Raw genomic sequence first — 288,358 nt, 5'->3', positions numbered from 1 at the left:
ATGTCAACCAGACCTCCGCCACCTCTCAGGGTGCCCTGGTGAGGGAATCTGGAGACAAGGGTTTAATTCCTGGCTTGACCAACCAAGTAATTTAGGCCAATTTATCCTTTTAAGCGTTTTTCTGACTCCACTCAAAATATAATTGTACTCTGCATAGCATCATAAGAACTCAGAAAGAATGAATTCATGTTTATAAAGTACTATATAAAGCCTAAATATACTCTTATTTTTAAAATATTCTTATATACAGATAAAAATTATACTCTCAAAAAGACATTCTAGCACCCCAAACTAAGATTAGATTTCAGTGTCTCCATTTCTTGACTAACCAGACACCAAATAATGTCATTCCAAACAGCATAGATAATGGTTTCTTGGAGCCTAGAAAATAAATGTCAATACTTGTGGTAGTTTCTGAGAATTTAAAAGTGCTAACCCCAAAATAAATATATATGAGGGGGAGAGGTAATACAACCCAGGCCAATAAATATTCATCAAAAATGCTCACATAGAAAACATGTAGGAATCTAAGTGTGTTGATTCAAAAGAAAGAAAATAACTCGATGCTAAGATTGAGCTGTGATAGGACTTTAACTTAGGGCCGTCCTGACTGCCTGTGATGACACTGCTCATCTTTGCTCAAAAAGTCAGGGCCAGGCAGGAAACTCACACGTTCGTAGGGAGATGGAAATGCACTCCCCATGTCTGACTGAAACAGCCTTCTTTTTACGATCGTGATAAATTGGAGGTGGGTGGCACTAATATAGGTGCGACAACCACAGTCATGTCATTCTATATTTCCAGAAATATTAAATATACCTGGAAACTATAGCTAATCCATAATCTTCCTTATCAAAATGAGGCAGAGTCAAACCGCCACTAGAGGTCTGGTTCTAAAGGTCCTAAGTGTTGGTAATCCAAGCCTAGAATGTTCCAAATTCACCAAGCGCTGAGTCACACTTCCTCCTGTGTCAGCAAGGCTACCTGCAGTGTATGCTAAGCATCTGCCACAGTCCTTATTTTCTGAGCCTTCGTGTGATGGTTAGTTTTGGGTGTCAACTTGGTGAGGTCATGGTAGCAAGATATTTGATCAAACAGCATGCTAGGGCTTCCCTGGTGGCGCAGTGGTTGAGAGTCCGTCTGCCGATGCAGGGGACACAGGTTCGTGCCCCGGTCTGGGAAGATCCCACATGCCACGGAGCGGCTGGGCCCGTGAGCCATGGCCACTGAGCCTGCGCGTCCGGAGGCTGTGCTCCGCAACGGGAGAGGCCACGGCAGTGAGAGGCCCACGTACCGCAAAAAAAAAAAAAAAAAAAAAAACAGCATGCTAGATGTCTCTGTGAAGACATTTTTAAAGCAGAGATTAACAGTTAAACCAGGAGACTTTGAGGAAAGCAGGCTGGCCTCCACAATGTGGGTGGGCCTCATCCAATCAGTTGAAGGCCTCAATAGAAAAAGGCTGCTCTCCCCAGAAGAACAGGGAATTTACCGGCAGACTCAAATATACCAGTCCCAGACTTGAGTTTGGACTCAAACTGCAACTCTTGCCTGAGTCTCCAGCCTGCCGGGCTACCATGCAGATTTTGGACTTGCCATACTCATGTGAGCCAATTCTTTAAAATGAATCTTGATAAGATGATAGACGGATGGATGGATGGATAGATAGATAGATAGATAGATAGATAGACAGACACACATCCTATTGGTTCTGTTTCTCTGAAGAGCCCTGACTAATACATTGGTTAGAATCACAGAACAGACAGTGACACTAAAAGGGCCTGAAAAGCATTTGCAGAGTGGCTTGTCTTCCAACACCTGCAAGATTTGGCCACACGTACCTGACAGATATCTCAAACGTAATAGGTCCCAAACCAAGAGGCAAGGTTCAAATTCTGGCTGTGCCATTTCTTAGCTGTGTTACTTGAGGAGATTACCTGACATTCCTGTTGTCTCAGTGTCTTCTTCTGCCAAAGAATAATAGTACTTACTGTGTAAGGCCATCATAGGGATAAAATAAGTTATACATGAAGCATTTAGAAGCACACCTGGCATAGTATGAGGACTCATTAGATGTTGTCACAATCCCCTTTCAAACACCACTGGGCAATGCTCACTATTGCCCAAAAAGTCAGGGCCAGGCAGAAAACTCACTTACTCCTAGTAGAATGGGAACGCACTCCGCAGATCTGAAAGAGCCTTCCTGTTACTTTCCCTTGTACTCCTGCCCTAGTAGGAGCACCCCAACCGTAGAAACACAACACCTAACTCATCTTATCTTCACCTTCTCCCTTTCTCTCACCAAAGTCTGCTCAGCCTCAGAACTTACTGAGTCTATGTCCCCAAGATCTTTTCTGTCTGGGCTGTATTTATTCATTCTACAATCATTTACCGACCACTATTTCTGAGCCTGACACTGGTTGTGAATACAAAGATAAGTAAACAAAGGCTGAGTACTGTACAGTGGAGGGGACTTTGCATCCCCATTGCCCCTGCCTTCGGTCATTCTCAACCCTCCTCTCCCTTGGATTATCAATAGAGCTTCTTCCTAAGCAGGTTTCCAGTCTCTCTCCCGACAAGCCATCCTTCACTGTGACACTTCCCCAAACTCAAGTCAGTTGCTTCTCTTGGCCTCGAGAATAAAGTCCATGACTGTCCCCAAACAATCTCTCTTTCATCATCTCCCAAGATTATTCTCCACAGTGGGCTCTGACCACTGCCCCAGAACACTGTGCTCCTAGGTGCCCTGTGACCTGCTCCTGCAGCTGGCCCCTCACTCTGATCACCTGCCCAATGCCTTCCTTGACTTTCCCAGTCAGAAGTCCCTGCCTTTAACATTCCAGCTGTCATTTATGTAGCTGAGGCCTGGCTTGAACCCAGGCCATCTTCACTCCAGGATAAAGACAGGGCCTGGGCAAGTCTGGAGGGCCCCTGGGATAGATCTGCCAAGGTTCTAGTACATGAGGGTCTGGGGAGCCTCCTGGGAAATGAACTCATCCTCATGGGAGAGAGGCCAAGTCACACAAATACGTTCCAAGGACAGTCAGCCAGTGTCCGAGGAGGGGCTCAATTTGAGTACAGCAGGGTGTCTGCCACTCAGCTTGCCCTTGGCCAAGATCACAGGGACACATGCCTGAGTCATGCAGTAATCCATTTGCACTTAACAAACATTTAGTGAGTTCCTACTCTGAGTCAGGCGCTGGACTGGGCACTGGGAATACACAAGTGAGCAAGACAGACCCATTCTCGACCTTAGAGAACTTAAAGCCTAGTGGGAGTTCTAAATAAAGGAGAGCTTCAATGTCAGAAGTGGGTGGTTTTGGTTTTTTGTTGTTTTTTTTTTTTTTACAGTTTTTTATCATTTTAATTTTTATTTGTAATTTGAATTCCTGTAGGACTGGGAGAATAGAAGGCACCTCTGATTTGTGGTCTATCCGTGAGAGTGTAACAGAATTAGGGATAAAGGATGATTTTCCCTCTTGATGTGAAAGTTGGGGAAGGCTGAGGCAAGAAATGACTCAATGGTGTGAGACTGGAGCTGGACCAGCCAGAGAAGAAACAGGAAATGGCATTATCGTCCACAGCATCCAAGCATCTGGGGTGACCGGCAGCCCACCTCCACAGCAGGAGCAGAGGAAGCAGCATTGGGAAGGGGTGTGTCTGGAAGCTCTGTGATTCTGTGCGGGTCAGGACCCTATTTCCCCCTCAAGAGCATGTCTTAGGGAAATCAGCATTTTTTTCACTTCTCATCCACCAATTTGTCATTTCTATAAGGGCAGGTACTGTATCTTATTGTTTGAAGAATCAAATCAGTAACTATCCAAAAGTAGGTATGGAACAAAGTTTTGTTGAATTAAAATGAATGTGAAGGATGTTCGTAGCAGCACAATTTACAGTAGCCAGATATGGAAGCAACCCAAGTGCCCATCAACAGATGATTAGATTAAGATGTATTGTATACAGAGAATGGAATATTACTCAGCCATGAAAAAGAATGAAATAATGCCATCTGCAGTAACATGAATGGACCTAGGGATCATTAGGCTTAGCAAAATAAGTCAGACAGAGAAAGACATATACTGCAAATACTCTACAATATCACTTATATGTAGAATCTAAAAAATAATACAAATGGATCTATATGCAAAATGGAAACGGACTCACAGATACAGAAAAAAAAACCTAGTGGTTACCAAAGGGGAGAGGGAAGCGGGGAGGGCCAAATTAGGGGTATGGGATTAACAGATACAAGCTACTATATATAAAATAGATAAGCAACAAGGATATACTGTATAGCACAGGGAACTATGCCCAGTATCTTAAAATAACCTATAATGGAATATAATCTGTAAAAACACTGAATCACTATGCTGTACACCTGCAACTAACACAATATTGTAAATCAACGGTACTTCAATTTTAAAAAAAGAAAATAAAATGAATACAAAGAACTTTCATTTAAATAAAATAGCCAAGACTATACAAACACGTAGAGGAAGAAATGTAGAGAATAATTAGAATTACGTGGGGTTTTCCACCCATTATATCATAAAGCAAATTTTGCACTCATTCTTCATTTCACTTTGGAGGCTCAAGTCAGAATTAAAATAGAGTCAATTTGTTGCTGGTCATTTTACATTAGCTCTTTGTTGTTACTATAAGAATAATACATTCTCATGAGGAAAAAATTAAAAGTCTGGTGAAGGATGGAGAGGGGACAGTAAAAGTGGATACCACACAAATCCAGGGTAGAATATTCAGTGGTGGGATTGAATAGAATTATATCCTTTGGAAACCCCAGAACATTTCTCCTCCTACTTTTCTATACTTCAGGTACAGTAATCCACCCCCATCACCTGGGACAGAGACGGAAATAGGAACAAAGTGATAAGGTGACTTTCTCACAGTCTCACACATCAGTTGGCTTCAAAAATCCAGACTAGTGTAAGAGTCAGCTTGATTTCCAGACAAAAGGATTTGAACATCCTCGGTTCAGCACCAAAAGCCTTGGCCCTTCTGAAGCCACTCATCACAAACTCCAGACATAACCTGCTGGAATTTGTCAGTGAGAATGAAGGTTGCAACAAGAGCTAAGCTAGTCAATGGGGATGCCAAGTTCATTTTTGTTCATTGTTTCCTGAGGAAGTAACAAAACAAAAACAAATTATTAAGATGGAACATGGTCATTTTTAATCATTCTCTGCTTATACAATGATAGAGAAAAAGGGTGCTATAGTGAAAATAGGATAAGGAGACAGAAATACTAGACCTGCTTCACTGCTTAGTAGCTGGGTGACCTACAGCAAATGGTTTAACTTTCTAAGCTGCTGTCTTCTCTTTGGCAAAAAAAGAAGCACTAAGTCCTACCCTGCCTAGCTCATGAAGCTGCTTATGTAAAGACAGATGACTTTCTGTTTTTGAAAACTCTAAAGAGTTGTGGAAATGGAAGGTATGAAGCCTACATCACTCTGCAATATTATACCAAAGGGTCTTAGACCTTTTTTCCCTGTATTTTCCCTTAGAGGCTCCCCAACATGCTCCACCCTCAACTTAACCCCCACTGCTTCCTACTATCACAGCATCCTCCCTCTGGCAGGATACTCTTATGCTGGAAAAAGTGCCCAATACCCAAGGATCACTCAACACAAGAGCTGACTATCAGCAAGAAAGAAAGGCAGACCAAAGAAACGAAGACCACATGAAAGGAAAACATTTTGCTTTCAAGACTCTGCCTATAAAGTCCACAGGAAGGTGAGTATAACATTAAAAACTCTGGCTGCTAGAGTTAGGATGGTGGAGGGTGCAGGATATTTGCTAGTGTGACACAGAGTCCAGAGGGGAAGTTGTCCCAAGAAAAATCCAGGCAGGTGTAATGCACTGGCCCTAGAGCCAGACTACAAGGGTCATTTAACACCATGTGACCTTTAGCAAATCTGTGTCCTTCCATGCCTTAAAAGGAAGATTATAATAAAGGCACCTACTCCTTACGGCTTCTGTGAGGATTCAGTGAATGAACATGGATGGGATACTTAGCACTGCAGCTGAGCAAGTTAAGTGACATGTGTTGATGGTGCTGATGGTGGTGGTGGTGGCAATGGCGTCGGTGGTGGTTTTTACCACACCGGCCCTGCTCCCATGTAAAGCTAAGAGACAGAGCGGAGCAGAGAAAGGAGTGCCCCAGGCAGAGGAAACCAGCTTCTGCTTTCTGCAGAGGGCACACTGAAGGAAACCAGATGTCTTAGTCCATTCAGGCTGCTATAATAAAGATACCATAAACTGGGTGCTTAAACAACAAATATTTGTTTCTCACAGTTCCAGAGGCTGAAAGTCCAAGATTAAGGTGCCATCAGATTCAGTGTCTGGTGAGAACTTGCTCCCTCGTTCATAGATGGCTATCTTCTCATGTGGTGCAAGGAGCCCGTATGTGTTCTCATACGGTACAAGGGTGAGAGAGCTCTCGAGTCTCTTTTATAGGGCACTGATCTCATTCATGAGGACTCTGCCCTCATCATCTAATCACCTACCAAAGGCCCCTCCTAACACCATCGCCTTAGGAGTTAGGGTTTCAGCATATGAATTGGGGGGAGGGGAGGACAGAAACATTGAGTATAGCACCAGGCTTCCTCAAGATTACGGCAGGCAGAGGTCTGTTTTTTTTTTTTTTTTTTTGGCTGCACTGGGTCTTCGTTGCTGCGTGCTGACTTTCTCTAGTTGCAGCGAGTGGGGGCTACTCTTCATTGTGGTGCGTGGGCTTCTCATTGCCGTGACTTCTCTTGTTGCGGAGCATGGGCTCTAGGCACACAGGCTTCAGTAGTTGCAGGACGCGGGCTCAGTAGTTGTGGCACACAGGCCCCAGAGCGTGCGGGCTTCAGTAGTTGTGGCACATGGGCTCAGTAGTTGCAGCACACGGGCTCTAGAGTGTGTGGGCTTCAGCAGTTGTGGCTCCTGGGCTCTACAGCACGGGCTCAGTAGCTGTGGCACACGGGCTTAGTTGCTCCGCGGCATGTGGGATCTTCCCGGACCAGGGATCAAACCCGTGTCCCCTGCATTGGCAGGCAGATTCTTAACCACTGCGCCACCAGGGAAGTCCCAGGCAGAGGTCTTACAATAACAAATTAGAAACAACAAGAAGCCAGGTTATAGAAATAGGGTCTTTTTAGACTGTGAACTTTGCACAACTTCATTCGGACAGACTGAGAAGTCCTGGTGATTTCCACTGAAACCCCTATAAAGGGAAGAGCCCATTCCGGTGCACACGAGCACAGGGTACAGAGGAGTCGGGCTCAGAGAAGAGCCTCTGGGACAAGGAAAAGCCAAAGCCAAGAAAGAAAATAAACCAAGGCACATGGGACCGGGGAGAATGATTAGCCTGACTTCTCTCCACTGAAGGGGTTCCTGCATTCACAGTGAGGAGAGACAAGTTAATACCAAGTTAATACTCTTCACATACTTAATATTGTTCTTTTGTTTTATTAGGACATTTGCTTAAGCTAACTGTTTAGTAAAGTGTTTAAAGCTTATCCCATAGTTTGGGTTCTTTCATGAATTGCTTTCATTCGTTCATTCAGCTGGTATTTATGGATTGCTACAAAATTCCATACCCTGTGCTCAGGAATGGGAGTACCGAGCCTGCAGCTTAGCAGGGGAGATAGAATGGTAAACAACATTTACAATGCAGACTCAAGTTCTACATGGGTACTAAGTACCCGGCTAGGGAAGCACTGGAATGCTTAGAAGGGTACATCATGAAGGGTCCTGAGTCTGATTAAGGAGCTTACACTTTGTTCTGGTTAAGGGAGCCACTGAAAGATATATTAATTAAATGTTCCACCAATGTAACATTCTCACATTGGGTGAACCCCAAATACCTCATCTAGATTCTGGCACTCAGAATGAACTAAATTAAAACCTCCCCCTTGAAAAATCACTACCACCCAAAGATTATGCCTTTTGGGGATAAGTTACATTATCCTCACCCAACAACAGCACAGAGCCAGGCAACGGCTACCTTGAGATCCCTGAAACAGGTAAAACTTCACTCAGGTAGACTGAAACCCAGAAAAATGATCTTTTTTAAAAAGACAAGAATCATATTCAGGCAAGCAAAGCCTTCATTTACTGTAAGATTCCCAAGATTATCCAAATCATAAGATCAGAGATGCCCAAGGCCAGGGCTTTGAATTTAAAAAAAAAAAAAAAAAAATTGACTACTAAAATTTTGAAGGCAAAAGGAAGGAATTTGAGTCATTTTAGTAGTAAAAATAGAGTATGCTGGATGGAGGCCAGCCACCCATTGTAACAATCAAGAAATTACTCTTTCAGTGTTTGAGGGATCATGTCAAAATTCATGCTAGAAATGTTTGTTTTATCTTCTAAAATCCTATGAAGGAGTCTTTCTCAACTACAGAGTTTCTACAAAGAAGGGGCTTAAGGCCAATAACCTGCTTGGAAGAGATTTGTCCTGAAGATACATCTGTGTAGCTAGGACACTGTTTTTATTCAGATTGTATGTTTATTTGTAATGGCTTGGAGATTAAATAAGGGCAGCTAGAATACTCCTAAACTACCCTCTTGTGATGTCACCACCCCTCAATAAATGTGGTATGTCCCACTGACGGTAATTAACCTGTAAGGCTAGTAAATATGACTGATGGGGAAATTAAGGCTGTTCCTCGAAGACCATGTGACCATACTGAAGTCATTTTGTCCATTGATACCTTCTTCCCATTCTATGGGGATAATCTCTGCATCTAGGAATGAAATGGAAGAACAAATGCCATTAGCTGTGGGTGAGACATTCAGTGTGAAGTAAATGTGGACAGCACTGGGAGAATTCACTTCATCTCATTCCACCCCCTAAGGTCTGTCTGGTGCTGAAAATTCCCACATTTTTTTAAACTTTTTTGAGTGAAGGTATTAAAAGCTACTATGAAAATGCACATTTTATCTGGGAGGGGTGGCACATTGAGTCATTAGTAATAACAATTACTCAAATGACTTCATCAAGTTAAACTCCCGTCCAATTACTGGGCAGTTTCCAGGGTAACAGTAAAGATGCCTTTTGATCCTGGGGAGAAGGCCAGAGGATGTCTGTCTGAAAGACAGACTCTGGGTGTGGGCCCAGCAAGACATGAAAAAGAACCTTACTGCTTCCCCATTTTGCTGGGACTGGCCCAGTCTCATTGTTTGAGTGGTTTGGGCTGAGATCATGAGAATAATTCTGGCTAGAGCTAATTGCTTTATTGTAAACTTCAGGCCGTGTGAAGAGACTGGATTAAGAAGTGCCTGGGTTACACATTCACCAACTATGAGAATTTATATGTTTTACTTAAAGTCTTAGAGCCTCAGTTTTGCATAAAAAGTGGGAATAATAATACAGGCCTCACAAGTTCAGAGAGCTCCTGTGAAAATCAAGTCAATTAATGAATGTGAGAGTACTGTGCAAATAAAAGAGGGTTAGTCAAAAGGCCATGTTTGATCCGGCAATCACTTTCCTTGGTATTTAACTCAAGTGAGTGGAAAACTTATGTCCACCCAAAAACCTGTGCACAAATTGGCAATCATGAAATTGCCAATATTTGGAAGCAACAAAGATGTCCTTCAATAGGTGAATGGATAAACAAAATTTGGTACATCCATACAGTAGGATATTGTTCAGCAATAAAAAGGAATGAGCTATCAAGCCATGTAAAGGCAGGGAGGAACCTTAAATGATATTGCTAAGTGCAAGAAGTCCATCTAAAAAGGGTACATACTATACGATTCCAACTATCGGACATTCTGGAAAAGGTAAAACTCGGGAGACAGTAAAAAGACCAGTGGTTGCCAGGGGTTTAGAGGGAGGAAAGGATGAATATGTGTAGCACAGAGGATTTTCAGGGCAGTGAAACTATTTTGTATGACACTGTAATGCTGGATACATGTCATTATGCATTTGTCAGAACCCACAGAATGTACAACACAAAGAATGAACCTTAATGTAAACTACGAACTTCAGTTACTAATAATGTATCAAAGGACCATGTTACTCCTGATGAAAACCCTTGAGTGGTACCCCACTGCCCACCTAAGAAATCCCATGCACAAGAGCAACCAAAGCCCTCCATCATCTGGTCCCTTGCTCTACCCATCCAGGATTACTAGTTCCCTAAATAAACTCTCATGTTCATCTGATGTTTTTGCCTGCCTGCCCAACATCCACTTTTTCTTCTTCTGCTAACATCATCCATTTTCCTTCAGGAAACAGCACTCAACCCATCCTCAGTTTATGTGGTTTGCTAGGAGCTGCTCCACCACACTCATATTCTGCGTTAGACATATGTCCAATCAGAGGTCATCTAGACATTTTAACTGGAGCCATTAGGGAACACAAGCTATCTTTTCATGGGGCATCTCAGAAACTAGATTGAAACCCGAATTTTTGTTGCCATCTCTGCCAGGATCTGGGAAGATCCTGCCTAAATGAAGCCAACAGAAAGAATGAATCCTGGAGAAAGCAAGAACCTCAGGCATAATGGCATCCAATGAGTGCCTGGATCCAGCTGCTTCTGAAGCCGGCCTTGCATTTCCCACCCCTTTAGACTTTTTCAATTGTGCAAGCCAACAAATACGCTCTTTATGTTTAAACCCATTTGAATTGGTCTTCTATTATCTTACAACCGTGAGTCACACAAGGAGGATGCTTTTCTGTGTTTCATTCTGTCTCTTCTCCTCATCACACCCTTGTGGTCCGATAAACACCTTTTCACTCTTCAAGGTTAAGTTCCAGGGAATTCCCTGGCAGTCCAGTGGTTAGGACTTGGTGCTTTCACAGCCGTGGCCCAGGTTCAATCCCTGGTCAGGGAACTTAGATCCCACAAGCCGCGTGGTGTGGCCAAAAAAAAAAAGAAAAAAAAAGATTCAGTTCCAGCACCACCTCTCTGTGAATCTTTCTAGACCAGTCCTGAGGTCCACTCTAGTTAGAAAAAGCTCCTCAATCCCTGGAGCTTCCACAGTACCCTGTGCTGACTTCCAGCAGAGTATGCTATCTCTTATTTACACTAATCACGCTTCATTGTCTATGTGACTGTAAGCCCCTCAGTCCTTCAAAGGGAGGTGTCATAGTTGGGCATCCCCAGCGCTTTCCGAATGCTTATTGAACGGAAAAGACATTATCAAAACAGGAGTTTGTGGGAAGAAGGGCAACAAAAAGGAGTGAAAAAGAACAAGCAGGAGAAATTGTGTCCAATCATCTAGTTTAGAAGAGAAACTGAATCTAAATAAGATGGAGGAGGGGTGACATACAGGCAAATGTGATTTACACCCCTAATACTTTCATTGCTCTAGTAGCAGTACTTACACTCTTTTTGCCCCATTATCACCCACACCTGGGATCTTTTCAAGTTTACTTTTTGTATTAAAAGGAGACAGCTTTTTAATGTGGCAGAGATAGCTAGTTCTCCTTCAATATCAGTTCTCCTCTTCTTCTATAGAAATAGAACCCCTGATATTTTGCTGGATACAAGGATGCCCAGAATTAGAACTACATACCCCAGACTCCCTAGCAGCTATGTGTGGCCCTATGATTATTTTCTGGCCAATGGAATATGAGCTGAAGTGGGGCATGCAACTTCCTAAAGAGTAAACAGTTGCTTTCTTCCCCATTTTTCCACTCCCACAAGCTGGATGCATGAGCCGTTCTGGACTCTGAGGATGAGAATAAGATGAAAAGAGGATGGGTCCCTAAAGCCACCATATCAGTCCTGGACCATGATACCAGATACCAGAACCATTATGTGAGAGAGAAAACAAACTTCTAACTTATTTAAGCCTATGATTAGAGGGTCTCTATTTCAACTGGCAAGCTCATATCGTTATACAACTTCTTGGTCTCTCCTGTGTTTTTTTTCCTTTTGCTTTGTTTGTTTTTTAATAAATTTATTTATATATTTATTTTTGGCCGCGTTGGGTCTTCATTGCTGCACGCAGGCTTTCTCTAGTTGTGGCGAGCGGGGGCTACTCTTCGTTGCCTTGTGCGGGCTTCTCATTTCTCATTGCGGTGGCTTCTCTTGTCGCGGATCACGGGTTCCAGGCGCGAGGGCTTCAGTAGTTGTGGCTCCTGGGCTCTAGAGAGCAGGCTCAGTAGTTGTGGCGCACAGGCTTAGTTGTTCCACGGCATGTGGGCCCTTCCCAGACCAGGGACCGAACCCATGTCCCCTACATTGTCAGGCGGATTATTAACCACTGTGCCACCAGAGAAGTCCCCCTCCTTTTGCTTTGAATTGAAACTATTAGAATTCAAAGTTCCCAGTGGCCAGAAGGAGCCGTCACAAGCGAAATCCATGATGGTTCTCCATCTCCCAGTCTTTCAACTGTCTTCCAGCAATCACATATATCCTCTGAAAAAAGCCCCAGTGCTCTGCATGATCAGACTGGTTTCAAAAGTGCATTTGCCTAAAATACACTGATAGGACCATCAGACTTGGATACGAGGAAACCTACAAATACCAACAAGTTGTTCATGACAATATACTTTTATAGTAGTTAAAAATCAAAAACACCCCCAATATCCAAGAACGGGGAAATTGTCAAGTAAATGTGAGTACACGCAGTTCCTGTCTTACGATGTTTCAACTTTACAACGGTGCAAAAATAGGCAGTCAGTAGAAACTGCTCTTCGAATTTTGATATTTTCCCAGGCAAGTGATTATGCTGTACCATCCTCTCTACAAATCACTATGCTGGGCAGGGCAGAGCTCCCATCAACACACGATCACGAGGGTGAACAACTGATTCACTTACAACCACTCTGTACCATTACGACCATTCTGTTTTTCACTTTCAGTACAGTATTCAGTAAATTACATGAGATATTCAACACTTTATTATAGAATAGGCTTTGTGTGAGATGATTTTGCCCAACTGTAGGCTAACGTTAAGTGACCTGAGCACATTTAAGGCAGACTAGGTTCAGTGATGATGTCTGGTCGGTTAGGCGTATTAAATGTGTTTTCAACTTACAATATTTTTAATTTAAGATGGGTTTATGGGGACATATCCCCATTGTAAGTCAAAGAATGTCTGTATATTTCCTGTGTTTAATACAATGTAGCCATTAAAACTAACATTAACAAAGAGTGTGTAATGGTACAATGAAAAGAGATAAAAGGCAGGATATGAAACTGTAAACACAGTATGATCTCAAATATGTAAAAAAGACTGAAAAGAAAATAATAGTCACAACAGAACACTATCATGTGTTAAGCACTTACTGCCTTCCAGGCACTCTGCTAAGCACTTTACATGCATTTTCTCATGTAATCCCCAAGGACCTATGAGGTAAGTACAATTATTATTTCAACTTTATTAATGAGAAGACAGACTTGATGAGATTAAGCAACTTTCCCCAAATTTCACAGAACACAAACTCCAGTGTATCTGACACCAAAGGCCATGCTCCTTATCTCTCTTGCCAGCAAACTTCTTCACGAGGTTTTAAAATAATTTTTAAAGCATCTTTCTGCTTTTCTTTCGTTTCTGAATTCTCTAAAAGTAGCATTATCTTTCTAACTGCAAACATACATACGAAATACTTAATTTTTTCAAAAAAGGAACAAGCACCCAAACACAAACAAAACGTTTTGCTTCTTCCTAAAATGCAGTGTTTGAGTGGCACTGCAGAGCCTCAGAGAAGAGCCAGGATAAGTGAGCTGAAAACTGAGTGGGGTCAGAATTCTCAAGTTTCTTCATTCACCTTTCACCAAAGTCCCATTACCATAAACAAGGAGAGTCAATAGTACACCACCTCTGAGGGGTCATGACTCCTCTGAGAATCTGCTGAAAGCTGTGGAGCCTCTTCCCAGGACAATGAGAGAAGCACGTGCATGCATCTGCACACACCAGGGCTTCCCTGGTGGTGCAGTGGTTAAGAATCTGCCTGTCAATGCAGGGGACATGGGTTCGAGCCCTGGTCCGGGAAGGTCCCACATGCCACGGAGCAACTAAGCCCGTGTGCCACAATTACTGAGCTTGCGCTCTAGAGCCCAGGAGCCACAACTACTGAGCCCACGTGCCACAACTACTGAAGCCCGTGCGCCTAGAGCCTGTGCTCCACAACAAAAGAAGCCACCGCAATGAGAAGTCCTCACACTGCAACGAAGAGTAGCCCCCGCTCGCCGCAGCTAGAGAAAGCCGTGTGCAGCAACAAAGACCCAATGGAGCCAAATAAATAAATAAAATATGGAAACATTGAAAAAAGTCCTAGCATTTCAAAACAGCCACTGGTTACATTTAAAAAAAAATTGTGTGCACACATTCTGCACACAATTTTAGAAGATCGACAGATGCAACATGCCTATGGGTGTGTCCCAGGTAAAGGGTCCCTGACGTAAGGTAACATAAGAAGTCCACTTTGTTGAAACTCTGCTCCAACCCTTGCATCGCTGTCCACACAATAAACTGTGGATGGCGATGTTGATTACCAAGATGCCTTACCATCAGCAGAGATGTGCTCTGAGGTCTTTTGTTGGTGGGAAGAGGAATTTCAGCAGATATATCTACATTCTTGACTGATTCCCTGATACGGCCTGGGTGTGATGCAGAGGAAAACTAACAGGCCTACACGGATATGAATTCATGAGGAAAGTCATGAGAACACCACAAGGGTACCTCCCAGGAGTATATCCCTTTACAGTTAGAAAGTCTTTTCATACCCTAGATCTCCACTGACGCCCAACAGTCCTATGAAGATAAGGTCATTAACCCTGTTTTATATAGAATGGTGGTCTCTACTCTCAACTTCATCTAGAAGAGCTGACTATACTTTGGCCAAACCCCAAGCTTGATACAAACACAATCTCTTCACCATTCCAAACAGAAATCCAGTTGATTTAACCAAACATATCATATTTCTAGAACTATCAGATTCATGAAGCCCCTCAAGGGTCATCTTACACAGTACACAGCTCTGCAAAATCTCAATTAGACCTCTCCTAAGTCTCACCTCGTGCTCCACTCACCAGATCTTCCCCCTGGAAACTTTCCTTTCCCTCCTGTATTACATAGAATAGCTTCCTTCTTCTACATGAATAACAGGCTTATTAAAGCAACTTATCAACAGAGCTAAAGTAGTAGATATTTGTGGAGTTTTAAAATTTGTGTTGTTTTGTTTCCTCATCTTGCCACCCAGCATCCACTTCCCTTTCTTGTGGGACTAGCCTTTATTTTAATTTGGGGAGCCATTTCTCCCCAATTCCCAGTGCCTGTGGTCCCAGAAGAGCTGACACCATAATCATATGACTCAGGCCAAACCAATTAGAGCCTCACATTCCCCTGGTCACAGTGACGGGTTTGGGAACAGATGAGTGACTCCTCAGATACAAGGATGCCTCATGAGACTTTCACCGACACTTCTGGGAGAAAGGATTTGATTTCAACAGATATGAAGCAGAGAGGATATAAAATCTAGAGCTGCTGCCATCATCTTGCAATAAATGGAGCCTGAGACTGAAGCCACACACCAAAGATAGCTGAACGATGGTACGAAACCAAGTCTTGATGACATAATTTGGGCCTGATGTCAGCAATGTCTGAAGCCAACTCCGATGGGCTGAATGGTGGCCACGAAGATATATCTACCTTCTATTCCCTGGAACCTGTAAATGATACCTTATATGGCAAAAAATTAATATTACTTTATAAGGCAAAAAAAAAACTGTCATTAAGAATCTTGCAAGGAGTTTATCCTGGATTATCCAGGCCCTAAATGTAAGCCCATGCATTCCTATAAGAGAGAGAGAGAGTAAATGCAGACAGAAGAAGAGAAAGCAGACACAAAGAGGCGAAGCTGGTATGAAGATGAAGGTAGAGATTGGAGTGACACAGCCATAATCACTCCAATTGTGGTTCTAGTTGTGGTTCCAAGGAACACCAAGGAATGCCAGGTAGCCATCAGAGGCTAGAAGAGGCAAGGTCTCCCAGTGTGTCTGGAAGGAGTGCAGCCCTGCCAACACCTTAATTTGGGCTTCTGCCCTCCAGAACTATGAGACAATAAACTTCTGTTATTTTAAACCATCAAGGTTGCAGCAATTAGGAAACTAATTCATGAGTCCTATCACTGGACTTTTCATTTACTGAATCAAAAAAACCCTCCCTTTTTTCCTTAGGCCATTTTACGTTGAGCTTTTTTTGTCACTTGCAGGAGAAAGACTTAAATGACACAGCTGGTCATTAAAATGAATTCCCATAAAAGCCATGAACATGATAATTTTTCTCTATCTCGTTACATACATACGAGGAAACTTTTCAAAGAGATGAAATATGACAAGCATCACAAGCACAAAATTTAAGATATCATAATGTGACTCAAACCTAGTTCTTCTGACTCCATAAGTCATGTTTTGTAAGATGTATTTAGCTCATACTTAGCAAGTATAGTAATGACTACACATATGGCTCCACCCTCAAACAATAAGGCAGACAACAGTATCATCACCAGTGTTATTCCCTTACACTCTTTGCTCCCCAACTCATATCGAAATAGCCAAAAATTGAAGTACAGGAGACCATTTGAAGAGCTCTAGTTCTTCCATTCTGTTAGAATCTCTAAGATTCTAGGCTTAAATAAAGCCAAATCCACAGAGCATTTCTTAGTTGGACCATATCACCTTAGGCCCTTTCACGATTTACCTTCACTGTATTGCGTTTTAAGGTCATGTCCTTAACTTTTTTTTTTTTTCACGTCCTTAACTTTTATGAAGAAATATCTATTACTGCTTTTACCACAAAAACATTGTTAGGATCATTATGTACTACCCATTTGAGTATTCCCTACATAAATCTCATTTGAAGAATTTATTATATAAGTACTAGAAAAACCTTTTTTATTTCCCCTTAAAGGACTGGTATGCTCCAGTCCATTATATTCTGATAATGAGGTTTATGTCACTGATGGTGTTTCCCTTTTTGCTTTGGCTGCCAGAAAGCTCACACAGCTCAAGTCCTATTCCAGCATCTATATTAATCCTTATAGTAAGTATGCATATTCACATGCTTTTTCCTGGATATGGTCTTTTCCCTACATTCCTTTCCCCATCTTCTACTTAGAGTGGAATCCTAAAGAGAGTATGTAATGGCTAATCTTTTGTGTCAACTTAATTGGGCCATGGGGTGCCCAGATATATGGTTAAACATTAAATTTGGGGGTATGTCTAGGAATGTGTTTCTGGATGAGATTAACATTTGAACTGGTAGACTGAATAAATATTGCCCTCTCCAATGTGACTGGGCCTCATCCAATTCATTCAAGGCCTGAATAGAATAAAAGGCTGAGTGAGAAAGAATTCTCTCTCTCTGCCTCACTGGCTTCAAGCTGGGATATCTGCTTGGATCTCCTGGGTCTAGACTGCCCAGCCTCCTTAATCACATACCTACTAAATGTGATTTGATACAATATATGAAATGATATATGTATACGAAATCAAGAGATTTCTTATAAGAAATTGGTATATATATATATCTCCTATTGGTTCTGCAGTGGAAGCGAGGAGTCTTAACCACTAGACCACCAGGAAAGTCCCCCAATTTCCTATTGGTTCTGCTTCTCTGGAGAATGCTGACTTATACAGGGTATAATGGATAAATCATATAGGGTAAAAGTGACCTGAAAAAATACCTTATATTGCCCTAACCTGCAGTATATAATAAAGTACATATGCAAAGTTTTACAATATGGTTACTATTTTATTCATATCCTTGAATTCGTGTGTGTGTGTATATATACTTTTATATGCCGTATATTTGTGTGTGTGTGTGCATGTATTACCACATAGTTTAGTGTTTTTTTTTAATTTTTGAATTTTATTGTATTTATTTATTTATTTATTTATATATTTTTGTGGTACGTGGGCCTCTCACTGTTGTGGCCTCTCCCGTTGCAGAGCACAGTCTCCGGACGTGCAGGCTCAGCGGCCATGGCTCACGGGCCTAGCCGCTCCGCGGCATGTGGGATCTTCCCGGACTGGGGCACGAACCCGTGTCCCCTGCATCGGCAGGCGGGCTCTCAACCACTGTGCCATCAGGGAAGCCCTATTGTATTTATTTTTTTATACAGCAGGTTCTTATTAGTCATCAATTTTATACACATCAGGGTATACATGTCAATCCCAATCTCCCAATTCATCCCACCACCCCACGGCTTTCCTCCTTTGGTGTCCATACATTTGTTTTCTACATCTGTGTCTCTATTTCTGCCCTGCAAACCAGTTCATCTGTACCATTTTTCTAGGTTCCACACATATGCGTTAATATACAATATTTGTTTTTCTCTTTCTGACTTACTTCACTCTGTATGACAGTCTCTAGATCCATCCACATCTCAACAAATGACCCAGTTTCGTTCCTTTTTATGGCTGAGTAATATTCCATTTTGTATATGTACCACCTCTTCTTTATCCATTCATCTGTTAATGGGCATTTAGGCTGCTTCCATGACCTGGCTATGGTAAATAGTGCTGCAGTGAACACTGGGGTGCATACCACATAGTTTTGATGTCTGCTGCTAGCCACATCTCTTTAAAGATGATTCCTTCCAGAAGATAAGAATTAATATTTACATAGCACTTTACATTTGACAAAGCTTCCATACCCTCAAACTTTATTTTAATCCTCACATTTTCCATTCTCAAGCAAGGAAAATGAGGCTCAGAAAGTTCAAGGAATTCTCCCAGCCCCCTCGACTAAAAAACATCAGCTCTGGAGTCTGACCCAAAATCTTCTGAAGCCAAAAGATCCTTGGACTGGTTGGAGGAAGTACTGATCCAAGAGAACAGGATGTGATCCTTACCTTTTAAGGGAGCCCCTTGATACCACCTCAAGTATAACAACCCTCAATTCGAGTGTTACGTGTACTTGCATAACTGCCCATAACAGAAAATAATAAGATCTTTGAACCTCTGGTCACCTTCTGGTTCCACAAAGGAGCTCAGCAATGAAGCCAAGGGGCCTTCATTGCTCATCCCTCCAGGGCCACACTAGCCTAAATGGAACTTTCCTGAGAATTAGGAAGGCTCTCAGGGAATTGAGGTGCCCTGTGTCCTGGTCTACTTAGCTGGTGAATAAAAGCAGGGTGACCTCAGGCCCCACGTGCCCCAGCCAGAAGTCTTTGCTAGTGCTAGGCAGCCTTGACATTGAACTTCACCACCCTGAGCCCCTTTCATGCTCTTCCTCCTTCCTTTCATATTCTTTCCCCTTTCTCCTCTCATTGTTTCCCTTCCTACTCCCCCATCTACTTTAGGGTGGCCCTTCCAAGGCCACAGCTAGGCGTGACCTCCAGTTGGCTCTCTGACCCTTATCCTACCATGCTCACCCTGGAATTCAGAGCTTTCTTCTGAGGGTGGTAATCCCAGCACAAGCATCTTAGTCTCAAACATTGAGTCCTCCCTTGAGAATGCTGCCAAAATTACAAGCAAAATAAGAATCTTCACCGGCACTCCTAGAAGCTAGCCCCTGGCCTGTACAACCCACCTCCATTCTTGATGCACTGACTGGGAACCACTGCTTTCAGCCAACTGGTCCAAAGATATAATGGCACTTTTAAGTGCCAACAAATATTGGGAAATAAGTCTTAATTGTTAAAATAATTGCTGCCAGGAATCACAGCGCCAGTTCATAAAGCTGGAGCTTTCAGAGCACTTTCTATATAATAGCATGAAACCATCTGTTCTGAAGCAAACCATTTCAATCATCGCTGTGTGTTCAGAGTCAATTAAATAAACCAAGGATCAAGGAGAGGAAATAAGTAGCAGCCAACAAATAATTTTCACAATAGAACTGAAATGAATCAGAGCATTTAATTCAACATTCCTCCTATCCAACTGTGAAAAATTATGCAGCCTCGTGCATTTACCTTAGCCATAATATGAAGAATAAGCTTCTGTGTTTATGGAAGAAGAACTCTCTCCAAGAATTCGGTGTGCATAATTAACAGCCAGTTGACTCTCCCTTTGGCTGCACTGGGGAGTTGGGGGGCAAGAAGGAGTCTTTGTCTCCCCAGCTGGCACAGTCTGGGAGCTCAGCAGAAGAGCTGGGACACTGGGCAGGCTCAGGCTCCTGTGAAACTTGGAGACACTGCTCTCCTACACCCCATCTGGCCACACGCTAGACTTCTTCCCAGGGCCTCCGGCTTCCGCTTAGGTCATGCTCTCCAACACCAGTTGTGGAAAGGGTTTGCGTTCTTGCCAGTTGGGGTTCTCGGCCCTTGTGCAAATTAGGTGTTGTCCCTGAGCAAACTGTGAGATAGTAATGAAGTTACCTTATCACTCAGGGTAGTTTAAGAGGCCTGTCTACCCTGAGGACACACACAGACCCTCAGGGTCTGAAGTCCCACTCAACCAAGAGCGCCTCATAGATTGATGAGCTTTCAGCAGACATGTGAGAGGAGTAATCACCTCATGCCAGCTTTAAACGGTAAGTATAAAGATATATTCCAGGGGGCTTCCCTGGTGGCGCAGTGGTTAAGAATCCGTCTGCCAATGCAGGGGACACGGGTTCAAGCCCTGGTCCAGGAAGATCCCACATGCCACGGAGCAACTAAGCCCGTGCACCACAACTATTGAGCCTGCACTCTAGGGTCTGCGAGCCACAACTACGGAGCCCACGTGCCACAACTACTGAAGCCCGTACACCCTAGAGCCCGTGCTCCACAGCAAAGGGAAGCCACCACTGTGCGAAGCCCGCGCACCACAACAAAGAGTAGCCCCCGCTCGCCGCAACTAGAGAGAGCCTGCATGGAGCAATGAAGACCCAACACAGCCAAAAATAAGTGAATAAAATAAATTTTTAAAAAAAGATATATTCCAAATGAGCGACACAGGAATACACTCATAAACAAAATAACAGAGGAAATAAAGAGAAAACGACCTCTCTGAGTGGTGAAAAAAATGAGTATAGGAGACACTTGTAAAATCTGGATAGAAGACTGATATGCTTCTATCTGAAAACTTATTTTCTTCAAAACATGTATTTTCACCTTAACCATCATTGTCTTTGAGTAAAAGATAGTTTTCTACTTCTTTATACTTCTTTAAAACTTTTTCAGGTGTTAAATAACGCACATGCAGTATTTTCATAATCAGAAAATATATGCGTACTGTTAAAATGCCACAGTGCAGGTCCCCATGTTTAAAAACAATTGACATATTAGGCATAAAATATAACACCTACAATAGGTAAACAAACAACACGGAGAAACTGAGCATGTGATCATCTTAAAGCATCTCTGAAGAACTTCTAAACACAGCCTAATAGTCCAGAGCTGGACTGGGATGCTATGAGAATTTCCAATATAGAATCCAGAGCCCTGGGGGAGAGGAGGTTGTGTGTGGAACTCTGGACCTCACCACTGCTCCAGGCACTTTCTCTAGCCCATACCTAGGGGTGCTGGGATGGAACAGATCTGGGGAAGGGACTCCCCACTGCTTAATGAGGATGTAAGAATTCCCTAGGGAGGACATTTCTGCCATACGAAGAAAATTAGGTCAAAAATGCAAATTAAAACAATAATAAAATGTCATTTTCACCCATCCCATTAGATTGGCAAAATGTTTAATGTTTGAAAATATCAGGTGTTGGTGAAGGTTTAGGAAATGGGTTTTCTTGGACAGTGCTAGCAGGAGCATAAGTTAATTATAGCCATTTCAGAGAGCAATTTGGATGACACTATTAATTCCTTAACTGCACACACATAAACACACACACAACTCAACCATGTCAAGTGCAGAGTTGATTATTGTAAGAATGATGCAAACAACAGTTTCCAGTCAGTCTGTTATATCACAAAAGCACAAAAATAAAGATCATGAAAATTGTATCATACGAAACTGACAATCTGCTGAAATGAGAGGATGCCAAGTGATCATCGTTAAGAGGTTTTTAGCTGACTGCCTTTTGAGAACAGGAGTTAGATGAAGGATGGAAGCCAATCAACCAATTTCATTATATTCAGATTCACAACATTATAGTATCTACCCTAGAGCAACACTCACATAGGAGTACAAGATTGCTCATTGGAACACTGTTTGCAATAGAATGGAAACCACCTAAAAGTCCATCAGTAGGGGATTATTTAAATTACCAAGGCTTCATACTATGAAGCAGTAAAGAAACAAGGCAATGCCTGAAACTAACACAATATTGAAGTATAAATTAATTATACTTCAATAAAAGAAAGAGGTAAATACATATGCCAGACATAGGTTATCTCCAAGATATGTTATTGAATAAAAAATTTTAAAACAAGCCACAAGATGATAAGTACAACTGATGCCACACATGTAAAAATAAAATACATAAATATTCATGGCTAAATATGCATAAGTTAATTTTTAATTTAATTTGAGAAAAATATAATTTAAAATTATATATATAAGATTTAAAATATAAAATTAATTTTTATAATTAAAAATTAAGAAAAATAACTCAATTTAAATATAATTTTTATATACAATTAATTTTTATCAGTTTTAGAAAAATATATATTAAAATGATAGTATTAGTTACATCTGGGATAGGAAATAGGACAAAAGGCATCAAAAGAGAGTTTAACTTGATCCGTAATGTTCAACTTTTTAAATTTACAATAAAAATGTATTCATGTATTTCTTGTGTAATTAATAGGAACAAATTTTAAAATGTGGTTATGTTTTATTTGGTCTGTATTTTTTTTATATCTTTATTGGAGTATAATTGCTTTACAATGTTGTGTTAGTTTCTGCTGTACAACAAAGTGAATCAGATATATATATATATATATATATATATATATATATATATATATATATCCCCATATCCCCTCCCTCTTGAGCCTCCCTATCCCACCCTCCCTATCCCACACCTCTAGGTCGTCACAAATCACCAAGCTGATCTCCCTGTGCTATGCAGCTGCTTCCCACTAGACATCCAGTTTACATTTGGTAGTGTATATATGTCAATGATACTCTCTCACTCCACCCAGCTTCCCCTCCCCACCCTGTGTTCTCAAGTCCATTCTCTACGTCTGCATCTTTATTCCTGCCCTGCCACTAGGTTCATCAGTACCGTTTTTTTAGATTCCATATATGTGCATTAGCATACAGTATTTGTTTTTCTCTTTCTGACTTACTTCACTCTGTATGACAGACTCTAGGTCCATCCACCTCATTACAAATAACTCAATTTCGTTCCTTTTAATGGCTGAGTAATATTCCATTGTATATATGTGCCACATCTTCTTTATCCATTCATCTATCAGTGGACACTTAGGTTGCTTACATGTCCTGGCTATTGTAAATAGAGCTGCAATGAACATTGTGGTACATGACTCTTTGAATTATGGTTTTCTCAGGGTATATGCCCCGTAGTGGGACTGCTGGGTCGTATGGTAGTTCTATTTTTAGTTTTTTAAGGAATCTCCATACTGTTCTCCATAGTGGCTGTATCAATTTACATTCCCACCAACAGTGCAGGAGGGATCCCTAGGAACAAAAAGCAAGAAGCTCTTACAGAGACAGGCATACACCCATGTACACACTGTACACACCACAGAAACTCCATGTATTCAAGAGTTTACTTCTTTGGCGCTTTCCCTGAAGACTCTGGAAAAAGCCACATTTAGCAGAGTTTCTACTCCTGCTCAGCTGTATTTTCATTCCTTTTTAAATTTCCTGTGTTTATTTAGTAAAGAAAGCTTCATACCTCAAGAAGGAGAAGACATGGGGAAGAGGAAGAGAGGGAGGAGAGAGGAAGATGATGAGGAGGAGAGGGAAGGTAAGATGGGAAAACTAGGGAAAACCACACTTGCCCCTGTGCCCTGTGGGGAGGAAAGAGCTCCTGCCTTAGAATCCTGGCCCTCCCACTTAACAGCTGTGTCAACTTGAGCAAGTGTCTTCTTTACTGGATCCTCCATTTTCTCTTCCGCAAAGCAGAGCGTTAGTAAGAAAGCCTAGGTAAGTTGTCTGGCTTGGGGTCTGGTACATAGTAGGCAATACAGAAACATGCTTCTGATCAGGGCTCTAGGGCAAGAGAGCCTGAGGGCAAGGTGTTGGCTGGTTCTTCCACGTTGGAATATGATTAATTCCATCTGATGGAGGCTGACCAAGTCCTCCCACCTGTTATCTGACAAAGATAAGGGAAGGAGATTTCATCAGTGAACCTGAACCTCAGATCTGCAGAAACCCACAGACATGAGATTCATCAGTTCTGTGTTTGTTGTTATCACTAGACTACATTTGCAGCACTTGATAATTTGCACAGCACTTTCCTCTCCATTACCTAATGTGATTCTCAAAACAACTTGGTTAGGTTATTGGGACAGATATTATTTGCATTTCCAGAGGAGGAAATTGAGGCTCCGAGACCTGAGGGACTTGCCAGACTCAGGAGTGGAGCTGGGATTCACCCTCACTTTCTTGTGCTTACAAAGCCTGTACTATTGATACTGCCGCTGCACCTCTGCACCTTACCCTCGGCCGTTCAATAATGCAAGGCTGGGGGGGGGGTAGAGGCTAAGGGAAACCTTTTCTGGATTGTCTCCCACCACCAGTTCATCACACGTCACTATCTACTTCAGAGCTGCTCCACAGAAAGGACAGCAGATCCCAGCTTCTTTGTGGGAAAATTCTCTCAGTTCAACCTTGTATACAATTCTAATCACCATGCTTGAATCTCCCTTATCCATTTTAAGATATCATTCACGTCTGGCCATTGTCTGCCTTTCTCCTTGATAAAGTTTTCCTTCTTTCTCCAACTCTCCACTCCTTTCCCAAACACATGACACGGGGAAACTTTTATACTCCATATTTGTTTGGGCACCTTCTGAGTCCTTGGAGGATATTCTGAGATCATCCGTTCTATCCGTGAATCGTTTTTTCCAAGATCCCCTTCTAGTGTCAGAAGCAGATTGTCTCTGAATCTTCAGGGGATTGAAACAGATTTTTCTTCTCCCTATGTGTGAAGTGAACTGTGACCATTTAGCTTAGGTGACTTTGTTCCTGACCAGCAACAAAAGAGGGTATTTAAGGAGGAAAATCATTTGAGCCTGTTTTCAAGAATCCAGTGTAATGTTTCAAGATTTGTATGTTCTTAGATGCAGTCATACACACGAAGGAGGAGAAGGAAGAAGAAAGAGAAGAAAGAAAAGAAAAAGAACAAAAAGAAAATAATTCCTTTTATAACAGGAAATGCTGACATTTTTAAAACAATGTATTTTTTCCACCTGTGAACTTTAAGCACTGCATCCAAATCAGAACCTATAAAAGTCCGCACAAAGTAATGTTTCTGTAGTATCTCTTTGCTTCAATAATATGCTAAAGTAGTTATAAATCCTTTGTCTGAAAGATGGGAAGGAAAGACCAATTTTTCATCCAGGCAACTTGGATAAGATAGGGAGCCAAATACCATAATGTCTTCATAAGCCCTTCAACAAGATGACTTAAGAGAGTGATTTTCATTGCCAAGGCAAAGTAAAGAACTAAAGCAGTTTGCTGCATAAATTAGATGAACTTGGCCCAATTTCATAAAAAGTTGAGAATTTGGGGAACTGGGGGGAGTAGCCTCACTTTTCTGCTCCATTTGTTAGCAGATATCAAGTTCCTCTAAAAAGTAAAGTAAGCAGGTATGGATGTAGCTTGCCAATATTTCTATCTCATCATTCTATAAAATTAACATTGTTGAGTGTTAACTAGACTATATGCTATACATGCTATATGCTATATATGCTAGAGACTTTGCATATACCATCTCACTTAATTCTCATGACACATTCTCAGAAAAAAAAAAATACATCAACCCAGATTTGCAGTTGGGGAAACTGATGTTCCAAGAGAGCTTCACTAAGCTGCCCAAGACAACAGAGCCAGAGGGTGGCAAAGAAAGGATCTGAACTCATTTCTGATCTCTCTCTCTCTCTCTCACACACACACACACACATGAGCGCGCGCACACATGCCATTTTGTATTATATGCATCAAAAAGAAAGCACAGGACTTCCCTGGTGGCGCAGTGGTTGAGAGTCCTCCTGCCGATGCAGGGGACACGGGTTCGTGCCCCGGTCCGGGAAGATCCCACATGCCGCAGAGAGGCTGGGCCCGTGAGCCATGGCCGCTGAGCCTGCGCGTCCGGAGCCTGTGCTCCGCAACAGGAGAGGCCACAACAGTGAGAGGCCCGCGTACTGCAAAAAAAAAGAAAAGAAAGCACATAACTGTTGGGAACTCTATGTATGAAACAACATAATGAGTATATTTTTACAATGGTTAAGTGGGAGGAGTTTATATTTGTGACACGAGTTGTCATGAAATCATGTAATGAATTCAACCTATATATCCGTGAAAGAGACTCCCCATTTCATTCTGTCTTATAGAAAACAGAGTTTAGGTGACTTCGTATAGAGAGTCACAAGTCAAATGAGAACTAAGACCAAAGATACCTGAGCTTTTGGCTCTCTGACCTTGTTTTAAACATGTATGGCTTATCATTATAAAACACAAGCTCATTATAAAAGACAATCTCACAGATATTATAGATTTCGATATTGTAGACTGCACTTTTTATTGACTGATCAGCAAACTCAGCTTAAGACAGAGGAAGAGAGCCTCCCCAATAAGTATGGTAGGCAAGGGAATGAATTTGAGGGTCCGACAGACCGGATATGAGTTCACACTCTGTCTCTTCTTAATGGTCATGTGCTCAGGACAGATTATTTAATCTCTAGAGCATCCATTTCCTCACTTGAAATGTGGGGGTGATAAAAATATCTACCTCATTGGTTTACTGTGAGGATGGGACACATTTACACTACTTGTTCCTGATATACCTGACATTTTAGTTATCATTAGAGCCACAAGCAGACAAAAGAAATAATACCAAGCTTTTAAAAAACTTGGGCATTGGACATACCTTCTTAAAACTAAGTCTGAGTGTTAAAATTATTCTTCTAGAAAATGTAATCTCTAAGTATTTAGTATGGAGTATAGGCAAATTTGCCTGGAGTATAGGCAAAATTATACAGTTGAAATAGAGATGTTTATATTCATCATTTCCCTTCCAGAAAATTAAACACCTAAATCACCGTACAGAGTACCAGTCATCCTGTATTAGGTAAAACTGAAGGAAGAGAAATATTTTCCTCCTCTTCATAAAACAACCATGTCACAAAGTGATTATTTAAATCTTTTGTATACTAGTCAGCAATTTTCCTGTTTCTCCGTTTGCTCTGTTCAATAGCTGGTCACCACCCTGTGTCTAAAAATATTATATAATCAGGGATCAACCTTATATAGCACCTCCCCCCAAGAATGGATCACATTCCTAAAAATGACTTTAAGCATTCCTTCTATAATTTACTTCGGCATAATTAATGATAATTTATTGCACTTTATTGGACAAAGTTATTGGACAAAGTTACAGAGAATATAATATACTAACCATTAGTACAGCCTGTAAATATATATTATAGGATGAATGAACGAAGAGAAGGGACTAGATGAGTAAATAAGTAAATATATTAAGTGACCGTTTGTAGAGCTCTCAACCAAGTGGAAAAAAATAATTTTTTCCCCAGGGATGAAACAAAGAACGTTAGCGCCACCTGGAGGCAAGAGTCAATTTGAAATGTAAGGAACATAACTTTATCAGCACTTAAACTGGCAGCAGAGATGGTCTAGCCTTGCATGGTCCTAAACGGTAGCACATGTGTGGCTATTGAGCAGCTGAACTGTGGCTAGTCCAAATTGAGATGTGCCATAAGTGTAAAATACATACCTGATATCAAAGACAATATGGAAAAAATAATGCAAAATATCTCGTTCATAATTTTTATATTGATGACATGTTAAAATATTTTTTATTATATGAGATTAAATCAAATGTTATTAAAACTAATTTCACCTATTTATTTTTACCTTTCTAATGTGGCTTCTAGACGTTTAAAATTACATACATAGCTCACTTTATCTTTGTATTGGACGATGCTGCTCTCACTCTTCCCCCTCAGTATGTGGGCCATGGGGCCAGCAGCAGGGGTGTTCATTACCTGAGAAATTGTTAGAAATGCAGAATCTCAGGCCCCATTCCAATGTACTGAATAGAAATCTGCATTTTAGCAAAATCCCCAGGTGACAATCATATTAACTTTGAGACTTGCTGCTGTAATCCAACTGGGCAAACTGAGACCCAGGGTGGCTTGTTCATGGTTACCTAGCTGGTTACCTAAAGCCTGATTCTCCAGCGGTATTAAAACTGCCAAATACTGCACCCCACACTGCATCATCCTGAAGACCCTTCCATCTTGTAAAAATAAAACAGACTGCTGCTTCACTAGCAAAAGACAAAACATATTATTGCAAATATATAAAAAACAGATGGTGATCTCAGGAATATTCTAGGGTATTCTTCAGTCCTTGAGCAAGTCAGTCACTGTAGGTCACTACATAAGATTGTAGAAAACCTGTGCTTTCTTAACTATTCCTACAAATAACATCCATGACCATGAAAAAGGGTCAGAGTTTAAAATCAATAATGTGCATTCCAGTCACTGAGTCAGTTTTGTAACCCACCTCCTTGCAGGAGGGTCTTATTCATTCTTTGAATGTCCAGCTCCTCACAATATGTTTAGCTCATAGCTTTGAATAAATGTGTTGAATGAACACATTCATTTCTGTTGCTTAGGTTCTATACCTCAGGAAATGTTCCTTTCTTTACATTGTCTAACAACAATGTAAAGAAATTTAGGAAAACACTTAAGTAGGAACCGTAGCTAAAATCAGTCGTGCTTTTATGCCAAAATCCCTTTGTAATTAAGCACATTGTTAAGAAAAAATTCAAATAGATACTAACTTTGGTCATGAAAATGTAATTCATCGTATAGAAAGAGGAGGCTCCAGGTAAAACAAGATAATATTGGTAAGGAATTCCAAGGAGCAGAAGTTGTTAAAATATTTTCACTCATTTTTGTAAAGATTTTTGTAAGACAGATTAATCAAACCTAATCAATTTCCAGTGTACCGTGTGTATGACCAAAATGTTTTCTCTCATAAGAAATTACTTTTTTTTATGCCAACTGGAAACTGTAGATTTAACTTAGGAAATGAACTTCGGTGCTATACAAATTGACTATACTAACTAGAATAGGAAGCACATTAATGAAATGATTTTTTTAATGATGTAAGTCATATAGGAAGGAAAGTTTAACTCCCACTCTCTTCCTTTCAATTGTCCCATTTCCTCATGTTTTATCCATTACTCATGTCAGGTTTTGTTATTAACCTAAATAAAATAATAGGACATCAATCTTGCCTGTTATATATAATAATGAACAGATGACTGTTGCATATAATTATTGGAATGGTAATAACAATAAAAATAATAGGCAATTTGCAGCAACATGGATGGACCTAGAGATTATCATACTAAATGAAGTCAGACAGAGAAAGACAAATACCATATGATATCACTTATATGTGGAATCTAAAGAAATGATACAAATGAACTTATTTACAAAACATAAACAGACTCACAGACATAGAAAACAAACTTATGGTTACCAGAGGGGAAAGTGGGGGAGGGATAAATTAGGAGCTTGGGAATAACAGATACACACTTCTTTATATAAAATAAACAACAAGGTCCTACTGTATATAGAACAGTATATACACACAGAGAGCTATATTCAATATCTTGTAATAACCTACAATGGAAAAGAATCTGAAAAATAATATATATATAATAATAGGCAAAAATAGTATATAAACCATTCGATTACATATCATTAATATCCAAAAAATGTATATATCATTTATTTGGCACTGAGATGTGTACTGCCTTACAACATTTCTTTTATTGAAGTCTTGAACAGATATAGAATGATTCATTCATTCAACAATATACACAGGGAATAAAATAATCACTGCCCTCCTGGAGCATTTGTTCTCAAACACACAAGTAATGAAATACATGGTACATCATACTGTAATGAGTGATGCGGGGAACATTAAGGGTGGTCTCTCTTAATTTTGGGTGGGAACCTGTAAGAAGCGAGGGAGGAGGTCATGCAGATATCTGGGGGAGAGCTGCCTGATCAAATGGAACAAAGTACAAAGGCCATAAGGCAGGAGCACGCTTAGTGGATTGAGGAGCAACGTGGAGGCCAAGGTGAGGGGAGAGGAGTGGACATGAGCAGGAGTAGGAGGAGATGAAGTCAGAGAGGGAGCAAGGGCCAGATCAGGTAGGACACTGTACACCATTGTAAGCACTCTGGACATTCCTCTAAGTATGAGGAAAAACAACTAGAGGGTTTATCATGACATGACATGATCTGACTTAAACCTTTAGAAGGACTCACTCTAGCTGCTGTGTTGGAAATAGATCTTAGGGGTCAAGGCAGAAGTGGGAATTAGAAGACTATAATAATAATCCAGGCAAGAAATGATGATGACGTGTTCCAGGATGATAGTGAAATGGTATAGAATTCTAGACATATTTTGAAGGTAAAACTAGCAGGATTTTCAGGTGGATTAGACGTGGTGCATGAAAAGACAAGATAAGACCTCAAGTTTTCTGACCAATGGAGATACCAGTTCCTGGGAAAACTGAGAAGTGAGCAAATTTGGTTGGGGAGAGGCAGAGGGAGGGAAATCAGAGAATGATTTTAGAGATGAATTTAAGGTGACTTTTAAATATTCATTTTTAAAAATTTGACAGACTAGAACAGAATTCAAGGGAAAGGCTGAGGCTGGAGTCCTTGGCATTAGTTCAGTCCCGAGATATGGGATCAACAAAGAAGAGAGTGGAACTGAAGCCAACAAGAATTTCAGAACTGAGCTTTGGAATATCCAATACTGAAAAGGGCTGACTGCTGCTTAACTGTTAAGATGTTTAGTGTTGTCATTCCCCCAAACAAAATGCTAGCTCCCTGAGGCTGCAGCCCAGTCTTTACATTTTTCATTATGCACTTTGCCTGTGATGAGTGATCAATAAATACCTGGTGAATGAATGAATAAATGAATGTACCATGCAATGTTTAGAGGGGTTGCCAAGACAAAGGAAGAAAAAGTACAGGAGGACCATATCTGGCATATTTCTCCAGTCCCCATCACTCACTCCTCCCCATGGGGGAAAGAATGACTTACCTACTTGATGAATCTGGGAAAGGAAATTGAGACTGGGAGGCTCAGCAGTTTCTGGGCTCTTACTTTTCCAGGGAGCGTTCTCAAGTTGTAAGATTACCATTTGGGGGCTAGGAGAGGGAGAAGAGAATGATAAATTATCCCCTCTTCAAATCTCAGTGTAGTGCTGTACGGTCTTTTGTGATTGGTTTCTTTCACTTAGCATACATACTTTTTTCAAGGCCCATCCATACTGCAGCATGTATCAGTCTTTCATTCCTTCTTATGGCCAAACATTACCCCATTGTAAGGATGTACTGAATTTTGTTTATCCATTCATCAGCTGATAGACATGTGGATAGTTTCCACCTTTGGCAATTATGAATAATGCTGCTATGAACACTCGTGTACAAGTTTTTGTGTAGATACATATTTTCAATTCTTTTGGGCATATTCCTAGGAGTAAAATTGCTACATCAAAGAGTACCTCTATGTTTAACTTTTTGAGGAGCTTCCAGAGTGTTTTTCAAGCTAGATGCTCACTTGTACATTCCCACCAGTAGTGTATGAGGGTTCTGCTCTCTCCCCAACACTTGTTACTTGATCACAGTGGTCCCACTGGGTATGAAGTGGTATCTCATTGAGGTTTGGATTTGCATTTCCCTGATGGATCACAATGTTGAGCATCTCTTGATGTGCTTATTGGCCATTTGTATATTCTTCTTTATTCTTTCCTCACCACACAGACTGGTTTGGACTCTATTTCTATTGTACTGGTTAACCTTACTTTTTTTTTTCTTTTTGAGCCTTTAAGTCAAATATAACAGCTCTTCTCCTTCTCCCAAACACAAAGACCTTAAAAAAACTTACCACTTCATCCCATTTTCACTGTTATATAGTATCTTACTCCAACTTTATTACTTATACCTTACAAATTTGTCATTATTATTATTTTATGAAGTCGGTGCTTACTTGGTAATCTAACTAAACACTCAAATTTGCTAATTACATTGTTTACCATTGTTTACTGCATCTCACTCTTTCCTTCTGGGTTCAATTTCCTTCTTCCTAAAGGACATGCTCAAGTACTTTTTTCAAAAAGACCCTATGAGTATTAAATTATATTTCTTCAGTTTTTTTATATGCTTATTTTTGGATAATAGTTTATTTTGTATAGTTTCTAATTGACAGCTACTTTCCTTTACTATTTTAAAATATGATTCCATTGATTTCTAGATTCTATAATTGCTGTTGTTGTGTAGTTATTACTCCTCTAGATAAATGTCTTCCTTCTGTCTACGGAAATAATCAATAAACCAATCTATAACAGGAGTAGAAAAGAATTTTATTTGAGCCAAACTGAGAACTATAGCCCAGGAGACACAGATTCAAGAAGCACGTGAATTATGTTCCACTGGACTACCAAACGGAGGAGGCTTATACAGGCAAAACCCACAAAATTATGTAATGCGTTGGTCAAGAATTATAACTGTAGCTGGCAAAAAATAAGGGTGCTTGTTAAGTAAGGATTGATTGGGTACAAAATGGTTGCATAGTTACAAGTGGAGACCTTGAGACCATAAGGGTGCAGCTGGCAGCTGCTAGCAGATATTGTTTTGAGAATAGTTGGGGGTGTCCTTGAGTCTGATACAGTTCAGAAAATTCAGGTTCTTGGTGACACAGAACATGTCTGAAACCACATCCACAATGGCCACCCAGCTCCATCCTGAATGCCTGAACCACAGTTACTCCATTTTGATTTTTTTAATGCATTCTTTTCTTTAATGGTTAAAGCAGATGAGCAATGCATACCTGACAAGCCACAAAACAGCCTGTTGAGGTTACCATAAAGTTTAAGTTAAATCACGTATAGACCAGAGTGACTTCCCCATACCTCAATATGTGAACATTTCTTCCATTGCTTCTCTAAGTGCATTTAAGATTTTGTGTGTGTGTGGTTTGCCTCTGATATTCATTTCTACTTGTGTCTAAATGTCTATTTTTATTTATTCTGCTCAAGTTTCATTATGTTTCTTAAATATAAAGAAGCAAAATTTTAATCAAATTGGAGATTATTTCAAACACTACCTTTTCAAACTTTATCTGTTGTGCATTTCCTCTTTTCTTTCCTTCTGGCATCCTTGGTTATATGCTGGCTCTCTTTCTTCTGCCTTGTTCTTTTCTTTCATTTCCCATCTCTATCAATTTTTGCTGCTTTCTGAGTATCTACCCTAGATTTACCTTCCAGGTTTCTTGTCAGCTATCTCTAACTAGCTGTTTAATCACTCTTCTTTCCTTTTCTAGAAGTTCTATTTGGTTCTATAAAACTTCCCTGGTCTTTCCCTAACAGTGCATTCTTTTCTAGGATTTTAAGGCCTTCTATTGTGTCTTTGACCACTGCAAACATATTTATTTTATATCTTTCAGACTGGAGTTCAATTATCTCAATTTCTTATTGTTCTGTATTCCTGACTTTTGCCACTCATCGTAGATTGCTTCCAAATGAGTTCTGTTTCCTTTTAGGACATCTTTAGTGCGAGTTCTTTTTCTCTGACAATTTGTTCCAAGTGTTTTGGCATTTGCTGTGCCAGGCAGAAGTATCAAAAGCTTAGACCAATTTTTATATTACTTTCTCACCTAAGAAAGACAGCTAAAGGTAAGATAGAACACCTAGAAAGCAGACAGGTTGATATTTTTCCTCCCATCCAAAGCCCAAACTATTACATACAAGCTTTTTTTCATCTATTTCTGCCAGTGGGTAGATTTTTTTTTCTAATTCATCTTTATACATTTTCACCATAGAAAGCTACAGAGAAACTTTATAAGCTACTTATTGTTGGTTAGGTTGTAAACGATAGCAGCGGGCTACAACTCCTGCCACAACAAATAGAAAAAATGGAAACAAAACAAATATCTCATTTTAAGACACTGAAAGGATGTAGAAACAAAGTCTAGATGAGTTTAATTCCAGAGAAGGAAAAGTCCTTCCAGGCAGTCGTTTCTCTCCTGTTATGACCAAATAAAGGGCAAGGTTTCTCTGAGGGAAAACACTGACTTCAATATCTATGGCCCTTTTATAGGCACACCCAGGTCACCCCCTCTGCCAAGGACGAGCCAGGCATCCTAAGGAGTTGCTCTCTCATCCACAGGATGGGTGCTAACACCACTTCATAGAGCCATGGTGCTGATTAAAACAGAATGCTCTTTAAAAAAAGTCTGATAGATAATTAAAAATTGTAAAGTGCGGAGCACATAAAATGTGAAGTACAATCAAAAGAAAAATAGACAATAGAAGCAGACACACAGATGATTCAGGTAAATAGAAAGACACAATAACCCTTAATGGGTACATACCTAATAACATAGCTGCAAAATACAGAAAGAAAATTGACTAAAAATAAAGAAATAAAGGGAAATACAGGCAAATCCATAATTGCCCCTATATATTAACACATCTCCTTCAGGAAATGATAGAGCAAGTAGACAAGGACATATAAAATATTCAAATACTGTCAACCAATTTGATCTAATTGATATTCATAAAATACTACGCTCAACTACTATAGATCACACTTTCTTCTCAAGTACACTTAAACATTTACAAAATACCATGTACTGGAACATAAAGTAAGCCTCGACACATTCCAAAAATTGAAACCACACAACAATGTTCACTAGCCACAGCAGAATTAAACCAGAAATAAATAACAGAGAGTTAACTAAAGAATTGAGGGAAGAAGTCATAATGGAAATTGGAAAATATTTTCAACTAAACAATAATAAATAATAATGTATCAAAATTTGTGGGCTGGGCTTCCCTGGTGGCGCAGAGGTTGAGAGTCCGCCTGCCGATGCAGAGGACACGGGTTCGTGCCCCGGTCCGGGAAGATACCACATGCCGCAGAGCGGCTGGGCCCGTGAGCCATGGCCACTGAGCCTGCGCATCCGGAGCCTGTGCTCCGCAACGGGAGAGGCCACAACAGTGAGAGGCCCGCGTACCGCAAAAAAAAAAAAAAAAAAAAAATTTGTGGGCTGCAGCTAAAGCAGTGTGTAGAGGGAAACTGACAGTTTAAATGCTCATTAGGAAAAAAAGATTTTAAATTAAGATCTAAGTTTCCATTTCAAAAAGCCGAAAAAAATTAGCAGTTACATCCAAGAAATTAGAAAGAATCGAATAAAGATAACAAAAAATCAATGAAATAGGCCTGCCGAAGATGGCAGAAGAGTAAGGCACGGAGATCACCTTCCTCCCCACAGATACATCAGAAATACATCTACATGTGGAACAACTCCTACAGAACACCCACTGAACGCTGGCAGAAGACCTCAGACCTCCCAAAAGGCAAGAAACTCCCCACGTACCTGGGTAGGGCAAAAGAAAAAAGAATAAACAGAGAAAAAAGAATAGGGACGGGACCTGCACCAGTGGGAAGGAGCTGTCAAGGAGGAAAGGTTTCCACACACTAGGAAGCCCCTTCACGGGCCGAGACTGCGGGTGGCACAGGGGGGAAGCTTCGGAGCCGCAGAGGAGAGCACAGCAACGGGGGTACGGAGGGCAAAGCAGAGAGATTCCCGCACAGAGGATCCGTGCCGACCAGCACTCAACAGCCTGAGAGGCTTGTCTGCTCACCCGCCAGGATGGGCAGGGGCTGGGAGCTGAGGCTCGGGCTTCGGTCGGATCGCAGGGAGAGGACTGGCGGCGTGACACAGCCTGAAGGGGTTAGTGTGCCACGCCTAGCCAGGAGGGAGTACGGAGAAAAGTCTGGAGCTGCTGAAGAGGCAAGAGACTGTTTCTTCCCTCTTTGTTTCCTGGTGCTGGAGGAGAGGGGATTAAGAGCGCTGCTTAAAGGAGCTCTAGAGACGGGAGTGAGCCGCGGCTAACAGCACGGACCCCAGAGACGGGCATGAGACACTAAGGCTGCTGCTACCACCACCAAGAAGCCTGTGTGCGAGTACAGGTTACTATCCACACCTCCCCTCCGGGGAGCGTGTGCAGCCCGCCACTGCCAGGGTCCCGGGATCCAGGGACAACTTCCCTGGAAGAACGCACAGTGTGCCACAGGCTAGTGCAACGTCCCGCCGGCCTCTGCCGCCGCAGGCCCGCCCTGCACTCCAAGTCCCTCCCTCCCTCCGGCCTGAGTGAGCCAGAGCCCCTGAATCAGCAGCTCCTTTAACCCCGTCCTGTCTGAGCGAACAGACGCCCTCCAGCGACCTACACGCAGAGGCGGGGCCAAATCCAAAGCTGAGCCCCAGGAGCTGTGCGAGCAAAGAAAAGAAAGGGAAATCTCTCCCAGTAGCCTCAGGAGTAGCGGATTAAATCTCCACAATCAACTTGATGTACCCTGCATCCGTGGAATACCTGAATAGTCAACAAATCATCCCAAATTGAGGAGGTGGACTTTGAAAGCAAGATTTATTATTTTTTCCACTTTTCCTCTTTTTTTGAGTGTGTATGTGTATGATTCTGTGTGAGATTTTGTCTATATACCTTTGCTTTCACCATTTGTCCTAGGGTTCTGTCTGTCCGTTCTTTTTTTCTACTTTAAAAAAATTTTTTTCTTAATAATTATTTTTTATTTTACTAAGTTTATTTTATTTTATCCTCTTTCTTTCCTTCTTTCTACTTTTTCTCCCTTTTATTCTGAGCCATGTGGATGAAAGGCTCTTGGTGCTGCAGTCAGGAGTCAGTGCTGTGCCTCTGACGTGGGAAAGCCAACATCAGGACACTGGTCCACAAGACACCTCCCAGCTCCACATAATATCAAATGGCAAAAATCTCCCAGAGATCTCCATCTCAACACCAACACCCAGCTTCACTCAATGACCAGCAAGCTACAGTGCTGGACATCCTATGCCAAACAACTAGCAAGACAGGAACACAACCCCACCCATTAGCAGAGAGGCTGCCTAAAATCATAATAAGTCCACAGACACCCCAAAACACACCACCAGACGTGGACCTGCCCACCAGAAAGACAAGATCCAGCCTCATCCACCAGAACACAGGCACTAGTCCCCTCCACCAGGAAGCCAACACAACCCACTGAACCAACTTTAGCCACTGGAGACAGACACCAAAAACAATGGGAACTACGAACCTGCAGCCTGCAAAAAGCAGACCCCAAACACAGTAAGATAAGCAAAATGAGAAGACAGAAAAACACACAGCAGATGAAGGAGCAAGATAAAAACCCACCAGATCTAACAAATGAAGAGGAAATAGGCAGTCTACCTGAAAAAGAATTCAGAATAATGATAGTAAAGATGATCCAAAATCTTGGAAATAGAATAGACAAAATGCAAGAAACATTTAACAAGGATCTAGAAGAACTAAAGATGAAACAAGCAACGATGAACAACACAATAAATGAAATTAAAAATACTCTAGATGGGATCAGTAGCAGAGTCACTGAGGCAGAAGAACGGATAAGTGACCTGGAAGATAAACTAGTGGAAATAACTACTGCCGAGCAAAATAAAGAAAAAAGATGAAAAGAACTGAGGACAGTCTCAGAGACCTCTGGGACAATATTAAACGCACCAACATTCGAATTATAGGGGTTCCAGAAGAAGAGAAAAAGAAAGGGATGGAGAAAATATTTGAAGAGATTATAGTTGAAAACTTCCCTAATATGGGAAAGGAAATAGTTAATCAAGTCCAGGAAGCACAGAGAGTCCCATACAGGATAAATCCAAGGAGAAATATGCCAAGACACATATTAATCAAACTGTCAAAAATTAAATACAAAGAAAACATATTAAGCGCAGCAAGGGAAAAACAACAAATAACACACAAGGGAATACCCATAAGGTTAACGGCTGATCTTTCAGCAGAAACTCTGCAAGCCAGAAGGGACTGGCAGGACATATTTAAAATGATGAAGGAGAAAAACCTACAACCAAGGTTACTGGAATGAGATCCAGCAAGGATCTCATTCAGATTTGATGGAGAAATTAAAACCTTTACAGACAAGCAAAAGCTGAGAGAGTTCAGCACCACCAAACCAGCTTTACAACAAATGCTAAAGGAACTTCTCTAGGCAGAAACACAAGAGAAGGAAAAGATCTACAATAACGAACCCAAAACAATTAAGAAAATGGGAATAGGAACATATATATCGATAATTACCTTAAATGTAAATGGATTAAATGCTCCCACCAAAAGACACAGACTGGCTGAATGGATACAAAAACAAGACCCATATATATGCTGTCTACAAGAGACCCACTTCAGACCTAGAGACACATACAGACTGAAAGTAAGGGGATGGAAAAAGATATTCCATGCAAATGGAAACCAAAAGAAAGCTGTAGTAGCAATTCCCATATCAGACAAAATAGACTTTAAAATACAGACTATTACAAGAGACAAAGAAGGACACTACATAATGATCAAGAGATTGATCCCAGAAGAAGATATAACAATTGTAAATATTTATGCACCCAACATAGGAGCACCTCAATACATAAGGCAAATACTAACAGCCATAAAAGGGGAAATTGACAGTAACACATTCATAGTAGGAGACTTTAACACCCCACTTTCACCAATGGACAGATCATCCAAAGTGAAAATAAATAAGGAAACACAAGCTTTAAATGATACATTAAACAAGATGGACTTAATTGATATTTATAGGACATTCCATCCAAAAACAACAGAATACACATTTTTCTCAAGTGTTCATGGAACATTCTCCAGGATAGATCATATCTTGGGTCACAAATCAAGCCTTGGTAAATTTAAGAAAACTGAAATTTTATCAAGTATCTTTTCCAACCACAACACTATGAGACTAGATATCAATTACAGGAAAAGATCTGTAAAAAATACAAACACATGGAGGCTAAACAATACATACTTAATAACGAAGTGATCACTGAAGAAATCAAAGAGGAATCAAAAAATACCTAGAAACAAATGACAATGGAGACACAATGACCCAAAACCTATGGGATGCAGCAAAAGCAGTTCTAAGAGGGAAGTTTATAGCAATACAATCCTACCTTAAGAAATAGGAAACATCTCAAATAAACAACCTAATCTTGAACCTAAAGCAATTAGAGAAAGAAGAACAAAAGAACCCCAAAGTTAGCAGAAGGAAAGAAATCATAAAGATCAGATCAGAAATAAATGAAAAAGAAATGAAGGAAACAATAGCATAGATCAATAAAAGTAAAAGCTGCTTCTTTGAGAAGATAAACAAAATTGATAAACCATTAGCCAGACTCATCAAGAAAAAAAGGGAGAAGACTCAAATCAATAGAATTAGAAATGAAAAAGGAGAAGTAACAACTGACACTGCAGAAATACAAAAGATCATGAGAGATTACTACAAGCAACTCTATGCCAATAAAATGGACAACCTGGAAGAAATGGACAAATTCTTAGAAATGCACAACCTGCCAAGACTGAATCAGGAAGAAATAGAAAATATGAACAGATCAATCACAAGCACTGAAATTGAAACTGTGATTAAAAATCTTCCAACAGACAAAAGCCCAGGACCAGATGGCTTCACAGGAGAATTCTATCAAACATTTAGAGAAGAGCTAACACCTATCCTTCGCAAACTCTTCCAAAATATAGGAGAGGGAGGAATACTCCTAAACTCATTCTACAAGGCCACCATCACCCTGATACCAAAACCAGACAAGGATGTCACAAAGAAAGAAAACTACAGGCCAATATCACTGATGAACATAGATGCAAAAATCCTCAATAAAATACTAGCAAACAGAATCCAACAGCACATTAAAAGGATCATACATCATGATCAAGTGAGGTTTATCCCAGGAATGCAAGGATTCTTCAATATACGCAAATCAATCAATGTGATACACCATATTAACAAATTGAAGGAGAAAAACCATATGATCATCTCAATAGATGCAGAGAAAGCTTTCGACAAAATTCAACACCCATTTATGATAAAATCCCTGCAGAAAGTACGTATAGAGGGAAATTTCCTGAACATAATAAAGGCCATATATGACAAACCCACAGCCGACATTGTTCTCAGTGGTGAAAAACTGAAACTATTTCCACTAAGATCAGGTACAAGACAAGGTTGCCCACTCTCACCACTCTTATTCAACATAGTTTTGGAAGTTTTAGCCACAGCAATCGGAGAAAAAAAGGAAATAAAAGGAATCCAAATCGGAAAAGAAGAAGTAAAGCTGTCACTGTTTGTAGATGACATGATACTATACATAGAGACTCCTAAAGATGCTACCAGAAATCTACTAGAGCTAATCAATGAATTTGGTAAAGTAGCAGGATACAAAATTAATGCACAGAAATCTCTGGCATTCCTATACACTAATGATGAAAAATCTGAAAGTGAAATTAAGAAAACTCTCCCATTTACCATTGCAACAAAAAGAATAAAATATCTAGGAGTAAATCTACCTCAGGAGACAAACGACCTGTATGCAGAAAATTATAAGACACTAATGAAAGAAATTAAAGATGATACAAATAGATGGAGAGATATACCATGTTCTTGGATTGGAAGAATCAACATTGTGAAAATGACTCTACTACCCAAAGTGATCTACAGATTCAATGCAATCCTTATCAAACTACCACTGGCATTTTTCACAGAACTAGAACAAAAAATTTCACAATTTGTATGGAAACACAAAAGACCCTGAATAGCCAGAGCAATCTTGAGAACGAAAAATGGAGCTGAAGGATTCAGGCTCCCTGACTTCAGACTATACTACAAAGCTACAGTAATCAAGACAGTATGGTACTTGCACAAAAACAGAAATATAGATCAATGGAACAGGACAGAAAGCCCAGAGATAAACCCATACACATATGGTCACCTTACCTTTGATAAAGGAGGCAGGAATGTACAGTGGAGAAAGCACATCCTCTTCAATAAGTGGTGCTGGGAAAACTGGACAGGTACATGTACATGAGATTAGAACCCTCCCTAACACCATACACAAAAATAAGCTCAAAATGGATTAAAGACGTAAATGTAATGCCAGACACTATCAAACTTTTAGAGGAAAACATAGGCAGAACACTCTATGACATAAATCACAGCAAGATCCTTTTTGACCCACCTCCTAGAGAAATGGAAATAAAAACAAAAATAAACATATGGGACCTAATGAAACTTCAAAGCTTTTGCACAGCAAAGGAAACCATAAATAAGACCAAAAGACAACCCTCAGAATGGGAGAAAATATTTGCAAATGAAGCAACTGACAAAGGATTAATCTCCAAAATTTACAAGCAGCTCATGCAGCTCAATAAGAAAAAAAACAAACAACCCAATCCACCAATGGGCAGAAGACCTAAATAGACGTTTCTCCAAAGAAGATATACAGATTGCCAACAAACACATGACAGAATGCTCAACATCATTAATCATTAGAGAAATGCAAATCAAAACTACAATGAGATATCATCTCACACCAGTCAGAATGGCCATCACCAAAAAATCTAGAAACAATAAATGCTGGAGAGGGTGTGGAGAAAAGGGAACACTCTTGTACTGCTGGTGGGAATGTGAATTGGTACAACCACTATGGAGAACAATATGGAGGGTCCTTTAAAAACTACAAATAGAACTACCATATGACCCAGCAACCCCACTACTGGGCATATACCCTGAGAAAACCATAATTCAAAAAGAGTCATGTACCAAAATGTTCATTGCAGCTCTATTTACAATAGCCAGGAGATGGAAGCCACCTAAGTGTCCATCATCGGATGAATGGATAAAGATGTGGCACATATATACAATGGAATATTACTCAGCCATAAAAAGAAACGAAATTGAGTTATTCGTAGTGAGGTGGATGGACCTAGAATCTGTCATACAGAGTGAAGTAAGTCAGAAAAAGAAAGACAAATACTGTATGCTAACACATATATATGGAATCTAAGAAAAAAAAAAGTCATGAAGAACCTAGGGGTAAGACGGGAATAAAGACACAGACCTACTAGAGAATGGACTTGAAGATTTGGGGAGGGGGAAGGGTAAGCTGTGACAAAGTGATAGAGTGGCATGGACATATATACACTACCAAACGTAAAATAGATAGCTAGTGGGAAGCAGCTGCATAGCACAGGGAGATCAGCTCGGTGCTTTGTGACCTTCTAGAGGGGTGGGATAGGGAGGGTGGTAGGGAGGGAGATGCAAGAGGGAAGAGATATGGGAACATATGTATATGTATAACTGATTCAGTTTGTTATAAAGCAGAAACTAACACACCATTGTAAAGTAATTATACTCCAATAAAGATGTAAAAAAAACAACCAATGAAATAGAAGACAAACATAAAATAGGGAAAATCAACAAACCCAACAGTTCATTCTTTGAAAACATTACTAAAATTGATAAAACTCTAACAAGACTGGTAAAGAAAGAAAATACAAATTATCAGTATTAGAAAAGAAAAAGAGGACATCACTATAGATCCCTATTGAAGTTAAAAAGGATACAAGATTATTATAAATAATTATAATTAGTAAATATAATTATTCTGAATAACTATACAACTTAGAAGATATGGACAAATTTATTTCCTAAACTGATACAAAAATAAACATAACTCTCAATCCCAAGGAAAACTCCAGGCCCAGATGGTGTCACTGGTAAATTCTGTTAACATTTAATGAAAAAATAAACCATTCCTATACAAATTCTTTTAGAGAAAATAGGAAGAGGGAACAATTCCCAACTTGTTTTATGAACTAACAGGACACTGGTACTAAAACTTGACAAGGACATTACAAGAAAAGAAATTTGTGGACTAGTATCCCTCATGAGAAAAGACGTCAAAGAAATCCTTTTCAAAATATTAACAAATCAAACCCAATTAAATATAAAGGTATGCCAAATTGTAACCAAGCAAGATTTATCCCAAGTATGTGAAGTTGCTATATTTTTCATAAATCAGTGACATTAATTACATTAAGAGAATACAGTTGACCTTCGAACATGGGTTTGAACTGCAAGTGTCCACTTATACTCAGATATTTTTCAACAGCAAACACTACAGTACTACACAATCTGCGATTGGTTGAATCCTGTGATATGGAGGAACAGCAGATACAGAGGAACACTGGATACAGATGGGTTGACTATAAATTATACGTGGATTTTCAACCTCACAGAGGGTTGGCATCCCTAGTCCCCCGTGTTGTTCAAGGGTCAACTTTAAATGGAAAAAACATATGATTATCTCAATCAGTGCTTAAAAATTATATAATATTCAGCACCTTTCATGACTTAAAAAATTATAATAAAACTTGAAATAAAAGGAACTTTTTCAATCTAACAAAAGGTGTTTATGTAAAACCTACTATTAACATCACGTTTAATGATGAAAGACTGAATCCTTTGCCCTTAAAATCAGGAATGAGGCAAGAATGTCTGGCAACAAGACAAAGATGTTTCCTCTCACCACTTCTATTCAACATACTGGAGGCTTCACCCAGTGCATAAGCAATAAAAATAAATAAGAGTATCCAGATGAGAAAGAAAGAAGTAAAACTCTCCTCATTCACAGATAACAGAAACAGAAAATTCTAAGGTAGCTACAAACTCTTGGAATAACTAAGTTTTGCAAGATCAAAAGTTTTTATTTTACCTTCGCTTAATCCTTTTTAGATGCTCTTCACTTCTTTATGTAGATCCAGGTTTTTGACTTACATTGTTTTCCTTCTTTTTAAAGAATTTCTTTAACATTTCTTGCCAGGTAGGTCTACTGGTGGCAAATTCTCTCCATTTTTGTTTGTCCCAGAAAGTCTTTATTTCCCCTTACTCTTGAACAATAAGTCTATGAATCATTTGAATGAAATTTTGTGTATGGTATTAGGTAAAGGTCAAGAGTATATTTTTTCCTATGTGGATGGCCAATTGCTCCAGCACCAGTTACTGAAAAGACCTTTTTCTTCACTGTATTGCAAGCAGCCTTCATCATAAATCAAGTAACCGATATATGTTGGTCTATTTATGGAATAATTTTTATTACATAACTCTATGTATCCTTACACCAATACTACACTATCTTAATTACTATAGCTTTATATTAAGTCTTGAAATATGATCACTTAAATCCTCTACCTTTTTTCTTCTTTGATTTTATCTTGGACTATTTTAGATCCTTTGTTTTCCATATACATTTTAGATTCATCTTGTCAGTTTCCACAAAATTCTTGCTGGGATTTCAATTGTAGTTATGTTGAATAATTGGATCAATAAAGGAGGAATTAACATCTTAACAACACTGAATCTTCAAAAACAGGAACATGATCTATCTCTCCACTTATCATGTCATATTTATTTATCTCAAGCTCACATGGAACATTCACTAAAATAAACTGCATTCTGGGCCATAAAACACTCCTTAACAAATTTTTAAAAATAAGAATTATATAATATCTGCTCTCAGATCACAATGGAATTAAGCTAGCAGTCAATAACAGAAAGAAAACTGGAAAATTTCAAAATACATGGATATTAAACAACACACTTCTAAATAATACATGGGTCAAACATGAAATCTCAAGGGAAGTTTAAAAATATTTTGAACGAAATGAAAATGAAAACACAACTTATCAAAATTTGTGGGAAGCAGCAAAAGCAGTATTTAGAAGGAAATTTATAGCATTGAATGCATATATTAGAAAAAAAGAAAGATCTAAAATCAATAATCAGGACTTCCCTGGTGATGCAGTGGTTAAGAATCTGCCTGCCAATGCAGGGGACATGGGTTCGAGCCCTGGTCTGGGAAGATCCCACATGCCGTGGAGCAACTAAACCCATGCGCCACAACTACTGAGCTTGCACTCTAGAGCCAGCGAGCCACAGCTACTGAAGCCTGAGCACTTACAGCCCATGTTCTGCAACAAGAGAAGCCACCACAATGAGAAGCCCACACACCGCAACGAAGAGTAGCCCCTGCTCTCGGCAACTAGAGAAAGCCCCCATGCAGCAATGAAGACCCAATGCAGCCAAAAATAAATAAATAAATTTATTAAAAAATTAAATCAATAATCTAAGTTCCAATCTTAGAAAACTAGAAAAAGAAGAGCAAATTAAGCCCAAAGTAAGCAGAAGAAAAGAAATAATAAGAATTAAAGCAGAAATCAATGAAATTGAAAACAGGAAATCAATAGAGAAAATTAACAAAATCGAAAGCTGGTTCTTTGAAAAAATTAATAAAACTGATAAGCCTCTATCCAGGCTAACTAAAAAAAGAAGAAAGAGAACACAAATTACTAATATCAGAAATTAAAGAGGGGACATCACTACAGATCCCATGGACATTAAAAGGATAATAAAGGAGTATATGGGAGTTGTCTATACTTTGCTCATTACTCTATAAATCTAAAACTGCTCTAAAGTCAAGTCTATTAATTAAGAAAACAAAAAACCCTGAGGCATGTCCCATCAGCAGGGTTGAGCACGGAAGGGTGGGGAGAAGATTATTCTTAATGGATGGGGAAGAGGGCATATGGTAACAAAAAGTGCTTGTGCTTGAAAAATATATTGAATGAATAAATATGATCTGCAAATAATGTTACATTCTGAGGTACTGAAGCCTAGGACTTCAACATACAAATTTTTTCTGGGACACAATTCAACCCATAACATGGGATGGAATAGAAGGCATAAGGCAAAACTGGACCTTAGGGCAGGAAAGGCATTGACCTAGAACAGGTGAGAGCAAACAGGCTGAGGGAATGGGAAGCCATGGGCCCCAGGCTCAGTTATAGGGAAATAAAGCCAGAGACCTTCAAGACTCTGGCAGAATGCTGATAAGAGCTAGAGGAGCAAGCCCAGCAGCTGTGCCAAGATTCAGGCAGTCAGATTATAGTCACCTGCTCAGGCCTGATTGGTAGAAAGGAGGTAAAGACAGGTGTGGCCATCAATATAACCACAGGTGCATAAAGTGCAACCCAAAGACGTTTTTTGTGAAGTAGGTATTCAGATAACCTTCTGAGAGCAAAGGGTGATACGGCAAAGTGCCAGGTGATTTGGATGGAGAAGGTTGTGAAGACTCAGTACAGGATGATGGGCTTGGAATTTGACAAAAGCAAATGAAAGGACTGTCAGGTGGCTCAGGCTGTCCCGTGAGTTCAGGTCACAATCCTATAATGAGCCCAATCCTATAATGAGCTCAGTAGCTCTGATAGAAAGTGGGTGATTGGGTCCACACAGGGTTGGGGATTTGCAGGGCCACTGCAAGAGACGAACAGGAATGAGAACTGGTGTGTGTGTGTGTGTGTGTGTGTGTGTGTGTGTGTGTAATAGGAAGTAGAAAAAAAGCACCAATAGGGGCTTCCCTGCTGGTGCAGTGGTTAAGAATCCGCCTGCCAATGCAGGGGACACAGGGTTCGAGCCCTGGTCCGGGAGGATCCCACATGCCGCGGAGAAGCCAAGCCCGTGAGCCATGGCCGCTGAGCCTACGCTCTAGAGCTCACGTGCCACGACTGCTGAGGCCCGCGTGCCTGGAGCCCGGGCTCCGCAACGGGAGAGGCCACCATGGTGAGAGGCCCGCGCACCACGGCGAGGAGCAGTCCCCGCTCTGCGCAACTGGAGAGGGCCGCGTGCAGCAGTGAAGACCCAACGCGGCCAAAAATAAACAAATAAAATAAATTTATTAAAAAAAAGAAAAAAAAGCACCAATAGAGCATGAATTCAGGCTGGGAAGGAAAAGCAGCAAACCACACATGTCTCAGAAGCATTCACTCCTCACACCCCACGGGCACAGTTTTCCTTTAGGCCACAACAAAACTTTTACAAAGGCTTCTACCTGCTCTCCTGCCTTTCATCTCACCCACCCTTGCCCCCAGCCTAATCCCATCCATTCTCCACCCTGCTGCCAGAATGAACTGAAAGGTCTAATCATGTAACTCCTTTGTTTAAAATTCAGTCGCTGTCTGCTGACTAAATACTGCAGACATAGTGTGCTGTACACCTAGGTCTTCTGTTCAGCAGGGGAAGCCAAATCATGTAGCCAGAGAAGCGGTGGCACCAAATCAGAGACACTTGCAGCTGATGTCAACGCTGCATCTGCTTGCAAATGCTGAACAAAGGTAACTTTTTTCACTGAGATTTGATGCACCACCACCACCAAAACAGGACCTTGTTGATGCCATTTCCTTAGTCTAAAAGGTTCTCGTTCCCTTTTGGCTCTTCGTTTATTAGGAACTCTCACCATCCTTCAAGATCTAGCTTCCTTCAGGAAGACTTCACTGACCACGCCAGTTAGAAATGACCCCTCCACCCATTTAGTCCTTCTTCTCTTCTTCATTGTGGTTAGTTTTTCAAATGTATGTGAAATTAGCATTTTTGAACATCTGTGTGACAGGTGGTGCGTGGGGTGTTTTCATCTGGAAGAATCTTATTGGATCTCCTTAAGGAAGATTGTATCGTGCCCAATGTACAGATGAGGATAATGCAGAGGTGTTGACGCCTGTTGAGGACCTATTCTGTGTACAAAGCTTTCCATACATAATTTCACTCAACCTGCACAACACCCTGTGCTTCTATTTTAGAGGTGACTGTAAGTTACATAGCTGATTGTAAGTAATGGAGCAGTCAGTCTAATGCAAGTGTGTCTGCTCCAAAGCAGACAGGTTTTCACTCTGATATGCTGTTCAAGGAGCCTATGATCATGGCCCTGTGGACCCCACCCCATAGTTTACTGTATAAAACCTTATGCATGGTGGAGGCTCAGTAAGTTTGTTCATTCATTCAGTCATTCCACAGATAATTACTGAGCATACACTATGTACCAGGAGGTACAAATGTGCTTCCTAAATTAAGAAATGAATGCGCATGGCATGGCATGGCATGGCAAAGGCTATGGAGAAATATAAAGGGAGTGTGGGAAGTGGGAGGAGGTTCTGTTTCTGGACTCTCCATTATGCTCCACTGTCTCTTCGTCTATCCCTGCTTCCACACCATACTGACATAATTACTACATCTCTGTATTGGTCTTGTTATCTCATGAAGCAAGTCCTCTTTTTTATTTTTGAGAGTACCTTAGCTATCTTTAGCCCTTCCTACTTTCATATAAATTTTAGAATCGGCTTCTTAAGTTCCATAAAAAGCTGGGGTCTGATTGGTACTACATTTATTCCATAATCAGCTTGGGGAGAATTTTCATTTTAACTATATTGAGTCTTTTGATCTGTGAGTTTAGTATATCTCTCCCTTTAAATATGTCTTCTTTAATACCAGTTAACATTTTATTTTCTTTGAAGATTTACATACCTTTTATTAGATTTATTCCTAGACACATAAGTTTATGCCACTGAAAATGTTATCTTTAAAGCATTTATTTTCTGTTTGTTGCTCAGAAATAGAAATGACCAATATTTAGAAACTGATTTTTGTATCCAACCTTACCAAACTCTATTAGTTCTAATATGTTATCTGCAGACTCTCTTGGAGTTTCATATTACCTTCAAATAATAACAGCTCGTTTCTTACTTTGTAGTCTGTAGACCTGTTATTTCTTTCTCCTATTTATTGAGCTAGCTAGGGCCTTCAGGAAAGCACTGACTCCAAAGGTGATTGAATTTTCGTTTCATATTTTGAAGGTAGAGCCAACAGGATTTGCTGACAGATTGTATTTAGCAAGAGAGTAATCAAGGCTGAGTTCAAGGGGTTTGGCCTGAACAACTGGAAAAACGGCATTGTCATTTACTGCAGGCCAAGCCAGAGGTTTGCTGATTATACAGTGCAGGTAATTAAATGAAGAAAGACAAAAACTGATTGATACTTCTTGGCGATGATCTGTCTAACAGGCTTTAGCCTGGTTTTCCACTTTTGAAATAACTCACTCCAGTAAGCATTTCAACATTTACAAATGCTTACAGTAGGGTTTGACTTGTGGCTTCCTGTTCAGCCACTGCCCTCTACAGGGGGCTTGTCTGAATATGAGCTGTGAACTCTAACTAAAATTCAAGCCAGAAAACATGGGATAATTTTTCCCTCCAGCTTCAGTCTTTCCTGTTTCCACTACACACACACACACACACACACACACACCCCACATATTGTTTTGTGACACACACACACACACACACACACACACACACACACACACACACACACACACACACACACACACACACACACACACACCCCACATATTGTTTTGTGATCCTTCCCCAGATCAGGTAACTACAAGAGAACCTCCCACTCAGGAAACTTGATCCCTGCAATGAACTTCCAGGTAGCTTGTCTGGAAAGATGTTCTAGAAAGTCCAGCAGCATTTCTATGGGGTTAACCTAAGAACAGTGAAGAGACAATGAAGAGGTGACCCCTGCAGATGAAACCCTAGGTCATACAGAGAGACCTCATTGTCCCAGCTGGAAGGCCAATTTGACTAACCTTTATCACGTGTTTCTCAAGTCACTGGTAAAGGCTGAAGTGTCCTTGAACAAAGAACCAAAACTCTTAAGAAGCTGGCACATTTAACATTCCAAAGGACTGTTCAAGCCACAATAACCTTCCTACCCAGTTCCCTGTGGCTCATTCAACACAAATGTAGGGTATCACACTGGGGTAAGGGCGGCCACTCCCCTCTCCTACCCCTCACCTGCCACCCAACCTCAAGAACCTAAGCTCCAGAAGGGCAGGGACATTGTCCTGTAAGCCTCTCTGTCCTTGGTGTGCAAAACGATGCCTGTCATATAAGAGGCATACAATATTTTAAGCACTGACATTTTCAAGGCTTTAAAAAAATTACCTAAAAGAGTTAAATTTACATTTGTCCTAACTGAAAATCAATGTTGTTTAAAATTGATGAGTCAATAAAAATAGCAGTCACTACACGGAGTAAATATCAGAAACGGCAGATGGTGTTAAAAACTTTGCCTCTAAGAAGTGGAACTCTAGTAGGGAGAGGACTGCAGTTTTTAAAATAGAATTTTTACCACTTTCATTTTTGTACGTGCAATTGTCTTGACTTTCTACTTTACGTGTTTAAATTATACACATTCCTAACATCCTAATACAACTATTCATTTTCTTGTATGTCCCGCCTTCTTCATCCATATATTCACACATTCATATTAATATAGTTGTTCGCAATCATAGCTATATATTTTAGTCTTTTTTTTCGCTTAACCTACAGTTCCAGTTATCATAAGCAGTTTTCCGTGTTTCGACCGTCTTCATAATTATGTTAATGGATTCATGATACTCCAATGTTATTGTACCATAATTTAGCTAGATACCTTAACGTGGAACATTCTGGATTGTTTCCACTTTTCCAATGAAAACAGTGCTGCAGTGAAGACTTGCAGACGTAGTCTTGTTCGTTCCGCTGCTTTAAATCATACTGTTGAGTCGTATTTCTGGGGTTCCATATAGGAACCCCGACTCAGACTAGTGATAGAGCGACCAACAAGCTCCAGCAAGACCCAGACCAAGAATTCCGCGCGGCGGGGCGGTGCCTCCTCCCGGGAGGCGTGTCCTGGGCGGGGCCGAGCGCGACCCAGCCCTGCGCTGCGTCACCCACGTCCCGCCCGGCTGAGGCCGGCGCGCCGCGCTCGAGTGGCTGTTTCTCCGCCAACGGGTGGCGAGGGCCCGAGGAGCGCGGACGCCGGGTGCGCCGGCCATGTCTCCCTGGGCGGGGGCCGAACTCTCGGCGCTGAATCCGCTGCGTGCCGTGTGGCTCACGCTGGCCGCGGCCTTCCTGCTGACCCTACTGCTGCAGCTCGTGCCGTCCGGCCTGCTTCCGGGCTGCGCGCTCTTCCAGGACCTGATCCGCTATGGAAAAACCAAGGAAGGGGGGCCGTCGCGACCGGCCGCCTGTCGGGCTTTTGATGTCCCCAAGAGGTAACCGCGCCCGGGCGCGAGTCCTGGCTGCCTAGGCGCGGAGAGCCGGGGGCGCCCCGCTCGAGCAGCCGGCAGGGGGCAGCAGAGGTGGGCGCGGGGCTGGCGGGGCCGGCGCGGACCGGCCCGGGAGGCCCAGGCGGGTTCCTCGACGCGGCGCAACGCCGGCCCGCCCTCCGGCTCTGCCCGCGTCCGCTGCGTGGCGCTGGGGGCTGAATGCCGCGAGTGTCCGTCGACACCGAGGGTGCTGAGCTGCGCGCACCTTCCGGGGTGCAGGAACGTGAACTTCTGGCCGCACGTAGCCTTTCCTTCGGGGTAAATGGCAGCGCTTCCCAATTTAGGCCCGGTCACCAGGCGGTAAATTAAAGTTTCCGAAAATTCTCCTGTTTCCCCTCTCCTGCACTCTAGGGGCTCATAAGCTAACTTGAGGTCGCCGGAACTCACTAAAAATGAAGGCAGGCCCTCCTTTCGCGCCTCTGTGTCCCGTATTTGTTTCCCAACTCTAAACAGTTAGAATGAAGGGTGAGACGCGGGTCACCAACTGGCGCCCACCTCCTTCGATCGCACTGACGCTCCTTACCCGCTCTTGGCAGGTGCCCCTGGAGAAATGTTCCCCAAGATGGCACATTTTAGGCAAGCCTGGTCCCTAAGCCCCATTTGACTTTCAGCAGATTTCATAACTAAGTTCAACGAGAGATTAAATCGTTAGGACTTCAATAGAATTCTTTCAGAAATTGTAAGGCTTGTTATAGTTTCGGTTTTTGTTTGCTTTTCTTTAAATTCAGAACATTACCGGGAAGAGTCAGCCAAACACTGCTAGACGGTAGGAATATAGCAGTGGCTTTTCTTGGAGATACAGCCTAAGTTGGCGTTTAGGAAGGAATCTGGAGAAATGTGATAGGGTTTCTGATGTATTAAAACATCTTGGTTCTCACTTAAACCTCGCATAGGCGGTGCCCCAGGTCTGCAGACAAGAAAGAGTCTAAATAAACTTGGCTTCCCACTTTTGACTGTTGCAGAAATATTCATCAGGTATTAACACTGAGAAGCGAGCACTAGGTCATTCTGAGGAAATGTAACGGGAATGAGGCTCTAGGAAGTAGACGATTCACACACAGTGATTAAACCTCCTATTTCTTAGAAGCTCTTTGTAAGCTAAAGTTTCCGGTCATCCTATTTTTCATCAGGTTTTGAGTGTAGTACTTTTCTATTTCATAGCAGGAACATTCCTAGATTGTCATTTTTTTAGTGTTACAAGGTGAAGAAAAAAATTCTTTTGAGAGTGTGAGTTCTAACAATTTATTTTCTGAATTTTAGAAAAGGTACTACTGTTTCTGGAGTAGAGGGCATATTTCAAATCATTCCCAGCACTTACCTCTTTGGCTCCCATACCCTACCTGTTACTGCTCCGGTCTGTCCTTATATTTGACGGCCAAGAAACAAATTTTGTACCTTTCCCTTACTCTTTACTACAAAATTGGTACTCTTTGGGCTCCTTGTAACTTCTGCTATGTTATGAAATAATTTATGTGTTTTTCTTCTTCCAGAATTCTAGAATGGACCCTTCCATGGTGTTTTGTTTGGTCTTTTTTCTAAATTTAAACTAAAATTCCTTTTCATACTAGAGAAGGTGCAGCAAACCCAGGCCAGTCATGAAAGGCAAAAATGTCTAGATGCTATATTTAAATATTTTTCCTTGTTCAGAATTCAGTAGTACTCTTAAAGGTGAAAATAAGCCTGTAATTTTTACACTTAGAAATAGGCAGCTGTATATCACGTTTCTGCACCCAAGAGCTTAGGTGAATTTGTTTGGGATTATTTTTTCCTAAAGAGGAAAGAATTAAACCTTAATTGAATTCATGGAATGTTGATTCCATTACCCCTGCCTGGTAGTTTTTTTTTTTTTTTAATTAAGGTGATAGTTGCTTTTCTTGTTTTCTTTTGGTTCCTGCAGTTTTGTTTTTTGTGTTTTTTTAATTTTTAAAAATAATTTATTTATTTTATTTATTTATTTTTGGCTGCATTGGATCTTCGTTGCTGCGGGCAGGCTTTCTCTAGTTGTGGCTACTCTTCGTTGAGGTGCGCAGGCTTCTCACTGCGATGGCTTCTCTTGTTGCGGAGCACGGTCTCTAGGCCTGCGGGCTTCAGTAGTTGTCGCTTGCGGGCTCTAGAGCACAGGCTCAGTAGTTGTGGCACATGGGCTTAGTTGCTCCACGGCATGTGGAATCTTCCCGAACCAGGGCTCGAACCCATGTCCCCTGCATTGGCAGGTGGATTCTTAACCACTGTGCCACCAGGGAAGCCCTTCCTGGAGTTTTGATTTCCCAGAAAGTCTGAATAAATACATGACCTCGAACGTGAGTCACAGTGCTCTTGACTTGCATAGTGTATATGGAAGTACTTCTGTTTCTAATATTTCAAAATGTTATAGAAACATTGCAATTGAATTGAGCTGTAGAGACAAAGAGAACCATCCAGACTTTCCCTCCTAGGGTTCAGGAGTCCTAACCTGCAGTCCAGGGGATCTGTGGATAGAATTTGGGGCAAATTGGATTGGAAAAAATTACATCTTTATTTCACTAACCTCTAGCTGAAATTTGGCACTTTAATGGTGAATGTAATCAACAAACCACAGTAGAATTAGCAATTCCTGCAATTTTGTGACAAGTTTTTTAATGTTATATTAAAAATATTGAGGAGACCTCAAAACATTATTTTCACTATAAGAATACTGTATTATCCTCCACTATATCTTGTTATTTAATACATTAATTAAGAAGCACATATATTACAAATGTTTCTTAGTGGTTGTGTTACCTATATTTCAGCATAATTGGTTTCGTTTATCCCTATGTCTTTTAGGCATGTAGCCTTCACCAGACTGCCAAAGGAGTGCATGATGGAAGAAAAATGTCAGGAATCCCTGCTCTAGACTGTAAACTCCATATGTTTACATTTGTCTTGTTTGTTACCATATCTCGGGCTCAATGCCTGATGATAATAAGGTCCTCGATCAATGTTTTGAATGAATCAAAAAAAAGAAAAGGTTTTAGCTTTAATTGGTTTGTTGATTAACTTGACTGCTTTCTCAGAGTAACTTTGGATGTGGTACCTTCTCTTTCATTCATTTATTTAACCATTGTTTATAGAGTACTTACTATTGCCAGGAGCTATTCTAGGTTCCTTGGAGCCTTTGTTTTTGTAAAATGGTAAATATGTAAACAAATCTTGTAAAACAAGCAAAATAATTTCAGATGGTAATAAGTGCTTCAGAGGAAATCCAGCCTGGTTACTTGATCATGAGCAAGATGGGGTTGCCGATGACAGCACTAGAAAGGATGATCAGAAAGGGGCAGGGCAGAAGATGAGTTTATTTTGGGAGGCCAGGACAGACAGCAGGCCTTACAGACCATAGTGGAGATTAGATTTTATTCTGAGTGTGTGGAAAGCAGCTTTAGGATGGGGAAGGGGGCATGGCATTATGTGATTTATGTTTGAGAGGATGACTAGCCATTGTGTGGAGAAGACTGGGTAAGAGGCCGTTAAGGGTGCTCCAGGCAAGAGGTGGTGGTATGGACTGGAGTGTTAGCATAATAGCACCTGTTCCTCATACAGGTGGTTATGACGTTAAAGCACGTGGCACAGGGCCAGGCACCTCGTCAGAACTCAGGAACCATTAGTTTCCTTCCTTAATTAAACCTATGACTCCCCTAACTGGTCCTGGGATCAGTTCTTGCAATCAGCAAGTAGTGTTAGATCAGATATCTCCTGTCCCAGAACCATCTAGTGGCTTCCAGCTCACTCCCAGGAAGAGCCCAAGACCCTGTACAGTCTTGTCCCCACCACCTCACTGAGATCCTATCGTTTGCCCCTCGTGTGGCTCCAATCCAGTTTTCTGGGTCTCTCTGCTTGTTTTCTGTCCCCTCAGGGCCTTCGCCCTGTAGAGGCCTTTCCTCTACCTGGAAAGCTCTTCCCCCAAATAGCCAGATGGTTTATGCCCTCACTTCCTATAATTCTGCTCAGGTATAACCTTCTCAACGAGGCCTGCCCTACCCACCCTGTTTAAAAGTATAATACTACCATCCCCAGGACTTCTTCGTCTCTTCCCAGCTTTAGTTTTCTTGTTAGCAATTATCACCTACTGACATGGTGTAAATTTTACTTCTGTGTGTAACTGTGAGTATAAGCTCCATGAGGGCAGGAACTGTTGTCTTTTGTGTTCATTGCTGTATCCCCAGAGCCTAGAGCAGTCCCTGGCTTATACTAAGCACCAAAATGTTTGTTAAGTCAGAGGAGTGCTTGCTCGGTGCCCAGCCCTGAGCTACCATAAGGGTCCCCATATCCCTGCTCCCAGGGGTTCACTTCAGTTAAGCAAAGTGCCAAGGGGGGAAAAGAGGGAGAGCGTCTAGAAGAGAAGGAAGGAGAGTTTTCAGATCTGCTTTTGAGGCTAGAGCTGGGTCTTTTCAAAAAACAGATGTAACCACGAATTAAGAGTAGGACACGTTTCCTGTAGCAGGAAATAAGGCAAGCAAAACAAGAGATAGAATGTGCAAAATGTAGGAATAAGGAAAACAATCTGCCTGTGAATCAAAACCCCATGGCACAAGTAGGGCACAGCAAAATGTGGCTTAGCATCTTATATCAAACATTCTTGAGTAATTTGGTTGACTTATGGTTTGGTATAAATTGGTACATGTAACATAGGGCTGGAAAAGCAGGTTCCGGCAAGTCTAGATCACATGAATAGGAGCACAGCCATGTGATTTTAACTTCAGAGTCATCAGGGCTGAGTGTGGAGCCAACACTGCCACTTACTGCATGACCTTGGATAAGTAACTTAACCTTCTGAGCCTTAGTTTTCTCAGCTGCCACATGTAAATATAATGCAAACTTGACAGGATTGTTGGGAAGATGAAATGAAATACTCTTTAACTGGTCTCCCCACAGCTGGACGATTCTCTTTCCTTACCAGGGGGATTTTTTTTAACTTAAAAAAGACCAAAATGAATGAACAATGCTCTCTCTCTTTTTTTTCTTTTGATTGTGATATAATATACATGACATACCATTTTCCACTTTAACCCTTTTTGCGTGTACAGCTCATTGGCTTTAAGTACATTCACATTGTTGTGCAGCCATCACCACTGTCATCATCTCCAGAACTTTTCCATCAGCCAGAAGGATTTTTAAAACATAAAGTATTACTTCAGGTTGCTGTGTTCAGATGCCTTCCCATCCCACTTAAAAGCCAGTGTCCTGGGCTTCCCTGGTGGCACAGTGGTTGAGAGTCCGCCTGCTGATGCAGGGGACACGGTCCGGGAAGATCCCACATGCCTCAGAGCAGCTGGGCCCGTGGACCATAGCCGCTGAGGCTGCGCGTCCGGAGCCTGTGCTCCGCAACGGGAGAGGCCACAACAGTGAGAGGCCTGCGTACTGGAAAAAAAAAAAAAAAAAAAAAAAAGCCAGTGTCCTTACAGGGCCCTGTAGGGTCTGCCCTTGCTTTTCATGCCCTAGCACCCTCCACACATGTGTCCTTTGTTGTGCCTCAGGGCCTTCGTGGTGGTTGTTTCCTCTCCCTAGAACATTATTTGCTCAGAAATTCACAAAGGTTATTCATTCTAGCCAAGTGTCACTTCCAGAGAGGCCATCCTTGACCACTCACCCAGAATGGCCTCCCCTCTGCACCGTCTCTGTTCCCTCACCCAGCACTGGGCTAGATGTCTACAGGTTCATTTGCTGACTGTCTGCCGAAAGATAAACTTCATCACGGCAGCCACCTGCTCAGTTTGCTCCCTGCTGCGTCTCCAGCTCCAAGAACATCACCTAGCATGTTCTAAGTGCTCAGTAAATTGTTTTGAAAACATGAAGTAGGTAAAGCGGCTGAAAGTTGCTCCTCAGAAGCTGGCCCCTCCCCTTTCCATGGGAGCCTGCAGAGCACCTTGCAGCTGCCATTCTGCTCTGCTGGCTCAGACCAGACCTGGGCTCAGTTCTAGGAAGTGTGTCTTACGGAAGACCCTGGGAGGCAACCAAAGGCCAGGGGCCCAGGGGTGGGGACGAGGGGGTGGACTTGACACTCATGCATGAACTTTGCAGGAAACTAAGCTCTTGAGCCTAGAGAAGATCTGAATCCAGAATAACAGGACATCTCAGAGAGGACAGATCTGGTGATAGAATTTGTAACAGTAGTGGGGAGAATAAGTGGGTTGCTATGGAATGGTCAGCTTAGATCAGTGTTTGTCAGACGGGTTGTGGGCATAGTCTGGGGGACTGTGAGGTCTGGTACATACAAGCATACTCTGAATCAACTGGAAGAGGAGTCCCTGAATCTATGTGTAATCCTATTGACTCCAGGCTGTCTTACTGCATCACAGATAAATGAGACAAGAAGGAGGGCTTAATATAGATGTGATGCATTGAAGACCAGGGAAGGCCAGGTGACCTCCAGGCACCCTGCAGTGTCAGAAAGATTTTGCATTGATTTGATTAGAGAAAAATAGTAGAGGTATAGGTAAAGAGACCTCAAAAAAGCATGTTAGGCCCTGGTGCCATATTAGGTGATTCCTTTGCAGCAAACCAGCATAATCTTTCATGTTAAATTGACATTGCTAATTACTAATTTCAACTTTTATTGGTTTTGTGGTTTTATTTATTTCATTCGTTACTGTCATGATTGCAAAATATGTATTGTATTTGTATGAGAGCGGTACCCATCAGGAGTTGATAGCTAGTTTTATGAGTTAATATTTGTCATGTTATTATAAAAGTAATTTAGATCAACACAATTTAAGAAAACACTGAATCAGAAGACCTTTAAGGTTTCTTGCAACCCTGAGAACCTGTGATTGTGCAAATCTTGTGTAACAGTTGTACGGCTATTGCAGCAATATCACTCGAGATTTAGAAATCTTCCACAGATTTGGCTAGTGTTAGCACAATCTAGGCTGTCTCTGCCAGGCCCTGGGGCCCCTATTTTTGAGTTTGAGCCCAATCCTGTTACCTGAAGATAAGAGAGAGCTAATTAACCCTACATCTAAGTTTAACAAGGTCATTCATGTTCTTGTTGACTTTAGGAAGCCTCTTTTTCTTATTAGTTAACCAGTCCCATCATTTGAAAGGAAATTTCAAAAATCTGAACATCTGTAGGATTCAGGTTCTATTAAAAAAGCAAAGCTATACTTGCGGAATGGAGGAAAGAGGATAGGGAAACTAAAAATAGTCTTCCTGTATAAAGGCTTAAAGTGGATCCACTCTGATTATTACCTAACTTGTTTTCCCTCCGCAGGTATTTTTCTCACTTCTATATCATCTCAGTGCTGTGGAATGGCTTCCTGCTTTGGAGCCTTACTCAGTCTCTGTTTGTGGGAGCACCTTTTCCAAACTGGCTTCATCATTTACTCAGAATTCTTGGGGCTGCGCAATTCCGAGGTAACAACTCCTCTGGCTAATACCAACCGTTGTATCCTGTTCCTGTCTCTCCTGCCTGCAGGGAGGTGTTCTCGGTATTTCATAGCCACTCTCAGCTTCTTGGCAGGGCTGGGAAGTGAAGGGTGGGGCAGAAAGGGTTCCGCGTGGATCACAGCCAGATGGCCAAGGGGAAGGCCCCAAGTCCTTCACTGAGATCATGGCAGAGCTGAGAGTCAGCTCTTCATCCCTGATCTCCCAGCAAGTGCTGTGCTGAACAGGACTGGCTGTTCTCCCTCTGATATTTTTAGTACTTTAGGATCCCTCAGGTTTGCCTTGAAACATTTATCATATATATAGTTCCAACCACAATCATGCCTCTGGACTCCAGAAATTTGATAGAAAATTACTTTTTGATCACAGGTTAAAAATGTTTGTTATGCTGTGAGGCTTTGGTTGTATAAAAAAAATTGACTGTAAATAGTTGTTGATCAGATAATTACAAAATAGCATTTAAATTTGCCTCACTGTGCCTTGAATAAAGGATACACAGAGCAATTTAAAAGGTAAGGAATTGAAGGTGAAAACCATAAAGTGGCCTCAATTAATATCAGGCATCAGGAGAGGGGCAGAATTAGAAACAAATTGTTCTGGTGCTATCTCTGTCCTTTGTTCCAGCAGCCAAACCGCTGGCTTCCTAGGAACAGTCCTTTTCTGTATAACCAGAGGAACTTGTTGCAAAAGATGACGGAAAGAAAAAGCTATGCAGATCCTACTTGGGAGGGGAAGATACCTCGGTGAATCCCACTTCACCCATTAAAACTTTACCTCTTCATTTGCTTACTGGGGGGCTGGCTGGGTTCTGATATTTGAAGGGTGGTTGTGAGGAGTTGTATTTGGTTGTTTGTTTTATCCTATTCCTGAAGAGTTAGAACTAGGTTTCACTATATTTAAATGAGAAAAGCAGGCAAAGCCAATCTGTGTGATAGAAGTCTCCATAGAGCGTACCCGTGGGAGGGTGCGGGGACGGGCAGTGCCTGGAGGGGAGCACGAGGTGCTGGTTGTGTTCTGTTTCTTGATGTAGGGGCTGGTCGTATGGGTGGGATGGGCTGGTGTACTTTGCAAAAATTCATTAGGCTGTGTCCTTATTGTATTTTTATGATGTGTGTGATAACATTTTTAAAAAACATCTAGATTTTATGTCATTTTAAAAACCAGAATTTCTTCTGACTTCTCTTGAGGCAGAGGGCTGAGAGGCAGATAGGAAGATAGATCTCAAGTCTCACAGTCCCCCAAAAGTATAATTTCTTTTTTTTTTTTAATACAGAAAGAAATGCATAACTCTTCCTGTCTCTGTTCCCATCCCCCTTTCTGCTTCTGTATATGCCTGTGTCTCTTCTCCCCACTGACCTCAGGGATCCCACCAGGAGTCCTTGCTCAGAGGTCATCCAGGAACTCTTCCTGACTATCTTCAGATGGGGATTAGTGCCAGGGACCAGAGACCATGGAGTTTGGGTTCTGAGAGCATGGATCCCTTCACAGCCATGTAACCCAGAAGGCTTTCACATCACAGCGTAGAGTCAGGAGACCCGAGTCTGTCTCAGCTCTGTCACCAGCTTACTGTGTAACCTTGAGCCAAATGCCTTGACTTCACTTGGCTCACTCCCTCATTGCCAAACAAAGGAGGTGTTAGGCTGGATGATATCTAGGGCCCCTTCCAAGCTCTGATCTTGTTTAATACCCTGTTTAACAGTAGGGGAAATCATAACTTTGGATTAGTCCTGGAGAGAGAGATGCTGAGTGTGTTCCATTCTGAATTGTAGGGGGTGAGCTCGTGCTGTCTGCGTTCTTAGTGCTAGTGTTTCTGTGGCTACACAGCCTACGAAGACTCTTCGAGTGCTTCTATGTCAGTGTCTTCTCCAATGCCATGATTCACGTCGTGCAGTACTGTTTTGGACTTGTCTACTATGTCCTTGTTGGCCTAACTGTGTTGAGCCAAGTGCCAATGGACGGCAGGAATGGTGAGTGGTTGCTGGGGTCTGTCAGCTGAGTCACTGGGTATATGAGGGACTCCGGGTGAAGCATTCCACCAAGCATTATGGAAGTTAGAAAGTAGGAGTTCACTTCGCATTTGAGGAGTTTGGGCTCTAATTGTAGCTTTAAAAAGTCAGCATGCCCAAGGGTGCCTAGCAGATGCACATCACAACCATAACTGCTAAAACCTGAGAGACACCAATGTAAGCAGCAATGCCTTCAGTAAAGAGAATAAAGTGCAAAGTCTTCAGGAGGCCTGGTTTAGGGATGAAGAAGTGGGATGTGGGGTTTCCATCAGTGGGATTGAAGTCAGTGAACTTCTGTGGAGTTAGTCTGGAAAGGAAGAGGCAGTGTGGTCAAGAGTAGAACAGAAAGCAGGGGAACACACTGGAACAGGAGAAAGGGTCAGCAAGCCAAGCTGCCTCACCAAAGCCTCATCATCCAGGGGTGGAGGGGTGAGGGATGAGGGTGGGGAAGGGAAAGTTGTTGTGCAGGGTGAAATCATGGAATACCAGAGGAGGAAAGGGTGGCCTGAGCTCATGGTGAATAGTTGGGATTTGAAGAGGAGGTAGGGAGCCATTTTGTTGCCATCTCGTTCTTGTGATTGTTCCCGTTGTAACAAAGCTTATTTCAAGTGAGGCAGCCTGAGCGGAGAGGACAAAAGAGCACTGTGGTAAATCAAAATTGTGCCTTAACACTTCTGAGCTCTCACTAGCCAGGAAGAGGGAAGCAAAATCATGACCTTGTTTATGAGGAGGAAATGAAATGTGATTTGGGGGATGGGGGAGAGGGAGGATTGGATATCTGACATATCTGACCATGGTTTTTGTAAACACAGTGCATGCTTATCATAAAGAATTCAAGTCATTTTGGGTGATGGAAATGAGTTTTCTAGTGCTGAGCTTAACTTCATCTCGCATCCTTGGTATCCGTCAACCCACACGCTCTAGGGTAGGTCCTTCACAGCTGTTTTCTCTAAGCCCAAGTCTCCCTGTTTCCTAAAGCTGCCCTATCCCTCCTTGTAAATTGAGCCCATGGTCTGGATATTTCCAGTACTCAGTGAATGAGCTCTCTCCTCAGGTTTGATTTCAGTGTCAAGTGCCCCTTGATTGGCCTCTCTCTCTGTTGCTGTAGGACAGCCCGTGGCCTCCATGGCGCAAGGAACGATTTTAAAGTATGACTTATTGACGCTCTTTCTCAATTCCTGAGTTGTTTATTGGCTCCAGCCACTCAGTTAGCATCTCTCCATCTAATTTCTCTGAACGTAAGTCAGTTTTTCCTCCCTGAGCTTTTGGCTGTGGCATCCTTGTGCCTCCCATGTCATGGTTTGAGCCGTCATTCCTGGAGAACAGTCCGAGGTTTTTACCCAAAGGAGCTTTCCAAAGCACTTTGGTAACCCACTAGTTTGCAGTCTGTTAGCATTACATATCTCTCCTGGAGTTTCCTCTGCTGGCTGGACCCCAACTTCCACCTTCCTTCCTGTATGAGAAGTCAAGGAAAGGCTGCTGAGACACCCACAAAATAGCTTGTAGACACTCCTTTCTGAAGTTTTCTGAAACTTGTGTTTCACTTACCTGTCCTTCAAGAGATCATCTGGGACAGTATGGGGAGGACTGGTTTCAGGAATTCATTGGAAGAGAACACTGGGGCATTTGCCAGCTGCAGAGTCTGATAGAAATGACAGGGGCTTGGGCGTCAGATGGGCCTGAGTCTGAATTCTGGCTTATTAACATCTCAGAGCCTCAGAACCTTCATCTGGAATTAGGGACATATACTGATTTCAGAGGGTTCTTGTGAAAGTGGAAAGAAAGTGTATCTGTAAACTACCCATATCTTCACATCTCCTTGCCTTCAGAGTCTAGAGGGTCCACCCCCAGTCACTCTCCATTACATTGTTCTGTTGTTTTTTCTTCAGAGTACCATCTGTACCTTAAATTATCTTGGTCATTGATTTTTTTACTTGTTTCATCTCTTGCTACTAGAGTGTGAGTTCATGAGGACTGGGACCTCACCTGACTTACCCACTGCTTTATCCCTTGTGAGAGATGCCACACTCAGTAGACACTCAATAAGGAACGAATGAATAAATGAATAACTAAATACTACACAGATTAGACTCTCAGTAAATAGCCTTCCTCCTGCCTCCCCTTTCCTGTATCAAAACTTCCTCTTAAAATTTTTTTTTCTCTCATAGGTAATTTCTCTGCCTTTAGAGTAGGTGACTTGGCTGTAACATGAACTCTCAGACACTTGCTTCAACTTTTAATCCTGTGGTGACTTGCTCTTATAGCCCTCTGATTTAAAACTATTTTTCATATTCTGCTTATTTTTAACTTATAAAAATATAACTATTTAGTTAAATGGCTAAACTTAGTCAACATTAAGAGACTATGGTAGATTGTTTAGAGAAAGCAAGTTTTTAAAAGAAATTAACACAATTAGATTTTGGTGGACTGTCATTAGTCATTAGCTGTCATCAGCTGAGTCCTGCCTCCAGGTACCCATATGGAATAGCTTGACCCTTGGTTCTCCTACCTGAATCAACTTTGTAGGGGCTCCCTCTTGGCTGCAGAGCCTCCGGCTCTTCCCCGTTGTCAATGGACAGCTTTGTTTTTTCAGTCAAATCCCTGACTAGCCTCACTGCTTCCTGCTGAACATAGGGAAGTCCTTAATTTGTTTTTCTAATGCCAGTCCTTAGAAAACCTGCATTCTTCACGTCTTCTTGGTAGCTGGAGAAGAAAGAAGATGAAACTTTTGAGTGTTTCTACTCCTGAAACGAAATCTCTCTGACTAGATTCTCTCTAATCAGAAAGGGATACTGTTTTGGTCTTTATCTTGCAGTTTCCATTTCTCCTCTTTTTGAGAAGTTCCACTGTTAGCCTTTACTTCCAGTGATTTTCTTCACTGGCCAGAGCCAGTCAAGTCAGCGTTAAAGGTTTCCTTAGAAATGGCTTGGGATGAGATCCTTTAGGAAGTGTTTTTCTGACGGACTGTAAGAAAGAGGACATAAAACCAGGCTTAGAAATAAAAATGCTAAGTAGTCTCACCACACAAGAGTGCATCACAAGAGTGGGAGACAGAGCTGACCCCTGTGCTTGAAGCACTTGAAGAAGGAGCAAGAGAATGTGTTGATATGGAATTCTCTGCCAGGGGCCCCTGAAGCTGCCCCTGGCTGAGGAGCACACCTCCCTCATCCACAGGGATGCTGTTCTCCCCTCTGTACTTGGGAAATTATAACAGGATGATTTTCCAGTCGTGAAGAACAGAATAAGTAGGTAATGGTGTTCTACTGATTATATGATTTTTTTAATGCTCTGAGCCTCTGAAATTTTGCAGAGTTGGCTAATAAGATAATTCTTATTTCTGTAGTCTACGTGATAGGGAAAAATCTCTTGATGCAAGCTCGGTGGTTCCATATCCTCGGAATGATGATGTTCATCTGGTCATCTGTCCATCAGTATAAGTGTCATGTCATTCTCGGAAATCTCAGGAAAAATAAAGCAGGTGAGATATCTTTTAGAACCACTGCATGTGGATTTTAGCCCTCAGAAGTTAGGTGTACATATTACTTCTCTCTTTTCTTTCCTGCCCTAATTAGTTGACTAATCTATCAAATGCTCTTTTTTTTTTTTTCTTGCGGTACGCGGGCCTCTCCCATTGCGGAGCACAGGCTCCGCGCAGGCTCAGCGGCCATGGCTCACGGGCCCGGCCGCTCCGCGGCATGTGGGATCTTCCCGGACCGGGGCATGAACCCGCGTCCCCTGCATCGGCAGGCGGACTCTCAACCATTGCACTACCAGGGAAGCCCTCCAATGCTCATTTTTGACAAGACTCTCTGGGTCTTGATCTTCCCATCTGTAAAATGAGAGCATTTTACTGAAAGACCTCCCTGACACCATCTAGCCCTGACATTCTGCAACTCTATTCTGTGTCCACATTTTGGGGCCTACACTGCATATATGTGTCTAACCAGCATGTGAGCCCTAGTATTACTGTGCCAAGTTAGTATCATTCCAGCTAAAGCAAAAAAACCTTGACTCTTTAGTTAACTTGTGTTGACTTATCACAGTTACAGTTTTTATTAGACTTTTTGAAATATTAAAAATGGAATAGTACTATTCAGCGTTTATCAAGTGCTTATTTTGTGCTGGCCCTGTTCTGAGTGCTTTATATGTAACTCCACAGAACTCGCTTTAGGCGGGTACAGTCTTATCCTCATTTTATAGATGAGGAAAGAGAGGCACAGAGAGGTTAAGCAACTTATCTAAAGTTACACAGCTTGTAAGTGGCAGAGCTAGGATTTGAACTCATGCAGTCTGACTCTGGTGTCTGAGTTCTTAATAGCTTGGAGGATTGTTGGAGAAATGTATTTACAGTTGTTAGTACAACCTCAGCATGTGACTTTTTAATATGTAGTAGAATGACAATGGAGGTGTGACAGGATGGTGGTTTGTACAGGTCTGTGACACCTTTTTCTAAATGAGTTTTATAAATTATTTGGAGGGTGAAGTGGTAAAACTTCGTTTTGGCAACTTCAAATGTTCAGGGTATCTTCTTTTTCCATTTCAGGAGTGGTCATTCACTGTAACCACCGAATCCCTTTTGGAGACTGGTTTGAATACGTTTCTTCCCCTAACTACCTGGCAGAGCTGATGATCTACATTTCCATGGCTGTCACCTTTGGTTTCCACAACTTAACTTGGTGGCTCGTGGTAACATATGTCTTCTTCAGCCAGGCCCTGTCAGCTTTCCTCAGCCACAAATTCTACAAAAGCAAATTCGTCTCCTACCCGAAGCACAGGAAAGCTTTCCTACCATTTCTGTTTTAAGATAATCTCAGTTATAAGGAAGGCACACCAGGTGACAGTTCCAATTCCCAAGGACAACAAAGTCTAGAGACCAAAGTACAATTTCTGTAGAACTGTTTAAAACTCTCTGGTCCATTTCTGTTACCAGAAGTCTTCAGTGCATGAGCAAAGCAATACCACTCAAGAAAATGAGTCTTGGGACTTCCTTGGCAGTCCAATGGTTAAGGCTCCGCACTTCCACTGCAGAGGGCATGGGTTCGATCCCTGGTTGGGGAACTAAGATCTCACTTGCTGCTCAGCGTGGCAAAATAAATAAAATTTTTTTAAACAATGGAAGAAATTGAGTCTTCAGAGAAGAAATACTTCTGGCAGACCTGGGAGTGCTATGTCTGCTTTCTAAGACGCTTTATAAAAGCAACCAAATGCTAAAAAGTAGATGAGACTTTTCCAAGCTGCTTCAAAAACAGACTAATCAAGAATATACAAACAGCTTCAAACAAACACACACACAGTGGAGGAGATAAGGTCATCTGTGGCTTTGTTTTTGCTACAGACAAATTAACTAGACTACACAATAAGCAATATAGCAGATGCTCAGTAACTGCTTGTTGCATATCAGTCAAAGCTGAATAGCCTTTGAAAATAACAACAATGTATAATTTCACACCAATGGATTCTGGGAAAAGTGAGTTGATTGAAGTTAGCTTATACTTATTACCACAAAGATTTCCAGCTATGTAACCATCAATAGTCATTTCCCCCTCAAATCATAGCCTAACAAAGTTTGAAACCTCTTTTATTTAATATTTTTTTGACATCCCTTTCTAGGGAGTACCTTAAAAGTGTAAGCATCTGAAATAAAATATTTTTATATTTATGAATAAAAAGCCCTCATGAGTGGAACTGACTTGCTCCCGGTATTGGATAGTGCTGTAGCCTCATTCATATGTAGTTATTCAAATTGGATTAATGTCTGCCTGAGTGTATTTTAACTAATAGAATGAATCTGAAGATATTTAAAAATGAAATTTGCACTTAAGATAGCTTATGTTAAAGAAAATATCCATGATTAAATCAAGTGGATATAACTGCATGGTGTGAAAGTAGAAAATAATACTATAGCCTGAGCAACGCAGTAAAAAACTGCACATTCGTGCAGCATAAGATTTACTGGCTTACTGGCTGAGGTATTAACTTTATTTCTTTTATACAGATATCTTCTTATAGTCTACTAGGTACTAAAGTTTTGCACTAAGATGTGCCATGCTATGGGGGAAAGCACCTCATTATTAACCAGACATGCATGGAAGGCACAGTCTAAGAATATCCTCCCAACCTGCATCTCTGGAGTAGTAAACCGAGGCTGGTAAACAGATTCTTTTTAACCCAACTTTCAATATATGTACATCAGCACATTTTCTAAAGTGCTTAGATTTCTGAAGTAACATTTTCTCCCCAATAATCAAATACCATTTCCATCAGCTATTCCATCTAATAAATGACATAGTCATTTCATTTATCATTTAGATTTGCCATCCTCAGGACCGGGACTCAGGAACAAAACCTTCTACACCAGAAATGTAAAGCATATTGCATTTTGGCCTTAATTGCCACACAAATGGCATAAATAATTTTAGAATATTATTTGGGCAGAAAAATGTATTTTGCTTTAGCATACGGTTTTATACTAGGTTAGACTAGGAATTTGTCTGCTGTTCTGGAATTTCATTGTACTTTTAAGTAAAATAATGAGCATTCCCTGTGAAGAAGCCTGTCGGGCCCTGAGAGAGGGTTCCCAGTCAGCTCTGTGCTCCCCATGTTCTTGCCATCCTTCTCATGCTTCTCCTGTCTTCTACTCTCCCTCCCCCTTCCTTGCCCAAACATTGCATTTCTAGGTGAAGACAGAAAAGGAAGTAGTGATGTCCTCAAAGAGGCTCCGAACAAAGTTGTGTGGTCTTTGGCGAAAGCTCAGCCGTGGAGAATAATTGAGAATTGTGCTTGCAAGATCACAGTCAACGTTGCTATTTGTGCTGGTAAAAATAGTCCATGTGCCTAAAGGGAGAACACCAGAGAGAGTCTGCAGATTCTTCACATGGATAATCCAGAAATAGCTTGGGGCTGGAGATTCTTGATTTTCCTATTGGCTTAGTTGAATAGCTTTACTCTTTTATTCTCTGTTACTATTAAGTTCGGGAAAATGTTACTGAACTACCTCATGACAGCATTCCCTGGATTAGCTACTGAATAGAAAAGTGTACTGAAAATAACCTTTGTTTTTAAGTCTCCAAGTTGTAGCTCATCCTCTATACTAACATTTGCTTTCAGTAGCATGGATTATTTTGTCTCCACAAAGCTTTGTTCTGTATTGTGTTTTTAATTCAATGAGTGGTTATTGCTAGAATTCCTATCCCAAAAAAAAGCCTTTGCCGGTACTTTTATATGAAGCTTAATGGGTAGTTTAAGGAGACTGTAAACATTTGCATAACTGAAGTTACCTGAAAATTCAAAGACCATTGATAAGTAACATATCTCAAAATGAACTGTTGTATTAAAGGTCTTAAAATAGTAAATGAGCAAGTAGAAATTTTTTACACCTATCTAAGCAATTTCTGCCCACTCGCTTACATTGCTTATCAGAAAAAAAAAATATTCAGCGGATTTTTATCAGTGTCTTACATTAGTCTAAGATTTTTCTGATAAATGGACAAGAAACAGTGGAGGTGGCAGTGATCCCTAAGTAATTCACGTGATGCATACTTCATCCTTTTTCTCAAATACCAATGATCTAGAAAGCCATGTATTGGTTTGGGGGAAACAGAGAGCTACTCTATGCACATAATATCAGGTCTCTTCCTTCAAAAAGACTGAACACTTGAAATGCTTAGAGGACAAAAGAACACAAGAGATTTCTCTACAGAAAGACATATCTGCCTCCTGAGCCTAGCCCTCTGGGTAAAAGCCTCATAGCACATGTGCATTTTTTGTCAGGGCTCCTTGGTCTACATAGCGTCTTTCTGTGAATTAGGTAAGTCGTTACTCTAGAACATCCCCACAAGAGCAAGGCATGAACCTTTGTGGACACAAAAGGCAGCTGGTGATAGGACTGCAGCTCAGTGAGCGGAGCTTGAGCTGGATCTCAGCCCACTCACCCTTTAGCTTGCGGTCCTTTGTGCAGTGCGCAGACTGCACAACCTTCCAGAGAGACCCTGCTCATCGTGCTGCCTGTCTGTCTGCAGATTCTGTTCACTCTTGAAGAAAACAAAACTTGATTTCATGGAATCATCTCATTGAGAAAGACCATAAGAATTAAACTAGGAGAAGGGGAAGTAAGCACTCTATGCAAAACATCTCTGCTTCCACACACTAAAAGAGGAGTCTCGTGGTTAACAGGTAAGTGACCCTCAAACAGTAGAATGTCTGTCCAGATGCTAGGATGCTGGCCCCAAGTAGAGAGAATATTTTGCTTCTCTGATTACCAGCTCCTGTCTTCCCAGCTTATTGTTCTAGTACAGCAACTCCAAGTCTTTCCACCCCATTGGGACCTCCAGTCTGTCAATAGAACGTAGTCCTTCACCTTTTCTAAGTCATATCTCCTTACCCTGCTTAAGTGAATCACTCTAATCATTCTTTGTATATATCCCCAATTCTCTTGCCGCCCCACATTGCTGCTTCCTGGTGGTTTAACCAAGGCACACCCCTGGTTAAATTCAACCCTCCCTCCTTGGTGGGTGCACCTATGCAACTGAACTATGGCTGGAGAAATACAGTCCACCAACATCCCCCTTCGAATTCATGGCCGTTAACCTCAAGTGGTGTTCACTGCTGCAGTCGTACTAAACTTCCCCAGTCCATTCACTCTCCCATTCTGCTGACTGTGTCACATCCCTGTCCTCAGGAAAATGAAGCCGCTGGAAGACAGCTTCCACCGTTACCACCACTGCCTCCACCCACCTAAGCATTTGCCCATTTATGTTGTCTGCCCTCGTTACTGTTGAAGGATACTTTCTTTTTAAAAGAGGATGTATAATCATGATTCTCACACAAATATAAAATGAGCACATGCCAAAGATTTTATTGAACTCATAATGAAGGAACTAGTAAGATGTTAGAACCAGTACCAAGAGTCTGCTGCTTACAAAGTTGCAAAATAGCTCAAAGATGAGGTGCAGATATCCTGAGGAGTGTGCTGGACAGGGCACCAGTAATATTTTTTGCTAATTTCCAAGTCATTTGCAGTTTCTTCCTGAGACTAAACAATCTCTCTGGGTTTCTACTCAAAGCTAGGCCCTCTACTTGGGTACTAGAGTCTACCTAAGGACATTGGTTAGCCATTCTTCCTCCTACTAAATCAGCCAAGTTTTGCCATTTCTCAATTTTCCCATCAGCAGAAAAATACCTTTTTAACACCTAACCCCATTGCCCTCACCACCTGATTTTTCTGGTGGCTTTGCAGCAAAACTAGAAAGAGTTATTTTGTTCTTACTAGCTCCAGTTCTTTTTCTCTCACTGCCAAACCCATTCCAGTCACTCTCCAGACCTCACGACTCAACTGACACTGCTCTTGAAAGTCCAGCGGTCACTTCTCAGTATTCATACCAGCACAGCAGCGGTGGTCTGCCACTTCACCTTGATACACTTCCTTTAATTGACTCCAAGACTCCACACACTCCGAGTTTTCCCCCTACCTCCCTGACTATTCCTTCCCAGGTTTCTCTACAATTCCTTCTCTCTATCCTGACTTCTGAATGTAGGAATATGCCAATTCCCAGTTTTTGGTCCCTTGGTCCCTCAATCTTTAGACGGTGATCTCATACAATCTCATGACTTTAAATACTATTTGTATACTGACAACTTCTAAATATATCCAGCCTAAACATCATTCCCCAACTCTAGACTCGTACGTCCAATTTCCTGCTTAATGTCTCTACTTGGTGTGTAATAGATATCTCGATAGATGTGATTAAATGTGAATTTCTGATTTTCCTCATCCCCACACCTGATCCTCCTACAGTCTTCCCATTTCTTTATTACTCAAACTGAAAATGATGAGGTCTTCCTTGACTCTTCTCTTTCTCTCATGCCCCGCAGACCAATCTGTGGTTCTACATCCAGAAGTCATCCCTGTTACATTGACTGTATGAGCTACCATCTTGATTTTAGCCACCATCATTTCTTGCCTAATTTACTGCCCCAGACTCATAATTGGTGTCCTAGCTTTCTCCCTTATTCTCTACAGCTGCTCCTCAGCACAAGCCAGAGTGATCTTTCAGAAACGTAGATCATGCCACTACTCTCTCAAAACCCTGCAACAGCTCCCAGTTTCTCTTAGATCAAGGCCAAAGTTAACTCCAGTAACCTGCTAGCTTCCCATACGATCTGACCCGCAGTCATCTCCCTTATCTCATCTCCTATTCTTACCCTCATTCCCTCTTCCTACACACTGGCCCCCTTGCTGTTCCATATCCGCCGTGCTCCTATTTTAGGGCCTTTGCACTGGCTGTTTCTTCTGCCTAGAGTGCTCCTCCTCCAGAGGGCCACGTGGCTGACCCCCATGCCCCCTTTAAGTCGGATCATCTGCTGCTGTGTAATGACGTACTCCAAATCTTAGCAGCATAAAACAGCAAACGTCTCTCATAGTTTCTGTGGGTCAGGACTTCAGGTACAACTTAGCTGGGTGCCTCTGCCTCAAGAATTCACTGCAGTCAAGGTGTCACCAGGGCTGAGGTTCCATCAGTAAGTTTTATTGTTGTTGTTGTTTTATATAAGAGGGACATAGGCTCTTACTAACCCAGATGAATGTTATTTGTACTCCCTGGATCGCATCCTCTGGAATGTGTGGTAATTTAGAATTGGAAGCGCCTGATAGTATCAGGGTGTGTCAGTATGAATAAGTAACATCTGAGTGTGCCATTTTGGCAGGCATACTAATAAATTTTACTCATTCATAGAGTGTAGACTTATCAAGATCGACAGGAATTTTGGGCTGTGGATAGACCTTAACACTGGTTAGTAGAGGTTGGCCAAGGGCCTGGCTGTCTGTAGACTGAGCACTTATTGCAACTGCCCTGCAGAATCCAGGCCTATCTTCCATTTTCATGACTCAACAAGGTCTGTTTTTATTACCCTAAATTCAAACTTATACAGTAAGTGAAACAAGGGAGCCCCCAAGGCAAGTACGTGTGCTACTTGATGGAGCAGCACCCTGACTTGCCTACTACAGAAGACAGTTTTTAATAAAAAGTTACAGGCAGAATTATAGACTTTGCTCCTTGCCTTCATCTCCCACTTGCTGATTAGATTTCCCTAGTCAGCAGTCTTTCATCGTTAGGTCTAAGACAATATTTACTAAATCACCTTTGGAAACTCTGGGTAAAGAATAATGCCATCTTAATCTTGGGTCTGGAAAAGAATTAAGTCCCGTCAGGAAACAAAGGAGAAAAAAAATGGAAATCAATTATGAGATTCTCTTTAAGTCCAGGGAAAGGCAGAAGGATTCCCGCCAAACTTAGGAAGTTTACATACAGGCACATTTAGAGAATCGCTACAGGAAACACAATGCTTACTAACAATATTCCTCCTCCTGGATCAGACAATCAGATCAGAGTTTTTTACACCGACTTTGATCAGGTTAGTGACTTACATAAAAAGATCATCTATCTGTGGCCAGGTCTTTAGATGTTACCCCTCTGAAAACAGAAGAATAGCAATTTATCTATTCAACCAAATTTATTTAACATCTGCTATATCCAAAGCATGGAGGTAGGCTCTGTGGTGCGTACCGGGTTATATAAGACACGATTCTTGTTCTCAATAAGTACACATTTCAGTATGAGGATGACACAGATTTATCAACAACCTATTTCCTTAAGTTAAAGACATGGAGGGAATCCGTCAGTTTCATCATTTCCCTATCACCTCATGTTCTTCCAGTTCAAATCCTGACACTTGACAGACTATGCAACCATATGCAGCTTCGTGAGCGTATGAGCCGTGCAGTCTCACAGGGCCCTTCTCTCAGAAGGACCCCATGCTTGGTTTAATCCTCTGCTGTTCCTGTCTTGAAATTCTTAATAATTTTATTTTTGAACTTGTGTTTGGTAAGTGAAGTCTGATAGGACAATGGAACATGCACGTGAACAGTGGAAACATGACCAGAGGTTATGCTTGCACGTGCGCAGAGGGCTCGGGCAGTGCAGGCAACCCAGCACGCACACACACGCCTCCGAGGAGCTTGCCGCAGCCGGGCAGGTTCCTGAGCCTGCACGGCAGTGGGGATGGTGGCGGCAACAGCAGAAGCGGAGGCAACAGCTGTGGCAGCCCTGGCTCGACAGGTGGGAAGGGGCTCTGCACGGGGGCAGCACCAGGACCTGCAGTGGGAAGCCAGCTTGCAAGTCCCTGTCATCCGCACAAATGAACTCATCAGCCTGACCCTGGGACAGGAACTGCTGGCACTCAAGCAGCAGACTTTATCAGTAAATTAGTACAAAATACATGAACAGGGCTTCCCTGGTGGCGCAGTGGTTGAGAGTCCGCCTGCCGATGCAGGGGACACGGGTTCGTGCCCCAGTCCAGGAAGATCCCACATGCCGCGGAGTGGCTGGGCCCGTGAGCCATGGCCGCTGAGCCTGCACGTCTGGAGCCTGTGCTCCGCAACGGGAGAGGCCACAACAGTGAGAGGCCCGCGTACCACAAAAAACAAAAAAACAAAAAATACATGAACATTGCAATAAAGCCTATCAGGGAATTATTAGAATTCTTAAAGGATTTAGAATCTCTAGTTTTGAAAACTGCTGCAACATGGTGAAGCAAATAACCACACATGTAGAAATAGAAATTAAATATAAAGATCATCATATTCTACAGAAAAGAACACTAGAAAGATGTGGTACATATACAATGGAATATTACTCAGCCATTAAAAAGAATGAAATTTTGCCATTTCAACAACATGGATGGACTTGGAGGGTATTATACTTAGTGGAATAAGTCAGAGAGAGACAAATACTGTGTGTTATCACTTATATGTGGAATCTAAAACAATAAATGAATATAACAAAACAGAAACAGACTTGCAGATACAGAGAACAAACTAGTGGTTACTGCTGGGGAGAGAGGTAGGAGGAAAGGCAATATAGGGGTAGGGGATTATACTAGGTATAACATAAGATACAAGGATGTAATATACAGCACAGGGAATATAGCCAGTATTTTACAATAACTTTATACAGATTATAACTATAAAGACATCGAATGACTATGTTGTACACCCAAAACTAATGTTATTGAAATCAACTATATGTCAGTTTTTAAAAAACACTATTTTCATTTGAAGGTCTGAATGAACCAATTGTTAAAGAGGAAGGCAATTAAATCTTTTTCCTTGTAATTGAAGCTACGACAACAGAAAGCATAAACAAGCCTTTTGATTTATACTCAAACCATAAAGTCACCTTCAGTTGCTTGTACGACCTCCACAAGTTTCAGGAAACATTTCCCCATGTCTGAGGAAACATTAAAATGCCATTATATAAATTTATACTTAAAATTAAATTCAGACTTACATAAAATGTATTCATGTGAAAAATCTGTTTAGAAAAATAATTCCACAAGAATCAACACTAGAATAGACTAGAACTACTAAAATTTATATCAAAATGTTATTAGAAATTTATCTGTGTTGTCACAGCCTATAAAATTTTCTTAACAGTTGCATCAGCAGAAAGATCCTTTTCAGAATGCAAATGGTCATAACTTGTGATCTTGCATTTGCCGAGAGTGACTGATACTTCTTTCAGTCATATCTCGTGGGAAAAAAAAACTATGTGAAATGAATTTCTTACCTGTTGAAAATGAAAATAAAATGACAAGTATAAATCTTAATTTGCAGACAGGTGAGCCAGAAAAATTTTCATGATCAAGATATCACATTAATATACTGTTGTTGTTTATGGCATTATATAGAATATTGACCCCCCCAAATATATTTTTGCAATTTTTAAGTTCACCGAGTTACCCGTTTATCACCATTACCCCTATTACACTAGTACCTTTAACTGCACTTTTTTCCCTGCTTTTGAACAGGGGTCCCACATTTTCATTCTGCACTGGGCCCAGCAAATTATGTAGCCAGCCCTGGTCAGGTCAGAGAATCACAAATTTTCATCGTAAGCCATTATTGAAAACAGTTTGTGCTATGAATGCTTAAGAAGTATAGAAAAGAGCAAGATATGTAAGAAAATGCATGTTCTTTTTTCTTCTTTTTTTTTTTTTGTGGTACGCGGGCCTCTCGCTGTTGTGGCCTCTCCCGTTGCAGAGCACAGGCTCCGGACGCGCAGGCTCAGCGGCCATGGCTCACGGGCCCAGCCGCTCCGCAGCATGTGGGATCTTTCTAGACCGGGGCACGAACCCGTGTCCCCTGCATCGGCAGGCGGACTCTCAACCACTGCGCCACCAGGGAAGCCCAAGAAAATGCATGTTCTTAATGTGTTCCATACAAAAATCTATCAGCTGGTAGGCATTTTACCTACGTTAAGAGTAAAATAATGTAATACTGTGGGCCAGAGTGCAGAATTTGGCATAAGGAAAAATCTGTATTTGATCCAAAACGGACGTCACAAAAGAACAGTTGGGGACAATGCCTCCAATGGGTTGGCATCCTGATTAAAATTATATAGTGTTTGCCATCCAAAGCATGAGATTAACAGGGATAAACATCCATTCAAATGAGGGTCAAACTCATACTTTATAAGCAGTAAGTCGGTCAGATCGTCCTGTCAGCATTCTGTGACTTTCAAGTACGAAGAGCTGTTTTTCCCAAAACCAGAGAAATGGCACCACAGTATGGGCCCTCCCCTTCTAGGATTCTTCAGAACGGACGACTTCTAGTGAACTTTACCGTAGATACAAAATCACCGTAGAGATGGCTTACATTTGAAAATGAAACATCAGGGAAAAGCATTTAAACCAGATAAACCAAATTTGCTTCCCGTAAGGCTAACAAAAAAGATCCACTTCATTAAAATTATTTTTGTGTGATGATTGTTACATAAAACAACTTTAAAAGAAGATGCACATTTACCCAAAACAAATTTAGTTCTGTCTTTCTGACTTAATGAAGTTATGGATTTCTAAGTGATATAATTTGTGTATCAATGCTTTTAATGGGTCACATTTCTAGTACCGGGGCTTCCCTGGTGGCGCAGTGGTTAAGAGTCCGCCTGCCGATGCAGGCGACACGGGTTCGTGCCCCAGTCTGGGAAGATCCCACATGCCGCGGAGCGGCTGGGCCCGTGAGCCATGGCTGCTGAGCCTAAACGTCCGGGGCCTGTGCTCCGTGGCGGGAGGGGCCACGGCAGTAAGAGGCCCGCGTACCACAAAAAAAAAAAAAAAAAAAAAAAGACCCACATTTCTAGTACCTGTAATGTTAAAATAGACTGAGAAAAGCTGCAAGCATGTACAGAATTACAGAGAAAGGCATCATAAACAATGTTTACAAAATTAGGAAAAACAAGCGCAATACATATAAAAATGAGAAAATAAATACTCATATAAAGCCCTCTTACAAATTAGTGACAAAATAACTGCAGCAGGCCTCAGTTTTCTAGGCCGACTGTATTATCAAAGTTAGATTTGAAAGACAAAAGCAAGTTTAAAAGAACTGTTTGAGGAGAGTGTGGAAAAGAGTGGCATTCCTCTGTCTGGGTGGTCCTCAGGGAATACAGTGACTGGTGGTTTGGCTTTATTAGCCAAAATGCCCTGCCTGCCCCCTCAGCCCGCCCTACTCTCCCTAAACCACTAGCACCAGAAAGCTTGGAATTTACAGTGAAAATAATTTAATGAGCTAGAACAAGGTCAAAGAGAAAAGGATGTTGTTTATCAGATACCATCAACACAGCGGCAAAAACAAAAATAACAGAAACACACATACACAAAAACCTGAGATTAGCTATTTATCTAGGTATAGTCTCCCGGAAAGGGTGGGACTGCAGGCCTCTTGTTATCATACATGTGTGATTCCAGCTGTGTGGAGGGTATATGAGGTTGTTATATTCTAGGGCTATAAAGAACAGAGCTCCTTGCTCTAGTGTAGGGGAAGGATTGCAAACGGGCAGGCTGAAGCCCAAATCAGTCTCATGGGTGTTATTTTGCCAGCACAGTTTTGAACATTTTTTAATGAGCGCCTGTGATGGTTAGTTTTACGTGTCAATTTAGCTAGGCTATGGTGCTCAATGGCTTGTTCAAACACTAATCTAGATGTTGCTTGTGATGATGTTTCGTAGGTGTGATTAACATATGTAATTAGTTTACCTTAAGTAAAGGAAATTGCCCTCAGTAATGAGCATGGCCTTCATCTGATAAATCGAAGTCCTTGAAAGCAAAATCTGAGGTTTCTTGGAGAAGGAATTATGCTCGAGGACTGCAATATAAAAATGTTGCCTGAGCTTCCAGCCTGCTGGCCTGCCCTAAGCATTTCAGACTTGCCAGCCCCCACAATCACCTGAGCCAATTCCTTAAAATAAGCGTCTTTCTCTGTACACACACACACACACACACACACACACACACACACACACACACACACACACGTAACGGCAAGGGAAGTTGGGAAAAGTGACATTGCAGTTAACAGTGGCCATGCAGCTAGGTTCTAGCCAATAAGATGTAAGCCAATAAGATGTGCTTTGTGCCAGCTTCCTTAAAAGACACGTATCCTGTGGCCCTTCTTTTTCCAGCCAGTCCTCTATCCTGCTGTCTGGACCAGGCCGTTAGAGCTCTAGCAGCTATACTGGGTCATAAAGGTAAAGGCCACACCCTAGGAATGATAGAGCAGAAGGCTGGAAGGAACCTGGATCCCTGATCCCTTAGGACCTACTACATTAGTTCTGAACTGCCTCTCACAAAGGAAAACCTTCTTATCTAATTCATACTAGATGGTGTTTTGGATTTTCTGTTCCATTTAGTGGAAGGTAATCCTAGTTTAAAAATGAGAAAATATCACATAAAAATTCTAATCCATGGCTTCTCCCTTGACCATTTGGAATATCTGATAAACCTGGGGTCATGCTCCTCATTTTAGCAACAGCCTAGGGCAGGATAATGGATGCTCACCTGCTTTAGACAGAGCTGGAGACCCCATCAGTTTCTTTTCCTCTGTTTAAGTTCCTGAAGACACTTGAGCTTGCTGTTCCCTGACATAGATGATGGGGTTTTACTTCTGTGTGATAGGCCCTTGCACAAACTTATTCTGTCCTCTTAGGCTGTTTCTCCAGCTACTTTTTTTGGAGAATAGGAAGGATGGGAAATCATGGATGCCAACCTTATAGCTTAGTCTTTCCTCTCTGCATCATTTGCAGCAGGAGCATTCCCAAGTTGGTGTGGTCCACAAAGGAAGATGTGTCTGATGCAGGTGGAAACGGGCCTTCCTCTGCCATTTGAGATACTGCCTCATAGTCCTATAGGCCTGCCCACGGGAGGAGCGGGACAGGTCTCAGTGTGTGCAGACTTCTCATGGTGGGGAAGCTCTACTCAAGGCTTGGGAGGAGGGATACAGAGGGTCTTCCACTCCATGGCTGCAACAGTCTTCTCATTTTAAAGACCTTCATTTAGTCTAATGAATTTGTATTCCTGTAGTCCACATAATTTTGACCCAGTTTCTCACTAATATACTCAAGTTTTATTTTAGTGAAAGTGTATCACCCACCCCCACCCAGTTTCCAGCCATCTTTGCCCTTTATAGCATCACCAAACTTCGTGCATTGACTTGATATGGCCTAAGAGGATTCCCCCTAATTTGGGGGAGGGGTTGGAGGTTGGAGGCCCGGTTGCTGTCAGACCTAAATGGACCTGGGAGGAGAGATGTTCTGACTGGAAGGGTTCTTGGTGAAGTAAAGACTGATTTTTTTTTTTTTTTTTTCCCCGTACGCGGGCCTCTCACTGTTGTGGTTTCTCCTGCTGCGGAGCACAGGCTCAGCGACCATGGCTCACGGGCCCAGCCACTCTGCGGCATGTGGGATATTCCCGGACCAGGGCACGAACCCGTGTGCCCTGCATCGGCAGGCGGACTCTCAACCACTGCGCCACCAGGGAAACCCTAAAGACTGATTCTTATCTTTGGCTATGAATGAACTCAACGACACTAGGATGCAAGGAGAAAGTAAGATGAACTCTGTCTCTCAGAATCAGGCTAAGGACAAAGGCATAAAAGACCCTTCAAAACTGCTCAGGCCTTTTGGGTGTGGAATGAGGCTAACCTTCAAAGGGGAAGCTATGACAAGATTAGGAATCTGTGTTTTCAAGCCAAACTATGTCTACATCTAGATTTGGCTTTGCCTTTTCTTTTCATTCTCAGAATTTCGTTAAACCAATGATTCATTTATATCTGAGTGTCTTCAATGGCCAGGCACTGTTTTAGACCTTGGAAATACAGTGAGCAAAACAGGTAGGATTTCTGCCCTGATGGAGCTTACCTTTTAGTTGAGGGATACAGATAATAAATATAACAAGTAAAAAATTAGATAATCAAGGTAATTTCAGATAGTGATAAGTGCTATGAAAAAACTAAAAAAAAAAGAAAAAGAAAACCCAACTTAAGGAAAAAAAAGGTGAGACGGAGAGCGACAAGGGGGAAGGGAGCAATCTACTTTAGATGGATGGGCAGGAAGTTCTCTTTTGAGGAGGTGATATTTACCGTGAATGACCCAAAGAAGATCGGAAAAAAGAGTACTCTAAGAAGAGAAACAGCAACTACAAAGGTCCTGAGGTAGAAGAAAGCTTGGTTGGGCATCATGAGGTAGAGAAAGCCAAGAGATGAAGTCACACAGCAGGCAGGGGCTAGATTCCCATCGAACTTTAATTCAGACTTGGACTTTATTCTAAGGGCATTAATTGGACTTAATTATAAGGGCATTTAGAAGCCATTAAGATAATATTAAGCAGGGGGATGAAATGACTTATACTAATTTTGAAAGCTCTCCCTGGATGCTGGTTAGATTATAGATTGGCAAGAGTGCAAGCAGGGAGGCCAAGTGGGCGTCGTTTTAACAATCCAAGTAAGAAATGACACCTAGTTTGGACAAGGTGGTAATAGTGGAGATAGAGGGGAACAGATTCAGGATCTGCTTTAGAGGTATAGAGACAACAGAAATTGGCAAGTGGATTGGATATGGAGTAGGAGAAAATGAGAGGAATCTAAAGGGGTTTGCTGCTTCCATCTACTGAGATGGAAGCCTGAAGAAGGAACAGCTTTTTGGAAGAAAATCAAGAGAACTCTTTGTCCCATGCTTTATTTGAAATGCCTGTGAAACAGCTAGATAGAGATGGTGAACATGTTGTTGGATAAATAAGGATTCGTGGAGACATATTTAGCATCCTTTTTGGAATTTTCAGCCTGCTTGTGGAAACCTAGGAAAGTCCAAGAATGACCCTAAAAGGGCAGTTCCCCTTTACTCTGGACCAGTGGAGGTGCCCTACAAGGTCCAGACCCCATCATCTAAAGGGTTTTAGCATACCTACGGGTAACGATAGGCTTCATTTCACATAGTAGAAGTGCTTTAAAGAGTTGTGCAGGTCCAGCAACTTGTAAATTGCTCTCTGTCATTCACTTACATTTCAGTTTGCCAAGCACCTTCTTAATTTTGAATGATCTTCAGTTGACTGTTAGCAGGAAGTTTCTGGTTTCTGCTTCCCCCTCTCCTTTCTCATCACTTCGTGCCCTGGCTTTTCTAACCAGCCTTTCCTCTGTAGACTGTTTCAAGTTAAAACACTTATAGTCACCCTTTGATGATACTGGAGTGCAGGGAGAGGTGTCTAAGAGAGCTCAGGAAATAGCTCATCACCTCTTCCTTACTTCTGAAAAGCTGAGGAAGAAAACAAAGAGTGAGACAGGCCCCCAGGAGTGACTTTAGGTCTGGGAGCCAGGTGTGCTGAGCTACTACTGAATTTCAGAATTAAGAGCTGTCCCCATCCAGTTCCAAGCAGCTCTGGACTGGGAGCAAGCAGACTGCAGGGAGAGCAGCAGAAACTTGTTTTTCCCTGTGGGCTGCACCTTCCAAGAGGACAAAGGTGGCAGAACTGGGCCCAGTATGCTCAGTTACTCTGCCCAAATTTACTTTCCATCATCAGAGGTGAAATGGTTAGGCCTCAGAAGCCAGGAAACAATCCTCCTCATGGAAACTTGGAGTGGAGAGAGGACATTCTCCCCTAATGATAATGGAAATGTTCACCATTAATTGGCTGCTTTTATATGTTTGGCTTTTTAGTAAGTAGGACACAGTTAAGTTCAACAAGCAGATATCAAGCACAATTCTGCCACTTATGAACTGTGCGATTTTGGGAAAGTTACTTGAGCTGTCTCAAATTTCTCATTTGTAAAAACGAGTTTAAGAGTACCTGCCTTGGGGACTTCCCTGGTGGCGCAGTGGTTGAGGGTCCGCCTGCCGATGCGGGGGGCACGGGTTCGTGTCCCGGTCCGGGAGGATCCCACATGCCGTGGAGCGGCTGGGCCCGTGAGCCATGGCCGCTGAGCCTGCGCGTCCAGAGCCTGTGCTCCGCAACGGGAGAGGTCGCGGCGGTGAGAGACTCGCGTACCGCAAAAAAAAAAAAAAGTAGAAGAGTACCTGCCTTGAAATAGAGACACAGATGTAGAGAACAAACGTATGGACACCAAGGGGGGAAAGCAGGGTGGGTGGTGGTGGTGGGATGAATTGGGAGATTGGGAATGACATATATACACTAATATGTATAAAATAGATAACTAATAAGAACCTGCTGTGTAAAAAATAAATTTAAAAAAAAATGAGTACCTGCCTTGTGAGATCATTCATGTAACACATTCAGTGCACTGCATGGATCAGAATAAGCACTCAGTAAAGATTTCCTGCTACTATTACTACTGTAATGATGGCTATCACTATTAGTAAGTTAGGAAATCAGCTAGGTGCCAGGGATATAAAAGATATAAAAGACATAATCTTACCATCTGAAGCTCAGTAAGGAAAAAAAACATTAAAATAGTGTAGGGCTTCTCTGGTGGTGCAGTGGTTAAGAATCCGCCTGTCAATTCAAGGGACACGGGTTCGAGCCCTGGTCCAGGAAGATCTCACATGCCATGGAACAACTAAGCCCGTGCACCAAAACTACTGAGCCTGTACTCTAGAGCCCGCAAGCCACAACTCTGGAGCCTGAGTGCCACAACTACTGAAGCCTGTGTGCCTAGAGCCCGTGCTCCACAACAAAGAGAAGCCACCACAATGAGAAGCCCGTGCACTGCAATGAAGAGTAGCCCCCGCTCACCACAACTAGAGAAAGCCCATGCGCAGCAACGAAGACCCAATGCAGGCAAAATAAATAAATAAATAAAATTTATATTAAAAAAAATACAGTGTAATGCACATGTAGTAGGGTTTCTTACCAGAAGGGTGCCTACCAGTGATAGCATTTTAGTGAGACCCTATCTATGCAGGCCAGGACAAAAATAAATAAATAAATAAAAAGTAATCTTGGAATTGCTGAGCCTCCTACATCCTTATTGGTTGGGGTCAAGTAAGTACCTCTGTTTGCAAGAAAGGTATCAGGAAACTGCCTGTGTTTTTATTTTTTTTGTTTTGTTTTGTTTTGTTTTCCAAAGGAGTTAGTTACCAGTGAGAAATAGAACAATGATAACTCTAAATCCTCAAGGTGGTGAAAGCTAGAACCAGCCCTGATGTAGCACTCCTGGGCATGGAAAGAGCTGATCACTTCGGAATCTGACACCTGGAGCCTAAACTGGCTGAGAAGCCTGAGGGCCCTTGGATCAGGGTGCACTGGAACAGCCTGGAAGAGCCCCACTCTGGCCAAGATTCTGACACTGTCACTGACCCCACTGTGCAGGTTCCCCCTGAGGGCAAGGCTTTATATCTGTTTACATCTGCTAAGAGCTTTGCTGCCTTGCCCTTGAGCCACCCCTCACTCAGTGGCTGGTGCATAGACATCCTCCAGCTTAACCTGTAAGTCCTCATTGCCACATCTGCCAAGGTGGCTGGGAGTCCAGCCATGAGTACTTCCTGTTAGAGAGCTCTGGAGTGTAGGGGCCCATTCCAGAAAATAAGCCAAGCACCTTCCAGGAATCCAAGACACATGGCCAGTGTTGCTGCATTCACCCTTCTGTCTCACTCACTAGACTGAGCCACCAAACTTCCTTTCAGTTACCTCTTAAGCTCAGCAAATGCTGTAGGCGTAAAGGAGAGGGTGTTGGAGGGAGGATAGTTCACACCTCTGGGTTCTCTACTAGTTTGTAAGACTCAAACGTTTGCATCCTAGGGATGAACTGGGAGGCACAATAGTTGTATGCCAAGCTGTACGGCATCCTAGTTACTAACACAGTGATAGAAGCATGCATAATCTACAGTAGCATGAAGCAAGGACTGATGAATTCTGTAAGAGGAGGTGTTGGGGGAAGACTTCTGAGTGGTCAGGCCTGAACAGGTTTTGGAAGTATGAGTAGGAGTTTACAATGACAGAAAGGAGGAAATTAGTTACAGACAGGAACGGCATGGACAAAAGCTTTAGTAACCCATGACATAACATGGTATCTTCAGTGAATTCAAAGTAGGTTTGTCCACTCTTCCACAGATTGTTTTGTTGGATTAATTTCTTGTTCCAGTATTTACTGATAACCTTCCTTAGTTCTTCACAAAGTACAGGCTTAATATATATAAATATATATAAAGTATTTATAATACTGCCTTGGCCTCAAGGTTAGCACAACCTTAGTCTCACTTCTGATAACTAAATAGCTCAACTTTTAAAAAATAAGATGTAAAAATATTCTCAACCAATCATCCTTTCCTATTTCCTATGCTTGCCCACCCCAATCCCCATCCTTCAAAAATCCTCAACACTCAATTTCAAAAGCCAAACATATTAAGAGGCCAGTCTAGGATAGGTGCGGCACAAAACACGTAAAACGAAAAGGCGTTACAGGAAAAGGGTAATGTTAGATGTTTTTGGTCTGGGGGCGATTATAGGCAAACAAACAACATCTAAAACAAGGCTTGAAATTTTTCTTGTTATTTCCTAAGTCTCATCTCAGAGGTTTGTTTTAAATAATCGCATCCTGACGCTCGAAGCACATTGTCCTCAGTAGATCGCCGGGTCGGAGGCGGCACCGAGAATCGGTGAAGGAGTGCGGAACCCGGCTAAGCTGTGGCAGCTCCCGCAATTGCCACGTAGCCAGGGCGTTCGAACTAATTTGACATCTAGGAAAGGCTAAGAGACAGGCTGGACTGGATATTAGGGCAAAAGACTCAGGAGGGAACAAGAAGTAAAGAGCCGTGCGGTTCTGGGACGGTGGACAGACAGATGGGAAACGGGTCCCAGGTGGAGCGCGAGAAGGATGCGAGGCGAGGAAGGTCACGCAGCGACCTGTACCTCGGGAGCGCCGGGTCCAATAGGAAGAGGGCGCGAGTCGCACCTAAACCTGCCCGAGGACGTCACGACGCCGAGGCGGACGCCGGGCCAATGGGAGGCCATCATAGTCAGGGGCGGAGCCCGGAGGAATTGGGCCGGGCTGCGCTGGGACAGTTCGCAGAGTCGTGTGGCCACCGTGGGCGAGAAGAGTGCGAGTTCCCGGCCACGGTCGCCGGCCTGACCTAAGCCTCACGTCCGCCCTGGCCACTTTCCGCATGCTGCAGGCTCCTCCCTGAAAGGTGGCGGCTAGGCGTGGGGGACGCGCCCGGGGACGGCTCGGGGTCGAGGCTTCCAGTCGCCCGCACTTCCTCTTGAGGCGCCCGTGCGCGGCTGTCTCGGCGGGCGGGATGGCGGCGGCGGCCCGGGGTAGCGGCCGCGCATCTGCGCCCCGGCTGCTTCTGCTCCTGCTGTTTCCGCTGCTGTGGGCCCCGGCCGGGGTCCGGGCCGTACCCGACGAAGACCTCAGCCACCAGAACAAGGAACCTCCGGCTCCTGCCCAGCAGCTGCAGCAGCAGCCCGCGGCCGTGCAGGGCCCCGAGCCGGCCCGGGCCGAGGTGAGCAGGACGGGCCGGGTACCAGGCTCGCCGCCGCCGGAGCGCCGCCCTTGACGCAGGCTGCCAGCGGGGGGAGGGGAGCCCGGCCCCGGCTCCCTGGGGTGGAAGACCGAGGAGTGCGCTTTTCCCGGGTCGGGCCTGGCCTCGCCCGGCTCCTTATGGGGGGAGGGGAGGGGAGAGCAGAGCTGGGAGTCCAACTGTAAACCTTTAGCTCGGGAGGATAAAGATGCCGCTGAGGAATGGGCGTCTTGTTGATCAGATGTATTCTAGAGAGATGGAAATACTCATCCCAAGTAGAAAGTTTTTAACGGAGGGCAGCTGGGAGGCTTTTCGTATTCTCTGAGAATAATAACATGGGCCATTTCATTGTTGAAACAGACTATCCCAAATTGTTTACCAAATTCAGCTTTGCACGACTTGTGATTTTTGCCAAGTGTATATGGATAACGAAGCGTGACTCTCACTTTTTTAAAAACGTGCTCTGGCTTGCAGGAAGTAGCCTTAGGAATGCAGAGGAACAGTCAGTCTTTGACAGTAAGGAGTGCTGCAGCGGTGTGGGATGCCAAGACTAAATTTATAAGTGTACCAGAATCCTGCATTTTGGCCTTCACTAAGTAGATATTAATTAACATCTTAATTTATGTTAATAGAATCAGTCACTAGTGTTCAAAATCTCAGCAGCGTTTTTAAATTTAGTCCCAGTATGGGTCCTGGGCTTTCTCCTCGTTTCCAATTTGAATTCCTGAATCCAGGCCCTCTGTAGTGTCTTCAAGTAGGGGACCATTTGGCACTCAACCCTCCCGTTTCCACCCCAGGCTACCTTCAGCATGTTCCCAGGTAACTAATCTTCCTAAACATTGAATTCCATTTTCCTTCTCAGAAATCTTTAGTGAGTTTCCCGGCATAATGATTTCAGTCCAGCCTCTTCAGCAAGATGTTCAGGTATTTTGGTGATCCGGCTCCAGTCAACCTCTCTAGACTTTTTAGTCCTCACTCCCTTGCGCAATCATATGCTGTACTCAAATCCAAGACATGCCATGTGCTTTGTTGCTAGTCTCTCCAACAAAAGGCCTCTAAATAAAAGGGCTTTAGTGAGCTTGAAGCCTACTGATCAGAGCCTTTCCCACCCTTCAAGAACCAGCAGATATCTCCTCTCCATGAAGACTTCCCTAAAATTTCCGGGCAAAAAGTTATTTCTCTCTCCTGCCTGTAACTTGTGTGCTCAGCTGACCCGGCTCACCATTTCCACTTCTGAAATTGAACTGAAATGGTGATTCATGAAATTCATTCTTAGTGTTCATCATTTAGCTTTCTGCCACTTAACTCACTATCAGAAGTTTATTTTAAAGTGGTAAATATTTTGGGTTGTGTAACTTTCCAGGCCTTGCATTAAAGTTTTAGTCATATAGTGGTTTTTGAGATACAAATAATGGTAGGTATGCTTATCGATACCTTTTTAGACAGCTAGGAGAAATATAGTCGTGTAAAAAAAAAAGGCAGCAGTATCCAGTGACCATATTTAAGTGTCTTAAGGATGCTTGTCTTTAAAACTGGGGGTGTGAAGGGAAGGGACAGGCACAAGATAGTATGATTTTTGTCTTTACTATTTTGATATATTTTCTGTGGTTCTTCTTAGATAGGAATTTACTCTCTTTGTTCTGTATTGTAGTGGAATCTAATTATTTTGTTTTAATTATATTTTCACATAACTTTTTGTTATGGCTCAGTGTCTTTTTCCCTCTATGGTATTATAGTATATTGGAAGAGATTTTCCTTTCACATATTTTCTAAGCTATGTAACGTAAGTATCATTTGCTTTTTTTTTGGTCCACTTGGCAGAAGTAAAATATGGCCAGAGTTCAGTTTAATAGCCACGTAAGCAAGGATTCAGCATCACTGCATATCCGAAAGTTTCAACTGTTTTGCTTTGCAACTGCATGGAGCAGATCTTTAAAAGGGTAGGATGTTTAAATATATGCTTTCATGCCACTGTGTGAGTGTGGACTTATGAAAATGGAGAGGAAAAAATGTATTGGTAAGCTTTCAAATATAAGATGTATTATAAAAATGTAGTTGTATCTTTTTTTTTTTTTTTTGCGGTACGTGGGCCTCTCACTGTTGTGGCCTCTCCCGTTGCGGAGCACAGTCTCCGGACGCGCAGGCTCAGCGACCATGGCTCACGGGCCCAGCTGCTCCGCGGCATGTGGGATCCTCCCGGACCGGGGCACGAACCTGCATCCCCTGCATCGGCAGGCGGACTTTTAACCACTGCGCCACCAGGGAACCCCTGTAGTTGTATCTTACAGGGTGCTTTAAAGCAAGATTACTGAGATCCTTTCGTTTATGCAGTTTACTTCTAGTGACATACTCAGTTTTTTTTCTTATCCTTCCTTGGGCAGAGTATGTAGTACAAGAAGCATTAAGTCCCTTTAGTTGGGGGAAATCAGCTAGATTTAACAGAGGTAATTTATAATTTGCTGCGTATTCTGGAAGGGCCAGTGAAGGACTGCTCTGGTTGTGAAGCACTGTTGATAAAGCCACAGAAGCCTGTCACTCAACCCCGTACACATTCTCCTTACTGTATTTCTGCTTTACTGTTTCTTGGCATTTCTTTTGTCTATTATCTTCTAACACCAAGGCCTTCCACACAATATTTTAAACTTTCTTCCATTTTCATTAAGTTGCAGTCCTGCTCCATCCAGTCCAAACTCCCAATTCTAGCCTCCTTACAGCTAAGACTGATGCCAAGGGTGTGAAGACCCTTGTCTTACTCATGATTGCTGTGTCAGAATGAAACGATCATGATGTTACTGCATTTATTTGTTGGTGTTCTGCTGTCAAAGCAATTCATTAAAAAAAAAATCAGTGAAATTAAATACACTTAATACATTTCAAATGTCAAAATTTATAAATACATTATGAAACAGTAACATTCATAAAAACAAAGCTGTTTAAAGATTCATTAAAATAAAAATGTATTTAGAAAAATGTAATTGTTAAATATATTATTCTAATATGAATTAACAGTAACATTCATAAAAATATTATTTAAAAAACAACAAGCTAGGGCTTCCCTGGTGGCTCAGTGGTTAAGAATCCGCCTGTCAATGCAGGGGGACACGGGTTCGAGCCCTGGTCTGGGAAGATCCCACATGCCGCGGAGCAGCTAAGCCCGGGCGCCACAACTACTGAGCCTGCGCTCTAGAGCCCGTGAGCCACAACTGCTGAAGCCACGCGCCTAGAGCCCGTGAGCCACATCTACTGAGCCCGTGTGCCACAACTACTGAAGCCTTTGTGCCTAGAGTCCGTGCTCCACAATGAGAAGCCTGCACACTGCAGGAAGGGTAGCCCCTGCTCACCGCAACTAGAGGAAGCCGGCGCACAGCAATGAAGACCCAACCCAGCCAAAAATAAATAAATAAAATAAATGTATGGGAAAAAAAGTCAAACATCCACAAATAAAAGGTGATAGTGAAAATTTATAATAAAATATAATTTTATTTCCTTTTGTGTGTGTGTGTGTGTGTGTGTACGCGGGCCTCTCACTGTTGTGGCCTCTCCCGTTGTGGAGCACAGGCTCCAGTCGCGCAGGCTCAGTGGCCATGGCACACGGGCCCAGCCGCTCCGCGGCATGTGGGATCTTCGCGGACCGGGGCACAAACCTGTGTTCCCTGCATCGGCAGGTGGACTCTCAACCACTGCGCCACCAGGGAAGCCCTATTTGTTTATATTAATGCAGTCTTTTAAAACCAAGATTATCCATGGTGTCATTGTTTAAGTTACACGTATATTTTTGTGCACATTTTTCCAATTTCTGAAAGGTTTTTCTGACTTCATATAATAAAGTAATGGCAAGGAGACAGTTCTGAGACAGTTCTAAGCGTTTTCCTGTGACTTCTTTATCTTCAAATAATCTTACCTCTTGGGTGGTAACTTTTGTTGAGGGACTTTGTTTTTGCAGGGACATCAGTCTTTTTCTTGGTAGCAGGCTCTAGCTTTTGTTCCAAAGAAAGCATCTTCATCTTCTCTAGTTCATCACGTGTAGATGATTCTGATGCAGGTATCTGTATCAATTTCATTACAGTCACGTATGTGTTCATTTGAGCCCTGGAACTAGAATAGGAATTATTTTTTCATTGTTAATTGTTATTTTCATCTCCTGAAGAAAATGAAAGAATAAAAGGATACTCTCTAAATGAGGGAGCTTTTTAACAATTTTTCAATTTGGAACTAATTTTAACTTAAAGAGTTTTATTCAGTAAGTTTTTTGGTTTTGTTTTCTAATTATAAGTTGTTGACCCTGCTATCAGGATGTAAATAATTTGGGTTTCAGATCAAATTAAATGATCTGAGTTTCAGACCCAGATTAAAATACTGAAAGGGTGGTATTTGTACTAAGGAAAACACTGTGTTTCATTACTTTAACACTGTGTAACTGACTAGTGGAATGCCAAAATTGGAAATATAGTCACTGCTGCATGTGACTGTCCTTTACTAATCTATATATTTGCTTCTATGCCAGTACTTTCTGCCTTTCTTCTGAATTGGACAAAACGATCACCCTTTCCATATTTCTTTCTGTCCATGTGCCCATTCTCCTCTGACCTCCAGTACTTTCCCTACAGTATCTTTATTCTCTCCTTTTCTTTGGTTCCTTTCTATCTGCTTACACATGCCCACAGGTTTCTCCTGTTTGGAGGGAAAAAAAAAGGCCAATGACTTAACTCTACTTGGCTGCATTAGTTTCTGTTCTTCAGTTTTGTAAATGAAATTTTTAACTAGGGAATTAGCTGCTTTTTCACATTGCTTTAGTCTTCTGTTATCTGGCATCAGCCCATGTCTTTACATTGAAATTTCATTTTTGAAGGATACCTGTAACCTACTTAATTGCTAAATCCAGGGCTCTTTTTCAGTTCCTGTTTGACGCTATTATCTATCCACTTTTTTAAGACTCCTGATGTATCTTGGTTTGTATGAACTTGAGGAAATGGTGTAACTCTATTGGTTCTCAGCTTCTCCTTTTGTGTTAAGTTGGGATAACAGCTTTAAGGTTTTGAGTATCAAAACAATGTACATGGAAATCCCTGGCCTTTAGTTAGCAGCTCAGTGAAATGGTGATTGCCCCTAACTTGAACCATCTGTGGTGTTCTCCTGCCTGTGCCTCTAAATATCAAAGACAATTTTGTTTTCTCTTTTTTTTCCCCCCTCCACACCTTCCTTAAATATAGACATTGTCTAAGGTTCATTTTTTCAATGTAATCTCTGCCTTTGCAAGACTAGCTGATAAATTCAGGTTGCCAGCAACCAAATACATACCTTGAGGCTGTGCTGGCCTAAACTCAGGTTTTCATTTCTGATGACTTCTTGGAAAGCTTTATTTGAAATGCTTTTTATCCTCAAATTGAACATGTGTGAAACCAAACCCCTTATTTTTATTCCTCTTTTCCGTATACCTTATGGGAATATGAATAGCATCTTTGATTCTTTGCCTTTAAAAAATTCTGTTAATTTTTCTTTTTCATCATGTGCAGAATGTTTTCCTTTATTTTGTCTTCAACATTGGTCTTGTGCAGCAGACCTCCTACTTCTAATTAATTGGTCCAGTGGCCTGTATTCTCTATATTCTCTACTTTCTGTACCGATCTGTTAGTCACAGTGCCTTAATTACATTTGTGTCTTCTACTCAGAAACTTGAAAGGGCTTCTTGCTTGCCTCTAAGCTGGTCCATAAACATACAGGCTTTTCGGTCGGAGCCCAGTTTATCTTTCTTATCTTACCCCAACCATTCATCTGGTGGTTTACTCCCTGTTATCAGAATAAAGCCTGTATTTTCTCAAATTGTCAGTCCAGGGCAGAAGGAGAATGCATGTACCTGATGCATTTTGAAGTTAGCCACTCCACGAGTGACTAGTATGAATCCTGCAGCGACTTTCTGGGAGCCTAATGTAATGAACCTCAGAATCGATTCCTCCGCATTGGTCAAAGGTTGCCCCACAGGGGTTAACTCCTGTATACTTCTGGGTAGTGTAGTGAGTAAGTATGTGCACCGCGCTTACTTTCTGGTTGGATCTGCCTAAAGCTAGTTACAGCCTGCAAGGAATTGGTCCTCCCTAGCTGGAGTAAGAGATTGGGTCAAGAGATTTTTGAAGTGGTGCACAATAGGTGTCTTTAATCATGTGCATGGTGAAAAATCCAAAAGGTACAGAAAAATGTAGAATGAGAAGTGTGTCACCTCCTCTTGTATTCTAGCTCAGGGGTCAGCAAACTGTAGTTTACCACTGACTGGGGTCAGCAAACTGTAGTTTACCACTGACTGCCTATTTTTGTAAATAAAGTTTTGTTGGAATAGAGCCAGGCCATTCGTTTAAGTGTTACCTATGGCTGATCTCAGGGTGTAGCCTCAGAGTTGGGTATACCAAAGAAACTTTACGGTCCATGAGGTTAAATATTTGGCCCTTTAAGTAAAAGTTTGCCAACACCTGTTCTAGTCATCCTGGTTCCTTCCCTGGCCACTGTTACTGTGTCCTGAGATTTCCGGTTCATTAGCAACTGTGTATATACTTTATATACCTCCCTAACTCACCACCCCATAACATACATACAGTAACTATGTACATAAGATGTACTTTTTTCAACTTAAAAATGTCTTAGTGATTTTTTTATTAGTGTATATAAAACGTTCTTATTTTTAGCTCCGTAATATTCCAGTATATGGAGCTACTATTTATTTAACCAGTTCCTTATGGATGGACATTTAGTTATTTATGTCTCTTAATTATTACATATGATAACATTACATTTATACGCATTTCTAGGACAAAACGGTTAACTCCCTGAGTGTTCCTACCTCAAACTTTGTTCCAGTCATGTACTTGCTATGACTCATTGCCCACAGTATGCCTGCAGTTTGAGGGAAGTGGGATCCTTAAGGGGCTGGAGTTGTTGAGGTACGGCTTGCTCAAGAGGCTCTACATAAGTTGGGGCTTGAGGAATGTGGATGAATAGGGGCATAATGATAGGAAGGTAGGAAGGGAAGCAGGACTGCATGACTGAAGGCTTGTGTTACCCCAAAACTTGAAGTGTTCTTGAGCCACACTGCCCAGCACTACAGCCATGAGCCATGTGGCAGTTTTTAAGCACTTGAAAAGATGTGGCAGGTCCAAACTGAGATGTGCAAGAGATGTGTGCAGTGAGTAGATACACACCGGTGTTTAAAGATTTGGTAAGAACAAAAAAAGAGGGTTAAATACTGATATCTCATTAGTCATTTGAAAAATATTCCTAGAGTAGTATTTTGGATATATTGGGTTAAATTAAATAATATTAAAAGTAATTTTATCTGTTTTTACTTTTTAATATCTGGCTACTAGAAATTTTATTTTATTTTACTGTTTCGGGCTGCACTGCGCAGCTTGCAGGATCCCAGTTCCCCAACCAGGATCGAACCCGTGCCCCTTGGAGTGGAAGCATGGAGTCCTAACTCCACTGGACTGCTAGGGAATTCCCTAGAAATTTTGTTTTATTTTTAATTTTTTTTAAAATTAATTAATTTATTTTGGGCTGTGTTGGGTCTTCGTTGCTGCGCGCAGGCTTTCTCTAGTTGCGGTGAGCGGGGGCTACTCTTCGTTGTGAGGGCTTCTCATTGTGGTGGCTTCTCTTGTTCCAGAGCACGGGCTCTAGGCACGTGGGCTTCAATAGTTGTGGCTCGCGGGCTCAGTAGTTGTGGCTCGCGGGCTCTAGAGCACAGGCTCAGTAGTTGTGGTGCCAGGGCTTAGCTGTTCTGCAGCATGTGGGATCTTCCCGGACCAGGGATCGAACCCACGTCCCCTGCATTGGCATGCGGATTCTTAACCACTGTGCCACCAGGGAAGCCCCCCTTAGAAATTTTAAAAATTCATTATGTGGCTTGCATTATTTTCTGTTGGACAGTGCTGCTCTGGCTCATCCTTCATTAGGGAGGTTCACCAAGGTTCACTTTGGGAATTGGTATGTGATTAGATGGGACATGTTGGACAGTTACCAGAATTAAGTATTTGCATTTTATGTTCTAGGCATAAGAAGGTCATGATGAAATTAGTTTTAGGAAGATTCAACTGGTCACGTTGTGGTGTGCTATAATAACTGACTGTAACTGAGTGCTTACTGTATATTAGGCACCATCCTAGGGGCTTTATGTGTAGTAATTCATTTAATCCTCACAACAACCTTGTAAGGTATAGGTACCCCTCATCTTAGAGATGTAACTTGAGTCACAGGGAGGTAAACTTACTGGCGCAGGGTCATACAGTAACCAGTAATACCTTGGCTATGAACCCTGGAAGTCTGATTCCAGAGCCCACCTATTAAACCAGTACATTCTGTCACTCTGAAGGTGAATTAGAAAAAGGAGATGATCCTTGTACACAGTAATCACTTGGGCAATTGATTGACAACAAATGAATGAATGGTAATTGATCATTTTCTGCCCCTATTTATTAACACTTCAAGTTTTTTAAATCTTCTATCTTCATAATACCCTGGTACTTTTGTTTTAAATTCTTATCACACCATGGTTGGTGGCTGTTTAACACTGATTTTGGCTATCCAGGACGAGCTCAATATATAACAAAAACTGTAAGTTAATTTTTCTTGTGCTTTGTATATAGAAAGGTTTTAAGAATATGTAGTTTTGTTTTGCTTTGTGCTTGCAAGGCAAGTTTTATTCTCATCATTTCACAGAGGAACAGAGAGGCTAAGTAATGTGGCCACGGTTTTATAGCTGCGAATTATAAAACAATGAGAATTTGTGGTTTTGATCATTATTGTTTGTTTTTAAAAGTAAACATTTTCTGTTTGAGCTTGCAGCTAATTGGTTGTAAATAAATGTTTTAGGAATATTTATTCCTAAAAAATTTTCTTGGATTTCAGGTCCTAAATATTTTGCAATGAAACTTTTTCATTCAAAAGGTATTTCCAAGAGGAAAATGTTGCATTAGTGAAAGCTAAATGAAAATGCTTATATTTTTTATGATGCTTAATGCTCATAGGGTATTGGAAGAGACAAGAAGATCAGCATAGTTGGAATTAAAATGATAATGGAGAGAAAGCTAAAATCCCTTAAAATGGTACTTGCTTAATCAAGAGCTAGCTTCTGAGGCTGCCCTTTTGATTTAGCCCTCACACCAAGTATTTTCTAAATTGTTAAATTTCCCCAATTTTTAGCTCAGAGGTCTAGTCTGAGTAATGCTTAAAGTTTTCTGATCTTTACCGTGGAATTTGGGAGTCAAGTTTATGTCATGTGTTAAGGAATGACATGCACACTTAAAACTTTAGGATTTTATTCTTATCTCTGACTGGAGCCTTTGTGAATAAAAGTACTTTTTATACTCTGTCCAAAATCACATACATTCTTGGGTTTCTTTTTCTTTTTTACCCCTCAGGTTTCTAGAGACTCATAGGCTTTAAAAATTAATTAAAGATAGGCAATTAAGATTGGAAGAGGCCTTTAGAAGTGATTCCTTTAGTCCAGGGTCTTTCCCCCTAGGAACTAGTGATATTTTGGATTAGATAATGTTTTGTTGTGAGGAGCTGTCCTACGCATTATGTCCTGTCCGTAGCAGCAGTTCTCGCCTCCACCCACTAGATGCCATTAGTTTCCCTTCAGCTGTGACAAAAAAATGTCTCCGGACTTTGCCAGAAGTCCCCTGGGAGACAAAATCGCCCTGGTTGAGAACCTCTGATGAGCACACTTTCTGTAGGTGGTGCTTCTCTTCTCTGGAACTCTCACGTTGAGGGGGGAATTTGCTACACTCTCTAGAAGTCCATTTCAGCCTCTGGGGGCTCCTGTGGAGTAGAAATCTTTTGTGTGTGTTAAGCTACAACCTGCCATGACACCTATAACTTTTTAGTTCTATCTCTTGGGACCATATAGACTTTCATCAGACTTTCTCAATTATTGGAACATAGGCACCCAGTCCTTCCTGGTCCCTTATGTGATTGTTTTAGAGACTGAGTTGGCAAACTTTCTTTTGTCTTGGGCCAGATTATAAATACTTTAGGTTTGGGCCACGTGTTTGCAGGCTACTTAAGGTCTCTGTTGCATAATTTTCTTTTCCTACTTCCCTCCATCCCTTTCCCTCCCTCCCTCCCTCTTTCTCTTTTTCTTTTTTTTTGCAAACCCTTAAAAAACGTAAAAATCATTCTCAGCTGGATTTACTCTTAGCTGTTGCTTGCCAGTCCCTGGCTTTAGAGTCTCTTTTGTCTGCAGTAATCTTCAGAGGGCAGTGCCTTCTTAAAATGTGGTGCCTCAGAGCCAGTACAGAACTTTGGGTGAGGGCTATGCAGCACAGAAGGTGGGCTTGTCACTAACTCTTTAAAGTGCTTAAAGTGCCTGCTGCCTTTTTGGAGCTTTGTCACATTTTCAACTCGGAATGACCTTAACACCAGCTGAGACTCTGGCTTATCTTTTTTATTAGGCCACATTTCAGCCTAGGATATTTTTAGTGTAGGACCAACCATATATCCAGCTATATTAGATCTCATCTTAGCTAGAGGCAACTCTTCTTCTAGCCTGTTGAGAGCTTTCCGGATCCTACTTTGTTCTCGTAAGTGTTCATGAAATTTCTCTCAGCTTCCTGTTAAATGTTTGATAAGCATACCTTGGGTCTTACACACAAGTTATGAATAAAAATTTGAATGAGACATAGCTAAGAACTAAATCTCAACTCACACTTAGAAAACAAGGTAATTTTGATGTGTGGATATAGCTGGTCTCTACTTTTTTTTTTTTAAATTGTTTTGTAGACTTGTACTTGGATTTCCATTGTAGCAGGCATCCATCAGAGGCTTCTGTCATTGCTAATGGCTTTCAAAGTGATTAGACAGTAAATAAGTCTAATGACCATGACAGAAAAACAATCTTAATTCACATACAAAATAAAATAATTTAAAATAATGACTTTTTTCAAAAAAGTAGCTGATAAATATGTATTTTTTTTTTAATTTCAGAAAGGATTTACACCAGCTGCTCCAGTTCATACCAATAAAGAAGATCCAGCTACCCAAACTAATCTGGGATTTATCCATGCATTTGTGGCTGCCATATCAGTTATCATTGTATCTGAACTGGGTGATAAGACATTTTTTATAGCAGCCATCATGGCAATGCGCTATAATCGTTTGACAGTGTTGGCTGGTGCTATGCTTGCCTTGGGCCTAATGACGTGCTTATCAGGTGAGTGCTTTTTCCTCCTAATGAGTTTATTGAATTAAAGAGAAAGCATGGTGGTATTAAGTCACTGAATCATTCAACTAGTTATATTGGAATTTGGTTCATGTTTCAGAACTTAGTAAGCAGAAAATGTTTACAGTACATAAATTCCTAAAAACGATATTGCACTTCTGAAATTAAATTTTTTTTTTTTTTCCCACGGTACATGGGCCTCTCACTGCTGTGGCCTCTCCCGTCGCGGAGCACAGGCTCTGGACGCGCAGGCTCAGCGGCCATGGCTCATGGGCCCAGCTGCTCTGCAGCATGGGCGATCATCCTGGACCAGGGCACGAACCTGTGTCCCCTGCATCGGCAGGCGGACTCTCAACCACTGTGCCACCAGGGAAGCCCTGAAATTAAATTTTTAGCTATTCACAGTCAAGATACATGCTCCTCATTTATTCACTAGTTTTTTGATCCTTGCTTTTGCTATGGCTATCCTTGCTTTTTTTTCTTTTTCCTTTTTAAGTCCAGAGAAATTTATATCTGATATCTTAGAAACAGGAAGCAAGCAGCCACAGAGAATTGTGTATTTTCTGTTGAAGGGCATTTGGTAATCAGTAGTGAGGGGTAATGTTCACAGTATTGTGTTCTGTTAAGCTATTCTTAACCTCTTACCCCAACAGTAGGGAATGAAACATTCTTAGATTCCCGGTTTATATTACTATTTGAGTTACTATTATATAGGCTTCAATTTTTCAAAGAATTAAGACCAGGAGAAAGTAAACTTAACACTACATAATTAAACATAGTTTAGTCTCTGATTCAAAAGCTACCTTGAGCCATGTAGTTGGATGGAAAATAGCGAGTTTTCCCCTTAGAGCCAGACTTGGATTGGAGTCTCATTCTGCTGTGTATTAACTTAATGGTAAGTTACTTAACCACTTTGAGTTTCAGTTCCCCATCTGTAAACTGGAGATAGTATCTAGCTGCCTCACAGGGTTGCAGTTTGTATTAAAATGAGATCTTATATTTCAGGTGCTCAGTCATTCACTCCTCTCTTTCAGCATGCCTTAGATTTCTCCTGAAACACAGTTCTTAAAGTACAGGACAGGTTCTATTTCTGGATGCTTGTTAAAGTTTGTCTTTTTAAACCTACTATAATGAGTATTTTATTGAATAAAAAAATTGACTACTTTTCACATTTGGATATTAGCATTATTCATATTTCACACACAGAAATTTTCTCTTCAAAAGCAAATTTTGATTCTAGGAAATAGTGGAGCAGGTTGTAAATGGTGAAGTCACTTGTTTGGAATGAGTTTGAATAATATCAGAGAATTTTAGTTTTGAAACTTCCAGCTTTGAGGATAAAGTAGAAGGCTGTCCTCTCTCCACCCATTCCCTCCTCAGAACCTGGCTCCATGCGTTCCCCCCCCTCTTCTATGGGTTTAGCTCCCTTCCCTCAGCGGTGAGTGGGGCTGGTCTCTTTCGTCCTGACCCTTGGCCCACCTCCCTCTGGCTGCTGGTACTGACAGCTCCTCTCACCTGGACTATTTGAAGGAATGGGCTGTATCAGTGGTCTTCAAACCTCTTCCTTGTATATCTCTAAAATAATTTTGAAAAACTATACCCTCTCTCACTTTTCATCGTTAAGTTCAAGGAGTTTCAAAGATCTAATTTTTGGTATATTGTGTAGAATTGTTATAGTTGGTATTCTTTTTTTTTTATGTTTGTCTTATAAGTGTTTTAACATTTGTTACACAATATTTAAATTTATATTGCATTTGCAAACTGATTAAAAAAGAAATTTCAGACATCATACATTTTAAACACAGTCTTTCGAGATAGGTTAAACACTGCTTCCCCGGTCAAATCTGTTGACCCCATTTTTTTCCCCATCAGCCTGGTCACACTGTACCCATTCCGCCTAGATGGTTGAGTTCAGTTCCGGGGGAATTTCAGCAGTCTGTAAGCGTGGAGCCAGTGCTTTCCTTTGCAAAATTTCCATTTGCCAGTGTTATTTCTTTCTTGTTAGCATTCCAGATTCGCTCCTAAACTGGCTTGCCTTTGGGTCCTGAGCCCTTTTTCTATGTTCTATTTAGGAGCGTGGAGCTGCTGGGGGGTGGGGGGCAGGAAAGGCACGAGACCTGACGTCTTGAGCCTGGGGCTGCATCTAGCCTCTACTGCTTGCTCATCATGCAGACAGGAGCAGGTCACACGGCTGCCATTTGCTGAGTACCATCTGTGTGCATGATGCTTCAGGCCCGCTTCGGGACAACCCTTTGTCCTGCTACAGATGGACAAACGGAAACCAGAGATGTACTATGCACTCATGGCTCACAGGCAGTGGAGCTGGGATTCAAAGGCTGTGTCTGTCTCTGAATCCAGGGGTTTCTAATGGTTTTCTTCAGGGTAAGAGGTTCTGCAGGGGGAGGTGGATGAGGGCTGGAGGCTGCACAGTCAGGGTGGCTATGGGCCCCCAATCCTTCCTCTGAGAACAATTTACTGTCATCTGTTTGCTAATTAAAATTTTATTGGGAAAAGTTTTGAAGCTTAAAAGTCACTGGGAAATAACTATATTTTTACTCCATTATGACTTTCTAAGTTATTTAAGCTCCTGGAGAATCTTTGTCTGCTGTAAACTCAGGATACTGATAGTAACAATCCTTACAGAATTGTAAGAAAGATTAAATGAAGTAAAACAAGCAAGTTGTATAGGATGGTTAGTTCTGTAACGGTTAGTTCTCTTCCCCCTTATCATAAAGAGGCTTTGCGTCTAGGTATGGTTCACCTGTGCCCAGGGCACAACTGAACCATTCATTTGGATGTTTTCACATGATTTACAAAAATGGCCAATTAATTCAACAAGTACTTGTTTAGAACCACCTGTGTGCCTAGAAAAGTGTTGGGTCTGTGGCCAGTCATGCGTGGTGGAAGGGGCATGGGCAGCCAGTAGTGCGGAGGCTGTGAGAGGCGTCTCCTCCTGCCCCGTCCCACCCTGAAGAGAGCTTCGATGTCTGAACAGCCTCCATCAGGCATTCTTGTCTTTGGCTGTTTTCAAAATTTCTCACTAAAATTCAAAGCCGTCAAGAGAGGTAACTTCTCAGTTTTTGTGAGTTTGTTCCTTAGGAGGAGTGACTATAGAGAAACCCAGGGCAGATTTGGAAGAAGGCCTGAGAGGAAGGAGAGCGATCAGCGGGGAGGTAGGAGCAGCTGTAAGTCAACATTGATTTCCTTCCCGACTCAGCCAGGGTGGGCCTGCACCAGCTGTCCCAGGGCTCGGGCCTACTTGGCCTGTTCTTGTAAAATACACCTAATGGAATCTAAATACCATTAGCAATTTGATACTTACCATCACTGCCACCATCATTCCTTTAAAAAAACATGAGTAAACTCTGCTTTAACATCTGGAAATTTACATTGTTCTTTTTCCTCCGTTAATTCTTACTTTCATTTACTTTCCTCATACAATTTTACTCTAACGATAAGTTTTTTGCTTGAAAATCTTTTATGGATCACACTGTCATTTATCTGCAGCAAAAATACGCATTTAAATTGAACTTTAGAAGATGGTGAAAATTTCCTTTGTTAAGTCTCTAAATGTTAACATTTATCGATTGAGTTATAGTTACTAGCATACAGTTTGATTACTAGCATACAGTTGATCAAAGCAAAATATATCACAAATTTAAGTAAACATTTTTTAAAAGTTGGAAATGCATCTCTTAATGAGATGATAGAACTGTTCTTTTAAAATTAGTTTATATGTCCATGGATGATAATTATTGCTAGAATGAAGCTAGGTTTAGAGTCAATTCTGGTCTTTCTAAAAAAAAAATAGATATAAGAGCTGAGAAATTTTATTCACGTAAGTAGACAGGAAGGAATTTTGTTATAGCCATGTCACTCAGTTCATTGAACTCCTGGGTTATATATACGCTTAAAATCACATACTGGTCTATCATCAGGAGATTTTAAATGATTTACCAACTGACAACTTAATAAGGTCTTCTGTCAATTTTGTTAGAAGCAGAGAGTTGGAAACCATCGAGTATACCAAAAAGTGTTTTTCTGAAATTCATCAAATGACTGTTCTTATACATGTTTAGTCTTTTACTTAGAAGTATTGGGTTGGCCAAAAAGTTCATTTGGATTTTTCTGTAACATCTTGGGGAAAAGCCCAAACAAACTTTCTGGCCAACCCAATTCCCTGTTTAATTGGATATATTTAGAAATGGTTGAGAACATTGAAATATTTTTAATTTCAGCGTACTTTCACCAATAAATGATTTCATCTTAAAAATTGTATCAGATCACATGTTTAAAATCTATTTTCCTGGAGCCTTGGAGCCACAGATTTAGCTCATTCAATTTACGGAAGATGTCTGCCACACTGCCTAATTGCCATGGCAGTTGCTCCACAGTGAACCATCTAAGTCAGGCTTATTTTCTGTCAGAAGACATTTACTTGGTTTTTGAATTTAATAAACATGATATATGTCCCCATGGCAACTAGCTGTTTAGAATTCTAATTCTAAAATGGTTGGCTGGCCAGATTGGGCCTGGAACCCAGCTCAGTGTGAGCTGCCTGGGGAAATAAGCCACTGGGATTTAGTATCTTTTCTGATGCTCTCTTTGCCTTAGGGAAAAGCATCTCCCTGGTTGGAGGATGAAGGAAGCACAATTTCTAAGTAAAAAGTATTCCTACTGAGGTCCAAATACCCTGTTTCTCGTCCATGACCATTATTTCCGGTGCCTAAAATGCCATTATTTCTAATGCCGTGGCCTTATAGGAAACTTGTATAAGACAGGGAAGACCCAAAGCCCCGTCTCTGGTTTATGATGCCTCGACTGGGGATACCAGTATTTCAGACCCTCTCTTTGGTGCCCTAGGATATCTTTCCATACTGTGGGAAACGCACCGTAGGTGCTGGGCGAAAGGCATCTTTGTAGAGTGAGCAGAGGGCAGCTGTGAAGAAGGGACGTGAGAAAGGAGAACCCGCACAACTCTTCAGCTACAAGCATGTTTTCAGGCAGATGAGTTTTAGGGAAAAGTACCCATGGAAGTTGAACTTCTGCAAATAGATTCTTTCACAAACTGTTCATCTGTGTCCCCCGGAAAGTCTGTGTTTTAAAGGCTTCAGTAATCAGCTTTCGTTATTACAGAGTTCAATTTTCATTTTAATGAGCCCCTCAGGCCACATTCATGGGCATTCTCATCCTTTTATTCTCTTGGCTTCTAAGATGCCCCCTGCTTTGAGTTATAGTCTTATCCCTCTGAGAAAAAAAAAAAAACTGTACCATAAATATTGATATTCCCCACAGTTTTATCCTTGGGCCATTTTTTCCCCTCACACTAATGTTCTTGTGCCAAGTGTTTTCAGTTTAATTACTTGTAAATCAGTGATTTCTGACTTGATGCAAATCACTTGCTTAAAGAGAAATAACCTCTCCTTGTTCACAGAACCAAAGTACTCGAGTGTCTGAGGAAAGACTTCCAAGAAATGAGGAAATTGAGGGACAGCAACCAGGGGAAGAAGAACAAGGTTATAGTGCCAGATCGTTTTTTTCTCTCTATGGAGATGTCAAGGCAGAAAACATGGGATTGTGTCAGTAAATAGTTCTTTTAGATTATCTGAAGGTAAAAGGAAAGCCAAATTTAGGAGATTTTAAAAGGTTTGCTACGTTGCTTTTTAAAATTTTAAAAACCTTTTATGGAAAATATTTTAAATTTACAAAGTTGCAAAAATAAAATAGTATAAGAACACCTATATACCTTTTATCCAGATTCACCTGTTGTTAACATTTTACCACATTTGCTTTAGCATTTGTGTCCTATCCCTTTATATCTGAATAAAATTATGTGTATACGCATATAATTTATATATCTCTAGTATATATGTACATATACACACAGTTTATGTATCTATAGAGAAATAAAGTACATAGACACGTATCTTTATAGACGTTGATACATTACTCTATCATCCATATTTTAATTTTGTCAGTTGATCTAAAATATTCTCTCTAGCACTTTTTTCCTTCCTGTAGAGAATCTAGTCTAGGTCAGGTGGTACATTAAGTTCTTTTCAGTCTTTTAATCTGAAATATTTCTGTAGTTTTTTCTTATGTATTCTATAATATTTTTCTAAGATACATCCCCCTCCCCTTTAACGGGCTGTTCCTCATTTTGTGTTTGTGTGATGTTTCCTCATGACTAGATTGAGGTTATGCATTCTTGACTAGAACACTGTATAGGTGATGCATGTCCCTCTTAAAAGAGTATCACATCTGGTAGCACATGATGCCCATTTGTCCCTCACTGACGATGTTAATTTTGATCACCCTGTAAGGATTTCTCTTTGTATACTGTTTTTCTTCTTCCCTTGCAATTAATATGTAATCTTTAGGGAGACACTTTAAGACAATACAAATACCCTGTTCCCCATAGTTTAGCGTCAGTTGATGACTCTTACATGATCTGAACTTCACCTCGACGCTTGCAAAATGATGGCTAATTCCAGTACCCCATCCACGTTTACCAGTGGGCCCTGGCATGCTACTCTAAGATAAAGAGCTCACCCCACCTCCCATTGGTTTGTATGTTTATTATCAATATAAATTCATGAACTCCTTTTTTTCAGTGGTTTATAATTAATTACTTAACTATATTGTTCCTTAAATTGTCCCAGATGTGACGGCTAGGAGCCCCTCCAGCCTGACTCCTGTGTCCTTGTGACATGCTATTATGTGTTTTTGTTCTTCCTTACTTTCTAGTATAACAGGATAGTGCAGGCTCGTCTTGTACCTGCTCTGCCCAGTCCTAGAATTAGCCATTTCTCTGAGGAGCCTTTTAGTGGGGAATGTATTAGAAATCAAGATCTGGGTGCAAAGTTGGCTCATTGTCATTGAGATGTCTTGGCTTCTTGGCCTTCTCAGTGGACGGAACTAGAAAATATATGTCTGTATTATGTGTGTGTGTGCGGGTACATATACACACGTACCTATGTAACTTGGATACAGATATGCACATAAGCATAGGTTTACATTTCTAAACATGATTTTAAAGTCTTTTTCATTTTGTAATATAATGAAGCAAGGAATGCTTTATCTATGCAGTTATATTTTTGATGTTCAGGCAGTTTTGTAAGTGTTGTGCCCACTTTATAAAAAGAGCTGGTGAAGCAAAGAGTAATTGCATTTGTTATATATATGCAAATACCCTCTGGCCCTTCCATAGTTTTTAATTACTAACTTCATATTACCAATGTGAATGTGTTTCACAGGTAGGATTTAGGTTCTTGATATATCGATAGTTCCAAGTATAGTTTTTTTGTATAATTTATACAATTGTCCCTCTGTACTTGATGATAGGAAAGCATAGTACTGAATAAGTTTGTTATGTTACATATATGTGAGTTTGTATGGATATATATGTATGTGTATATGTATAGATATGGAATTATTAGTTTTCTTTCATAAGATATACTTATTTTTAAATAGTTGCAGAGTTTGAATAATGCCACATGAGTATCTTGTCGTGATTCTTCACTATAGAAGTTTGTAATTTAAAGATTTGTGATGAAGAAATATCACATAGGGCAGTGGCATAGCTTCCAGGTTATTAGATCATGGGATCCATAGAGGGCATCAAAGTTAACCTCCCAACTAAAGTTCTGTGCCCTGCATGACCTGTGGCGAGCCAGCCCCTGGCGGGTGTCTGAAGAGGAGATGATCATCTCATGAGAGATACGTGTGCAAGCCCTGCCACCTCAACCTGCACCACTGATTGCTTGCTAAGCTGTGATGAGTCATTGGCTAGAGCTAAGGGTTCGATATTGGTGGAGGAAAAGAAGTGGAGTTTAGGGTTATTACGTAATAGCTGAGCTTCTAATGTGAACCATTTTCCCTTTAAAACAGTGGTAAATGATGACTTCTGAAGTTAACTGTTTCTTTGGTTGGTGTATAATGTGCGAATTAACCAATACACTGTTGCACTTCCTTGCAGTTCTGTTTGGCTATGCCACCACAGTCATCCCCAGGGTGTATACATACTATGTTTCAACTGCGTTATTTGCCATTTTTGGCATTAGAATGCTTCGGGAAGGCTTAAAGATGAGTCCAGATGAAGGTCAAGAGGAGCTAGAAGAAGTTCAAGCAGAATTAAAGAAAAAAGATGAAGAAGTAAGTCAGAGCACTGTTAAACATCTGGACCAAAAAGGCACTCAACTATTAAGAGTAAACACTATCCAGAGGTTTTCCAATAGTCATCCATATCTGTGATGTGTGTGGGCTACACAGAAATAGCTTATTTTGTTTAGTTTCCGTTCTTACATCTGGCTGTGATAGGACTGGGTTAGTGTGATTGTGGTAGAGAAAGGACTCAGGGATGAATACTGAACACCTGTAATCAAGTTCCTTAATTAGACTGACTATAAGCTCCTGAAAAACAGAAACTGCAGTTTATAATTTTACCTGTTTCCTTCCACAGCATCTAGGATAATGAGTGATCAGTTAATATTGTTTATTTCATTGGGAAGAAATGGAAAAATTGAGAATATAGCATTTGTTGCTATGTGAGACCAGTGGTTCAAAAGAGAAGTTTGGGGTCACATAACTTTGGTTTCTCAGAGCATATTCCCATGGAATTTAAACACTGTTTAAAAGAAAGATTAAGTAATTTTGTGCTCTATTGACTTGGTTCCTAGAATTAATGTCTTTTTTTTTTGAAATTTAGTTTCAACGAACCAAACTCTTAAATGGACCAGGAGATGTTGAAACGGGTACAAGCACAACAATACCTCAGAAAAAGTGGCTGCATTTTATTTCACCCATCTTTGTTCAAGCTCTTACATTAACATTCTTAGCAGAATGGGGTGATCGCTCTCAACTAACTACAATTGTTTTGGCAGCTAGAGAGGTGAGTGGTACTTGGAGACTGCTTCTGTATTAAAACTAAGCATAACTAATGTTACTTTGCTCCAGAGGTCATGGGACAGAGTCAGGGTGGGTCAAGGGATGACTTCATATGCTAGACTGTTTTAGATCTAATTACGCCACCGCTCTTTAAAACTGACCTTCTCCCAGTTTCTACAGCCGGTCAGATTACTCTCTTTTGACTCCTCTTCCCTTCAATTTTGCCAAAATGATGGTGTGGCAGTTGTTTTGGCTTAGTTTTTTCTTTTCTCAGAAACTTCCTTTGTATACTTTATGTTGAGAACATAAATGGTATATTATTATTGAAGGCCAATTTGGCAATAAATACCTAATGCCTTGAAAGTAGATATCTTTGGCTTCTTCTGTTCCTTGTGCTAAAAAACTAATTTGAGTGTTGCAGAGGTTACTTAGAAAAGTTGTTAAGTCTTAGCCCCAGGTTACTCAGTCCTAGGATGTTAAGCCAGAAGAGACTTCAGATTATCTCGTTCTAGCCTTTGTTCTACAGATAAGATCCTGAGGCCCAGAGAGGCTGGGTGACTTGTCCGGGGACAGAAGCTAGTTGGTAGCAGGGACGAGGACTAGAGCCGAGGCTGTCTGCCTTCTAGGCTTTTCTGCTGTATCTTCTTCATAGTTGTCAGATGCCACTCTGTAAAAGATAACTGTTTGTTGAGAAAGTGTTTAACCCTCATTTCTTTTGAGGGGAGTAAAGTTTTACATGAGGTGTCTGTTATTGTTCACACTGATTGAGGTCTCCTGAAGAGACGGTTGTGGGATGGAAGGCTGCTGCTGCTTTTCAGCTCTTCTTGATCTTAACTAATGCTGTTTCTTATATTTTTATATCTATGAGATTACATTGTTTTTAATCAGTTGGTAAGATGTTTAGATAGCAAGCTTGATTTGAATTTATTTTTAACTCCTAGGAAATATCTACCATAAAAAGAACAAGTTCCTCAACATAGGCTGCAGTTCAAAGTATAAAACAAGAGTTGAAAGCCAGGGCTAAGATAGTTGAGGATGGGCTGTTTTGTCAGAGAAGCCTCAAAAATGCGGAAAAAAAGGAACTCGATTTTTCATTTGAGTCCCGTATTTAAACATAAGCTTTCTTTTAAAATGTCATTTTAATGGCTTTGACCTATATTTTTCTTGGTCTCCAGCCTTTTTTATTGGCACTCAGATTGTCAGAATTGGGACTTGAAAGCAAGTGATCATTTTGTGGCGGTTGGTTCTGCCATGTGAGCTGTCGTGACGGCAGAATCATTGCATTTTTCTTAATACTGTCGTCTAAGCGGCACGAGCGACTTGGGACAGGCTCGAGACTCCCTGAGCCCCCAGGGTCTGCTCCCTGCCAGCAGTGCGGCACCTGTGGCCTGGGGTTGAGTCTCTGGCCATGCGAGCACATCACTGCAGCGTCTACATCCAGGGTGGCTCTGAGCTGAAACAAAGTGATGCACATAGGGTCCCCACTGTGGGGAGCACTCAGTGTCAGCCACCTTCCACACTGCAGCACCACGGGCACATGCAATGGGCTCTTCATGAGCACAGATGCAGTTGTCTTTGTTACTTTAATCTTCCTAATTTTTTTTGGTAACTTTTTTGTATAACCCATGCAGTAGTCTAGTCCAGTCCATTTTAGTCTGAACTTCATTTCTGCTCCCAGTAGAATTCAGTGTTCTCAGTTTGGATGTCACAGAATCCTAGTATCCTTTGAGATGTTAATGGGTACTAAGCAAAAAAAAAAAAAAAAATTGAGGAAAAAGTTTCCAGGGTCAAATAGATTTGGCAAATAATATATCCTGGTTTTTTTGTTTTGAAGATGGAGTATACAAAATGCCAAAGACTCTGAAAAATGCTGTATTAAAGGAACCATTTAATTTTATTTAAATCCAGTGATTTTTCAAGTGTCACTTTCAAATAGAATGAAACCATCTTCTGGGATATTAGTTTTAGAGGTTATAACAGAATTTAGGAAATGTGGTCCCACTCTTCCATTCCTCACAGACAGTTTCCAGCTCTCTCCATTTCCCCAGTCCACACACACACTGCCCACCCCAGCAAACAGGCCTCCTGCCACTTCACAGAAGAAAGCAGAGGTCATTGTTTCTTCACTGCCACCCATCACAGTGGGTCCTTTCCCACCTGTATTCTGGATTCCAGCCCCCAGTGCTCCCACTTACAGCTTAAATCTTGGCCTTTCTTCCAGCCCAATTTTGCGAGCATAGGCACAAGTTTTTCTCATCTAAAAAAGTTTTACCCCTTCCTCAATTCTGCTTCTCTTCCAAATATAAGCCTTTTCCTCCCCCACTTCCCTCAGTTTCAGAGGGCTTGGCTGTGATGGGAACAGGAGTTGGCTCTACTCCCTTACTTACTAAACCCACTGGGCTCTAGTTTCTGACTCACCGGTTGATTTGGTGCTTTAAGTTCACTGCAGCCACCAGTGGGGCTTGCGTGGTCATCTTGGGAGGCTAATTGCTTGGCCACCTGTTCAGTCTCCCTTGGGCTCCTCCTCCCCTGTCAGCTCTTCAGTGTTGCTTTCCTCATGATCGTATCGTCAGCGCTTTCCTACATTCTCTCCTGGGGTTATGATGTTCAGTCCCATCACTTCTTCTCCATTGAACTCAACTGATTCTTGAACTTCTCTACTTTTAACTCCTTTGTTGGCAGCCACAAACCCTTTCTCCCTTGCTTCCTCTACCTTTTAAATCACATTGGTATTGCCATAATTCATCTAGAGAATTATGGGTGAGGAACTCAAGTGTCAGGCCTGATTTTTTTCATTTCCTATCATTCACTTACCACTAAGGTATATCAGTAGTGCCTCAGTTTCTCTCGAATCTGTCTGCTTTTCTCTGCCTAGTCTCCCATGCCAATCCAGGCCAGCACTGTCTCTTCCCAGGGCTATTGCTGTAGCCTCTCGATTGATCACTTTGCCTTCAGTCTTCTTCCCCTCCAGTGCACTCTCTAGACTCGACTTTTAAAGCATAACCTGTCTGTCACTCCCCAGATAAAAACCAGTGTCTTAAAAAGTCTAAACTCTAAGCTTGTACAGGTCCTTCATGACCCAGCCCCCTCCTTGATGGGACTCCTCCTCTCGTGACTCACTGGTTCTCTCTGGAAACACTCAAGTGCTCCGCAGCTGCCTCTTGCTGCTGGCCTGCTGCCAGGTCAGGTGCTTCCGCTTGTGCTTCAGGGCTGTCTTTTCTGGAAAACTTTCACTGGTCTTCCCAATCTGAGTGCCTCCAGTTTGCTTTGGTGGCAGGTGTTTACTGAATGAATACTGTGTCCTGACACTGAGGTAAAGCACTGGGACACAGTGGAGACTGAGAGGCAGGGTCTCTGTTCTTAGGAAGTACAGTGAGGCTACACTCTTATGTAGTTTCTAGACAGTATCAAATACTGCCTGAGGGAAGAGGTGTCTAGGGTACGTCTCCTTGGCACTTGTCACTTAAGAGCTAAATAGTGCCTGTGAAGTAAGTTCAACAACTGCTGAAAGGTTGAATTAGGTTACTTTGATCTACATTGATTTGAGTTTATTCTTCTTTTATCTCTAGTCCTAGGTATAAATGGAACATATTCTTTCAAGCAGCCATGACACTTTTCATAAATTAAACAGCTAATTCATAGAATTGTTTTATGCTTTTTTTGTTGTTGTTACTGACCTCTGTTTTCACTGCTTGATAGTTATCTTTCTCAGGTAGCAGTTTCAACCTTGGTTTTAAATTAATGGTATGTTTCCAGGACCCCTATGGCGTAGCAGTGGGTGGAACAGTGGGACACTGCCTCTGCACTGGACTGGCAGTAATTGGAGGAAGAATGATAGCACAAAAAATCTCTGTCAGAACTGGTAAGTCTTTTTTTCTTTTTTTAATTAGAAAGAAAATTCCATTTATTTTAACTTTTAGAATCACTGAGGTTAGAAAAGAGAACGTGTTTCTTCTGAAGCAGACTTGGTCTTTGCTACGATAATCTCTTAGAGGTCCAACGTACTGGCTCTGCTGTGGCAAACATGGACTGTTTTTCACTTGGAGGTGTTAGTAAAATACAGAACCATCTCAAAGCATTACTGGATTCATAGTAGCTTTCTGTCAACATATTTAAGTCAGTGAAACAACCCTGTGGAAATACGAGAACTTTTTAGCTTTGAAAATGTGTCTTCGGGATTGGCAATCATAGATGGAGACCATATTTACTGATTCAGCTGAAAATTTCCTACGTAGCTGATAGATCTTAAAGATGGAATAAAAATAGTCTCTTTGGTGGTCAGAAGTTGTTGAAAATTCTCTTATATAATTGGCTTTTAAGATGAGTTATAGTTCTATTGTTGCTTGTCAGCACTGTTTCAATTTAATAATTCTGTTAGTAAAAGAGTGCTGGAAAATAAACTGATTCTTAACTGTTCACAGTCGGGCATGTTAAGTATTTTGCTGTGGAAATGAGGTTGAAGTGTTTCTAATTTGTTCAAGTATTCCTAATTTGTTTTTAATGTTAGTTTACTAGATTAGAAGAATAATAGGCAACATCAGGGCTTATTTAGAGGAATTTTGCCTTAAATTTTTTTCTGTTCTCTTACAGTGACAATCATAGGAGGCATCGTATTTTTGGCATTTGCGTTTTCTGCACTATTTATAAGTCCTGATTCTGGTTTTTAACATGATACTGTTCATTTATATTTAGTCTAAGATAGGTGAACTATGTACATAGTGTATATTATAACTAAAAGTGATGGAAAATACTGTATTTTGTAGCATTGATTTGTGAGTTTGACCCATTTAATGAAGTATTATGTCCAAGAGAAATAATCACTGATTCTATTTGCGAAATGGATTTTTTTTTTAAAAAAAAAAACAACTGATATCTAAGTGTGGATTTTTTCTTTTCTCCAGCTTAGTTATGTGAATATGGTCTCCTTTTCTTGGCCGGGGCGAGGTGAGGGTAGTATATAGAGAGCCATTGTTCGGCAGGGGGCCTGCCACTTGATTCTCTTTCAGCACTGACCCCTTTGCAAGGACTATGAGTTTTGTCCTGAATAACTGAGGTGTTTTACGACGTTTGTTTACCTTAAAATTTTTCCTGGGGGAAAGAATGAATTAATTTCTATCATCTAGCTATCTTTTAAAACATTTTCCTGAGCCAGTAAGCAGTGGTTTATCAGAATAATCAGAAGTCTTTTCAAAATTAGGTTTTTGGGGCTTCCCTGGTGGCACAGTGATTGAGAGTCCGCCTGCCGATGCAGGGGACACGGGTTCGTGCCCCGGTCCGGGAGGATCCCACATGCCGCGGAGCGGCTGGGCCCGTGAGCCATGGCCGCTGAGCCTGCGCTCCGCAACGGGAGAGGCCACAACAGTGAGAGGCCTGTGTATCGCAAAAAAAAAAAAAAAATTAGGGTTTTTGTTTGTATGTTTTTTTTAAGAGCAAGGGAAATGTATTACTGTTAATAACATGACAAGAATTGTCTGCCAGGTCCATTCTTTTTTTCAATTGGGTAGGAAACCCAATATAATAACAGTCAGTCAATATTTGACCATGTGGAATTACCAAATTAAAAGAGAATACCGTGAGTGTATTCATATTTTTTCTATATTGAATAAACAATGTAACAAAGATACAACATAAATAAAAAAGTGTTATGACCAGTGCTTGTTTTTCCTTGTGTGTTATGCAAGTTCATAACTCTAATTTATCAAATCATTAACATTTGTAGACCAGTTTCTAAAGCTGATATAAAAAACAGTAGCAAAGCATTGTTCTAAAGCACTGTCTTAACCTTCACACAGTTCTGTGAGGGAGTAGCTACTAATAAAAAGTTAAAAAAAAGGGTTAACTCATCCAGGGTTACATGGTAGAGCAGGGAGTCAAGCCAGTTTACTTCTAGAGACCATAATCACCGATTATGGTGAAGGGCACCTCATGTTATCATAGCAACTTCAGTAATCACTGTCATTTAAGTAAGTCTCTTCTAACTTGAGTACTAGCTGTTCCGTCCAAGCAGCATAACTGTTTTCTCCCAGCCTCATAGGCTCTGTTACCATATGCAATAACACTGCCATCAGAAGCCTCTAGAGACCTGAAGGGACAGTTGTTCTATAGAAACTCCCACATGTTCCTTGTGTGAAGTAATAGCAGACCCAGAGCAAGTCAGGTTTACTGAGCTACTACAAAGTTCACAATGTACAGTCATTTGTAACTTGAACAGATTGTGAAATAATCTCGTTAATCACCCAGCATTCTCAATACAGCAGTCATTCTGCAGTAGTAACCATTACTGTGAGGAGATCTAAAAGTGTCAGTTAAAAAGCAGCAGTTCACATATTTCTGAAAAAGTCATTTTTAGAAACTTTTAAGGAGTTCTCTACCATGAAAAGTGTGTGTTACAGCGTAAAGAAACCACAATGTCCATGAGTTAAGATAAAGCACTTCAAAGAAATCTCAGGTTAAATCCTGAAACTACACCAGAATTCTCTGGAGTTAAATACCCCTAATACTGCCTTAGATTATTACAAACAGAATAAGTGAGGAATTGCATTATTTCTTTTCCAAGAATAGAAAGGATACTTCCTTGTTAGAAAGTAGCTGGTACCATCATAGCCCACACCTGGAAGTGCAGGCCGCCTGGTCCCAGCACCAGCTTAACGGCGAATAACAGCGAAGCTTTCTGAGGCACCACAATCTTGTAACAGGACACAACTACTCAGAGAATTTGGCAGCTCAGACCTTAGCTACAAGGTAAAAATTGCTAATGCAGTTACACTCCATTGCTGAATAAAAGAGAGGAAAAAATGTCATTGGTAGTGCTTTTAAAATATTTAATATTCTTTAAAATCCAAAATAATGTGATTCTTACAAGTTATGTGCCACATAAAGCAGGTGTTATTTCTTTGAGAAATGCAGGTGATACTGGAAAACAGCACTGAGGTATTTTTTATTTTTAAAACTGAATAAGGAAACAAAGTCTGAATCTAATTAATTTTACATTTATAAAAAAAAACTCAATGCTACTGCTTGGCTCTTTTGCTATAATTTTAGGTTCTGAATACAAGAGTATGGGAAAGAGCATTATAATAGTACATATAGTTTTTAAAAACTGTGCACATCATAACCTGGAAAAATGATTATACAGCAAGAGGCCTGAGTGGAGGTAGGCTAATAACACTTTACCTGTTCTCAAAGGACAGCTCTGAGAAACAAGTGTGACCAATTGTAACACCAAATTAAAATGGCAATATTTAAATAAGTAACAAAATGATCCGCATTTTATATAATATTGAATTTCCAAACATAGCTCATGAAAATCAGCAGAGGATCTATTATAGCACCGTTGAAACCATTCATTATCCCATTGTGCTTCTGTGTAATTTAGGATTTGGGCTGAAGTTATTACTTGGAAAATGTCAGTCTTGTTTTTGTAAATCAATCTGGATTTCAATGAAATGTTTGCTTTAGGAAAAAAAAGGTATTCTTAGCCATTTATAGCTCCACCCTTTCAGAAGGAAGAATGACAGGCTATATCTAATTTTAATTTAAAACCAAGAACCAAGCAGTAAGGACACATCAATGTCAAGAGTAGTACACTAAGAACCACACAGAACATTAGAAGGAATTTGGTGTGTGTTTTTACAATTACCAACTGATGTTAAATTAACAATTAAAAATTTACAGAGATAAAACTTTTTTTTTTTTTTTTTGCACTGACTGGTTTCAATACAGCACTGAATTTAACTCGTCTTTGGGCTTCAGTCTTTACATAGAATGAATGTGCAAGTGCCATACTGAGCACCCTCCCCGACTTACACCATATGATAAAACAGACTTCAGAGTAATTCTAGGATGATCTAAATTACAGCTGCTCTGGCTGACATCTATAAAGGAAAAGGATTCCTCTTCTTTTTGCTTGATGGTGATTGTCCGGTTACATAATACATCAATCTGAAGATAGATAACAGAGCTTTCCTAACATTTGAACTCTTTAGTATTGGTACAACCATTGCCAGCAGTGAATCTGTACCAGTATAGGCCAACTCAAAATACACATCATAAAACATCTGAATGTAGTTTTTAAAGCAATGTCACCGTTTGTTTCCTCAGAAACTAAAAAGCATACATTTAAAGACATCGTGTCTCCAATTTAACCCTTAGAGTCAAGAAACATTTTTTATATCATTAAATCCAACTGGTGGTTGACCTCCTTTAATTACCATTCTCTAAGGGATCCCAAAAGCTAGAGCGTGCTCTGGACCTGGGCTGTGGGACTCAAGAACTACTCTGGGAGCCCTAAGGTGGGGAATTATTCTGTTCCAATACAGACCAGCAAGAAGTATCCTCAAATTTCTAGGCCTCAAATGTTGAAACACTGCTTTATTGGACAATGCTGTGTATGGAGGTTTGGTGTGGCTTTGTTTTTAAAGGACCAAGCAACACTACACTATATAAACACAGCAAATGTTTTCTGTAGAAGAGTTTGCAGTATTCCACCTATATTTAAGGACTTTAGATGGATTTTAATATGGATATGATAGTGACGGCCATTAGAAGATGCTGACCGTTTTAATAACATTTTCCCAAACAGGCAGCGCGTGTTTTGGGTTCTGTCATACTGGCGTTTGGCTGTGTTGGGGAAGTTATCATATTAAAAGTGCCCATAAAATAGAAAAGGCAGCAAGTGAAACTAGAAAAAACTTGGAGCTATATGAAGCAGATTTGAAAGGAGTTACCTTTACTGTTTCCTATCTAAGTTGAGAACAGCAGGGAAGCACAGGGGCATCTGGACTGGGGCTCCACTGCTGTCCTGAAGTGGAACAGGTTCCAATCGCCATGAAGAGGCGTCGCGAGGGCTAAGGACTGCACCCCAGATGGGAAGAGCCAGTCCTCCACATAGAAGATTACAAGGCAAAACAAAACAAACCACAATTAAATACGCTGTGAAATCACTCTGATGAGAAAACAGAACACAAAGATATTTAAAAATATAAATAAATACATTTAGCCATTTTTATTCAAGAAACCCAGAGAACTGCTTTCAAAGCAATTGCTTCTTTAAAAACCACTTTCTAAATTCTCCCATAAATACTATTTTGATTGTCACTTAATGCAGCACCTCAGTATTTGCTGGTGGTGGTGATGGACTTTCACTTAATACCTCTTCATAAACTATTTCACTAAAGAACGTTTCCCTAGGAAAACTCAGGCAGCTTACAAAATATTGTTAAATACTCAAAAACAGAACCTGCAAAGTATTATTTTATTTAACAAAAACAAGGAATGTAGTGTTAAATTATGACATGGGGAAAAAGTATGCAAAACAGTCACATGGAAAGAAAGTTTTAATTTTTAATATCCACGTTTGCTTAGTTTCTTGTGAGCTGTTCAATACTGTTTCAAACATCCTGAATTAATAACTGTACCAACAAAATTCATCCCCAGTGTTTCCACAGGAGACATTAAAATATGACCAAATTATTATTTTTTTTCCTTTTCTTCAACCAAAGTAGTCTTTCTCAGTCCTTTCTGTGCAAAAATATTACAAGAGCAATTCAAATGGAAACACTGAAATGACATGCCAACATTTCAGAGCACATTTAAAACACCCAGAATAATTCTTGAAATTACTGTATTCTAAAATATGACTACCAATCACTTTTAGGTTAGTTCTATACATCTATTCACACTGATGCAATTCTCCTAGACCTCTGAAAATAAACAGGCTCATTGGTCTCTTTTGGTGTCCACACATTAGGCAAGATAGGTTTACAATAGTGTCTAAATGGAGCTAGGCATCCACAGTCTCTTGACTCCACCACATTCAAAACAAAAGTCAAAGTTCATTTGGCTACCATGAAATCACTCCCATAAACCTACTATGGTTCACTGGATCTAAACATTTCTCAGAAATGTGTCATTTAAAAATTTCACCTAAGTGATGATTCGGGGATCCTTTAGAAATGGTAGTATCTAAGATAATAAACTTTATCAAAATGAGTAATTGCAATAAAGTGCTTGTTACCTTTCAAAATGATGCTTTTAGACTGTGGTGTGTTGTCTGCGAAGTGTGTGCTATTCCTATATAAAGGATCCCCAGGCATGAGAGTTGGGTCTTCTCACCTGTCTCAGAAAGCAGCAGCACTATCTCTTGGTAGGCTGACAATAGGCACGTTACCCATGCGGATGAGGCTAAGCTAGAGCTATGGCAAAAGGGGAAGTAAATTAGAAAAGGGGGGAGGCATGTGAAGGGTTCCTATTATATTCATAGTTATATACAAATATATTAAATATGCTATAAAAATAGTCAACTCTTTTCCTTTGCAATTACTTCAGAAGCTCCTTTTGGAAGAACGCTCACCCACCCCAAACAAAAGACTCTTTTCCTCCAATCACTATAAAATGGCAAGTGCCTTTGTGCTGTTTCTTTTCCTCTGTTTAAAAATTCCAATCAGCTTATTCCTGGCTAGACTCACTCAGCAATAATAATATCCAGTGTTTATACCTTCCAACACTGACTCCCGAGGGACTAAGAACAGGGTCACAGACATTGGAAAGGTTATAGACTTGAATGAGTTTTACACAAATGTTCGTCAACAAACTTTCAATTACCAGAGAAATATAGGAAAAGAAAAAAAGTAGAAATGAGCAATACCAGAGCAAAATGCTATTTGCAGTCCACTTTAAAAAAAAAAAAAAGGCTACCTCAATGTCGTGGAGACATCTTAAAACAGGTTGAGTAACTTCCAGTTTAAAATAATTTTCACCTGTCTGTGTAGAGCCGGCAAATAGAGTACTATTTTAAGGGGCCCTTTTCTAAGGCTTCTTGAACAAGGGCTCATCTCCCTTCAACAAGCAGTGCCCTTAACTAACTGCAAGCAGACCGCTTTAAGGCAATGACCAACAACCCAAGCACTTCTGAAGAATTACAACACTTTCACGAATCTACACTGAGAATTCTACAACAAACTGTTCAAAGTCACTGGCATCCTTTTATTACTAGTACATTCCTAAACCAGATTTACGTGACAAAGCAGAGCACAGGACTCAAATTACCCCCTCAACCTGGGACGGAGTTGGGAGACTGAACTGTAGTATTTACTCACACGCTGCCCCCATCTTCCCCCGTATTTGCTTTTCTCCCAATATTTTCACTCAAAAACTGAAGTGCTTTTGAGTGTCTTGGTTCTGGTCTGACGCCAGTCGTGGCAGCAACTTCATGAACCCTTACAGTCCTCACTGGTAGCTGTGAGAACAACAGTGACTCACCCAGTGCCACAGCAGTCCAAAGAAGGTAACACCTAATGACTGCCACCCAGAAGCAAGTGTTTTTTAAGAAAAACCGAGGATCTATGAGAGTAAAGCAGAGGGAAGATAAGATTTTTAAGTAGTTGAAAGGTGTTCCTATTTGGTATTTTTTCATGACTTAGATTTGGATTTTAATGAACAACTTTGGCTACAGAAATGAATGAAGAACAGGCCACTGCTGAATCTTCATCAGAATGCTCAAGTCTCAATGCACGGAGGAGGGGACAGGGACTGCTCTGCAGCCCAAGTTCCAGGGAAGCAGGAGGAAACCAAGTTAAAGGAGGAGCTGAGAGGCAGTTACTAGCTCTTCTGATCCAACACTTCATTCTGACAGCAAAAGAAAAGCTGCTCCTTTAAGTGTAGCAACCAATTCTAAGCAGGAAAAAAATGAGCTGTGAGGAACAGCAGGAATTGTAAAGCAAAATCTTGTCTAATTTTCTTTCCCAAATATTTGTGAGGATGAAAAAATGCTTGAAGGGACTGGTGGAGGAGAATGTGCACAAACAGTCTACAGATTTACCTCGTGGCTTGTCTTATACTTTGCTTGTGTTAACCTAAGTACACAGTACTCACGGTTCACCATCTTTCTTTTTACATATGGGACTTAGAAAATAAACCTTAATATGATAGTTCATCATATCTTTTGTTTGCTAAATCTGTATCACTACATATTGCCAATAAATAAATGAGGCACAACTCAGATATATATGGAATGGCATGATAAGGTTAAGAAAGGCAATCTGAAAGGGGAAAAAAATACTGTTGCCATACTCTACAACATCAATGTTGTCCACGTGTACATATGCTCAAGTACACAGATATTCCGACATTTATTCTTGACATTCATGAGAAAGTCATGATCATTTAGCTAGAAGAGGAGCTCCTTGATATGTTAATTACTGATTGGCATCTAGTAACACTTCTTTTGTAGAAGGGTAGGTACCAAGTCTCTTTGGTTGTTTTCAACATTAATTTTCTAGTTTATGTGTGGCCAGGCATGGTTTTCTACAGAAAGACAAAGTATACCCCTTAAGGATGATAGCAAAGCTGAGAACAGAAAAGTCTTAAGAACTGACTGAGAGTTCCCCTGACTCCTTTATCTAGCAATTCCGTACTAGATTATTTTCATTGCTGAAATCTTTTCTATTTAACAACCTCAATTCTGTTACACATTTTCTTTTAAGGTCAATTTTGATTTATTATAGCTTGCTGTCTTCCCTTTCCTCAGTAATAATTTTTGATATTCTAATAAGATTTTTTCCCATTAATTTTCCTTTGTTCTGTAGTTATAAATTTAATTACTAGTACCATAAAATCTATAAAATGCTTTTTTTTTAATGTACGTAATTCTGGTTGGAACTTACTACCTTTAGAATGTATTAACAAATGAAATCTTAGTTCATGTTTATGAAGCATGTGAGCTACAATATTCTACTGCTGTAGTGAAGGCAAAGCCAATTCCTACCCCTTCTTTTTTCTTCACAGGATTTTAAGATCACATTGAGCAAATATTTACTGGTAATTACCAAATGACTACATAGCTTTAAGGAAAATGATGATTTAGCAAAACAACTTTGTGATCACATTAGTAACTCTGATGTATCATTAGGATGTCATCTTTTATTTTGAAATTATTTGTACCTCTAAACCAAGACTCTCAAAGCAGTCTTCATTAGAAACTTAATGGCACTGACACCCACATGCTATTAAAAATGTACCAAGATTTCAAAACTGCTACTGAAACCAGACGATGAGCTCAAGATGGTGAGTTATCACCTGAATCAAAATCAAGGCACAATGGGTTGTTTTTTTTTGTTTTTTTTTTTCCTCAAATAACCCTGAATCATTTCTGACTAAAAGAAGCATTGAAATTGTGGGGATAATAAAAAGGTTCCAACAAATCCTAAAAGTTAAAATTCCCACCAGTGAGAACGTTAAAAAGTGCCTAAAATATTTTGTGTGCAAATTCACTCCTATAACTGAAACATTCTTGAAATTACTTTCAGGCTTGTTAAAAACCATTTACACAACTATTTCCAACTATGAACTAGATCAAAATATGTGATCAAAACTCCCAACCATCTTAAAATAAAGCAGTGCAAATCCTATTTTCAAACATAATTGAAAAATAATGAAATGAGGGATATTTCTGAGTAACTTGAAAATCCTGTTTCAAATAATTTAACCTGAAAAAAAAAATCCATTCCCAGCAGCACATCATACCTCACTGAACAAACTGTGACATCACAGCCAAAGTATGAACATAAAAAGACTTGTGCCCCGGAAACTGAAGAGAACACTACTGTATGGTAAACAAAAGAGAGAAGAGGATGTATTAGTTTGCACATGGTGTCAGAATCTAAGGAAACTACTCATACCTAAATGAGATAATGCTTTCATGCAGCATACAAAATGTTTTGCTTTCTCTCCTTTTATCCAGACATATACATAATATTATTTTTACAGCGTCTGTACATAGAGAATTTAAACTCATACAACATTCTGAAATTAATTACTATTCCATCATTATCCGAAAAGGGAGAGGGGTTGGGGAAGGGGGCCTACTGAGTCTACTGGACTGTCTTCATGGCATCATTGTAAGCAAACCCCTGACATGGCAGTGGTGTATCCTCTGTAACACTTGAAAACAGGCACAGAACCACTCAAAGTTACTAACATTGTTAGTGCCTTTCTTATTCACTGGAGGTCATGTTTCATAGCTGAGTTTCTTAACATTTGGCAATATACTCTTTTTCCATCAAAAAATATCTGGGCAAGTAAAACACTGTCAGGATTGGCTATGGCCCTATGATCATCTCCTGCTGGCTGGTATTTAATGCACATCCGCAGCACGAGGCAGCATTTTCTCTGCTAACTAATTCCAGGAACTAGAACACTCAATACTGCATCTCATGAAACCACTGGAACTTTTCATGCTATCCTCAGATCATCCGAGCAACTCTTTTATGGGCCACCCCCTTCCTCCCTTGAGGGCAGAAAGGAAGCGTGTGTGCTACTGTGGTTGAACCTTGGAAGGATCAGTCAAACTGTCAGTCCTGCGCCGATTCAGTTGCTGCTGTTGCTGAGACTGGTGTTGCTGGTGATGTGACTGAGGGAAAGTGCTCTGCTGTAGTGGAAATGCAGCAGAGAGGATAAGCTGAGTTGAAGGGTTCCCGTGGAGCAATCTAGAAGTCTAAAAAAACAAATGGATTATGCAACACTGCTTTACCCGCACTATACTGTCTACATTAAGATTTACTCAACTTTTCCACTCTCCGCAGGAACAAAATCTGTACATAAGTTTTGCTTTCTCATTTAAAAATAATATTTTGGAAAACGCTAATGAGGATTTCCCTCTTCCTGAAAGTATAACAGAATTTCATTTTTTAAAAGGAAACTGAGCTAGAGGTTTTATGGTACAGAAAGCAATCTATGCCCTGAGGCAAACCACGCATATTCTTTCACTTTATATGTCCTAAAGACCACATTTTAAACAGATGATACAATTTAAGCATCGCTAAGAGCATATGAAACATGAACATTCTGAGGTCAAACAGACAACACCTTCTGCACAGGCTTTTTGATTGGTGAGAGCAGCAGTTCAGTGGCCAAGAGCATGGGCCCTGAGGTGCACTGCCTGGGTTCAAACTCTGGCTGCCCCATTTTACCCGATGTGTAACTTGGTCAAGCTATTTACATCTCTGGGCCTCAGTTTCTTCATTTACAAAATAAGGAGAATCACAGTACCTCCCACAATGGGTTTCTGTGAAGATTAAATATTAACATTATTATTATTTAAAAGTACCACAAAAATGAGGGCAGGCAAAGTCAGAGACTTATGTCCTACAGGTAGCAGGATGATGTAACAAAGAAAAAGCAAAACAAAAAGCGAGCGGGCAATCTTAAGTCTGAAGCCCTGGCTGTGAGTTTTGCTCTGCTATTTATTAGCTGTGTGGCCTTGGGCAAATGTCAAGTCCATGAACTTCAGTTTCTTTTGCCTAATTGCTCCTTCTAGAGATATAAAGGAAACTAGCCAAAAGAAAGTGAAAGTCTTTCCTCACTACTGACAATACATCTTGACGCAGGGTGCATAATTTTAAACTGGAACTGTGATGGGTGATTTCTGCAAATGTATGTGAAGGACACCTGCACACGCACACAAAAGGACAGATCTTTGAAACTTTACGGCCATTAAGCTTTGCTAAGGACCTGGAGACATTTTCTTTTTCCCTCTGTTATTAGGAACAGCTTTTGTAAGAAAAGAACTCAGGATATTTATGAGCCTTACAGGGTTACAACAGAGGTACACTTTGGAACTAGGTGTTATATAACCAGAAAAGACAAATTGTGTATTTCTATCTGCATATGAGTGTATTTCTAAAGGGTATTGCCTATCTTATTTCTTTAGTAGTTCCATGTCTTTGGAATGTTTTTTTAAAAGTGGAAGAGAATGTTAATTCTTTTAAGAGCCCTCGTTCCCTGAGAGAAAACTGAGCTCTTAAGGCAAGTCTTCTCCCTTTCTAAGCTTTTGCTTAATTTTCATTGAATACATTTCCCCTAGAGAATAGTTTATAACTTATTATAAATTCTTGTCATTAATTTGTAACAATAGCTAACCCAGTCATTAATGGCTGCACTGTAGGCTTAAGGTCTAAGGGGCTGTATGATTCTCAGAGATATTTAGGCAACTAACCTCTTTTAGTTTAGCACATCACCAAGTTCAGAATTATATTTGTACCAGAACACCAATGGCGATAAATTAACACTGTATTTATGTCTGAGTATACAGTATAACACTGAATCTTCTAATCATACCATATGCTGTATAACTTTAAAACTGATGATATGTACCTGGCATACATGGAATGGTATCCAGCACAAATCTAGGCTTAGCCTACATTCAAAATCGCTGGCCTTTTAGACCAGTAAGGAAAAAGCTGGATTTCCAGATGTCATAGTCTGCTACTGTGTACCCCCAATGAGGGTACTGAGGTCCAGAAATTTGTCCTGCTGATTTCTTTGCTGAGGATCCCGATCTAGGTGACCTTGTTCTGCACCCTTTAGATAAGTAGATTCTGTCTGATAGACCCACATGAGATCTGTGTCTGCATTTTGGTTAATCTGAGTGTCTATTAATACATTTATCAAGACAGTGGTCATAAAATCAAGCTAGTTATGTGCCTTCTACCATACTCAGTGATTTGCATGCTTCTTTTACCCATGAGATATTAACTACTAGCACCTCCATATTACAGATGAGGAAACTGAATTTTAGCAAGTTGAGTAACCTCCAAAGTTCACACAGTATGTGGTACAGCAGTGACTCAATCTCAGCGCAGGCTATGCCTCCACAGTATATCTCCTCTGATGTTAATATATTACCAAAAAGTCACTATAAAATTTAATCCAATAAAATAATTTAAGATAATGCCTAAACTAATTTTTTTAAAAAGTCCCTTTCAACACCTCTGCCCTGTAGAGAGTACAGCTTGATGGGCCACTAGGAAAACAAGAGAACAGAGAAAGGTGCCTTTGCTTGAATTCCAGAAACTCTAGCCAGAGAGAGCTCTATGTAAAGTACCTTGATATGGGCAAGAAGCAGCCACTTACTCTATCCAGCAGTTCAGACAGTGGGGTATCTCCACGGCAAGGTTAAAGGTTTTCCAAAGACAGAACAAGAGAAGAAAAAATAGCCAACTGGGATAAGCTTTCTGTCTTTATATAAATTTAAGTCGTACAATGAGCCTTTATGGACTTCTCAGATCATTTTTAAAATGTTCCTTTAATCCCTAATTTCACTCCATAAAAGTAAACAGGTCTGGGACAGCTTCCGCATGGGGAGAATTACCTGTAAAAACTGCTGCGGCGGTTGAGCCAGCTGCGCCTGCGGCGGCTGCTGCACTGCAGGGAGTTGCTGTTCCTGGGAACTCTGCTGCTGCTGCTGCTGCTGCTGCTGTGGGACCGGCAGTGTCTGTGACTGCGGTGGTTGTGGAGCAAAGGTAGGGTAGGCAGTCACCACCTGACCCATGAGCATAGCGCTGGGCACCACGACCGCCCCGCAGGCTACAGGAGCAGTTACTAACTTGGTCACAAGCTGCTGACCTTGAGAAAATCTGTTAGGAGGAAAGAACGGGAAAGGGAGTCAGAAGTACAAGGTATACATTATGAAAGGTGGTGGGCTGAACATTTCTCTAAGATAATACCCATGATATTGCCAATGAACTGATAGGGTATAACTCTAAGATAATCCCCTTTTAATACTGCCATACTAAAAGCTGTACGTTCCAATTTTGTTTCATGTTTTTAAAGATTCCCTTTGGGATATCAGTGAAACAAAAGTGTGTAGAGCAAAATGAAGTGAACCCAAACAAAAATACAAAACTTTTTTCCGATATCCACATGCAAAAGAATGAAATTTGACCTTTACGTCATATATAAAAATTAACTCAAAATTGATTAAAGACCTAAACATAAATGTTGAAACCATGAAACTCTTGGAACAAAACATAGGGGGAAAGTTTCATGACACTGGATCGGGCAATAATTTCTTGGATATGACACTAAAAGCACAGACAACAAAAGAAAAAATAGATAAACTATACAACAAAATTAAAAATGTTTATGTTTCAAAGGACACTATCAACACAGTGAAAGGGCACTCCACAGAGTGGGAGAAAATATTTGCAAATCATACATCTAATAAGGGGTTAATAACTAGAAAATATAAAGCAATCCTACAACATAGCAACAAACACACACTCTGATTAAAAAATGGCCAAGAGTCTTGAATAGATATTTCTTCGAAGATGATATACAAATGGTCAATAAGCACTGAAAAGAGGTTCAACATCACTAATCATTAGGGAAATGCACATCAAAACCACTAGGAGATACCACTTCATATCCATTAGGATGGCTACTATCAAACAAAGTGTTGACAAGGGTGTGGAGAAATTGGAACCTTTGTGCACTGTTGGTGGGAATGTAAAGTGGTTCATCCACTATGGAAAACAGTATGGTGTTTTTTCAAATATATTAAAAATGTAACTACCATATGATCCAGCAATTCCAATTCTGAACTGAAAACAGGGACTCAAATAAATACTTGTACACCCATGTTCATAGCAGCTATTCAAAACAGTCAAAAGATGGATACAACCCAAGTGTCCATCAGTAGATGAATGGATCAAGAAAATGTGATATATACATTACAATGGAATATTATTTAGCCTTAAAAAGGAAGGAAACGCTGACACATATTATAACATGGATGAACCTGGAGGACATCATGCCAAGTGAAATGAGCCAGTTAGAAAAGACATATATTATGTGATTCCATTTATATGCGGTATCTAGAGTAGTCAAAGTCACAGGCTTATGTGATTAGAAAGTAGAATGGTGGTTCCCAGGAGCTAGGGGGACGAGAAGTGAGGAGTTACCGTCTGATGGATACAGATTTTCAGTTTGGGAAGAAGAAAATATTCTGGCGACTGAAGGTAGTGATTGTCACAATGGCGCGAATGCACTCATGTCAATGAACTGTACGTGTGAAAATGGTTAACACAGTAAGTATTATGTTATGTATATTCTACCACAATAAGAAAAAATTTAACCTGTTAAAAATATCAACTTTTTTCTTTTTATAAAATTACTAGGTACTTGGGAGGTAGGTATATGTGACACATGATTTTGCTAATGAAAATAAACTAATCAAAATAAAGCAGTCATAAGGGAATTTTTAAAAAACTCTCTAGGTTTACAGATGTTTACATTGCAAGCTGTATCTTATAAACATAATTCAAAACTAAATGACATCCTAACAGTACATAAAAATACACTCAATTTATAAATTTATCAAGGAGCAGAGTACCCACCGTGTTACAATTCACTAATATTCCCTCCCACCCACCTTCCTTCTTCCACAGTCTTTAATAAAAGGACAACAACAAAAAACGATGCCTCTTCAGGGAACAATATTATTTCTATCTGCCTTTTCTGTGAGATGAAGTTAGTTTCCAACACTGGTCATCACGGTGAGGAAATTGAGACATGACTCTACCGTCGATTTAGCATGACACAGCTGCAATTACAAACTGTTCAAAGCACATAACTACGATTAAACTTAGCACATATACATACTTTATATGCTCCATAAGACAAAATAAATCTATTCTGAATCCATTCCAAATCTTAAAAGTAAAATACTGTATATTATATACTTCAGGACCAAACGCATTATTTAATGCAAAAACATATATAGTAAAAAATTTACCTATAAAGCAAGCACAAAGAAACAAATAACATTACAAAGTGGCTTAATCATAGAAATGCTAAGCACTAATTTCTCTGTAATCTAAAAAGTAATTCGTATCTGAATTGTCCAACTGCCCACTGGTAAACTATGAGGCTACCTCATCCCTCTCTGGCACTAAAAGAGTCTGCAATCTACTTTGGCTTAACTTCTGTGGCTTTGTATACACTCCTACCCTTGCCTAGAACACCCTCCTGGACTCCCTGCCACATGCTTATCCAAAGCCAAGCTCTTTAAGACTCAGGTCAAGTATCTCCTCCCTGAAGCTTTCCCTGACCACACTCCTCTCTTCATCTGCTTGCCTCAACCCATAACACTGCTCACTTCCTCCTTTCTAAAGACCTAGTAAGGATTTATCACATCAAACAATACTGATTATTTACCTTTCTATGGCTTTGACTAGTCTGATCTTTGTCCTGGGATAAAGAATGCGCCATACTCATCTAAGTAGGCACTCAAATGTCTGCTGAAGTATGTTTTTCCCCCTTCAAAAAACAGTTGTCTACAAACAATTGCTAAATTGTGTCCTCCCAAATGCATGTCAACATTCTACGTTAATGGATTTTCCCTCGGGCTTTAAATCTAGTCCTCTGTATTTCTGTGGAGCATATTCATAATACTTCCTTTCAGAAGTCAAAGCTGAAAGCTGGACTTTTTAACTTGAAGAAACTGAATTCCAAAGAGAAGAAATGAGTTTCTCTCTGCTCTTACTGCTTCTGCAATCCTGAAGCTTCTTTACTCTCTGGAAATTATTAATAGGACTTTAATAAAATCTATTACACAGTCTAATACAACAGCAAGGTTTTATTATAAAAGCAGCAGCCTACTTATATTGTACTAAAATTAGTAAAAAATAAAATGTATTTAAAATATCATTAAGACTAGAAATCCTATAGTTGTTGAAAGACTCCTTCCTAATATTCGAAAAGGGTATTTCTTCATAATATTTGTTTCTAAGTCAGCTATCTGGATGACTAAAATAAGTCACAGATGGCGGTTTTTCTAGAAGCGCCCACAGAACTTTAGCATAGTATATGTTAAAGCACGTGAGCTTTGAAATCAGACACCCAGGCTTGAATTCAGATACCCTTCTTCACTCCCTAACAGCTATAGACCCTTGACCAAATTATTAAAAACTCACTTTATTCTTACCTGGGAAATAAAAGACCCTTTTTAAAAAATAAAAATTAAATGAGATAATATATTTTGAGCATGTAGTACAGTACTTAACACAAATCAAGAAAGGTGAGCTACTCTTACTCCATAACACATATAAACTATGGTAGCAAACACCCTAACCACTGTTACTACACTGACAACACACCAGCATCTGTACTGAAATGATAAAAGTTTTATAGTGATATAGACAAACCCTATTATAAAACTTGTGTAACAGTGTGCTGTAGAATTTGGATTCTACAATATTTATTAGCACATTTCTGAACAAAACAAAACTTGTTGTTACTCTTTTATTATAAAGTCCATAAACAATGGATACATTCTGTGTTTTTATTTCAAATTCAAGAGTTAGCAACAAATTAAAATCACGTTTTTAAAGATCAAAGTGTTGTTGTTGTTGTTTTTTGTGGTACGCGGGCCTCTCCCATTGTGGAGCACAGGCTCCGGATGCACAGGCTCAGCGGCCATGGCTCACGGGCCCAGCCGCTTCGCAGCATGTGGGATCTTCCCGGACCGGGGCACGAACCCGTGTTCCCTGCATTGGCAGGCGGACTCTCAACCACTGCGCCACCAGGGAAGCCGCAAAGTATTGCTTTTTAATCAAACAATTTACATCTTTGAAATGACTAACGAAATATGACCACTACCTTATCTGTCTGTCCTGAGTGAATGTAGTTACTGCAGCACTCTGGGAACTGTTCTGTGGCATACTAGATGGAATCTGGACCATGCTTCCGGCCGTCGGCTGAGAAATCACCATAGTGTTGTACAGTGGGGCTGTAAGAGTGCTCTGTGTCTGACTGGGAGGAGATGTTTGCTGACTGTGCCCGCTCAGTACATTCTGTTGATTCTGCTAGGAAAGAGAAGATTTTACAGATAGATTATCTGAAAAAAATTTATTCAGGAAGTATGATTCTATTACTCATCATTCTAACAATAGCTGACATGACAGAAAAAGAAGTGGCAGAACATATTACTCTGGGAGAAATCAAGGAATAACTTGTAGTCATTGAGAATGAATTAGCCTTCAGTATCTTGCTGGAAGGTAAGCTATGACTTTTGAAAAGGAGCATGATCTTAACAGGGATGATATGAAATATACATGAAGAATTTCTTCAAACACCCAAAGTAGGTGACTGACATTACACATTTTTATATATTTCATTTGAAGTCTTGAGATTTATAATCACAGATGCACACCAATTACCAAAATTTCCTAGAATGTTGATTAAGCCATCACTGCCCTAACAATACAGTCTTCACCTATAGTAACATATGTCCTAGTCAGACACTTGCAAGTCAGTCTTTTTTTTGTTAACACACAGAACTAGTCCATATGTTCATTTTAAGCAAACTGCAAAATTTTTAAATGTCAAAATACTGAAAGCATTCAATGTTCAACAATTAAGAACAATTTTGCTCAAAATATTTTAATTATCACTCTCAATACTATAGTTTCTATTACTAGTAAAGTTTTAAATATGGTAATGTTCAAGATGAAGCTTTATTCTTGTTTTAGCAACACCATACATTTCAATCACTGAACACTCCACAGCCCACTGTACTCGATAACGTTACCTGACTTGATGTACTTTGTAAAGTCTGCTGTTGTATCATGTGCTGAGTTGTGCCAATGTGTCCAGTATTCATTCCACTTTGAATTTGGTTAGTCTGAACAACCTGGCTTTGCATATTTATAGGTGCAAGCTGCTGGATATTAGATGAATTTCCAGAAGAAAGTTGAACAGAACCAAAATTCAATCCAGGGGTTGACTGTTGTAAAAACATCTTTAAAAATAAAGATTACATTGAAATGATCTAAGTTAAAAAGAATGAGAGCATTAAAAAAAAAACAGCTAAAAATTAAGTTTAAAACGCAAGTAACAAGAAGACTAAGTCATTCTGAATGAACACTGAGCAAAAAATAATTGCTGAATAAAACATGATACTCATTTTCATTCTTCCAGTCACCCTAACCCTATCATGTTTCTAATTGTCAGAAAAAGCGTTATAAATTTCAAAACCTCCACTTGTTTGACATTTTTACATGTTGGGGATTATTATATCAGCTAGCGTTACCCTAACTCAGAGCTACTCAAAGGTCTGTGGACTGGCAGCTCTGCATCACTTACCATTTATAATTCACGGCATTAGACAGAAGTAGCCTTCACTTAAAGTTTCCTTTGACCAAAGTCCTAGTCTCCTTGGATAGACATAACTTTAGAGTGGCCTTGTTGGTTGACCAAATGAGACTAATTTGAATCCCACCTACTAGTATGTTTTTTAAAAAATGACTGATGATTGAGTCATAAATTCTGTACCTACATGTAAAGTATTTTGATGTTATGGGTTTAAAGCTTACTAAACATTAGCCTGCTAAAAGATGACTCTAATCTGGAGAAACAAAGACGCTGATGGAAACACTCTTAGGAATGAATCATCTTTAGAGACTGTTAATACAATCCTATTGAGTAAATAACCAATGAGTATTTATTGAACTAAACTGAGGAAATGTATCTTTTGCATCTCACTTTTAATTAAGAAAAGTCAATTTCCTAAGAAGCCAAAATGCAAATAGCATGCTTTGCTTGAATTCAAATGTAATAACTTACCTGAAGCCCTTGACCATGGACCATTTGAAGCTGCTCTTGAATTTTTCTTAGTTCTTCTTGTTGCCGATGAATGTTTGCCTCTATCATCCGAGTCCGTTGCTCCAACTGGTCTTTCAGATGCTGCATGGCTCCTAACTGAGCTGAGAACTGAAACTTAAGTATTGTGGACAGAAAAAGTGTAACATAGTTTACAATCACTTCTCATAACTGTAAAATGTGAAACACAAGCAGTACATCATGAGCTAAGAATGTTACGCCAGTTATGAATGTATCGCCTCTCAACTCCTAATTCACCTGTCTTTGCTCGGCTTTGTGATACTGGAGCTGGACCCTACAAATGTATCTCCGTAGTCAGCAGGCACAAGCAGTCCTGTCGGTGACGATGCTGGAGGGATACTGCAAAGTGAGGTTCCTATCTTTCTGGTTCTGGTGCTTTTCCTTCTTGTTTTTATGCCAATGGGTAGCATCCTAGTGAGTGTCATCAGCGCTCCAGCAGGTGGCTTTCCTGCAAGTCTCCCTGGCATCCTAGTGGGCAGCTCCCCAGCAAATGTTACTGGTACCCCAGCAAGTGGCTTCTTGCTCTCCAGCCCTAGTCTGTGGCACCTCCGTGAATGTGTGGACCATCCAGTGGCTACAACCACACCTGCCTAATGGGATCTGAGTTTCAGCCTGGCCTGGAAGAGCAGGAGTTCAGGAGCGTCGAGGGGGTCTTCCAAGTTGCTCCCCCTTGGCTACTCTCCCTTTCACTTACATTTAGTGGCTGCTCTCTACACCTGTTTTCCCTGTATTCTTTTGAATTCTCTTAACTGCTTTCAGTGGTTAATCCCTGTTACCAGTAATTTGTTATACTACCCCTGTTCAAATTTCTGGTCTAGCTTCTGACTAGATCTTGACTGATTACAAGATGAATTAATAACACTGGCTTTAGAAGACCTAGGTTCCTATTGCGGCACTACCACTGAACTTCATTTCTACTCTTTAACAACTGAAAAAGTAGCCTGCACCTAGAGTTGTTCACATCAAACTGTCATCCCTAGACTGTCCTCTTTGTGCATTAGAAAGTTATAAAAATCTGACATTAGAAAGTTGTAAAAGTCTGACAGATAACCAACCATGAAATTGTTCTCAGACAAGTACAAAACCTAGGCTTTTAAAGACTAAGCGATTATAAATGAATGCATGCATACATGAATGGAAGCATAGATATTCTACCTACAGAGTAAATAAGGTTTTCAATCTTACTTATTTCTCTGTTTCACCTGAGTTACAGGCAGCTTCTATTTACTACTGCTTGAAACTTAGTCACATTTGTTGATTCACCACTTAAGCTCGTTTACTTAATTCCAGGAATATTCTGCACAGGATACAGTGTAAGAGCAGAAAGAATTTCACTGTATTGGAAATCTGTCTTAATCTTAAAATAGTCTCCTACAATTCATGTAAAAGTGAGAAATGCCCCCCAAAAGCTTTTTTACTCTATCTTCAAAAGTTTGTATTGAGAACACTGAATATTACTTTTCAAAGTATACAACTCTGACTTCTGAAGTTGACAATACCAGATCAAATCATACATTAGATTACACTAGGTGTGAGAAAACATTACAAGTTTAATACCCTCATGCCTTAATTTTTCATTATTTGAAATTTTATATTTATGTCATACAAATATATTTTATCCTAACTAAAGTTATTTATACCTTTAGGTAAACATTACATTGTCACCACTTAAAGGATTTCTATTAAATACAAATACGAAAATAAAAATAAACACAGAAAGCAGAATAATGGGAAATAAAATCACAGAACTAAGAGGCAGAGTGCTTGGCTTTATCACTGAATGAAATACGAGATTCGAATACTTATTAACATTTTTGACATAGTCGATACTATTTATTTCATGAAAATATTCCTTTACAATGTTAAGAAATGCTTATTCAGTATCTTGAGATTAATGAACTAATAATATTGAAAATATGTCAAATATTTACATAAAAATTCTGTTACCCTTCAGAATAAAAAGCTTTTGAGGACTCAGTGCTGATAAAAACTACTGCAACTCCAGATACTATTTAATAATACAGTGCTGTTATAAATACCTTACACAATTATATGTTGCTAAAAGTCAAGATTATGACATTTAGGTAATTTATAGCACTGCCAATATATTTGTACAAGTGTCATAATATATAATAGCTATAGTTATATATATATATATATATATAATTTAAATAACCACATATGATAAGGGTATTTTTAGAAAAACATTGTTTTTACCTATTGCTAACTATCATTATTTGAAATTAAGATACTGTTAAGATATCTTTAACACCAAACAGAACAGAAACTTTTGGATTATTTTTAGCACAACTTAGTAGTATTTTTAACGTGTCTGAGGCACTGAATGAGTGCAGTCATAAATTACAAGTTGCGAAGTTATAATCAAAAGTGTCACTTTTGCAATACCTCTCCTTTGTCTTGCTAGTTTTTGTATTTAAGCCTCCTCTGGGACTCAGTCCAAGTAACAATTCTTCCAGGAAGTTCTGTTTCACTTCCTCAGGCTGCATTAAGGGTCCATCTAATGTGCTCACATATCAAGACTTCAGACCCTGAGCATAGACTATAGTACATTGTATTGTAGTTAACTGTCCTTCCCTCTAGATGTAATAAAGTCTCTTAGTACAGATATATTTACTGCCAGCACCTGCAATATCTGATAATACAAGGAACTCAATAAATGTCCTGTATATAAACAAATGGATGAATATATGAATAAAATTACTCAATTCTTCCACTATCCATAAGAAGAACAAAATGAACAGCTACATTTCATCTTTAATATCTTTCTGTCTATACTGTTTCTCAATAGGGGTTAAACAGGATAGTTTTTTGTTATGCAAAACTGTCACACACCCTAAAAGACAATTAGCACCCCTGGTCCTTGCTGACTAAAGGGCCAGTGGTACCCCAATATCATTGACAATCAAAAAATCCCCAGATATTCTAAATGCCCACAGCTGAGATTTACTGCCCTGTAAGTATGTACTTTTAAAAATCTCTAGTAGCTTAAAAACAGTTTATAATTTTAAAATACTTAACTGAAACAAACAGAAATACCTGGGACATGCCTTGTGGAACTGGTAAATTTGCAGCTTGAGACATCACTGGCTGTGTTAATGACTGACCAACAGACTGGGAATTTATGGACTAGAAGCAAAATAGACAATAACACTGGGGTGACAATCATTCCCATAAATGAGTACTTCCACCAGAAATATCACCATGGCATCTTTATAACTGAATTACAATTAGCCTCATACTTTTTTAGCTGAGTATAGGCATGTCTTCCCCCTCTAAACTGGAAATGCCTATTCCCTATTTATCTTTTTGTCTTTCAAGGCACCTGCCACATTACCTTGCATGGGCTCCCAATAAAAGCTGGCTGGACTTTACTGAAAGTGATTGGTATTTGAAATTAGATATAAAACGGCTCTAAATTATCAGTCTTCCATAATTGAAAAAAAAAAATCTAACAGTTTACCTGAAAAATAATCAAAAGGACTGGTATGTTTGACAACTACTCCACAGAAAAATAACGATCTTGAGTAAGTGTTATGTATAAACAACTATTTTGAATTTCATAGAAAGGGATAATAAATAAATGAATTTCTGAAGATTTAGATGATGTTTTTTTCCCCTTTAATAAATCTTTATTCAGAAGAATACTACCTGTAGAGTTTACCTGACTACTAAATGATGACCTCCTTTGTGCCATCTTTTCATGAGCTGGTAAATGCTGTCTGGGAGGAGTGCTAGTATCCGTTGGGATCTTTGTAGGTGTAGCTAAGGTTGGTCAACAAAAACAGAATAGCATTAGTACTTTATAAAATATAATTTTCAAAGATCAATCTCAAAATGCATTTCAGTGAATAAAAGTGGTTTTTGAGTTATTTTTCTAAATTATTCAATAAAAGTGAAGTCTATGACAACAAGATGATTCCTTTTAATCACTTCTTTTTTAAGGACAAAGAAAATATCTGAAATAGGAAAACTTCAAATATAAAAATGGTTACTACTCCTATAACTCAATAGTAAAAAAAACCAATAACTCAATTAAAAAATGGCCTAAGGACTTGCACAGATATTTATCCAAAAAAGACATAGAGATGGACAGCCGATATATGAAATAATATTCAACGTCACTAACCAGGGAAATGCAAATCAAAACCACAATGAGATATCACCTCTACCTGTCAGGATGGCTATTATCAAAAATATCACACTGTAAATCAACTATACTTCAATTAAAAAAAAAACAGCTTATAAACTGTTCAAAAAACAAAATCTGAAGACAAGTGTTGGTAAGAACGTGGAGAAACTGGAACCCTTGCACACCGTTGGTGGGGATGGGAAATGTTGCAGACACCGTAGAAACAGTATGGATGCTTCTCAAAAAAATTAAAATTAGAACTACCATATATGATCTAAAAATCCCACTTCTGGGTATTTATGCAAAAGAATTGAGATCAGCATCTCAAAGAGATACTAGCATTCCAACGTTCACTGCAGCACTATTCATAATAGCCAAGGTATGGAAACAATCTAAATGTCTATTGACAGATGAATGGATTAACAAAATGTGGTGTATACATACAGTGAAATACTACTATTCAACCTGGAAAAGGAAAGACATTCTGCAACTTGTGACTTGGATGAAGCTTGAGGCCATTATGCTAAGTGAAATAAGCCAGTGACAGAAAAAGACAAGTACTGCATGACTCCATTATATGAGGTATCTGAAATAGGCAAATTCATTGAATCAAAGAGCACAATGGTGACTGCCAATGGCCAGGAGGCAGGGAATGGGGAATTATTAATTAATGGGCATAAAGTTTCAGATAAGCACAATGAATAAGCTCTAGATCTGCAGTACAACGTCATACCTACAGTCAACAATAATGTACTGTACACTTAAAAATTTAAGAGGGTAGATCTCATTTTAGGTGTTCTTACCACAGTAAAATAATTTGTTTTTTAAAAGGAAGAAATAGCTATAATAGGGAAAAATTTTTTTTCTATGATCTCAGAAATTTCTATTATTTAACCTCTTTTGATGTTCTACCCACCATGTTGAGTAGTTCAGACAACCCCCTTTTTCATTATATATAGTTTTAATACTCTGAGAAACAAAGGTGCTAGACTCTTTTTAAAAAATTAAGAAGGACATTAATTTAATGACAATTATGTAAGTCTTCATAAAGACAAGATACACACAAAGCACTTTCAAAAAGCAAACTCAAAGAACACTACTTACTGGCTCTACCAATAAAAAAGGAATTACTGTAATAGTTTTGCTTTCTTTTTGAGGGATGATTAAAAAATAACAAGACCAATATTACTACCTACATATTTTATAGGCTACTTTATACACTTAACTCTTTGCTAGATGTGAGCAATGTGCCTCTTGCTCACTGAAAAGGCTAGTGTATTTCAGAAATGTAAACACTTATCATTTGAAAGTGGCAGTCGATGAAAAATGCTGATACCGGCAACATAAACAATTTAGAAGGACTCTCTTTAAAGGAAGTCTGCTTTCAAGCTAGGGTACTCACAGGAAGGGTCTGAGACTGCAGTATGAGATGATTTTCTTGAACTCCGGGAGGAAGCAGAAGGAGTTGGGCTGTGATCAAACCTTTCCAATGCTTCCTTGAGACTGACTGTATTTATACGATTATCAGACCCAGAATCTTGGCTCTAAGGAGACAAGAGTAAAATAAATGTTTTCTTGTGGTTCAGTTCAGAGTTCCCAAATTAGCAATACTTCTTGCTAATTCCTCCTCCCCAAAATCAGTTTTTACCCCATAACAAGGGAAGTGTACCTGTGTAATATTAGGTAAAGAAATGAAAAAAAAATTTTAATAGCCAGAAAGTTTTGGTTTCATTCTCTATTTAAAGAAACAACAGATGCAAAGGAATGAAGCTGGACTCTTACCTTATACCATATATAAAAGTTAACTCAAAGCGGATCAAAGATCTAAACGTTGAGAACTAAAACTATAAAACTTTTAGGAAAAAAAAAGGGAAAAGCTTCATAACATTCGATTGGGCAATGATTTCTTGAATATGACACTAAAAGCACAGGCAACAGAAGTGTATCAAAGGACACTATAAACAAAGTGGAAAAGCACCATGGAATGGGAGAAAACATTTGTAAGTCATTTATTTGATAAGGAATTAATACCCAGAATATATATAGAGCTCCTACCACTCAACAGCAAAAAAAAAAAAAACAAAAACAAACAAACAAAAAAACCAAAAAACAAAACCCAAAAATACCTGCCACAAAAAATCCAGTTAAAAAATGGGCAAGTCTTGCAGAGACATTTCTCCAAAGAAGATATATAAGCAGCAAACACATGAAAAGATGCTTAATATCACTAATCATTAGGGAAATGCAAATCAAAACCAAGAAATACCACTTCAATCAAGATGGCTATTATAAAAAAAAACAGAAAATAACCAGTGTTGGTGAGGATATGAAGAAACTGGAACCCTTGTGCAGTGCTGACAGGAATGTATAAAATAAAACAGTGCAGCTACTATGGAAAACCGTAATAACAGCTCCTGAAAAAATTAAATATAGAATTACCATATGATCCAGAAATTTCATTTCTGGGTATATCCTCAAAAGAATTGAAAGCAGGTACTCAAACACATATTTGTACAGCCATGTTCATAGCAGCATTAGTCACAATAGCCAAAAGATGGATGCAACTCAAGTGTCCATTGATGGATGAATGAATAAACATAATGTGGTATATACATACAATGGAATATTACTCAGCCTTTAAAAGGAAATGCTGACACATGCTACAATATGGATGAACCTTGAGGACATTATGCCAAGTGAAATAAGCCAGTCACATATAGACAAATACTATATGATTCCACTTACATGAGGTACCTATAGGAATCAAATTCACAGAGTCAGAAGTAGATTGGTGGCTGCCAGGGGCTGGAGGGAGGAGGGAATGGGGAGTTACTGTTTAATGGGTATGGAGTTTCACTTTGGAAAGATGAAAAAGTTTTGGTGATGGATGGTGGCGATGCTTGCACAACAGTGTGAATGTACTTAATACCACTCAACTATATACTTAAAATAGGTTAAGATGGTAAATTTTGTTACATATATTTCACATCAGAAAAAAGAAAAAGTGAAAAAAAAAACCCAACAGAATTAAGATGACACTTAAGTTTACAGACAAGGCACTAAAAGCATCTTTGGAACTCTGCATTTGACTGCTCAAAATCTTCTTCACACCAACTCTGACCTTTCTCCAGAATTCAATATCCATATTGGTGATTCATCTAATATCCTGTCCTGGCCTCTCAGCTTTCTAGGAACTCCTCGTCTCCAAGAAACTTTTCCCTCTACTCTACCGTGTTCAATCTCTACTCCTTGTCATTACCAGATACTCTAGCACCTCTAAGAGCACAAATTAAAATCTAACTTTAAACCATCCCTGTCCTACCTAGCCTTCCAGCTCACTTGTTCCTTTGGAGACAATTATAGTCAACCTAAAATGACCGCCAACCTAAAAAAGATACTCAACACTAAGCAGAAACATTGTTTTCTAGTGGGCTCATCTTCCTACTCTTCACAATTACTCCATATCTTTCCCATTGTTCCTAAGCTTCTTTCTCCCTCTCTCAACTGATAGCTTTGTCTTATATCGATGAGAATACTTGCCACCACCAAATATGTAACTCTACCTATTAACATACCAGGTATATGAACATAACCATCTTCTCCTTCCTCCTCATTATAATGGAGGGAAGTAGGTCCTTGTTGAATATCTATTTTATACATAGTAGTCTGCATATGTTAACCTCAGCATCCTAATTTACCCCTCCCATCCACCTTTCCCCTTTGGTAATCACAAGTCCGTTCTCTGAGAGTCTGCTTCTGTTTTGTAAATAAGCTCATTTGTATCATTTTTTAGATTCCACATATGAGAGATATCATATTTGTCTTTCTCTGTCTGACTTACTTCATTCAGTATGATAATCTCTAGGTCCATCCATGTTGCTGTAAATGGCATTATTTAGTTATTTTTTATGGCTAATATTCCATTATGTATACATACCACATCTTCTTTATCCATTCTTCTGTTGACGGACATTTAGGTTGGTTCCATGTCCTGGCTATTGTAAATAGCACTGCAATGAACATTGTGGTGCATGTGTCTTTTTGAATTATGGTTTTCTCTGGGATATGCCCAGTAGTGGGATTGCTGGACCATATGGTAATTCTATTTTTAGTTTTTTAAGGAACCTCCATACTGTTCTCCATAGTGGCTGTACCAGCTTACATTCCCACCAAAAGTGTAGGAGGGTTCCCTTTTCTCCATACTCACTCCAGCATTTATCGTTTGTAGACTTTTTGATGATGGCCATTCTGACCCATGTGAGGTGATACCTCACTGTAGTTTTGATTTGCATTTCTCTAATAAGTAGCGATGTTGAGCATCTTTTCATGTGCCTATTGGCCATCCGCATGTCTTCTTTGGAGAAATGTCTATTTAGATCTTCTGCCCATTTTTTTGGTTGAGCTGTTTGTTTTTTGGTATTGAGCTGCATGAGCTACTTGTATATTTTGGAGATTAATCCTTTGTTGGTTGCATCATTTGCAAATATTTTCTCCCATTCTGTGGGTTGCCTTTTCATTTTGTTTATGGTTTTGTTTGCTGTGCAAAAGCTTTTATGTTTAATTAGGTCCCATTTGTTTATTTTTATTTTCATTACTCTAGAAGGTGGATCCAAAGATATTGCTGTGATTGACGTCAAAGAGTGTTCTGCCTATGTTTTCCTCTAAGAGTCTTATGGTATCCAGTCTTACATTTAGGTTTTTAATCCATTTTGAGTTTATTTTTGTGTATGTTGTTAGAGAATGTTCTAATTTCATTCTTTTACATGTGGCTGTCCAGTTTTCCCAGCACCACTTATTAAAGAAACTGTCTTTTCTCCATTGTATATTCTTGCCTTCTTTGTCATAGATTAATTGACCATAGGTGTGTGGGTTTATTTCTGGGCTTTCTATCCTGTTCCACTGATCTGTAAGTCTGTTTTTGTGCCAGTACCTTACTGTTTTGATGACTGTAGCTTTATAGTATAGTCTGAAGCCAGGGAGACTGATTCTTCCAGCTCCATTTTTCATCTCAAGATTGCTTTGGGGGCTTCTCCGGTGGCTCAGTGGTTAAGAATCTGCCTGCCAATGCAGGACACATGGGTTCGAGCCCTGGTCCAGGAAGAGCCCACATGCCATGGAGCTACTAAGCCCGTGTGCCACAACTACTGAGCCTCTGCTCTAGAGCCTCCGAGCCGCAACTACTGAGCCCGCATGCCACAACTACTGAAGCCTGAGCACCTAGAGACCGTGCTCCGCAACAAAAGAAGCCACCACAATGAGAAGCCTGCACACAGCAACGAAGAGTAGCCCCGGCTCACCGCAACTAGAGAAAGCCCACACACAGCAATGAAGACCTGACGCAGCCATAAATAAATAAATTAATTAATTAATTAAAAAAAAGATTGCTTTGGCTATTTGGGGTTTTTTGTGTTTCCATACAAATTTTAAGATATTTTGTTCTAGATCTGCAAAAAATCCCATTGGTAATTTGATAGGGATTGCACTGCAATCTGTAGATTGCCTTGGGTAGTACAGTCATTTTGACAATATCAATTCTTCCAATCCAAGAACATGGTATATCTTCCCATCCATTGGTGTCATCTTCAATTTCTTTCTTCAGCATCTTATAGTTTTCAGAGCACAGGTCTTTTGCCTCCTTAGGTAGGTCTATTTCTAGGTATTTTATTCTTTTTGATGCGATGGTAAATGGAATTGTTTCCTTAATTTATCTTTCTGGTCTTTCGTTGTTAGTGTATAGAAATGCAACAGATTTCTGTGTATTAATTTTGTATCCTGCAACTTTACCGAATTCATTGATGAGCTCTAGTAGTTTTCTGGGAGCATCTTTAGGATTTGCTATGTATAGAATCATGTCATTTGCAAACAGTGACAGTTTTACTTCTTCTTTTACGATTTGGATTCCTTTTATTTCTTTTTCTTCTCTGACTGCCATGGCTAGGACTTCCAAAACTATGTTGAATAAAAGTGGTGAGAGTGGACATCCTTGTCTTGTTCCTGATCTTAGAGGAAATGCTTTCAGCTTTCCTCCTGCTGAGTATGATGTTAGATGTTGCCCTCACTGATTCTTAATTCCTAGGTTAGCAACATTCACATATTTGACACCATGACTTCTCTATTCCTTGATGAAGACCTTGACATCCACTTGTCCTCAGTCACTTATTCTTATAGTTAAACCCTAGACCTTGTCATAATCAATAAAAATAAGCATTCCATAACCTCAGTTTCAAACATCCTACTCTTTAACCACCCAACTCCAATATCCCAACTCCAATAATCCTTCAGTGGAACCTAAAATACATCAATTCTACCACATTTTCATAATCACTCTTGTTTTCTCTTCCCTCTTTAACCAGCTTAAAATCATGGTTAATCATCACAAACACACCCTTGAATGTATCATCAACTCCCTTGCCCATATCTCCCTTCACCATACTCCCTTAGGAAAATACCAGTGCTGGTGAAACCCAATTATTAACCTATTCCACATCTGTTCCTGCACAGCTGAACATGGCTGAAGAAACACACATGCTAACCGTTGTTCTCTCTTTAAATAAATGACCAAGACCCTCAATCAGCCCTTTATCCTGCCTGCCAAACAGACTAAAATTCCCTTGTCCATTCACTTTCTCACTCTCCTAGAAAACTATTCAACACTTTTCCCTCTTTTCAAACCCCAAACTCCAGTTCCTATTTCACTGTAGAGAAATGCCACAGCTCCACTACTATATCAACCTTCCTACCAGCATACATACTCACATATTCTACCCTTCTTCATGTTACTGTAATTCAGGGATCAGCACACTTTTCTGTAAGGGTCAGAGAATCAATATTTTAGGCTTTGTGGGCCACATAGTCTCTATCACAACAATTCAACTCTTGTAGTACAAAAGCAGCCATATGCAACGTACGATTGAGTGTGGCTGTGAAATCTGATGATATAATCTTTGTGTGTCACAAAACATTATTTTTTTTTCAATCACTTAAAAACATGTAAAAAACGTATCTATAGCTTGTGGGTGTTACAAACCAAGGCAGAGGGCCAGATCAAGCCGAACGGCCATAGTTTCCCAACCCCTTCTGTAGCTGAAATCATCTGCTCCTCTATCTAGCTAAGCCTAATCCATTCACTTGTCCACTAGATCCCATCTTCTTTCACCTACTCAAGAACACTGCTAGCATTTCTACCGCTCTCTCTCCTATCACCAATTTTTCTCTCTCCTTCAGACCATTCTTGTCCGTATACAAATATGCTATTATTTCTCCCACCTTAAAAAGCAAAAGCTTCTTCCTAGCCCAGTGCTTCCTATTATTGCCAGATCTCTCTCCTCTTTGTAGTAAAACCCTTCCCTACTTACCATCTCTAATTCCCCTTGTCTCAGAAAATTCTCTTCTAAACCCACTCTAATCAAGCTTTCCCTCATATTACTATTCCCCCTGGTCTGTTCTTACTGATCAATGAATACATGTTATTGAACTGAATGCTCAATTCTCAGTACTCATCTAATTTAACTTATTTCAGCAGAACCTGACAAAGCTGACTGTTCACTCCTCACTGACACGCTCGCTTTCTTTTCTTGGCTTTTAGGACAACGTAGCTTCCTGGTATTATTCCTACTTCAGTGGATATTTCTCCTTGGTCTCCTGTGATTGGTTCTTCCTTGACCCCTTCACGTCTTAACGTTGAATGCCCCAGTGCTTAGTGCCTGGTCATCTTCTCTCTACACTCATTCCCTTGGTGATCATGTTTAGATTCCTGACTAAAACCATCCACACATGGACATTTCTGAAAAATATATCTCAAGTGGACCTCTTCCCCAAACTCAGGAGGATCATGGTGGTAACATTAATGTGGGGAGAAAGTAGACATCGTTGGAGTATATTTTGTAAGTAGGGCTAGCTGAATTTCCTAGGATTGGACATGGGCATGAGGGGAAAAAAAGAAGTAAAGAGAACAATCTCTGTATGTATTACTTTGGTTTCTATGATAGTCCTTATTTCAAGGAACTCTAGATTTAAGCACTTTCCTCAGAAAATTTCTTTCACTAAAAACATGCTGGATTTTCCTCCCCTAAGCAGACAGAGCCTCTTTGGAAAAATTCTTTCATATGGGACCCATGAGAGCAGCAGCCATATTCTCAGCAGATAGAGCGATGTCCAGTACTTCCTGGCACAGGGAAGGCACTCTTCTTTTTTTTTGTTTGTTTTTGTTTTTGCGGTACGTGGGCCTCTCACTGTTGTGGCCTCTCCCGTTGCGGAGCACAGGCTCCGGACGCGCAGGCTCAGCTTCCATGGCTCACGGGCCCAGCCGCCCCGCGGCATGCGGGATCTTCCCGGACTGGGGCATGAACCCGTGTCCCCTGCAACAGCAGGCGGACTCTCAACCACTGCGCCACCAGGGAAGCCCGGCACTCTTCTTTTTTAACTGAAGTATGGCTGATGCACAATATTGTTAGTTTCAGGTGTACAACATAGCGATTCAACATTTAAATATGAATATCATGGTAAGTCTGGTACCCATCTGTCCCCATACAAAGCTATTACAGTTTTATTAACCATATTCCTACGTGACTTACTTATTTTACAACTGGAAGTCTGTACCTCTTAATCCCATTCACCTATTTTGCCCCAGCCCACACCCCCCGCCCCGCCCCACTCTGGAAACCACCAGTTTGTTCTCTGTATCTATGGGTCTGTTTTGTTTGTTCATTTGTTTTGTTTTTTAAATTCTATGTATAAGTGAGATCAGTCGTCTTTCTCTGACTTATTTCACTTAGCATAATGCCCTCAAGATCCATCCATATTGCTGCAAATAGCAAGATTTCGTTTTTTGACAGCTGCAAAGTATTCCACTGTATATATGTACCACATTTTTACTTAGGTTGCTTCTGTATCTTGGTTATTGTAATTAATCCTGCCATGAACATGGGTGCATAAATCTTTTCGACTGTTTTTGTTTTCTCCAGGTAAATACTCAGAAGTGAAACTGATAGGTCGTCCTATTTTTAATTTTTTGAAGAACCTCCATACTGTTTTCCACAGTGGCTACACCAACTTACAATCTCACCAACAGTGCATGAGGGCTCTCTTTTCTGCACATCCTCGCCAACACTTGTTGTTTGTTGTCTTTTTGATAACAGCCATTTTGACAGGTAGGAGGTGATACCTTATTGTGGTTTTGATTTGCATTTCCCTGATGATTAGAAAGGTGTTGAGCATCTTTTCACGTGTCTGGTGGGAAAATGTCTATTCAGGTTGTCTGCCCATTTTTTAATCGGACTTCTTTTTTGTTACTGAGTCCTATGAGTTCTCTATATATTTCGGATATTAACCCCTTATTGGATATATCATCTGCAAATATCTTCTCCCATTCGGTAGATTTCCTTTTCATTTCGTTAATGGTTTTCTTCACTGTGCATGGAAGGTACTTAATAAAGTTTGCTGAATGACTGAATGACATCCTCCCATTCTGTCCCCTGGCATGCTGCCTATTTTAACTCATTTTTTAATATACATTCTTGACCTTTTCATTCCACTTATTTTTCTACAGATCAAAAATACTTGTTGTAGGCAACTTCTGATATGGCTCATAATGATTCCTACCTTCAGGTATTCATAACCTTGTATAATCCCTCCCCTTTACTGTAGGCTGGATCTAGTGGCTTACTTCTAATGAACAGAACAGACAAAAGTGATGGGATATCACTTCTGTGATTAGGTTACAAAAGACTGACTTCAATCTTGCTGGATTTTTCTCTCCCTAGATCTTCTTGCATACTTGTTCTGATAGAAAGGGCCACCTGGAAAGGAGCTGAGGATTGCCTCTGGCCATCAGCCAGCAAGGCACCAAGGCCCTCAGTCTAACTGCCCATTAGGAACCCAATCCTTCCAACAACCGCTAAGTGAGCTTGGAAACAGATTCTGCCAGGGTTGAACCTTGAGATGACTGTGGCCCCCAGTGACGCCATGATTACAGACTTGTGAGAGACCCTGGGCTGAAACGTTGTGCCTCATGGCCAATTCTGAAGCAGAGGGCCCAACTAAACTGTGTCTGGATTCCTGACTCACAGAAACTATCAGATAATATACGTGTGTTATTTTACATCATTAAGTTCTGTTACACAGCAATAGGTAGCTAATATACTACACTCCTACCTGATACAATGAAAAGAGAAACCAGAGTTCAAAATCTGACTGTAACTTGCCAGGCATGAGTCTTTAAGCTCAGTTTTAATATTTTCAAAGTGGGGATATCACCTACTCAGATAAGGATGTCTGAGAAATAAATGACATTTCGTAATTTATATAAAAACCTAGCCAGAGCCTAGCACACTGTAACAAATGTTAGTTTAAATCTGAGATCATACATGTCTCTCATACAGTTATCACTAAATAGCAGCCCTTCAAATCTTTTTTAGAAGCACACAACGTTGTAAGATATTAAATTTAATATAAAAATAAATAGTAAAGCATAGTTATAACCCTGTCACGAGTAAGGAAATGAAATATTTGTTGAGTCTTGTCTTTCACTGGGAAGAAATAAAAATAATTAAAAAAAACTGTAGGATAACATACTTTGTCAGCAGCTGTCTCTGGAAGAGACTCTTCAATGCCAAGTTCTCGTCGTCTTTCAGCCCTAACTTCTGCATAACTATAAATGGTAAAAAATAGAATTTCAGTGTTTGATCATTCATTTAAAATACTGCAGAGGTGCAACCATTCAGTGTTTGTTATGTGTCTTACTTGTTCATCACAAATTCCAGACTATTTTCTATGCACCACAGAAACCTAAAACATATACATACAGTGTATACCTTAGTTCAAATTCCATTTTTCTACATATCTCAGAAGTTTTATGTGCTACTGTAAAGGATCCATAACCACACAGAACTTAAATTAAGAGGAATTAAATAAGGGAAGAGTATGCTTTATCTACCCCAGTTCTCCTTTTACATGACTGACTGTGGTATATAAAAGACAGTTACAACATCTGCTCTAAACCATAAAATCTATGTCAAGAATTATATATTTCTACATATCTGTACTGCATTTCTTTCTATATAATGCCTATAAGTAAATGTAATAATAAATTGAAATATATATCAAAAATGGTGAAAAAATCACTTTGTACTTCATTAATAAGTTATACATAAAATTACATTCCAGAATCATTATGGATGTTTCTATATTCAGAAATTCTGTAAAAGGAATTATTACCTTACTACGGTGTGAGTACAAACAATGAACTCTGGTCTTGAATTCCACTGATGATAAGTGATATAATAATGAGTTTGAAGCCAAATCCACTGTTGTCCTTTGGTCAGGAACCTATAGTAACATGATTTGCCTTTCCCGTATTGCATTACTAAGAAGAAAAGAAATATGTTTTGATTCATATTATTAGATTTTTAGCCAAAGGTATCACCCACATTTATATCTATATATATAATTCTTCTTCTGGCTTTTCAATAACATATAGTACATCAATTATAAGAAAATGCTATTCTGTAGAGATAGCAATTAGCATACCTTCCACAGTGCCCAATTTACAGCCAGTTATTGCTGATCTTATACTTTTCACATACAATAAATTTCCAAATACTCAAGAATAAATTATTCACGTACTGACTTTCTCCTGCTAAGACATACTGAGGGCAACAGCAATAAGTAATCACACCTGGACTCCACCCACCCTCCCGGCCCCCACAAGTACAGCATCTTTGAGGCATTTAATTCTAAACCTTAACTAACCAAAATCAGAAAAATTTAATTATTTAAAGTAACTGACAATACAGTATTTCCCAAAACATTCTCTGTAGATTGTAAGTTTGGAAGCCTTTTAATGACATTAAGCAACAAATGGGTTTTGTGGTTAAATTAACTTGGGAAAATTTGTTAAACAGGTCTTCTCAAAGCCTTGAGTACACTAATACATGTCAAGATTCTGGTGGTGCGGAGATGGGGACTGATTATAAGCTGTTACCTAGTTTTCCTTGACCATAAAATTCATTTTTAATAGACTGGCATGCAACAAACCTTAGGAAATGCTGGACAGGAATCGCTTGCTCTCTCTATTAATGAGGAAACCAAGTTCTACATACTTCAAACTGCTTGTCCAAAATTACCCAGCTAGCTAATAGAGGTGTCAGATGTTTTTAATACATCATGGAGCTTAGTGCCCATTATCACGTGAAGTGAGGAATGTTTTTGTGAAGTGACTTTACTCTGAAAATCTTCCATATAGCTGAAGATATTATATAACATGCTTTATTTTCATAGAGAGAGGTTTATGAGACCGGCCTAAGACATTATGAAAGTATCTTAAATATCTAATTTAGAGGACACTCAAGAGGGAAGGATTTGGGGAGGAGGATCAGAGAAGCAAATAAAACCTATTAAAAACAAACTTCTGAAACAAGGAATGAATAGCACCTGGTAAAGGGGTAGGGCTAGACTCTAATCCTGTCTGCCACCAATGAGTTATGGGCTTGTAAGTAAATTAGTTAGCCTTTCTGTGTCTCAGTTTACTCGTGGAGATAATAGTAGTATCTACTTTCTACAACTGTGATGATGAAAAATAGAGAATAATGTATGTAAATTGTTTAGAACAGGGCAAAAAAATGCGATGATAATGTTCCTTCTGCTAATATAACAATGGCAGGTAACATTAATGAAGCACTCACTGTGAGTTTTCTAAAAGAGATTCTTTAAATGTGTCCCTACCTCCTGGGCCTGGATATCAAAATTTATGAAATAGTGTTCTAATATTTTGACATACTATTACAATTTTCAAACAAATCTACTTCTCTTACTCTAGATGTAGAGCTTATATACTTCAAAACAAGGTTTATTAGATGCCATATTATAAAACTGTACTTACTACTATAGATTGAAATATGTAGAATGGGAAGAAGTTTAATTTAGACTTGATCTAGGATTCCTACTGGAATTAGTTATATATACAAAGAAAAAATTTCCAATATATCTCAAAAATACAAAAATGGTTCTAAGTTGGTATTTCACCACCTTCTATTAATATGATAGTTATTTACAGATTAAAAAGTTATTATCACCAGAAATATTAAAATCTACTTACAGTAGATACAGTAAATCTACTTACAGTGCTCATGACATTTTGCCAAATTTTCTAGGTCATCCACATGATAGTAATCATAGCCTGATGTTCCCAGAACTTCAAATGGCAAATATCCTATTATGGGTGGTGCCCTAAATTACATATAAAACAACCAATATTATGAATTTTTCCATAATAAAAAATACTCAACTAGAAATCAATTTTGGGAGGAACCTTTATTTTTTAAATAATGGATAATGAGTTTGAGCGCCCTGATGAGAAAAAGTTTGTCCTTGAAATCCATTAATTTCAAGAATTATAATATGATTATTATCTTTTTATAAAATTGAAAAATGGGAGTTACCTGTGATCTAGAAATAGAAACTTCCATTCTAAACTATGTCTAGATGTAAACTCTTCATTAGGTTCTTCAACAGTGCACATTTCCTACAAATAAATTAATAATTAAAATTTAGAAATACTTTTCAGTGTCCTTAGCACAGTCCCAAACATTGTTAGCTGTAAAAGTCATTCTTAGCTAACTTTTCCCTAAACATTTTTTTAATACATTTTTATTTTCTAGTACCAAGGAATATGGCAATAAATAGATGCAGGCTTCTGGGGGAGTATTTCTCACTCGACACGTTTCTCTATTCACTCACATGCCTAAAAACCCTAATTCTGAATTCAGATCTCTCTCCTGAATTAGAGTTCTGTATTTCTGTCTGAATGTTCCTGCACATCACAAACTCAACATGTCCTAAAATAAACGAACTGCTTTACTCCTCATACCCAGTTACACAATGTTCCATCTCATTAACAGAGGCATACCTGTGTTATGCCATTAAGTCTAGAAATCTGATAGTCACAATACACTCATTTTCACCTTTCATCATCTAAATGGCCACTACTAAATCCTTTCAATTTCACCTTCTGAGTTTTTAAGAAATCTGTTCGATCCCATCCAGCTTCAGGGTCTTACTTTAGACTCCAGACCCTCGCCATCACTGGCTCACAATATTGCCAAAGTGTCTCCCCAAGCAAGTCTCCCTGTCCTTCAACTCCTCTTCTATTCTGGCCACAATTACCTTATAAATACTCCAATATGATTGTATAACTTCCCTGCTTAAAAACCTTAATGGTTGCTCATGCCATCAGGATAAAATCTACACTCTTCAGCAAGGAGAAACAAACAACAAAGAAAGAAGCACATTTCATTGCCGGCATCTGCTTCCTTTTCTAACATCATCTCTCACCATCCCTATCCGCTCCTCCACACACAGTAACCCTAGACTCTAGTCATACTCAGCAATGTATTCCAACCTGCCTCTGTGTCCTTGAATAACCTTCTGTAGCACAGCGTAGTGATTAAGAGTTTGGGCTTTGAGAGAAAAAGAATTAGAATCAATCTCAGTTCTACTGCTTAATAGCTGTGACTTTGGGCAAGTAACTTAACTTCCCTAAGGCCACAGTTTCCTTATATATAAAATGGTGATCATACCAGCATTTTTAAGAATTAAATAACTCATGTAAAGTATACAGCATGTGGTAAGCACTCAATAAACATCTTAGCCACTGCTATTAAGATCAAAACAAGCAGAGCGAGACTGGTTCAAGATCCTCTAACTGCTAATTCGGTACTTTGTCCTATAATATGGTGTTTCCCTAAATTTAAAATCTTAGCCTGGCTTATTTCCAGCCACTTTCCAGTGATTGAAGTCTTTGATTTTCCCACTTCCCTACTAATCATCTGCTTCCTGGGCCCAGGATATAAAAATAAATTATTTAACTGAATTTCAAAACTGAAGAGGTACATGAAAGGCAATAAAAAGCAACTTGTGCATTTCAAAAATAAAATTTCAAAACCAATCTTTTAAATTTACCTAGATTTTTGGCTTTTCCCCTTTATTGTAGTTGTGAACCATACAAAAAAAGCATCTTAAAATTTTGCACAAAAGCAGGACAACGGTGATACATAACCACTGGTTAACTACAAAGGGTGTACATTTAAAAATTAGTTATGTAATTTAATGAGTGCTTTGATAACTCATTATTTGCTTCAAAAATATCATGATCATGTATATTTAATGTCTCATGGCCATTACCACTTCAATGTTTACAGGAAGTATCTGGAAACAACAAAAAATTACACAGATAATTCTCATAATATAAAGTGAAACCCCTTTGTGAAATAAAATTAGAAACATACCTTGATGAACTGAGGCGTAGCTAATCTGACAGTAGCTACAAAACAAACTCTATCTTCATAAGAAGGCTTGTGTGTGCGTTGTATTGTTCCTTCAAAACCATTGTGTGCTGAAGTGGATACTAAAACAATAAGGAAATAAGTATCAACAGTTACTCCAGGAAAATCTAGTTTTTACTGATATTCAAACATCTGTCCTTAAGAGCTTAAAAGAATACCAAGTGAAATTACATTGCAAAAGAAGCATTTTAACTTACCACTGTTTAAAGATTTGAAATTTCCTATAAATTTCACATATTCGTAAGTAGACGGCTCCTTTGGGTCTATTGTTCCTCGAAGCATATGACAACAAAATTCTAACTGATTTTTTGCTGAAATAAGAGAAAAAATATGACATATTTGTGATTTATCATAATGAATGATATTTCACACAAAGTAAGATTATAACAGTTGTATAAGTCTACAATCATTATTTCCTTCAACAGAGGTCCTCAATGACATTTTGTTTAGTCCATAAAAGCAGTTTCTTTAGATGATCTCACCTTGTCCTTAATAAAGAAAACAGATCTTCTGATACAAGCCACTCCATGTTCCTCCATTTTTATTTGTCCTTCCTTCTCATTCTTCACTCTAATTTCAAAGAAAGGTTTTGCTTCCTATTCCAAAGTTAATACTTCTATGTCTACCTTGAACAGTCTTTCCTCTCTTCCTTCTCCAGGACCAGGGCCACACCACGGTATTCATTCCTTTAACATCCACACATGTTCTTTTGTGGTTCCTTACTTTCTACTTTTAAATTTGTTCAGGTCTTTCCATCGCAAACATACAAAGAGTTTTCCATGCTACTCTTTTTAGTAACACAGATCTCCTTTCTTTTCATTATGTGCTCTAGTTTCCATATGTTTACCTCCCTTAACTTTATGCATTGTGGCTTTTGCCCTCACACCTCTATAGAAATTCCTCTTCTAAAAATCACCCACGTCTGTATTAAGCTCAATGGTCTTTCCTCACTGTTTCTACCTCTTCTTAAAATTCACATGTTTTCATTCCCATAGTATGAAACTTACCTTCCTACCTTACTATTTCTATCTCTTCAGCTAATCAGTCTTCAAATTATGGGCATCACAAAAGTTCTTTTAACCACTGTGGCACCAGGGAAGCCCAAAAAGTTCTTTTGATTGTAATCTATTATCCTTTACAAACTTACCAGCATTGACAAACTTATTTACTCCTAAATCTCTCTCCCCAACTCTAACATTTTATATAAGACCAAGTCTCATATCACTATTTGATTTCAGAACATCTCTACCTGATTGTCCCATCAGTAACTGAAACTCAAAATATTTGAAAGTGAATTTATCCCCCTTTCTTCCTAAGCCAGCTGTCCTTCCCCTTCGTCCTATGTATGTATGCTTAACTCCTTAGTTAGAAATCATATCAATTTGGTCTCTTCTCGTCCTATCACCAGTTCCCAAACTAATCTGTCATAGGATGTGCTGTTCATTTCACCAAGGAAGCTCTCATGAGTCATTTTTTCCAGATGAGCATCCAGTACCACCAACTTAGTACAGATGTAAATTACCCTGTACCTAGGTAACTGCAAAAATGGACTCTCCATGCCTCCACACTCTTCCCACTCAGATTCACCCTTGCCTATTACTCTAAGACTAACATCACTTTCATTATTATTATTTCAGCACTCAAGGACTAATAACACCTCTCTTCACTCACAGCATCAAACACATACTCTTCTGTTATTATCATGAATGGGTTTATCATCAAACTCAACAGGTTCAAACTCTAACTACTCTCTTCCTAAAATCTTCCCCACGGATGATCCCTAGCTGTTTGGACACCTGTGCCTAACACCAAGTCCTACTGAGTTTATCCACTCAACAACTGAATGCGTGCTTTCCTCTCCATCCTTACTTCTACTGCTATCCTTTTAATCTCCATTCTAGTTATTTTTCAAAATTTTCCACCTGAGAGATTTCCTTTTCAGACCACAAAATCACCCAAATCCCCTTGCACTGGCTTCTCACTACGTTAAAAAATAAAAACCAAACTGTTTAGGATGAAACATTAGGCCCTATTTCCTTCTCTAGACACAAATCACATCACCTGTACTACCTCACCTTCATTATGGCCCAAATGGCATATTACAGAATCCTGAGTTTTCCAAGCAATTTACCCTCTGTTTTACATCTCGTTTACTCCTTTGACATGAAACATCCTTTTTTCATGTACAAAAAAAGAAATAACTTTTTTTGTATATCAGTTCTTTAAGCAGGAGGTCTGAAAGTCATTTAATTAAGGCTTTTCTCTATTAAAAAGTATCCTTGGGGGGGCTTCCCTGGTGGCGCAGTGGTTGAGAGTCCGCCTGCCGATGCAGGGGACACGGGTTCGTGCCCCGGTCCGGGAAGATCCCACATGCCGTGGAGCGGCTGGGCCCGTGAGCCATGGCCACTGAGTCTGCGCGTCCAGAGCCTGTGCTCCACAACGGGAGAGGCCACAACAGTGAGAGGCCCCCGTACTGCAAAAAAAAAAAAAAAAAAAAGTATTCTTGGGGACTTCCCTGGTGGTACAGTGGTTAAGAATCCACCTGCCAACACAGGGGACACGGGTTTAAGCCCTGGTCTGGGAAGATCCCACATGCCTCGGAGCAACTAAGCCCATGCGCCACAACTACTGAGCCTCTGCTCTAGTGCCCACGAGCCACAACTACTGAGCCCACGTGCCATAACTACTGAGCCCGCGTGCCTAGAGCCTGTGTTCCGCAACAAGAGAAGCCACCACAATGAGAAGCCTACACACTGCAACGAAGGGTAGCCCCCCGCTCACCACAACTAGAGGAAGCCCGTGAGCAGCAACAAAGACCCAACGCAGCCAAAAATAAATAAATAAATATATATATATATTTTTAAAGTATTCTTGCCTGATCTTGGAAACGGAAGCCAAAGGTCTGTATTTCTGCCAAAGGCTTTCGTTCAGTTCTCCAGACAATGCTGCCCTTGTGAAGGTCTCTAAAGCAGACTCCTCTTTTGTCCACCTCTTGCCATGGCCCAGGGTTCCATCTTTCTAATTTTTCTCTCCTTACTCTATATATTTACCTCAAGCAACATCATTCAATCCATGACTTCAAATACCGTTTACAGGCCTATAACTGGCCTCTACGTCATTATATCCAACCCAAATCTTTCTCCTAGGTGAAAGACTAGTCTCTTGGTCAATGTCATAGGAACTTGATTTTTAAACAATTATAAATAGGCTTCAAATCGATTCTCCTGGTCTCCAGTTTTTCTTCTTCTCAACTCCTTCTGACAGGCTATCTTATCAAAGATGTATGTTCACACATACTTACACGTGTGTGTGTGTGTGTGTGTGTGTGTGTGTGTGTCTGTGTCTGTATGTGTATCTCAATTCTTGAACGGTTAGTGTTCTACAGAATTTGAAGATTTAAAATATAAAGAACCTTTAAAATGATTCACATCAGTATTACTGGAAAAGTCAAAACTTAAAAATCATGGAAAAAGTAGCAAAAGAAGACATCTAATCACTAATGGCCAAATGTAGTGCTGTAATGATTTCAGATTTTACACAGGATGATTTATGCAAGAAAATGAGGTATTCTGGTCAAATTAACTTGTCCAGTGAATCTAGGAGAAAAGTCAGATTATACCATGGTATTTCACACTTATTAAAGGCAGGGACTACTTTTCCCTATTCTTGGCACTTTTATGGTATAGCACACAAATGTCTGGCACACTAGACATATCCAATAAATTACTGTTTAATTCTGTTTAATTAATAAAGCAAACAATTTCCTTTATTAAATCATTTTTTTAAATATAGAAGTCTTGCCCGATAGTTTCAGTGTTCAATTGGTTAGTGATGGTGAAAATGAGCTGTTTCATTTTCTCTCATTAAACACAGTAAGATTTTATATAAAAATTAGAAAGAATATACTGCAAGTTCCATTTTTGTGTAAAATACAGTTTTATGGCATACTATAACAAAAAGATAAGATTTCAATGTATTCTGGAAGAGTTCAGACTTCTAATATGGTCATAATTCCATCATATGTTAGTATTTAAAAAGGATCTAACAGGGTATTTGTAATGATGCCATGTGTTAATTTGGTTAAACATACCTGGGTTTGTCACAAAATTACAAAAGTAAAGGATAACACAACCAAATCTGCTTAACTTTTTGCTTAAGAACTACTACTTACATTTTAAATATTCAGGGGTTAATGAATCACTTTCCAGCAGATGCGTAGAGAGTATTTTATAAACTTCTGAATGTTCCCCCTCTGGGATAAAATTAAATATACTTTGATCCACAAGATCTGACTGAAAAAGAAATTTTTAAAAGTTAAATAATTATAGTGATTCAAGAGACATTTATTTTTAAAGTACATAATCACTCTTAATACATCAGATGAGCACATGGTTAATGTTTAATTATCTGTGAAAACTGACAAATGTCATGTTACAGAGCACAACTCAAAAAACAAGACTGAGAAGGTGAAAGAGGTTAACATGACCTCATTGCCTCTGAGACTAGTGTCATCAGATTCATGATCAATATGACCTTTGAAAGTCTGATAAGTTATTTGCAAAGGTGAGTTTCAAATTTGAACATGTGAAATATAACAGGACTAAGAAAGTTGATTAGAAGAATCTCAGGCTACCAGATGTAGCCTTACCATACATCCCAAACTCTGGTAAGTTATGGTGGTGTACACTACAATGAAGGACCACAGGAGTGGCCACAGGCTACATGAAGAGGAGACTTGACTTTAAGTGTCATTTCAGTTGTCCAATGTGTCCTTTCTTTTTTATTTCATCTTTTCCAGCCATCTATCCTGTATCAAATTGTCAAAAAGCCATGCTTTAAGATAACCACCCTCTTCCCCCCAAAAAGGCAAGTTATGTGCTGAGCATTATAATCCTTGCTAAAATATGGCTTTAATCAACAAGCAACAGGTGGCCTACAATGTGCCATGGCTGTGGAATCAAAAGTGAATGGGACAGTGCCCGTCCGTACGAACCATCGACAACAAAACTTTAGTGACTTCACATTTCCTGCCAAATCCCATGCAGTCTACCTGGCTTCTCTACATTTCCAAACTGCCCTGTGGAATCCTGGGGTTACTGAAGTGGTATCTCCAAGACTATGGAGGTAGGCATGGAGGGCAAGGGAAGTGAAAAGGAGTTGTGAAAGCGGGCTAAGGGTTCCACTAAGAAATTTCACTTTTATTTTGTATTTCAAACACTGTAAAGATTGTTAAAAACAAAACAAACTTCAAACAGTAACAAAAAACAGCCACTGGGGATGGTAAGAGGTGGGAAAAGGGGTGTTTACCACTCTTGTACAAGCCATACATTTACACTCTGCCTTCTGTATCTTCTCTAGCCTTCAAGGTCCACCTCATGAAGTGGAGTACCTTTCCCCTCTCTCACCACATGTTTGTAGCCTTCCATCTTGCAAAGACCAGTTCAAATTATTTCCTTCAATAATATGTCCCTTAACTGCATAATCCACAGTAAAAATAATAAAGTTCCTTTAGTAATTACTACTCATATCCTTCATTTCCCATCAAAAATATTTAATTATATTTTAATCTCTATGTCCTACCGCTCTGTGGGTGAATTAAAGGGCCCTATCTCTTACACCTTTATCTCCTATCCTTCAAATCAAGATACAATAACACTGAGCTTTGCACATATCGGTTATTAGTGCAGTAAATTATTTTGAATTAAGGAGTTACTTGATAAGCCTTAAGGGGTAACCACACCAAAAATATATCTGCATTTTAACAAGGAATTTTTCTGAATGTCTGAAAAGTCTCTAGAACAGAAGGAATAAACAAAAAATTAAGGCATGAACAACAAAAAAGGCTAGAAAATTGCCTTTTATTCATAAAATAAAGTATTAAAATATAGGCATTGACATTAATATAAAAAATAGTCTTGACAGAAAAATAAGATACCTATTTGTAGAACCAAAACTCATTTTGGAGATGATTAGTTTCCTACAATTATTTACTTTTACTGACATTTCTTCCACTATTTCAGTAAATTATGATCTAACCTTTGTCACCCTTGCTTTTTTATCTATAAATCTACAGGCTGTCTCATATGCATAGAGAAAATACATGATTATCTAGTATACAGAGTGGTGTGATCACAAGCACTACTTCTCCACCATTCTGCTTCCCCAGACACTCGATAAACTGAAGTATCAGACTTAGTTGGCAACTAACTGATGTGTGATTTTCCATTAACCATTACACTTCCAATCTCTAAATGAAGTTGACCATACTTGATGTTGCCATACCATCCACTCAGTTCCCAAGCACAATTCAAAGGAAAGAGAAGGAAGTGACAGCTATCTGGATCCTTCTGTGTGCCTCAATTATTTTCATGAAGAAGAAATGTAAATCCTGCTGATTGCCATATGATATAAATCAATAGGCTGTTTTCTTTACATTAGGTCAATGCAACCGTTCGGTGGAAATTATTAACTCTCATCAATTATCTTTTCCTCAGCGAGAAAACTGACAAATACCTGCTATAGAGAGTAGCTGCTCAAAAGGGACTGAAAGCTCCTCCAAAAAATGTCAGGTATATGTTGGATATAACATATTTTTAAACAACTATGCTCCTTATGTACAGGCGTAAGGAACAGAGATTCTGGCGCTATCAAGTAAGCTTTATTTGCTTATTTCAAATATTTGTTTTCTTATTAAAAGTATTTACTCACCAATAATCATATAACTATTGAAAAAAATTCCAAATTGTTACTTCTGCATACTGCATCTACACCAAAGATGGTACTGACTTTCTTAGCACATTCTTGTGTTTATAATTCAAAATTACCAAGTTAAGAAGAGTAGAAAATGAAATGCTCATACAGTATCTTAATAGTGGCACTTTTAGTCCTGGACTCTGTTAGGCTGTAACATGGTGAATCTTCCTTCCTATATTACATGGTAACAAATTTAATATACTCTCTTCTCAGGAACACATTTAAGCAAGTATGAGGAAAACAATCTTAAACTGTAAAATTTTACAAATTTTAAGCTCCTGGTAAAGAGACCCAACTTTATGTCTTGGCACTTCCACTAAATTGTACAATTAAGTCCAATTTCTCTGGGTTTCATGTATGGTTCTAACAAACATAAAGGGGCTGGGCTAAGGACGTCTAAAATCCCTTCTGGCATGGAGGTGGTATGACCCCATAATTTTGTTGTAGAAAGCCACACCAGGAAAAAAAAAATTCATAAATTTCCTTTCCTGATTATTAGCCACAAATAGGTTAAAATGTACCTAAATTAATTTCATAAGTATAACATGACAAAGTTAAAAAATTTTTTGCAGGACCTATAGAATCAGTCTTGCAATTTTACAGTCAAATTTAAATTTAAAAATGTTGTTACACTGACCATTGATTAAGATGGCAAATTTTAATTTCTCAACAGAACTGAATTATAAACACTAAAGTCTATATTTAGAGATTTGCTAATGTTTCTCCCCCTCTGGGCAAGAGCCAAAATTCTGTTTTAGACAAAAAGGTATGCATGTTCAAATACAAAGAAAGGCACACCATTGTTTTAAACCTTTTGTTTAGCATCTGTTACAGTTTAATTATTAATGGCAAGCCAAAACAGAAAATCACATACTTTTTTCCTTACTGTGTTTGATCCTAAACAAGTATTACTTCATTTCCTCAAAACACACTTGTGTTTTTGTTTTCAAACCTTCAAATAACATACAACATTGTCAGTGATGTGAAGGAAAGTATCCACCGTAACTGGAGAGCGGTAAAAAAAAAAAAACACAAAAACTGTTTTAATAAAGGCTACTATTAACTCCGCATGGAATGAAATGGGTCTGCTGGATCAGCAGAGACCTCCTCTGCCCAAACGTTCACCTGCTACATGCTTTGGCTGACAAGACAATCAAAAAGATCCAGAAGATGTTACTCACAGAGGAAACTGGGTAGGGGACATATGGGAACTCTCTGTACTATCTTCTCGATTTTTCTATAAATCTACAAATAGTTCCAAAATTAAAAGTTTAAAAAAAAAATCCAGGAGGGCATGGTGACAAGGTTTCTCACTGAGGGGAGAATGTTAATGATCAAACACTTGGATCCCAACTAGATCTGTGGTAGACATGTTGTTATTTCAAAATGCAATTAAATATTCCCTCACTAAAGATCCAACACCAGTGTGCCATTAGGAAGGAGTTTTTAAAACATCTACATCAAATAATCTACTCACTTTCTTATACTCAATCAATAATTCGTAAGTGCCTCTCTGAGAAATTAGCCAGCACACGTGGATACAGAGATGAAGTCCCTGCACTTAGGAAGCTTACATCTACCATTATTATCAAAATAAACAGAAAATTACAATTCACTGTAAGTGTCACGGTGGCAGTACGTATAAGGTAACGTGAGAACACAGAGAAAAGGAATCTAATTCTCAATGAAGTCCAGGGAAAGTGCCCAAGAAGCAGGCTTTTAAAAAGTCTGACCACATTGCAAATTATACCCTGACTATGACTAAATTAAAGATTATATAGTTTCTATAAATACATAACCGAAAGAAAATCCAATAAAAATGTCTGTGGTTTAAAAGCATATAATTATACCTTTATTCAAGTTACTTAACTTTATTTTTTTAAATTATAGTTGATTTATAGTATTATTAGTTTCAGTTGCACAATATAGTGATTCAATTTTTTTTATAGATTACACTCCAAAGTTACTACAAAAGATTTTACAAGGTTATTACAAAAGTTATTTATACTTTAAAGTTATTACAAAATAATGGCTATATTTCCCTGTGCTGTACAATATATTCTTGTTGCTTATCTATTTTATACGTAGTAGGGGTAATCCCATACCCTTATCTCGTCCCTCCTCGCATCTTTCTCACCACGGGTAACCACCAGTTTGTTTTCTTTATCTGTGAGCCTGCTTCTGTTTTGTTATATACATTCTTTCGTTTTATTTATTAGAACCCACTATTCAATCTTATCTTAGTCATATCTTAATCCTATCGAGGATTTCTTTCCCTGGCTTTTTTCACTACGTAAATATATTTTTTAAAATTAATTAATTAATTAATTTATGGCTGTGTTGGGTCTTCGTTTCTGTGCGAGGGCTTTCTCTAGTTGTGGCAAGCGGGGGCCACTCTTCATCGCGGTGTGCGGGCCTCTCACTATCGCGGCCTCTCTTGTTGCGGAGCACAGGCTCCAGACGCACAGGCTCAGTAATTGTGGCTCACGGGCCCAGTTGCTCCGCGGCATGTGGGATCTTTCCAGACAAGGGCTCGAACCCGTGTCCCCTGCATCGGCAGGCAGATTCTCAACCACTGCGCCACCAGGGAAGCCCCATAAATATTTTTTTAAAAAGAGTCCTCCAGAAAATTCTGTCCTTTTCTCTGCCCATAGTAGTTTACTTACATGTTGCTATAATCTCACTGTTTATTCCCGAACAATTTTTAGACGTTGGGCTAATCACCTATTGTTTGAGCTTACTTGTAAAGAAAGCCCCTAGAGAAGCAGTAAAGCCAAGTCATTTTCTGTGTGACCCAAAGAAATTAGCAAATTACTTACTGCCTGGCTTTCAGAAACAAAGTACCCTTTTAGAATCTGGCCTTTTTAAGTATAGAGTCCATTCTCTTTACAAAGTACAAAGTAGCAGAGTAATCAGAGGGAAGGAGATACTGCTTTTCAACATCTCTTGAAAGAGATCCTTATAGAACAGTTGACTCTGCACTGTTATACATTTTCAAGAGATGGGCATTTTAAGAGTAATTTATAAGTAACTTCAAAATATTTACACCACAAGCCCCACTGTAAGCAGATAAGTTAGGGGTCCCCTGGAGAAAGAGAACCAGGAATAGCTTTCTTGACATAAGAGAAGCCATTTTGTAATCTAAGCCTGGCCACAATGCTTGCCCTGATCTCAGTATTTAATGATCTGAAGGGAACAAAGGAATGCAGGGAGAGAGAAAAGGCAGGCAAACAATAGTGCAGGGATAAAGCAGAGTCCTAGTTCCTTCTCAAAGGATATACATAATAATACATCTGAGCTCTGTAGGAACCAAGGCCCCCCACCCCAAGTGGAGGATATAATGATGATGCTGACCTTTTCTGACTTCAGCCAAGTAAAGCTGGGACTCTGTCAACGTTTGCCTCACTTCTATGCTGAATTCTCCTCTGCTAAAGCCCCTTCCTGAATATGCATGTGCCCTTAGCTTAAAACTTCCCCAATTTTGCTGCCTGGGGAGACACTACTTTGTGAAGGATCCCCCCACCACCACCACCACGTGTTCTCCTTACTTGCTGCGAGTTATGATAAATCCTTCCTTCTCCCAGTCTTTGGCTTGGTTGGGTCTATTGGCTTGGCACCCACCAAGAGGCGAACCCAGTTTCTGGGTAACACCATCTTAGATAAGAACATTACATATTCAATAAAAACTTCAAATTCATAAGAACTGTCAATTGTAGCAGAGCACCTAGCATAGTACCTGGCAGAGCAGATGTTCAATAAATATATGTTAAGTAAAACAGCAAATACATAATTCAGGTATTCACCATTCTAATCAAAATTATAATTCTTTTCGAATTATCTACTCTTTTGATATTAATAACAAATTGAATATGGCCATTAAAATATTATCAACTCAAGCCACAGAGCACAAAAGTTCTTATCTATTATTTTCAGTATGTTCTTATAAGTCATTCTTTTGAGAAAATTATTTAGCTGCAACAAATATCTCAGTAGAAATTTAGTTATTCTCAAGATAATTTCAGTGATTAAGCAACATCTTCACCACGCTGATTAAAAAGTTAATACTGAAAACTCAGCATGATAATAAAGAGGGCAAGAAGAATAGAGGTTAGGTGAAGTGGTAGTTGGATATTTAGTCACTATAGATTAATGACTGACCTGAGAAAACACAGACATACTAAAACAAGAGACTATTTAGAGGTCGCATCCCCGCTCCAACCGCTGTTCAGCACTGCTCTGAGGGGTCCACTGCTTAGTGCTTTAGAATGTTTAGAACAGGCATTAAATAAGAAGATCACAGGATTTTTATACTTACTGGTAAATGTTCAAGTAATGAAGTTACACTCTCAGACACATATATTATGCTTCCATCTGTCATGATTGCTAAAAAAAAACCATCAAGAGCCTGAAATTAAACATAATGGTCAGTTAAATGAAAAGAAAAAAGTATTTCACAGGACAGAAATAAAAATCTAAGATAAATGACAAAGGACTTAACTGCGGAAATTTCCAGAGCACTGTCAAAATGCTAGCTTTTCCCCTTACAATACCTTAGTATCTATCTTTGTGCATTTTAAAATGCTTCTGGAAAAAAAAAATCACTCTATGGCCATTATTGGATGATTGGTTTCTAAAAGGTAGAAACAATGTTCTACCTTTACCATGTTATTATACAACAATGGCCTTATTTGAAGATGTTAATATCTCCGAAGCACATAGGCCACCAATAATATGTCTTCGGCACACAAAAGAACACATTACCACCTTCGGATATATTAACAGACAGATATTATGTACAGACTGAAGCACAGGGAGATACATGGGGAATAAAGTGAAAGGGAGTAAGCTGAAAAAGTAGGCTGAGGTCAGATCATGATAGGCCTTGAATACCAGGGCAAGACATATGGACTTTTTTCAAGAGTGGTCTGGAAGCAGTGTGTAAAATGGATTTAGAGGAAAAAGTGAATTAAGAGGAAAATCTCAGTGGCCTTCAGAATAGTTGGGGAAGTTAAGGAGAATCCAAATGAAATTAGCAGCAGTAAGAATAGAGAAGGAGGGACTTAGGCAAGCATTAAGAAATGTGATGTTAGGGTTCAGGAGAGAAGTCAGCATAGGGGAACAATACTTAATAATAAAGCAATCCTGGGACTTCCCTGGTGGTGCAGTGGTTAAGAATCCGCCTGCCGATGCAGGGAACATGGGTTCGAGCCCTGGTCCGGGAAGATCCCACATGCTGCGGAGCAACTAAGCCCATGTGCTACAACTGCTGAGCCTGCGCTCTAGAGCCCGCAAGCCACAACTACTGAGCCCACATGCCACAACTACTGAAGCCTGTGTGCCTAGAGCTCATGCTCTGCAACAAGAGAAGCCACCGCAATGAGAAGCACGCGTACCTCAATGAAGAGTAGTCCCCACTAGCCACAACTAGAGAAAGCCCGTGCACAGCAACAAAGACCCAACCCGACTCAGCCAAAAATTTTTAAAAATAATTTTATAAAATAGTAATAATAATAATAAAGCAATCCTGTATTCACATATCACAAAGTTTTTCATTTGAGAATCCTAGGCACCAAAGTTGCAGCTGAAGAAATGAGATCTGCAAAAGAGAGGAGAATGCCAAAGACAAATCCTTGGGGAATAATCTATTTATGGGAATGAGAAGGAGCAAAAGCACCAGAGAAAATGACAAAGACAGAATAATACACTGTTGTCAATGAAGTCAATGGAAGAAAGAATGACAAAGTGAATGAGGAGGAAGAGGGATGGTTCAGGATAACATAGAATCAAATAAGACAAGGAATGAGAAAATGAGGACTGAATTTTGGTGACTTTTAAGAGTAATTTCCATAGGAAGGTGAGTCACACTACAATGAGTTTAGAGATGGGTGGATGATCAGAAGTCTATTATAAACCACTCTTTCTTCCCTTCTAAAGTTCATGAAAGGACACATTTTGAGGGGACAAAGTATCAAGGGGAGTTATTTTTTAAAAAAGTAACTGAAATATATTTGCAGGCTGAAGGGAAAGAAGATGCAATAGAAAAGATGTTGAAGATATACAGCAGAAAAGATACACCATGAGAGGAGTTCCTCTTCTCCTATCAAAATAGTTATCACAGGGCTTCCCTGCTGGCACAGTGGTTGGGAGTCCGCCTGCCGATGCAGGGGACACGGGTTCGTGCCCTGGTCCGCGGGGATCCCACATGCCATGGAGTGGCTGGGCCTGTGAGCCATGGCCACTGGGCCTGTGCGTCCGGAGCCTGTGCTCCGCAGTGGGAGAGGCCACAGCAGTGAGAGACCCACCTACTGCAAAATAAATAAATAAATAAATAAATAAATAGTTATCACACTAAATTTGAATTTCTTGTTTTAGGGTTCTCTCAAAAGATACAATCTCTAGTGAGAATTATGTATAACTCCTCCAATACTGTATCTGCAGCACCTAGCATATGTGTGGCCCGTGGCAACTAAAAAATAACCTGTATGTAATTTACAGATCTGAGAGTTAGAGTAACCTCCCTCCAAGTAACTGCTGAGGTACGTGTTGGAAGTAGGGAAAAAGGCATCCCCCACCTCCTCTTCTATTGAGGGAGACGTTTGGATATCAGAAAGTACTTATTTTGAGTAGATGCCTGTTTTCTAGAATGGCTCAAACTCATTCTTGGCTAATGTAAGGGGAGGGGGTGAAAATCTTATACTTTAAGCAAATTCATGAAATTTTTACAAAAACTCCTTGGTACAATAATGCTGGTATTACTTCCTAAGGAAAAGGGTCAAAATGATGTTAAGAAGGACATGCTTTTCTCATGTGAAGCTAGATTGTGTCATCTTTGAAAGCAAATTACTATTTTCTATGATGATCTCTATTTGCTAGGAATTAGGATGCAACTCTCTTCTGTGAAGAGAATCAACTAAAATCAGAACTCTTAATGACTTGATCCCACTCCCAGAACCAGAGCCTGCCCCTTCCTCCTTCAAAGCAGGCAAAGATTCAGCAGAGAAAAGCCTCCACCAGCATCTCACCAAGTCTTAATTAACACAAGAAGGGATCCAGGGCTCAAACTTCTTTTGAGTGGAGCAATCTAATTTCCCAAGAAGGTAAGCAGGTACACCAAAAACTGAAGGGGCCTTAGGGAGGAAGACTCAAGAGATGTGGAAGGAAGATCAAGACACAGAAGGACATCCTCATACCAAGACTGAAGACCTTGAAGGTTATCCCTTGCCCACGTTGTATGATACGAGGGAAAGGGCTCATTAGTTAAAACTCATCTTCCTATTTGACATCTACTTTACCCACAACAAAAGGCCTGTGTAAACCTTCGCTGTTTCCTTAGTGGGTGTTTAATATGGGAAGACTGGATGGAAGTTCTAGGGAAGGGGACAGAACCACCTTGTGATGAGGCAGGCAGGGCACTGGCCCTTCCCTTGTAGATTACTGGAGAGAGCTGTCGGCTGCCAAGGAGAAAGAACTCCTTACAAGGAGATGACTTCACACAGAGATGACCCTGCATAGAGGTCTGGTCAGGGTAAACTGCCCTGATTTCCTTGGCTACTCTCAACACCCCCAGCAAGGGTAGCAAGGAATATTCCTTAAGCAACAGAGACAAGAGGAAGAGGGACGGGTGGCAACGGAAGAATGGAGAAAGACAGCCAACACATAAGGTATAAGTGAATTTTAAGATCTTAGTCTGAGTTCTTGAATTAATTAGCAATCTGACCAGACAGGCTGCAGCCTCTCCAGGCCTCATCCGTAAAATGAAGAGGTTGAGCTGAATGACCCCAACTCCTCTACTAGCAGCTCTAACATTCTACGATATAGCCTACATCCGAAATTCTGCTGAAATGGGTATCCAGACTGCCTAACTGTAATCTTATCAACATGACCAGCAAACAGTAACACAACTAGGTTAGTTGGACTCAGGTTACAGTACACACATTTATACATATCCTTCAATCTTGGCAATATGAACTTAAAATGCATATTCACTTAGTAGTTGTAAATATTCACTAAAAATCAAAAATATGCTTGACATATTGAAAATAAATAAATGTAGTATCTTTCAGGAATGTAATTTTAAAAGCAGTGAGGATAATCATGAGACAACTAATTTATATTCTCAAAATTAACATGTTTAAATTTTCTCTGTTGCATATTATATATAATGTTACAATCTCTGGACTCTATTTTTAACACTTATCTACATATGCACTACATGTGTCTTGGCAATTAATTTAAAAAATCTGTTCACTGTAAAGACAAATTTGAGGACAATGCTTTCCGTTTAGCTTATTAGTGAATAGGTAATTTACCTTGCTAAGATTCTTAAGTGTGGACATTACATCAATTTATGAATTTATAAAAAATTTTTCATACCAATAAAGCAGGGTACATAAATAGCTTATGATTAACACAGAAGATCTTATTAAATGATTACACTGAGAAATAATCAAAGAAAAAATTAAAGAGGAATTAAATGAGTTGATTTCTTCTTGTGGTTACAGACATTAGCTTGTGTGTACCCTTTCATAAATGTATTACTTCTATCTAAAGAGATAATTTCAGACAATGGCAAACTACCTTGAAGAGGAGAAAAAATTTAACAAAATTGGAACTATTATTTGGTTTGTAACTTAAGTGTCCACTAACTTAAAGAGTTGACTGCTGGTTACTAAGCTAAAAGTCCTGTGCCACGGCTAGCCTTCACTGAAAACAAGTCTCATGAGTGGCAGTGGGCACAAGGGCTGGGGCCACCGGGACCAGAGGCTAGTCTTCCTGCAGTGAGTCCTAGCTAAGCTAATTACTGTTTTATTTTGAGCAAATTTCATAATCCCTCTGTTCCTCAATTTCCTCATCTGAAAGTTAGAAAGGGATACTAATAGTTTATCTTCAGAAGAGTATTGTGAGGATTCACTGAGGTAATATGTGAAAAGTGCTCAGTTATTTTTCAGATTTTAAGCACAACTTTAAATATATATACAATGCATTTATACTCCAACAAATTTTCATACAGTAACATTTCTGCTGAATAGGTAAAGACTTAATTAATCCAGCAATTAACTGTTCCACCTAAAGTATAAATAGAAAAATAGTTCATTAATTTGCAAAATAATGTTGCTTTAGGCTTTGGTCAATATACAAAGACACTTGAGACATGGCTATTACATATACATACACCACATTACATACACCACACAGAAAAATGCTTAAGTTCTAAAATAACAGACCCAAACAAACAGAATGAGAAATGTAAATTATTTAACCACCTCTATATATTCCTACCTCAACTGCTTTCCTCTACTTCTTCCATGTCTACCTTCTGCATATGTATTTTTCTTGTCCTTAACTGTTACCACCAAAGTATACCACCTTTGTTTATTTTAAGTTTTCATGGAAATCTGATACTGAACTCCGTACTTTGTGTGCATAGATGATACCTTATTAATGTAAATAGGAAATGATCAAAAAGTAAAAAAGTAAAATAGATAGGTATGAGTGACTCAAAATTTTTGTGGATTTTATAATTGATTGTATAAGTTATTAAGTTTTGCAATTCTAAGCAAATATGACCTGAATTGTTTTCAAAAATAATTTTGTCGCAAAAGAACATCTACTTATTTCGTTTTAGAAGTTTCTATTTGAATTGAGAAAAGTTGCCTTTCAATGTATATTTCATTATTTTAATATTTTCAAACTACTTCATTTATTACCATTTTATGTTGTATTTAGGTGGATTTTAATTTGTTAAAAAAAATCTTACTGTCTAGTAGAATACATTTCAAAATAATATTTAGTATGTGATGAATAATATATTTTATTTTTCATTTGAATGTTACTGTGGTCCAGGTAGAGAACTTGGTAGTTATAGGTTTCTGACTTTTATTAAGCCTCTCAAAAATTCAGATGTTATTGAAACCACAAAGATTTGGCATTATTTTAGTACATAGTACTATTTCCTTATAATACTTACATCAGTTAATTTTAACTGAAGAGATAGTTGACTGACTTACACTGAATTAAGATTTTTCAATATTAAATTAATATTGTTAAAACTATACTAAAATTGGTAACCCCCATGATTTCTCTTTTAAGGAAAATAAAACTTTTCAAAAATTAAATCTGGACATACCTCCAGCATTAATTGTGTAAACTCTTCATTACTAAGGAATGTAGGTTTCCAGTCCTGTCGAATTTCACTAGCATCTGACTGTGCAGTGATTTCTGTAAACAGATTGACACATTAGCCGTATAGTCCAACCACAGGGAGAGGGTGGTGGTACAAAAGTCCTACAAGTTGCCTTCCCTTCTCCCACTCTAAACCATAGTCAATAACATTCATTGGTCTAGGTAGGTTATCAGGAGGTCCAAGTTTGGGGATGAGGAAATATTTGAGCTAATGTAGCAAGTTATCTCCTTGGATTTGCTCTCCTGAAAATACCAGTCTCTTTGGATTTTCTTTGGGGAGCTCTGAGAACCTGTATTGCTGACAGGCCTGAGATTGCTTCCTGCTTTACACAATGACCAAACAAGAATCAGAACAAGCAGATTAGACCAAGCATTAGGAATATGTTCTTTTTCTCCTTCCTTTCTTTGCCATTCAAACGGTAGCACCTAGAGCAGACATAAGGACGTGAACCTGGAGGAAAGGAGCCAAGGAGATCAGTCAGTCTGCTTTTAAAAAAGAATGACTTTATTTCACTCCAAAAAAAAAAAAAAAATTAAAAAAAAGAATGACTTTAGGCCTGCCTATTGCCAGGCAGAAAGATTCTTTCCAGTCTAAGGTATTCTATTCTTAATTAATCAAGGAGACTAAAATAAAATTTTAGGCAAAAACTTTATAGTAATAAACCCAGAGTAATCCTGCTTAGTGACCTCTGGTATGTTTTCTTAGTGGTAGGAAGCTGGTCAAAAATTTGCAGATCCCTGGCTTAAGGCACACATTTTAACACAATAATTATAGTTTATCTTGCAACATACTTCTAATGGATTTAGTTATGAGAAAACTATTCATAAATGATGAAATGTGAACTATTTAGGTAATATTTTTTCATTTTTAAATGCAGACATATTAAAACAAACAAGTAAAATTAAAATCTATGTCACAGAGCTTACTCTACAAAATATACTCTACCTTGCAGTGAAAAAAATGGACTAAGTTGTTTTAATTTTTCTATTACCAGATATATAAATATAGCATATTAAACTGGCACCCAAAATTTGGCATATTGGAAATGCCTGTACTAGATATGAAGAGTAACTGAGAAATATAGCTACTAATTCTGTGGAACATAGTCATGCTTTTCAAATTCACATTATATACACTCAGAAAAAAGGACTTAAATCCATAAGCAAATTCCATCAAGTTTAGTTAAACCCAGGTTTATTTTTAGAGTAAGAAGTATATAAGAATCACCTTTCAATTTAAGGTAAATTTTTTTGGTGTGAGAATCATATACCCAATTTTGAAAAAAATATCTAAATGCCAAAATGAATCCTCTATTGTCAGGGATAAATAATTATGCATGCATATTATTTCATTTCATTCAACAATCATTTACTGAACTCCTACAATGTCTGAGGAAGGAGTGTGCTATCTAACAAGGGGCCCTGAAGTTAGTGAGAATACTATTTGTAGAGATAAAATGTAATGATAATGGTGGCAATAAAAATGAAGACCAGCAATTTTGAGAATAATCAACAAAACTGGCAACTGTGATACTGTACTACAGAAGATGAAAAAAATGCAAAACTCTTCTCAGGCTTGAGTCCCAGGGGATTGAAAGGATAGTGGTGTGAAAATGGAAAAAGGAAAGATGAGAGAAAGAGACGACTTGACAAATGAAAATGAATTCAACTTCAGATGCGTTGAGTCTGAGGACACGTAAAACAAAGACCCAGAAGTTACCTGGAAAAAAAAAAACTGAAAAGTTTGCATCTAGAAATATAGATTTAGTAGTTTAAGAGAGAGGCAAAACCAAGGGAAGGAGCATAGAGAAAGCAAGGGCACAAAAGACAAGACCTTGAGAAATGTCATGTTCAGAGGGCAGAAAAAGAAAGAGGAAAGAAGTTAGCTCAGTTGGGAGGGGGAGGTGAATGAAGAAGTACAGTGTATCTCAGGCCAAGGGAAAAGGAAGCCAGTGGAGGATGGATGAAAATTTCCAGTGCTTCAGAGATGCAGAAGAGGATGAAATATAAGAAAAAGCTACCGATTTATTGGTAGCAGAGGGGGTAGGGGGTCATGGCATTAATTAAATTAACAAAAAATAATTTTAAACAGTGGTGGAGCATAAACCAGGCTAGTAATGTATCACAGAGTGAGCTAGCAATAAATAGAGGCACTAGTTACAAATTCTCTTTCTGAGAAGTTCTGCAGTTTCATTTCCATCTGAAAAAGAAATGTCCTTTTACAAGTTTTTCACCTATTTTCTATTAAGTAGCATTTATTAAGTACCAAAATACTTAACATTCTTTAAAATTTTCTTTTCATGACTTATTTACTCAAAGTGATTTTCTTTGATTAACAAATAATCACTTTAAAACACAGTGTTTTGATTTCCTAGATATACACTGAAGCAATCTTTTAAAATGACATATAAAGTTCTCATGATCTGACTCTTGCTTCTCTTTCAAATAGACCCATAACTTTCCAACTCAAACTATGCTCCGGTTAAACTGAACTCTCCCTGCTTCTCTGGTTTTACACATGCTATTTCCTCCATGTGAAATGCTGTTTTTCTTAAGCTAACAGGAAGTCTCAGTTGAAAAATTAACTGTTTAAGACTTCCCTGACACATTCTTTCCTCTGTGTTCTCACACAAAGTTTACAGTTTACGAGCACTACTCACATTATAATTACTTGCATTGCAATTAGCTGTTTATATGTTTGTCTCCCTTGGCCTGAGTTACTTGAGGGCCAGGACTGTTACCCTGCACCACAAGAATCTAGGATATACTAGTAGGCACTAAATACATGTTTGTTGAATGAAAGAAAGAACATACCAGGAAATCTTTAAAAAAGCAATTATTTCCTTTTCTTAAAAATGGTTAGGAAGCATACAGTCTCAAGCCATCACTGCCAAGATTTCATCACATTATGCTTTAAGAGACAGTCTGTTATTATTCAAAAAAAAAAAAATCCATTTTACAAAGTTAAAAATGTACCTTTATGTTTTCGTAAAAAATCAATGCTCTTCTGTAGAACAGTAGATTTGTCCATCTTTCTAGCATTCCCAGGAAGCATGGATCCCAGTTCTTTAATGAGAACATTAAACTGATCTCTACGTTTCTTTTCAGATTTGTTTCTAGATACTCTGATGAAATAAAAAATTAAATAACCAGTTTTCAAACAGTCCATTTAATTACACAAATAGTTTAATACAGTGCTCAATACAGACACAACCACAGAGCATGTACTTCTGTCAATACAGATGGTAATAAATATTTATATCCTAGGTTACCAACAATATACAGTTAATCAGGGCAATAATTTTTCTTCTTAGTTTAACCACTAAAGAAGCTTTTACATTTTATGCATTCGGCATACATGTTTTTATGAAAATGTCAGTAAGACAAACTACATTCAAATCTCAGGTTTTATTTAATCTAATATTTACCAAGAATCTGTATTTTCCTTATAAGGTTATTATGAATATTACTGAGATACAGTTTCTGAAAGCACATATAATGTGTAAGTCCAAATCATTAAAAATTATTGAATAGGAGAAAGTTATCCATCTCCTGTAAGTTTTAAATTATAAACAGAAATCTAAAAATGAAAATTTCCCTACCCTCAGGCTTACCCACACATTCTTCCTCTTTATTCCTCCATCCCAGCCTCCAACACAGAGCTGTAACCACTCTTTTGCATAGCTGTCTCTCCACTGGGTTGTAGGCTTCTTGATAACAGAGCCCCAGTTTTTTCATCTAAGCACTTAAGCATAACACCTAACAAACAGTAAGCACTCAAAATATATGTGCTAAAGGAATAATTCCCACTGTTCTATGTGAAGCAGTAACTAGAAGCAAATTCTTAGTTGTACTGAGAACTCTTGAGATAAATAAACACAATTATTTACAGAGCAATTAATCATTCCATAATACTTCTAATTACCTGCTTTGTGAAGTCAGATTTTAGAATTCAACTTTAGAAAGTACACTACTTTCCCAAAAGATCCCCAAAGGTCAGAGGATAATTCTATTAATTTAATTTAATTTTTTTCAGTAAAGGAGCATTTATTCTGTATTAGTACTGGGAAAAAATACAACTGTTCAAACCTCTCAAGAAACGTAACAGAAATTAACTGACTCCCTCACCAAACATTGAGTGCTTTGTTATAATGACAGAGACTGTGCTAATAAGGACTAGGGATACTACAGAAAGATAAGCCCTTTCAAGAAATTCACCTAATACCTATGGAACCTCCTTAAGTGTGCCGAATTGAGTCATGAAGGCTAAGTGAGAAAGGGATGGTGGCAGGGTGTGAGCAGGGCATTCCAGACACAGGAAACTTGCACAAAGATGAAAACCTAACAGGAATTCCCTGGCAGTCCAGTGGTTAGGACTCCACACTTCCACTGTAGGGGGCACAGGTCTGATCCCTGGTCACGGAACTAATGTCCCTGCATGCTGTGCGGTGCGGCCAAAAAAATAAAATAAGGGCCACACATCTATCACAAGTAGTTCAGCATGGCTCATGTAGCTAGTGTACAAGCTTTCTGTGCCCAGCTATGCTGGAGTTGGGGGAGGAGGGTGGGTGGCAATTAGGAATAATAAGTACTGGAAGAAAAAATCATGAAGTTTTTATGCTACACAAAAGGATTTAGTTTAATAGTGAAAGCCATGGGAAGGCACTAAAAGGTTTTAAGCAAAGAAATGACTGACATGAACAGAACTCCTTATTAAGACCATTCTAGCACTAGAGTAATGAAAAGATCAGTGCTTGGCAAAACAAATTCATATAACAAATACTACTGGAAATTTACTGTATGCAAAACAAGACTGGAGGCCAGATGACCATGTGTAATATAACTTGAGATACTAGTTTCGGTAGACCAATGGTTTGGGGAGAATTTAAATATGGTGAAATTGCCTGTTTGACATTTTAAAGGACACATACTAGAGGAAGTTAGACATACAGATCAGTTATATTCCTCTAGAAAGGAGTAAGTAGGAAATAAGTAACTGAGAATTATTATATATGAAATATCTGAAGACATGGGTAAAATTTAGAGCCATTATTTGTTGTATATAAGTTACTACTGGAAATTGTATATAACTGTATAAATGTTGTATATAAGGCACTACTAGAAACATACATGAAATTTCATTTAATTCCTACAAAGTAGACTTTATTATTTTTCATGTTACAAGTGTGACAACTCAGGCATAAAAGAGAATATGCCCAGGATCATACAGTTACCAAGAAGTAATAATTTAAAACAGGCATCTTAACTCCAGCATAAGAAATATACACAAATCAAGTATCACTGCCAATTCTACCAGTGGATCACACCCATTAAAGCAACTTTATTTCATGTTACGTTCAGGTTGGACGTATTCAGCCCTTGTGATGACCTCAGTAATAACAGGGCACAGATGTCAGCGTTCAACATGGTCCATTTAATTCTGACAGCATTATTATGAGGCCTTCTCTTTCTCCAAGGTTTCCCACAGCCATAGCATTTTTGGTCCCCTAAAAACACGATCAAACCTTCAAAGTCTCTGTGAACAGAATACCCTTAGCTCACCTTATCCATCTCTAAACTTGGCCTTTAAATCTGTCCAAGTTAATTCCTCAAAGTTCTGCCTCTGAAGACCTAAATAGACATTTCTCCAAAGAAGATATACAGACTGCCAACAAACACATGAAAGAATGCTCAACATCATTAATCATTAAAGAAATGCAAATCAAAACTACATCTCACACCAGTCAGAATGGCCATTATCAAAAAATCTAGAAACAATAAATGCTGGAGAGGGTGTGGAGAAAAGGGAACACTCTTGCACTGCTGGTGGGAATGTGAATTGGTTCAGCCACTTTGGAGAACAGTATGGAGGTTCCTTAAAAAACTACAAATAGAACTACCATATGACCCAGCAATCCCACTACTGGGCATATACCCTGAGAAAACCATAATTCAAAAAGAGTCATGTACCACAATGTTCATTGCAGCTCTATTTACAATAGCCCAGAGATGGAAACAACCTAAGTGCCCATCATCGGATGAATGGATAAAGAAGATGTGGCACATATATACAATGGAATATTACTCACCCATAAAAAGAAACGAAATTGAGCTATTTGTAATAAGGTGGATAGACCTAGGGTCTGTCATACAGAGTGAAGTAAGTCAGAAAGAGAAAGACAAATACCGTATGCTAACACATATATATGGAATTTAAGGAAAAAAAATGTCATGAAGAACCTATGGGTAAGACAGGAATAAAGACACAGACCTACTGGAGAACGGACCTGAGGATATGGGGAGGGGGAAGGGTGAGCTGTGACAGGGCGACAGAGAGGCATGGACATATATACACTAACAAACGTAAGGTAGATAGCTAGTGGGAAGCAGCCGCATGGCACAGGGATATCGGCTCGGTGCTTTGTGACCGCCTGGAGGGGTGGGATAGGGAGGGTGGGAGGGAGGGAGACGCAAGAGGGAAGAGATATGGGAACATATGTATATGTATAACTGATTCACTTTGTTATAAAGCAGAAACTAACACACCACTGTAAAGCAATTATACCCTAATAAAGATGTTAAAAAAAAAAAAAAGTTCTGCCTCTTCATTCAGGCAAGACTGATTATTCCCACCTTATCAGTGACTTTCTCTCTACCCTGAAATATTTTATAAGAACCTTCCCCCACTAGATTGAAGTTAAGGGAAAGGAGTTATATCCAATATATTTTTAGCTTCAAATTCAGGTCTTTTAATTTCCTTGAATAAAGTTGTATATAGCGTTCCTCAAAATCTTCTTCCCAGATATATTTTAATCATTCATTTAAGAATTTAGCAGTTTATCTGGTTATGTGAATATTCTTCTTATCCCAGTACCTTTTATTTTGCTAAATACAGACATTTAGGAACTACTACTTATTACATGTTTATCTTTTGTATCTGTATGTAATGCTACTACACTCTCTACCCTCATGTCTGAGCACCCAAGTAGTTCAGTGTGGCTGGAAAAAAACCATAAAGTATTTACTGCTCACCCTCAATGACTACACACTTGGCTGCAATGCTCTCTGGACCCTCCCTCCTGATACTGTAATCACCATCAAGGCCCGTATCTAAGGTCAAGCCCCCACCATCACCACCATGGCTCTAGATCCCATCCTGTCACCTACTTGATGATACCTCTCCATCAATTCTTCCCCCCCACGCCTACTCTCCACCACCCACTTTCCCTTCTGTTGGAGAATGGAGGCATGTCAAAAGACACAGAAGCCCACCCAGAAAGACCTCCCAAAGGCCAAAGCTGGAACAAACTGAGCAACAGAATAACATAGCACTGAAGTATAACCTAAAGTACAAAATAAATCATGAGTCCATACAAAATATACATGAGTCCACAAGATATAAATAAATGGGAAAGAGATTTCTTTTTTTTACAGAAGAATTTCAAATATGTGTAGATATCCCTTCCTATGAGAGGTGAAGCTTAATTCCCCCATCCCTACTCTAAATAAATTATTTCCAAAGAATAGAGTGGGTTAACAGAAAAGAGTAACTACAATGGTAAATCTAGGCAAACCCTGCCTTAGTCGAGTGACGAAGGCTAACATCCCCAGTGATGTCATGTAAATATTATGTGCCATAATATGATGTGGTGAGAAGGGCACTTTTAGAGGATAATTTAATTTATAAACTACACACTGATACTCTAACCTCTTCCACCTTGCTAACATATCTAAGTTCTTAAGGCAGATAGATTTTGGAAATCACTGATTTACTATTACATTTATTTATTATTCATTTATTTACTATTTTATATCTGAAGTTGAACTACCTTTTTGCTTTGTCCTTGTCATCTTCTTCCACCAATCCATCAAAAATACTACCATCGTCTCTAAAAGAAAAAGAAAGTGGATAGAGAAAATAAGACAGCAGACTCACTAAGCAACAGCAATACTAAAACAACGTATGAATGAAATCAGTTACATCCTAGGATTTTTGTAGAGTTATGGATTGCATAAGTTCAAACTAAGTAACTACTAACCTGTTTTCTAACACATATAGACAAAGTTCAACTATGTTTTACATTTTAAAAAGTTTATTACAATAAACAAGAATTTAACTTTATCAGAGGTTAAATATCTTATTCCAAACTTTTAGTAACAAGTGAAAATCTATAGAAAGTCAGTATATTTGCCATTATACAAAATGATTCATTTGAAATTATTTTTAATTATAGTAGCACATTTAAAAAACATTTTCTGAGACATTTACTTTATAAAACACAAATCACTCAGAAACATCACAATATCTAGCATATTAACTTATACTGATATATTTTCACTCAGTACTGATTCATTTGACAAATATTCGTTAGCACTCATGTACCAGGCTCTGTTCTGGACATGGTTACAGAGCAGTTAATTAGACATACAGATCCCCACTCTCATATAGCTTATTTTCTAGTAGAAACAAATCAACATGAAAATGTATGAATTTTATTATTTTTTTTAAGGGGTGATGTTTTAATTACTAGGTGGTTACTTTAGTCTGAGTGGTTAGGGAAGGACTTGCTGAAGTGGGGACATTTGAGCCTGAGATCTAAGCGACAAGAAGGGGTTGGTTATGGGAAGACCAAGGGGAAGAGCATTCTAACAAATGAAACCAAGAGCACTGGTGGCTAACTCCTTAATCTAAGGGGCAACAGTAAATAGTTGCAAGTGATATGAGCTTTTACATGAACTCACTATTCACTTCTTTAACCACATCTTTCTGTGGCCTATAAAGTGCCTACGAGCCCCACAACTGAGACCATCTACAAATCTCGTATCATAGAGGTTCATGAGTAGACTTTTGGGGTTCCACGTATACAATGAAATTTATAAAAAACTCTGTATGTAAACGTACATTATTGAGAAGAGAGTCCATAACTTTCACGATATTCAGAGAGATAATGAACTCATATTAAAAACCACTGCTTTATGTCTGAACACCCAGATGTTGTCCCTACAGGTCATACTGTCTAGAATAGGAAGTGACCATCATTCAGAAGCATAATGCCAAAATCATATTTAATCTTTAGGAGTAGTGAAGAAACATCCTTTCTGAGGAAAAGACTACACATAGATTTCACCTGAAACTACGGCACAGCCCACATCCATGGCAGTGGCAGGCAGGCCTCCCTGAGGAAACTCCTTGCCCCTTAAGTCTTAAGCTCTGATAGAGTACATACCTTCACTATTTACCTCACAGAAAAGGGAGGAAAGCTGTCCCTAGATGTCAAAGTCACTTCTGTGCACAACTCTAGCTACAAAACTCTTAAAGAATCCCCTATGGAAGAATCACACATTACACTATAATAAAAGCACAGGAACTATAGGAACTTTAGTGTCAGACCAATACAGGTCATAACTCCACCTTATTACTTACTATGTGACTTTAAACAAGTTATTTAACCTCTCTGGCCTATAGACTCCTCATCTGTAAATTCTCATGGAATTATTGTGAAGTTAAATGAAGTAAGACATAAAAAGTGCTCTGTACATTAGCTGTCAAAGAGCAGGTATTTTTTAAAAACTGGTACTGTATTTCATCAAATTTAAGACACCATTGACTATAAGACTTACTATTTTATGTGCCACTATGAAAGAAAACAATGCCACCAATTAAACTATGATAAGCCAATTGTAAGATGAATCCCAATGTCAGACATGTTAAAATGTAAAAAAATAAAGTCTTTAAATCAAAGAAACAAGGAGGCCCATCCTTTTCCCAATAGTAATATTTAAAGATTATAATTTCAACTAATGAAATCCTAATTAGAGTCAACTCTCATGAGTCACAAATGCTAAGGTGCTTAAAGGGCTGAAGTTAGAACCAACAGATAAGGAGACAGATGATCCCACAAAGCGCCAAGCAAACATCTGCAATTGTCATAATTTATTTCAGAGCAGTTCTGACCAGATCGCTCAGAATTACAGTTCAAGATCCATTCAGAACACAAGCCACATGCTGTTGACTTTGGCTCTAGATAATATACCTTACTTACTATTACATGAAATTTGCTCGGTACAGAAGGTAAATGGAACAGTAATTATGGTTAAGCATAATACTCCTTTTATCAGTTTGATATAGACCATTACTCTAACAGTGAATTTTTTAAATAGCTTTATATAATTCAAAATAAACAAGTCTCTAAAAACATACCTGTCAACAAGTGAGCTCATTTTACTACAGCTTACGGTAAACAACATAACATATTACGTTTTCGTCTTGTAGTAGACATTTGTACTTCTCCTTGGGTGGAAAGAAAAATAAATGGTCATTAGTTTTCTAAAAAACTTATGTCTACAAACACAGTAATTTGAGAAATACTATGTTTTCATAGAGACTTCAAAATGTTTTTGTTTCTACTGAAGGCTATAACATTATTTTCAAGCAAATATACTTAGCTGAGGCACATTTGAGGCTTTTTTTCCTTTTAAAAAAAGGACTACAGGGGAACAAAAATTGAAGACCATAATTCATTTTCTTTCTATAACAAAATAGTGGAAATTAAAAAGCCACTCTTAATATTCAGTATATATATTAGACTACGTAGGCTACATATGTAAGCCTATGTAAGTAGGTTATAATAACACCAGCTAATGGGCAATAAACATTTGTTGAAAGCCTACTTTCTGTTAAACAGTATAGTTAGCTTTGGAAATAGAAGGATGAGAGACACCATCACTATAGGCAAAAATCTGCAATTAAAGAGGGAGATGGATAACTAAATAATTATAATAAAAGGGATGATGAAGGTATATTGGTGGGGGGGGCAGTCAGAGGAAATATTCTTGATGACAGTGAGTTTGTTAGGCAGTCTAGATTCTTGTTACTGAAAATGTGCTCCAGAGACCATCATCTGAGAGCTTGTTAAAATACAGAATCTTGATCCCAACTCTAGTCCCACTGAAGCAAAATCTACATTTTAACAAGGTCTTCATGTGATTTGTATGACCATTTAAGTTTGAGAAATAACAGACTAAAGGACAGGAAGAGGTAATAGCTGAAGGGATTCTAAGCCACAAGAAAAGTGATTTGCAAAGGCACAGGCATTTATGAGAGAGCGTCATATTTGAGAGAGTTTTCTCTTTAGAGAAAAATGTAGGCATATTACAACTGAAAGTTTTAATTACTAGAGCATAAAGTGAGAGACAACAGGAGTGGTAAAGGGGTGAAGGCAAGTCAAGCAGAGAAGAGCCTTATTATGAAGTTTCATACTCACACTGAAGGGATTAAAATTTACTGCTTTAAAACTCAGTCATAAGCCTAAAATTTATCTCTCTATATTCTATACAGTTTTGCTAAAGTATAAAGCAGGTTTTACCCATATAAGATACTTACATCTGATAGTCATGAGTTAAATATTGAATAACCACCTTAACTCTAATAAATATCCTAACAGTTTTGAGGCACAAGAATTATTTTTTAATTAAAGTTTAGAAAATAGTGTAAATTATTGTGTAACTCTAACTAAATGAGAGAATATTAAAGGACATGAGACTCTATAATACTCTATCATTGTTTTTAAATGTACATTCATGAAAGGAAGAGAGAATAACTCTGGATAAATGATGCTGGGTTGCCCATGTGGTTATGGCTGCAGAAGCAGAACTGTGAAGGGCTGAGAGTTCTTAAAAGATAATGAGTGAGGGGAGTCAGGAAAAATAAAAAGAACTAACTCCAGGATAAAATAGTGATTTTAAGTGTCTGGGTCAACATCAGCAGATGGAACAGAAAATTATAGAATTTTAGAGTTAGAAGAGACTTTAAAGATCACCTAAGTACAGCCCTCTGGTCTAACAGACATACTTAGTTAGCATCATGGTAATAACAGAGGTTGGTTCTATCACTAGAACAGAAAGAACAGTGCAAAGGTAACACAGCCAATTTGAGTGGATTAAAAAAAGAACAGTTTCAGTTTAAAGTTAAAAGACCAGATCTGAGCCTTATATGGCAGCAAGTATATGCTTGTTTAATTATCAGAAGGTAGAAATAGGGCAAACTAGAGGGAAAAAAGGACCCCAAGAATAAGAACTTATACTACACAGGAGAGGCCATGCTAACTATAAGGGAAGTGAATCCAAAACGCTTTAGAAGATAGACTGATGCTTTATTAAGCTACTTTACTATTGTTGGTTAACAATATTTTTCCAAACACTATCTGTTGCCCAGCTAACTGAACAACATAAAACTACATCTCTGATAGTTCAGTCCAAGATCTTTCCTCTACTTTTCCAGCCAACTGATAGGCATGCTATATTTAAGGGAAAGATAAAGGAAGAAGTGAAATAGGCCCAATTAAGTACTCTAAAGCAACTGTTAGGAGATTCCTCTTGACTTCTTTACATGGTGTTGAATTAACTTTAACAAGACAAAGTGGTAATGTGGGAGCAGCCAAAGGTCTTGTGTGGGGTCTATCCTAGGACTCACACTTTCAGCACAAAAAAGACTAGGCAGAGTCACACTTGCTCATGGCATGGATTCTAAGGAGTCATTTTTAGAAGGCATGCGATGTCCCTACTCACAGCAAGGAGATGGTCTAATACAGATTAAATATTATTAAAAGTCATTTTTCTTAAATATTGATATTAATAGACCACTATGGTATGAAATAATCTGTCTTTAAAAGGATCAGTTACAAATTAAATGATAAAGGATCAAGTTACTGCTAGGAATCAAATGCTCCTTTACTTAAGCAACTTGAGCTCAAAGTCATTCAATGATATGAATTCCCAGCTGAGTAAGCACCACATTACTATTTTATCACAGTGGAGGGCAGGATGGCGTTTTTTTTTTATAAACATCATTTTAAAAACAAGTTTTAAAACATTTATCACATGCGCAGGTATTAACTAACAAACCTTCTAAGCAATTCAAACTTTGCAGAATATGGAAGCAGGTATGTTTTAAATGCAGCATGCAACATTACACATAATTAACAGAAAATCTCAGTGCTTGGCACTCCATCTTTGGAAAAGAACTCTTACATACAACATAACACATTCTGCATTAAAAATAAATTATGCAGTATCAGTATCTTGTCCTCTGAGTCCCACCTGCTGTCACTTCTCAAAGCTTTCCATTTCTACATCACTAATTTCTCCCTCTATAACTGGAATATTCTGATCAACATCTTAGTATTTTACCTTAAAAAACAAACAAAACAGACAAAAACTTCCTCGACCCAGCAACCCCCTTCAGGAATGGCCCTCCTTTTCTGCTCCCTTTCACAGAAAAACCACTTGTCAGAGTTGTGTACAGTTGGTGTTTCAACATCTTTAATTCATTCCGCTCTCTCATTTTAAAACTTAAGTGTTTATTTTCACAAATGTATACTTGTTCAGAGTTTAAAGTATCCAGTTTTACAAGACTTTTTAAAAAATCAGAAGTCTTCTGATCCACATTTCCTACTTTCAACCACTTTCATCTCTTTAACTGTTTCCCTTGGTAGTTAACTCCCTATCTCTAATAACTTTTACTTTATTACTTCTTGATTCTATTTTAGGTAGGATGCCTATACACTCCCAATTTATTTGAGCTGTCCCCAATGTAATTATTAAAAGTGCTTGCTTTTGCTCTCTAAAGTGTCTTTTTTTTTAAGCCATCATCTACCGAATTCCACTATAAAAAATAATAATTTAGCTTTGACTCCCCCATCCTTACCTCATATACACGCACGCTTGCCCAAATTTCCAATACCGTGATTTTGGCTAGGTGGTTATATCCAGAGTTAACATTATTATGACTCTGTAAATACAATTCACAGTTAAGCCATATGGTATACTACAATTTGTTTTTTGGAATAGTTTTCCCTAGAGTTAATCATTGTTTTGTTTTGTTATTTACCTGGTTTTCTGAATACTTATCTACAATTCAGCCCTAAACTCTTGTCTAAATCTACTCTTAATATCTTCAAATACATTACAGATTCTACCAATTTAATCTTTTGCAGCTATTTCTCCTGGCACCTTCTGACCTACTCCTACTGGGAATGGATAACTATAATTGGTGACCAGCTGTAATCTTGGGATCACTCTTCACTATCATCTTGGTGATTTCCTGCGTCTCTACGTAAGTTGCATTCCCTGTTTCTTCCTACGGCTTCATTTTTTTTAGTTTACTTCTTTATTTTTGTTGAGTACCTCCTACATTAACTGCCCAAGAAAGGAAACATGGCAGATAAATTTTTTTGAGACATCACAAATCTAAAACTAACATTGGTCTATCCTTAATTAACAGTCTAGCTAGATTCTGAATACTGAGTTGGAAATCATTTTTCCCTCAGAATTATGAAGGAAAATCATTTTTCCCTTCTATCTTCAGTGGAGACGCCCTTCTCCACTGTCTTCTAGTTTCCAGTGTGGGATCAAGAAGTCCAAAGCCGGGCTTCCCTGGTGGCGCAGTGGTTGAGAGTCCACCTGCCAATGCGGGGGACACGGGTTCGTGCCCCGGTCCGGGAGGATCCCACATGCTGCGGAGCGGCTGGGCTCGTGAGCCATGGCCGCTGAGCCTGTGCGTCCGGAGCCTGTGCTCCGCAACGGGAGAGGCTGCAATAGTGAGAGGCCCGCGTACCACAAAAAAAAAAAGAAGAAGAAAGAAGTCCAAAGCCATTCTGATTACTGATCCCTTATATGTGACCTATTATTTTTCTTATTCTGGAAGCTCTTCCTTTATCTCTCTTTTAAATATAGCATGTCTATCAACTGGCTGGAAAAGTAGAGAAAAGATCTTGGACTAAATTATCAGAGATGTAGTTTTATGTTTAACAAAATTTAACAGGTATATGCCCTATTTTGGACTAATTTTCATATCTGCATTGGTCACTCTGTGGGCTCTTTCGACCTGTAAATGTGTGTCCTCTAATTTCTGGAGAGTTTTGCTGAATCATTCACTATTCTGTATTTCTCCCCTCTAGTCCCTCTATTCTCTTTCTAGAGCTCCTATTTTTTTTAACATTGGAGATCCTGGACAGTTTCCCCAATTTTCTTATCTTTTCTCTCCCATTTTCTCTTTGCTTTACTTTCAACATCAGTATCATTTTTTAGCCGTTCCATTGAGTTTTCCATTTCTTATTTCATTTCTTATTTTTTTCTCTCTCATGTTCATGGATTTAGCATCTCTTCTTATTTCTCAAACTATTAAATGACAGTTTTGTGTTTATTTCCATTTTTACCTGCCTGTCTGGTCTCCATTTCCCCTAACTTGGTATTTTCTATTTTGGTTTGGTCTTTGACTCTCACAAAAGAGGCTTTCCTAAAATGTCCAGTGATCTTTGGCTACAGCTCATATTTAAGGATGGGATCTGTGAACTTTATTTTAAGGATATCAGGTTGGGACATTTCACTGAGGAAATTCTTTTTTTTTTTTTTTCTTATAAATTTATTTATTTGTTTTTGGCTGTGTTGAGTCTTCGTTGCTGTGCGCGGGTTTTCTCTAGTTGAGGTAAGCGGGGGCTACTCTTCGTTGCAGTGTGGCTTCTCTTGTTGTGGAGCACGGGCTCTAGGCGCACAGGCTTCAGTAGTTGTGGCTCTCGGGGTCTAGATCGCAGGCTCAGTAGTTGTGGCACACGGGCTTAGCTGCTCCGCGGCATGTGGGATCTTCCCGGAGCAGGGCTCGAACCCGTGTCCCCTGCCTTGGCAGGAGGATTCTTAACCACTGTGCCACCGGGGAAGTCCTCATTGAGGAAATTCTTAATGTCAGTATCTTCAAATCTTTTCTCTTAGGTTGGTTGTAATTCCCATTTTCCTGGGCAAGTGTCATTTCAAAGTACATTCCAAGATACAACCCTTTCATTACCTTTTGTATTTTGGGGATCTTTTGAACTGATTCTTCAGAAAACTGTAAGTTCAATGTATTCTTCTGTATGGCTGACCATCAGTCTCAGAATTCTGTTTAAACCAGAAAAAAATGTGTTAGATTTACTCAACTTATATGGACATTTATCATGAAGAAGGTTTCAAAATAATTTTGAAACATAACAAAATTTATAACTTTGTCACAAAAATATATTGGGTTTGCCAAAATGTTTGTTTGGGTTTTCCTGTAATATCTTATGGAAAAACCCAAATGAACTTTTTGGCCAAACTAATATATAACAAATGCTAAACTCTATAAATTGTCTCTAAAAGAAAATAACTTAAAAATAAAAAAAACTACAACAATTACTTTTAATTCTACTATAGAAGTTAAAAGACAAAAGTATAAAAATAAGTATAGCTATGAAAATATGTTAATGAATACACACATATGTGTTAATGAATACTCATATATAATGAATATAAAAAGATGCAATTTGTGACGGAGATAAAGTGTGGTGGGGGAGAGAAGTAAAAGAGTAGAGTTTTTGAAGTTAAATTGTTATCAGCTTAAAATAGATGTTAAATCTATAAGATGTTTTATGTAGACCCATGGTAAGCACAAAGAAAACATCTATACAGGATACACAAAAGGAAATGAGAAAAGAATCAAAGCATGTCACTAAAAGAAAACAATGAAACACAAGGAAGACAAGACAGGAAAAAAGTGACAAAAAGCTACAAGACAGACCAAAACAATGAACAAAATAACAATAAGTCCTTCCCCGTCAGTAATTACTTTAAATGCAAATGAATTAAAGTTGCCAGTCAAAAGACAAAGTAGGTAAACGGATAAAAAAACAAGATCCAACTACATGCTATCTACAAAACTCACTTTAGATTTAAGGACACACAGAGACTAAAAGACTGGAAAAAGATATTCCATGCAAATGGTAACCAAGAAAGCACAAATGGCCATACTTACATCAGACAAAATAGACTTTAAGTAAAAAACTGTCACAAGAGACAAAAAGAACATTATACAATAAAACGGTCAAATTTATCAGGAAGATATAACAATTATAGATATATATACACCCAACATCAAAGCACCCAAATATTTGTAGCAAAGATTGACAGAACTGAACTGAGGAACAGACAACAACACAGTAATAGTAGGAAATTTCAATACCCCAGTTTCAATAATGGACAGAACCCTAGACAGAGAAGGTCAATAAGAAAACGGATGGCTTGAACAACACTAAAGACCAATGGACTTAACAGAACATTCCACCCAACAGGAGCAGAATACACATTTTCCTTAAATGCACAGGGGACATTCACCAGGATGGATCACATCAGGGAGCAAAACAAGTCTTAACAAATTTAAGAAGATTGAAATGCTTTATCAAATATCTTTTCTGACCACAATGGAATAAAACTAGAAATCAGTAGTATAAGGTAAACTGGAAAATTCAAAACATGTAGAAATTAAACACATTCTTGAACAATCAATGGGTCAAAGAAGAAATCAAAATGGAAATTAGAAAGTATTTTGAGACAAAAGCACAAAACATCAAAACTTATGGGATGCAGCAAAAGCATCATTAAGAGGGAAGTTTAGAGTGGTAAATACTACATTAGAAAAGAAGAAAGATGTCAAATATAAAGAACCTAACTTTATACCTCAAGGAACCAGAAAAAGCCCAAAGTTAGCAGAAGGAAGGAAATAATAAAGATTAAAGCAGAAACAAAATAGAGCATAAATAAAACAACAGAAAAAAAGTGTTTTTAGCAAAGAACAACAAAAAGAGGAAACATTACAACTGATACCAAGTAATACAAAGGATCATAATAAACTATCATGAACAATTAAATGCCAATAAACTGGATAATCTAGAGGAAACAGATAAATTCCTAGAAATATAGAACCTATCGAGACTGAATCATGAAGAAATAGAAAATCTTAGCATACCTATAACTAATAAGAAAATTGAATCAGTAATCAAAAACCTCCCAACAAAGAAAAGCCAGGACCAAACATTCACTGAAGAATTATACCAAACATGTAAAGAAGAATTAATTAGCACCAATCTTGCTCAAACCCCTCCCAAAAATTGAAGGGAAAGGAACACCTCCAAGCTTATTTTATGAAGCCAACATTACCTTGACACCAAAGCCAGACAGACTCCACAAGGAAAAACTACAATATCCCTGATAAATATATATGCAAAAATTCTCAACAAAATATTAACAAACCAAATTTAATAGCATATTAAAAGGATCATACACCATGACCAAGTGGGATTTATCCTTGGGGTACAAGGACGGTTCTACATACAAAAATCAGTTAATGTGACACACCACATTAAGGAACAAAGTATTAAAATCACACGATCGTATCAATTAATGCAGAAAAAGCATCTGACATAATTCAATACCTTTTCATGGTAAAAACACTAAATAAACAAGAGATAGATAGCAACTTTCTCAAGATAATAAAAGCCATATATGAAAAGCTCCACAGCTAACATCATGCTCAACAGTGAAAAATTGAAAGCTTTTCCTCTAAGATTAGAGGAACAAGGCAGGGATGGCCACTCTTGCTACTTGTATTCAACACAGTACTATCTAGAACAATTAAGCAAGAAGTGAAAGAAATCAAAATTGGAAAGTTTGAAGTAAAATTATCTCTCTTCGCAGATGACATGATCTTATATGTAGAAAGCCCTAAAGAGTCTAGCAAAAAAAAACTGTTAGAGCTAATCAACATCAAATAGCAGGACACAGGGGGCTTCCCTGGTGGCGCAGTGGTTGAGAGTCCGCCTGCCGATGCAGGGGACACGGGTTCGTGCCCCGGTCTGGGAAGATCCCACATGCCGCGGAGCGCCTGGGCCCGTGAGCCATGGCCGCTGAGCCTGCGCGTCCAGAGCCTGTGCTCCGCAACGGGAGAGGCCACAACAGTGAGAGGCCTGCGTACCGCAAAAAAAAAAAAAAAAAAAAAAAAAAAAATAGCAGGACACAAAATAAATATACAAAAATCAGTTGCATTTCTGTATACACTAACAACAAACAATCTGAAAAGGAAATTAAGAAAACAATGTCATCTATAAGAGCATCAAAAGGATAAAACACTCAGGAATAAATTTAATCAAAAAGTAAAATTTCTGGTGTGGAAAGAACTTCAGGAACTTGTCAGTTTCGGATAGAAATGTTTTCACTAACAAGGAAAATCAGGAATTGCTGTATTCTTACTATTTCTCATTGTAGAACTGAGATATCACTATAACATTCTCATTCTTAACATTCTTCTAAATCATGAGCTCCTTCGAAGCAGGAGTGAAGCTTCACTTATTCGTCTATTATTAGGACCTGTCAGAATATTTGACAACTACTAAAAACTCAATAATCATTGTGAATAACTGAATTAACCAAGACCAACCCAACCTTGCCACACCAAAGTTAATGCAAAACTTTACCCTCATACTTTGCTTGACCCATCCAATGTCCATTCTAGAATTTTTTTAAAACACCAAGAATCTGCTGTATATATAATATGACAGCAAGAAGGAGGGATATTTTTGATAGCAAAAAAAAAGAGGGGGTATTTTTGAGGGATTTTTTTTGATGGCAACAAGAAAAAAATCCCTGGAGATTACGGAATCAAATAAAAGTAAGAGGTCTGAGTCAAAAACACCGGAGCAATAGAACTTAATTCCTAAAATGTGCATGAAGCAAAATTCAGAAGCATATCCTACTGCCCTACTTGGTTTTAAGTACTTTGGGATCGAGTTACTCGTCAGAATTAAAGCACCTAACAAATCCAGCATGCTGGAGGAGGAAGTATAGAAGTTAAGACCATGAGTTTACAGCCAGAAAAGCATGGATGAAAATCTTTGGACAATTTACTTAGTTATCCTAAGCCTCAGATTTCTTACCTAAGGCAACTGTTGTGAAGACTAAAGGATAATAATACATAGGGACACCAATTATTAACCAAATAAACACAAATGGAAACTCCCCCTTTAAAGCCAAAATAAAAGGCTTAAATATTTGCAGCACTTCAAAAGGTTAACATTTTTACCATATAAGGGTCTCTAAAAGTTATCTGAAAAAAGGTTAAAACCCAGCTAAAAACAAACAAACAAACAACAAAGAGTATAACTAAACGAGAAGCCACGAAGAAAACAAATGGCTAATAAATGTAAAAATTATTCCTGGCTAGAAATCAAAGAAACTTAAGTAAAAACATATTATAGTTAAATATTAGTGATTCCTTCATATATTTATCATATATTTATCATTCAGCAAATATTTACTGAGTACCAATACAAGTAAGTGTCCGATACGACGCTGACTGTAGTTTGGAAACGGTGAAATAGACACAGCCACTACATTTGAGGCACTTCCCAGAGAACCCACAAAGTGCTCTCTGAACACACTGGGAGTGACAAAGAAGTTAAAGAAGCCTCCTGGAGAACTGATACGTAAGCTGAGATCTCAAGAATAAAATAACATTTCACCAGGCAAAGAGATAGAGAAATTTGATCTATGCCAAAAGAACAGTATATGCAAAGGTCTGGAGACATGAGAAGGAACTGTGATTTTAGAATACTACAAGTAGTTTCGTATGATTAGGGCAAAAACCTAAGGACAGGGGGTAACAGAGGTTGTTGTAAGAGATGATAATGGTGAGGTGAGCAGATCGTGAAAGGTCACATGAAGGTAACTCCCAACACCTCCGCCCCCTCAACAAAGACATTGAAAGGTTTTAAGCAGGAAAGTGACATTAATAGACATTTGTTCTTTTGAACCATCATACTGGCTACAACACAGAGAATGGAATGGAAGTAGGCTCGACTAGAATTAGAGAGACTAGTAGAAGCAGAGCACTATAATAGTTCAGGTAAAATAATACAGAAGCAGAAATTATAAAAAGAAATATAGGAATTTTAATAGATCCTGAGATGACTAGACAGAATCTGGTGACTGATTAACAGAAGCTGGGGGCAGGAAGCAGTCAAGAGTATCACTCAAATTTTGGCTTGGACACATCTGTGGGTTGACAGGTAACACAGGAGGAGTAAGTTGGAGGGTAGTGTGAGGGAAAGATGTTGAAAGCAGTGGCTAACATTTATTGAACATTTACTACGTATTGGGCATTCTTTAAAGTCTTCTCTCATTTAAGACTCAACAATCATATGAGGTAGGCTCTATTATTATCTCCATTTTACAGATGAGGAAACTGAAACACAAAGAGAACAGGTAAGCTGGCCAAGATCAGCAGTAAAGCTAAGATAGGAACCCTGACAGTTTAGCCTGAGCTATGCTCTTAATCACTATGTAACAAATACCTCACAAACACTTTTAATGATGGATTCAGTTTCAGACATGTTATGTTTAAGATATCTATGGGACATACAAGAGGAAAAATGTCCAGCAGGCAGTTGGAAATGTGGGTTTGGCATTCAGGAAAGAACTGGGTAAAGATGTAAAGTGGGAGCCATCGACGTAAATAGGTAAATTAAAGATAATGATTAGATGGGCTTCTCTAGGAAAAACATATAAAATTAGGGAAAAAATGGCTAAGACTGAAACCTGATGAAAAATTAATATTTTACAGACAGGCAGAAGAGTAGCTAGTAAAATGGGGAGGCGGCAGAGCAACAATGTAAAGAAATGGCTCTAGAAACATTTCCTGGGTGTGAATTATGGATCAGCCCCTTTATTAGCTGTGAGTCTGAGACTAGTCACTAAATCTCTGTGCATCAGTTTTTTCATTTCTAAAATGGAGATAATAGTAGTACCTACCACATACAGTTCTTTTGAGGATTAACTATGTTACACGTTTGGACAGTATATAGAAAACAGCAAATGCTCAATAAATTTTAAGTATGATTAGTGTTAATAATAGTATCAACTAGATGGAAAAGGACCAAAGATATAGAAGAAAGCCAGGAAGGATTATTTGTCAGTAAAATTAAAGGAAAAGAGTGCTTTAAGAAGTTGACAATGCCAACATTGCACTGTGGAGAAGAAAGTGACTCTAAAGTGTCTATTACATTTAATAACAGTTTGATAAGTTTGGTGATGGAGATATGAAATAGACACTGAACAATGCTTTAAGAGAGTAAATTAGGACTCCCTTTCTTAAAAAAAGTTTGATGAGAAGTGTCAATAATTCAAGCACTTACGTCCTTTGACCTAGTAATTTCATTTTGAAAAAAAAGGAAATAATCAGAGATGTAACCAAAGTTTTATATTCATTGCACTATTATTTAAAATAGTAAAGCTTGGAAGATTTAAACATCCAACAGCAGTTAACAGTGGCATTAAAATGTATCAAACATAAATCCAAATATGTTTAAGTACCAACTGTTGTTATTCCTGAGTAATTTGCTTATGGATTTTTTCCATTTTTAGTTTTTCTTTAGCACTTTCTAAAATTTTTCCAAGAACATGTATTATTTTATAATCAGAAAAACTTAACTTCTGCCTTTTGAATGTTTTCTTTTAATTGTCCAATACTAGAGTCCTGGCTACCATAAGAACATAAGATACATGTTATCCATTCCAGAGAACAAAACATGAGTTACAAAGTAACACATTACTATTAAAAAACATGAGTAACAGAGACTATTTTCCTATGCACTGTTCATGTAACTTAAAGAAAAAAACTTTAAATTTCATCTAATTATTGATAATTTTTAAATTATTCATTAAAAAGGTTTAACTCAAAGAACCTGGGCTTAAAAAATGGAAACCACAATAAACCCTTTTCTAACCTAATAACCTATTGACCCACTGACCTACTTTGGAATTTAGGTTAGTTCAATCTGATATCACAGATCTTTCTGGGACGGATGGATCTATTAACATTAATTAAAAGTAGTGCTGAAATTTAATTGACTGGCATAATACAAAACCCAACAATCCTTAACTATATTTATCACCATTTATGAAAAATTCAAACTTGCTTCTGCAGATTACTGTTTGTATTATAGCTAAAAAGGTAAGTATTTCTAAGAGAACAATTTTAACTTGTAAAAAAAGACTGAAATACTTCTAAAATTAATTATTTAATGTATGAGTAAAGATGAAATGTAACAGTTCTCAATTTATTCAATACTGAATGGGAACATTAGTCCACCTCTATATAAAATATTAGCAAGATGAAAAACATTCTTGACTCTACAGCAGTTTCTAAGACCAACTTAAATTTAAAATTGACAGTAAGAACAAGAAACACACCTCACACCAAAGTCTCATGAACCAGACCTCTTAGAACCAAAGAAGATGCTTGCTCAATACAAACATCAAATGCTACCAAAATTCTAGACTGTCAGATGTCTAGACGTGAGGTATTTTTGAAGCCTCATTAAGTAAACAAAAACTGAAAAATTAATACAGCTCTCTTAGTGGCACACAAGACTACTGCAATTATTCAAATTCAAATAATGTCTGAGCTCCCTCTTCATGTGATGGACTGATCTGGTCCACAGAATACATGAGCACCTTAACCCTTTTTTGAGATGAGACTGAGGCCTGAGACTGTCCCCAGCCTCAAATGAGCCCCATAAAAGATCTAAAGCTGCAGGAAGAGCCCAAGCTTGAGTCTCAATGTGAACTACACACTGAACCATGTACTGTAACCCTGAACCTATACCACCCTGCACCAGGCCTCACACTAGTATCCACAGGAAGACGGGACCCTGTGGTAGGCAGAATAAAGGCCCCACTAAATGGGCCACGCCCTAATCCCTGAAACCTGTGAATATGTTTCAAAAAAGGACTATGCAGGTGCGATCAAGGTTAAAGATTTTGAGATGAGTAGTTTATGCTCGATTATCTGGGTGGTCCAATGAAATCACATGAGTCTTTAAAAGCAGAAGACCTTTCCTGGCTGTGGTCAGAGAGCTGTGAGACAGAAAAGTCAGAAGGATGCAGTGTTGCTGGTTTTGATGGTGAAAGAAGAGCCACAAGCCAAGGAATAGGGGCAGCTTCTAGAAGCTTGAAAACACAAGGAAACATTCTCCTCTGAAGCTTCCAGAAAGGAATGCAGCCCTACTGACGCCTTGCTTTTAGCCCAATGAGACCCTTGTGGAACTTCTAAGCTGCAGAAGAGTAAGATAATAAATTTGTACTGTTTTAAGCCATTAAGTTTGTGGTAGTTTCTAAGTTTCTTGTTCTATGACAACAGAAATTTAATACAGGTCTAAAATCTCTGGCTGCTCTTGATAAATCTGCCTTTCCCAAACCCTCTCTCCCTCCATATTTACAATAATCTACCTAGGAAACCACCAGGACTAATCCTGTTATGCCCTACTTTCCTTTTATTTCAGTCACCAAGAGAGGTCCAAGACTCTCAGGTCACCCCCCATCACCTAGACTCTTGTCCCTATATACTCTGTATATCCCCACATTGACCCCTTTCCCCTTTCTTTCCCAATTTCCAAAATCCTTTCATTGTGTCCTCTGGAACTCACAGTATACCATTAGCAAAATATCCTACTTCCTCAATATTGCTGTTGTACACTCGCTTCACGTTTCCTGCACCAACAGATCTCTTGCTCTCCTCCAGGAGTTCTGCTCTATCTCCAGGCCTTTCAAGTGATAGCTGTTCTTCTCTCCCATGTCTCATATGTCAAGGCCCTGGTGTGAGGGCCTCATTGTCATTTCTGAATTATTCTTTCTCTCCCTCCCTAAATCCCCCAGCTTTGAATCTCATGCCCCCAGACTATATCAGTTATTTCCATTTGCTTGTTGTAAGCATTCATAACTCCCCAGAATAAGCCCTCTTTCTCTGAGGGCTGTCTCTCTCCAATACCTCTTTTGTAGTTGTTTTTGATTTTGATATCTACATAAATGATCCTCCCAACATCTTGGCCAGTCAATTCCCTGACCTCCTCTCCTCCAACAATCCTGCACTTACCTCCCACTCATTCCCCTGGAGTTACTCTAGAATTCACCATTAGCAATAATCACACGCCCCCCCTCCATATTTTCAATTTCAAGCACTTTATCCCTCTGAATCTCACACAAGGTCTAGGATAGCATGTGATCTGCTTGATTCAAACCCATCAAAAAAAAACAAAAAACCACAAGCATTTTTTTCTAACTGGCCATATAGCTCTAATTTATTTATTTATGTCTATGTCTTTTTTTTTTTTTAACCTGTCCTAGCCTCCTAATCGTTGCTAAGTACTTACAGTTTCTCATCCCATAAAAGGTACAAGGAGCAAGGCAAGTTTATCTGAGATGGTCAGGGGACATCAGAGATAGTAACAGTCTCTGTTGGTCAGGTTGAGATAGTAACAGTCTCTGTTGGTCAGGTTGTTCATTATTCCTTATCAGAAACAATTCTTTTTCATGTTTGTCTAAACTCTAGGCTTCCTTTTTACCATTGATTCCTTTGTATATTTAACATATAGATAAGCCATTCCATGAGCCATTCTGTGGCAAAATGCAACCTGCTTACAACTCTAATACGGCTAAAGTCAAGCTGATAATAAAAACATCTTATAATTCCAACTTATTTACAGCATTTACTAATAGAGGCACAAATAATACAAATATTAAAGAACAGGTGGAAGGAAACCATGGCTTCTGAAGATCACTTGCTCTGCCACATTATAAGACACCAATTTTCCTTTCTAGCTTCATTCTCTCTCTCCAGCCTCATCTCCCACTCCACCTTCACTGTATACATACTCCTTATTCTCTGGCCACACTAAACATGTCACCATTCCTGTGAAGGAGAAACTAAAGATCCCTGGGTACACAAAGGTCTGCCCATCAGTGTCCAGCATATTATCAACACAAATGATTTCTTAGTATACTAAACTAAAATTGACATTGTCAATTTTAAAAAAATTGTCATTGTCATGACAAAATGACAATGACAAAATGACAAAAATCACATTGTCATTCACATTAGGATTCAATTAATCAACATGTAAAACGCATGTTAGTGGAAAACTAAACAGAGGTACCATGTATTAGTTTCCTGTGGCTGCTGTAACAAATTACTACAACCTTAATGGAAGAAAACAACACAAATTTATTATCTCCCAGTTCTGTAGGTCAGAGTCCAACACAGGTCTTACTGGGCTAAACTCAAGGTGCCAGCAGGGCTGCATTTCTTTCTGGAAACTTGAACAGAAAAATGTGTTTCCCTGCCTTTACAATCTTCTAGAGGCTGCCTGCATCCCTTGGCTCATGGATCTCCTCAATCTTCAAATCCATCAGCAGACCAAGTCCTCCTCAGGCTGCCATCTCTTTTGCTTCCCTCTTCCCTTATTAAGACCCTTCTGATTACACTGGGCCCACCCAGATAATCCAAGACAATCTTCCCATTATAAGGTCATTTAACCTAACATAGTCACAGTTTCCAGCAATGTAGGATATGGACATCTTTGAAAGGCCATTATTCCGCCTACCACATCCCATGACCCAAGAAATCTCTTTGGTGAACACAAAGTATCTTTTGGGGATAAACGTTAAATAATTTGATCTATCAACACATAAAAGACTATATCACCATTCAGAAGTTCATAACTATCTGAACTATCTTTTCCTTTCATGTTTCTTCAAGGGAATTGAAAAATAATGTAGATGAGAATTCCAGTTGCATGAGTTCAACTGCAACTGAAGGTCAAACTTGATTGCTATAAGCAACAGGCTCTATGGATACTTTTCCGAATGGCAAAAGTTTTAACGTCCAAATGAATATGTGAGCGTACTTTCCTTTTTGGACAATTATTTAATGGGCTACACCATATACAAAAATGGCATAATTTATAAGTATCAAACAAATGTCGAAACAAGATTGATCAATCCCAGCCTTTGTGGAATGCTTTATTTTTTTATTTTTCTTTTTCAGGATTGAGAAGACAGAAGCTCCCCTTCTGGTTTTTAGAGAAGAGCTTGTTTTCTGCTCTGGTATTATTACTTTCTTGTTATTTCTTGTTTTTTTTTAAATTTAATTTATTTTTTTTTATACAGCAGGTTCTTATTGGTTATCCATTTTATACATATTAGAGTATATATATCAATCCCAATCTCCCAATTCATCACACCACCACTCCACCCCCCCGCAATGCTTTCGCCCCCCTGGTGTCCATACATTTGTTCTCTACATCTGTGTTTCAATTTCTGCCCTGCAAACTGGTTCATCTGTACCATTTTTCTAGGATCCACATATATGCGTTAATATACGATATTTGTTTTTCTCTTTCTAACTTATTCTACTCTGTCTGACAGTTTTCAGATTCATCCACATCTCTAAAATGACCCAATTTCGTTCCTTTTTATGGCTGAGTAATATCCCATTGTACATATGTACCACATCTTCTTTATCCATTCGTCTGTCGATGGACACTTAGGTTGCTTCCATGACCTGGCTATTGTAAATACTGCTGCAAAGAACACTGGGGTGCATGTGTCTTTTTGAATTATGGTTTTCTCTGGGTACATGCCCAGTAGTGGGATTGCTGGGTCATATGGTAATTCTATTTTTAGTTTTTCTAAGGAACCTCCATAGTGGCTGTAACAATTTACATTCCCATCAACAGTGCAAGAGGGTTCCCTTTTCTCCACACCCTCTCCAGCATTTGTTGTTTGTAGATTTTCTGATGATGCCCATTCTAACTGGTGTGCGGTGATACCTCATTGTACATTTGATTTGCAATTCTCTAATAATTAGTGATGTTGAGCAGCTTTTCATGTGTTTGTTGGCCATCTGTATGTCTTCTTTGGAGAAATGTCTACTTAGGTCTTCTGCCCATTTTTGGATTGGGTTGTTTGTTTCTTTAATATTGAGTTGCATGAGCTGTTTATATATTTTGGAGATTAATTCGTTGTCTGTTCATTCATTTGCAAATATCTTCTCCCATTCTGAGGGTTGTCTTTTCGTCTTGTTTGTAGTTTCCTTTACTTTGCAAAAGCTTTTAACTTTCATTAGGTCCCATTTGTTTATTTTTGTTTTTATTTCCATTACTCTAGGAGGTGGATCAAAAAAGATCTTGCTGTGATTTATGTCAAAGAGTGTTCTTCCTATGTTTTCCATTAGGAGTTTTATAGTGTCTGGTTTTACATTTAGGTCTCTAATCCATTTTGAGTTTATTTTTGTATATGGTGTTAGGGAGTGTTCTAATTTCATTCTTTTACATGTAGCTGTCCAGTTTTCCCAGCACCACTTATTGAAGAAACTGTCTTTTCTCAATTGTATATTCTTGCTTCCTCTGTGATAGATTAGTTGACCATAGGTGAGTGGGTTTATCTCTGGGCTTTCTATCCTGTTCCACTGATCTATGTTTCTGTTTTTGTGCCAGTAAGATATTGTCTTGATTACTGTAGCTTTGTAGTATAGTCTGAAGTCAGGGAGCCTGATTCCTCCAGCTCCATTTTTTTCCCTGAAGACTGCTTTGGCTTATCGGGGTCTTTTGTGTCTCCATACAAATTTTAAGATTTTTTGTTCTAGTCCTGTAAAAAATGTCATTGGTAATTTGATAGGGATTGCACTGAATCTGTAGATTGCTTTGGGTAGTAGAGTCATTTTCACAATGTTGATTCTTCCAATCCAAAAACATGATATATCTCTCCATCTGTTTGTATCATCTTTAATTTCTTTCATCAGTGTCTTACAGTTTTCTGCATACAGGTCTTTGGCTCCCTAGGTAGGTTTACTCCTAGGTATTTTATTCTTTTTGTTGCAATGGTAAATGGAAGTGTTTCCTTAATTTCTCTTTCAGATTTTTCATCATTAGTGTATAGGAATGCAAGAGATTTCTGTGCATTAATTTTGTATCCTGCTACTTTACCAAATTTATTGATTAGCTCTAGTAGTTTTCTGGTGGCATCTTTAGGATTCTCTATGTATAGTATCATGTCATCTGCAAACAGTGACAGTGTTACTTCTTTTCCAATTTGTATTCCTTTTATTTCTTTTTCTTCTCTGATTGGCGTGGCTAGGACTTCCAAAACTATGTTGAATAAGAGTGGTGAGAGTGGACATCCTGGTCTTGTTCCGGATCTTAGAGGAAATGCTTTCAGTTTTTCACCATTGAGAATGACATTTGCTGTGGGTTAGTCGTATATGGCCTTCATTATGTTGAGGTAGGTTCCCTCTATGCCCACTTTCTAGAGAGCTTTTATCATAAATGGGTTTTTGAGTTTTGTCAAAAGCTTTTCCTGCATCTATTGAGACGATCATATGGTTTTTATTCTTCAATTTGTTAATATGGTGTATCACATTGATTGATTTGCATATATTGAAGAATCCTTGCATCCCTGGGATAAATCCCACTTGATCATGGTGTATGATCCTTTTAATGTGTTGTTGGATTCTGTCTGCTAGTATTTTTTTTTTTGTAAATTTTTTTTTGGTTTTTTAAAAGATGTTTTAAGATTTTTTGGGATTTTTTTAATAATAAATGTGTGTTCCGAGGCCGAAGCACACACTTGTCTGCTAGTATTTTTTGAGAATTTTTGCAACTGTATTCATCAGTGATATTGGTCTGTAATTTTCTTTTTTTTTTTTCGTATCTTTGTCTGGTTTTGGTATCAGGGTGATGGTGGCCGCATTGAATGAGTTCGGGAGTGTTCCTTCCTCTGCAATTTTTTGGAAGAGTTTGAGAAGGATGGGTGTTAGCTCTTCTCTAAATGTTTGATAGAATTCACCTGTGAAGCCGTCGGGTCCTGGACTTTTGTTTGCTGGAAGATTTTTAATCACAGTTTCAATTTCATTACTTGTGATTGGTCTGTTCATATTTTCTATTTCTTCCTGGTTCAGTCTTGGAAGGTTATACCTTTCTAAAATTTGTCCATTTCTTCCAGGTTGTCCATTTTATTGGCATAGAATTGCTTGCAATAGTCTCTTAGGATGCTTTGTATTTCTGTGGTGTCTGTTGTAACTTCCTTTTTCATGTCTAATTTTATTAATTTCAGTCTTCTCCCTCTTTTTCTTGATGAGTCTGGCTAATGGTTTATCACTTGTGTTTATCTTCTCAAAGAACCAGCTTTTAGTTTTATTGATCTTTGCTATTGCTCTCTTTGTTTCTATTTCATTTATTTCTGCTCTGATCTTTATGATTTCTTTCCTTATGCTAACTTTGGGGGTTTTTTTTCCTTCTTTCTCTAATTCCTTTAGGTATAAAGTCAGATTGTTTATTTGAGATTTTTCTTGTTTCTTGAGGTAGGTTTGTATTGCTATAAACTTTCCTCTTAGAACTGCTTTTGCTGCATCCCATAGGTTTTGGATCGTCGTGTTTTCATTGTCATTTGTCTCTAGGTATTTTTTGATTTCCTCTGATTTCTTCAGTGATCTCTGGGTTATTTAGTAACGTACTGTTTAGCCTCCATGTGTCTGTGTTTTTTACGTTTTCTTTCCTGTAATTGATTTCTAATCTCATAGTGTTGTGGTTAGAAAAGATGCTTGATACAATTTCAATTTTCTTAAATTTACTGAGGCTTGATTTGTGACCCAAGATGTGATCTATCCTGGAGAATGTTCTGTGTGCATTTGAGAAGAAAGTGTAATATGCTGTTTTTGGATGGCATGTCCTATAAATATCAATTAAGTCTATCTGGTCTATTGTGTCATTTAAAGCTTGTGTTTCCTTATTAATTTTGTTTGGATGATCTGTCCATTGGTGTAAGTGAGGTTTTAAAGTCCCCCACTATTATTGTGTTACTGTCGATTTCCTCTTTTATAGCTGTTAGCAGTTGCCTTATGTATCGAGGTGCTCCTATGTTGGGTGCATATATATTTATCATTGTTATATCTTCTTCTTGGATTGATCCCTTGATCATTATGTAGTGTCCTTCCTTGTCTCTTGTAACATTCTGTACTTTAAAGTCCATTTTATCTTATATGAGTATTGCTACTCCAGCTTTCTTTTGATTTCCATTTGCATGGAATATCTTTCTCCATCCCCTCACTTTCAGTCTGTATGTGTCCCTAGTTCTGTAGTGGGTCTCTTGCAGACAGCATATATATGGGTCTTGTTTTTGTATCCATTCAGCAAGCCTGTGTCTTTTGGTTGGAGCATTTAATCCATTCACGTTTAAGGTAATTATCGATATGTATGTTCCTATGACTATTTTAATTGTTTTGGGTTTGTTTTTGTAGGTCCTTTTCTTCTCTTGTGTTTCCTACTTAGAGAAGTTCCTTATTATTTGTTGTAGAGCTGGTTTGGTGGTGCTGAATTCTCTTAACTTTTGCTTGTCTGTAAAGCTTTTGATTTCTCCATCAAATCTGAATGAGATCCTTGCTGGGTAATCTTGGTTGTAAGTTCTTCCCTTTCATCACTTTAAATATGTCATGCCACTCCCTTCTGGCTTGTAGAGTTTCTGCTGAAAGATCAGCTGTTAATCTATGGGAGTTCCCTTGTATGTTATTTGTTGTTTTTCCCTTGCTGCTTTCAATAATTTTTCTTTGTCTTTAATTTTTGCCAATTTGATTAGTATGTGTCTCAGCGTGTTTCTCCTTGGGTTTATCCTGTATGGGACTCTCTGCACTTCCTGGACTAGGGTGGCTATTTCCTTTCCCATGTTAGGGAAGTTTCGACTATAATCTCTTCAAATATTTTCTCGGGTCCTTTCTCTCTCTCTTCTCCTTCTGGGACCCCTATAATGTGAATGTTGTTGCTTTTAATGTTGTCCCAGAGGTCTCTCAGGCTGTCTTCATTTCTTTTCATTCTTCTTTTCTTTATTCTGTTCCACAGCAGTGAATTCCACCATTCTGTCTTCCAGGTCACTTATCCGTTCTTCTGCCTCAGTTATTCTGCTACTGATTCCTTCTAGTGTAGTTTTCATTTCAGTTACTGTATTGTTCATCTCAGTTTGTTTGTTCTTTCATTCTTCTAGGTCTTCGTTAAACATTTCTTGCATCTTCTCAATCTTTGCCTCCATTCTTTTTCCGAGGTCCTGGATCATCTTCACTATCATTATTCTGAGTTCTTTTTCTGGAAGGTTGCCTACCTCCACTTCATTTGGTTTGTTTTTCTGGGGTTTTATCTTGTTCCTTCATCTGGTACATAGCCCTCTGCCTTTTCATCTTGTCTATCTTTCTGTGAATGTGCTTTTTGTTCCACAGGCTGCAGGATTGTAGTTCTTCTTGCTCCTGCTGTCTGTCCTCTGGTGGATGAGGCTATCTAAGAGGCCTGAGCAAGTTTCCTGATCTGGAATGTTTTGTTTTTAAAAGGCAAGTGTATGTAAATTTCTGAGATGGATCTCCAGAAAAAGCGAGTGAATTATATCAACCCAAAAGAAGTACAGAATTTTATTAGTGCTAAAAATCTACAGGAACCTGTTAAGAAATTTGATTAAGTAGTATTATGAAATAGGTTTAGGGTCAGCTCATGAAATATTTAATAACTTACAATTAATATGTATAAATATAATGACAATGTTTTGACATACACCTCATTGATGAGGCCACCAGATCCATATAAAATACAACCAAAAAATGTCAATTTTCAAGGCCACAAATATTCCTCTTCTTGCAGTGTAATCACTTTATAAAAAAGACAGTTGTTTTGACCTATTAAAACTTGAGTAAACTGCCAGGTTGCTTTTGTGCAGACAAGTAGGTGAAGCAAGTTCACAACCATCTGAAAACTAGTTCAAATACATTTAGATGCATTCTGAACCACAGATTATTCAGAGAACTACCACCAAGAACTATTTTTTCTTCACTAAAATTATTATAACTACATTTATATTTAAGATAAAATTCACTCTGTTTAAATTGTAAGATTTTGCAATAGATGATTTATATATATACTGTCCATTCCCACTTTTCTATACCTATGTACTTTCAAAGTTTTCAAATGAACAAAAATACATGAGCATATTAAGTTCCTTAGTTGACTATTATTATTTTTTAACACACTGACTCACTGCTTGATCCTTACCTGAAATGACAAGGTCTGAGAAAATCACAAGCCAAGATCCTATCTAAATCTGTGGAGTATCAAGGGAGATGGAACTCCCTTGATACAGACACATTTTATTTGCAGCATGCAAGTAAGAGTAATTAAGAATAAAAAAGGATATGTATATGGCATGCTCATTCACAGCCAGAAGGCCTATGACCAGGCTTCACACGGTACAACCTGGACTTAACAAGTATTACATAACAGAGACATACCCTTGATACAGAAGATACGATTTGAGATTTCTATTGATATATCTTCAAGTCTGCTATTGAACTCATGCAGTAAATTTGTATTGCATATATCGTACTTTTCAGTTCTGATGTTATCACTTGATTCTTTTATGTGGTTTTTATTTCAGAGGAGAACTATCTTTCTATTCACTTCAAAACTGTTCACTTTTGTCTCATGGGCCATGGATATAATATAACAGCGGCTTTAAAGTCTTTTTCTGATAATTCCACCATCTGAATATCTCAGGGTTGGCATCTATTTATTGTCTTTTCTCTTAAAAAAGTCAGATTTTCCTGTTTCTTTGTATGTCAAGTAATTTTGGATTATATCCTAGGCATTCTGAGTATTAGGTTATGAAACTAGATTTTATAAACATCTTCTGGAGAATTTGGTATTTTTTTTGCTTAAGTTTATACTACAAGTTATATATTGCATTCTAGCATGGCAGTACCACTGTCAGCTCAGTTTTCAAAGTCTTTGCTATGTTTTTTGGCTTTATCCTCTGCATGCACTGCTCAGAGGCAAGTCTGGGATTTGAACAGTGGTTTATATTGTAGGTCAGTTCTCTGTCTTTGCTGTGTTCCTTTGGGTCTGTACATGCATGCGTAGCTCATAAATAAGGTGGGACCTCTGTGGGTCTCCTCTCACATCAGCTCTCTTCTCTGTGAGATTTCCCCAGCATGCTCCAGTTTCCAGGGGCCTTTTTCCCAAATCCTCTGACCAGAGAAATCGTTTTCTCTCAGAGTTTTAAAGTGCTTGTGCTACCTGGCAATGTAACTTTATAGGTAGAGATGGTCTCAGGGCAGGCTTGGGAGGGAAAAAAGGGGTACTCCTTTTCCTTGTCGTGTGTCTAGAAATAGGGGTTTCTCTAAATTGCTGCATCCACTGTGCAGTTCCCTAATTCAGCCCACCATTTGGTCAAAGCTGGGTCATGAGAAGAAAGAAAAGGTATATTCACCATTATACAGGCTAGTCTTCAAGTTATAACTTCCTTTCTCGATTTGCCTTTTTTTTTTTTTGCGGTACGTGGGCCTCTCACTCTTGCGGCCTCTCCCATTGCGGAGCACAGGCTCCGGACGCGCAGGCTCAGCGGCCATGGCTCACGGGCTCAGCCGCTCCGCGGCATGTGGGATCTTCCAGGACCGGGGCACGAACCCGTGTCCCCTGCATTGGCAGGCGGACTCTCAACCACTGCGCCACCAGGGAAGCCCTTGATTTGCCTATTATTAACTTTCAAAGTCTTTAGATAGTTGCTTTTAGTATTCTATTGAGAGTATTTAGTTCTAATCAGTCAGAGAGAGGCATACTCCATTTTGGCCTATGCATTGTATTATATCCATTTCTCAACAGACTTTCACCTAAAGTCTTTAGTAGTCATTGACTGATCATTATCTAGATCATAATTCTATTAGAAATTGCACTGTGGTGAATTTCTAATCCTATCATTCTCCCAGCATTTGTTATTGTCTATGATTTTTCTATAACAGTAAACTTTCCCTCTTAACTATTTGGTTATCCTGGAATGAAATCTGTACAGAAAATGAAGAATAAATGGTTGATTCTTTCATTTACCAGTGATTTTCAGAGTAATAAAATGAGGGTTTTTTTTAAGTAGTATTATAAACTTCTGAATTCTTATATGTGTATCAATCTTCAGTTGTTATACATATTTTTTAACCTATTTTTATGGAAAATTTCAAACATACACAAAAGTAAAAAAGAATAATTATTAACCCATATATTCATCACCCATTTTCAACAATTATCAAATCATGGTCAATCCTGTTTCATCTATTCTTCCCCTTCCCCATTCCTTCCCATCCTCCTTTGCATTATTTGAAGCAAATCCCCAAAACTATATCATGTCATCTGTAAATACTCTAGTACGAATGTGCAAATTATAAGGACTTAAAAAAAAAACCACAATATCATTACCTTTAAAAGTTAATAAAAGATGTCTAAGGCCTCTACACACAAAATATTTCTGAGAGAAATTTTAAAAGACCTAAATATATGGAGATATACTGTGGTTAACATATTGAAAGTCTCAATATGGAAAGATATTTAATATATCCAAATTGATCTACAGATTCAATATTAAACTAGACAATAATAATATGAAATAATAAATAACATTTAACTTGCTTAATGTTAAGCAGGGATTTGTTATTTATTTACTCATTTAGGAAACTGACAGGCTGAGTGTAAAATCTTTATTGAAATTCATAAGGACCAAGAAGAACCAAAGCAATTTTGAAGGACAAAAGTTGGAGAACTTAAAGCTATAATAACTAAAAGTGTATGGCACTGGTACAACAACAGACCAATGGAACAGAAACAGAGTCCAAAAACAGACCCACAAATAAAGTCACCTGAATTACAACAAAGGCACTACTACTGCATTACAGTAGGAAAGGACAGTCTTTTCAATAAATAATGCTGGACCAAATGGATTTCCAAATGGAAAATAAAATAAACCATGAATCCTACCACACATCATGCAGAAACCTAAATGGGAAAGTTAAAACACTCAAGTTTATAGAGGAAAACATAGCACAGTATCTTCTTGGCTTTGAAATAGACAAAGAATCCTTAAAACACAAAAAACTAACCATAAAAGAACACTCTGATAAAATAGACTTTATTAAAATTAAGAAATTATCTTAATTAAAACACACTACTGAAAGAGTGAAGAAGAAGAGATAACTTCAATACTTAATCCAACAAAAACTTATCCTAGAAATAAAGAACTTCTGCAAATCCGTAAGACAGACAACACAACAGAAAAATGGACAAATAACATGAACAGGCATTTCTCAAAAAAGGATATCCAAAGGGTCAGTAAGCATGTAAACATGTGCTAACCTTTTAAGTTATCAGGGAATAACAAATTAAAACTACAATAAAATTTCACTACATACACTGCAGAAGAGTTATTAATTTGAAACACTAATAATTTCAAGTGTTATTGAGGATGAAGAGCAACAAGAATTCATGTACACTGTTGGTGCAAGTGTAAACTGATTCAACCATTAGGAGCATCTACAAAAGCTAAACAGCCAAATACCCTGACCCAGCATTTTCACCACTGGATATTTATCCAACAGAAATGCATACATATGTGCCAAAAGAAATGTTCAAGAATGTTCACAGCAGAATTGTTCATAACAGCCAAAAACTGAGAGTAAACCAAATGCTCATCAACAGTACAAATGGATGAATAATTTTGGTATATACATATAATGAAGTATTACAAAGCAATGAAAAAGGATGAGCTACTGCTATATGAATCAATATGAATGACTCACATCAACAAGATGTTGACCATAAAAAGCCAAAAGAAGTTCAAAAATAGACAATATTAATGAATAGTGAATCAAGCAAGAATAATAGTTACCTTTGGGAGTGCGTGATGACTGTCAGGGGGCATGAAGGAGGCTCCTGGATTGATGAAAATGTTCTATATCTTGATCTTGGTATTGGTTAAACGAGTGTTGACTTCATAAAATTTCATCAAAATGACACTCAGTATTTATGCACTGTATAATATGCATGTTTTAATTCAATATAAAACATTTTAAAAGTTAGCAATACTATATCAGTCTCTTGATATTTTATTTTTAACTTTTTGGTTATTTTACTTGGTGAAATTGAAGTCTAGTAGAACTAGGTTTCTACATCAATCTGCCTCTTACTTGGGTACTAAAGTCATTATTTACTTTTTCCTGGATAACTACTGACAGTTTTGATATGTGGATCCTTCCCACATTATGACGGCAAAAGTTTACCTTGAAGTTAGACCTATCTCATGTTCACAAACTAGATAATTCTAAGATGATATTTTTTTCTTAATGTAAATATAATCAATTTTCTATATTAAGTTCCAGGTCACCAGTTCCCACAGTTTGTATTTGGAAAAAAAGAAGAAAATTCAAAGCTTCTGAGGCTTAGCATCTAAGCTCAGTTTTAGCTAAACTTGAAAAAAGCAAATCAGGGCTTCCCTGGTGGCACAGTGGTTGAGAGTCTGCCTGCTGATGCAGGGGACACGGGTTCGTGCCCCGGTCCGGGAAGATCCTACATGCTGTAGAGTGGCTGGGCTCGTGAGCCATGGCCGCTGAGCCTGCGTATCCGGAGCCTGTGCTCCGCAATGGAAGAGACCACAACAGTGAGAGGCCCGGGTACCGCAAAAAAAAAAAAAAAAAAAAAAAAAAGCAAATTAAGGCATGGTGTAAGCATAAGGTTGTTGTGAAATATAATGAATTATTAAATGTAAAGCGCTTAGAAAATAATGTGTACCACAAAGTAAATGCTCAAAAAAAGTCTGCAATTCTTTATACCAGTTTGAAAAACCTTACAATAGATCCTTACTCTTGAATTTCCTTCAAAATATTTAAGACAATAAAAACAGATCTCTTTTAAAAACAAAGTATATTTATGGAGCTAAGAGAAAACTTAATAGATTTTTAATGAAACAAGCCAAAGTGAACATTAAAGAAAAGTATAGGATAGATGAAAATTTAATTAACTATACCTAAGGTTTTTTTTAAGTTCTAAGTTGTACTAATAGATATTTAGCTATTATATTAGGATTAGAACTTCTACATATAATTTATCCAGTTTGCCAACTGTTAACGCGTGCATCATTTTCTTTATATACTGATAAACATATTTTCTGAACCATTTGAGAGTAAGTTGTATATATCATGTCCTTTTACCCCCAATTGCTTAAATGTGTACAGCCTGGGAACAAAGACATTCTCTTAAATAACCATAGGATAGTTACTAACTTCAGGAAATTTAACAATTATACAATATTAACATCTATTTTTTTAAGAGAGCAAATAAAGTCCTTTAGGGCTCCTCTAGTACAGGATCCAGTTCTCAGTCAGGTATTGGATTAGCTATTTTATCTCCCTAGACTCCTTTAATCTGGAAGTTTTCCTTCAGCTAAATACCTTTTAAACTGTCTTATGTTTACAAGGTACTCTGCAAGATAAGATTTTAAAACTTGGGTTCTTAAGCAAACTATATAGGGAAGTTTCATTAAAAAAAAGAGATTCAATGGAATAGTTAGGAAAAGTTTCAGAAGACTAAGATGAGAATACAAAAATCTTCCTATCCAAGAGTGGCTTTAGTATATATACATTTTAAAGCTTTGTAATGAGGAGGTTTCTAGGTTTCTTTGATATTGGTAATTCGTGGATTAGCGGTTTCAAAATCCTGTCCCTCAAGATGTCAAAAAATTACAATATATAATCAACTTAGGGCTTCCCTGGTGGCGCAGTGGTTGAGAGTCCGCCTGCCGATGCAGGGGACACGGGTTCAAGCCCCGGTCTGGGAAGATCCCACATGCCGCCGAGCGGCTGGGCCCGTGAGCCATGGCCGCTGAGCCTGCGCATCCGGCGCCTGTGCTCCGCAACAGGAGAGGCCACAGCAGTGAGAGGCCCGCGTACAGCAAAAAAAAAAAGTCATGGTACCTACCCTTAAGAAACTTATAATTTAGCAAACCTAAGATTCCTGCTTTCAGATACGAAAAGTATTATGTTTTCCTATTTTGAAAAGGAAGCAACTATGATGCAGCGTGAAAAATGTGTCCAAAGATAAAACTATGAAATGTTCTAGAGGAACAAAAAAGGTAGATCCTGAAATCGTGATCTTTAATCTCCTAACAGAGGACTCAACTTGCCTCTGTCAGACTACAGAAGAGCTCCTTAAGAGAATCCTCCTATCTATCCATTGACTCCAAAAGGGACATGTATCGTCATCCCCAATGTACGTACTAGCTTTGTTCCATTGAGTCAGTCACCGACTAGTTTCCAAGTAATGTACTAGTACTTTCACTTAAAAAATAACAGGTAATCTCCATACACAGAAAAAAACAGAAACTGTACAAAAGGTGTATACTATTAGATACTTTTAGAATGGACGTGATAATAAATGTGGAAACAGAAGATGTGGCTGGTCGCAGTGGCTCTTTAATAAGTAATTTAACTTCGTCGGCGATAGGCTGTAATAGGCCATATGGTCCAACGAAGTTTGGTCCTTTTTGAAGTTGTATATAACCTAATACTTTTCGTTCATTAATGTGAGGAATGCCACAGCTAGAAGAATTGGGACAATAAGTGTTAGAATGTTAATTATAAATATTTTGTTAGGGAGAGGAGTTGAACAGCTAATAAATGTTTAAGTTTTACATAATTACTGGGCTCTGCCACCCTAACAAACCCTGTTCTCAGGCAGGGGGTTTTAATGAATTAAGATTGTATCATTAATTAGTTTTAAGGCACTTTTGTAAAGTAGACCTTATTTCTCTTGTCTTTTCGTACTGGGATAAATATGTAATAGATAGAAACAGACCTGGGTTACTCTGGTGTGAACTCATATCACATAGGACTTTAATTATTGAACAAACTTAACTTTAATAGGGGTTACACCATTGGGATGTCCTGATCCAACATCGAGGTCCTAAACCCTACTGTCGACATGAACTCCAGAATAGGATTGTGCTATTATCCCTAGCATAACTTGCTCCATTGATCAATTTTTTTGGATCAATAAGTGAAGATATTTTGACCAGTTGGTCTAAGTTTTAATCATTCAGAGGCTTTTTTGTTCTCCGAGGTCATCCCAACCAAAACTGCTAACCCATATAAAAGTTTTGTTATCCCTTGATGGTTTAGTTCCTTTTGGGGGGGGGGGGCGGGCAGTTATTAAAGCTCCATAGGGTCTTCTTATCTTATTTTGTCAATTTCACTGATTAAAAGTAAAAGACAGTAAAACCCTCATGTGGCCATTCATACAAGTCCTTATTCAGAGAACAAATGATTATACTACCTTTGCATGGTCAGGATACCATGGCCATGTGACAGATGTCACTGGGCAAGCAGTGCCTGTAATACTAGTTACGCTAGAGGTGACGTTTTTTTGTAAACAGGCAAGATTTGTATTTGCTGATTTCCTTTTACTCTTTTTAATCTTTCCTTAGGTGCATACCTGTGTCAGGTTAACAGTAATTTTAATAAATAATCTAACATTGACTTAGGTTTATTTGTTGTTAACTACCAGTGATATCTATTACTTATATAAGCTTATGCAAGGACAAATATTTCTTGTTACTCGTATTAACATTACTGCTTCTATTAATTGATTAGTCCAGTATTAAACTAGGAGTTGATTTACTTATTGGTGGTATTAAGGTAAATGTGTTGTTGAACTTGAACGCTTCCTTAACTGATGGCTGCTTTTAAGCCAACTATGGTGTTATTTTTACTCTCTAGATAAGGTTGTATCCTGTTTCTAAAAAGCTGCAACTTTTTAGATTAGTATTTAAAAATACGTTAAAATTTATGATTTTTTGAATAGTTTTTAAAGTTGAACTAAGATCCTTTTCCTGGACAACCAGCTATCAACAGGCTCGTTATACCTCTACTTATAAATCTTCTCACAAGTTTGCCACATAGATGAGTTTGTTCTAATAAACTGTACGTAAGTAGCTCGTCTGGCTTTGGGGTATTTAACTTAAGTTCTCTTTGTTAAAAATTTCAGTTAAATCATTATACAAAAGGTACAAGGGGGAAGCTTTACTTTTTATTACTTGTAATGCTTCTTGCCTCATGCCCTTACGATACTTTCTCTATAGTGCCAAAAAGCTTTTAATTTCTCTCTCCTATACTTTAAATATTGGGTGAATGATTTATTCAATCTGCTTATAATAGTTGAATTTGTGGGAGGCTTGGGCTAGATTTAGTTCAAAGTATCCATACACTTTGAAATCTCCTGAGTGTAAACTAGGTGCTTTTGTTTAAGCTATACTTTGATTTATCCAAGCACACTTTCCAGTATGCTTCCCTTGTTACGACTTTATCTCCTCTCATATGTTTGGTACTTGCTAAGAAGTTATAAGAGTTATTAATACTTGAGAAGGGTGATGGGCAGAGTGTGCATGCTTCACGGCCTGACTCAACTAAGCACTCTATTCTTAATTTACTACTAAATTCTCCTTTGGTTTTTAGCTTCATCAAAATTTTTGTATAATAAGAAATATGTTCTTGAAATAGAAAATGTAGCCCATTTTTTCCCATCCCGTAAGTTACACCTTGACCTAATGTTTTTATGTATAATAATTATGCTTACTGTTATTCCTCTTCAGGGTTTGCTGAAGATGGCGGTATACAGACTGAATTAGCAAATGTTGGTGAGGTTTATCGATTATAGAGAGAACACACTCCTCTAGAGGGGAATGAAGCACCATCAAGTCCCTTGAGTTTTAAGCTATTGCTAGTAGTACTCCAGCGAATAATTTTGTTATGATAATTATTTGCATGTAGGGCTAAGCATAGTGGGCTATCTAGTCCCATTTGGGGTCTTAGCTGTCATGTGATCAGTAACTGTTAAAGTCACTTTTGCAGTTCATTTTTAAATAGCTATAGCTTTCTAAGGCTTAGCTAGAACTTAACTTTATTTTTTATTATTCTTTAACACATTTTACACCGATTTTCTATTAATTTGGGTTAATTGTATGACCACAGTGGCTGGCACGAAATTTACCAACCCTAAATAACATAACTTAGTTGAACTTTCATTTATGGCTTAATTTTTATCACTGCTGTTTCCTGTGAGGGCATCGCTAAGCAAAGCATTATGAGCTACTATTTTAGTGTGCTTGATACCTGCTCCTTTTAATCCTTCATGATTTAGAGGATAGTCTGCTTAAGTTATTATGGTAACACTAAAACCTGGTAGAAAACAGAGTACTATACTAATTTTCTTTCTACAAATGTCCATTCATTTTAGAAGAAAAGTAATAGGAGAATCAACTTATCTTCTATTTTAAAACAGTAACACAGGTCAGTCTAATGAGAATATGGATTATGCTTTCCAGGACACGAAAAAAGTGTCAGTCAGTCACTGAGAGCTGGTATCAACTCTTACCTCCCTCTAATTTTCCCCCACTCATCTCTTACTTTGCACTCAATCTACAGACACTTCTCTACCCAGGTGGAGAAGGGGTCGGCTAACTTATTCTGTAAAGGGTCACAAAGTAAATATTTTTGGCTTTCTGGGCCCTAACATCTCTGATGCAACTACCTAACTCTGCCACTATAGCTTGAAAACAGCCATACACAATATGTAAAAAATAAGAGTGGCTGTATTCCAATAAAGCTTTATTCACAGACACTAAAACCTGAATTTCATATAATTTTCACATATCATAAAATAGTATTCTGCTTCCAGGATTTTTTTTCCCCCCAACCATTTAAAAATGTAAACACTATTCTTAGTTCACGGGTCATACAAAAACAGGCAGCAAGCTGGATTTGGTGGTGTGCAGACCCCTGATGGAGAGACTTGCTTGTAAGGCAGACATGCAGTAGGCGACTGGCCCTTCTGTACCTCAGTCAACTGCTTCTTTATCTCTAAACCTAAAACCTGACAGGAAATAATTCTTATTCTACTTTTCAGTCATTTGCAAATCACCTTTCTCTCAAAAAAAGACAAGTTATAATTCTTACTTTCAGGTAGTAACTTTGAAAAATTTCAAGAATTGCTGAAAGAAAATACATCTGGATATCAATTACCTTACCAATAAATAATGTTTCATTCCTCTGAAGAATAAAAAAATCTAAAGATAAATAAAAACTATCAAAGAAGGTAGCCGATCATGTCCTAAATATTTTTATAATACTCTGTCCTATGTGCCTTGCCAGGAGACTGTAAACCTCACTGTACCCAATAATTATGACAGAAAAGGAAGGAAGGAAGCAAGGAAGGAAAGAAGGGAGGGAAGGAGGGAGGGAAGAAGGAAAGGAAAGGGGAGGGGAGGGGAAGGGAGGGGAGGGGAGGAAAAGGAAAAGGAAAAGGAAAGGGAAAACAGAAAAAAGAAAAGAAAAAAAGAGAAGGCATACTTCTGAGCTCAAAATGAAGACTGAACATATCTAGTGAAACTCACCAAGTTGTAAAGATTCATCTAAGAGGAATGCAGAATCTTCCAAAGGCATCTTACACTGTGACAAAATCAGCTTCTAAGTTTCAGCAGCTTTACAGGAAAAACAAAAAACAAAAAACAAAATCTGTAAAACAAGGGCAGCTGTGGAAATAATGTTAATCAAATTCTAAGTAACAATACCGCCAGTATTTTTTCCCATCCACATATACAGCATTAATTGGGGCTTCCTATGTGCCAGGAATAGGGGATGCAGCAATGAACATGTCAGATTCCATCAATTCCTCCGGGAGCTCAGTCTGTAGGCCAACTCCAAATGGGATGAAAGGCTTTAAGAATCATGATGATGTGAAGGGAAAGCATGGCAGAGATACAAACCAGGCTAGTGGGAACTAGTTAGGAAAGGTTTCCTAAAAAAGAGGCAATTAATGCAAGCATGAGTAGGGTCTGACCAAATAAAGCAAGAGGGGAGGGGAGAGAAAGAACAAGTTTCATTAGAAGGGAATGGCATGTTCAAAGGGCCAGATGTAGGAGAGGATATGGCGTTTGTGTGCAAGTAAAAGAAATCTAGTATGGCTGCTCAGAGTAAGAAAAGGGATGAGAAGGTCATTCTCTGAGATGAGATGGGCAAGGGAGGAAAGTAAGAAGTGAAGCAATTTGCCCTGCATCACTCAGTCACACAGGGCTAACAGGCAGAGACCATTTTAAACTCTCACCACTTGACTGCAATATATTAGCCATTCTGAAGCTCTTCCCAGTCCCCTAGCCTCAAGGGTCTTAGAGGTTGACCCCTGGGAAGGAAGGTGAATCAAAGTCCTGTGGAGGATGATCCTTTCAGGGGGCTTTTGCAAAGGCCTGAGGGAAAACTGCCAGCCTCCCTATGAATGGATGAATTGATCAACTGACCATCAGGGGCCCTCCTGCAAAATGATGGGGAAGAAGTCAGTTTCAGCACCATTCTCAGTTACAAATTAATAGTTGCCAAGCATTTTACTATGCGTGAAGTCCAGTTCTAAGTGCTTTACACGTAGTAACTAATTCAATCCTCACAACATCCCTATGAGGTAGGTGCTTTTATAAGCCTTTATTTCCAGTATGGTTTTATGAAATAGCCCAATAATGGTCATTAATTTTTATTAGCAATTAAAATTATCAGAAATGTTAACGATACTTACCACAATATTAAAAGCATTTTAATTACCATTAAATCAGAAAAGTACTATTTTAAAGATTAATTAACAAAAACAAAAGACTTCACAACATTAATTTGGTTATTTCTCTGTTAGAGAAAGAGTTGGAAATTTTGTTTCATGCTCATTCATTCACTTACTATGATAGGTTCTACATATCCAATGATTAGGGGAAAAACACACCAAATTCCTGCCGTCATGGAGTTTCAGTCATTGAAATACAATTGGCAATTATGTTTTTGTAACATATCCTAAGTTTTTGAATGAATGAAAAATCAACAACCATACAGACAAAATCTGATGCATAGAGGAAAATTAAAACCTGAGGGGAGTGGATTGTGAATAAAAAATATACATACATGTTAAAGAAGGAGGAAGAGAAAGAATAAAAAACTGCTCCACTAAAAAAGGGAACCCTCATGCACTGTTGGTGGGAATGTAAATTGGTGCAGCCATTATGGAAAACAGTATAGAGGTTCCTCCAAAAACTGAAAATAGAACTACAATATGATCCAGCAATTCCACTTCTGGGTATTTATCCAAAGAAAACAAAAACACTAAGTTGAAAAGATGTATGTATCCCTATGTTCACTGCAGCATTATTTACAATACCCAAGATACGGAAGCAACCTAAGTGTCCTTCAATAGATAAACAGATAACAAAGATGTGGTGTATACACAACACACACACACACACACACACACACACACACACACACATCGTACTCTACCATAAAAAAGAATTAAATCCTGCCATTTACAACAACGTGGATGGACCTTGAGGATATCATGCTAAGTGAAATAAGTCAGACAAAAAGAAAAAAAATGATTATGAAGAACCTAGGGGCAGGACAAGAATAAAGACGCAGATGTAGAGAATGGACTTGAGGACACAGGGAGTGGGAAGGGTAAGCTGGGACGAAGTGAGAGAGTAGCACGGACATATATACACTACCAAATGTAAAATAGATAGCTAGTGGGAAGCAGCTGCATGGCACAGGGAGATCAGCTCGGTGCTTTGTGACCACCTACAGGGGTGGGATGGGGAGGGTGGGAGGGAGACGTAGGAGGGAGGAGATGTGTGGATATATGTACACGTATAGCTGATTCACTTTGTTATGGGGCAGAAACTAACGCACCATTGTGGAGCAATTATACTCCAATTAAGATGTTAAAAAAATAATAATAATACCAATACTGAATTATTTCACTCATATGTGGAATCCAAAAAACAAGAAAAATAAACAAATGAAACAAAACAGAAACAGACTCAGAGAGCACAAACTGCTGGGAGAAGAGGATGATGGATGAAACAGGTGAAGGGGATTAAGTGGTATAAAACTTCCAGCTATAAACTAAGTCAAGGGGAAGTAATGGGAATACAGTCAGTAATACAGTAACAACTTTGTATAGTGACAGAAGGTAAGTGGACTTGTTCTGATTATTTCATAACATATAAAAATATCTCATCACCATGTTGTATACCTGAAACTAATGTTGTATGTCAAGTATAACTTAATTTAAAAAAAAAATCTGTTCCACTGAGGAACACACTCATGAAGAATGAAAAAAGAGAAAAGAGAGCACAGCAAAGTACCGGTAATCAGCCCACAATGATGAAGGTCCTTAAGGGACTCAAAACAGTTATAACGATAAAAAGCAGATGAATATTACACAGTAGAGGATTCAAGACTATAACCTAGTGAAGAAAGATTACACCTTAATCCAGCAGTCTTCACACTAGGGACCAGATGGTTTTAGGGAATCAATTTCCAAATCCTTCATGTCTATAATTACCAACCAGCTACTAGAACTAATATCAAGGTCAGAGCATCATACTGCTTTCTCCTTTCCTACAGTGTATTTTGTATCTTCCTTCTTCCAGTTCACAAGAGAAAGATGTATCTCTTACACATCTAAAATTCACTACAATGCATTTCCATGTAGAAACATCCAGAACACCAAAGGAATAATTTTAAATATTGATATCAAGGGAGTATCCTCTAATGGAAGTACCATATATCCAAGGAGGTCTTGTTTTTCCCTGTCCCATACACCTCTGTTAAGAACAATACATGACATTAAAAAGCAGATATTCTGGCCTGGCCCCAATGCACTGTTAAAACTTCAGGATGTGAGAATAAAAACAACCTTCTGATTAAGAAGCTCATCTGAGAGAATCCAACGAAAACAGTGATGATAAATATTGAAGACAGCTAGAACTTAGTTCATCCGGGTTACAAGCTTGTGGCCAGACTCCTTACATAATTTATATAGAATTATTTAGAACTCAAGATCTGGGAAGCATCTTAAATTAGAATTCAACATCTGTACTTTCACCATTCTCAGAGAAATGAGAAAGAAATTAGTACATTCTATCAATCACCTGTGTCTTGTGTCTGTGACGTGAAGATATTTTACATGATTTCAAAGAGTTGAAAAGATCCCTTACTTCAGTTAACATCATATCTTCAAGTAAACGTAACACATACCAAAGTTAAGTTAGTGTTTTATATTTTCTTGAACACTTATGGAGAAACATTTTTATTAACTTTTATGAAAAGAATACTGCACATAGTAAATCCATATTTTTTAAAAAACTGGGACAAGTCTTTACACTGTCACATTCCATGCATTTCTCTGCTTGTTTTTCATTCCTATATGGACATATTACATATAGATTAGTTTAGCAGGAATATACTGTAAATCCTACTATAAATGATATACTTAACAAAAGCATAAGTGTTTTGTAAACTTCACACTTATTAGTGACCCAACATCTTTTCTTTTTACTATTAATTTCCACTGAAACCAGTCTCATTCTAACATATACATAATATTCATCTATGGATACATAAATTCCATGAAAAGAAAAGTCCCCTCTGAAAAGATACATTTACAACTAGTAATTGTTTAATAATAAAATCAATAATACATTTATGGTATACTTGTAGTAATTATAATTCCAAAAAAAGTTTTTCTGTTAACACTTAGACCATTATGGTCATAATAAACATTCTGAATTTCAATATCTATTCATATTTTTGATGCCCAGAAGCATTCTTCAAGTATTGAAAGAAAGGAACTGCCAACCCAGAATTCTATATCCAGACAAAATATCCTTCAGGAAAGAGAGGGAGATTAAAATATCCACAAATGACAGAAAACTAAGAGAGTGTGTCATCAGTAGACCTGCCCTAAAAAAAAGGAATGACTATAGGAAGTTCTTCTAACAGAAAGGAAATGATAAAAGAAGGAATATTGGAAAATCAGGAGGGAAAAACTGGAAAGAGGAAGAATATGGGTAAATACAATACCTTTTCCTTCTCCTAAGTCTTCTATATTATTTTTGATGATTTAAGCAGAAATTATTAACACTGTGTGATACGGTTCTCAATATATAGAGAGAAAATTAGAAATGGAGGGGGTGGGTAAAGGGAGTTAACCAGTAGACTATAATAAGTTACCTATACATAAAGTACCTAGAACAACCACAAAAAAGCTATCCAAAGAGATACAATCAAAACATTATAAATAAATCAGGATGGAATCCTAAAGTGTTCAACTAACCCCCAGTCTTCTTTTTCGCTCTCCCACTACTACTGAAAAAGGAGCTGAGTTAATGCACAAGATACTCTATCCCCAGGCAAGACAGGAGTGGAACAAGTTTGAGGACATTGATGAGTCACATACTCTAAAGGCAGAATTTTCAAAGCATTTATAATATCAGTTTTGGCATTACTCTCATGCACTGCTGGTGGGAGAAGAAATAGGTGCTGACTTATGGAGGACAATATATCAATATATTAACAAAATTATAAACGTTCCTACGCTTTGGTCCAGCAATACAGGGGGTATAACAAGCATTTTTTTAAATGAAACGAAATAGAAAAAAAAGTCAAAGTACAGGACACCTAGTAATGGTTAGGTTATTTCCTGAAACTGTTGTTTCAGGTATGTGTTTATTGAGTATGTGGATACTGGGTCACAACATAAAACATATTTCTTACTATAGGCTGTGGTCAAAGAAGTTTGGAAGCCACTATTTCACCTCAAAAAGGTAGCCTGAAGCATAGGGACAAACTGACACTTTGGAAAGGGAGGGTTCAATGTCTGGATGTGAATAAGTGAAAGGGAAGAAAGACATATAAGGAGACAAAGCAAACCCAAGGTAGTACGTTACCGAGCTACTAACGAGCTAGGCAGAGCCATGAGAAACATGGCCTCTTTGGGGTGAATGCAGAGGAGATGAGGAAGGGAGAGAATTTATCTGACTGGGGCCAAAGAAGAGACAGAAGCAATCCATCAAAGTTTGTCCCCCAGAGTGTGAATTCCTAAAAGGAATTTCTTGCTTTCCTCAATGACACCATTTTCTTTTTTTTTTAACTTTTTATTTTATATTGGAGTATAGTTGATTAACAATGTTGTATTAGTTTCAGGTATACAACAAAGTGACTCAGTTATACATATATATGCATCTATTCTTTTTCAAATTTTTTTCCCAATTAGGTTGTTACAGAATATTGAGCAGAGTTCCTTGTGCTACACAGTAGGTCCTTGTTGGTTATCCATTTTAAATATAGCAGTGTGTACAAGTCAATTCCAAATTCCCCAACTATCCCTCCCCCGCCACTTCCCCCCTGGTAACCATAAGTTCATTCTCTAAGTCTGTGAGTCTGTTCCTATTTTGCAAATAAGTTCATCTGTATAATTTTTTTTAGATTCCACATATAAACAATATCACACAATATTTCTCTTTCTCTGACTTACTTCACTCAGTACAACCATCTCTAGGTCCATCCATGTTGCTGCCAATGTCATTATTTCATTCTTTTTAATGGCTGAGTAATATTCCATTATATATATGTACCACTTCTTCTTTATCCATTTGTCTGTTGATGGACACTTAGGTTGCTTCCATGTCTTGGCTATTGTAAACAGCGTTGCAATGAACACTGGGGTACATGTACCCTTTCGGACCATGTTTTCCTCCAGGTATTATGCCAAGGAGTGGGATTGCATGATCATATGGTAGCTCTATTTTTAGTTTCTTAAGGAACCGCCATACTGTCCTCCATAGCGGCTGCACCAATTTACATTCCCACCAACAGTGTAGGAGGGCTCCCTTCTCTCCACACAGTCTCCAGCATTTTCTGTTTGTGAATTTTTTGATGATAGCCATTTTGACTGGTATGAGATGATATCTCATTGTAGTTCGGATGTGCATTTCTCTAATAATTAACAATGCTGAACATCTTTTCATGTGCCTCCTGGCCATCTGTATGTCTTCTATGGAGAAATGTCTATTTAGGTCTTCTGCCCATTTTTTGATTGCATTTTTTTTTTTGATATTGAGCTGCAAAACCTGTTTGTAAACTTTGGAAACTAATCCCTTGTCAGTCATACCATTTGCAAATATTTTCTCCCATTCTGTGGGTTATCTTTTCGTTTTGTTTATGGTTTTCTTCATGGTGCAAAAGCTTTTGAGTTTAATTAGGTCCCATTTGTTTGTTTTTATTTCCATTACTCTGGGAGATGGACCGAAAAAGATATTGCTGTGATTTATGTCAGAGAGTGTTCTGCCTATGTTTTCCTCTAAGAGCTTTATAGTGTCCAGTCTCACATTTAGGTCTTTAATCCATTTTGAGTTTATTTTTGTGTATGGTATTAGAGAATGTTCTAATTTCATTTTTTTTACATGCAGCTGTCCAGTTTTCCCAGCACCATTTATTGAAGAGACTGTCTTGCCTCTATTGTATAGTCTTGCCTTCTCTGTCAGAGATTAAGTGACCAGAGGTGCATGGGTTTATTTCTGGGCTTTCCATCCTGTTCCATTGATCTATATTTCTATTTTTGTGCCAGTACCATACTGTTTTGATGACTATGGCTTTGCAGTATAAACTGTAAAAAATACAAACACATGGAGGCTAAACAATATGCTACTAAACAACCAATGGATTACTGAAGAAATCAAAAAGGAAATCAAAAAATAGCTAGAGACAAATGAAAATGAAAGCACAATGATCCAAAACCTATGCGATGCAGCAAAAGCAGTTCTAAGAGGGAAGTTTATAGCAATACAATCTTACCCCAGGAAACAAGAAAAATCTAAAATAAACAACCTAACTTTACATCTAGAGCAAATAAAGAAAGAACAAGCAAAGCCTAAAGTTAGTAGAAGGAAAGAAATCATACAGAACGGAGCAGAAATAAATGAAACAGAGACAAAGAAAACAATAGCAAAGTTCAATGAAACTAAAAGCTGATTCTTTGAAAAAATAAACAAAATTGATAAACCTTTGGCTAGACTCATTAAGGAAAAAAAGGGAGAGGACTGAAATCAATAAAATTAGAAATGAAAAAGGAGAAGTTACACCTAACACCACAGAAATAAGAAGAATCATAAGAGACTACTACAAGCAACTGTATGCCAATAAAACAAACAACCTGGAAGAAATGACAAATTCTTAGAAGGTACAATCTCCCAAGACTGAACCAGGAAGAAATAGAAAAAATGGACAGACCAATCACAAGTACTGAAACTGTGAGTAAAAACTCCCAACAAACAAAAGTCCAGGACCAGATGGCTTCACGGGTGAATTCTATCAAACATTTACAGAAGAGCTAACACCTATCCTTCTGAAACTGTTCCAAAAAAATTGCAGAGGAAGGAAAATTCTCAAACTTACTCTATGAGGCCACCATCACCCTGATACCAAAACCAGACAAAGACACCACAGAAAAAGGAAATTACAGGCCAATATCACTGATGGACATAGACGCAAGAATCCTCAACAAAGTACTAGCAATCTGAATCCAGCAATACATTAGAAGGATCATACACCATGATCAAGTGGGATTTATACCAGGCAAGCAAGGATTTTTCAATATCCACAAATCAATCAATGTGATACACCACATAAACAAATGGAAGAATAAAAACCATATGATCTCACTAGATGCAGGAAAAACTTTTGACAAAATTCAACACCCATTTATGACAAAAACTCTCCAGAAAGTCGGCATAGGGGGAACATACCTCAACATAATAAAGGCCATATACAACAATGTATACAGCTAACCTCATACCCAATGGCGAAAAGTTAAAAGCATTCCCTCTAAGATCAGAAACAAGACAAGGATGTCCTCTCTTGCCACTTTTATTCAACATAGTTTTGGAAGTCCTAGCTATGGCAATCAAAGAAGAAATAGAAGGAATCCAAACTGGAAAAGAAGAAGTTAAACTGTCACTGTTTGCAGATGACATGATACTGTACATAGAAAATCCTGAAGATGCTACAAAAAAGACTACTAGAGTTCATCAATGAATTTGGTAAAGCTGCAGGTTACAAAATTAATACATAAAAATCTGTTGTATTTCTATACACTAACAACGAAAGATCAGAAAGAGAAATGCAAGAAACAATCCCATTTACCATCACACCAAAAAGAATAAAATACCTACAAATAAACCTACCTAAGGAGACAAAAGACCTGTACTCTGAAAAGTATAAGACGCTGATGAAAGAAATCAAAGGACTCAAACAGATGGAAAGATATACCATGTTCTTGGATTGGAAGAATCAACATTGTCAAAATGATTATACTACCCAAGGCAATCTACAGATTCAATGCAATCCCTATCAAATCAGCAATTTTTCACAGAACTAGAACAAAAAAATTTTTAAATTTTTATGGAGACACAAAAGACCCCAAATAGCCAAAGCAATCTTGAGAAAGAAAAACGAAGCTGGAGGAATCTGGCTCCCTGACTTCAGACTCAATGACACCATTTTCTTTGCTTACTTTTTTAAGGTAAATTTTAAATAATGCATGTGGCTTCATTTGTGGTTCACATTATATTTCTATTGGATAATGCAAGTGTAGAGCCTGGAGTGCTACAATTTCTCTTTGCACTCAGCAGCTGATTTGTCAAAGAGATGTGAAACATCTTCTGCTGTGATTTTTCTTCTCTTTGCCATTATGGGCAGAAATGAAAGTTTCTGAATTCTCAACTGTGTTCAATGAAAACTAAAAGCAGCCTACAAAAATAGTGTCTCCAGGCTTCTTTAATAACTTCTTGAAAGATGATGCAATAACTTGGGCAATACAAAAATCAGACTGAAAAAAATGATGCAATAGCGACAAACTTTTCCATATTCTATCACCCTTCTACACGATTCCATTATTCTTCTACTTTCATGTTATCTTTTAAGGAAAGATAGCAATAACTGGTGAGTCATGATAAAACAAATCTTAAAATGTTGAAACATACAATGTTTACAGGTAAGAGAATATAATTAATGAAAGATAGAGATTTATTCAATTTTTTAAGTACATTTTGTTTTGTTCTTTAGGAGACCCCAAAGAATAATAATCATGAAATACTAGTTCTTATAAATAGTTGGAATGCTTAAAAAATCAAAAAGGCTATAATTAAATCCAATGGATATTGATGGTACACTAAGGGTTAATCAAAAATTGGTAAGTAGGGCTTCCCGGGTGACGGCGCAGTGGTTGGGAGTCCGCCTGCCGATGCAGGGGATGCGGGTTCGTGCCCCGGTCCAGGAGGATCCCACATGCCGCGGAGCGGCTGGGCCCGTGAGCCATGGCCGCTGGGCCTGCGCGTCCGGAGCCTGTGCTCCGCGACAGGAGAGGCCACGGCAGTGAGAGGCCTGCGTACCACAAAAAAAAAAAAAAAAAAAAAAAAATTGGTAAGTAAAAGGTAATTGATAAAGCATTTTTCTTGTCTGTCCTATCAAACTATATTTCAAGGTAACCAAAGAGACCTAATTGGTGAGGGGTAGTCCTTCAAAGAATTTTAGCTAATAAGAACAAAAAGAAATTACATAAATAGATGGGCAACAATCATCAATGGATTTTAAAGCCATGAGGAGAAAAAGTCATAGTGACTTGCACAACAGATCATGCTGTCACCAAATGAGTGCAACTGATCAATCTTACCATCTCCAAAAGTAAGACAGACATTATGTACCTCCCAATGTAATGAAATATGTAGTATATAGTACTATTTATAAAATGTTCTTGTGTACAAGAGTCACGCTGGAATCTATCAAACCTTTATATCGTATATTCTTAACAGCAGCAATGTCACACCCAGGGGTGAAAAATATCTTCCATAGTAGTATATTAAAATGGTTTCTTGCTCTCCAAAGCACAGTGCTATATCTATTCTTGGGTTTCAGAGAGCAGACAATAAAGGAAAAAAAAATGTCTAAAAAGGGTCTTTAAAGAAGAAGAAAATAAAAAAAAGGTTGAGAAACACTGCTTTAGATCAAACTTTCAGTTTAAATTAATACAGAAAAGGAATAAGTAAAATGACATCAGGAAGAAGCAATCAGATAAATCTAGAATGTGAAATATTATACAGAACAACTGACCTAGTTTCTTCAACATGGAGGGAAAAGGGGGTAGGGGGTTGTCAACTGTCCTAAATTTTTAAAAGCCTCAGAGCCTTTAGTTTCAGAAATATTTACATTTACATTTAGAAATATTTACAATGAATTATATGTGGAATATGCTTCAAATAGCTCTAGGAGAGGGTACATGGGTGAGGGTATGGACGAAACAAGACAGGTTCTGAGTTGATAGTTATTAAAGCTGGGTGATCGGTAGATTATTCTAATCTGTATACTGTTGTATATGTTTTCCATTACAACAAAGTATGTGTTATTTGAGGAAGATTTTTCATTGTTAAGAAATTGGAGCATTACTGTGTAATACATACTTGTGGCAAACATTTTCTATCAAAGGTGATCTACAAACTGATAACACTCTTCTTCCAAATAAATTGTTCTCTTAAAAAAAAAAAACTCAAGGGCTTCTCTGGTGGCGCAGTGGTTGGGAGTCCGCCTGCCGATGCAGGGGACGCGGGTTCATGCCCCGGTCTGGGAGGATCCCACATGCCGCGGAGCGGCTGGGTCTGTGTGCCATGGCTGCTGGGCCTGCGCGTCCGGAGCCTGTGCTCCGCAACGGGAGAGGCCACGACAGTGAGAGGCCTGCGTACCGCAAAAGAAAAAAAAAAAAAGGACTCAAGAAACATTACAACCAATTGTTAGTACCTCATTTGAATCCTGATTCAGACAATATCAAAAAGTATTTTTGAAACAATTGAGAAAAATCTGAATAAGGACTAGGCATTATATGATATTAAGAAATTATGGTTAATTTGGTTAGATGTAGTAATGATACTGAGTTTATGTAAGAAAATATCCTTATTTTTTAAAGAAACATAGAATTACTTAGGGGTGAAGTGACAATTTCTTTCATTCTTTTGTTTCTTCCTTTCTTTCTTTCTTTCTTTCAAGAAAACCTGAAGAATGAAAGAGATAATGATGACAAACACTCAGTTTTGCCTCTCTTCCCTTTGGAAAGCCTACTGGTAAGACAGCACAGAAGAACAAAAAGTAAGATCTATAAAACAATGAAAACATTGGAGAAGGAAGTTATGAAGAGATGAAATGATACAGTAGATTTCTGGAGAGCAGAAAGCAGATCCAAGTGTATTAACAGGTTAAGCACATGCAAAATTCACACATAAAGGGACTACAGTGGAGTTCTGAGTCAACTGTCCTGAGACTCTAGGCTCTAGAGTTAGCAGATACAGAGGCTGAATACAAGTGACCTAGGAAAAAGCTTTACCTGTCTCCTTTCTCTGCACCCCTTCCCTGGCTAAGCAAGGCCAGCATCACACCTAGGCCCAAAACTGCACCACTTTTTTCTAAAGAAATCTAGCAGAAATTTAGCAAACTGCTCAGAAAGAAACTAGATGGATGTTAGTGTCCACAGAGCTCGTGTCAATATGACAACCGGAAAGCTCCTGAAAATAGCAATAGGTTCCCTGCTCTTAGGCTCTAAACCTAAACTTGCCAGCAGACAAGACACTCCATCTATGTACAAAGAATCACCAACCAGTCTTTTCAAACAGAGATGGCAATTGGAAAAAAATCCACCTATACAACGAGAAAAAAAACCCACCATAGCTACCTAAAATAATCAAGATAATCCGGTAGCAATATACATGAACCAACAATAATAATTTCTAGTCATATGAGGAACAACCGCAGCTAGAAGAAGACCAAGATAAATAAGTAGATCAACTAACCCCAGAAGACTCATACATTATTCAGGGTACAGAAGAAAAGAATAAAAAACAAAATATCTTTAAGATACTCCTAAAGACACTGCATTCAATACAACAAAAACAGAATGCTACATATTAAACAAACAATGACACGGATTTTACTACACCAAGAACTGTTACAAACGCTTTACAAATATGAACTCCTTTGCCCACAAAGTAGTTACAATCCTCATTTTGTAGTTCAGAAACTGAGCACAGAGAGGTTAAATAACTTACCCAAGGTCACATGGTTATTAAGTGATGGAGCTGGGAACTTAACTCACACAGTCTGGCAGTCTAGGTCCACTGTATATGCTTTTAACTACTATACCATGTTGTCTCTTGAAATGATATGAACAAAAAATAAGCAAAGCTACTGGAATACTTACAATCTGGTTACAGACATTCACAGAAAAGTAGGAACATATAGTTGAAGAAATCTGTCAGAATACAGAATAAAAAGGCAATGATAGACAACATGAGAAGAGATAAAAGACATAAGGATCAAACCAGAAAGCCAAAATTCTGCTGGTGAGCATTCCAAAGTGGGAGAACATAGAAAACCAAGAAATATTACCAAAAAAATAATGGAGAACATTTCCCATACCTGGAGGGAGACACCTGCATTTCAACTGAAAGGGCCTACCTACCCCAGAGAGTTCAGATAGAATAATAAGAACAACTCATACCTAGACACGTTAACTATAAAATTCCAGAACTACAAAGACAAAGATAAGATACTAAAGCTTCCAAAGACAAGGGGAAAGGGTCATTAAAAAGTAACAAGACTCAAGAGTAGCACCAGACTTCCTACCATCTTGATCTAAAACACAACAGAGCAAAAACCCATAAGTTCTAAAGGAATTTAATCTGAATCTAAATTTCTACACCCAGACAAACTATCAAGCAATTATGAATGAGGCGAAAAAGCCATGTTCAGGCATGCAAGAATGTTTACATCTTAAGTACCCTGTAAACTGAAGTTAATTTAGAATATACTCCAGCAAAAAGGAGAATGCCATAAAAGACAAAGATGTGATATCTAAGAGACAGTAAGTCTAACCCAGAAATGCAGTGAAGGAGTATCTCAGAATGACAGAAATACAGCAGGCTTCCAACCCATGAAGACTGAAGGAGAAAGTAGGACAACTCTAAAAGGCATGTCTCCAGGAAAACCAGGGATTCCATCCAACAAATAACAGATATTGTGATTCAAGCAGGAAACATTTTGACCAAGAAAAAAAAGGCAATTACAGACTGTAGGGGGGAAAGATGAACAATATTAAGCAAACTAATCAGAATATAAAGTCAGAATATAAGGCAAACTAGTGGCATGACTGTGAAAAAAAAACTTATGAACTGTAAGTAAAGATAACCAACCTTACCTTGATATCACATATTTTATTTTTTGAGTTCCATTATCATAACTTTGTACCCATGGAAAATGAATAGCTCAATGATTAACTGTAATTTATTTTGTTCAGCTTTTAGAATCAACCTACCGAAAAGACTGAATGTCTTAAATCTCATTACATAACAGAACGTAAATGTTATGTGATCAACCTGGTCAAACGCAAAAGAAAAGGTAAAATGGAAGTGAAGGAGTAGAAAAGACAAGATGGAGAAATGGATAAAGGCCCTACTATCCTTATCTTACACAGTAGGGATTTAAAATATAATGTCTAAGAAACATTTTATTTACAGTTGCAAAGATACTAATAAAAGAACTAATTACAATGTTTCAAACTTTGGGATGAAGAGATATGAGAGATTAAGGACAGCACAAGTGAATTAAATCCTCATCTTAGAAGAATCGAGAATAATTTAAAGTCAATTAATCAAGAAATAAAAGCAGATCCCAACAAAGAAAAGTCTGGGACCAGATGGCTTCATGGGAAAAGTCTCCAAAACATTTAAAGAAGAATTAACACCAATCCTCCTCAAATTCTTCCAAATAATTAAATAGGAGGGAACATTTCCAACTCATTTCATGATGCCAGCATTACCCTGATAGCAAAACCAGAAAAAGACGCAACAAGAAAACTACAGACTAATATTCCTGATGAATAATGATGCAAAAATCCTCAACAAAATACTAACAAGCCAAATTCAATAGCACATTAAATGTATTATATACCATGATCAGGTGGAATGCAAGGATGATTCAAAACATTAAAATTAATCAGTGTCACATACCACATTAAAAGAATGAAGGGAAAGGAAATACCTCAATTGATGAAGAAAAAGCATCTGACAAAATTAAACACTCTTTCATAATAAAAACACTAAACTAGAAACAGAAATAAACCACCTCAACATAATAAAAGCCATATATAAAAATATCACAGCTAACATCATACTCAACAATGAAAACTGAAAGCTTTTCCTCCAAGATCATGGACAAATCAAGGATGCCTACTCATATCACTTATATTCAACATTGTGCTCAAAGTCTTAGCTAAAGCAATTAGGCAAGAAAAAGTCATCCAAATATGGAAGGAAGCAGCAAAAAATTACCTCTGTTCACAGATCACATATGTAGAAAATATCTATTCAGTAATAATATGTTTTTATCTTTCATTCTAGTAATGTGGTGTACACATTTATTGATTTGTGTATACTGAACCATCCCTGCATCCTGGGGATAAATCTAACTTGATCATGGTGTCTGATTCTTTTAATGTGCTGCTGAATTCAGTTTACTAGTAGAGTTTGTTGATAATTTTTGCACCTATATTCCTCAAGGATTTTAGCCTGTAGTTTTCTTTTCTTGTAGTATGCTAATCTGGCTTTGGTATCGAGTGTTCCTTCTTCTTCAATTTTTTGGAAGGGTTTAAGAAGGATTGGTGTTAAGTATTCTTTAAATGTTTGGTGGAACGTTTCACCAGTGAAACCATCTGGTCCTGGCTCTTCTTTGCTGCAAGGCTTTTGGTTACTGTTCCAATCTCCTTATCCATTATTGGTCTGTTCAAATTTTCTACTTCTTCATGATTCAGTCTTGGTAGGTTGTAGGTTTCTAGGAATTTATCCATTTCTTCTAGATTAACCAATTTGTTGGCATGATTGTTCATAGTAGTCTCCTATTTTCCTTTGTATTTCTGTCATGTCAGTTGTAATGTCTCCTCTTTCAGTTCTGATTTTTTTTTCAATTTTTTTTTATACAGCAGGTTTTTATTAGTTACCTGTTTTATACATATTGGTGTATAAATGTCAGTCCCAATCTCCCAATTCATCCCACCACCACCAACCCCCATCACTTTCCCCCCTTGGTGCCCATACGTTTGTTCTCTACATCTGTTTCTGATTTTGAGTCTTTTTTCTTTAGTCCAGCTAAAGATCTGTCCATGTTATCTTCTCAAAAAAAAAAAAAAAAAAAAGACAAAAAACAGCCACTAGTTTCATTTATCTTTTATATTGTTTTCCTGGTCTCTTTATTTCTGTGCTAATCTTTGTTGTTTCCTTCCTTCTGCTAACTGCTTTAAATGTTTTGGAGCATTTCCCTTTGAAGCCATCTGGTCCCAGGCTTTTCCCTTCTAGTTCCTTGAGGTGTAGTTCAGTTGTTTATTTGTGATCTTTCCCCCCATCCCTGAATCTAGACATTTATTGCTATGAAATTCCGTTAAACTGCTTTTGCCGCATACCATCTGTTTTGGTATGTTGTATTTCCATTTTTGTTTCTTTCAAGGTATTTTTTAATTTCCCTTTTGATTTCTTCTTTAACTGATTGGCTGTTTAGGAGTGTGTTATTTAATTTCCACACAATTGTTAATTTTTCAATTTTCCTCTTATTGATTTCAAGTTTAACACCATTGTATGGAAAAGACAGGTGGTACAATAACAATCTTCCTATGTTTGCTAAGGCTTGTTTTGTGACCTAACATATGATCTATCCTGCAGAGTTTCCATGTACACTTGAGAATACGTATTCTGCTGCTGTTGGGTGGAATGTTCTGTATATGTGTTAGGTCTATTTGGCCTAAGGTATATTTCACATCCAGTGTTTTCCTTCATTCTTTTAGATGACCTATCCATTGCTGAAAGTGGAGGTACTGAGGTCCCCTACTATTACTTAATTGTTGTCAATTTCTCCCTTAAGATCTGTTCGTATTTGCTTAATATTTTTAGGTGCTCCAATGTTGGGTGCATATATATCTGCAATTGTTATATCCTCTTGAAGAATCAATCCCTTTTTCATTGTATAATGACAGTCTTTGCCCCTTGTTATCGTTTTTGATTTAAAGTCTATTTTGTCTGATATAAGGTTAGCTACCCCTGCTCTCTTTGGTTTCCAACTGCATGGAATATCTTTTTCCATTCCTTCCCTTTGAGCCTACATGTATCCTTAAGGTGAAATGAGTTTCTTATAGGCAGCATATAGTTGATCTTGTTTTTTAATCCAGGCAGCTACTCCATGAGTTTTGACTGGAAAATTTTATCCATTTACATTTAAAGTAATTATTGATAGGTAAGAACTTTCTCATGACATTTTATTAAATGTTTTCTGCCTGCTTTGTAGTTCCCCTGTTCCTTTCTCCATCTTGTGATGTCTTTGTGAACTGATGATTTTCCATAGTGGTATGCTTTGACTCCCTTCTCTTTATCTTTTGTCTATCTACTGCAGGTTTTGTTTTATGATCATGAGGCTTATATAAAACGTCTTCTAGCTATAACAGTCTACTTTAAGCTATCAACTTAGATCATATACAAGAACTCTAATCTTTTACTTTATGCTTTTGATGTCACAGTTTACCTCTTTTAACATTGTGCATCCATTAACAAATTACTGTAGCTATAGTTACTTTTAATATTTATTTATTTGGCTGTGTTGGGTCTTAGTTGCAGCATGTGGGATCTTCATCACAGCATGCAGGATCTTTAGTAGCAACATGTGGGATCTTTAGTTGTGGCAATGTGGGATCTTTAGTTGCAGTATGTGAACTCTTAGTTGCAGCATGTGGGGTCTAGTTCCCTGACCAGGGATTGAACCTGGGTCCCCTATATTGGGAGCATGGAGTCTTAGCCACTGGACCACCAGGGAAGTCCCATAGCTATAGTTACTTTTAACACAGTTGTCCTTTAAACCTTTATATTAGAGTTAAGTGATTAACTTAACCACCATGTTACTCTCAATACTGTCATATTATCTAATACTCTAAATTTGATTATATACTTACCTTTACCAGTATGTTTTATATTTCCATATGTTTTCATGTTACTAATTAGCATCCTTTGCTTTCAGCCTGAAGAACTCCTTGCACCATTTCTCATAAGGCAGATCTAGTAGTGATGAATACCCCCAGCTTTTGTTTGGGAAAGTATCTCTCCTTCATGTATATAAAACAATTTTGCTGGGTAAAGTATTCTTGATTGGCAGTTTTCTTCTTTGGGCACTTTGGATATATCATTCCCCGTACTCCTGGTCTGCAAAGTTTCTGCTGATAGCCTTATTCTGTTGATAGCCTTATGGGGGGTTCCCTTATATGGGAAGAATTTTTTTTATCTTGCTGCTTTTAAAATGTGCTGGATTTTACAGAGTTGTATTATAACATGTCTTGGAGAAGATCATTTTGGGGTGACCTATTAGCTTCAACCCTCATGAACTTGGATATCCAAATCTCTCCCCAGATCTGGGAACTTCTCAGCCATTATTTCTTTAAATTAGCTTTATGCTTCTTTCTCCCTCTCTTCTCCTCTGGGATTCCAATAACTAGTAGATTGTTTCTTTTAATGGCATTCCATTATTTACACAGGCTTTCTTCACACTTTCTCATTCTCTTTTCTTTTCGTTTCTCTGATTGGATGGTTTCAAATGACCTGTCTCCTCATCCATTATTTCTTTCTTCTGCTTGGTCAAATCTGCAGTTGAAGATTTCTAAGAAATCTTCAGTTCAGTAATTGTATTCTTCAACTCTAGGATTTCTGTGTTTTTTTAATAATGGTTTCCAATTTCTTTGTTAAACTTCTCATTTTGTTCACTCATTGTTTTCCTACTTTCATTTACTTGTATGTATTCCTTTAATAGTTCAGTGAATTTCTTCAAGAGGATTATTCTCAATTCTTTGCCAAATAGTTCACAGATCTCTTCCTTCGGGGGCAGTCATTGGAATGGAATTTTGTTAGTTTCCTTTGATGGTGTCATGTTTCCCTGATGATTCATGATCCTTGTGGCTTACACTAGAGTCTGCACATTTGAGAAAATGAGCACCTCTTCTAGTCTTTACAACATGCTTCAGCAGGAAGTCCTTCACCAGTCAGCCCATCCAGAGATTCTGGGTGACACATAAGGTGGTTTCCACAGGGAAGTTTACTGCTGGAGCCATGGGGTGGGCAGTTGTGATGCCTGGGTCAACAGGTGGGCAGGCCAGATGCTTGCATATTCAGGGATCATCCTGGTGCCTGGGTACAAGAGGGAGGACCTGATTCAGGGCCCACAGAAGCCAGTCTGGAGTCTAGTTCCACATGGGCCAGACTTGAGCTGGGGTGTGTCAGGGACCTGTGGTCATGGTAGTTGTCCAGGTGCTGAGCCCAGGGGCCACAGAGGCAGTTGGTGCTGGGATGTGCCATGACCTGGGTTCATGGGAAACTGCCAGTAGCCTGGTGCTATGGAAGATGCCCAGGGTCATGGAAGGCAGCTGGTGCTGAGGTGAATCAGGAGCCTGCTGAGGGCCTGGTGCCACAGCAGTTGACCAGCACCAAAGTAACCCTGTAGCCTGGGTTCACAGGAGCTGGCTAGTGCTACAATGGATCACGGGACTGGGTTTGTTGGAATTCTCATGACCTGGAGCTGAGGAGTCACAGGAGCTGCCTGGGGCCACTGGAGCTGACAGACACTAGGTAGAGATGGGACCTGGGTTTGCAGGAGCAAAGTTGACATTTTGGCAAGGGATGAGTGTTAGGAATCCCTATGCTGCCAATTTGGTCTGATGATGAAATCTCACATACTACTGCTAATCTTTAATAATTAAAGATTTTAGAAACTTAAAAATAAAGTTCTGAACATATGGTTTAAATCTTACTACTTAAATAAAATGTGTTTGACCAACTAAAGTTGTCAGAGCATTAATTTTCTTAACTGGATGATTAGCAGACTATTATGAGTGAGAACTCTCAACTGACACAAACCAGAGAATTTACATTTGGGCAGCTAAGTTATAATGTGGAATATTACTCCCACTTACAGTTTAGTATTCCCGTGGTGTGAAAGTTAATCTCAAACTCCTTAAGGAGCTTAGAGTCTAACTGGATTATATACAACTAAATATTCTTTTAGATAGGAAGATAAATTGCAAGACTATCGTTATATACAATAATGTTAAAGTATTTGCTAAATATGAATAAATATACATAAAAATATGGATACATCAGTTGTTTCTGCATTTACCTATGCTCAAAAACTACTGAGTATATACTATGGCCAGGTATTTTAGGTACCAGGGCTGTATGACTGAACAAAACAAAGTCCCTACAATTAGAAACTATGACTTATGTTGGTAATATAATATTTTCATTTTTATTCTTATAATATCTACGGAAAGCACTCACTAGTAACACCTTTAGAGAATTTTAAAATGTCAGGGCCTTCAAAAAATAAAGGTAGTGAGAGGCAGAGTGAGCCTAGCCTAAGGAAGAAGAGATACTCTCCTCTAAACATATACAGGCATATGGCTTCATGAGAGTTGAAAGAATAGAATAAACACTTGTTTCAGGTTGGGTATGGTTCCTGTGGTGCCATTAAGACTCTTGCTGTATACTGTAAACCATATGATTATAATAATTATTTTAGGGCTGGTAATCACAATGTAGTACAACCTAGGGTAAGTGATACACACATTTATAGAATGTTTCGTTACTATTGGATCTTTTAAAACATGCATTAATGTTTTAGAACAAAGACAAACAAGAAAATGTCAAAGATTTATTGAAAAGCAAAGTTTTAGATTGTGTCTAGAAGTCAGTAGATAAGTTCCCAATCTCCTACACCTTCAGCAAGTACTTTGTAATTGATTTAAGTATAATCATAAAGATCTTTAATTATTAAAATGATGTAAATTACATTCCAAGGAAGAAAAAAATCTTAATATTATTTCTAAAATACTGTATTTTTAAATGTTGAAAAAGTATTTGGAGACCAAGACTTTATCGCTATAAAGATAAATTACTAACACCATATTCCGTAAATCTTCCACTACACTGGGGATTTGCTGTCGGTCTTTTTGATGATTTGCTGTGTAATGCTGTTCCTCTAAGCTAAGTGTTTAGATTTAATCCCTATACGTTTAATTTTCTTATGTGTAAAGTTACTTGAATTATCAAACTACAATATACTGACAGTTTCAGAGTGTCAAGCTGTAAAAACTGGCTTGGCCAGTCAATTTGGGAAACCGGAAAACAAATATTATACACATTCAACAAATGACACTGTGAACTAGTCTGCCTATATACGTTTTCAAGTAATATTAAATCACGGGGCAAAACTTCTTTCTCTTTTGCCCTAAACCTTATCTATAGTCCCTCTCTCACAGTGAATATGCAAAAAGATGTAATAATATTCTGAAAATAGATAATAACTACAGCAACAGGTTGTGAATAAATAAAGCAATATAAAGTGGCATCTTAAATAATAACCAATACCTTCACTATATAAGCAGTAAAATTTTCATATAGTTATTTGCCAAATGTCCTTGTTAAAGATGTCACTCTTTACTTATATTTAAAATATTCCCTAGAAATTAAAGAGAAATTACCTTTGAAATATATCATAAGTCCTCAGGGGCTGTGAGTATAAGCTTTGATTTTTATTTCCTGACCCAGGTAAGTGCCCTTTTGTTGTCTGAAAGATGTTTATTTAGATTAAAATCTTAAAGTACTCCAAATATTTTATATGAATCTTTTACTCACTACTGAAATCAAATTAACTATTTCATCAATTAAAGATAAGTAGTATATGACCAAAGTCACAGAAAGCTGCCTGCTATCTTCATTTGTAAATGGAAGAGAAGACTGGCAACTGGTGCCTGAAAATTTTTTTTAATACTTTCAGTATAAATTAATTTTAATCAAATATCAAAAAAAAACTAGAGCATTTTTTACTTTATGCAAAGGAATAAAGTTACACTTAACAGTTACTGGATAAGAAGCTATTGTGCAAAGACAGTTTATAAGTTTTTATTTTGTTTGTATATCCTGTTAGTCTCGTAAAACTTGCATATTATTGATGTAATACATGCACATGGTTTTAAAAAAACAAATAGTAAAAAACTGCAGTCCTGTTCGCTAGAAGCATTCACTTTTATCTATGTGTCTGTAGTTTTTATATTTATTTCTCTAATTATATATAACATGTCTGTATTTCTTGACTAACTTCAAATTATGTCTACTGACTCCTTGCTATGAAACAGGAAGATTTAGTTCACATATACTGTCTTCAATCTGCTTTCTTCTCTCCTCATTCTAATGTCAATCAATCCTATTTGAGCACTTGATATGTAGTTAGTAAGACTGAGAAACTGCATTTTAAATTTTACTCAACTTTAATGAATTTAAATTGCTAGATGTAGCTAGTGCCTATCATATTAGATGGGCAGTTCTAAATTATTCCTACCTTTAGGAATGTACAAAAGTTTTATGATCTAGTACTATAATCAATTTTTGTATATGTTCTATAAATGCTTGGAAAGAAGGTATACAGTCTCTATTTTCAAGGTAGGATTCAGTTTATCTATCAAATTTTGCTTATTAATTGGGATATTTAATTGTTCTATAGCCTTAATTTTTTTGTTCACTTGATACACTTTGGTCTAAGAGAGATCCATTAAAGTCCACCAGTAAAGTTTTTCTGAATAACTTTCCAGAATCACTTTTACTTTTGAATATTAATGCTCTACTATTTTTCTACTATTTTCTACTACTATTTTGAATATTTTGCTCTACTAATCTACTATAACTTTCCAGGATCACTTTTACTTTTGAATATTAATGCTCTACTATTTTTGAAGAAATACTATTTGGTATTTCTTCATTGTAAATTATAAACTTTACAATCAAAATACCCATTAATGTCTCATTTAATTCCATCTTTTCTCCATGTTTACATTTTACAAATAGTTTTGTTATTTTAATAAGGTTTTTATTAAAATAATACTTTTATAATATCATATGTATTGAAGTCCATCTTCCATTTCTTCATGTTACCTATTAGTTCTCTACTATAAGCTATGTTAAGATGTTACACTTTCTCATCACCAGATTTCAACCAAAAACATGATATTTCTTATGGTCTACCTTTCTGCTGTTAGATACTTCTATCACTACACTTGTTGATTTTAAATGCTATGGACTTCTAGTTACTACACAGGAGGCAACTAGCATACTTAGCACACTTATTCAAGCTCCCACCTTCTTTCCCCTTTTCCTTCTGAATTGTTGGTTGTTTCATTATTAGGGTATAGAGCAGACTAAGGTCTGCTTAAATATCAATTTCTCAGTGAAGACCTTTCTGTCCACACAATTAAAAATTATAAATCCCTCTGTCCCCGCCCTAACACTCCAGCCCCCTCCCCTGATTTGTTTTCCTCCATAGTATTAATCACCATCTAACATACATTTAAGTTAAGAGTTTCTCATCTGGTTTCCCCCAGTTGGAATGTAAGCTCCCCAAGGGCAGGCCTTTTTGCATTCTTTGTTCACTGCTGTAACACCAGCAACTAGAACAGTGCCTGGCACACAGCAGATGTTCACTAGGTACTTGCTGAACAAATAGGATAAAGTCCACTACTAAAAGTATATTCAAAAACTGTTAAAAAGCTTTACTGAGAGAAATTAAAGGCCTAAATGAATACAGAAGTATATTATGTTTATGGTATTGGAGGACTTCCATTACCAGATTTAAAGCTACAGTAATCAAGACTTAGAGGTACTGATGTAAAGATAAGTATAAAGTTCACTATATAAAATAGAGTTCAAAAAAAGACCCACACACATATGATTAATTGATTTTTGACAAAAGTGACAAGGTAATTCAGTGGAGAAAAAGAACAGTCTCTCAACAAATGGTGCTACAACAACTGTATATCTATGTGGAAAAAAAATTTTTTAAGAATCTCAACCCTTTTTCATATCATATATAAAAATCAACTGAAATGAATCATATACTTCAAAGTAGACAAACATTTCTTAGGACACAAAAATATGAAGAATAAAAGAATTAATCAACTGGATTTCATCAAAATTTAAAACTTTGCTCTTCAGATACCATTAAGAAAATATAAAGGGCAGCCATAGATTGGGAGATCAAATTTTCACAATCCTAATATCTGATAAAAGCCTCATATCAGAATATATTTACAAAAACAAACCTCTTACATCTCAGTAAATGAGTAAACAACCCAATTTTTTAAATGGGTAAAAGATCTGAGCAGACACTTCACAAGAGAAAATATACGAATGACCAATAAGCACACATAAACATGCTCAATATCATGTCATTAGGGAAATGCAAATTAAAACCACAATGACTTAACATTACATACCCACTAGAATGGCAGAAATTCAAAAACGCTGACAATGCCAAGTGTTAGCAAGAATGCAGACCAACTGAAAATCTCATTGCTGAAGGGAATGTAAAACGGTAAAACCACTTTAGAAAACAGTTCATCAGTGTCTTATGAAGTTAAACATATAATTACCATACAGCCCAGCAATTCTAGTCCTACATATCTGCCCAAGTGAAATGAAAACACATGTCCACAAATGTTTAGCAGTTTTGTTTATAATAGCCAAAAACTGGAAGCAATCCAAAAGTCCAACAACTAATAATTATAAACAAACTATGCCATATCTCATACAATGGAAAAGTATTCAGAAATAAAAAGAGAAAACCACTAACACAGATGAGTATCAAAAGCATTATGCTAAGTGCAAGCTAGACCCCGAAGACCATATACTGTAGTATCCCATTTATATCATATTGTATAAAAGGTGAAATTGTATTATCAGAAAACAGATTGGTGGTTGCCAGGGAGAGAGAACTTTTCACGTTGACAGGAATTTTCTGTATCTTGATTGTGGTAGTGGTTACAAAAATGTATATGTCCGTCAAAATTCAACATGTATACTTACAATGGATGAGTTTTAACATATATAAATTATACCTCAATAAATCTGATTTTTAGAATGTATACTAGGTCAAAAACTAAAACCCACCTACCTAAAACCCAAAAGAATACTTAATACAAAATTGCTCAGGAAAATAGAGTATTATGTGAAGCTTCTAAAAACCAGTAAGGAGTTGTCCACATCCAAGTAGGATGAAACAGTTTGCAGTGGGTCAATATTCTTGAGAACTAGAAAAGCTAAATAAATTACAAAAAAACATATTTTTAAAGGCAGCGTATAGCTGTCTTTAAAACATGGGGGACAAGAAGGTCTACCACTCCAGAGAAGGGGGAATCTTTTAAATTTGTTTAGATGATCTGCAGTTGCTTTCCCTGGGGTTATTTCCAGATTATGGGCTGAGTGTGAAGGCTGAAAACTTGAGATTTGGCCTGTACAAAACGTTGCTGCTGAGGAACCAAGAAACCAGGAGTGCTTTTGGTGTTCACACAGGGCTGGAGTAACAAAAATGGGAAACTGCAGGGACCTCAAGCTCAAGGCCAATATCTCTCACAGGACATTTGCTTAATTTTAAAACAGTACAGGGTAAGAGGCTAAATAATAATTGAAAAACTTTGAAAAGCAAAGTGAAATTTTCCACTTTGGCTCTGCTAAGGGGTAAAGACCCTTTGAAACGAAATGAAAGGCTTTGAAATGAAAGTCCTGGAAAACCACACCCTACAAATAAAGGAAAGAAGAAGAAGAATACCACCAAACTACTCAAATAGCAACCTAGCCTCTGTATAAATTAAGGTGACTGGCTCCCTAGTCTATCTGCCTAGAAGAAAAGGTAAACACCCTCTGGCAGAACATACTTGATGCTTGCTTTATTTTGTTTTTTAATTCACAATGTCTGGCATTCAATCAAAAATTACAAGACATAAACAAAAACTATCAACCAACTTGACCTAATTGATATCTACAGAACACTCCACCCAACAACAACAGAATCCACATTCTTTTCAAGTGCACATGGAGCATTTACTAAGACAGATCATATTCTGGGCCATAAAACAAATCAATAAATTTAAAAGGATCCAAGTCATAAAAGTATATTCTCTCATCACAAGAGAATTAACTTAAAAATAATAGATCTCTGGAAAACCCTCAAATTCTTGGAAACTAAATAATATACTTCTAAATAATGTCGAGGCCAAAGAAGACATCAAAAAGTAAATTAAAAAGTACTCTGAGCTGGATGAAAATGAAAAACATATATATATTAAAATTTGTAAGCAATATTTAGAGGGACATTTGTAGCACACATATAGCAGGAGAAAAGGTCACAGATTAATGACCTCAGCTTCTACCTTAAGAAACTAGAAAAAGAAAACAAACCTAAAGTAAGTTAAAGAAAGGAATTAATAAAGATCAGAGCAGAAATAAGGCAACAAAAAGCAGGAGAACTAGAGGAAATCAGTTAAACCAAAAGCTGATCCTTTGAGAATCTTAATAAAGTTAATAAATCTCAAGCCAGACTGATCAGGGAAAAAAGAGAGAAGACACAATTTCCCAATATCAGGAATGACACCAAATCTCTGCAGATTATACAGATATTAGACTCAAGATATATTCTATAGCTATTTAAAGGATAATAAGAGAATATTATAAACAACTTTACTAATTCAACAACTTAGATGAGATGGACAAGTTCTTTGAAAAACCTAGCAACATATGAAGTGACAGAACCACACAAACACATGAAAAACAACAGAAAAACAATATACGTAGACCAATGGTTGATGCAGTTACTGAAATTAATAACAAGCATTTAATCAGTATGTTCAAGAGACTTGAAGTCTATTAAAAATGTATAAAATAGGATCAAATGGATGTTTTAGAACTCAAAGTTTCAATGTAAAATTAAGAACACAATAGATTGGCTTGGAGAAAAAGTAAGATAGTTGTTGGTATACTATAAGATAGGTCATTATAAGATACCCAAACTGAAATATATAGAGAAAAAAATTTTTAAGAGACATGTGAAACATGATGACAGGGTGTAATAAATGTTTAAATTAAAATCCATAAAGGAGGAGGGGGCAGAAGCAATAACTGAAGATGTAATGACAGAGAATTTTCCAAACTAAAGGCACCAAGCTACAGATTCAAAAAAGCTCTATGAACATAAAGCAAATACAAAGAAAAACACACCTCAACACATCATAGTCAAACTGCTAAAAAACTATGACAGCAAAGAAGGCATTTTGAGAAGTCTTTTGAAAAAAATAAAAGAATTATTAGCAAGACTATAAGCTGACACATTACCTTCAGTAAGACTTTAACAGAAAGCCATAAGACAATGAAATAACTACTGACATAGAATTCTATACCCAGTGAAAATATAACTCAAAAAAAGGTGAAATTAAGATGTTTTCAGATAAACAAAAATGGAAAAATTCACTGTCAGTAGGTAGGCTGGTATTAAAATACATACTACTAAAGGAAGCTATTCAGACAGAAGGAAAATGATCCCAGACAGAAACAGAAATGAGGGACGGAAGAACCCTGGAAAGGGTAAACATGAACAAAAATTGACTGTCCAAAACTATACTATCTTGTGGAGTTTAAAATATGTATAAATAAAACACAGAACAATAACAATGCAAAAAGGTTGGAGTATGAGTTAATGTGTAAGAAGGTGTCATTATTGGGGAATGGTAAAAGTAATAATTTGTATTATCTGTATTATATGTAATTTGTATTGTAAATATGCTTGTTTTAACCTCTAGAATAACCACTAAAGGTATAATGAAAGAATATATAACTAACAAATTAACAGGAGGAAAAACAGGAAAAAAAATTAGATTAACACCAAAAAAAGCAAAATAGGAGGGATAAAAAGGAATGCAAAACAGATGACTCAAAGAAAAGTCAAAGTTGATGGTGGTTACAAACTTGGCTATTATCAGCAAAAATGTAAATGAATTTCAGTTGACCCCTGAACAACACAGGTTTGAATTCCACAGGTCCACCTGTACACAGATTTTTTTCCAATAGTAAATATTGGGTTCCCCAAAAAGTTCGCTCTGTTAATGATTACGTTGTTCAATAAATTTCTTGGTGAAAATGAAATACATCTTCTATTTTTACTTAAAATCAAGCGAACCTTTTGGCCAACCCAATACTTCAGTAATAAACGATCCGTGGTTGGTTGAATTAAAGGATGTGGAACCCTGAATACTGAGGAACTGCATATATGGATGAACCATGGAGGGACCCACTATAAGTTATACGTGGATTTTCGACCTTTTCAACCACAAAGAAGGTTACTGTCCCTAACTGCCACAATGCTCAAGGGTCAACTGAAAACAAAGTAAAGGACTAAGACTAGATAAAAATAATGAAAACATTACTTTACAAGTAAAGATATACAGAAAGCATGATGAGAGGAAAAAAGCAGTTTATAAAACTGCATATATTCCACTTGCTATAAAATTGTAACATGTACATGTACATACATACACATGCACACCCACACCCATCCCAACTCCCTTAGAAAATGCTGAAAAAAATATTAACAGAGCTTTATCCCTGAGATTTTGGGTGATTTTTTTCATCATAGATTTTCTTTGTAGTTTTTGGTACTTTAACTCTTTCCCAAGGAACAAGACTCATTTTTATAAAAACCACAAAACTATTTTCAAAAGAAAAAAGTCTTTCTAAAAAGAAGCTAAACAATGTAAATCTGTTTCATACAATAAACTACTGGTGAAACAGAGACCTTTATAAGTACAGATATTATATCATCATCATTTCTGATGGAGACAAAAATTACCATGTAAGAGTTGGAAATAGCATTTTCCATTAACTGATGTTTCTCTCATTTCTCTTCTTGCTTCTAATAAAATTTTGTGAAATTTCTATAGAACTACATAAGTTAAAGTTGTAAAATAAAATTTAGGTTCTAACATATTTCATTTGAATTTGTGGGTTTTTTCCTAAATAACTTCTAATATTGTTTCAACTAAAATTTAAGTTTCGACATAGAAAAAAAGTCACCGCTTTTCCATAACTTGATTTGGCAAAAGTATCTCAAAGAAATATGCAATACCACGCACCCTGGCAACATCTTCTAATAACTTTTTCATTGTTCTGAGTCACATAAAAAGGTCAAGTACTCCCAAACTCTATATGTAGATACAAAACTCTAAGCAACTTATTGAAATTGGAACTCTCCTCCAAAAAATGATAAGAGCCACGTTTGGTACACACTATGAAAGTAACAAAACGACAGAAATAGTAATAGCTAACATTTACTGAACAATTAACTCTGTGATAAATACTCATTACTCTAATTACTTTGCACATGTTGTTTAATTCTCACATAATATTATGAACTAGTATTATCTTCATTTTACAGATGAGAAATTGAGGTAACATTTGTCCAATCACTAGCAATAAAACCAGGATGTAAATGCCAAGCAGGCTAGCTATAGAGCTGTGCACTCTTCATCCCTATACCATGCTATAAATGTAACTAATTAAGACCTTTAAAGTAGTCTGCTGTCTTCGTTACTAAATTTCAGGTAATAAATAACAATAAGCTTTATTTAGAATAAAACCAGGTATTTTAGTAATCTGATCATGTCACTGAGAATAAATAAATGGAAAAAATAAACACCCCCAAATTTCCTATTTTCATGACAAAAAAGAAAAAGGAAAAAAGCAGTCGCTATCAAAAGTAATAGTCATACCCTAACACCATACACAAAAATAAACTCAAAATGGATTAAAGACCTAAATGGAAGACTGGATACCATAAGACTCTTAGAGGAAAACATAGGCAGAACATTTTTTTTTTTAACATCTTAATTGGAGTATAATTGCTTTACAATGGTGTGTTAGTTTCTGCTGTATCACAAAGTGAATCAGCTATATGTATACATATATCCCCATATCCCCTCCCTCTTGCATCTCCCTCCCACCCTCCTTATCCCACCCCTCTAGGTGGTCACAAAGCACCAAGCTGATCTCCCTGTGCTATGCGGCTGCTTCCCACTAGCTATCTATTTAAAATTTGGTAGTGTATATATGTCCATGCCACTCTCTCACTTTGTCTCAGCTTACCCTTCTCCCTCCCCGTGTCCTCAAGTCCGTTCTCTACATCTGCGTCTTTTTCTTGTCCTGCCCCTAGGTTCTTCAGAACCTTTTTTTTTTTTTTTTTTAGATTCCATATATATGTGTTAGCATACGGTATTTGCTTTTCTCTTTATGACTTGATTCACTTTGTATAACAGACTCTAGGTCCATCCACCTCACTACAAATAACTCAATTTCATTTCTTTTTATGGCTGAGTAATACTGCATTGTATATATGTGCCACATCTTCTTTATCCATTCATCTGTCGATGGACCCTTAGGTTGCTTCCATGTCCTGGCTATTGTAAACAGTGCTGCAATGAACATTGTGGTACATGACGCTTTTTGAATTATGGTTTTCTCAGGGTATGTGCCCAGTAGTGGGATTGCTGGGTCATATGGTAGTTCTATTTTAGTTTTTTAAGGAACCTCCATACTGTTGTCCACAGTGGCTATACCAATTTACATTCCCACCAACAGTTCAAGAGGGTTCCCTTTTCTCCACACCCTCTCCAGCATTATTGTTTGTAGATTTTTTTTTTCTTTTTTTGTGGTACACGGGCCTCTCACTGTTGTGGCCTCTCCGGTTGCAGAGCACAGGCTCCAGATGCGCAAGCTCAGCAGCCATGGCTCACGGGCCCAGCTGCTCCGCGGCATGTGGGATCTTCCCGGACCGGGACACGAATCCGTGTCCCCTGCACTGGCAGGCGGATTCTCAACCACTGCACCACCAGGGAAGCCCTAGATTTTTTGATGATGGCCATTCTGACTGGTGTGAGGTGATACCACATTGTAGTTTTGATTTGCATTTCTCTAATCATTAGTGATGTTGAACATCCTTTCATGTGTTTGTTGGCAATCTGTATATCTTCTTTGGAGAAATGTCTATTTAGGTCTTCTGCTCATTTTTGGATTGGGTTTTTTTTGACATTGAGCTGCATGAGCTGCTTGCATAGTTTGGAGATTAATCCTTTGTCAGTTGCTTTGTTTGCAAATATTTTCTCCCATTCTGAGGGTTGTCTTTTCGTCTCGTTTATGATTTCCTTTGCTATGCAAAAGCTTTTAAGTTTCATTAGGTCCCATTTGTTTATTTTTGTTTTTATTTCCCTTTCTCTAGGAGGTTTATTTTTGTTTTTATTTCCCTTTCTCTAGGAAGTGAAAAGATCCTTTTCAAAAAAGGATCTTGCTGTGATTTATGTCACAGAGATAGGCAGAACACTCTCTGACATAAATTGCATCAAGATCTTTTTCAATCCATCTCCTAGAGTAATGAAAGAAAAAAAAATAAACAAATGGGACCTAATTAAACTTAAAAGCTTTTGCACAGCAAAGGAAACCATAAACAAAATGAAAAGACAACCCTCCTGCAGCAACATTAATCTCCAAAATATACAAACAGCTCATGCAGCTCAAAAAAACAAACAACCCAATCAAAAAATGGGCAGAAGACCTAAATAGACGTTTTTCCAAAGAAGACACACAGATGGCCAAGAGGCTCATGAAAGGATGCTCAACATCACTAATTATTAGAGAAGTGCAAATCAAAACTACAATGAGGTATCACCTCACACCAGTCAGAATGGCCATCATCAAAAAATCTACAAACAGGGCTTCCCTGGTGGCGCAGTGGTTGGGAGTCCGCCTGCCGGTGCAGGGGACGCAGGTTCGTGCCCCGGTCCGGGAAGATCCCACATGCCACCCAGCGGCTGGGCCCGTGAGCCATGGCCGCTGAGCCTGCATGTCCGGAGCCTGTGCTCCACAACAGGAGAGGCCACAACAGTGAGAGGCCCGCGTACCGCAAAGGGAAAAAAATAAAAAATAAAATAAAAATAAATCTACAAACAGTAAATGCTGGAGAGGGTGTGGAGAAAAGGGAACCCTCCTACACTGTTGGTGAGCATGTAAATTGGTCCAGCCACTATAGAGAACAGTATGCAGGTTCCTTAAAAAAACTAAAAATAAAGCTACCATATGATACTGCAATCCCACTCCTGGGCATATATCCAGAGAAAATCATAATTTTAAAAGATACATGCACCCCAATGTTCACTGCAGCACTATTTACAATAGCCAGGACATGTAAGCAACCTAAATGTCCATCAACAGATGAGTGGATAAAGAAGATGTGGTATATATACATAATGGAATATCAGCCATAAAAAAGAACGAAATGATGCCATTTACAGCAACATGGATGGACCTAGAGATTGTCATACTGAGTGAAGTAAGTCAAAGAAAGACAAATATTATATGATATCCCTTATATGTGGAATCTAAAAAATGGTACAAATGAACTGATCTACAAAACAGAAGTAAGAGTTATAGATGTTGGGCTTCCCTGGTGGCACAGTGGTTGAGAGTCTGCCTGCCAATGCAGGGGACATGGGTTCATGCCCCGGTCCGGAAGGATCCCACATGCCGTGGAGCGGCTGGGCCTGTGAGCCATGGCCGCTGAGCCTGCGCGTCCGGAGCCTGTGCTCCGCAACGGGAGAGGCCACACGGTTAGAGGCCCACATACCGCAAAAAAAAAAAACCAAAACCAAAAAAAAGAGTTACAGATGTAGAAAACAAACTTTTGGTTACCAGAGGGGGGGGGTAGGAAGAGGGATAAACTGGGAGAGTGAGATTGACATATACACACTATTATATATAAAATAGATGACTAATAAGGACCTACTGTAACTCTACTCAATACTCTGCAATGACTTATAAGGGAAAAGAATCTAAAAAAGAGTGTATATATGTGTGTGTATAACTGACTCCCTTTGCTGCACAGCAGAAACTAGCACATTATAAATCAACTATACTCAAATAAAAATTTTTAAAAATAGTCATAGGAACCTGATAAAATATGTAACTTCCAAAAACAGGCAACAGAAGACACCTTAAAACTACTGCATTAAACTTTAAGATCATATCTATTTTCCCCTGAAAATAGTTTAATCTAACAGTTTTTCTCCCCGATTTAAACTACAGGATATAGATACCTACGGGTTGAATAAAATTTCACAGAAATCCTATACACAGGTAACGTCAATTCTTTGGGTGAAAGTATTCTTTCTTGGTATTCAGACTTTCCTTTTAAGGAAGTTTTTTTGAGCAATCAAACAAACTCTCTGTTCTGTTGTAAAAAATGTTACAGCTTAAATTTTAATTGAGTGTGTAAAGACTGCTTCATAGATTCCTACCTTACTTGAAGGCTTATTCAAGAGCACTGCTATCCAAATCATGTTTGCTCATGAAATGCCAAGTTACTTTAATACAATTCAAAGTTAAACCTACCTTAGAAAGAAAATATACCATTATAAAAATCTTGGAGTCATTATTATGAATCAATATTAGATAATTTATCATATGTTTCTGGCATATTTTTTCAACAAAAAGCACAAAATTTCTGTTTAATCTCGACATTAATACAAATTCAGTAAAATTCTACTTGAATTCTAATTCTTCTGAAGACTATCCTATTGAAATTTTTTTAAGTATCAACTCTACCAGATGACTAATGCTGTCAGTTCTAAAAGTGACCATTTTTTAAATAATTTTTTAAAGTATTTATTTATTATTTATTTATTATTTCACAGCTCCATGGAGCACGCGGGATCTTAGTTCCCCAATGAGGGATCAAACCCACGCCCCCTGCAGTGGAAGCACAGAGTCTTACCCTCTGGACTGCTAGGGGAGTCCCATTGTTTATAATTTTAAAAACTGAAAACTTGCATCCAACAGAAATAGATCAGTAAGTAAATTATTACACAAACATAAATGAGGATATCACATAACTATTAAAAATAATAATGTTGTAGAAAAATACTGATATAAAAATGTTCAAGATTCACTGTTAAGTGAATAGAATAGTTTGCACAATAGTGGACGCATTATGAGACCATTTTGTAAACATCACGTCTATAAGTGTACATGTGATGTCTATAAGTATATGTACACTTATAGACGTGATGTGGCTAAACAAAACACAGGGAGAAGATATTTCAGAAGGTTAACAATGGCGTCTAGTGGTTGTGAGAATTCCAGTGGTATTTTCAAAAATTTAATTCCTGCTCTGCATGTTTCCCAAGTTTTCTACATTAGGGATACACTATTTTTATAACTGGGGGAAAGATTAAGAAAGAAATAAGCTATTTATGTTACAGCCATATTTTAATGCAAATGATAAATTCTTAGCAAGTTGTTGGTTTAACCCTCATTGTGGCAACACCCATTTGTGTTTTATTTTTTAAACACAAAATTTTGAGCATGAATCAATCTGTATTTTCATTTTCTACTATCTTGGATGGGAATTAAAAATGTACATATCTGATTAAATGTGCCCTCTTTGAAAGAGATGGGAATTTTTGTCTTATTCTTGGATCTTATTAATATAAAAATGAGAAAATATTTCTGAAAAATAAAAGGTAAATCACATTCTAAACAGTATCCTATGAAAGTCAAAAATAATACATAAAAATTTATTTTTTACAAGTGATTTTTCTGTAGACTTCTAAGACTTAAAATAATAAGTAGACTTACATCTTTATGAAATACACACCTAAAATAACTAATAACTCAAAGTTGACACTATACTTATGAGGAGTTTAGGTAATTTAACATTTGCATAATCAAATACATGGAGAAAAACAGCAATCTCTTACCCACCTAATTCACAGGAGTTATACCTAACAGAGCTATAAAAATAAGTAACAAATGGTTGTAAAGCAACCTATAAATATAAATGCCATTATAAAAATCACAGTCAATTAGCAAGAATTAAATTGCTCTGACACTTAAAATGTATTCTGTAATTCATACACTCCATCTAGAATTTTAGACTCAGAAAAGGAGAAAATACAATGTCCACTGGTACAGTGCTTACAAGAAACTACACTTTAAAATTATTTTTTTACTTTATGCATCTGAGAAGAACTGGTAAGAGACACAAACAATAAAAGGTAGTTTTGCTGTGGAACTCTGAGTTTTCACCATATTGTTGTTTGCTTTCAGAGTTTAAAATACGTACAGCAAATAAATATTTTATTTGACATAGCACCAGAAGTAAAAATGTGGGGGAGGGGGGACATTAAATATGTGCTTTGAGGGAAAAAACAACTTACTTTTTTTTTTTTTTTTTTTTTTGCGGTACGCGGGCCTCTCACTGTTGTGGCCTCTCCCGTCGAGGAGCACAGGCTCCGGACTCGCAGGCTCAGCGGCCATGGCTCACAGGCCCAGGCGCTCCGCGGCATGTGGGATCTTCCCAGACCGGGGCACGAACCCGCGTCCCCTGCATCGGCAGGCGGACTCTCAACCACTGCGCCACCAGGGAAGCCCCAACAATTTACTTTTAATATTAACACTGCCTGACATATTAGATGGTAGACAATAGTTAACTGGCAGAATTAAATCTCCTATTCTAAAATCCTGAAATCTAAGAGAGGCTGTATTATAATGATCAAATAAAACATCAAATGGTTCTTTCCAGTGGGAGAGAGTAAAAAGCAAGCAAACAAAAATAAACTATCAATTAGTGTTCATAAGTGCCTGCTATGAGGATGCAATTTAACTCCTTACTTCCTTACCCCTTAAGAGCTAGGATTTGAGCTTTATGTTCTATCCTTTCTTAACTATTTAAAACGTTGAGATATCTACTCTCCCTCCAAACTCCATGCCCACAAAAATAAAAAGCTAGAAATAGTCTTACCCTTACAAACCTCATGTATCTATGGAATCTATCATTTCCCATCTTGTGTTATAATCATTACATACATGCTCTTTTAACCATACTAGATTTCAAACCCTCTGAGGGCAGGGTCAATTATACTTTATCTTTCTATGTATGTCACATAGCTTAGTAAAGTGTCTTGACTAATACTCAACTTTCTATCACCTAAAAAGAATTAAGTCTTGGTAACTATTCGCAGCTTGGTTTAAAAAAACAAAGACAATACAAAAAAAACCACCACCTCTGGAACTATTAGAAGGGCAATGTTCTCTCTGAGTGGAAGTATGCATGCAACTTGTCTGCTGTCAGTAAAGCACAAACCGGACCAAAATGCCTCTTCTCCCCTTTCCGCTTCAAAGGCTGGATTCCATCCAAGGCTGGATTCCATCCAAGTCAATCAATGTCTCTTAGTTAAGGACAAAGCCTGCCTAGGTTCACTTCAGAGGACCAGGAGAGGCTGATGTAATCTAAGGGGCTTTCTAGTGGTCTGCAAGTACAGGAGAATAAAATCAAAGTTTAACCTGTGAGCTACTGACCAGGTCAAAACCCAAAGAAAACGTTAGAATGTGGACCCTAAAGAGTCCTATAAAAGCCATGGAATCCATGTCTTACAGGTGAATTCAATCTACATCACATAAAGCTCACACCAGTTAAGACCTCACTACAAACTCTGTAAATGTACCCCAAACCAACCAGCCCCTCACAAGTGAAAAGATGAGAATGTCCTACGGTGTATACTACACGTTAAACTTTCTCACATACTCCAGGTCATTTCCCTGTCCTGTGGGTTAGTAACAGCCCACAGTAGAGGCAAACTGGCAAAGTAGACGATCAATCAATATAATTCTATTTTCAAGATTGAAAAGTCTATGTTTGTAAATGCACAGAAAAAAAAACTGGAAAGTTATATAACAGTGTTAGCAGCAGTTATCTCTAGGGAGAGATGTGACAAAGTGGAAGTGTGCAAAGGGCGTTTTCTCTTATTATATATACATTGTATTGTTTTAATTCTTCATGAACATTGATTTACTTCTATAATGTTAAAAACAAAATTTTAAGTAAAATTTTGAAATATGATTCTGTTTTTTCAAAAAGACTGAATAGACCCACATGGAATTCAAACGAAAAATAAATGCCATTTGCAGAAGTTTGGCTACTAGAGACCTACAGATCAAAAAGAAATAACACAATTATCCTATCCTACAAAATAAAAAGGAATGCTGGTAACATAACAAAAATGCCCATAGCAACTGTCACTCAACATTCACTACTTTTGATTATACAACATTAGCCACCAGAGGAATTTTGAGTACCCACCCACCAAAATTACATACTGCTTATAACAATCCATAAGTTGTAAGAAGTTTTTAGTGTTTTGCACCAACAGATCATTGACTTATCGGTTTAATTTTCCATAAGTAGTACTATATACATGTATACAAATATAAATTTACATGTCACTGAGGTTCATGTCTGATTGCCTTGAGAAAACCATTTCCCAATCTGAAAAGCAAACTACCTGGACAATCAATTCTTTTATCATTTTAATGGAGTATTCATATTCTCCAACTATTTGTCATGACAACTTTGGAGTTAAAATAAGTAAAAGTAAAATTTTATACAACTACGATTCCTGGGGAAGAAAGGAAGGGAGGACAAACTATGCTCTGAAAACAGCATAATCCAGCCATAATGCCAAATGTAAACAACGTCATATATTTTAGCAAAGCAAAATAAGACTAAACATCTTTAAGAGTTAAACTGGTGACCTCAGCCTCTTTCAATTTTAGTTCATTTTCCTAAAAAAAATTAAAAGAAATCATATTGAAAATAGCCAAAATTACCATAAATTAGGAAGGAAAGACAAGCAACAGAAAAAAACACACAGCAAATTATTTTGGAGAGGAGAACTTTGTTTAACCTTAAACCTATAATATAGTCACAAACATTTTAAAATATAAGGACATACAGCGTGCATGTCACTTCCCACTATCCCCTCATCATGCTACTTCTCCCTCTGCCCCATCACTGTCAGTTTTCCACTATCCCTCCAGATTTCTTTGTACGTAGAAAAACAAACACAAATCTGTATTCTTATTCCACGGGTGCCCCCTTAACACACAAAATAGCACATTATTCACACTGTCCTACATCTTGCTTTTTTTCGCTTTATAACATATTTTGGAGATCTTTCCATGTCATTACACAGAAAGCTTCCTCATTCTTCACAGCTGAGCATGACTAGTTCTACCACAACTTCCATCTATCTTCTTCAGGCTAACCTTTAATGACATTCTGTTCAGTCAACTACTTAACACCTGAGTTAGTTTCTTCCCCCCCCCCCCCACCAAGATTATAAAACAGAGAAAGCACCTCATTACCTAAATTTTATCCTTTTTAGAACGTTTATTTTTCAACCGGGTAGAGGGAAAACGCCGCATGATTTTCTCCTCTTATCACTTAAAATGAAGCTACAAATTAGAATGCAGACTTAAGTGAAATTACCTTTTTTTGATTCGGGGGATCAGCATAATAGCCAAATCAACAATTACTGTAAAAGTTTCTTTACTTCTTGGGCTTTTCCTTCACTGTAAAAGAAGACATTGGTTTTTTTCTTTTTTTTTTTCTTCTTTTTTTTAAGGTTAGAAAGGCTTAAGGTCGTAGAGCGTGGCATTCTGATAGCAAGAAACCGCCACCTGATTCGATCTTTCATTTGCCAGGTCTGAGGACGAGGCTTTTACCTTTCAGGATTCTGATATTACTAACAGGACGACTTCTACACCGGCGAAAACGCACTCAGGAATATAAGCTCTGCGGCGCTACGCGTTGGAAACTACACTCCTGGGGCCAGAGCTCCAGGACTAGCTATAAAGACTCCGGCTTCGCCGGCGGAAAGGCAGCTAGAAGAGCCAGCTGCCGCGGTGACACGGAGCAGGCGGGAGCGGGTGGACGGAAGGAAGGAGTAGCGGCGCCGCGCGGGGCACCCTCGAACCCGCGCAGTCGCTCGAGTCGGACGCGCGGAGCCGCGCGCTCCCCGGGGACCGAGGCCCGGAACCGCGACCACTAACGGAACCAGCCCAGGGGCGGCGGTGGCCGCCACACGGACTGCGGACCGCGGCGCGAGGGCCGAGGGCCGGGAGGGCGGGGGTTCCCCGGAGGAGCTGGCCGTCCTGGCGCCCCATTGGGCTCCGCTCCAAACGTGCCCGAGTTGTGACAGGAATAAAGTGGGTCACAAGGCCTAACGGGTCCCCAGCGAAAGCCCTCTCCGCACCCGGTCTCCGGCTTTCCCGGCCGCTCTGCCGCTCGAATCGGCCCCAGCCCAAGAGCGCGCTCCAGCCACCCGGCCCCGCCGTGCACCCCAATCCCGCCCCTGCCCCGCAGGTAACCCCAGCTTTTCCGGAGGGCCCCTCAACCGGGGCGGGCCTCCGCCCCGACTCCCGAGAAAAGACACACTAGGGCGACGGGCAAAACTTGGGCTTCAGCACCCGCCCGCCCCTCCCCTGGCCGCCGCCCCCCGGCCCCGTACACACCGCCCCCCGCTCCCTCCCCTTCCCCGCGCCCTCACCGTGTGGCTTGCGGCGGCTCCGGCTTCTTCCCTCCCCCACCCTGGAGCCTAGCTGCGGTGACTCGGAACAGCTAACCCGGCTGCGCCCGGAAGACGCCGTGGCTCCCAGCTCAGGCAGTACCTGGGGCTGAGCGGCGCCCCCCACCCACCCCCAAACAATTCCCCGCGACTGCCTCCCGCTCCTCCTCCCCCTCCCTTTCCTTCCCCTCCTCCACCAGCACCGGTAGCACGCATGCGCCGCCCAGGCAAGCCTACCGGCGGGCGTCACGCCCCAGGCCCACCCGGTGGGGCGCCACTCACCGGGAGCGCGCACGCGTCGGCAGCCAGATTTCCTTCGCCCTCTGGGTCTCGGGTGTTTCCTTTTTTAAGCCGGTCGCCGCAAGCTGAGGCTGTGATTGCACTCCTTCTCGGCGCATGCGTCATCAGTGACCCCCGCGGGCTCCGACGGCTGGTGCTCTGCGTTCGCCCCTCCCCTCACTCTCCCTTTCCCCGGCCCGTCTCGGTGCGCATGCGACTTGCCTCGTTAGTCAGCCCTGAGCTGCGGAGGGGTTCCCGGGTGCCGGAGGAGACTCCCGCTCCCTTGGGCCGCGCGTTTGCGCGATCCGCGGCAGCCGCCGGCCGTGCAGGAAAACCGAGATCTCCCTGGCGCTCCTTCCCTGCACCGGTTACTGGAAAGCAGGGGAGGCGGGGCCTGGTCGGCTGAGGGTGCGGCCGGACCCGGGAGTGTTAACTTTGGGTCAGGGCGGCTTTGGTGTTCACCCTGGATTCGAGGAGCGAGGAGGAGAGAAAGGAGAGTTTCTTGTATGAGGGATCCAGAGGCTGAAAAGCAGACCCTCTCTCAGACCCTCTCTCTCTTGAAAAGCAACTCATTTTGCGAATGCCAGGAAAAAATTTTCGGGTGTTGGCGGGTGAAAGACTTTTTTCCCCTTCCAATGGTATCACTTGCGTTTTGCCTCCTTGGACTGGAAGAGGGGATTTGTGAAGGTGACTGGATCTCCAGACTCTTCCCTTCCCCTCTCCTGCAGGTGCACTGCTTTAGTCGCTTCTTATTGGAGGGTGGGCCTGGGGAGACCGGACGTGAATCCTTGGCTGGAGGAGGGAAGCCAAAGAAGGTATGGATGTGCTCCTTTGGAGTTTTTTACCTGATCCTAAAGGCCAGGTGACAGTATAAAGGAAGATGGGAGATGAAGCAGTGGGGATAAACCAGGACCCTAATTTGCACTGCTTCCCATGTTAGAAAAACGTGTGAATATCTCCCCCTTATCTTAGGGGGAAATTACTTCCCTCGATGGTTAAGACACACTTGGTCCACAAGGGAAAGCACATTTCAGTAGTTGAAAATTATTGGAAGAGATCTTTTACTTTCCTAATTCCTAATAGTTTTCGTATTTTAATGAATGTCCTTGGGGTTTGAAATAGAAGTCATTTTCTTGTTTCAAAAAATAAACAACTGTTGTGACTATAAAATCCTCCCTTCAAAGTAACATTCATCTCAGTAAACATTTCAAATTCTTGCAGTGTACTCAAGAGAAAAGGAACATCAGAATCGAGGAACTTATTCAGATCCCTGATCATTCACCTGAGGATTTTTCTGTCAACAGTGGGAAAGCATGATGGAGTCATCATATGACAGGATTTTAGTAGACATTTTTTTTCCTGCTTAGCAGTCTTTCCCTATTCTGATCATTTCCTTTGGAGAACTATCCTTTCTTCACTCTCAGACCATATGGCTGAGGCAGGACTCCAGAGGAAAACATATTTGAGTTAATCTTCTGCCTTAGGTTAGACTTACTAAGAAGGGTGATCTCTCTTTTCCAATGGATTTAAGTCTGGAAAAATGGAAGCCTGAAGCCATCTTCCCACTCACAGATTCTGAGAAAAAAGGCAACATGGAAGAAAGCAGATTCAGAAATGGAGATTTGGCCTGGAGACATGTGTGATGCCCTGAATCCATTGTGGACTAGATAATTCTGGAAATTTCAGCTAAATTACTCAATAAATTCTTTCATGTATCTATTGCTTAAACCAATGAGAAGTTTTCTGTCACTTGCGATCATGAGTCCTAACATACTGGTAGCAAGAGATGAGGCAAGATTAATAATACTGATAAGGAAGGTTTCAACTAGACAAGAGGGTTTGAATGCTTTTCCTAGGATGTGGATGTTTATTCTAGAGAAAGTGATATCATATTCTGCATCATCTAGAACCACATATCTTCAAAAATACCTTTGCGGGCTTCCCTGGTGGCGCAGTGGTTGAGAGTCTGCCTGCCGATGCTAGGGGACATGGGTTCGTGCCCGGGTCCAGGAGGATCCCACATGCCGCAGAGTGGCTGGGCCCGTGAGCCATGGCCACTGGGCCTGCACATTCCCGAGCCTGTGCTCCACAGTGGAAGAGGCCACAATAGTGAGAGGCCCATGTACCGCAAAAAAAAAAAAAAAAAATACCTTTGCCCTTTTTAATGGTTCCATTGTCCTCTTATTCACTAGGAATGTATCATGTTCATCTTTGACTCCTTCCTCTCTTTATGTATTTAATCATTTACCAAGAACTGTTGATAATCCCGTTTTTCTGCTCAGTCCTCTGCCACCACTCAGACATTTCCCGTGGCTCAGTTCACAACTTATCTTTCTGCCCATATTCTCTCCAAGACGAAAACTGTATCAGATATTTTTAATCACATTTCCAACTGCCAGACTCCACTTTTCCCTAAAAGAAAAATCCTGCCTCATAGTTTCATAGACCCTAAATTGTCCCCCAGCCTAAATCCTCTCCTTAAACACAATTTATGTAATTCAAATATTGTTCATTTCTTCTTGTCCACCTTGCTATAATTTAAACTGAGCATTTCCAACTCCCTTCCCAACTGATCTCCACAGTTGATGTCTTGATGGAGGCAATATAGCTTAGTGGCTAAGAGTACAAAATTGGGAATTGAAGGCCAGGATTTATTCCAGCCCCACTACTTAATATCTGCATGACTCTGAGTAAGTTATTTCTCTGTACTTCACTTTCCTCATCTGTAAATAAAGGATAATAATCCTGTCTCATAGGATAATTGAGAGAAGATATAGAATATAGATAGAGAGTGTGTGTGTGTGTTTGTGTGTGTGTGTGTGTATTGTACTACCTGGTACATAAGAAATCCCATAGTGGCTATTATTAATGATGTTCCTTTTTGTGTAGGTCTTACATCTCTTGCTCAATTTCTTCCCCTAGTTCCCTGTGTCCTTATGTCCTTTCTGTTCTTTCATAATACCTCTCTCATCCATCCTCTCCTTGACATTCCTAGTTTTGCCACTATAGTTTAAGGTGGATTGGAACATGGGAAGTTTGATATGCATAATAGGGAATATACTGTTAGGGTTTTTTTTTTGTTTTTTTTTTAAGAATCCTTCATGGTTTAATCAATTACTCTTATTCTTTCTAGATCCTTTAAAATAGTGGGAAGTCAATAATATGAAGTGGTATTACAGACTGTAATCAAAAGTCTAGGCTTAAATCCTGACTAATACTTACTAAGAGACACTGAGCAAGTTAAGTAATTTCTCTGAGCATCAGGGTATTTATCTGTAAAGTGAGAAGAAAAGCATCTCAGAATTGTGATGATCAAGTGTAAATTACAAACTACTGCAGAAAGGTTAGGTGATAAGGATGGATGGTTTTAGATTTTTATGATTTGTTGTTGAAACCCTAGGAATGATTGAAACAACTCATAGATTTGCAACTCCAGCCTACACCTCTCCTTTGGGTTCCAAACACATATCCAATTGTCTATCTGATGTCTCCTCTTGACTATCTCAAATATCTTAGATGCTCCCTTCAATCTGTTCTCCACAGAGCAGCAAGAATATTCTTTTAAAAATATAAATAAAATCACATGTTCCTACTTAAAACCCTTATTGTTTCCCATTATATCCAAATTCCTAATTGTGGCCATAATAACCTCTTTGATCTAGCCCCTGCTGTCTCTCAAACCTCATGTCCTACCATTTTCTTCTTTTCCTGTAACACTTCCAGTTCCTTGCTAATCTCTCTGTATTCTCAGACTTTTGTACATGCTGTGCTCTTGCCTGGACCCCCCTCCTACCTTTTCTCCTGGCTGGTTCCTCCTCAATCTTCATGTCTCAAAGATCTAACTACCCTATTTAAGAGGTCTCCCTCCTACCTCTCACCTGCCCCACACACACAGTACCCACAGTTATTCTCTATTACTGCGCTTTTTTTGATATTTGTTTTCTTATCTATTAACTAGCTTCCCCTTGACACCACTACATGGTAAATTCCAGGAGGCAAGAACCATGTGTTTTTTTCACCACTATACATGCAGCATCCATTTCAATGCTTGAGTTAAATGAATGATTGAATGAATGAATGAATGAATGAGATGAAAGTTAAAACATGCTAGAAGATTTTTAGGATCATTCTTATGTTCCAAATTATGATTGTAGGCAGATTATAGTCTTGTCAGGAGGTAAACTTATTAATGTGTATTAAAGTACAAAGGAGAGGTAAACTGAAAACGGTTAGTGAAACACTAGTACTGTGTTAGTAATTGAGTATTTGAAGACCCACAAGAATATATAACACTATAATAGACACAGCTAACACCTGTATGAGAGGCTGCTGAATGAGGTCCAAAATAGGCAACAAAGAACATGAAGTACTCACCCTCTAAATAGCTGCTTACATTTGGACCCAGATACTTTCTCCTTCAGCCAAGACTACGCTGGACAAAACTGGACCTAACACTCCCACTTTCAGGCCTATAAGCAGAACACATGAGAAGAAGAGGATGAGAGAATCATTGGAGCCATGTCTTACGAGGTTCCTGGAGAGCACTGTGGCTTTTCATTTCTCATTTATTCCCCACCCCACTCTAAGTTACGTGAACGAGGCTCCAACAGGATCAGCTAGAGAAACTGCAGTGACTGTAAGAAGAGACTGGAATCTCATCTCTTGCAGATTGTTGATATGCTCTGCATCCAACTACATGAACAGGAGGATAGAGACTTGGAGAGAAACAGCTAGCCAGGAAGTGGGCTTAAATAATGTAACTCCTACAATTTGCCATGGCAAGGATATGTAAATTTCTACAGGGTCCATCAGTGCTGCTGAGAAAGTGCCCTCCGGGTTTGAAACACCTTGACACCTAAGGGGAAAAGAAATTCTAGCAGCAAGAGGCTGGTATACTTCTGGGAGTGGGAACTGAGAGAGATCAAAAGAGAAAGAGCTGCAGAAAGAACGGATCGCCCATATCAAGGAACCATGCAGTGGAGAGGCTGCCTCTGAGTTTCTAGAACTCAATGTGCCCATTAAAGAGTGAACATTTTGATGCAATATGGATTGTATTTACCCAGTTAAGAGAAACGTATCCCTTTCTTCCTTAATCTCCCTCCCAGTCCCCAAACCACAGAGAATGGACCTTGAAAAGAGAGGGAAGTAATTGGCTAAAAACAAACTCCACCTTCCATCTTCAGAGTTCCTGAGTCACAAGTTCAGCCAGAGAGCACTTGCCTGGGACCTGAGATTGGAGTTTTAAACCAGACAGACTTTTCATAACCAAAAGTGTGAGAGAAGAGTTAAAGAATATGTTCAAGATGTCTTTAGGGGACTTGCTAACTAGTGCAGCTTAATCAACTGAGGATCTCATTAACACAAAAATTCCAATTCAGCTAGTCTGGGATGGGGCCAGAGACTGCATTTCTAACAAGTTCCCTGGGGCTGCTGCTGATTCTAGGACCACACTTTGACCAATAAGAGACACTATAAAGTAGGGAAGGGAGTTTCAGTACAGCATGGTTGGCAGCAAGGAATAGAGAAAAATATTAGGTTGGCTATATGAAATATCCATTTTTGTAGGTCAAAATGTTTGAATATTGGCAATTTCAAAAAACCTTTTAAGTTTGTATCCAAGCAAATAAAAATTCATTCAATAAAATGGGAAACACAATATTAAATATTAAATAATTCCCCCACATTCTAACAATTATTTATACCCTACTTAAGTGAGAATGTATAAATGAAGTAGGGTATGAAATAGTACTGACCTGTATTGGTAAGCACGAGTACTTGCTAGAAGAATGTATTTGTGTGTGTGTGTGCGTTACTTGAAAAAGGCTGAGGCTGGAATCAAAACCAGCCACCTCTAACATGCTATAATTTTATGAATTTTACAAATGTTAAAGTTTTCATGAACTATGCTTTATGTAAAAACTACTGCCACCTGGTGGATTTAAGAGTTAAAAGAAATATGGATCTTTTTATTCAGACATCTTAAATACTTTTAGTACTTCCTCTGTTAATTTTTACTTAAAAAAGGAAATAGGCAAATATGGATTTACTAAAACAAGATTACATTTAGGGGAACCTTTTGCATTTAGTTTCAATTGGAAGGGAAATAATGTTTATACTTATATATATTAGATGGCACTAAAGTTACATTTTAACTTTATGATAATATGGCTTTTCCCTTAATTTCCACAACTGTTTTTATCCTCAGTAGGAATTTTTCCATCCATTTGTTAGAGAATTTCAGGAGTTGGATCTTATAGGTAATTATGTCTCTGATATGTGTGCATAAAGCTATAATAAAGACCACTATGTGCAACTCCCAACTTTCCTTCCCTTCATCCCAATATATATATTTTCAAAACCTTTCTTTGTTATCTCAGAAGGGGTCTTCCTGATTCTTTCCAAAGTTAGATCATTTGATTTTACCTTATCTGGTGAAATAAATTATCATTACCTTACTCAATCTGTATTTAACTTTCCTTCTACTTCATCATTCTCTGCAGCCTCTGTGATCCCAACTCACCCCCAAGAAGAGCAAAGAGCCTTTTCTGATTCCGTGTTAAACTGCCTCAATTCTCACCAATTTATTTTTGTAATCTAATCATTTAAAGTCTAGATCCTCTCACAGACATCGGTGAATATCCATAATCAGAATGATGGGTCATCAATACAAAAATAGTAGAAGAATGAAATCTGTTATTGAACTATTATTACATGCTGGATTTAACACCATTTTCTCTAAAAGTGGTGTTAATTATTAAGCCAAGATAAGACATCCTGCAGGTCTTCTTCAGTGTCCTCGTATTACATATTTTCTCATGATGAATTCTTCTGTGATTACTATTAAAACATACATAAGCCTCATAATATATTTTTCTCACTTCTCTTCATGATTTAGAAACTTACATTGTATGACTTACAATGTCATACAGTTCTAATAATTCTGTTGCCTAACTGTCAGTATACTTAGTAAATCAATATTTTCTAACTTAATAATAGAACAACTATTAAAAACTACAACAATGAGTGCAGAAGTTTCTTGTGTACTTTTCAGAACCTTTAAATTGCATTTTTTCTATTGATTGGTTTTTTTTTAATAGGTAAGAGATTTCGAACAAAAGTCATATGGTCATAAATTTAAGTATTTTCATTCAAAGCCCCTAAATAATAGACTTTAATATTGATTGAAGTAAATTAAATGAAATTTCATGGTTCTCTTTCATCATTTTTATCCACAGGCCTCTTTGGAAGTGAGCAGGCAACACAGAGGACTTGTAATATTTTTGTTTTTGTCCAATAAGGATCCGAAAAAAGATAAATCACAAACAAATATTAAGGGTTCAGTACAAATTCTAGTTTTGTTGGAGGCAATGAATATTCTAAAATACCTGAAAGTTTTTATAATGACATATAAGCTATAATTCTAATATAAAAAGAAATTTATTTATGAATTTTCTGATCTTTGATTATAAAGGCAGTGGCAAATAAAATATTCCATATATAAACACTTTAAAGCTATTTATTAAATATATTTCTATTTGGTATCATCATTATCACTGTTTGAGCTATTAGTATCATCATAAATAGAAGTGTTTCTAATTGAAGATACCATCACATCTACAATGACTCTTTTGGGGTTTTCTTCCAAATCAGTCTGTATTGCTCCAACTTCTGCTAGCTTCCATTCAAGTTCTGCAATAAATAATCCATCAATAAATCAGATAAAAATCTTGGAACATCTATATGAAACAGAAGTTGACTCTAAGAAAATTAATGTGGAAATGATGACATATTTAGAACTAGATTACAATGAAAGTACTACAATATCAAGATACACATTGGATACAGCAAAGTTATACTTAAAGGGAGAAATTATGGTTAAAATGTTTATTTTAAAATGACTGAAAATAGTGCTTTGAAAGTACAAATCAAGAAGTTAGGAAAAAAATAAAGTAAACCCAAAGAAAGCAGAATGAGGCATATAATGAAGAAAAGACTTTAGCAAAAGTAGAAAAACAAAATCAGTAGAAGGGACCAACAAAATCAAAAGTTGATTCTTTGAAGAGACTAATAGACACAATTTGGGCAAAAATGATCACAAGTAAAGGAAAGAAACCAAATAATATAAAGATTTTACATGGGGAATAACCAAGATAAAGATTTTAAAGCCATGAGACTACTATGAGAAAAAAAGTATGCCAATACATTTGAAAATTTTAGTGGGAAAATTTCAACAAAAATGTGAATTACGAAAACATATTCAACAGGGAAACTGAAAAGAATTGAACTGATAACCAAAATCCCCCAACCCTGCAAATTCCTTATTTGTTAAATTTATTCCTAAGCACTGTATAAATGAACAGACCATTTGTGAGGAAAATTACAAAATACACTTATGAGGAAAATTACAAAATATATTACATTATGAAAAGTAATACAATTGACCCTTGAACAACACAGGTTTGAACTGCAGGGGTTCACTTATACGTGGGTTTTTTTCAGTAAATGTATATTATAGTACTACATGATCCATGGTTGGTTGAATCCACAGATGCAGAACCGCAAATATGGAGGGCCAACTGTAAAGTTATGTGTGGATTTTCGACTGCATGGGGTCAGTGCTCCTAACCCCTGTGTTGTTCAAGGGCCAACTGTAAATATATTATATTTATGAGGAAAACTACCAAAAAATGAAAGAAGACCAAAATGAGTGACATGCTATATCTTATTCATGGATAGGAACATTCACTATTATTAGGATATCAAGTCTCCAACAATTAATCTATAAATATAATTCTAATAACTAACCAACAGTATTTCTCACAGAACTTGACTAATTCCAACATTTATATAAAATTTTGAAAAAGACTTGCCCTACTAGAGACAACTAGATTGTTACAAAGGTACAGTAATTAACACAGTGCTATATTGATTCAGGGATAGACAAACAGACCAGTGGAACATAGTAGAAATTTCAGAAACAGATTGAAGCATTTTTTTTAATCCTGAAAAATGACACTGGAAATATTAAAAGCCAGTGGGGGAAAAACACATCACATACATTAGGATGGTTACTATTTTAAAAAACAAAACAGAACATAACAGGTGTTGGTGTGGATGCAGAGAAGTTAGAACTCCTGTTTACTGTTGGTGGGAGTGCAATATGGTGAAGCCCCTATGGAAAACAGTGTGCTGTCGCTCAGAAAATTAAAGTAGAATTATCATATGATCTAGCATCTCTACTTCTGAGTATACATTCAAAAGAACTGAAAACAGGGACTAGAACAGGTTATTTGCACGTCCATGTTCATAGCAGCATTATTCACAACGGCCAAAGACAGAAGCAACAAATCTTTCCATCAACACATTAATGGGTAAACAAAATGTGCTATGAAAACATACAATGGAATATTATTCAGCCGTAAAGCCTTAAAAAGGAAGGAAATCCTGACCCATGCTACAACATGGATTAACCTTGAGGACATTATGCCAAGTGAAACAAGCCAGTCACAAAAGGACAAACACTGTATGATTCACTGAGAGGAGTCAAATTCAGAGGGAGAAAGCAGAATGGTGGTTGCCAGGGGCTGAAGGGAACAGAGAATAGGGAGTTATTGTTTAAGGATATAGAGTTGCAGTTATGCAAGATGCAAAGAGTTCTAGAGATGGATAATGGTGACGATAGCAGCACAACAGTGAAAATATATCAATACTTAATGTCACTTAAAGATATACTTAAAAATGATTAAATAAAATAACATTATTTATAAATTAAGTCCCAGGTATGTAATGTATACCACAATAACTACAGTTAATAATACTGTACTGTATATTTTTAAATGGTTAAAATGGTAAATTTCATGTTATGTGTATTTTACAATTAAAAATTTTTTTTCAAATGTAACAATTTTAAAAAGCATGGACCCGATAACACACGATTCATGATAGTGATTGCTTAGTGAGGCAGAGAGGGGAACAGGATTAGGAATGGAAATACAGGCAACCTCAACAATATCTGTACTGTTTTTTTCAATAATAAACAAATAGCTGAAGCAAACATGAACAAATGTTCACATTTGTTATTTTTGGTAATGATTACATGAATATTTACTATATTATTGTCTGTATTTCTATGCAGTTTTTAAATTTAGAGGATAAGGTACAAGCTGAAAAAACAAGGTAGTAAAACAAAGAGGGGCCTTAGAGACTGGGAGAAGGAAAATTCTGGAACAATCAAAATACTGGAGGCCTTAGTAAGGCCAAAAGCAGTTTTAGGGGAATGAGAGAGTGAAAGGAAAGCTGTTAAAAATAGCTATTCACAATGGCTTTAATACGATTGTCTGAGAGAAAGATTTTAATAATACAGGATTAAAGCAGTTCCAAGAAATGACTAACTGAAGAATATGGTCTTAGAACTAGGTTAGAAAGTAAACATTATTAAAAAAGGTAAAAATATAAAGTCCTGTGCTGTGTACTGTCAAAAAGAAAATAGTAGTAGGCATAGTCCTTGTACCTGTTAGGGAGACAAAACTCAAAGGGAATTGGTTAACCAACAAAATCTGACAGTATGTAGGTAAGTGGAAAATAAGTTGTATAGAGAATATATGCTATAGAAATTCAGTAGAGAAGATGAAAACAGATTAGAAATTGGTCCAGAAACACATAATGGAATAAATGGTAACCTAGGAGACCCATGAAGGAATAGGGTTTGGATGGAAGAAAAAAGTAGGGTAAGGTATTTGGGGTATAGGGAAAGAGTATGAAACAAAGTATAAAGCCATAAATGAGTTAAGTGCATCTGGGGTAGTGGTTGAAGACCAGCCTGGCTGGAGCAGCGACTAGGAAGCACTGAGAAGTATAATTGTATAGATGGGCTGAAAGTTTCAAGCATATGATTCTGAATTTTTAACTTATTTGAAACAAGGAACCATTAAGGATTTAAGAAAATGCATGTTATGATAGTATTACCGTAGGAAAATTAATCTGGAGGCATCTAAGAAGAAAAAGAAGTAAGAGAAAATAAGAAATAAGAGGAAAAACCTTATGTTTTATGAAAATAAACTTTCATGATATATGTTAATTTATAGAATTTTTACAAATGAATTTAAAAGTAACATCATTACCTTCTAGCTTGAGATTTATCCCTCCACATTCTATAATTCCAATGAATTTGCCTTCTATCTGACCATTTTTATAAACAAAAATTGTTGGTAAACAATTGTCATGGTAGTGTTGAATACAGCTATTCACAATGGCTTTAACAAATTTAGTTTCAGGAAACTTTCTTGCTAGGAGACTAAGATGCTGGTTAACCAACGAACACATTGGGATGCTAAACAGAGAAACAGTACACACAACGTTGTTAAAAAACAAGACTACTCATCTCAATCTAATAAAATAAGTGAAACATCTCCATGACAAAAATATATCCTTAGATATTCTTTTAATATAAGAGCATATCAATTGCTATCCTCTATTTTTACCTTTAGTAAGGATGAACTATAGAGTTCTCTGATTTTTAAAAAAATATATTTATTTATTTATTTGCCTGCACTGGGTCTTAGTTGTGGCACGCAGGATCTTCGTTGCAGCATGAGGGATCTTTTAGTTGCGGCATGCAGTTTCTTTAGTCGCGTCTTGTGGGATATTTAGTTGCGTCTTGTGGGATATTTAGTTGCGTCTTGTGGGAGCTTTAGTTGTACCTTGTGGAATTTCTAGTTGCATCCTGTGGACTCTTTAGTTGCATCTTGTGGGATCTAGTTCCCTGACCAGGGATTGAACCCGGGCCCCCTGCATTGGGAGCATGGAGCCTTAGCTACTGGACCACCAGGGAAGTCACAAGTTCTCTCATTTTTATTACAAACACCGTCATAGCCTGGGAATGAAGCTTGCTACCACGGGAATTTGCTGCCTAACTGAAGCTAACCACATCTGACTTAGCATCAATTTAATCGAGCCAGTTCCTAGTTTATAGCACATGGAGGGGGTTGGGGGGCAGTGGGGGGGGGAGGAGAAAGAAAGAAAAAAGAAAAGAAAAAAACAGGACATATCTAGGGACTCCTTAGCAGCTCTGAATTGAAACAAGGGGATCCCAACTCTTCATCAAGCGTTTATTTCCACATGAGATCATCACATCTGAAGTTATTTCAAGCTTCCTTGAATTCCTTTCCTCTAACAAACTTCATCCATCCTTCTCTTTGACATGCCACATCCTGTTCCCCATCATCCAGAACTATTCTTCGTCAGAAATTTAAAATTGATTGGAAATGTAACCAAAACCTACAATTCTTCCTGCTCTATCACTTAACTCTCATTACACTCACACGTTAATTAGTCCCTTTTCTCTCAGTCTATCACTCACTCACAGATTCATCAAATACTTTCAAAGCTAATCCTCTGCTTTATCCCACACTCTTTCCATTTCCTATGGGGCCTTTATTTGTTATTCTGCTTCCCTCTCTTCCTGTTTTCTTAACCTTTCCTTCTCCACTTTACATAAAATTACTAAATTTTTTAAAAAGTCCCTTTTAACTCTCCCTCTAATAAACTACTCTCTCTCCTTCTGGTCACAGCCTAGATGAAAAAGGTAAAAAAAAATCTCTATGTTCTGTTCACTTCCCTTGTTAAAGAGTTCTCCTTTTTTGACTTCTGTGATAACACTTTCTATTAATTTCCTTTTTACTCCTTTGACTTCCTTCTTCTGTCTATACCTCAAATGTAGATATTGCTTGTAATTATGTCCTAGACCCTTTTCTAATTCTAGACACATTCACTGGGCAGTCTCACCCATTCTGATATCAACAGCGGATGAACTTCATCTCCCCTCCTCCCTCAAACAAACAAACAAAAAAATCTGATCTTTATCAGCATTTTCTTTAAAAAAAAAAACCACTGAATTTGATACATGTATTTCTCCTTTGTATGCATTTTCTCATCATTCATATAGAGCATATTTGAAACAACAGTGTAAAGAAATATTTGTGTGAACTGATGTTAATTAGGGAAAAGTTCTTTAAACAGACAAAATTAGTACTTTTTTCTCTTGTACTACACTTTATATGTCCTTTCAAAATATATATATAATGTTTAATTGGCCTCTTGTACTATACCATAAAAGCATCTTATTCCCCTTTGTATTCTCAACTCCTAAAACCTGTCACACCTATAGTTGAAGTCGAAGCTCTTTTAACTGAGTGGCTCATGCCAGGGCATACTGCATGCCCCAGGCAGGTGGTAACCCCTCTGGACTTTTGTCTGTTTTTTCCCTCTACACCTATTTATGCCCATTGCACATTTTATTATAATTAACAAATAAATAAAAATAGGACAACAAAAATCATTGTAGTTCTTAAGAAAATCAAATGCATGCTTTGGAAAAACTTGATAAAGCTGAACCACTAAGAAAAAAATTGCAGTTTAGTTCATTGTAGGCCAGACAAACATAAATGATAGAGGAAGAATAAGGATTTCTGCACTCAAATTGCTTCACATGTACTTTTGAGTTCTTGCTCCATTTTTAAACAAACCCTGAAAACTGAAATCAATGGTAATGCGCTAGGTCTTATCAATATTTGGGGGAAGACTTGTATATTTTTTAATTTGGCTTTTCTTTATCAGTTTCTGGCTTTTATCCTCAATATATTTTGCTAAACTTGTTTCACAAATTAAAAAAAAAAAATCTCAACAAAGTGGGTATAGAGGGAATGTATCTCAACATAATAAAGGCCATATATGACCAGCCCACAGCTTATGTCATACTCAACAGTGAAAAGCTGAAAGCCTTTCCTCAAGATGAGGAACAAGACAAGATTGCCCACTCTTACTGCTTTTATTCAACATAATATTGTAAGTCCTAGCCAGAGCAATTAGGCAAGATACATAAATAAATAAATAAATAAATGGCATCCAAATAGGAAATGAAGAAGTAAAATTGTCACTATTTGCAGATGACATGATATTATATGTAGAAAACCCTAAAGACGCCATCAAAAAAAAAAAAACTGAATAAAGAATTCAGTAAAGTTGCAAGATAAAAAAAATCAATCCACAAAAACCAGCTGTGTTTCTATACACTAATCATGAACTATCAGAAGGAGAAATAAAGAAAACAATCCCATTTATAATTGCATCAGAAAGAATAAAATACCCAGGAATAAACTTACCCAAGGATGTGAAAGATCTGCATATTGAAAATTACAAGACATTAATGAAAGAAATTGAAAAAGAAACAAACATGAAAGATACTTTGTGCTCATGGATTGGAATTATTTTTGTTAAAATGTTCATAGCACCCAAAGCAATCTACAGATTCGATGCAATCCTTATCAAAATGCCAATGGAATTTTTCACAGAAAGAGAACAAATAATCCTAAAATTTGAATAGAATCACAAAAAATCCAAATAGCTAAAGCAATCTTGAGAAAGAACAAAGCTGGAGGCATCTTGCTTCCTGATTTCAAACTGTATTATAAAGGTATAGTAATTAAAATATTATGGCATTTGCATAAAAATAGACACAAAGATCAATGGAACAGCATAGGGAGCCCAGAAATAAACCCACACCTTATATGGTTAATTTATGACAAAGAAGGCAAGAATATACAATGGGGAAAGGACAGTCTCTTTAATAAATGGTGTTGGGAAAACTGGACAGCCACATGCAGAAAAATGAAACTTGATCCCTATCTTATACCATACACAAAAATTAACTCAAATTGGATTAAAGACTTGAATGTAAGACCTGAAACCACAGAACTCCTAGAAGAGAACATAAGCAATGACGTAGGTCTTGGTAATGATTTTTTGAATCTGACACCAAAAGCAAAAGCAATGAAAGCAAAAGTAAATGAGACTACATTATACTAAAAAGCTTCTGCACACCAAAAGAAACTATCAATAAAATGAAAGTCAACCTACTGAATGGGAGAAAATATTTGCAAATCATATGTCTGATAAGGAGCTAATATCAAAATATATAAAGAACTCATATAACTCAATATCAAAAAAACAATCTGATTTAAAAATGGGCAGAAGATCTGAATACACATTTTTCCAAAGAAGACATACAGACGGCCAACAGGTACATGAAAATATACTCAACATTATTAATCATCAGGGAAATGCAAGTCAAAACCACAGTGAGATATCACCTCACACCTGTTAAAATGGCTATTATCAGAAGGACAGGAAATAACATGTTGGCAAGGACATGGAGAAAAGAGAATTCTTGTGCACTGTTGGTGGGAATGTAAACTGGTACAGCCACTATGGAAAACAGTATAGAGGTTCCTCAAAAAATTAAAAATAGAACTACCATATGATCTAGCAATTCTACCTTTGGTTATTTATCTGGAGAAAAAAAACACTAACTCGAGAAGATACATGCACCCCCATATTCATTGCAGCATTATTTACAATAGCCAAGATATGGAAACAACCTAAATGTCCATCAATGGATGAATGGACAAAGAAATTGTGGTATATATACAATGGAATATTATTCAGCCATAAAAAAGAACAAAAATTTGCCTTTGGGGACAACACGAATGTACCTAAAGGGTATTATGACAAGTGAAATAAGTTAGACAGAGAAAAGCAAATGCCATATGATATCTCTTATATGTGGAAGCTAGAAAGAAAGAAAAAAAAAGCTCATAGATACAGGGCACAGACTGGTGGCTGCCAGAGGTGGGAGAAATGGATAAAGCGGGACCAAAGGTAAAAAAGTCAAAGCAGGGAATCACACAAAAATAATTTTAACTTAAATATTTTATTTTCATCTGACATATATAAACATACATTAATTTAGTAATCTTTGATATTGGCTCATGAGCTGCTCATCTATAGCTTTTCTCATCTAAACTATACCATAATACATTGTACCATAATACATCTATATTTTCTCAGTGCACTCAGGCCAAAAAATCTCCCTTTCCTCTACAATATCTAATAAGTAATCAAGTTATATTGATTCTACCTCCTTATCTTATACCTATCCTCTCCTCTCTTTCTCTACTGCTTTCCTCCTTTCCTGTCTCATCTGAGCAACTTCAGATTGTCCTAAGTGGTCTCTGCGTTTCCAGTCATGGTTCCCCAAACCCATCCTAGACCCTACTGAAAAAGTTGGCTCAGCAGGAAAATCTCATCATGCAACAAATGCCCTTCCCTTGATTGTAAAATCCTCCAATGGCTCCTCACTGCCTTCAGGATAAGTCTGGGCTCCTCAGGGTAGCTTTCAAGGTTCTCTGTGGTCTGGCTCCTGCCTATCTCTCCAGCATTATTGTCTGCCTGCCACCATATTACTCAAGGTCCTCTAAAGCAAGATGATCCCTCTTATTTCTGTACCTTTGTTCAAGCTGCATACCCCATCGGAAATACCCCATTCAGTCTGTCTACTTCCTCCAACTCTGTAAACTCGGGGAATCTTTTCCTAATTTTTGAGGCCAAGACCAAGAATTATTTCACAGAAAGTCCTGTACTTCCACCCTCCAAGAGTTGAACTTACTACTCCCTCTTCAGTGCCTTTACTCTACTCTGTATAGAATTCAATCATAGCACCTAAAAGACATTATTATTACATCTAATTGTCTCCCTCTACTGAAATTTCTTTAATGGGAGAGATAGATGCCTTATATGCCTTTGCACCTCCAGCATCTACAAAATCCTCAGAAATCAGCTTAACACTAAGAGATGTTATATATCAATTTATGTAACAAAAAGCTAAGAGAAAAACAAATTAAATGCATTATATGTTTAATTTACATTTCAGAATATATGTATACATATATATCCTGATAAGTATAACCTGCTACAAATCTAGATACTGCTTTATTTTAGTGGATAGCATACTAAAGGTAATATTAGAAAAACATGTACTGCCTAACTTAAATCAGTTTTCCACACAAAGCAATGACATAAATACTTTATAAGCTTCAGTTTCCCTCAAATAGGTGAAATGCACCCACAAATATCTAATTTAGAAGAATTTTATGATTACTATCACAATGAGAGCTGAGTCGGTGGTATGACCCACTTATGGGGTGGGTGGTGTTAATGGCAGAAGGCAGGTGGGCATTGGTGGTAGCAGTGAAAAGTACAGAATTAGGAGAGTATGGCACAATAGACTGCAGTGCAGGGAGAAAGTGGCTACCTGAAGGCAGTTCTGACAGCAAGCGGTAGGGAAAAGACTTGGTGTTGGGGTTCAAGGGCCAAAATTGAACCTCAGAAGATCTGTAAAAACTAAGGGAGACCTCTGACATCCAAAAACAAGTTAAGGGCCTAGTTATGATATTTGAGGTTCAAAATGTACAGTTGGGTACGGGAATAATGTAGAAGCCCCAAATTAGAACTTGGACACAGGCGTAAGATTGAATAAAATCGAAAACAAGGCTGACTTGAAGTTAAGCCACTAGGTTCACTGGCCCAGAGTGAACTAGATCCCTTTAAGGTAACCTAAGCAGGCTGAGCCTATAAACTTAATGGCAAAGAGACATTAAAATTACAGAGCTTAGGAATCTAGTTAAAAAACAAACTCTTACCCTCCTGTAAAATTTTTAGAAGGCAGCTAGAAACACAAATTTATCAGTTATACTTTACATTATTAAAAAGTTATTAAAAACTAGACTTTTCTAAAGAACATGTGTAACACAAATAATTGTTTTCTGTTTTATAACTTTGATTATAGATTAGTTTTCTTAATTTTGTACCAACACATTAATACATTTTCTTAATGTCAAGAAAACTAATTTTATTTTTTCTTGGCTGCGCTGGGTCTTAGTTGCGGCACGCGGGATCTTCGTTGTGGCATGTGGAATCTTTCAGTTGCAGCATGAAAACTTTTAGTTGCAGCATGTGGGATCTAGTTCCCTGACCAGGGATCGAACCCGGGCCCACTGCGTTGGGAGGGTGTGCTCTTAGCCACTGGACCACCAGGGAAGTCCCAAAACACATATTTTATGTAACTATCTTAGATTGCCCCCCCAGGAACTTTCTGAGAAGATCATAAATACTTAAACTATTATGAAAACAGATTCTTACTCTTTGAGTCCATCAAAGCATAACAGTTTGAAACAGACTAGATGAGACTAAAACACATTCAACCTCTTTTATGAATTTTTGAAAATTATTGGTCAAAACTAGTTATTTATCTAGATATAACCATTAAAGTAAATTTTATACTATGGTATGAGCATTCAAAACTAACATCTATTCTGCTAATCAGAATGGGTCTCAGAAAAGACATTCAGTGAATCACTTCAGTATATAACATTTATCACACACAGATCCCAGTATTATAAATGTCAGTGTTCCTCATACCTATTTGTGAAGAATGAAAATCGGCAGCATTTACACACTTGATTTTACCATATAAGTGGTATAGGTAAAATGGGAATTGATTCTTTTTAAGGCTTTAAACTATTCAAAAATTAATTATCAATCTTTTTAGTTACAATAAAAGTAATGTCTTCTTTTATGGGGCATGGTGTCCTATTAAAATTTGTTTGAGAAACTGGTGAGTTGGTAAACAGCAGGGTTCTAATTTGCCTAAGTTGCTCTGTTCAGAATTTCTCTGAGGATCTGAAGAGAGAAGAACTTTTTATACAGAGAATGAGATGAGGACATGAGGGCTACTGTCATGACCTCTGTTCTTATTTGGCTTGGAGCCCAGGCAGAGGGGCTGGGACCAAAAGCTAGAGGGGCTGTTTCCATGAGAGATGTGTGAAACTATGGGAGCTAGCAGCTCCTCTGGCCGGGAGTTAGGGAAAAGTCCACTCTTCCTGGTAACTGTTACAGCAGGCTGGTGAGGCCTGGGGACATATGGGTTATACTTAATACAACTAGGCACTCTAAAATTATCTGTTTTGGGGGAATAAGGGAATGCAAGGGAATTATTCAGTTAAAGGAGACTTAAGAGCTGAATTCCCTAGCAGTCCAGGGGTTAGGACTCAGTGTTTTCTCTGCCGTGGCCCCAATATCTGGTCATGGAGCTAAGATCCTGCAAGCCATGTGGCTCAGCCAAAAAAAAAAAAGAGAGAGACTTAAGAGACTTGATATATCTAAATGCACTGCATGATCCTTGATTGGACACTTGTTCAGAAATATATGTATTTATGAAAGATTTTGAAGTCAGTTGGAGAAATTTGAGTAAGGACTGCTTGGGTATTAGGTAAGAAAATGGTTATATAGAAAAATGCCCTTATATTTTGAAGATGCATGCTGAGGTACTTCAGAGTAAAGCATCGTGTAATTTATTTTGAAATGGTTCTACAAATACACACACATACACATATAAACAAAATGATACAAATATGGCAAAATGTTCATTGTTGAATCTACCTGGCTGGTATTTAGGGTGCTCATTTTATCATTCTTTTTACTTTTCTGTATGTTTGAAATTTTCTATAAGTTTTTTTAATTAACTGTCAAAGAGTACTTATTTTTCTAAGAAGTATAACAAGTTCTTTAAATTAGACATGAAAATATATTAAAATACCTAATTTAATCCCTGAAGCCAATGACTCTACACATATATTCTTCTTTATTTATTTTTGGCTGTGTTGGGTCCTTGTTGCTGCGCGTGGGCTTTCTCTAGTTGTGGCGAGCGGGGGCTACTCTTCGTTGTGGTGCCTGGGCTTCTCATTGCGGTGGCTTCTCTTGTTGTGGAGCATGGGCTCTAGGCACGTGGGCTTCAGTAGTTGTGGCACGCAGGCTCAGTAGTTGTGGCGCACGGGCTTAGTTGCTTCGCGGCATGTGGGATCTTCCCGGACCAGGGCTCGAACCCGTGTCCCCCACACTGGCAGGCGGATTCTTAACCACTGTGCCACCAGGGAAGCCCATATTTTTCTTTTTTTAATTGAAGTATGGTTGATTTACTTTATTTTTCTTGATTAATCTTTGTTATATGCTTTATACAACATTAAAACCAGAAATACGTATATTAAAAATTAGTATATTAGCCTTTTGCAAAAAGCTATGGTAATTACCTTGATCTGTATAGGTGAATTATAACCCACACATCCTTTTCTGCATTTGTGACTTCATTCACATACTGATTTCCAGAAATTTCTCTTAATTCCCCAAATTTTTGTTTTTTCTTAAGAGCTTTCCATTCCTGTAACCGCTTTTCTCTAGTTAAGAAAAAGAAATTAAATTACATAAGAATATTGTTATATTCTTAAGGCCATCCCCATATACAATAATAATTTAGAGCAATGAATGTAATGCTAGTACATACCAAACACTTTAAAGAGTAACTATTAACGGCTTTACAATGCCAGTTTCTCTTTTTATACGGGTATTTGCTTTATCATGGGTATTGTAAAGTATAAGAAATTAGCTACTGACTTAATTTTTGTTTAAGACTAAGTCAATCATAGCTATAGAGAGTTTATTTAGACATTGGGTCAACAAATTCTCATATACGGCTTAAATAAAGGGAGAGTATACATAATAACTAACATTTATTGAGGGCTTACTATGTTGCTAGGTGCTGTTTTAAGTGCGTTAACTAATTTAATCCTTGCAAAAACTTTACAAAGTTAGCACTATTACTATCCCCATTGACATGCTCTTAACTGTCATGCTAAGCTGACTTTCAGTTCAAAGCCTTTGTGAATATATGCAATTAATTGTTATAAATGTATTGCAGGTAGAGAGGTGGTAGAGAAAGAGTGATTGAGTATGGACTCCAAGGTCAGACTGAACTGGCTTTAAGTGCCAGCTCCCACTTACTAGTGGCGTGGACTTGGGCAAGTTATTTAATCTTTCCAAGCTTCAGTTTCCCCCAATGTGAACAAAACTAAAATCTGCTTGCATGGGATTGTTCGGGATTAAGTGTAAACATGTAAATTTCTTAGGGCAGTGTCTAGCACACCATGAGCCTTTCATAAATGTTACCTAGTTATTCATCTATAGAGAACCTTAAAACTTTGTTAAACAAATCTCAAAATTTACATACTTTGATTTAGCTGTTGAATACTTGAGTTTATGAAGCAAATCCAAATGGTTCTGACATATCTGCAAGTATGTTAAAAGTTACTGACTGTGTATCTCTAAGTACCTGGAAGTATTTACTCCCCTTCTTTCTCTGTGTATTAACTATATTTTCTTGTTTTCTGTATAGTAAGTCCTCTACATATGAACAAGTTCCATTCTGAGAACACATTCATTAAATCCAATTTGTTTGTAAGTCAACAAAGTTAGCCTAGGTATCCAACTAACACAATCGGTTATATAGTACTGTACAGTAATAAGTTTATAATACTTTTCACACAAATAATACATAAAAAACAAACACAAAAAAATAAAACATTTTTGATCTTACAGTACAGTACCTTGAAAAGTACAGTAGTGCAGTACAACAGCTGGCACACAGGGGCACTTTGGCATCTTTGAAAGTTCTCAACTTGAAGGTTTGTATGTAGGGGACTTACTAGATTCAGCTCTGGCATCTGGGGTCTTCCTGATCCTAGAGAGACTGCCCCTCTCTAAGCTAGCTAGTTCCCAAAGACAGCAAACACTCACCAGAAAGCACAGTCCTCAAATGCAAACCAACCAATCCAGAGCCCAGTCCCTCAACTACCTCTTTTACTGGGCTGAGCCACTATCCCCCTGCCCAAATCATCCCCTGGGCTTGGTACCAGACAATTAGAGATAGACACTACGGTCCAGAGCCTGCCAAATTTTTTCCAACTAGCCAATCCTAAGTCTGCTTACCCTGCCTAGCTCGTCTTTCCCACAGAAACTACATAAAGGCTCATATCCATCTTAGCCTCTCCCTCCTCCTGCCTCTTGACCAACTGGTGCTTCCCTGTGTGGCCCTGCATTGTGGGGCATGCCCCCTACTCTTGAGACCTGTGAATAATAATAATAATAATAATTATCTCCTGATCTGTTGGCTTCACCATACCTGAATATATACAAAATCCTGGGTCTATTTTAAAACACTGTGTCCTTATTTCACATATTAGAAACATGTCCAGTAAGACCACTCACTTTATATAACAAGTAATCCAAGCAAAATTAAGCCTAGAGGAGAATGTCAAGAACAGTAATCCAAGTCTAGGGCCCTCTCAGTTTTCAAACTGAAGGTCTTCAATTTTCCTTCTACTGGCCCAGATATTCAGAACTGACAGTCACTCCAGAGAGCTTTTGGGAGCCCTATTTTGTTTGCATTGAGTATTTGGCATCACTATCATTAATGTCCCTCAATTTGATCTCATTGGCTTAATATATTTCAGAATTTTCAAAAAGTTTTTGTTCCAATGATGGCACTATGCCCTACTTAATGGTGCAGCTATCAACTACTTTTCTTCTTCCTCCACTCTTCCACCTTCTCCTCCTCATTTTTCTTTACTGTCAACAGAATTGGGCAGGGAAAGACATAAAAACCTGGGTTGGCTTTGCCATCAGGAAGTGACAGAGTGTTCAATGGCCTGCATTTTTCACCTAACAGTCATACCAGCTGTGATTCAGTCTCATAAACAGAAAGCCCTTTAGCTATTTTAAGCAGCAAGAAGCTTAATCTGAGGAATTAAGTGCTTTACAAACTTAATGGAAAGATGAAGGAGGAGGCTCCAGACTGGGCTACCAGGAAGACTCCCCGAACAACTTTGCAAAACTGGTCTGCCAAGGGAACAGCTTTCTCCGCTGCAATCCAGAAACTGGGGAATCTGGAACTAACGTTCCAATTGTGCCCTAGTATCCCCTACTCTGGTGATCAGAAAACCCCTGTAACAGTTGTCTCTAGGAACCTATCTCCTTAGCAGAGACTGGGAGAAAATATTTGCAAAAGTCGTATCTGAACTGGACTGTTATTTGAAATATACAAAACTCTAAAAACTCCACAATAAGAAAACAACCTGATTTAAAAATGGGCGAAAGGTCTTAACAGACACCTCACCAAAGAAGATATACAGATGATAAATAAGCATATGAAAGGATGCTCCACATCTATGTCAACAGGAAAACAAAATTAAAACAATGAGAGGCCACTACACACCTATTAGAATGGCCAATATCTGGAACACTGATAACACCAAATGCTGGAGAGGACTGGAGAAACAGGAACTCTCGTTCGTTGCTGATGGGAATGCAAAATGGTACAGGCACTTTGGAAGACAGTGTGGCCGTTTTTTTTTTTTTTTTTTACAAAACTAAACATACTCTTATCATTTGATCCAGCTATCAAGCTCCTTGATATTTACCCAGAGGTGTTGAAAACATGTCCACACAAAAACCTGCACACAGATGTTTACAGCAATTTTACTCATAATTGCCAAAAGTTGAGGACTTCCCTGGTGGTGCAGTGGTTAAGAATCCACCTGCCAATGCAGGGGGAACACGGGTTTGATCCCTGTTCTGGGAAGATCCCACGTGCCACGGAGCAACTAAGCCTGTATGCCACAGCTGCTGAGCCTGCGCTCTAGAGCCCGCAAGCCACAACTACTGAGCCCGCAAGCCACAACTACTGAGCCTGCGTGCCATGACTACTGAAGCCCATGCGCCTAGAGCCCGTGCTCCACAACAAGAGAAGCCACCGCAATGAGAAGCCTGCGCACCACAACGAAGAGTAGCCCCCACTCACCGCAACTAGAGAAAGCCCGTGCACAGCAACGAAGACCCAATGCAGCCAAAAATAAACAAATAAATAATTGCCAGAAGTTGAAAGCAACTAAGATGTCCTTCAGTAGATGAATGGATAAATAAACTGTGGTACATCCAGATAATGAAATATTATTCAGTGCTAAAAAGAAATGAGCTATCAAGCCATGGAAAGACATGGAGAAAACTTAAATGCATATTACTAAGTGAAAGAAGCCAATCTAAGAAGGCTACATACTATATGATCCCAACTATATGACAGACTGGAAAAGGCAGAACAGTGGAGACAGTACAAAGATCAAGGGTTGGCAAGGGAGAGGAATGAATAGGCAGACCACAGAGGATTTTTAGGGCAGTGAAAATACTGTGAATGGTACCATAATGATGGATATATGTCATCATACATTTGTCCAAACCCAAGAATGAACTGTAATGTACATTATGGACTTCGGGTGATTCTGATGTATCAATGCAGGTTCATCAATTATAACAAATATATCACTCTGGTGGGGAATATTGACAATGGGGGACGTTATGTTATGTGTGGGGCAGGAGGTATATTAGAAATCTATACCTTCCATCAATTTTGCTGTGAACCTAAAACTGCTTTATAAAAAAGTCTTAAAGGTTTTCTTTTGTCATTGCTCTTTTGTTTTGGCTTTAAATGAGGGATTTGCTTTAAATCAGCACTATCAAGACTACTACAGAATTTTCTCTTCTTAACAATAAGTAAAACTTTAAAAGGCTACAGGTTCCTTTTTCCTTAGATCCAAAGTGAGAGCAGAGATACTGAAATACTACTAGAATTTGGTGACCAGAATTAGAGTTGTACTTCTGATGTGGAATATGCAAGGGAAAGAAATTCTGTGTGTAATATCTCTTTAATCTCTGTGGCAGAGACTGTTTGGGTGTTCATCAGTATAGCTTCCTCTTCCAGGACTCACAGAAAGACTATATTTGCCAGCATCCTTGGCAGTTAGATTAGGGCCAGTGGAACATGTGTGAAAATGATATGTACATTTCTAGGACTTATCTCTGAAATGTCCCATCCCATCTTTCATACTGTCTTCCTGGTCCACAAGCCTGGATGTTAAGGATTCTGAGATGATGAAGCCCCTAATGAAATGTTCATTGCAGCACTATTTACATTAGCCAGGACATGGAAACAATCTAAATGTCCATCGACAGATGAATGGATAAGGAAGATGTGGTACATATATACAATGGAATATTACTCAGCCATAAAAAGGAACGAAATTGGGTCACTTGTAGAGATGTGGATGGGCCTAGAGTCTGTCATATAGAGTGAAGTCAGAAAGAGAAAAACAAATATCGTATATTAACACATATATGTGAAATCTAGAAAAATGGTACAGATGAACTTATTGGCAGAGCAGGAATAGAGACGCAGACGTAGAGAATGGACTTGTGGACACAGTGGGGGAAGGGGATGGTGGGATGAATTGGGAGATTAGGTTTGACATAAATACACTACCATGTGTAAAACAGATAGCTAGTGGGAACCTGCGGTAGAGCCCAGAGAGCTCAGCTCTGTGCTCTGTGATGACCAAATGGGTGGGATGGGGTGGGGGGGGTGGGAGGGAGGTCCAAGGGGGAGGGGATATATGTATACATATAGCTGATTCTTTTCATTGTACAGCAGAAAGTAACACAACATTGTACAGCAATTATACTCCAATTAAAAAAAAAAAAAAGAGCCCAGGTCCCTAGTCATCACCTGGAGAAGAGCTGCTCAGAAGAAGCTTGTAAAACATGCATCATCTGTGAGTGAGGAACTTTCTTGTGTGAAACCACTAAGATTTTGCACTTGCTTGTTACAGCAGCTAGCATTATCTTAATAAATTCTGCTGACGTGACTGTATCAATAGATTTGTGATTATTGAACGATCCTTGCATTCCTTGAATAAACCCTAATTATTCACTATATATGATTATTTTAATACTGTTTTATTTGCTAATATTTCATTTAAGATTTTTGCATCTATGTTTCGAAAGTGAGATTAATCTAAAGCAGTATTTATCAAGTTGAGGCATGTGGACATCCCACATGAGAATTACCTGGGAATGGCAGGTTCCACAGATGGGCATATTCCTGAGACTCAACCCCAAGTTACTGAATATTACCTCTTGGTACTGGTCTCAGGAACGTGTATTTTTAACTTCATATTATGGATGGTTATTAACACTTACAGTAGTAAAGCGACCCAGATGTGTGCATCTTCCATCAATAATTTCTATGGCCAATTCTCTTTCATCTCAACCCCCACTAACTCCCCATTTCAAGGGCTATTTTCAAGCAAATATAAGACATCATGTCATTTCATCTGTAAATATTTCATTATATATCTCTAAAAGACGAGGATACTTTAAAATTTTTAATTCACATGGCATAATCATATCTAAAACAATGGTAATTCCTTAATATATTCAGATATTGTTCAAATAATCCTATTTTATCCACTTAAAATTTTTATTTAATTGTTACAAAATATCCATAACATAAAATTTACCATGTTAACCATTTTTAAGTGTACAGTTCAGTAGCATTAAGTTCTGGCCCCATTTTTAAAGTTTGTTTATTCAAATGGGAATCCAAATTAGATTTAAAGAGTGGTTATTACATCTCTTAAATCTCATTTAATACATAGATTCTTTTCCATCTATTTTTCCCCTAGAAATTTCTTTGTTGAAGGAAACTAGATTGCTTGTCCAAACTTTCCCCCAGTCTGAATTTTGCTTATTATATTATCATGAAATCAATTCACACAAGAAATCAAAATTTTTAGTAGTAAAGCTAGGTGATTATTTTGACTAACCAACTTAAGATCCATGAGTCTATTATTTCCCGTCTGTACTAGCCTTGTCTGATTGTGACAGTAAGATTATATTATCAATAAATGTAACAATGTCATATGCAATTTATTAGTAAGCTTTTCATCTTAATAAAAACATAGGGATTATCTGTGCCTTGAAAAGTAGAGAAAAATCAGCTATACAATAAATTTTAGGAAGCAGGTTATCTTCTTAATTACGCTTTTCTCTCTCTTATTGTATCAATTTTGGAAACTATTTTTTCATTTTAAAAATGATGTATATGATCATGTATCAGATACTCTCCTGTGTCTGGCTTCTTTAATTCCATATAATGTTTTCAAATTTCACCAAAGTTTGTGTGTATCAGTAGTTTGCTTACTTTCTTACAGAGTAGTATTCCCTTTCATGAACACACTACAGTTTGTTTATTCATTCACTTTGCATTCATTTAACATGTTGAAGGACTTTTGGGTTGTTTCCAGTTTCTGGCTATTATGAATATTCATGTACAAGTCTTTGTATTGACATATACCTTCAATTCTCTCAAGTAAATATCCAGGAATTTAACTGATAGGTTATATGTTAAATGCATATATAACTTTAGAAGAAATTGCCAAACTATTTCCCAAAGTTATCATATTATGAGAATTCCAGTTCCTCCAAAATCTTTAGTTTTAAATTGTAACATAATTCATATACAATAAAATTCAACGATTTATAGTGTATAACTCAGTGATTTTTAAAATAGTCGCAAAGCTGTGCATCCATTACCACTATCTAGTTCCAGAATAGTTTTACTGTACGAAAAGAAACCCCATATCCATTTGTAGTTATTCCCTATCCCCCCATCCCAGGCCCTGGAAATTAATAATCTGCTTTCTGTCTCTATAAATTTTCCTATTCTGAATATTTCATGTAAGTAGAATCATATAAAATGTGACCTTTTGTCACTGGCTTCTTTCCTTAGCATAACATTTACAAGGTTCAGTCCTGTTGTAGCATGTACCAGTTCATCATTTCTTTACATGGCTGAATAATTTTCCATCGTATGAATACACCATATTTTGTTTACCCACTCACCAGTTGATGGACAGTAAGTTTCTTTGTACTTTTTGGCTACTGTGAATGCTGCTGCTATGAACATTCATGTACACGTTTTGTGTTTTTGATTCTCTTAGGTGTACATATCTAGGAGTGGAATTGCTGGATCATGGTAATTCTATGTTTAATATTTGAAGAAATTCCAGACTGCACCATTTTACATTCCCACCAGCAATGTATGGTGGTTCAAAATTCTCCACCTGTTCACCAACACTTTTGTTATTTTTCTGTTTTCTTTATTATAACCACCCTGGTGGGAGTGAAATGGAAACTCACTGTGGTTTTGATTTGCATTTGCTTAATAACTAATGATATTAAGCATCTTTTCATGTGCTTATTTTCCATTTGTATACCTTCTTTGGAGAAATGTCTATTCAAGTCCTTTGCATGTTTTTTAATTATTTGTTTTTTTGTTGTTGAGTTTTATGAGTTCTTTATATATTCTTGTTAGTAATTCCTTATCATATATCTAAGTTGCAAATATTTTCTCCCATTCTGTGGGTTGTCTTTTCACTTTCTTGATAGTGTCCTTTGATGCACAAATATTTTAAATTTTGATGAAGTCAAATTTATCTATTTTTTCCTTTTTGTTGCCTTTTGTTATTTTTGGTGTCATCTGAGAAATCATTTCCAAATCCAATGCCATGGACATTTCCCCCTGTGTTTTGTTTGAACAGTTTTATAGTTTTAGTTCTTACATTTGGGTCTTTGATCCATTTTGAGTTAATCTTTATATATGATATGAGGTAGGAGTCCTACTTTATTCTTATGCATGTGGGTATCCAGTTTTCCTAGCACCCTTGGTTGAAAAGATTTTCCTTTCCCCATTGAATGTTCTTGACACCGTGTTGAAAAATCATTTGACTATTTATGAGAGAGTTTCCTTCTGGTCTCTCTATTCTATTCCTCTGGTCTGTATGTCTATCCTTATGTCACTATAACACTGTTTTGATTACTGTTGCTTTGTAGTAAGTTTTGAAATCAGGAAGTATTGGTCTTCCAACATTGTTCTTTCTCAAGATTGCTTAGTTTCCAGGATCTGGATGTGTTTCTTTTTATTCATTATGCATTTAATTTTAGACTACTTGGATTAATTTAAAATCCATGTACATTTAAAGTATGTAATGTAAGTGCCTGACATTAAGCTTTTGATTACTGAGGCACCTATTTCAAAAGACATCCATCTTGAAAACCATACTGCCAACTGTATGACACAGCTACTAGCAAAACAACCAGATAAGGAATTAGGCTGCTCCCACCCATGAAAGTCTTTCTTTCAGAGAGCCCTGGGTAACCTAGATAACTGACCACTTGAGTGACCTCTCTTCTCCCTTCCTGTGCTCTAATTCCAGCTCTTATGCTCTACATTAGCCAATAAAGAGACAACCCGTGAAACCTAGATACCCCATCAATGGACTCTAATAAAGGCACAGACCCAGGTCCCACTCCCACCCCTCCACCAGACCTGGCTGAGTGGCCCTCAGGCATGCTGTGTGTTCTTCAGGATTTCTGAGGAATAAATCTTGTTCCTCGAAGTTCTCTCAAAGTTTCTTGCTGAAGTGCATCCTACACTCATAACACAAACCACAGGAACCAGTCCAATCACAGCTATGAGTAATACAGGAGGTGAGTGCCTCAGGCATTCCTAGCCAATAGCATCACTACTGATAGGCTGGGACTGACACAACAAAGTAATTACTGAAAAGGAAGGACTTACTTCTGCCATTTAGCTATTTTCTGTATTTCTATATCTTACATGCTTTTTGTTCTTCAATTCTTCCATCATTGCTTCTTTTTGTATTTTTGTATTGTGGTATACCATTTTGATTTCCTTTCTCTTTCCTTTTCTGTATGGTTTTAGTTATTTCTTAGTGATTACCTTAAGGATTAAAATTAATATCTTACAATAACCTACTGTGAATAATGCCAACTTAGCTTCAATAGCATACAAACACTCTGCTCTTATACATCTTCATCCCTCCCTCTTTATCTCATTATTGTTACAGAGTACATTGTTATATACTGTGTCCATTAACATTGATTTATAATTATTGTTTTATAAACTTGCCTTTTAAATCATATAGAAAAAAGGGAGTTAAAAACCAAAAATACAGTAATATTGGCTTTTATATTTACCTATACACTTACCTTTACCTATGATATTTATTCTTCGTATGGTTTTGAGTTACGGTCTAGTGCCCTTTAATTTCAGGCTGACAGACTCCTTTAGCTAATTTTTAGGGGAATTCTAGTACAGTAAGTCCCCAACATACGAACCTTCAAGTTGCAAACTTTAAAAGATGCGAACGTGCATTTGCATGTCCAATCACGTCAGTTAGTTCATGTGTCTTGTGTACATTGTCACAGGCATGCATCCTCTACAAGTGGTTGTACTTTTGGTACTTTACTGTACAGTACTGTATACAGTACAGTAGTACAGCATCTTTATTTCAAGCCCAGGATGTCCAGAAACAAGCGAAAAAGCAGCAGTGATGTAGCTGGTACTGCTAAGAAGTGCCAGCTGTTGTACTATACTACTGTACTTTCCAAGGTTAAGATTAAAAATGTTTTCTTTATTTTTTGTGTTTGTTTTTTATGTTTTGTGTGAAAGGTTTATAAACCTATTACAGTACAGTACTATATAGCCAATTGTATTATTTGGGTACCTAGGCTACCTTTGTTGGACTTATGAACAAATTAGACTTACGAGTGTGCTCTCAGAATGGAACTCATTCATATGTAGGGGACTTGCTGTAGTAACAAACTCACTTAGATTTTATCTAGGAATGTCTTAATTTCTCCTTCATCCTTGTAGCATAGTTTTGCCAAATATGGAATTCTTGACTGACAAGTGCTTTTTTTTTTCTGTTGCAGCCTCTAAGATTTCTGAGGAGAAATTGGCTGATAGTCTTTTTAAGGGATGTGTCTTTGTGTGGGTCTCTGAGTTTATCCTTCTTGGAGTCCATTGAGCACCCTGGATTTGTAGATTTATGCCTTTTGTCAAATTTGGGGAGTTTTCAGCCATTATTTCTACAAATATGATTTGTGCCCCTTTCTTTCTCTTTTCCTCTGCTGTGACTCCCATACTATATATGCTAGTTCACCTAGTAGTGTACCACAAGGCCAGTTAGGCTCTGTTCTCTCTTCTTTATTCTCAGACTCAATACTTTGAATCGTCCTATCTTCAAATTTTCTCTATTTTCTGCTGGTTCATATCTGCTTTTGAAGCCCTTTAGTGTATATTTCAATTCAATTATTGTACTTTTTAGTTTCAGAATGTCCTTTTGGTTCCTTTTTATAATTCCAATCTCTTTATTGTTATTCTCATTTTGTTCATATTATGTTCTCCTGTCTTTGTCCATGTCTTCCTTTAGCTCTTTGAGCACCTTTAACTAAGTTGTCTTAAAGTCTTTGTCTAGTAAGTCTGACACTTTGGCTACCTCAGGTATATTTTGTATTGATTTATTTTGTTCCTTTGTCTGGGCCATACTTTCCTGTTTCTTTTTACACCTGATTTTTTTGTGTTATTGAAAACTGAATATTTTATTCAATTGGTAACTCTAGAAATCAGATTCTTCTTACAATCCATGTTTTTGTTTTTGTGTTTTTACATTGGGTGTGTCTGTGCCAGGATCAGCCTCAGGTGAAAGCATAAGGTCTTCTCAGGTCTTTTCTGAGCCTTCAACTTTCCCAAGGCTTTCTACATTCCCCCATATATATGGTTGTTTTTGAATGTTAAAAAAAAAGAAACCAGAAGTGGCTCCTTAAAATCTCCTGGAAGCCACGTGAGCCAATGAGGGTTAACACAATGAATGCCAGTCTCTGGGTCTGTACCTCTGCATTCAGAGCAGCAATCTGCAATCAGATCACAGAATCCTGATATTTGAGGACAAAGTCCTTATTGCCTAACCTGGATCCAGCAAGAAACACAGGATGCTGTTGAAACAGCTGCCTGCCATGGGGCTGGGGGGTGAGGGATGGATAGCTGTTACTACACCAAGAACTGAAATCAACCAATACTAACTGAAATTTACCAGCCAAGCTTTATGCTGTAAGCTACAAGTGTTCAGATAGACTCCAGAGTTCCAAAGCCATAATATCAGACCGTTTCTGCCAGTACAATTGCTACCTAGGTGGACAGATGGATTCTTGGAGCTTTCTACTTCACCTTTCCTGCTGTCTACTTGGCCAGTCATTTTTGGAAAATCCCTCAAATTTGGGTTTCTATTTAAACATTCACCCACTCATTTTAGCATCTATCAGCAGATCCTGCCCATGGAGGATTATTACTGTGGTGTTTTAATGATGATCTTTCTATTTTCCTCATTCTGTCTACACTTATTAATTGGAATTCTTCAGTGAGGAAGAACTGTTACTTCCTCTGAATTTTTTCATGTATTCATTTACTTATCTATGTCACTATAGGATAAGGACTCAAGGATAATTATTTTATTATTTTATAATTCAATATTATAGTAATTAATTTTGTTGTTCAAGTTGTTCCAACTCTGGCCAATCTGAGATCTTTTAGTGTGGCTCCTGTGCCTTGAAAAAAGTTTTCAGCACTGCCTTAACTTTCTGATACTACAAAATGCCCCAGACTCATACTGTTCTTTCTCAACTCACACTGTTGAATAAAGCAATACTTTAAGAATCACCGGTTCCGGAGGAGACCTTCAAGATGGCGGAGGAGTAAGACGTGGAGATCATCTTCCTCCTCAAAAATACATCAGAAATACATCTACACGTGGAACAACTTCTACAGAACACCTACTGAAAGCTGGCAGAAGATCTCAGACTTCCCAAAAGGCAAGAAGCTCCCCACATACCTGGCCACGTGGCTGACAGGGTCTTGGTGCTCTGGCAGAGTGTCAGGCCTGTGCCTCTGAGGTGAGACAGCCAAGTTCAGGACATTGGTCCACCAGAGACCTCCTGGCTCCACGGAATAACAAATGGCAAAAGCTCTCCCAGAGATCTCCATCTCAATGCTAAGACCCAGCTTCACTCAAAGACCAGCAAGCTACAGTGCTGGATACGTTATGCCAAACAACTAGCAAGACAGGAAGACAACCCCATACATTAGCAGAGAGGCTGCCTAAAATCATGCTAAGGTCACAGACACCCCAAACACAACACCGGACATGGTCCTGCCCATCAGAAAGACAAGATCCAGGCTCATCCACCAGAACACAGGCACCAGTCCCCTCCACCAGGAAGACTACCCAACCCACTGAACCAACCATAGCCACTGGGGGCAGACACCAAAAACAATGGGAACTATGAACCTGCAGCCTGCGAAAAGGAGACCCCAAACACAGTAAGTTAAGCAAGATGAGAAGACAGAGAAACACACAGCAGATGAAGGAGCAAGGTTAAAAACCCACTAGACCAAACAAATGAAGAGGAAATAGGCTGTCTACCTGAAAAAGAATTCAGAGTAATGACAGTAAAGATGATCCAAAATCTTGGAAACAGAATGGAGAAATTACATGAAATGTTTAACAAGGAACTAGAAGAACTAAAAAGCAAACAAACAATGATGAATAACACAATAAATGAAATTAAAAATTCTATAGAAGGAATCAATAGCAGAATAAGTGAGGCAGAAGAATGGATAAGTAACCAGGAAGATAAAATAGTGGAAAAAACTACCACAGAGCATAATAAAGAAAAAAGAATGAAAAGAATTGAGGACAGTCTCAGAGACCTCTGGGACAACATTAAATGCACCAACATTCGAATTATAGAGGTCGCAGAAGAAGAAGAGAAAAAGAAAGGGACTGAGAAAATATTTGAAGAGATTATAGTTAAAAACTTCCCTAATACGGGAAAGGAAATAATCAAGTCCAGGAAGCACAGAGAGTCCCATACAGGATAAATCCAAGGAGAAACACACCAAGACACATATTAATCAAACTGTCAAAAATTAAATACAAAGAAAAATATTAAAAGCAGCAAGGGAAAAACAACAAATAACACAAAAGGGAATCTCCATAAGGTTAACAGCTGATCTTTCAGCAGAAACTCTGTAAGCCAGAAGGGAATGGCAGGACATATTTAAAGTGATGAAAGAGAAAAAGCTACAACCAAGATTACTCTACCCAGAAAGGTTCTCATGCAGATTTGATGGAGAAATTAAAACCTTTACAGATAAGCAAAACCTAAGAGAATTCAGCATCACCAAACCAGCTTTACAACAAATTCTAAAGGAACTTCTATAGGCATGAAACACAAGAGAGGGAAAAGACCTACACTAACGAACCCAAAACAATTAAGAAAATGGGAATAGGAACATACATATCGATAATTACCTTAAACATGAATGGATTAAATGCTCCAACCAAAAGACACAGGCTCACTGAATGGAAACAGAAACAAGACCTGTATATATGCTGTCTACAAGAGACCCACTTCAGACCTAGGGACACATACAGACTAAAAGTGAGGGGATGGAAAAAGATATTCCACACAAATGGAAATCAAAAGAAAGCTGGAGTAGCAATTCTTGTATCCGACAAAATAGACGTTAACATAAAGACTATTACAAGAGACAAAGACGGACACTACACGATGGATCAAGATATCAATCCAAGAAAAAGATATAACATTTGTACATATTTATGCACCCAACATAGGAGCACCTCAACACATAAGGCAAATGCTAACAGCCATAAAAAGGGGAAATCAACAGTAACTCAATCATAGTAGGGGACTTTAACACCCCACTTTCACCAATGGACAGATCATCCAAAATGAAAATGAATAAGGAAACACAAGCTTTAAATGATACATTAAACAAGATGGACTTAATTGATATTTATAGGACATTCCATCCAAAAACAACAGAATACACTTTCTTTTCAAGTGCTCGTGGAATATTCTCCAGGACAGATCATATCTTGGGTCACAAATCAAGCCTTGGTAAATTTAAGAAAATTGAAATCATATCAAGTATCTTTTCTGACCACAACTCTATGAGACTAGGTATCAATTACAGGAAAAAAATCTGTCAAAAGTACAAATACATGGAGGCTAAACAATACACTACTTAATAACCAAGAGATCACTGAAGAAATCAAAAAATACCTACAAACAAATGACAATGAAAACATGATGAACCAAAACCTATGGGATGCAGCAAAAGCAGTTCTAAGAGGGAAGTTTATAGCAATACAATCCTACCTCAAGAAACAAGAAACAACTCAAATAAACAGCTTAACCTTACACCTAGAGCAATTAGAGAAAGAAAAACAAAAAACCCCCAAAGTTAGCAGAAGGAAAGAAATCATAAAGATCAGATCAGAAATAAATGAAAAAAAATGAAGGAAACAATAGCAAAGATCAATAAAACTAAAAGCTGGTTCTTTGAGAAGATAAACAAAATTGATAAACCATTAGCAAGGCTCATCAAGAAAAAAAGGGAGAAGACTCAAATCAATAGAATTAGAAATGAAAAAGGAGAAGTAACAACTGACACTGCAGAAATACAAAGGACCATGAGTGATTACTACAAGCAACAATATACAAATAAAATGGACAACCTGGAAGAAATGGACAAATTCTTAGAAAAGCACAAACTTCCAAGACTGAATCAGGAAGAAATAGAAAATATAAGCAGATCACAAGAACTGAACAATCACAGGAACTGAAATTGAGACTGTGATTAAAAATCTTCCAACAAACAAAAGCCCAGGACCAGATGGCTTCACAGGTGAATTCTATCAAACATTTAGAGAAGAGCTAACACCAAACCTTCTCAAACTCTTCCAAAATACAGCAGGGAGAGGAACACTCCCAAACTCATTCTACGAGGCCACCATCACCCTGATACCAAAACCAGACAAAGATGTCACGAAGAAAGAAAACTACAGGCCAATATCACTGATGAACATAGATGCAAAAATCCTCAACAAAATACTAGCAAACAGAATCCAACAGCACATTAAAAGGATCATACATCATGATAAAGTGGGGTTTACACAGGAATGCAAGGATTTTTCAATATATGCAAATCAATCAATGTGACAAACCATAATAACAAACTGAAGGAGAAAAACCATATGATCATCTCAAGAGATGCAGACAAAGTTTTTGACAAAATTCAATACCCATTTATGATAAAAACCCTCCAGAAAGTAGGCATAGAGGAAAAACTTACCTCAACATAATGAAGGCCATATATGACAAACCCACAGCCAACATCATCCTCAATGGTGAAAACTGAAACCTTTTCCACTAAGATCAGGAACAGGATACGGTTGTCCACTCTCACCACTATTATTCAACATAGTTTTGGAAGTTTTAGCCACAGCAATCAGAGAGGAAAAAGAAATAAAGGAATCCAAATCAGAGAAGAAGAAGTAAAGCTGCCACTGTTTGCAGATGACATGATACTATACAGAGAGAATCCTAAAGATGCTACCAGAAAACTACTACAGATAATCAATGAATTTGGTAAAGTAGTAGCATACAAAACGATTGCACAGAAATCTCCTGTATTCCTATATACTAATGATGAAAAATCTGAAAGAGAAGTTAGGAAACACTCCCATTTACCATTGCAACAAAAAGAATAAAATAGCTAGGCTAAGGAGACAAAAGACCTGTATGCAGAAAACTATAAGACACTGATGAAAGAAATTAAAGATGATACCAACAGATGGAGAGATATACCATGTTCTTGGATTGGAAGAATCAACACTGTGAAAATGACTATACTACCCAAAGCAATCTACAGATTCAATGCAATCCCTATCAAACTACCAATGGCATTTTTCACAGAACTAGAACAAAAAATTTTACAGTTTATATGGAAACACAAAAGACCCCAAATAGCCAAGAAATCTTGAGAAAGAAAGACGGAGCTGGAGGAATCAGGCTCCCTGACTTCAGACTATACTACAAACCTACAGTAATCGAGACATTATGGTACTGGCACAAAAACAAATATAGATCAATGGAACAGGATAGAAAGCCCAGAGACAAACGCATGCACATATGGTCACCTTATCTGTGATAAAGGAGGCAAGAATATACAATGGAGAAAAGACAGTCTCTTCAATAAGTGGTGCTGGGAAAACTGGAGAACTACATGTAAAAGAATGAAATTAGAACATTCCCTAACACCATACACAAAAATAAACTCAAAATGGATTAAAGACCTAAATGTAAGGCCAGACACTATCAAACTCTTAAAGGAAAACATAGACAGAACACTCTATGACATAAATCACAGCAAGATCCTTTTTGACCCACCTCCTAGAGAAATGGAAATAAAAACAAAAATAAACAAATGGCACCTAATAAAACTTCAAAGTTTTTGCACAGCAAAGGAAACCATAAACAAGACCAAAAGACAACCCTCAGAACGGGAGAAAATATTTGCAAATGAAGCAACTGTCAAAGGATTAATCTCCAAAATTTACAAGCAGCTCATGCAGCTGAATATCAAAAAAACAAACAATCTAATCCAAAAATGGTAGAAGACCTAAATAGACATTTCTCCAAAGAAGATATATAGATTGCCAACAAACACATGAAAGGATGCTTAACATCACTAATCATTAGAGAAATGCAAATAAAAACTACAGTGAGGTATCACCTCACACCAGTCAGAATGGCCATCATCAAAAAATCTACAAACAATAAATGCTGGAGAGGGTGTGGAGAAAAGGGAACCCTCTTGCACTGCTGGTGGGAATGTAAATGGATACAGCCACTATGGAGAACAGTATGGAGGTTCCTTAGAAAACTAAAAACAGAACTAAAGGAACTAAGGCTCCTTTTCTAAGAAACTAAGGTTCCTTAGAAAACTAAAAACTACCATACGACCCAGCAATCCCACTACTGGACATATACCGTGAGAAAACCATAATTCAGAAAGAGTCATGTATCACAATGTTCATTGCAGCACTATTTACAATAGCCAGGATATGGAAGCAACCTAAGTGTCCACTGACAGATGAATGGATAAAGAAGATATGGCACATATATACAATGGAATATTACTTGGCCATAAAAAGAAACGAAATTGAGTTATTTGTAGTTAAGGTGGATGGACCTAGAGTCTGTTATACAAAGTGAAGTAAGTCATAAACAGAAAAACAAATACCATATGCTAACACATATATATGAAATCTAAAAAATAAAAATGGTTCTGAAGAACCTAGGGGCAGGACAGGAATAAAGACGCAGACGTAGAGAATGAACTTGAGGACACAGGGAGGGGGAAGGGTAAGCTGGGACAAAGTGAGAGAGTGGCATGGACTTATATATACTACCAAATGTAAAACAGACAGCTAGTGGGAAGCAGCAGCATAGCACAGGGAGATCAGCTCGGTGCTTTGTGACCACCTAGAGGGGTGGGATAGGGAGGGTGGGAGGGAGATGCAAGAGGAAGGGGATATGGGGATATATGTATATGTATAGCTGATTCACTTTGTTATAAAGCAGAAAGGAACACATCATTGTAAAGCAATTATACTGCAATAAAGATCTTAAAAAAAAAAAGAATCACTGATTCCTTTTATTGGAAAATAGTATTGTGAATCAAGAGCTGAATTCTAGGTGTGTTCATTGCTACCAGAGTATTGCTGCTTCTAACACAATTCACTGATTTTTTTTCCTGTGAAAACAACCTTGTATTCCTGGGACCAATCCCACTTGATTGGAATGTATTCTTCTTCTTTTAAATTGCTGGACTTAATTTGCTAATATTTTGTCAAAATTTTTCGTACCTATATTTATAGGAGATATTTTTCTGTACCATTCTGTTTTTGCAATTTCTTTGTCAAGTATTTGTATCAGGATAAGTTGGGAAACCGAGGCACCTGTTCTAATTTCTGAAAGAATTTGTTTATGACTGGTAATTAATTATTCATTAAATGACAGAAACCCTTGACAAACATCAGGCTAGAAGGAAAACCATGGCCCTCTTTTTATTGGCCTTCTATTGATATTTTCCACTTTATTCACATGTAACTTGATGAAGTTCTACTGTATATTACTGAATAGTTTTTTATTTAAGCAAAGGCAAAAAAGGTCCAAAAAAATCCATCTTATATAAGGTGAGTTAATTTTAAAATGTTAAAAGTTAGTTTTGTTCTTTGTAAAATACAGTCTGTAGACAAAAAAGGACTTTTTCCTTAGTTTCATTCTTACAATACTTCATTCAAAAACTCATAAATTATCCAAATGAATCACTGTACCTATATATTTCGATAGCTCTCATATCTTCATCATCAAATTCATCTTCAGCTTCCTTCAACTGTGCAAGAGTCATCTTTTCGTATGGTTTAACTAAAACAAAATAAGTTGTAGATAACTGAGTTATTTAAAAGCCAATTTTACTTTAGAGTCACATGTCTAGAAAAAACAATATATTAGATAAATGGAGATCAAGAATATCTTTAATGTTGCAGTTTCTCCAGCATATAAACTATATTGTGGCTGACTGCTTCAGGTTTGTTTAAAGTGCTATTACTCCCTCAGAGTTCACAGAACTACCAGGCTGCATTTAAAAGCAGATGTGAAAATCAATTAGACCTCATAAATTTAGACTTCCTCAAGTACCTGGAAATTTTAACAAATAATACATTTTATATAGAATGATCGAAACAGAAAGTAATCACAAGGTAGAGAAATATGACAGAGGGAAAAAAAGCTCACTAGATTAGATACCAGGGCATTTCAGCTCTGATATTAACTAGCATGTAACTTTCAACACATGAATTAGAAACTTTAAGGGGTCAGCATCCTAATTTCAAAAGTATGGGTGGGATTTAAATTATTTCTAATGTCATCTCTCCCTCTAAATTCATGAAATACATGATCACTGTCATAACTGTATTATTCCCTTCACCCAGCCCACCAAATGCACAACTATACCCATTGCTTCTTTCTGTAAACGTAAAACCATTTCTTCAATTTCATCTTTTGGCTCTTCTTTTGGAGGAAGAATGCCAAAATCTCTTAAAATGTCATTCCATTCTGTATCTTCATTTGGATCCTATATAAAAAAAATAAAAAATCTATTAGCACAGTTGTGCATTTTAATATTTGTAAAATCGATTTCCAACCATGTAATTGTTCATGAACTCTACAGGTAAACTAGAAAATTAGTTTCAAAGAATAGAACAAAATGGCCTACTTTTTTCCCGTTTCCCATTTCCGTAATGCAACTACATACTTTGATAAAAAGAATACATCCTCTACCCTCAAAGTTACACTGAGATGTTTAATAAAAAATAAATCTGAAAAACATATATCAAATGTTAATGAAGAAACTTGTAAGTCACGTTAAATTCTCTGAAGACTATAACAGGCAAAACCAATTCACATCATGCAAAATACTGTTTTCTTTTTCTACATAAGCATTGCAGACCTCAAGGTGGACTTGCTTCTCTTCAGCTATATAGCCTCATGGAATCCTTACTCCCAAGTTAAATCTTAGAAGAGGTTAGGAATCGTTTCATAGTTCAATTTTTGTCTAACCATAATTTCTTTCTTTGAAACTTAATCTTGTTTTCCATGTTACTTAGGCTTTGATGTTTTATTTGCTGCTCTTCCTGAAATTGTCTGTCATATATCAACTATATTGTCTTTCTAGTCTGCTGTCCCTTTTCTCTGAGGTTTTCAGAGAAAAGGAGAACTTAATTATATACATGAGTAAATACTGCTGCAAACAAAGTAAAGGATAGCCTTGAATGAGCTCCACCTCCGGGTATTCACATCCTGCATAATCCCCTCTCCTTGATTATGGGTGGGAACCATGGTATGCTTCTAATCAGTAGAATATGGCAAAGGTAAAGGAATATAATTTCTTTGATTTCATTCCATAAGATCGTAATTTCCATCTTGCCAGCATTCTCTCACACTTGCTGGCTTTGATAAAGCAAGCTGCCATGCTGTGAGGTCCCCCATGGAGAGAACTATGTGACAAGGAAAATGTAGTCAACAATCAGCTAGACGCTGAGATCCTCAGTCAAATAGCTCCAAAAGAACTGAATTCTGCCAACTACCATGTAAATAAACTTAGAAGGGGATCCTTCAGATGTACTCTGTTGTACCTTCAGATTCAACCCCAGCTCTAGCTGACACTTTAATTGCAACCTTGTTGGAGACTCTGAAGCAGATGGCCCAGCTAAGCAATGCCTGGATCCTTGACCCATAAAAACTCTGAGATAATAAATATGTTATTTTAAGTCACCAAGTTTGTGGTGATTTGTTTTGCAACAATGGATAACTAATACAAGCATCATCTTATTTCTCCTCTTCACCCTATTCTTTGGGCAAAGTTTTGGTTTTTTATTCACACTGGTCTTTTACTGGTCTCTCTATCCACAAAATCTTCTGATCTCCATTCTTTCTATATGTCTTAAAACAATTAAGTCACCATCAGCAGGAGTTCTGCACTTGGTAATGGCAGACTAGATAATTTGGATCAAGCCTCTTACTGAGAACAGCTAGTAAAACTGGACAAAATAGATGAGAATTAATTTGAAGGCACTGAAGAATCAACAAAGCAGTGAAGAGAATTATGGTAAGAAAATCCTGGATGCGAAGTAGACCCAGAGAAAGAAGCTCTATGTTTGGGTCCATTCCCCTTCAATCAACTACCAATTCTGAAAGAGGCCAAGAGGCTGAGAAATTGAATAAAGGTGCACAGATTCGAGCATAGTGACCAAAGACAGAAATCAATAAGAAAATGATAACTAGGAGATCATCATATATTTGGAATTTAAAAAAAATTCTAAATGACCAAAGGGTCAAAGAAGAAATCACAATGGAAATTTAAAAGCATTAGGAATTGAATGATCATAAAGCCACGTATCAAAAATACGTGGGTTGCAACGAGAGCAGTTCATGAAAGGAATTTTACACCCTGAATTTAACATATTAGAAAATGGAAAAGGCTTACAAATTAATATATAAGCATCCAACCTAAAAAGCTGGGAAAGAACATCAAAATAAACCAAAGGTAGAAGGAAGGAAATAATAAAGATGAAAACAGAAATTAATGAAATAAGAATTGAATATATAATAGAGTGGGTTAACAAGGCCAAAAATTGGGTCTTAGAAGAAGACTAATAAAATAAACACTTGCCAAGACTGATAAAGAAAAAAAGTGAGAAGACATCACCAGTATTAAAAATGAAAAAGGGGAACTTCTGACAGATAATACAAATATTTAAAAAGAGAAGCCTCTCTATTGTGTTTTGCTCATATTTTTTTCTACTTTAAGGTGGAAGCTTAGATCAAACTATAAACCTTTTTTTTTCTTTTCAAGCACACATAGAATTTTATTTTTAGAGCCTTTTTTTTAATTAAAATTTTTTTAACATCTTTATTGGAGTTCTTTTCTAATTATAACCACTTAAAGCTACAAATATTCCTTTAACAAATTATTTAGCTGCATCCTACAAGTTTTGGTATGCTGTATTTTTATTATTATTCAGTTAAAAATATTTCTAATCTTATGATTTTTTGCTGACATTTTTATTTGGAAGGATACTGCTTAATTTTCAAATATTTTGGACTTTTCTAGGTATCTTATTAATAATTTCTAAGT

The 288,358-nt window shown here is 38.3% G+C and overlaps 5 protein-coding genes across 12 annotated transcripts; 3 read left to right on the top strand and 2 right to left on the bottom strand.

The window, feature by feature from the left end:
- The first annotated feature begins 50,656 nt into the window (after nt 1–50,656).
- On the top strand, nt 50,657–67,749 carry SRD5A3 (steroid 5 alpha-reductase 3). Its single transcript, XM_082653136.1, has 5 exons — nt 50,657–50,939; nt 58,219–58,361; nt 60,161–60,358; nt 63,741–63,875; nt 64,941–67,749. The coding sequence occupies exons 1-5, from the start codon at nt 50,719–50,721 to the stop codon at nt 65,198–65,200; spliced, it is 957 nt and encodes a 318-aa protein (XP_082509262.1). The 5' UTR covers nt 50,657–50,718; the 3' UTR covers nt 65,201–67,749.
- Nucleotides 67,750–83,763: 16,014 nt separating this feature from the next.
- Nucleotides 83,764–109,929, top strand: TMEM165 (transmembrane protein 165). The gene is made up of 6 exons (XM_082653269.1): nt 83,764–84,177; nt 95,164–95,389; nt 103,377–103,552; nt 104,106–104,288; nt 108,041–108,146; nt 108,875–109,929. Exons 1-6 carry the CDS (start codon nt 83,971–83,973, stop codon nt 108,949–108,951), a joined length of 975 nt encoding a protein of 324 aa, XP_082509395.1. The 5' UTR covers nt 83,764–83,970; the 3' UTR covers nt 108,952–109,929.
- Nucleotides 109,930–111,094: 1,165 nt separating this feature from the next.
- Nucleotides 111,095–246,347, bottom strand: CLOCK (clock circadian regulator). Of its 8 annotated transcripts, none has more exons than XR_014296631.1 (26): nt 244,899–245,206; nt 207,122–207,208; nt 200,570–200,670; nt 180,003–180,094; nt 177,870–177,953; nt 174,366–174,455; nt 171,994–172,053; nt 167,141–167,289; nt 164,109–164,200; nt 158,298–158,387; nt 151,401–151,521; nt 147,427–147,540; nt 147,173–147,291; nt 145,328–145,410; nt 145,009–145,115; nt 143,106–143,253; nt 142,464–142,539; nt 133,294–133,435; nt 131,424–131,524; nt 130,799–130,888; nt 127,685–127,837; nt 126,651–126,860; nt 125,720–125,925; nt 121,431–121,695; nt 118,260–118,775; nt 111,095–117,884 (listed from the first exon to the last, which is right to left on the bottom strand). XR_014296631.1 is itself a non-coding variant. In XM_082653015.1 (26 exons), exons 7-26 carry the CDS (start codon nt 174,410–174,412, stop codon nt 118,596–118,598), a joined length of 2,553 nt encoding a protein of 850 aa, XP_082509141.1. In that variant the 5' UTR covers nt 174,413–174,455; nt 177,870–177,953; nt 180,003–180,094; nt 200,570–200,670; nt 207,122–207,208; nt 244,899–244,981; nt 246,259–246,347; the 3' UTR covers nt 111,095–118,595. The 8 variants fall into 8 exon arrangements, 7 of the variants coding, with proteins under 7 accessions (XP_082509141.1, XP_082509139.1, XP_082509143.1 ...); XM_082653015.1 differs by adding an exon at nt 246,259–246,347 and having other exon boundaries at nt 111,095–118,775; nt 244,899–244,981; XM_082653013.1 differs by adding an exon at nt 245,959–246,130 and having other exon boundaries at nt 111,095–118,775; nt 244,899–244,981.
- Nucleotides 246,191–247,911, top strand: LOC309822288 (uncharacterized protein; the record flags this gene model as incomplete). Its single annotated transcript, XM_082654023.1, has 4 exons — nt 246,191–246,418; nt 246,486–246,893; nt 246,984–247,070; nt 247,477–247,911. The coding sequence occupies 4 exons, from the start codon at nt 246,191–246,193 to the stop codon at nt 247,570–247,572; spliced, it is 819 nt and encodes a 272-aa protein (XP_082510149.1). The 3' UTR covers nt 247,573–247,911.
- A 5,875-nt stretch (nt 247,912–253,786) lies between these two features.
- PDCL2 (phosducin like 2) lies at nt 253,787–285,790 on the bottom strand (the record flags this gene model as incomplete). Its single annotated transcript, XM_082653960.1, has 5 exons — nt 285,676–285,790; nt 284,997–285,087; nt 266,235–266,378; nt 257,376–257,584; nt 253,787–253,944 (listed from the first exon to the last, which is right to left on the bottom strand). The coding sequence occupies exons 1-5, from the start codon at nt 285,704–285,706 to the stop codon at nt 253,787–253,789; spliced, it is 633 nt and encodes a 210-aa protein (XP_082510086.1). The 5' UTR covers nt 285,707–285,790.
- Between the last annotated feature and the right edge of the window lie 2,568 nt (nt 285,791–288,358).

The sequence above is a fragment of the Grampus griseus genome (genome assembly GCF_964374135.1).
Source record: "Grampus griseus genome assembly, chromosome: 4".
Classification (NCBI taxonomy): Eukaryota; Metazoa; Chordata; class Mammalia; order Artiodactyla; family Delphinidae; genus Grampus; species Grampus griseus.
Note: the sequence above shows the minus strand (reverse complement) of the source record. Positions and strands in the feature narration are given on the sequence as shown.

Bases quoted from the DNA above. Each gene is read 5' to 3' on its own strand.
- SRD5A3 (XM_082653136.1), top strand. From the start codon at position 50,719: ATGTCTCCCTGGGCGGGGGCCGAACTCTCGGCGCTGAATCCGCTGCGT. The intron at 50,940-58,218 runs GTAACCGCGCCC...TTCCCTCCGCAG, and splicing joins GCTTTTGATGTCCCCAAGAG to GTATTTTTCTCACTTCTATA. The intron at 60,359-63,740 runs GTGAGTGGTTGC...TTATTTCTGTAG, and splicing joins GCCAATGGACGGCAGGAATG to TCTACGTGATAGGGAAAAAT.
- TMEM165 (XM_082653269.1), top strand. From the start codon at position 83,971: ATGGCGGCGGCGGCCCGGGGTAGCGGCCGCGCATCTGCGCCCCGGCTG. The intron at 104,289-108,040 runs GTGAGTGGTACT...GTATGTTTCCAG, and splicing joins TTGTTTTGGCAGCTAGAGAG to GACCCCTATGGCGTAGCAGT. The intron at 108,147-108,874 runs GTAAGTCTTTTT...GTTCTCTTACAG, and splicing joins AAAAATCTCTGTCAGAACTG to TGACAATCATAGGAGGCATC.
- CLOCK (XM_082653015.1), bottom strand. From the start codon at position 174,412: ATGTTGTTTACCGTAAGCTGTAGTAAAATGAGCTCACTTGTTGACAG. The intron at 172,054-174,365 runs GTATGTTTTTAG...TTTTTCTTTTAG, and splicing joins ATGAGCTCACTTGTTGACAG to AGACGATGGTAGTATTTTTG. The intron at 145,411-147,172 runs GTATGTTTCTAA...ATTTATTTGTAG, and splicing joins CTACGCCTCAGTTCATCAAG to GAAATGTGCACTGTTGAAGA.